Source organism: Equus asinus, chromosome 2, assembly GCF_041296235.1.
Source record: "Equus asinus isolate D_3611 breed Donkey chromosome 2, EquAss-T2T_v2, whole genome shotgun sequence".
Taxonomy (NCBI): domain Eukaryota; kingdom Metazoa; phylum Chordata; class Mammalia; order Perissodactyla; family Equidae; genus Equus; species Equus asinus.
Window position 1 is genome coordinate 172,380,687 of NC_091791.1, and position 288,358 is coordinate 172,669,044.

Below are 288,358 nucleotides of genomic sequence, written 5' to 3' on the forward strand. Positions count from 1 at the left end.
TACTTGTGGATGCAGGTCTTTGGTTACTTGACCATCTATCCCCTAAAAATCTGCATTGGTGAGAAATACTAGAGAGATGACTCGTGGGAGGAAAGGACTCAGGTATGATTTTGCACTCTGCCAGCTCTGCTTCTGTTATTTAAGCCAACAACAAAGAAAAATGTCATTGTCCTGCTACAAGCATCTCAAGTAACAGGTGCTCTCTAGATGAACAATAATGGTGCCCCCAGGAATTAAATAATGACGACACCATGGGATGGCAAATAAGACAATAGAACATGTGACTGGGGATAGCTATGACTTGGCTATTGTGAAATCTGTGTGCTAATATTTTGTTTCTAAGGTTGTGCATCAGTAGTTCACTCTCAGTTGAATTAGTAAATTTGAATGAATTGTATAGGAATGTTAACTCACCAAGCTAATTTTATGCAATGTCATAGATTGCAAGCTTTTGATATATTTGATAAAACAGTGGAACTAACCGATCATGCGGTTCCACTAAGCAGAAATATTTCCGGAACAAACACGGCAAAGAGAAATAAGTATGTCTCTCTGAGAAAGGACCTGTGACAAATTTGAAGATTGAGATGCATCAAAGTGAAACTCATCATTTCGGTGACAGGTATGGCCGTGCATGCACTAGTTAAACATCTTAAAATACTGGGGATTTGTTATGCACAGGCTGCCTTTGTTAAGAATAGAGTCGTCCTGGATACTTGCAGCAAAAATTTAGAGATTTTTTTAATACCAGTGATAGATAATTGTAAATATTTATAAGTGAACATTATTATTTTTTGTTTTGAATAAGAAAACAGGATAAATAAAGGACTATCTACTAACATTCTGCTCAAAATTAGCAAGGTCAAAGCCTGCAGCCTTATTTCCTACATAGCATCAGCAAGGTAAGATTTGGGGCTGAATTATGTTGTAAGCACACTACAGAATAGTATAGAATGTCCAGAACATTAGTCTCCTCTACTGTACTTTCCACTTTACCTCTGCTCCTTCTCTTGTCTTCTCCAAGTCCTGAATGCTTCTGATGTGTGGCAGGATCTGTTCCTAGGGTATTTCAAAGCCAGAAGCACATATCTGTTCAGTGAAGCGCGTTACAGTGTCCTCAGAGTCCTTTATTGCCTTTCGGTTCCCTTCTGAAACCATTATCAAATATTCTTTCTATTTCTTGACTCTTCAGCTCCAATTTTGCTTCTGCTAATTTCATCCCAAGACAAAGGCAGCCCATGATCTAGTGGTTAGAGCACGAGGTGTGGCAGGAGCTCATTTGGAGTCTCCGGTGCCCACGTAGGGATTGATTCACTGCGTGGTCCTGGGCGAGTTACTTAGCCTCCATTGCCCCACATGAACCTGAGTCTTAATAATACCCACCTCACCAGGGGTTATGAGAACTCATTAATAAACTATCATTATCAGTCTTCATTACGCACCTGTGTGCAACCCAAAACAATCCCTCTTGCTCTAATTGAGCAGTGTAGTGTGTGTTTTTTCCTGTGGTTTGATTTTTTATGTGTGGGGAGGGACCATTGTGTGTTCTCGCCACTCCTGCTTGAGACAGCTATTAGGACCAGACCACTTTATCTGGGTAATTAGGCTTAGTGGAATTTTTTGAGTCATACAGCAACCTAGATGTTGACACTGAGAAATTAAAATGATGATTATTAGGCTGGGATCCCATCCATTGCAAAGTGACGGGCTCATTTTTCTCTCTTCAAAACTGCCAGCTAGCTGGCCCCCTTGCTTCTCAAAGCAGCAAAGTTTTAAAGAACCGAGGAACATTACCCAAGCCACAGTGCAATAACTCTAATAAACTGCACCTGTGGATGACTCTCTGGTTTATTTATATACTGTATCACAGGTCATTAACAGAAAATAACCCACTGAGATACAACATTCTTGTTTACAGTGAGGTTCTGGTGGTGACAGCAGGAATATAAAACACAAAATCAACAGGGAACACTGAACTAATAAAAAGACAAGGGTCTATAAAGCATAGAAAAAAACAAAGCCAACTGTGCAGGCAAAAATAAAATAAAATAAACTTCCATCATAAAACAATCAAAAGCTACGGTATATTTATAGAGACTGGGGAACCCAAAGACCCACGAAGCTGGAATATTTATGGGTGTCAGATTGAAAGTCAGGAAATCTGTGTGCTGTTGGGAGTGAAAGCTTGATCAGTTGGCTATATCCTTAGAAAAACAGAATTGTTTCTCCTTCTTTTGGTTGTCCTTATCAAACTTTCTAGCCAAAAATCTTTCAGATATATTGGTTATTAGGTTTTGGAATTAACCTTTCAAAAAATTAGTGTATATTGAGTTTAGAAAACGCTTGCTAAGAAATGCTTATGCTAAAATATAAAATCTTGACCACATTACCACTGTTACCTCACTTGTCTACCTTTATTGCTGAGAACGATGGCACCTTTCTTTACAAGCGGTTGATCACAGATTGCTAGCATAATTTTCAGTTTCATTGAGACCGTTTGCCTCCATAAAACTTCCCTATTTCTGAACCACAGTATCTGAAATTCTATATTTTAATTTTATGTATAATGCTCCACCCCTCTACCACTCATCTCTTAAATGCTAGTACTTTAAAGATGAAGAATGCAAAATTTTTTTTGTATTACAGCAAATGCTATTATACAAAATAACAACAAATGTTATTATAATAAATATTCAGGTGATTCTGGAAGAAAAGAAGAGTAAGGGAAAGAAGGAAGGAAGAGTGGGAGGGAAGCAGGTAGGGAGGCAAGTGAGGTGAACTCTGAAAAACACAAATTTTACTTCTCAGTCCTTTCGAAGAGGAGCTTAAACCACAGCCCTTTCAGTGTGAATATAATGCCAGTGATGCAAACAGTACTGGATTTTAATCCAATTATCTATAGAGTTTCTGCGTGACAATTCTTAATCACCTCCATAACACCCCTGAAGTTAGTCTTATTGCTTCCAGGTTTCTACATTTTTCCCTCTTCAACATAAGCACCTAGTTTTGTTTTTTTTTAACTAACATTTATTTTCTACTGCATGTAAAACAAAACAAAGAATAAGATGGGCCCATTTTCTAGGAACTTGTCATCTATTTAGAAACTGAACTCCATGAAGGCGGAGACTGTTTTGCTCACTACTGTATCTCTAGCATTTAGACTAACTCCAGGCACATGGCAAATGGTCAAAACATAAATGTAAATGAAGCAATAAATGAAGGAAGGAAGGAAGGAAATAGAGATGAGAAATGACACGAGGGCTATAGAAATGCAAGGACAGAGAATGTGGTATGTGAAGGGTCTAGTTCAATGCCCGTCACATATAATTGCTCAATAAACAGTAGCTGTTTGCTTTTTATAATGGAAGCTAATATTAGTGGACAAATATTTGTGCAGGAAGTAGCAAATTTCCTGGCTCAACAAGAGAAGGTTGGTTTAAGATAGATAAAGATTAGTAAGGGAAAGCAATCTAAGTGGAGAAAAATTGTACTATCTGGGCAAACAAGAGGTCAAAAATGCATAATACTCCATGAAAGTAAGTTTTGCTATCATCTATAAAATGAACACGGATCAGCCCACCTCCAATGCTGGAAGCTTGTATAAAATGCCATCTTTAAGATGATACCAAATTTTAGCTAATAAAAGCTACAGATACCAGAAATAGGCCGATTCCTATAAATTCATTAATTATCCACATGTATCTTTGGATCCTATTGAAGCAAGGTTGGCCCCAGCTTTGTAAGATGAGAAGGGGTAGTTTGTGTTGACTTGTGGTAATCTTTTCTTCACAGTCAGTTTTGAGTACTAAGCCAAAATGGTTTCAATTTAAACAAAAAAACCCCAGAAAACCTACTTCAGTGTACCAGGGTTCAGATTCCATGAAGTGACTCACCAGTGGGAACCCCAGTAGCTATCACAATTACTGTAAAATTGCAAGCACCCAAAATATTTGAATAAATGGAAGAACAGCCAGTTCAAACTGCTTTCCTTTACACAGGTAGAAATTGAAGCCCAAAGAACTTATGTAATTTGCTCAGAGTCACAGAGCTTGTTAGCAGCAATGTTAGATCTACACTTCTGATTCTTGGCCCAGTGTTGGGCCTGATTTCCTCTGTTTGTTTTAGTTTACAGTGATTCCATTAAAGGAATTGGACCTGCTAGCAGCTGCTCTCTAGATATTTTCCTGATTTGAGTCTTTAGCCACGAGACATACATCTCTATTCTTGTTTCTAGTGAGAGATGAACTGTCATCCATGTGCTTGTTTCTGAGGAGGAAATCATTTTGAGTTGAAACACAGCCAGACTGAGGAAGTCCTGCTGAGTCTGAAGGAAGTTCACTCATCCTTTGCAAATGCTCTGGAAGGAAGAAAAAATAATTCTTGTCTTTGCAGTTTTAGCTGGCAAATATTGGGCGACAACCTATTGGATTATTTCCTATGCACCTGTATGTAAATAATCCGAAGGAAACTGATTAACATTTAAATTCTAAGTTACTGAAGTATCCAAGGGGAAATTGATTAGATTGACTTGATTTGGTGCCAATATGGTAAATGCCTTAATGTTTTAAACAAATCGAGGCAGCAATCTGTGATGATTTTGAAACATCACACTTTTTAAAATCCTCATTTTGAAATCTAGATGAAACTATTTTATCACAAACAGTTTGTTTTCCTTCTTCTTAGTATCGAATAAATTTTTATGTTTATTTTTATAGCCATGAAGTTACTGGCAACAGGTCACTGTTGTGTTCCTCTAGTGGATTATTTCTAACCCAAATGGCTTTTTTTGTTGTTTGAAGAAACCAAATGCCTTTGGGGCTCAATGTGCTTGGAAAATATGTAAATGATGGCCTTCCCCTGTCAATCTGGGAGTGACAATTCAGTAAGCCCTTCATTCACATCATCTGTAGCATAATAGCATTTTAATTTAGAGTGAACCTTTTTGCTTAGCTCGTATGTATCTCGTGCTTTTTAAGAGAAACTATTTACAGAGAAGTACAAATGTCCCTAGAGATGCAACATCTCATTTTCAATTCCGTTGGCAGGAATACTAATTACATTATCACATATTCAGCAGCATTCAGCAAAGTTATTTATTCATTCATCCTTAAGACCTGGGATGCCCACCAGGTCAGTTTCAATAAGCAGTACCTTCAGAATCTCTGCTGATGAGACACACAGATAATTAGATGTAGAGTTGTGAGAAAAATCTCACCCCACAAAGCTCAGCCTTGGAGATTTGCCTGCTTCCCCATTCTCTGAGTGAAAGAGAAAATCCAATAGTTGATAGAAATGAGGAAACACTTATCATCAACCTCTCTCATCTCCATAGGTTCTGGTTGCTTAATTGAAGTTTGATTTTGGTTCTTAGAATAGCAAGTAAAGTTGCTGACACTTAATATTGAAACCAGGGTGAATGATCTTCTAAGACGATTGCTGTCAATGTGGTAAAAATATTCAGAATTTACATTTGGGACAATTCTGCACCTCAGATGACTTTAAAAGTGAATATTCCTTGTTTAATACTGAATACCTTTCAAATCTTTGATAATAATGATTTACACTGCGTACCATCTTTTAGTAACCTTGCTCCATTGAGATGTTAAAGGAACTAGAAAAATGTAAATAAGCATATTTTATTATATATGTCAGATTGTTCTCAGTAACTCAAAAGTGTAGAGAAAATGAGTACCTGACAATGACCTGACCTTAGAATAAGGTAGTTCTGTAACAAAGAAACATCGTGATCCAGAAACGGCCCAATGTCACAAACTAATGGTAGCTTTGTTATAATGCCAGACCTCCATCAGCGAAAACTGCCTTCTTGGCCAACACACTCAAAAGGTGTAGAAAAAGTAAGGTTCTTACAGACCACAGAGCAAATTCCTGGTGGGATCATTAGAACTTGTTTGTGTACCAGGTTTGGATTTTCTACCTTTTTGTCTCAAAGGATTTGGGAATGACCTTGGACTAGATGCAACATCTAGGCTAGATCCCACCCCATCCTGTGTCCAAGCATCCCTTCCCTTCAATACAGGAAAATGCTATCCTCCTTCTCTACCACAGGGCCTGGCGGAGTAAATGCAGGAGAGAAGTTTCACACTCAAGGCGCTGCTACATCTTCAATGTCAAAAACCCACCGGAAGCCCAGTTAGAAATCTGACTTTCTGCACATCTTTAATGTCACTTCCCCCAGGAATAGAAGATAAAAATGGGTAGGCAGAACAAACCCACTGGGAAATACTTCTGGGACCTAAATGCTACAGAAAATTGTAATGTTACATATATGTTCCTTAGAGATTTAAGATTCTTAATAAAATTCCAGAATGCCGAAGTTTTCTTGTTAACAGCAGATGACAATGGAGGAAATTTTCCATTTTCTTAGTTCCTTTTCTTAATGATTATTTTCTTTACTGCAGATAATAGTGATTTGGGGTTCAAAATTTCAGCCTTCTTCTTAATATTATAAGTAAAAGGCCAAAGAGAATTTGACTTGGGCAAAGAATGTATTCAATTTCTCCTTAGAAATATTCCTAACGTTTATAATGGTTTATTTTTTCTGGTTTCCTTTGGTTCATTCCTCTGTTGTGAGTATAACAACAGCTCACACAACACTAGCTATGAGATGAGTAAGCTGTGCTCTTTCAAGCTGCCGAAAATGGGGGGACATTTATGTAGTTGTACAGTTCAGATTTCATCAGGAAGTTTCCCTTCTGGTCAGTAGGTGGAATATAATCTCTTCCCAACCCCGCAGTGGGGGCAAAAACATAGCCACAGAAACAAAAAAGCATGAAACTTTGTTAAAGAGAGAATGGTACAGGGCCAAGCAAACAAGCGTGCCATTCACGGGAGAGTAGGCATTGACTAGATTTGAGAGTTTATTTAGAAGAAGCAAAACTTTTCTCTGGCAAAACAATCAATAAATGCTTGAGATATGAGTGAACTTTCAGTGACTACAAATGAATGTTAAAAATATGCAAATAGAAAAAAAGGTCCTGGCAGGCAAAAGTGGTACCCAAGCACAGACTCGCATGGGATAAGGAACAGTGTCAAGATGGACAAAAGAAGATGAGTAGAACTTAAATACTGCAAAAACAGGTGGCATCCAGACTGAACTCACATTGACATCATTCTTCTGTACAAAACTACCTAAGGGTTTTCCCCAACTTTTTAGTGAGGAATGATATAAAAATAAATCTATCTCTTCTAATCTGTTGTATATGGTTATGCTTGAGTAAGCAAAGAAATGTTTATAGTGCTCCTTCTATAGTATGGATTAAGCTATTCCAAGGAATCATTTCACTGTTTGCATGAAATCCTATAACTATCTGAATGGGTAGGAGCCCTGATTATTGCAGTGAAGGTCCTGATGCTAGAATTATGCAAATACGGAAACAGCTCTCCTTCCACAGGGCCACACATTGCATGTTTCTGCTAACGTTATGCTACCAGCCAGAAGGACTCACGGGAGCTACACAAGATTGACGCTTTGGCTAATAACTCTCTTTACAGGAATCGTGAACTTTCCAGTAATAATTCTTTTGAGTGTACGTTTGTCTTTTGAATTATTTAATTAATTTTTAACATATTTTCTAAGTTTATTTGGGCCACAACTATTTAGTCGAGATATGATGTGTGTGTTTATGTGTGTCAGTGAATATGTGCTTGAGAGAGAAAGAGGGATCCTATTAATATCAAGCAAATGAGCTCTGTAGATATCAGTCCAGGAGAAGTTGAAGTAAGAAGATAGTACCTACATTTTGGATTTTCTTTTTTTAATATCTTGCTTTGGAAGTACATAAATAGAAAGATGGGCTATGTTTAACTTGACCTGTGAATTAAGTATTTCTCAATGGCATCGACTTGTGCCTGCTTTAATAACGAATTTCTAATTTTATTTATTTACTTATTTATTTTGAGGAAGATCAGCCCTGAGCTAACTACTGCCAATCTTCCTCTTTTTGCTGAGGAAGACTGGCCCTGAGCTAACATCCGTGCCCATCTTCCTCGACTTTATACATGGGACACCTACCACAGCATGGCTTGCCAAGTGGTGCCATGTCCACACCCAGGATCTGAACCGGCGGACCCTGGGTCGCAGAGAAACAGAACGTGCAAACAACCGCTGCGCCATCAGGCCAGCCCCAAACAATGAATTTCTAAACGTCATGGTTAAGTATGTGGAGTGGAGCCTCATCAGAGTGAACCAATAGCTTAGATGCAATTTAGATTCCAAAAATCAAAATTATCTTTCAAAATCTCTTCAATCACCTACAAAGTGTCAGTATCATACCCTCCTTCAGTAAGTCCAACACAACGAATTTTTCTTTCACTGTAACAATAGACTGCTATTTCTTTGGCTGGACATCAGATGAAATAATTTACCTGCACTTTTCAGAGTCGTGTTGAATAGGAACGTGCATCTTTAATCACAAGAAATATGCTCATACCAGTGAGATGCTTGCATTAGGAGAGGGCTATGGGGACTGTGTTCTCATAACACACTCACATGGGGGCATTTCTACATCAAGTAGAATGCCAGCTGAGATATAAGTAATTATGAATTTGATTTTAACGGGTGTGTGTGTGTGTGTGTTGTCATTAGCTGAACATGTAGAGTAAGTACAATGTGTGAATGCACCCCCACCATATTGGGTTCAGTTTGGTCACTTCAATGGTCAGACTCTTGTATAGACTGTTTTTCAATCTGGTATTTGTTTCTGAACCACGCGGACATTGCCCAATGTTTATTCAAACATATCACGCCTGAGAATATTCTTTATCCTTCTTCTTATGGTGCCTCCACTGTTCCACCTGCTGAGACTCAAACAAACACCAGTGTGTCTTACGAATGTTTCTGTTGCTGCTGCAGTTAGATGCTTCCTCGGGGACCCTAGGAATAGCAACAACCCAGGAAACTCCATCAACGTTATAGCTACCTGCCTGAGCTTTGGTTAATCTTCTAGAACTTGATGCTGAGGTAGAGGGAGTGGGTGGTAACACACCTGAAAGTTTAATTTGGACGAGATCAGAACATTCTTCTCTGTCTTACCAGCAAGGCTCCCAGCTTTCTGTGCCCTTTCAGACATCTGCAGTGCTGTTCAAAAGTAAGATCATGACATGGCACTATCTTTATAGAATTCTTTCTGTTTCAAAGGTTCTCACTGAAAAAAAAAAAAAAATGCTACCAGGCTTGAATCCACTTGAATTGTCTAAAAAACAATTACAGGAGCTTTTATCTAAGCAATTTTTTTTAAGTGTCCATTAAATCTTATCATTAGTGGCCTTGATGGTAATGTAGTCTAAGCTAGAGCTTCTAAATAGGAAAGGGTTCATTTTCTAAACAGGCCCTTGTGGGGAAATTGTTCCTTCATAACTGATGACTGATAGAATTCAGTGAACTAGAGCTTAATATGAGCATTCTGGCCTCTTTGTGGTCTAATCTGATAGTGTGTACTGCAGGGCTTCTGACAGTTATGGTAAGAGATGCCACTCATTTATATCAAAAAATAAAAATGGTAATTTTTCATTTTTACCCTTTATGGGTGATTGCTAAACTAACAATCACATTTGCATTTGACCTGAACAATGATTAGGTAAAGAACAATCTGTAAGACTCAATAACCTTTAGAAGTTAATAGATATTAAATGATGTGCAAATAAAGAAGACTGCATATACATTCTAGAAGGAATGGTGCCAGAAATAAGCGTGAAACGGACAAGTTAATCTTTAGGAAGTATTATTCCCCTAGTATTAAAAGAAGGAGGAGGAAGTGGAGGAAGAAGAGGAAGGATGACAGGAAAGAATAAGAGAGGAGGAGACTTGAGAAAACCTGTGTTTAAACTTGAGTGAAATTGCACGAAAATTTTTGTGAAAAAAATATGGACATATTCATACTTTTTAACTTTAGAAAAGAACGGATTAAAAATGGAAATGCATTAATCTAAGGGAAACTTTTATCAGTGAACAAGCTTGGTTTTCATACAAGCAGAGTACAACTTGGTGAGAAGGGCACAGAGCTTGGAATCAGTGGAAGCGGATAACAATTCCCACTTTGCCTGACATCAGGCAAGCTGCTTTGCTGCTGGCTGTTTGTTCCCTCGCATGTCAAATGTACCACCATCTTTCTCGCAGTTTGATTATGCTCAAAGTAGAGAGTGTATCTCAAAGTATTCCACAAATTATTCTTTTTTCAGTAAATCGTATTTGATGGAATAGAAATGAGTTCTACTTTCTACTCTGCCACTGGCAAAAGTATGATCCGAGACAATGTCTTAACCTCTCTAGAGGAGAGAGAGTGTCGGAAAGAGAGCCCATATGGTCCCTTCCAGCTCAGAGGCCTGATTATATAAGACAGAAACTATAGGCCAGTAGCTGTTCCAACTAAATCTCCCAGCAACAGGTAAATTTCTGGGGGGAAAAAAAATTCTAAAGAGGCTCTTGGTGGCCTGAAAGAGTTAATGTAGATTTCTAAACAGCCTTGTGACAGTCTGAGAGCAGTGATATTTGGTTGACTACGACAAAGAATCTGATCTCTCCTTATTTGTAGTTCCAAAGTGGCATTGCATAAGCTGTCAAGCCCCAAGTACCAGAAGCCTATCGGCGAATATTAATTTACCTGTTGTGTGCATCTAATAACTGACAGCTCTGAATCCCACATCAGTTTTGGTGGCCTTCCCACTGACATGTTCTTTGATTAAGAAAACAGTCAGCCAGAAAGCCAGTGTGTCCCTAATGTGGCCACCTCGGTTTAGCCTCCTTATTATGCTGGAATATTTTCCTCCAAATTAGATTTCCTTTCTTCAGAGTGGCAGTTTACATGAATTTAATACGTTACAAAATGTGCAGTCCCCTTGAGATTCTGTGATAGATTGTGGTATTTGAAACTCATATTTCCATGGGAAATAAAAGCCTAGGCCATGGCCAAATATTTTATCAGCTTAACATTATCTTGAGATAATGGCACTATTAATGCTTGTCACCTCTGTCTGCTGCCTAGGGCTTGTATTGGCTGTTTTCTTGCTTCCGAACAAAGTACTGAAAGTTTTAAAGCTTTGAGCTCTACTAGCAATAACCAACCCAGATAGGTACTTTTTATTCTTTGTTGGCTGGCATATAATCATGCACAGGATCTCCTCTATTATTTTCCCCTCACTGATACTGAATCTGATTACCCATCATGCTACACGGGATGGTATTGCTATGTATTACAGCTTGGTTATGATGGGCTGGTGATGCAGTGTCAAGGGAGGGCAGGACAGCTGTGAGCTCTTACTGTAGGATGGCTAGACAAAGGGAAAAAGTGTGAGAAAAAAGGTAGAATTCATAACCCAAAGACGTAGCAAAATGAAGCCTAAAGCCCTGGAATTATCAAATTACCAGCTAGGAAATATCAGAAGCTCCTAGATTACACAGAAATGGACAACTGTAGGTAAATTTTTCATTGGTTTATTCAGCACCCTTTAACTACATGGAGAACACATCAAACCTTCTTCTCTATCCATCTTCCTCTTTGCCTTATTTCCTATCCATCTTCACTACATTCTAGTTATTTATCCAGGAGTTGCATGCCTACAGGTGAAAGGTTGTGTTTGACTTTCAAATTATATCAGTCCTTTTTTTTGTCTCAGGTTTTCCCAAGATAGAGTTTGTGTCTGTGCAAGGAGAACATTGCTCCCTAAGGAATCAGAAAGTGATATCTCAGGACACATTTCTGTTTTGCCCACCTGTTTAAATTCTGGTGACTTAATAATCATCAGTTAATTTCTATCAGTAGGCTGTGCTCTACACAGTGACTGAAAACCAAAAAATGACTTTTCTGTTTTTAGTAATATCCCAACCACGGTCCAAACAGTAGCCACATAAGCATGGCAGTATTCAGGTGCAATGGGAGTGTTCTTTAACTCTGATTTAACAAAAGCATGAAAGGGCTGAAACCAAAGCATTGGTAGATTCACAAACGCTGACTTAGAGATTGTTTTCATAATTTGCATGTGAAAGGCAAAAGTTCACACTTAGTCATGTGCCAATATACAACTTAAAAAATGTGGAATCTGGTTTTAATCAAATGTCACCAGGATTGAGAAAGGACCAGTATAAGTGTATCTTATAACTGCAATGAATCAAAATAACTCCCTTATGTGTTCTTGGTAGTCTCAAATAATTCAGACTAGAATCATACTTCCCTTTTCTGAAAAAAATTGCTCACAGGCATTGTCAACCATGATAGTTGTACAATTTGCATGACTTTAAGGAAGTTACTTTATGGGAGGAGGACAACAAAGTCTATGCTTCCCTGATCATCATAGGAACTTTTTTTCTTGGAATTGGAAACAAGGAGGGAGGAAAACACTGTAGTAGTAACACCTTACAGCAAGCTTTAGCACTTACGGTATGTATTAGAAGTCTTTCTGGAAGAATTTTTGGTTTGCTTCATGACTAACAGATATGAACATATCACACTCTTCTGATAACCATCCAGTTTGAGACATGACACAGGTTGCAGGTCAGTTCTTTGGGAAGCAGAGATTTGCATGGAAGAAGTTTATTGAGGGGTGCTGCAGGGATAATCATAGGAGTGTCATAGGGAAGAAAGCAGGATTGGATAGAAGAAAAGGTTGACCTGTAATGTAGTCCCAGCCTTAGTCAATCCTGATGAGAGCCCTGGAGCTGGGATGCCACTCAGAGCAGTTCCAACATGGACCAGTCACTGGATGTGAACTGCCCCTGGGAAGGGGACATCGTCTTAGGCAAGGCTGCTTTCTTTAGCTGAGGGCAAGATCCAGAGAGGGACACAGCTAACACTTTCAACCATCAACACTCCCAGCTGTTGGAAGAATGAGTGCCTCAGTCCTGGAGGGGACTCTGGATAGTGCAGCACAAAGAGGTGTGTGATAAGGAGGTAGTATGGTGGATTTGGGAACACATGGGTTTTGAATTCAGACAGTTGTAGGTTCAAAGATTGTATCAGATAGTGAGAAATTATTGTAATCATGGCCAAATTATTTAACCTCTAGAAGTCCCTGCCTCCTCCTCTGAAAACTGGGAAATAAGAATATCTCCCTCACTTTGCTTTTATGATGATTAAATTATGTAATATATATAACGTACTGGCACTGTGCCCACAATATATTAGATGTGCAATAAATATTTGTTCTATACTTCTCCACGTTCCTTCCAAAATAAAATTTAATCAACCAGTAAGTGTTTGTTGAGCACCCACTACCCCCTAACCACTATGTTAGTAATGTTAGAGGATAAAAATAAATATAAGACATGGTCCTCATCCTAAAGAGTACTTATCACTTAGTTATAACAAACAAGACAAACACACATAAAACATTTGCAAATAATATCATAAGAAAGTCATTGACTATCAAATTAAGTGTATGGCCAGAGGAGAAGATCGCTGACAACCAGACTAATCAGAAAACAAACAACAAACAAAAAGGTTTCACAGAAGTAATTCATGAGCTGGACCTTAAAGGACAGGTTAAACTTAAATGTTTGGCAGGAGAAGTAAAGGATTCTAAATGAGGGAATGCTTACTGAAGACACACAAGAAAAGGCAGGGCTTTCTCTGACTTGAGTGTCATTTTGTATATGGAGCTACACAATTTTGAATAGCCATTCATAAACTGTCACCCCTACGGTTCAACTTAGTCTCTCTAGAGCTTCTGCAAAGCTGACTCTCTTTAACCTATTAAAGCAACATTGAGCTAGCAAGAACTGAGATTTTGTGTGAGAGAGAAGCCAAGGTTTATTTCTACGGTCACCCATCGATTCCTGGATTCTATTGACTTTCATATTATACCCTACTCCCCCATCAGGTAATTCAATTGCCCGCTAAAACTGTTTTATACAACTAGTAAAATACTTAGTCATCAGCTGACTTATATTCGCATGAGTCGTGTGTAAGTAAGTTCATCTATTTCTCGCACGTCTGGTACTGATCTGCTACTGTCAGTATATGAAGGGCAAGGACTATGTCTTGTATTTTTCATTTCTGTATTCCCAGCATCCAGCACAAAATGATTAGGTTGGATTGGATTCATTTGGATTAGATAAAATGAATTTCATGGCAGTAAAAAGATTTTCCTAATCAGAGAATGTTGTAAAGTAAAAGGGTAAAAGATCAGATAGTTGACAGCATTTTGAAAGGCTTTGGTAAGTAGGTAGAGCAGCTCATACTTGAAGTAATAGTGATTGTGATTTTGGACCATAAGAGCTATATAATCAAAATTGTTTAGTGTGGAAGAGTCTAATAGCAGATTAAAAGACAAGAGGACACAACCAGAAGCCATGGGGAAAAACTGGCATAACTTTATTAGAAATTGGATGAAGTGTAATAGTACAAAGACACCTCCTAGATGAGAAGTCAAAATATAAGAAAATCCAGATGTCATGAACACAAACCTAACAGTTGAAACAGATATAATAAATGTTTTCTCCAAGAATGAGAATTAGAAAGGGAGGAGCCAAAACTAAGAACTAAGGCTTGGGGAATGCTCACAGCTGGTCAAATAAGCAAGAAGAAAGAAGATGTGACATTGTGTAGAAATCAAAAGGAAAACTGTGGTTCCGTGAGGGTCGAGGTGGCCAAACTCACCAAATGTTACCAAAAGGTCCAGGGTAGTTAAAAAGCCATTGGACTTACCAATAAGGAAATCCTTTATGTCCTTTGAGAAAGCTGTGTTTCAGGTTAGTGATGGGATTGGAAGGTATGTGGCTAACAGTTGAGTGAAGGAGAAAGCGGAGAAGATATGGAGGTTGTGTACATTCATTATGATGGTTAATTTTATGTGTCAAGTCAGCTAGGCTATAGCACACAGTTGTTTGGTCAAATACCAGTCTAAACTTTGCTGTGAAGGTATTTTTTAGATGCAATTAATGTTTAAATAAGTAGACTTTGAATAAAGCAGATTACCCTCCTTAATGTGGGTAAGCCTCATCCAATCAGTTGAAGAGTTTCAGAGAAAAGATCGAGGTTCCCGGAAGAAGAAGGAATTCTGTCTCCAGTATGACTTCATACTCATAACTGAAACATCATTTCTTCCCTGGAGCTCCAGCCTGCCAGTCTACCCTACAGATTTAGGATTTGCCAGCCACCCCCACTTCAACCCAATCACATGAGCCAATTCCTTAAAATAAGAATGTATGTCTCCATTCTGTTGGTTCTATTTCTCTGGAGAACCCTGACTAATACAGGCACTGACCATTAATTTGAGAAGTTTTAAAGCAAAAAAGAGAGAAACAATAGTAGAGGAGTGGGAGATCAAAATATTCTTATTCCTGAGATATGGGAGATAAATTTGAGAGCAAGATGACTTCTAGTTGTACTTTGCAACTACCCATTCTTGTCCAGACTCCCTCCAATAATTAAGGTCCAAAGTTGACTTCATCCAATGAGGTCAGATTTATCCCCAAATCCACTTTAGACTACGACCACATCCAGATCTGTTCAGATTAATGGGCCACTGTCACCATAGCGCTTCTGTAACTACTTCTTTAGACAAAATGTGTACAGCTAGATCGACCATGTTTCACTCCCTGTCATCCATTGTCATTCTCAAAGTGTTGTACCATCTTGCTATGAATTAAATTTCTGTATTCTCATTTCCATTGTGCTTAAAGCTTTCTTTTTCACTGAGCCAACCTCACAGTGCATACCTGTTATCCAATCATATCCAGGTCAGATGTCTTTGCTATGTAGTCCTAAGCACCTCAAACTTCCTCTATTTTAACACCTATTATACTGTGGTGTTATTGCTATTTATTTGTATATATCTCACACCAGACTAAACTCTGTGAGGCCAGAGACAGTGTTTAGCAGCACCCTAATAAGCACTCAACAGATATTTATGAAAGAATAAATGAATGAATTAATAAACTCTTTAATACAGCAGCTAATACTTATCACTGAAGTTCTAACAGGAAACAAGATACTCGAATCAGGAAAACTCTAGGAAAGTTTATTTATAAAAGAATGAATCACAGTGGTGTAGACAGGACATGGGAAACTACAAAGGGACAATGCAGGAACCTGAGACTCTCAAGGGAAGATTTGTTGCCATCCTTAGGCTCAAAGCAACAAGGTAAGAGAGAGGTTACTAGAATCTGGAAAGAAAGAGACTCAGAGGTAGAACAGGTCACTTTATGGGCAGTAGTGCTCATTAGTCAATGGACACAGCCAGTCTGAGACTACCTTCCAGGTAAGAAATCAGAGAAAAGAATATCTTGATCTCTCTTCCTACTCCCTCTGGTATTTTCTCATGTTTCCCATTGGCTAGACTCAACTGGAAGCCACAAGGTGTAAGTTACAGTCCATACAAATCAGCTCATGAGGCAGAAAGAAAGAGAAAATGGAGCTAGAAGGAAACCAGATATCCATTTGGCCTAACATCGTTTACAACTGAGATCTGGATCTTCCTAACCATGTCTTTGAGCTTTCAGTTTAGTGAATGAAATCTCCCACACATGTTTTCTCATGTTTTTTGTGAGACATACCTTTGCCTTCCTCCATACAAAGAAACTGATTGATCCTTCAAGACCTGGGTCAGAAATATTCTTCCCAGTATCTTCTCCAATCTCATGCAAGATGATCTTAATTATAATATATGCAAATGATGCCATAGAATTTTTCTTTTACTCACTGCATAGTTAGAGTAGTAGTAACAGTGGAGGTAGTCATAGTATTAATCACTCATTAAGAATATGTTATGCTCTGGACACTTTTTTTGGTTTACATATGTACATATATTGTATTAGTCAGCTTGGGTTGCTGTAACAGAATGTCACAGACTGGGTGGCTTAAACAACAGGCACATTTATTTTCTCACAGTTACGGAGACTAGAAGTTCAAGAGCAAAGTGCCAGTAGGGTTGATTTCTGGTGAGACTTCTCTTCCTGGCTTGTAGATGGCCATCTTCTCCCTGTGTCCTCACGTGAGCTCTCCTCTGTGGGCATGCAGAGAGAGAGAGCTCTGGTGTCTCTTCCTCTTCAAATAAGGACATCAGTCCTATTGAATTAGGGCCCCATCCTTAAGACTTCATTTAACCTTAATTATCCCCTTAAAGGCTTAATCTCCAAATACAGCCACATTAGAAGTTGTAGTGTGAACATACAAATTTTGAGAGGACTCAATGCCATCCATAACATACATAATCTCATTTAATTTTCACAAAAACCCATCAAACATATCCACATTTTACAGATAAAGGAACTGAAGATTAGAATTTATTTTACTTAACTTAGTCCTTATTGTTGTGTGACTATCCACTAGGCTCCCGTATAGACAGAGGCAATGTCCTACACATTTTTAAACTCCAGCTCCTTCTATAGTGTCTGCTCCTTAACAGACGTTCCATAAATGTTCCTGGAATTAAATATGAATGATATAGAGAAAACAAACAAGAAGAGCTTATAGTTTTAAAGTCCATTTATCCACCATAAATAATAGAAAAATACAAAATATGAAACAAAGGAAAAGCAGGCAAAAGCTAAGAAGAAGAAACAGTCATTTCTTCTCCTAGACACACAGCAGATTTACTTTGATCCACTTCTCTCAGCTGGATTCAAGTTAATATTCCTTTTCTACTCACTATTTTGCTAAGAGCTATAAGATCTGCTTCTTTTTTATGAGTTTGAAACAGCCAGTCTCCTTTTCCTGGAACAGTCTTCTCCTGAAGCAAAAACCTCTCTTTTGGAGCAAAGGCTTCCTCCTGGGGTTCTGCCAGTGCTGAGTCCCTTTGAGCTTCTCTCTGGAGCAGTTCTGGAACCAGTACCTTTCCCTGCTTTTGAACAGCTGAGCAAGTTGTGTCTCGTCTTGGTTGCTCTTGCTGTGCTAAAGGCATCACATGCAGTCACATCGCTCTGTCTCAGCTCCTTTCAATAAAACTTCTCCAGCAAAAGCTGGTTGAATACCTAAGCAGGTTGACTTTTTTTTTTTTTTAAAGATAACATTATTTTGATGTAGGACTAATATTTTATATAAAAAGTGAATCACTTTACTATAAGCAAGTTGACTTCTTCACAAGCAATACAGACATAAGACTCAACTTCAGTGATGAGTAGAGAATGAATCCAATGATTGTAAACTGTTAGGATTCAGAAAGGGTTTTAGACATCCTCAGACCAACTCCCTATCTAATGAAGAGATTCTACTGTGATTAACTAGAAGGTAGTTGTCCAGAATGAAATTCTTTCATACTTTGAAAGAAACACTTGGTTCTGTGTTGGACAGCTCTGTTAAAAGAGCTGCCTTAAATTAAACCAAAATTTACTTCCCTTGAAATTTTATTATTCATTATTTTAGATAACTCTTACTGACTCTGTGCTCAATTCACAGGCACTGTCTTAGGTGCTAGAATTTCTACTCATTCCTCTAAAACAGTATGCAATAACTCTACCTAATTGTCTGTGTTTTCAGTCGAGAGGTCTGAAAATGGACTTAGAGTGGGAAAAGATGGAGAGTCTATTGGTGAGAAAGTGGGATAATTTTCACATGAAGGAAATAGAAAGCCATAAAAACATCAAAAAGGGTTAGGGATGGAGAAGACACTTGAGTATGGTGGCCATGGCATGGATTGAGTGTGAATTGGATGGTGAGAGGCAGATACAATAAGCAAAATAAATTTTCCCAAAAGTTATGGATACACTATTAAAGTAGAATATATGCTGAAATGGAAAGCAAAATAAATCTCTAATACATATAGATTTTGAAATCGAAACATTTCATAACTTTTCTTGACCACTCTTTTCCATAAGATAACCACGTCCCATTTGTTTTGTAGGCCTGACCTACAAAATGTCCCTTGTCACTCCCTCATGCCTTCACTCTCTCGACCAGCACATACTGTGGGAAAAGGCGGAATCTGAAAGCAGCCAGAACAGCAGGGTAGAGATAATGCACCCAAACTATCGGCCCCATCAGGATTGCCGTGTCCCATGATCATGCAGCTTTGTTTAATCGACTCAATTATCCTCCTGGCTACCTTTCGTTATAGAAATAGATACAGATAAAGTGTTCTTATTGCCACCAAGTAGAAGTGGCCTTAATAGATAGCAATACTTTTATCTAACTATTATCAGAAAAAACAAAGAGAGAAATCCAAAACAATATCATCAAAACAATATCATCATTTTTTGGTAAAATTTAAATCCTAGATACTAGATGATCCCCAACAATGTGAAACATATCGGAGTATTATCTACCTTTAGCTATATCTATGTTTATCTTGTTGTCTGTCTTTATCTATTATCTATCTTAAAAAATATCTCCAACTCTATTGACCTCATTTATAACCTCAAGCACAGATAAACTATTAAAAATGTCTATGTTTCTATAATTACTTTTTATTGTCCTTTCTCCAATTTCTCACCTTTCATTTTCTTCCCAACCTACCCTATTCAAACCATTCCAATGAACCATTTTCATTGAGGTTATTAAAGACTCAGTTGAATACTTCTTGTTTTTCTTTAGTTTAACTTTAATTCATTTTAAAAGTAATGAATACAAATGCTACAACATTCAAAAGTGTGCAAAAACAGTCTAAAATAAAGTTCCCTCCCTCCCTGTAACCCTGGCACCCAGTTCTCCTCCATGAAGTAAATTGCTACACCGTTTTTAGGTATGCATCTAGAGATATTTTATACACATAGGCAATTTTTTTAATATATATTTTTTCTTCACATGCTAGCATGCGCTCTTCTGTTTATTTCTTTTTTCACTTACTATATCTTGGACAACATTCTGTATCAGTACATAAAACAAAATTTCCTATTCTTCTTTCCCCCTTCCATTGGGTGCTTCTACATTATTTATTTAATTGGTCCCCTATTTACGGACGTTTTGGTGTTTTTAATCTTTTGCTATTACAAATGATTCTACAATAAAAAGCTATACATACATCATTTCACACATGTTGGAGTTTGCAAGATAAATTTTTTAAACGGAATTGCTAAGTCAAGGGATGTATGTATTTTTAATCTTTGCTATATATTGCTAAATTGCCCTTCATATATGTCATACTCAGTTGTATTGTTTCTCAAAACATTTATCAATGCAATGTGTCGTCAATCTGTTTTGAAATTTACCAGTCTGAAAAATGGTATTCCACTGCAGTTATAATTTGCATTTCTTTTATTGTGATTGAGTTTGTGCAACTCTTCACATATTTAAGAGTCATTTCATATCCTTTTCTGTGAACAGTATATGCATTCTCTTTTCTCATTTTCTTATTGATCTGTTGGGCCATTTTATTAATAATTTACAAGCATTCTTTGTACAGTAGCAAAACTAGTCCTTTATCTGTGATATGAGTTGCAAAAATGTTTCCCCAATCTAACCTTTGTCTACTTACTTTGTTTATGGAATTATTTTCCCATGATTGTTTTTATTTTTACAGAGGCTGATGTATTAATCATTTTTTAATGATTTCTCTGTGTCATACCAAGAAATTCCTTCCTTGATATAAAATTATTAAAGAAAATTCTCTAATGGTTTGCCTTTTACCTTTATGGTTTCATTTATACCTTTAAATTTTTATCCTTCTAGAATTTGGCTTGCTGCAATGTAGGGCAGCCTTTTAGTTGCAAAATCATTTATTAAATAATCCATCTTTTTATCTTTCCTCCACTAAATTGAAATGGCACTTGTAACATGTATAAAATACACATATGAACCTATTTCTGGATTTATTCTTTTCAATTAACCATCTATTGATATAGCATAATCACACTGTTTTAATTATGAAAATTTACAAAATATTTTGTCTAAAGTGGTTAGACTTTTCTCATTACTTTTCATTTTTGGAATATTCTTGACAATTGTTGCTTGCTTATTTTTCACATAAAACTTAGAATCATGTTGTCTAATCTCAAATTAACCTTGTTATTTTTATTTAGATCATGGAAATTTGTAGATTAATTTTGGAAAATTTGAGGTCATTATGATGTTGGATCATCTCATGTAAGATCATGGAATGCATTTCCATTTGCTCAAGTCTTCTTTATCAGTAGCATTTTAAAGGTTTTTTTTAAAAAATATAAAACTGCTCATTTCCTATTAATTGTATGCCTAAATATTTTATTAAATTTATTTCTATCATAAAAAGAGTTTTGCTTTCTTTACATTTTCTAATCTTATTTGAATGCATGGAGTCTATTAATTTTTTATATATTAATTTTATACACAGCCATATAACTGAATTGTTTTATTAATTGTAGTTGTATTTGAGTCAGATTCTCTTCGGCGTTGAAAGTATAAAAGCATACATCAGTTTACAATGATAATTTTATCTCCCTTCCAATTTGTATACCTCTGTTTTCTTCTTAGCTAATTGCTTTGCCTACTGTTTCTAGGACAACACTAAATAACAGTAGCGATAGTACCCATTCTTGTCACATTCATAATTCTAATGCAGTTCTTCTTAATGTTTTCACATTAAGCATAATATAAACTATTATTGGTTCAAATTGGTATATTTTATCATGTTTGGAAGGTATCATATATTCTTATGTTACTAAGTTTTTATCAAGAATGGATATGGAATTTTATCCAATGACATTTCAACATTGACCGTTATGATTCCATGAATTTTTTGCACTTTTAATGTATTAATATACTAAAACATATTAGCAGAGTCCTAAAATGGAACCTTCCTACAATCCTGGTTTATCTCCATCCAAACATGTTATGTCTCTGTTCAGGACTTTTATATTAATATTCAAAAGTGGTATCAGTGTGGATTCTCCCCCACCTAAGTTTTTATATCAATGCCCATATTTCTATTTCCAAAAATATTCAGAATTATCCTTAAAAAAATAAAAAACCAGTACAAAACATGTAAAAAATACCAGATAATTATTAAAATAGTTTCAATATTGTTAAATGTAAAATTGAACTGGAAATAAATTAATGGAAATCCTCATTGGCCAAAAGTTATGATAAAGTATGAATCTAGAGAAGAAAGTAGTAATGGCACTGTTTATATATATATATGTGTTTAGTGTGTTTATGTGTTTCTTCTGATAATTTGTAAGGTTCTTTTTTTCTGGTATTAAAACAAAGAGGGATCTTCAAGTCGTTATTGCTGTCATCATGATTTAATAAAAGAACTATAAGTTTTATCAGAATTCTATACTTAATTATTTGCCCATCCAATTCCTGTTCACATGCTATATGAACAGTGATTAAGTTAATATGTATGATTTTTTTCTTTCCAATATCCCTCTCTCCTTCATCATCAATTTTATCAGATTATATTATCTCTCTTAGGATGTAGCTTTTTACTGTTAAATGGTTTTATACTTCAATTACTAGATTTATCAGTTCTAAGTATATATTTTGATCCATGGTTATAAAAGATAAAGAAATCACCACACTTACTCTTTCTTTCTTGTACGGTCTTCCCCTTTCTTCCCAACTTTTCTTAGTTACATAATTTATTCATCGTCAAGATTTATGACAATTGCACTCTATTCCGTAACTATAACTCCCACTCTTGTTTGACTATTAGTCTTGCAATCCTAAAACTTAGTCTTCCAATCGTAGCCCTACAATTATAACCTCAGCTCTACTGTCTTAATCCTACATTCCTGATGCTTTTGACCACAACCTTCTCTACAGCTTTCTATTCATCTCTTGATTGCCTGAGTATCAACTTCTAGTAGTGTCTTCAAGAAGGCCTCTAGGTAACTACATTATCTGAGCTCCTGCATGTTCAAAAATATTTATTACCATTTATCTTGGAAAATAGATGCTGCTCTGCTATTTTCTAGTGTTGAATATTCTCACGGAGAAGTCTGATTATGATCTCAACCGTCAAAAAATACAGAATGACTTAGGCCAGATTGCAAATAAAAATAGCTATTGACATTCCCATGTATTTGGGAATACAAACTCTCTATGGGACTATTTTTGTTGTTGTTGCTGCTGTTGTTGAAATATTTACTCTTATATCATGCTTCCATGAAAATTGACATACATGCAATATATCATTCACTGCCAAACAGCAAATGTTAAGCAACGAGTACTCAAGCATTATGCATTTAACATTAAAAAAAAAAAGAAACCAAAAAATTCCATTCCCTCCGGAATTCTTGCTGTTAAATATAGTGATGTATAGCTTGGGATTCCTGTGACAAAGATTTCAGGAGTAGCCTGTCTTGCGTAGTGAGTCTGTGCTGAGCCAGGCTCTGCCTCTGCCTTAGATAAGGCAACAGTTTTCCTCCCCTGAAAATCTGAGAATGTTAAATATCTCTAACAACGATCAATTTTATTTCCTTCCTTAAGTCATATGCTGCACTATGTCATTTTAGTGAGTCAATAGAGATCTTTCCTTCAATCACTAAGGAGGTTGTTTTGTATTCTAGTATCCTTAAAACACATGCGTGAAAAATGTGCCTTCAATGCCAGCGGACTCACTGTTCTTCTGGACGTAATTCTTGGACACCTAACTAACATTCTCTGATGAGATGTCAGTCAGTTGTAAAATCTTTAGTGAAACTGCTTAATGATGTTACCTAATTTTACTGAGGACTAAGTGTCTGACATTGTATTAAGCCCTTTAACACACTTTATAGTTGAGCGGCTTAGCATATTTAATCCCAATAGCAAAACTGGGGTAGATAACTCTCAATACTAACACTTTACAGAGAAGGAAATTGAGTCCCGGAAAGGTTAAGTAACTCACCTAGGATCACACAGCTAGAGACGGGTAAAGCCATAATTTGAAGTCAGGCATTCGGATTCCAGAACCCAAGCACTTTACTACTATTGTTAACGCAGCCACCCAGCTGATGTCTGGGATGACAGTGTTGCTGATAGACCTTTCATAGTGTCTACATTTGATATCAGTAAGAGAGGGATGTTTTGGCTTATCATTAGGCCCACAGATTTCCTTATTCTAGCTCATATTAGCAACATTAAAACAATGGTTAGTGGCCGGCCCCGTGGCCAAGTGGTTAACTTCGCGGCTCCACTGCGGTGGCCCCAGGTTTCGCTGGTTCGGATCCTGGGTGCGGACATGGCACCGCTCATCAGGCCACGTTGAGGTGGCATCCCACATGCCACAACTAGAAGGACCTGCAACTAAGATATACAACTATGTATGGGGGGATTTGAGGGGATAAAGCAGAAAAAAAAAAAAAAGAGAAGATTGGCAACAGTTGTTAGCTCAGGTGACAAAAAACAAACAAAAATCAATGGTTAATCCAGTAAAATGGGTGTACTGAAGTCAAAACAGTTATTTAGTGCTTACAGTTGTTTGAATTTTTCGCTTTTAACTCCATTGTTTAGGCTTAATATTAATATCTCTAGAGAGACTGTTAAGGAATAAAAGGTGGGCTCACACACCTTCCACACTCACACCCCAACTACACACGCAGAGTTTTGAGAATGGCAGGACTTAAACTCCAGATCTGTGCAAGGCTCTTGTTGGGCTTCAGATTCTACAGAAGCAGGACTGGGAGCATGACCTGGCTGCTTACATGCTTTGCCTCACCCCTGTGCTCTTTGGGAAATAATCATAACAGTATCGTTATCACATCTTCCTGCCTTTCAGCTTAGGGCATGACACAGTTATAGCGAGGGCAATTTCTTCCAGGGAAATAAACCTTTTGCGTCTTCTCTACTAATCTGCAAAACTGAATAAAAGCAAAATAAAGCAGAAAAAAAAAATGTGAGTTAGTTGCTTTGAAAAATATCTTCCAATAGAGGGAAAAAAAAAACCATTCTGATCAGGCAAAAAATAACGCACTTAAATAAATATTTATGCATGTTTTCATAGTTTTCTGGCATATGCTCCTTCATGTACCTTGCAGATAGCTAAAGAAACAACTATAAATCATAAATAAGGAATAAAATGAACTCCATGAAAGTCTCTGATTACTCCATTACTGAAATCCAGCTTAGCAATCATTTCCTTTCCTTCCCAGTGTATTTCTATAAACAATCCAAATCAAACCTATAGGATTTATAGAATGCATTTAATATAAATGAAATTAGGACCATGCACAGAACTGGCAAGAAATTAATTCATATTTCCCTCTAGTGCAAAAAAAAAAGTATATTGGGAAAACAGCATATTCTTAAGAAGAAACACCATGAAAGAATTTCAAATAACTTGATATAAATGACATAGGGTGACTCTCTAAGCAATGAACCAAACAGGAAACTCAGGGACTGAATATTTTAATATTTTTTCTGCCACCGGCTCTTGTGTGAACTTGAGGACATCGTTTTACTCTGGTTTATTTAATGACAAGAGTGATCAAATGAGCACAATCCAGCCTAGTTGAAGGAATGACAAAAACTAATATACTAGAAACCAAAATGTGTGGTTTTGGCGGAGAAGTGCATTTTGAAAATAATCTATTAGAGTTATAGAGTTTTAATACAGTAATTGGAATCCCCGAAGATCATACGATAGAACCCAATTCTTTTCTTCATCCATGTATTTGGTCAAAACCATGATTTTATTATCCATGTTCTTCCTAGGAAATCTGGACCCCCTCATTCCCTTTTGTTGGAGAATCTTCTAGACACTTTTACCTCTATACAAATTTCCTGTGACTAACTCTACACATATTTCATCTATTACGGATAGTCACTCTCCAAATTTAATACAAAAAAAAAAAAATCAAGTGATTTGTAAATCGTAACTCTGGATTATAACTTTATAAAGACTTGATCTAGTATTAATTAAAGATTGTATATGATTTTAAGTATATTCAAAATGCATAAGAACACCTGATAATGTGAGGCGATCCTCATGCTTCTTATTGCAGAAATATAATTTCAAATAAATTCCCATTATTGCCAAAAATCTATTTTTGAAGTAACTGAATATTGGCTCTATTTTTGAGAAAGAAGTTCCCAACTGAGTTCACAGCAAGGTGGAAACTAATATCTGTTTTATCTGTTTTTCTCAAATGCGTTAGACAAGGCCACCAGAAACTATGTTAGGGGCTAAAATTAGCCATTGTAATAAAGCATAAGACAATACTGTTATGTGCTGTCCACAGCACTCCAATATATAATATGTTTTGATGGAATTCAGTAGTTTTGTAAGTTGGAGTCATTCAAAAAATTCTTTTTTTCTTTGTCTATATGTGTGATGCTAAACAATCAGTTTCATAGGCTTTGTACTTTTTAATTGAGCGTTTGGTATAATTCAGGCACAGTTTTGTGTAATTAGTAGAGACAGTCAAACATAGGGTATAAAGCATATATTATTGTATACTTAATATGCCGTGTGCTTTTCAACTGAATTTTTCAGCTTTGTACATAGAGTTATGAATATCCCTTCAATTAAAAGCAATTTTTAAGGCATGATCAATTAGTCAAAACAAGTACACCAACCCAGAAAATTTCAAATCAAAGTGGCAAGCTTAATTTACTGCACAATAGAGGCAAAGAAGTACACACGGTAAGGAATAATTCCAAAATCCTACATCGAACCAACTGAAATTAAGGTCATCACTGGAGTGACTATGGAAGAAAATATTACCATTAATGTTCTCTCTGGAGAATTTTTAAAACAATAAATACATTCATCTGTTGAATTTAATGTTGGTTTTATCTGAAAACTGAATAGTCATGAGTTCCATGTGTCTAGTTCTCTGCTAGCTAAAATTACAATATTATTTGATTAATGATGGACACTATGAACCCATCTTATCCAAAAAGCCCCTCATAGAGTTATTGCAAGAGGCTTATGAATTCCTGTGTCCACCAAGTTTTGTAGCCTCAACAAATCACATCCATATAGTTATTGCTATTTTTCAAATAGAGCTAGTGTCGGCAGTTTAGCTAAACGAATCCATAGTATTGCTGCCTTGGCATCCATTTTGTTTGGCCAAGCGGCCTGCAGGGACCTTAAACTAACACTAGACCGCTCTTGCAAGCACATGCCCAGGATAAGGGCTCACAGAGTCACAGCTATATTTTCCCAATATAACTTCCCCAGCAGTCCTTGTGATGGACAGTCTCCCCTGCCTCCTAGGGTCTGAATGCCTTATGTGCTCCTCAGAGAAGACCCCCCGAGACTTACCAAAACCCACACCTTTTAGTTTGAATTGACCTATCCGGCTCTAGCTGAGAACCCCAAAGCACTCTACTCACAGACTCTAATAAAGTCATGTACCCCAGGCCTTGCCTTTCTCTCTCTGCACTCTGCCTTGACCTCCCCGTGTGGCCCCTCAAAGTGTGCCCTATACTTCCTCCAGGACCTGTGAGTAAGAAACTTCTCTATTTCAATTTCTCTTGTGATTCCTTGTTGAACTGCAACGCACCATCCAGCACCCTGTGCTCCATTTCACAAATGTTAATTTAGCAAAGTCATAACAGCTAGTCACTGTTGTGTTTAATAAAACACAATCTCGTTAAACGTGTCTCACAAAGTCAGTTCCCCCCAACGTCCATGGGCTACCTTACATTTCCCAGCCTCCACTGCAGATGGGTTAGTGCTATGTAACTAGGCTTGGCCAATGGACCATGAGAAGGAGTGGCATGGGTCACTTCAGGGCCAGCCAGGGCAGTTAAGAGCCTTGATACCTACTCCATTCCTCACTTCCCCTCCTGCAATGACCTTAGAGTCCGTGTCTTCTAAAAGGCATAACCATAGAGGTAGGAGGGTCACCTGATTTCTGCTGGTCTCTATATGAATGAAAAGGTAACCACCTGGTGCCAAACAGTGAAGGTTTCAGCTTTGTCTGCTGCAACAGCTCGTGTTAATCATGCTGACCAATGCTAAGTGAAATAAGCCAGTCCCAAGACAAATACTGTATGGCTCCACTTGTGCAAGGTACCTAGAGTAGTCAGATTCATAGAGACAGAAAGAATGGTGGTTGCCAGGGGCCAGGGCAGGAGGAAATGGGGAGATGTTGCTAACTGGGTAGAGGGTTTCATTTTTGCAAGATAAAAAGAGTTCTGGAGATTGGTGGCACAACAATGTGAATACACTTAATACTACTGAGCTGTGCATTTAAAAATGGTTAAGATGGTAAATTTTATGTTAGACATATTTTACCAAGCTAAAAATAAAAAAGGAAAAAATTAAGATGGGGTGAAAATTTATTTTGTTTTTGGTAAAAAAAAAAAAAGAACTTACAAAAATTAAGCCTCTGTTGCACAGAGCCACAAGGTGATTCCCTTAAGAGGCTTCCAAAAGAGTTCTGAACCCTAGCCATGTAACTGGAACAAGAATAGAACAGCTGTACCTAAAATGACTGTCTGCTGCATCAGATGTCTGAAGAACAGAAGTGCTTCCTGGCTGAAGATTCCATCTTTGGAAATCACAGTGTCCTTTAGCAAGTTAAAAACTCTGAGAAATCCTGTAGAGAAAAAAAAAAAAAAAAAAGCTCTTAATTTGTGTAAGCCAGCCTTTCTTAATCATTTAGCTAATGATTTTTTTTATTTTTGCGTAATAGCTATTACTATCTGAAATGCCTCTATTTCTCCACAATGTTCTTTTCAAAATGCTGGATACTACCTCCAAAGTGACAGGTTAGACTGTTATGTTTGTTTACAAACTGTCTCATTTTCTTTACACATATTTGTAATTATGCCTTGAAGAGCAAACTGCTGTCTGTCATGATCAGGTCTAATCCAGCATCACAGGGGTAGAGCTGAAAGTTGTGCCTGGCGGATAAACACACACAAACACATACACACACACACATTATACAAACAGCCAACAATTAACTGAACACTTACTATGAACCAGACACTATCACACATACATTACCTCGTTAATCATCACAACAGCCCTGCGACAGTGTTATCATTAGCAGGATTTTGAGGATGAGGAAACCAAGGATCAAGAGGTTAAGGAAGTATCCAAGGTCACATGATTAGTGAAGAGATATGGCCTGAATTTAAACTGGAGCTCTGAGACTCCAGCACAAAGCCCCAAGCCATTATTTTATGTTATAGAGTGCTTTTCTGTAAGTGTGCTTTATTCCGTAGGAAAAAAGCTGCTCATCACGAGGAAAAGAGAAACATACAACAAAAACAAACCCCACAACACGAGGAGAAACACGTGGACTTCCAAGATTCCTAAAACTACCATGTTTATTTTAAAATTCCTAAAAGTTAGTTAATAGCCTCTGTGGACCTAAAAGTCAAAGAGAAATAATAGAGTTTAAGAAAAATAGAGACCTGTTTATCATACAACATGAAATGGCAGAGCTTTGGGTTACAGGCTAAGCTAAGAATTGGGAGACTTAGATTCTAGTCCTGGCTCTGCCCTTAGCTAACTAGCCCTTATCTTGGCAACATCCATCAACCTTTTCATGCTTCAATTGCCTCATTTGAAAAGTGTGGAGAGAGCCAAACTAGCTGATCTCTAACGTCTTTTCCAAAGACCTAAACTTAGTGCCTAGTGGAAGCACGAAACAGGGGAGTGTCCACAACATGATGGAAAAGATGAGTTCAGAGGAAGTCCACTCTTCTGTCACCTCTTTTTTGCTATTGGTACCTAAGATTCAGCTTGAAAAGGAGGCCTCTCTCCACCCAGATTCCTATCTTCTCTATGACTAGCATCTAGGATGTTGATATATTTTCCCACCCTTGAAGAAGAAAGAAAAGAGAAGGAATGGCATTGGATGGGGAAGACAGAATATAGGACTCAGCAAGAAACACAACCAGGTAGCTGGCCTCTTAGTTCTAAGTTTCAACTAGAATCATTAAGAATAGTAGAAAAGTAAAAGAAAGGAGGTATATATTTCCCCTGTCACCTCTGTAGTTGTCCTGACATTAAAAAGGGAAAAAACGAACTGTTGTGATAGATGATATCCCTGTGCCATCACAAGGGTTTCTATCGAGGCAATAGGTTCAAAGACAGACACACAAAAACAAAGATAACAGGACGCCTATGAGACGTTATGTATCACACAAAGTAACTGGCATGGATAAGAGTGTAAGTAACCAACTTAATAAGCTTTGGGGCCCAGATCACCTTCGTATATTAAAAAAAAGTACCAATCTAAGTAGTATTTGGATGGAAAAAATATCATTACTGCATATAAGCACCTGTCATGAGGTAGATGAATGTTTCCATAGTCTCCTTTAGTCTCAAAATGTCACTGCAAATATTAGTACTGTTTACTGTGAGTCCCTTACCTCCCCACCCCCGCGGACCTTTCCCACACTTTCCATAGCTCTGCATTAAAAATTCAACTGGTAACTATCCTCTCCCAAGTTTCTGCTGGCTGGCGTTTGGTGCTTTCACACTTCTAAGTGGAAACACAGCCTTAATACTGTGTGGGGGGCTGTGGGGATTTCTTTCTTGAGTTGCTAGTCCCTATATCATTCTCTCTCTCCATCCCTCCTCCTCCAGTCAACCGCTTCAACTTGAACTCTTCCTAGTCCTAGTTTTGTTACTGAGGCCTCGTTGCTACCTCAGAATGGATACCTGAGCCTTCATGTTCTCATAATTATAAATCATGTCGTGTCAGACCATCTTTGTTTTCCTACGGTTGCTCAGCAACTGCTTTCCACTTATCTAAATGAGGTTGTCTTTGCTCACTGTTCAACTCTCTGAGGCTCGTGTCATCATCACTTTAATCAGTCGGAGGGTAAGCATTTCCAAGGCAAGAAGCCAATGGAGTCAGCTAGAATTTCTGTTTTTGTTTTTTTCATTTTCTCCTCCACTTCTTCACATTAGACATGGGAATTTACACTAGAAAAAGAAGCTTTTCAAACAGGTAGGAGGCATTCCTAATTGGTAGCTCCAAGTCATCTTTCTTGTCAACTTTTATAGTGCACTCTCTCCTTTTCTCCTTTCACTCGACGTGGTCTTTAAATAATTTCACACTGTTGCTTTCCCATTAACCAGCCATGGAAGACAGGCTCAGGGCTTAAAGCACCCCTCACACAGCAAGAGAGGTATATGTTCTGGTATAAAGGAAAGTTCCAGGGACCCGGTGGACACTAATAAGTCATTTCTAAAGTACAAGTCTTTAGACTGTCCAAGACATTCAGAATCTTTCTTCAAAGCCAGCCTCGTTTCTTTTATGAAGCTGTTCTCAAGAACTAGCTTCTCAAGTCTTAGACAAGAACAACTCGAGAGTGACATATCAAACTCACCAATAAAGAAGGAGCCAGCACGTAATATGATCTCCCTCTAGGTCAAGTCAGGAAGATTTGAATGAGGCTGAACCAACATGACAATTACTGTGGCTCTTCTTTCTTGGGTGTTATGATCATGGGTCGTTTGGTAAATTGTTCTGGCCTCCATGGCTTTACCTGTTTTATGAAGTTTATAGTTCCAAAGTGTCATATGCTGGGAGAGTTTATAATCCCAGGGACAGAAATAGGACCATCACCAACGTTATAGACTAGGTACACTACATCAAGTGTTCTTTATATGTAATTATGCTTCAGGGCATATGTCTATGTCTTGCAGTGTGCAGAGTTACTATGATTGGAATTGCACTAAATGCCTATATAGGTTAATTGAAGCATGGGTATTGACAAAAGAAAATAAATTTTCTCACCTACATGCCATTCAAGGACACCTCTTTGATGGCACAGTGGAGGACACTGAGGAAGTTAAGTCAAAAGCAGAAATGAGAATCATCAGTTGTAATTGCTTTGTATAAATACATCCTCTCCCAGATAATTACATCACAAATGCCTTGAAATAAATTAACCAGAAAATAGAATGAGGTTAATAAATAAATGGAAGAAAAAGACAAGGTAAGAATAGAAGATCAAGAGAATATAAAAGATAGGGAAAAAAAGTAAAAGGGAAGGAAAAGAAGGATGAAGAAGAGGGAAGGAAGGAGAAAGGGGAAGAAGAAAAATTCTCTCTGGAAGTCTTTCTGTGTACCACAAGCTAATTAATAATTTTATGAATTTAAAAATGTGGCATCATGCTTTATAAAGGCAAACATGTCTGTGAAAACAAGAATCAGCTTTGTTTCTTTCAACCTGAATGAGTCCTGTTCCTTGGGGAGTACAATCCTAGCACTTTTTTTATTATTATAACTTTTTTTGGTAAGAAGATTGTCCCTAAGCTAACATCTGTGTCAATCTTCCTCGATTTTGTATGTAGGATGCCGCCACAGCATGGCTTGATGAGTGGTGCATAGGTCTGTGCCGGGGATCCAAACCCACAAACCCTGGGCCACTGAAGCAGAGCACTCAAACTTAACCACTATGCCACTGGGCTGGCTCCAGTCCTAATGTTTTTAGAGTCTGGAATTTTCTCTTTCTTGTCTCTTTTGCCCATTGAGCCAGCAATTCCAATCCCATGAAAAGGTCACTGAAGCTAAGAAGCTACCGTGCCAGGCCTTATACAGAATGTTAGAATATTTCTTTAGAGGGTTCTAATCCTTCTGCAGTCACACTCAGTATACACATGCTATTTGTAGAATCTGTGACAAAGAAAAAGAAAAAGTGGGAAAGAAATGGATTGTTGGAGAGACTTAGATGAACTTTAAGAATAACATGGAGCTACCATAGTCAAATTCTGCTACAGATAGAATGGATACCTTTAATTTTGTTCATTTCAAGATATCCTGAGATTGTCTAATCTTTACATAGTCAGTTCAGTCATAAAACACCTAATTTTAAAATGCTGAAAAGTCAAAAGGAAAATTATTTTAACTGAAAATTTCATAATCTCAAGTATTCGCAAATTTACTACTATTTCTACAGATAATATGTGTATACTGTGTGTGACTGCAGAGGGATTACAACTCTAAATTGCTACTGTTTACCCATGCTCTGCCTTGCCCAGCATGCAATAAATTCTCCATAAATGCTACTTATTACTGTACCATATTATGCCCAGCTCCAAACACTGGAACAATCAGAAGGATTTTTTAAATCACACACTTAATAATTGATACATATAACTAGAAAATAAAAAAAAATACCAGAACTAATTTAATATCTGGGTCATATTTATGGTTTGTAAATTTTTACAGTAGGTCCTTTCTAGTGTTGCACAATGATTAAGAATACAAACAATGTCAGACATAGCTAGATGTGAAAACAGCCCTGCCACTAATTATTCACCATAAGTATGCCCTGTAAGAGGGCAGGCTGTTGCCAGTCTCTGAGTCTTCCTTTGACTATCCCCTGGGCAGAAGCTCTGTGCTAAGGAGCATAAGCTGGGGCAGATGAGGAACTCCCTCTTCACTGGCTGCCCCACCTAGATTTGCCCTGTGGCATAGGAGCTGTGCATAGCTAAAGGAAACTGGTGTCCCACTGGTTGCTGCCACCATGCAGCATGGATCTTCTGCAGCCCAGAGCCAGGGAGGATCGGGTGGGCTGGTGTTCACAGTTGCCAAAACTATGCACAATAGGTCTTCTGCCCTAAAATGCTGGGGGAAATGGGAGCTGCCGCTGACTTGCTGAGCCCACTGGAGCAGCTTCCTTCAACATAGATCAGCAGAAAAGTGGGACTGTTTTCCCCACCAACTTCCCTGCCTGTGTCTTCCTGACTGGTTAGAGTTCTGGTGGAGGAACAGGGATGGCCTGGCTGCCTCCAGTTACTCAATATAGATCTCTTACAGGACATAGCTATTGAAAATGGGACCTGCCAATGTTCATTGGCTGCTAACAACCACCCAGAAGAGCGATTTTGCCCTAGGAAGCTGTGGGAGATGGCGACTTCCACGTGGCTGTTGAGCCACTCTAACATTTTTCTGTAAGACAGAGCTGTTGGAGAGGGGTGCAGTTGTGTTGAATGCTATAGTCTTTCATTGTTCTTACTGAGTTTCTGTACATTTTGTTGAATAAATTCTTCCAAATTTTCTGTGAGCCCTTTGATCAAGCTCCAGGAGATTTTAAATGATTGCCTTTGCTGATTTTGACCAGTTTAAAAGCTGTTTGTTCGGGAGAGAGCTTTCCCTGAGCACCTCTACCACTACTCTGGAACTTAGCCTCCAATTCTGTCCATTTTTGTGTTACATATTTTGATGCTATGTTGATAGGCACATTGAGATTAATGATAGCTATATTTCCTTGTCAAGTTGTTCCTTTAAATATTGTATACAATACTACTTCACTCTTATATTGTTTTCCATTTAAAGCCTATTTTGTTAAAATATAAATATTGTCACATCACTATTTTGGTTAACACATGAATGATAATTCCTTTTCTATCACTTTGTGTTAGACTTTTTCATAGTTTCTGTTTTTAATTTCCTTTCCTTTAAACTCTTTGATCTTTTGAATGTATGAATTTTTATTAAATTATTTTCCTCTTGTTTTGGAGATTAGATCATCTATATTCTTTTAGATTGTCCTTTAAAAAAGTATACACAGGAGTCCAGCCCCATGGCTGAGTGGTTAAGTATGCATGCTTTGCTTTGGGGTCTCAGGGTTTGCCGGTTCAGCTCCCGGGAGCAAGCCATGCTGTGGTGGCATCCCACATAGAACTAGAATGACTTACAACTAGGATATACAACTACGTACTGGGGCTTTGGTGGGGGAAGGGGGTGAAGAGGGAGATAAGCAGCAGATGTTAGCTCAGTGCCAATCTTCCTCACCAAAAAAAAAAAAAAGTGTATATACAGTTAGCCCTGAATTAATCTAACATGTATCTATCCTCCTTCTGAATGCAGTAGGAAAACTTACCAGGGTCTAATCTTTCATTGAACTGCTCATTCCTGATCTTGTTATTGTTGCTGGATTTTAGAGTTCTATTTAAGTGTTCATAACGTTTTGATTAGTATTCTTGTTTTAATGTATATGGTTAATTAATTTTACTATTTTTTATCAAATATCTTGGCTTCTTATCTTTCTTATAAGTCCTTGTGTTTAATAGCAATTTTATTATCCATAGCTGATAAAATCTTAGTTTTGTCTATGTTATGGATATTTATTCAATCACTTTATATTGTATTTCATATGTACAGGTCCTAGAATGAAATGTGCACATTTTCAAAATTGAATTTAACTTGGAATAATCTAAAATGTTCTAAAAGGTAGTCTGTCTCTGTTTAAATGTCAAAATTATAATATATGGCGCGGAAATCTAGAAATGGCCACAGAAATTTTTTTCCCTAGGATGCACTATTTATAGCTTATGATTCTCTGATTTGAACTCTAACTTGTCAATTGTTATTAAAATGTATGATTGTAGCAGCTTTTTGGTATCCACTCACCAAAAGATGGTTCATTGGATGCTTTAAATAAATCTAAAGGGTATAAGTACAAGTCTGAATGAAGTATGCTTTTTGCATCAAATATTTGAAAAGAAAAGTCCTTGTTTACCTGCAAAATAAAATAGTCATTTAACTGGGTATAAAAAATATCTTGACAGTTATTTCCCCTCAGCATGTTGAAGACTGGTTTCCATCGCCTTCTGCTATCTCTTGAGGCTAATGTGAAGTCTGCAGTGTCCTAACTTTTCTATTTTTTCTCTCTAGAACTGCGCAGTCCCGTAATCACTAGTCATGTAACTAGTTAAATTTAAATTATAATTAATTTAAAAATTTTCAAAAATAAAAACTTAGTTCCTCAGTAGTTGCACTAGCTACATGTTAAGTACTCAACAACTGTATGTGGCTAGTGGCTATCACACTAGGCAGCAAAGATATACTATTTCTGTCATTGCAGAAAGTTCTATGAGACAGCATTACTCCACAAACAACTGAAATGTTTTCCTTTATCTTTGACATTCCTTAATCACTATTATATGTCTAGTGTGGATTTGTCTTTATCTTAGGTTACCATACAAAATTTTTAAAGGCTCTTTACATCTTGAAAATTCTGAAAGGTTATTTCTTTAAACAATGCACATAGAAAAATTTCTCCATTCTCATCTTTTGAAACCCCTATTGTGTATATATGAGAACTTCTCAATCGATATTTCTCATTTTATAAATAGCTTTTTTCCTCCTTTTCACTCTGTGCTAACATTGACTGAAACAATCGGTCAGTCTTCAAATCTATTTACTTTAGAGTTTATCCTTTATATTGATTTTTTAAAGTTTTGAATACTGTGCTTTTTGTTTCCAAGAGTTACAGTATTTAGTTAAACTCTATTATTTCATTTATTTCCATTTTTTAAAAAATGTCTTGTTTTTGGGGCTGGCCCCGTGGCCGAGTGGTTAAGTTCGCGTGCTCTGCTGCAGGCGGCCCAGTGTTTCGTTGGTTCGAATCCTGGGCGCGGACATGGCACTGCTCATCAGACCACGCTGAGGCAGCCTCACACATGCCACAACTAGAAGGACCCACAACGAAATATACAACTATGTACCGGGGGGCTTTGGGGAGAAAAAGGAGAAAAATAAAATCTTTAAAAAAAAAAAAAAGTCTTGTTTTTAAATAGATATTATTAAATTATTTACTTTAACATCCTAAAATAATTATTTTAAAGGCTTTGTCAAACTATCATAATAAATTAATTTCATCAGAAGTAAATTAATTTTCTAATTTCTTACTTTCATTTGTGTCTTTATTAGGATTACATGTGTTTGTAGATTCTACACACATTTTAGATTTGGGGGTCACAGTCATTTTAAGTGGGATTTTTGGTTTTGGTTTTCCTTAGTGTATTTAGCTATTACCACAATAATGTTCAGTAATAGTCTACCCAAAATCTCAGTGATTTAAAACAACAATCATTTATTCTCACTCATGGACCTACAGGTCAACAGCTGGACTTGGATCTAAGAAGTGTTTGACTGGGCTTGGCTCCATGTCTGCTTGACATTTCCTTTATCCCCATGTTCTCATGGCCATGATGGAAGCTCAAGGAGGATAGTCCAACCTTTACAAGCACAATTCATGCTTCTGCTTGCATCACATCTGCTGATGTCCAAGCTCCACATATGGAAGTGAGGAAATCGACTTCTTACATGGTGGGAGTTCATTTTGTTCTCATTTTTGTTTCTCTTTTCCTCTGGATCTGGAGTTTTGTGATGGCTTCTTTCTGATGTGCTGGGCTTCTAATCTACATTCAAGTTTTACAATGGCGTTTTGGGATTCTAGCTCCAAGCAATATTGGTAATATCAGCAGATTCAATCAGTGAGCCAGCGAATGGTTTGAATCAGTTTCTCATCCTGAGGCTCTGTCTTTCTGTTCTTGCCTCCCTAAGTCCAAAGCTTCCTATAAAGCCAAAACCCCAAGCAGTAAGTCAGCAATTTTTCAGCCTCTTAATAAGCAGGAGCACATCCCAGGCTCCAGACTCTACTTACTGTGTCACATTTTGTCCCTGTTAAGCTTCCAGATACTGCTGCAGACATCTGTCCTGAAGATCAGAAGGCCCAAATTTTATCCTAACTCACCATCTTATATAGCAGTTCTGCTTCATATACAGTGAATTGTGTATAATATTTGAGACAAGCTACATCTTTCAGGTATGTCTTTAATATTTCATCTAGTATTACTGTATGTCTAAAGAACAGAGGAAGGGAATTATATTTAGGTGAACTACTATGTCATCATCAATGAAACTCTTCAACTTTTTAAAAATCCTAATCTTACTTGATTCTCCTCGCATAAGATCTCCCTAATACAGAGATGCTCAGTCTGAAGGGCATGCTCACTAAATAAGGAGAATATGACACCAAGAGAGCCAAGGGTTGGTGCAAGGGGCAAATCTGAGACGTTTATAAGGTCCTCATATGATTTGACTTCACTCCCAATACAGTGACAACCCTCCTCATAGGCTTACTCTCCTATTCTCAGTTGAAAAACATATTCTAGAGCCTAAAACAATATTTCTCAAAATGTAATCTTTAATAACATTTAGAATTCTGTGGCTTGATTTTAATAATAATCACGAAGTTAATATAAACATACTCTGAGTCATCCAAATACTGATTTTATAATTAAATACTGCCATGTAATGTAATTTCACTGCCAGTGTTTGCATGTATGTATATAGTTCTGTAAGTGTGCCCAAGGAAGTCCAGAGGAAGTTGAGGCATAGTGTATAAACTAAATTTTCTATGTAATTTCAATAGAAGTTGTAGAAGAATTGAGGCATCACAAGTCATTTAGTTTTATCAACGTCCCAAAGTCAAAAGGACCTTTGCATTGGAGAATTAATCTTGCTCTTGTCATTACCAATAGCTCATTAACAATCAGAATAAGAGAGATACTCAATGAATTCCTTTTCCACTTCTGTCTCTGATTCTAGCATTAAGCAAATTAGAAATTCATCTAATTTCATTTTTAATAATACCAAAAAGATAACCAAACCATATCTTAACATGAACAAGAATGCTTTATAATGTTATCAAGTGAGACATCATTAAAACTACCATTGAAAAATCTCTCAATGATGGATTTGGGGGTAAGAAAGAGGTCTAATTATTCTAAATTATTAATCAAAAGTTTAACATTATTAATGTCACCTTGTCAAACATGTTTATTCAAATAGTAATTCTCTGAATTAGAATGATCGTAGTCAAGATTAAAAAAAAAATTTTAAAAAAACACAGATTAAGAGTTTTCAGTCAAGATGCCAGACCAAGAAGATACAAAAATCCTCTGTTGCCTCACATTAAACACGTAGACATACTACTTAAAATTTTGGAAAAGTTATGAAAAATTTATAGTCATGTTTAAAAGCAAGAAAGAGAAAACTTCAGGTGACAGAAAAGAAGACCTGGATTTGATGCAGCACAGTGCACAGAATGATATAGAACAGGTACATTCTTTGACAGATGGAATCTCAACGCCTAAGAAGGGAGGGGCTCCCAGGCCATAGGCTCGGAGCATCTGGAGGAGGGGAACTGGGTTGACTGCAGGTAGAAAAATGCTGCCATTTGTTGAAAAGTGATTAGAAAATATCTCCCCAAAAGACCAGCATATAATCGCTTCAAGAAAAATGCTTGTGCCAGGACATAAGGAGAAACAGAATCAGCTATAAAACTCTGAAATCACACTGTCCAATAGTTCAGATTCTGAAAATATACTGTCAACTTCAAATAATTGATAGCTGTAGAATATTTCATCAAGCACCAGAAGAAGACATATTCTTTTCAAATGCCCATGGGACACGTTTCAACATAAACAATATTCTAGGCCAGAAAGCAAGTCTCAGTAAGTATAAAAGGGTTTAAAATATATAAACTATATTTTCTGACCACAATGGGTAAAACCAGAAATCAATAACAGAAATATGTATGGAGCAGTCTCAAATATTTGGAAACTAAATAACTCACTTTTAAATAACAAATAGGTACAAGAAATCAAAATAAGAAATGAGTATTTTGAAGTAAACAAAAATAAAAAGATAAATCAAAATTGTGGGATGCTGGTATAAGTGGCATTGAGGATAGTTCTCAAACCAAGTATCTTAGCTTCTAACTTAAGAAATTAGGGGGAAAATGTAACCCGAGTAAACAAAACAAAGGAAATAATAAATATCAGGGTACAAATGAATGAAAGAGAAAACAGAAAAGCAATAGAGAACATCAATGAAACCAAAGCTGGTTCTTTGAGGAGATCAATAGAAGTGATAAACCTTTAACCACACTGATCAGGAAAAAAAGAGAGAAGACACAAATTGCCAATATCAGGAGTGAGATAAATGACATCACTACAGATTTTATAGATATTAAAATAATAATAAAAGTATATTATACACAACTTCCTGCCAATAAATTTTACAGCTTGGATGAAATGAGCATAGACCATGAAAGACACAAACTACCAAACCTCACTCAAGAAGAAATAGATAACATGAGTCATCCTATATCTATTAAAAGAAATTGAATTTGTAGTTTCAAACCTTCCCACAAAGAAAATTCCAGGCCCAGATAGCTTCGCTGGTGAATTTTATCAAGTATCTAGAGAAGAAATTCTATACAAACTCTTCTAGAAGAGTGAAAGGGAAAGAATATTTCCAAACTTATTCTTTTTATTTTTTTAAGAATAGTACAAATAACTATTTTCTTTTTAAAGATTGGCACCTGAGCTAACATCTGTTACCAGCCTTTGTTTCTTTTCTTCTTCTCCTCCCCAAAGCCCCCCAGTATACAGTTGTGTATTGTAATTGTGGTCCTTCTGGTTGTGCTATGCGGGACACCACCTCAGCATGGCTTGGATGAGCGGTGCTGTGTTTGCGCCCAGGATCGGAACTGGCAAAACCCTGGGCCACCAAAGCGGAACGCATGAATTTAACCACTCTGCCACAGGGCCGGCCCCCTCCAAACTTATTCTATGAGGCCAGCAATACCCAGATGCTAAAATCAGACAAAGACATCACAAGAAAACTATATATCAATATCCCACTTAAACATAGAAAAAAAAGTTCTTAGAAGTTTGACAAATCAAATCCAACAATATACGAAAAATATAATGTATCATGACTGTTTTAGTTTTCTATTGCTGCAAAACAAATTTCCACAAACTTAGTAGCTTTAAAACAACACAAATTCTCTAAGCCAGGAGTCCAGACATCAGTTAGCCAGGTCCTCTGCTCAGGGTCTCACAAGGCAGACATCAAGGTGTCATCCAGGGCTGCAATCCCATCTGAGGTTCATGGGTCCCTTCCAAGTTCATTAGGGTTATTGGCAAAATTAATTTCCTGTCGTTGTAGAATTGATATCCTCCATTTTCTTGCTGGCTGTTGGCTGGGATCCTCTCAGCTCTTAGAGGCTGCCCTAATGTCCTAGCAGCATGACCCTCTTTCAGAATGGCAGCTTATTTTTTCAAAGCCAACAAGAGAATCTCTCTCTAGACAGCTACAATGATGGTTCATATAATCTAACATAATCTAGGGAGTGACTATCTCAGCATGTTCACAAATCCCACCAATACTCAAGGAGAGGTTGTATACACCAGGAGGTAGGAAGCTCAGGGGCAATCTTAGAATTCCGCCTATCACAATGAAAAAGTTGAGTTTATCCCAGAATTACGAGATGAGTTTAACATTCAAAAATCAATCAATGTAATGTACAACGTAAACATAGTTTAAAAAATAGAACATATGATCATCTCAATAGATGTGGAAAAAAATATTTAACAAAATGAAACATCCACTTCTGATTTTAAAGAAATACCAGAAAACTTGGCATAAAGGACACTGCTTCAATCTGACAAAGGACATTGACAAAAAACCTACAACTAACATCATACTCAATGGTGAAAGACTGAATGCTGTCTCTCTAGGTTCAGGTTACAAACAAGGATATCTGCTGTCACGCTCCTGTTCAGTATTTTACTAGAGGTTCTTGCCAGGTCAATAAGATTTTCAAAATAAATAAAAGACATACAGATTGAAAAGAAATAATTAAATTTACATATTTTCAGATGAAATGACTGTGTAAAATACTGAACAATCTTTTTTTAAAAAAGCTACTACAAGTAGTAAGTTTGTCTTACAAGATTGCAGGGCCCATGATCACCTACAACAGTCAATTATGTTTTTATATACTAAGAACAAATACTTTAAAATTGAAAAAAATACCATTTATAGTCATGTGTTACTTAACGACAGGAATATGTTCTGAGAAATGCATCATTAGGCGATTTCGTCACTGTGCAAACATCCTAGAGTGTACTTACACAAACCTAGAAGGTATAGCCTTCTACATACCTAGACTATATGGTACTAATCTTATGGGACCGCCATCATATATATGGTCCACCATTGACTGAAACATCGTTGTGCAGCATATGACTATACAGTACCATCAAAATCTCAAATACTTAGTAACATATCTGACAATATATATGCGATATCTATTCACAGAAAACTACAAAATACTGCTGAGAGAAATAAAAGGAGACAAAAACAAAGGGAGACACACATTAGGTAAAGGGATTGGAAGGCTCAATGTCATTAAGATGTCAGTTCTCTCCAAACTGATCATGGACTCAACGCAATCCCAATTAAAATTCCAGCAGACATCTTGGAAAAATTGAGAAACTTATTCTAAAGTTCCCAAGGAAAAGTAAAGGACCTCTAATAACAAAAGCAACTTAAAAAAGAAAAACAATTGGAGGATTAACACTATCTGATTTCAAGATATAAAGTTATGTCAATCAAGACAGTGATGACATTGGTGTTAAGATGAATAAATATTTCTCCATGTAAATATCTGATTACATATCATCACTATTACTATATCATTATTATCTCATCATATATATATAACTGATTTTCAACAAATGTTCAAAGGCAATTCAATTGAGAGAGGACAGTCTTTTCAATAAATTTATACTGGAATAACTTTATGTCCCTATGCAAAAAAAAAAAAATTCACATCATAAAAATTAAATTGAAAAGACCTAACTGTAAAATGTAAAACTATGAAACTTCTAGAAGAAAACAGAAAGAAAAATTTTTATGAACATAGGTTAGGCAAAGATTTCTTAGCTAGGTCATAAAAACTATCTATAAAATAAAATTGATAAATTGGACTTCAAAATTGAAAACATCTTCCCTTGGAAAGGCATTGTACAGGGACTGAAAACACAAGTCACAGATCTAGAGAAAACATTTGCAAATCATCCATCTGTCAAAGGCCTTACATCCAGAATATATGAAGAATTCTCAAAACTAAATACAAAAAGAAACAACCCAATAAAAAAAGTCAAAAGTTCTGAGTAATCTCTTCAATAAAGATATATGAATGGCAAAAAGTACATGAAAAGATACTCAACATCATTTTTTGTTACGCAAATTCAAATTACAGCCACAGTTAGGTGCCCCTACACAGCTATTAGAATGGCTGAAATTAAAAAGACTGATTACACATAATGCTAGTGACCACGTGGAGTAACTGGAGCTCTCCTACACTGCTGGCAGAAATGCAAAATTGTACAGCCACTTTCAGACGCAATTTTGCGACTTATTTAAGTTTAAGCGTGCATCCACCATATGAACAGCCATTCTACTCCTAGGTATTTATCCAGAATAAATAAAATCATATATCATAAGAAGACTTGCAAATGAATATGAATATTCATAACAGTTGTATTTGTAATAGGTAAAAACTGTAAACAACCTGAATGTCTTTCAACAGGTAAATGGATAAACAAACTGTGGTATATTGATACGTTGGAATACTACTTAACAATAAATAGGAATCGACTACTGATGCACAAAACAACATTGATGAATCTCAAAATAAATACGGTGAGTGAAAGAACTCAGACACCCATATCCTCTGCGAAAAAGAGTACATAATGTGTGATTCTTTTATATAAGATTATAAAAAGTGCGAACAAATATGTAGGGAAAGAAAACAGAGCAGTGGTTGCCTGAGTATTAAAGGCAGATAGAAGTGTGATGGATAAGCTAGTTATCTTGATTGTCGTGATACTTTCCTATATGTGTGCATGTGGGTGAGTGTGTATGCCACAACTTATTAAAGTGTATACTCAAATATATTTTGTTTATTGTATGTCGGTTATACTTTGATAAAGGCATACATCACAATAACCTCTTAAGTAATTAAAGCAGTACTGGAATATCTCTTTTGCCATCTCTTCCTCTCTGAAAGGCATTAAACTCAGATCTTAAAATTTTCTAGACAATATAATAGGAAACAAAGTTACCAAAATTACTCATGATGCTGATATATCTTTGATATTAAAAGCCAAGAAGGAAGAATTGTACTGGGACAGAAAACAAAAGGCCAATCTTGTTTAGGAGTACAGGTGCAAAAGTCCCAAATAAATTATTAACAAAGTAACTCAAATAAGAGATTGAAAATGAATAATATTATATTGTGATCACCAGTAATATATCGAAAGAGAAAAACCACATCATTAACATTCAGTAAAATTCTATATTCTCTCATAAATAAATATATCAATATGTAAATGCACCTATTTGCATGTATATGTGCATACATACATACATATACTTTACAATCTAAAAACAGTGAGACACATCCTTAACCTGAAAAAAGATATTTATCAAAACTTTAAAGCAACCTTCGTACACACTGATAAAGCATTGGAAGCCTTCCCATTAAAGTTGGATACAAGATAACCATGTCCATTTCCAATATTAATAGTCAAGAAACTGATAAAATTAAAACTACACATTAAGGTAATATTTTTCCTAAGTGTAATATCACTGCTTTATAGTCAATAAGAACAAAAATCTCCCATCTCTTTTAACGAATGTTGTTAATTTCTCTTTTGAACAATTTGTCGATTTTTGTCCTTATACCTGTATAAGGACTATACATATAAATATCTTTCCATTTATTTCGTTAATAATTATAAAAACCTAAGTCAACAGTGAGGATAAACAATTCTTCCCCTTAAAAAATTTGTTAGGGTAATAGTTGAGTTTTAAAAACACCATTCAAAAGTGCTACCTATAGTGACATTCCCCAAGTTCCTGTCTTTTTCATGTTCTACTTAATATATGTATCAGTATTTCATATTAGTGAATCATTTAGATGAAGACATGGAAATCATGTTGGTGACATTTATGTATACAGTGGTCTCTCCTTACTCGCGGTTTTGCTTTCCTCGGTTTCAGTTACCCACAGTCAACCATGGTCCAAAAATATTAAATGAAAAATTCCAGAAATAAACAATTCATAAGCTTTAAAATGAGCACAGGTCTGAGTAACATGAAATCTTGCACTGTCCTGCTCCATCCCACCTGGGATATGAATCGTCCCTTCGTCCAACATATCCATTCTGAATATGATCCCCACCCGTTAGTCACTTAGGAGCATGCTCGGTTATCAGATGGACTGTGGTGCTATCTCAGTGTTTGTGTTCCAGGAACCCTTATTTTACTTAACAATGGCCCCAAAGCACAAAAGTAACGATGCTGCCAACTCGGATAGGCAAAAGAGAAGCCATGAAGTGCTTCCTTTAAGTGAGAAGGTGAAAGTTCTCAACTTAATAGGGAAAGAGAAAAATCATATGCTGAGGCTGCTAAGACCTGTAGTAACTTTTATTATAGTACATGGTTATAATTGTTCTATTTGATCACTAGTCATTGCTGTTAATCTCTTCCTATGCCTAATTTATAAATTAAACTTTATCATAGGTATGTATGTACAGGAAAAAGCATGGTATATATCGGGTTTGGTGCTATCCATGGTTTCAGGCATCCACTAGGGGTCTTGGAACACATCCTTCTTGGATAAGGGGGGATTACTGTATCCTAAAGATGCTAGGAAGAGCTAGTGCGGAATGAAGTAACGAGAATTTTTAAAATCTCTTTTAGAGAGAATTCTAAGTTTCAACCTCAACAGTGAAAATAACTGATGTAACTTTGAAATCCTGTGTTAGGGTTTACAAAATACTATCTGGCTAAAATAATCTAAGAAAATATAATACCTTGATTGAAAGAAGTTCATATGAAAAGGCTTTTAAATGAGCTGAGCATATGCTCAATAAGGTCCAATCAGAGTCTAGGGTTGATAGGAACCTGGAAATCATATCACAGATAGCAACAGATCACGTCTTAACCTGGGCAAGAAAAAAGTTAGAAGGAGATATGCAAGCTCACATCATATATTTGAAGAATCCTCTTAGGAAGCAGGTTTTTAAAAACAATATTATATATATTATTCACCAAAATAAATCATTGACTCATATGTCTTGAAGCTAGAGGAAATCATACTGAACCTCACACATGTCAACCAATGGTTTAGTGTTTCTTTTCTCTGCTCCACTGGAATGTGCCACAGATAGAAAGTAGATCTACTATTTTGACTGAATTGAAACATCAACTCATTTTTTTCACTTATAATGATTCAGCAGCTTTAATGAAACAATCCACCCCACCTTTGAAAGCTCATCTGATAAAGGTGTCTTATCATTAAAGGAGGGATATGTCCCTCAATACAACAGTCAGTTAATCCAGATAATCAAATTATGGAACAGGAATATATTAGTGCCTGATTTGGTGACTAGTCAGTTTGGTTCACGAGGTTAAATAGCTCATGGGAGAATTTGTGAGAAAATTCTCTGGACAGGCAACTGAGGGATTATGTTCCCTTAACGGAGACCCAGGCAGCACCAGGATAAGGAAGGGAAGACACTGGGAAGATCAGAGATTTGAACAAGAAGTCCTTAGGGATTAGTGTTGCCAAGTTCAAGGGAAATTTGGCAGCTGGAAAAAAATGTCACAAATTGCATAATGTAGCCAACTAGTCTCATAGCTGATGTCAATCAAAAGAAAGGAAAGGAGATATATTAGGGAAGGAGGGGGTGGAGGAGTAGTCTCCAATTGTCTTATTCTCCAGATTTTCGAGAGCAGAATAAGCATTCCCTCCCAAGAAACAAACCTCACCAGCTCCTGCATGATGTTGTCTCTCAGATTACTTAGTAAATAAAGGCCCAGCGTTCAGGAGCTGCACTTAGCGTCCTGTGGCCAGTAAATCCAGTCATTTCAATGTTCTATTTTCTTGGTAATGCAAGGTGGCTAAGAAGAAAGAATGTCACCAGGCCTAGAGCAAGCAATCCACCACCCCTAATTCCCATCCCATTAGCTGCATAATGGTGTTTCTGATGTTACTTTTATGATCTTATAAGCTTTATTGTTCCCATTTTGTCATATAAAATTGAGGGAATGTGCTGTACTTACATTTGTTTACCTCATTTTTCTAGTTAGAAATTATAAATGTTCCTGTCTGAATAATAACCCGATTCTGAGGCCTGTGGGTCGATTTTGCCCTTTTTGGTGACCTAACTAGAAGATGGGAGATGAAAGGAGGTTGACTTGAAAGAGGAAAATGCACCTGGTATGTAGAAATGAGAGAACGAGGGAAACAAGCTCTTCTTATTTAAAAAAAAAAAAAAAAAAGAATCATTCTTTTCTTGTGCTTGCCTTTACTATCCAGCATGCTATGCACAGAAACTATTCAAAATACACAATCTCTTCAAACACCAGTCTCCATAGCCCACGTGATTCTTTAAGGTATAAAAAATATGGTAGTTCTGGAAAAAACTTAAAGACCTTAATGGAGAATAAAATACTCTACTTTGCAACGCACGACGTAGAGTGAAGACGGACTGAGTAAAAATGTAATAAATCTATGTAATTTGTTGTGCCCTTGGAAGAATCAACCTCTATTGAAAGTAGAAGCTATTAGGTCCCTAAACTCAGAGTCATCACTATTTTTCATCACAACATATGTAAAGGACAAAGCAGGATGCTTATACCAAGAGCCAGACCATTTGTTCCTTGTTAATTGTATTGCTGATTCCATCTGCATCATTAGGCACCTTCAACAATACTGTGGCATTGAGCCTGCTTTGGCCTCACGAATGACTGAAAGGAAAATCAGGAGTAAAAACTAAAGGAGAAGGTAGACTGGCTGTGTTAAGCCGGAGAGAGACAATGACAATGATACCACAGTTCCAAGATACTGAACACTGACTATTTTTTAAATAATACAAGTCATTTGGAAACACTTTTCCAGCCCTAACAAGTGGCTGCTGCCAACTTCTGTCCACTATTTAGTAACTCTGCAAGGGAAGCCCTCTTGAAGAGATGGCACGACTTTTAGCATATGAGACACCCCAAAGACCCTAACATCATATTACTGCTTGTACAGGAGCAGTCTGCTCCAAACAAAACACACTCCTAGAAGTTGCATGTAAATTTGCTTTTGGAAAAGTAGCTGTATTTTAAATAGCATAGAGAACTAGTTTTTGTTATTTTTAACGCAGTGAATCTTTTGATAATGAAGTTAACTTTCTTGTGATCATAGTTTCATTATTTTTGTTTTGCTTAGAATTTTTTAAGCCAACATTTGTTTTTTAGAATTTTGTCCAAGTGGAAAATGTGGCAGCAGAGTGATAAGATACGGGTCCTGAGTTCATTTCTCTCACCAACTACATTTGACTACTCATCTTACCTATTGGGCCTCAGTTTTCCACCTGTCGAATTATCATAATGTCCCTTTCAGCTCCATAATTCTAACATCTGTAAGATGAGAAAAACAAAGCAAAAATGAAATCTCTAAGCTCTACTGAGCTGCCATGCATAGCTGTGCACTTGTTTACAACTAGGGGGCACCATTCCCATTGGAGACCATTTCCTAGCAGAGGGTTCTAAAGTGTCCTGGGTAGGATATCTCTTCCTCAAGTGCCATATGGGCTAGCAGGGAACCTGTCAATTTCCTTAGTTCTTCACCATTAAGAAACAGCAGGAAATATTTCATAAACATGTACAAAATGTCCACCATTTCACAGAAAATCAACCTTTAAAAAGATAATTTTGGGATACAGAATTCAGTCGCATGTGACATGTCCTCCATTTCCCTGGAAGAATTTACAATGCATGGATCATGAAGATTGTTAAGAGATGTACTCCTAGTGACCAGTGTCAACTGAATACTCAAGACTTTTCCCAGAATGTTCTGGAATTCAAGAGACCATTGAGGTTCTTTTATGACCCTAACAAGAGTGAAACTTTTCCCTAGAAATGATCAGAAGTTTGTTTCCTGCTAGCTAGGTATGTGGGGAGTCAGAGCAGATTAACTGACTCACAAAATAAGTGAATGCAATATTTCTTTTACCTGCATTTTGTGCAGTACAAAATCATACCTACTAAATACATGAATAGTTTATGAATAGTTCATAATAACACATGGACACTTTCATTTCTTTGTATATTCCTTGGTCACTGAGAGCCCTGAATAACAGAGTGTGGGGTGACGTGCACCAAAATCTCTTCATCATGGAGACCTTCCCTTCTCTTGGAGGTCGTCTCCTACTAATGAGAAAAAGTAAGATGTAAGCTCTGTGAAAAGTTGGTTTATGAGAAACCTTCCTACTTTTGGTAACAGTCATATGGGTCCCATGAAGAAGTGGAGGAAGGAAGTTTGTGCTGTCTGGGTGCCTTACAACTTCCTTTGAACTGATTTCCAAATGTCGGTTATGTAAATAAAGTCAAATTAATTAAGATGTCATCCAACAATGCATAAATCATAAACAGAAAGGGTACAGAAAAATATCCCTTTCTATGCCCTCTGTTCCCCATCTTGGAGGCCAAACTTTGCCCTTGAATCAGCACCAACACCTCATATCTAAATGACTCACTGTCAGACGCTGTCTCTAAGTCTATTAGATTATCATCATGTCATCTTTGTTTTTGGCAGTGTTTGAAAGCACCTCTAGCAGCTTTATTTGAACACTGTTTTCATACCTAAAAGCTTGAATCTGTAAAACAAACACACAAACATTTGTAGACATCTTTATATCACTTCAAATTGTTATGATTAGTGTACATGCTTTGAATATTATTACTTAAACAACCTCCAGCTGACGTTAAAAAAAGGAACACTTTGGAACAAGGCATTCTCCAAATGCTCTATTAAGGATGCTGTTTATTTATATCAGTGTATAGAAAAGTACAGCTGTACAAAACATAAATCAATGTCAAAAGTAAAAGGCATTAAAATTCATAAGGTTCATTTTCCGACACCCAGAGCAAACTGTAGCTGAGAGTTTGTCACAGACTTAACATCAGCAATAAAATTATATAACTGCTGATGTCACATTCTTTGAGGTACACTCAAAGGCATCTAAAATTTTATAGCTTAGTTTGGCTTATTTTAAAAATGAACATATATTACTCTTAATTTTGTTTCTTATGATACTTAGAAGACCTGAATATAAAAACAGCATCAGAGGGGAAATAACTTGCAGTCCACAGAGTTTTAACCAACATGAAAAAATATATACATACGCATCCTTTTTGCTATTGATCAGGAAACCACAGGAATTAGCGTTGGTTTAAGGCCTATTAAGGGAAACAGTGTTTTCTAAAGCAGAATGAAGAAGGGTTATTGCTAAGAAAGGAAGAACAAAAACAAGTCATGCGGATACTAATGTTCATGCACAGTTAGGCAATTTTCTGCTTTGGCTTTCACAGTTTTCAAGCTCTGGTACCATTTGTCTCCAGTGATTTGTGAGATTTTGATTCCTACTTAAATTTTCACCTGATTTGGGAGGATATACGTTGGTCGTGTTATCTGGAAATCTTTTCTACCAAATTCCAATTTCCTTGAAGGCAAGGACCACATTGCCGGATCTGCATGCCCACAAAAATCTGGCATAAAATTGTTAGCTATTTTTTTCTTAGATGGTGGCATGGTGACACAGAGATCCGCTACTGTGAAAGTGGATGTTGAAGTGAATCAGCCCATTTTTCTGTTCTGAGAAGGACTAATAGTCGCCATTGCTTATACAGCCCTTACAATGGGCCAGCCAGTGTTCTAAGCAAGTCACTCATAGAAACTCATTTAACGCCCTCAGCAGTCTTGTGAGTTAGGAGCTGTCATGATCCCCACTTTAAGGGAGAGGAAATTGGAGTGCAGGGAGGCTCTATGGCTCGCCCAAGTCACACAGCTGGTGTTTGAGCAGACGGTGTGGTTCAAGAGTTGATTCTTTTAAGCACCACTTTACGCTACCACTCTCAGAGGTTCACCAGTGCACAATGATGCTGTGGGGGGATGGTATTTTGATCCCCAATATCTTTCTCTGAGAAAATCTAGCCTACAGTCTGTAATCTATTAAAAGATATACGTCTTTGCCCTGAAAATAACTGAAGAATAGTTTTTTTCCCTTGGAGGATGCATATGTCATACTCACTCCACTTCTCCTGGGACTTTGGGTAGGTTTATGAGAAATTTTATGCAAATACGTACATATACACACTCTCATATGTACAAAAACTACACTTATGTAGTAAAAACTTAGATTATTTGTGTGAAATCACCACTGCCACACACACAACCTGAATTCAAATGCCTTTCTTAAGAACATAAGAGAGAAAATACAGTTTCTGAGGCAAGAGGGGCCATCCACCCAGTCATTATGTAATTAGCCAAAGCTAATTTCAATTGTTTTCCATTTGCCATGTACCATCCACGACATCCATTTCTGCATTTATTAATGCAGCCAAAATGCCTCATTTTGTATTTTCCATTGCTCACATCTTCATGGAGACGACAGGGGAGAGAGCCTGCACGAAGCACAATTCCCAGGTACTGAGGTGTGTCCTCCGGCTGCGTCAGGCGCAGGAGATGGATGCAAAGGGAGCTCAGCTCCACCAACAGCAGCCTGCAGGACCAGTCCTTGATGCGGGCATCAGAGACGCTAGATGCAGCGTGTGGAATGCAGCCTCATCTGACTGAGAACAGCGCTGTGAATACAAATGTGTTTAAAATGGCTGGCTCTGTACAAGAGTAAATAAGAACCTTTCCAGCTTTTCATTTAGTCACACAATCAGGAGGTCTTGTCACCCCAAATAGAGAATTGAGGTAGTTTTCCAGCTGAGAGAGGCAAAGTAGGGAGATGGGGAAAGGTGACTTTAGCAGCATGGACCTTGCCTTTTAATGTTCTTTTTAAAAGAATAAAGCTCAGACTGAACTAATCTCCCACATGAATATATGCCTTTGGAAATAATTTTTATTGATAACTGAATATTTTTACCTTCATCCACATGCACCCAAGTATTGGGTTTATGATGTTTAGTTGCATGCATATATCACTATGTCAAAGAAAAGAGGGAAATCTAGCCTTAATAAAAAATGATTTATTAACTTCTCCACGTCCTATAAATTTAATAAGCTATGGGTTCCTGCTCTCATTGCAGATTTCTTTTAGAAGTATATTTCTGAATACGAGCTCATAATATTTCTGAATAATGTATTGGTAAATACTAACAAAATGAAACATCTCTGATGCACGTAATCCACAGACACACGATTGGGGTGACCACATGTCAGTTAGCCATGCTATTTATTTTGCATCTCTTTACTCTTAACCAGTTCATTGCTTTCCTCAAGAGAAACAGCTGAAGCTGGTTTATATTGCTCCATAACGTTAAGCGTTGACATATTCATTTTATGAACATAAAATATCACAACAATGATTTTTTTGTCACTCTTCTCCTAAATCATAGTCCCTGTTCTTGGTAGTGTTATTATTATTATTAATTTTTGGTTAGGATGCAGACAAATTTCATTCATTTTTGGGGAGTCGTACTCATAATAATAACAGCAAAGTATGACCTCTGTATAAATATAATTTTTCTTCTCTGTAATTGCACATAAAATCCATTCTGCTTGGAAACTGCAGAGAGTAGAAGAAGCTCTGTAAATGCTGGCCTCGGGGAATCTATGCTTCCTACAAGCTTTAAGGGAGAAATATTCAGAGGCCATGTTACTCAAACAAGCCCCAACCAGTTTTTGTTGTTAGTTTCTTTCCTTTTCTTTTCTGCAGAATATTACCTAAAGGTAGCTCTAAGCACTAAGGCACTGAGGTTTCTATTTAGTCTACAAGTGAACGAACAGGTTTTTTTCTACCTGTGGGTATCAACTTGGGATTTCTGTTAGCTAAGCAGCTTTGGACCTAGAATAAAACACTTAAAGGACTAGGGAAAATGTAGGCAGCAAGAAATCTGCAGACTGCAGCCTTTCTTTCATTTTTCTCTTTCTAATATGCTTTATTTTCCAGAACAGTTTAGATTTACAAAAAATTGAACAGATAGTATGGAGAGTTCCCCCACCCATTTTCCCCTCTGCCCTCTCTTATATGTGAATATAATAAAAGTTACGCATTATCATATTTCTCTGTTTTCCTATTGTGCTTGTGTCTATTCCTACTGTGCTTCAATAATTATTAGAGATAGAGAAATAGATATCTCATATTTTAAATTGGGGAGTAGAAACCTACAGTACTGGCCTAAAATGCCATCCTAATCTGGCTTAAGAGGCCAAGAAAGCCTGTGAGTGGGGACACAGCCCAAGGGAAGCTGGAAGTTGGCTAACCTCTGATGAAATTTGACCCTCTGGGGAGGACCACCGTTCAGGTAAAGGGTGGTACCTGTGCCACAAAAACCAACACCACAGCCTTTGTCAGTGTGTTAAATCTGGAGCTGTTTCTAAGGGTCAAGGATAGCAAGACATGTGGAGAGAGTTGTTTAATGTTGTCAAATGTTTAAACCTGCGATCATTGAAATGGAGGGTGAGGACTAAATAATCTTTCACTTCCCTTCCAAGCCATAATATTGCATGAGGCAGAGGAAGCAGGAGTGCTTTATATGAAAGAAAAAAAAAATTCAGTCTGGATCCTTTGTCCCATGCATTATCAAAAAACAAACAAACAAAAAAGATTGAAAATATAGAATTTGTTCTAAGCCATATTTACTCCAAGATGATAAAAAAAAATGGAGAAGTTTGAAGCATCTTTGACGGCTTTTCGAAAAATGTCATGTCTTATATGCAGGAGACATCAATTTAAACTTTTCCTTGCCTTTTCTTCCACCTTGCTAACCACAAGAGCTCTGAGTAACATTAGCCTGAGGGTGCGATATTCCTCCCTTGCCATTTCTCTATCTTCTTCTCCTATTAGGCTAATAAACAAATTCTGAAACTTTTGGTTCTGCCTCCCAAGACCCTGATTATGCAACACGGAGCACGAGAAAAAGACCTGACTGACTAGCTTAGTTACCTCAGGGATGTCTGTCCACTTTGCTTTCATTTTGTCCTTAGATGGCTTTAGGAATCTGCAGTCTGCACTTCTACAATATACTTAGGGGCAGCAGAGGTGCTGTAAGTAAGATTTGTACTTGTACCTATTTCCCAATTCCACGTGTTTTTAATATATTCTCTTGATAAAATTTTATCCCTTCTTTCCAGTCAGCTTTTGCCTGATTTGATAGAGAGTCCCTCTGGCTCATGTTGAAATTGAAATGTATGACATCTTATTGTTTGCCTATATACCCAGATGTCCAGACACTGAGTTTGCTTTTATAAATGAAATATTGAAAACAAACATAGAGAACTGGGGATGCAGTTGCAAGCAACAGGACCAACATAACTACATTAGAAACGGTTAACATAAGACTGGAAGCTTCTGTATCTCAGGTGGCAGATCCGCGGGCTTCCCTGAACATACCCCTAGTAACATTTTTCTGGTTGTATGAACTTTGCACAGGCTCTGGGCACCAAATCATGAGTGTCAGAAAGTAGCACAGCAGTGTTGCCCGGAAGAAAAGGCAGAGACTTTGGAGCTGGGTCTGGATTTCACTCAGGTTTTGCCATTTGCGAGCTTCTTGATTTTGGTAAGTCATCTAACCTACCTAAACCTAACTTTTATTACCTGAATTTTAATGCTTCCCTCATGGAAATATAGTAAAGATGAAACCAAACAACCACTGACAAGACTGAACAAGTAGACAATATCACAGGCCCCGGGGCGACAGTGGGCTCTGCCTTTCAACAGTTCACTGTCTATTGGAGTCAGTTCAACACATCAAACCCCAGAGACCATCGTACTTATTCTGGAATGGATTAGATTCATCTATTGGGCCCATTAGAAAGAACCTGAAGAGATCCAAAATTTAAAGAGCCACTCATGGAACCACCAGTGCAGGAACATTTGACCTAATGCACTGACAACATAGATTTAGATCTATGCCTTTAAACGATTTCTTTTAATGAAAAAAGATATATATCATAAGACTTAGAAATGGCAGTGCCCTAGACTTCATTGCTTTCTTGGCAAACACGAGTAATATTCAGCCATTTCTTGGAACCATACCCATTCTAGGGGAAGAGAAAGTAAAAAAAACAAAACCAGGGTGGTGAGTGACTTCTTTTATTATAGAGTCTGCTTTCATTTTGTACAGATATGGCTGTAAAGAGAAAGATTCTGCTTTTTTTCTTTTGGAGAAATATCTATTCTGATTTTCTAGGCATATTAATTTGCCGCAATTCATTGCAGAAGCTAATTTTTATTTTTTGAAATTAATTGAGCTGAAAGCTGGACCCATGACAGCCCATCCCTTCAGTGGCCAGCACAGAAGCTGAGGACAGACGGCCATTTCAACTTTACTAGCCTGACATCCTGCATAATCAATGCACGTCAGCCGCAAAGACTGACTGCCTGTGCTCGTGCCCATTTGCAAGTTGGCTGAGCGCCGACTCACAAATTGGGATGCCAGTTCCACTAGGGCACACAAGTGTCAACAAAAGATCACTTCAAACAAGAAGCCTGCTCAGTTTTGCAAGAGCCATCATTTTGTCAGGAAAAAAAAGGAAAAGGTTTAAGGTGGTTAATCTCATATTGCTGACAAATGGCTATTTACATCCCATCATACCTTCAGCCTCAAGGGACATTTTATTTAATGACTTAATGCAATCTTCTCTATCCTTTAAATTTGACTTTCAATCTCTGCATTTCAAATGAGGCAAACAGGAGATGGTGTGTCAGTCCTGAGAGTCGCTGGAAGTGTCCATTTTCTTCATTCTCATTATATGCATCAGACATGGAAAGAGTAAGCGACGCCGTATCGTGTGCATAATGTCTCTAGACACTAATTAGAATGGTGAATAGTGCACCTAACAAAATGCAAATACATTCTTTAATATTCAATTAATTCAGCAAATATTGGTTAAGCGCCAGGCACCCAGTAGGGACTGGTGTCGCTGCCGGGAGCCTCTTCCCTTCCAATGGAGCCTGCACACTTGCTGTCACAGTCATCAATCCCACTAAAGCATGGTTACCACTTTATGAAGTCCATGCTCATTGCTCTGAAGGTTTTCCACTGACCACTGAATAATTTCAAACATTTACATGGAAGTGAAGACCTCTCAGATTCTGGCTAAAATCCATGTTTTTATTCTCATAGATTCTTATAGATTCTCATAAAGGCTAAGTGGATGATCCCAAAATGTTCTCTATCTATGCCTTGGACCTCGTTGCATCAGTAATGTCTTTGTCTATTCCCACCATCTCTAAATGTTGAAATTCTTCTCATCTCAATAGAGACCAAATGTCCCCTCAGATCCAAATAACTTTTTTCAGTTCTACTATGTGACAGCATGGATCAGATGCTTTTACAAAAATTACCTCATTTAATCCTCAATTCAAACTTGAGAAGAAGATATTATTATCCCGAATTTTCATATGTGTAACCAAATTGAGAGAAGCTAACGACTGGCAAGGCATTCAACTGGTCCTTGGCAACGCTGCAGCCTGAACTCAGACTCTCTGATTTCATTGGTCCTCCGCTCTCAGACCTCCATCTTCCTCATGGGACCTTTGCCGTCTTCATCGCCCCCGCAACATGTCCTTCCTCCGAAAGTTTATAACGTGTAATCCGTGCCATTCTTGAGAGTTTTAATTGCTTTGTATGTGCATTATTCAAAACTTCATTAGAGATTTAGTGAGCAATTTGATAATTTTAATGGAAACTGAGGATGATAATAATGGAGAGAAAGAGGAGAAAGGGAAGGAAGAGAAGACCAGCCAGGCTTTTCTGATCCCAACATGTGTGTTAGAACTGTCCTGAGTCCCTTCACAAATGTCACCTTGGATCAGTACAACGAACCTCAAATGCAGGTATTATTATGTCTGAAATATAGACAAGGAAACTGACCCTCAACAAGGTTAAGCGATTTTCCCAGGGTTTTAAGTGAGATAGTTATTACGCGAAGGTTCAAACCTACTTATCCTTTCATTCATTCAACAACATATTTGAGTGCTTGCTATGTGCCAGACGCTGCTTTAACTGCTCTGTATCCATAATTGAACAAAATAAAAAGAAATGAGGAACTTATATTCTAGTGAGGAGGGACAAGTAGTAAACAATAAGCCTAATTAAAAACGGAATATACCATATGTTGGAAGATGAGATGGGGGTGAAAATTGAGCAAAGGCCAAAGGGAAATCAAAACACCGGGGGTGGAGATTGGGTTTGCAATTCTAAACGCCATTGTCAACAGAGGAAGGTGAAGTTTGAGAAAGCAATGAAGAACTGCGTGGATAAAGGGGAAGGCATTCCAGGCGGAAGTTAGAGTCACCACAAAGTTCCAAGGTGGGAGCAATCTTACCAAAAGTTGGCATGGATAAAAATGACACAACCTGGAAATTTTTTGATTTACAGAGGGAAAATTTGTTTCTTCCACAATCAAAAAAACCCAAAAAAGCAAAAAACAAAAAAAACTTCCTAAAGTGATAGGTAGGATTTGAGAGCTATGTGCCCAGTATTATAAGTGATTCACATGCACTTATATTTATTGCTCACAAGAAACAAGGTAGAAACTCATTATTCTCACCTTTGGGGTGAGGAGAATCTGTTAAGGAGCGGTTAGTATCTCGCTCCTGGTCACACAGGTTTTAAGAGCAGGAGCTACATATGAACCAAGGCAGCCTGGTTCAGAGCCCTGTTTTGAACTACAGTTGGAATTTATTAATTCACTGCTAAAGAGTATTGCATTCTATGAGTACATCACAATATATTTATCTATTTTGTTGTGGATGGGCATTTTGAATGTTTCCAGCTTTGTTTTTATTATACATAATGGCATCGTGACATTTTTGTATATCGATCTGGCATTATATCTGAGGGTTTCTCTAGTTTATGTACTTTAGAGTAGAACTGCTGGGCCATGGAGTATGTGCCAAGGAAATTGTGTACAGCCTTTTCCCGTGTAAGACAAGGGGACAAGCACATTTTCACTTCATCCTTCGCTCTTTCCCAGAATCCCTTAGGATGATTTGGATTTTACTATTGTTTAAGATAACCCATGAATTCCCTATTTAATGTTTTGTCTTTTTCTAAAATTATTTTTCATCATTGCATTTTGTGTTTTACCACTGTTACAAAATTATTTAATGCTATTTTGAAGAGAATTTATTGCTCGTTGTTTTTTTACTATAATGTATAATTAAAACAGAGTGAATGTTTCAAAAAATTGAATAAAATAAACAAAAGTGGCTCATATACATTTAAAAATAGTTTGTTCTTGTGCAGTTTATCTGCACAATTAGGTATTTTTCACCGCTAGAATAATATTTTCAAACATCATTTAATAAAATAAGGAATAGTTCTGGGAGAACATGAAATAAATTCAGAATATTAAGTTCTATAATCTTAGTTTATAAATTCTGTATATATTACTTATAACAATTATAATTATTATATTATATTTAATATGCATTACATATATAATTACATATTTATATTGTATTATAATTTATATACTGATTAATATATATAAAAACACATAGACACATAGACATATATCTCATATATAAAAATCTTTGTAACTTTACTATTAGATTTACATTTTAAAAGTACATCTGTACTGGGGTTGGCCCGGTGGCACAGTGGTTAAGTGCACATGTTCCAATTCGGCAGCCCAGGGTTTGCCGGTTCAGATTCCAGTTGCAGACATGGCATCGATAGGCAAGCCATGCTGTTGTAGGTGTCCCACATACAAAGCAGAGGAAGATGGGCACGGATGTTAGCTCAGGGCCAATCTTCCTCAAAAAAAATAAAATAAATAAAATAAGATAAAATAAAAATACATCTGTATCTATATATAAATATCTACATCTATATTTATAAATTTAAAGGATTACAGCAGATTGATTGTAAAAAGAGCCTCAGTTTTTCGCTGTTTGTAATGGGTCTTTGGAGCTTCTACCACAAAGAAGTAGCCTTTATTTTCCTACCCTTTGACATGCATTTTGACCAACAGAATTCAGCAGGATTAACATTGTGCCAGTTACAAGCCTAGGCCTCAAGAGTCCTTGGACGTTTGTTCTTTCCCTTTGGAATGCTCCTTCTGCCAGAAGATCAACAAACCTGGGTGAGCCTGTTAGGGGATGAGAGACCACGTGGAACAGAGACAAACCATGCAGGCTGAGGCCGTCCTAGACCAGCTACACTCTAGGAAGCCCTGAGCTCACCTGTGCTGGCCCATCAGCTAATGATAGTTGAAAAATGGGCCCAGCTGAGATCAGCCAAGCGCAAGCCAGATCAGAAGTACCGCCTGGCTGACCTGCAAACCCCGGAACAGTAATAAGTGATGACTTTGTTAAGTCATTGAGTTTCGAGGCTTTGCAAGAGCTAATTAACACAGAAATTTCTTTGAATGTTGGAATTAGGGTGATTTTTGTATCAGATACATTCTTTTTTGTTTATATTTTTATCAATGAGCGTTTATTATATTTTTGAGAAAAGCTTAATAAAATTCTGCAAAGATATGCCTTGGATGACCTATCTCTCTTTCTCCCAGATCTCAAAAAAAGAGGCAAAATCATCAGCGACAGTGAGAAGAAGTTCAAAATCAGTCTATGAATCATCGTACCTACAGGGGGCTGCAGAATGAGCAAGGACGGCATTTGACTAGGACTCCAGATCAAAGTGTTGACAGATAGATCCTATGTCATTTTGTCACTGTGGCAGTAACTTCTACAAAAAAAAGTGTATAAACTCATATCATTACAGAACTAGGACTGCACACGAGTCCAGAGCAGAATGACAACATCCCCTGGCATCATTTTTCCAAATTATAGAGTGCTTCTCACCAGGTGTCCAACTGTCCTCTTTGATTTCTCTTCCTGTTATGGACTGAATTTTTGTCCAAAATTCATATGTTGAAATCCTAACCACCAATGTGATGGTATTAGGAGGTGGGGCCTTTGGGAGGTGATTAGGTCATGAGAGTGGAGCCCTCATGAATAACATTAATACCTTTATAAGAGAAGATACTAGACAGATGATTGCCCTTTGCACCATGGGAGGATACAATGAGAAAATGGTCATTTGCAAGCCAGAAGAAGGTTCTCACCAAAACCCAACCATGCTGGCACTCTGACCTCAGACTTCCAGCCTCCAGAACTATGAGAAATAAATGTCTGTTGTTTATAAGCCACCAAGTCTATGACATTCTGGTACAGCAATCTCAACTAAGACACTTCTTTTTCTTTCACCTCATCCCTTCCAGCGTTTCAGCTTTAGCCTGCTGTTGTACCTTGTGCACAGCACTTCAATTTCTATTTTATACTGCTTGTCCTTGAATTCAAGCCAGGGAATCTATTAGTCCTGTATCCTTGCATTTTTTGACAGTAAAAGGAGTTTGAAAGGAGGCAGCTTCCTCTTGCTACTATTGTTTGTCACTCCTAGCATACTTCTGAAGCAGTATTACTGAAGAACCCCCCACCACGCTTGGAGAGAGGATAAGGTGGGGAAAGGGAAGTAAAAGGGGCAGAGAAGTGAGTATGACCCTTCTTGTGGGAATGGTTAACATGGTCAAGAAAGCAGAGGACCACATCCTTCCATGCCTGTGAAAGGAAGACCTGGGACGTGTTCTTTCCTCATTATGGGTGAGTCCTATGCATTCTTATTCAGTTTTCCTTTTTGTGCCTACAGGCAGCATTATGGAAATAGGTAAATCCTCTTTGAGTGGATCATTGTTTATATTATTGATGTCCAAAAGCTGCCCTAGTCCCAGAGTAGAGGGAATCTGTACTTACAGGATGCAGGGCAAATAATACTCACACCAGTTTTGTTTTTTCAGCTTGCTTTTTCTTATGTCTTTTACCATTTTCCCCTCTGTAATATAGCTGTGATAGTAATAGGAGAGTATAACTGCTTGTCATTATGTCAAGGGTTCTTCAAAGCCAAATACAGCCACTGGGTAAACCTCAGATTCATATGGGCAGAAAGAGAAAGCAGACATCTGGAAAGGCTGCTTCTACTGTGACAAACAACCTTTAGCCATAACTGGATGAAAAAGAAAACTTGAAGTTTCAGATTCAAGCTTGTGATGTAGCAGGATCCTGAAATCATCTCCTCCCATAGACACACTGAATCTACAGCAACATATGGGACAATTTCCATTGGAAGAAACCCAAAAAGTAGCTGAGTGACTCCTTCACACTGGGCAGATGAGAAAAAGCCCACATCAAAATGGGTAGGACAGACTAAGACACAATCTGGCCATAAACTCCACCCCACTGCATGGTGACCAACAATTGGTAGGAAACTCAAAACCCTGAGGAGAGAAGGGTTTGAACCCCACCTTTGGCACCCCAGTTTTTTGGTTTTTTTAGGAAGATTGGCCCTGAGCTAACGTCCATGTCCATCTTCCTTTATTTTATATGTGGGACACCTCCACAGCATGGCTTCATGAGCAGTACATAGGTCCACCGCCAGGATCCAAACAGGGGTACCCCAGGTCTGCCGTGCAAACTTAACTGCTATGCCACCAGGACAGCCCCTGGCACCCCAGTTTTTAAGACTTGCACCTGAGAGATCAACCCCCAAAACAGCTAGTTTTGAAAGCCAATACATCTTACATCCACCAGACCCACAAGGCTACAGTGAACTGAGAAACAATTCTTAAAGGGCTCAAGGGGACTCACCTGGCTACACCCCAGGGCTCCACGCAGAGGCAGCCAACTGAAAGCGCCCAGTCTTTCTGGGAAAGAGACTTGTCTGCTTATCTTCAAGCCTTGGCTGGAGGGACAGGCATCTAATCTAACACATATGTAGGGGCTGATTGAAATACTCTCCAACGACGGAAGCTGGTGGGCGCCGTCTTCCAACTCTCCCTCTGCCTCAGTCCAGGCCACAAGTGTCTCCGGAAAGGAGCTTGCGCATGTGTCTGACATCCTGGTTTTTGCAGCTGCAGCCGAGGGGACACACCAGGCTCACAACTTTTCCCATTGCCTGTGTGAACCCTAAACAGGCATAAGACAGAAAAGAGTTGTGCCAAAAAAAAAAAAGAGTTTGAAAGATAAAACATCTGGAAATGACTGGAAGATGACAAGTCCTAAGAGCTGGACAGCTACAAAGAGGGAACTAAACACTGGTGAGGACTCCACCTCTTTCAGGGCTGTTTGATGGGCAAAGAGATTCCAAGGAATTTCTGGACTCTCTAAACAAGTGTACAACAAGACAGACAAACACAAGATCCAATTCCATTGGCAAGACGGAGAGCAGAATAACAAGTCCGTGGAAGTTCATTATACCGTTCTCTCTAGTGTGTTTGAACATTTTCACAATATGTAAATGAAAACAAATAAATTAGAGATCAATAGTAAGTAGCTAATAACAGCAAAGAAAATCTGTCAATTTCAAAACGTTCTCAATGGAGCATCAGATCGGCAGAGGTGCTCCTCAAATCCCCACTGAAGTTACAATTTATACTTAAAATAATGTATATTGAGGAATATAAAAGCAGCCCCCATTTTAAGCCCGTTTTGAGCAGACCCACTGCTGCCATAGAACAAGTTGCCTCTTCCTTTCTTCATAACTAGAGAGTCTTAGTATGTATCCAGTTGTAAACCTACTTTAGAGACACCTTTCTCATCATTTAAACTTAAAACACTCAGTTGCAGTCAGGGTGTCAAGAATAATTGAATCTGTGTGTCCCAACGTCTTGACTCACAGGATGCCCAGAAGTGGCCCTAGAGGGGAACATTGTAGGAGAAAAAATTCTAGAAAGAGCACTTCATTTCCAAAAATACCTGGAGTTTCTTTCACACATTTTAGGATATTTTCTGAAAATATATTCATATTTTTTCCATAAAGAAATATTCTGAACACTACTGGTTTTCAGATGAACTATCTATGGAATTCATCTCTCAGCCTTTTAGAAACCCATCGTGGGCGACCTGCTTGCTCATCTTAATTTGCGATCTTTCCTGTGGCTATATATACAGAATATAACTCACTCATATTCAGTTGTATGGAGCGATAAAGAAAGGATTGTTCCACAACTAGGTATAATTTTGCATCCACTAAGTCAATAAGCAAGACATTTCTGATTGCTGGCAAATTCATTATTGCCCCTGACACTGCGTATCATCTGAATGAGCTGCTCCCCTTTGCTTTAAACTCTCAAAAAAAAAAAAAAATGAAAAGCGAGCTAGCAAGACCAAAGCAAATATTAATTCTCTTTTGTTTCAAAGTCTTTTTCAGGTGTGTATTGATTGGAAACCAACTCAGCAATTTAATTAGAAATACAAGCTTCTCCCCTTCCCTTAGGTTCAGATCAAATTTACCAATTTTTTTTCTTAGATTTTTCTTCTGCTGAAGCTATAAACCTCAGAAAAGAGCTGAACTCCCAGATATTCTTTAATTTGTTCTGGAGTAATTTTGATCTAAAGATCAGAGATAATAATTAGCTACAGTGCACTGCATCAGCTTGCCCTGGGGGCAGCTGTGGAAGTGACTGGTGACAATGTGCGGGGGCGTGAATCTGAAATGCCACAGACACCACGATGGCCACCCCCAACTCCCCCAGTTGTTTACTGAAATTTTCTTAGAAAATCACCTGGGCAATGCAGAAGGGGACGCTTAGGATGATTTCTATTCACCAGTCCCAATAAATTGTTTCTGTTTGCTTGAAAACACAATTCCATTTTACTTAGAGCTCTTAATCAACAAAAAAGAAAAAAAGTTGGTGAAATAAATCCGAACAGATATCCATTTCAAAGCAAAATATGAAAGGCTATTTTGTTCAGTTTGGGAGTATTCTTACTAAAGCAGGGCAAATACTATGTGTTTATGTTCGAAGGTGAGACATTCCATCATGGCCTATGTGTTCAGAAATAGCAGAGCAGTGAGCATATCTGTCTGATGACACAAGATGGCCAGAGGCACTGGTGGTCAGAGAAGGGGAAGGGCTCTTGATTGCTGCCACCAGGAGCCTGTGAAAGGCCTGAAAATACACTGACAGAATGGGCTGTGGCCCTTCACACCCCCGAATCACCATGGGCAAATGAAAGCCATGGTGGTCAGGCCAAGAGACCCGAAAAAGGGAGGCTGGTTCCAAGTACAAAGTGTACCATTTATTTAAGCCGGCAAAGCCAATCAGACGTAGGATGTAGTAAAAGCCTGTATGACTTCCAGATGTACATGTGTTCCTTCGCATAGTGTCAACATGATGTCACACCATGGAAGGTTCCAGTCTGGCAATCTCTTCCTACTTGCATGGAATAGTAACTGCTTAAGACTTTTGCACCAGCAAGTGCAAAGAGGAGGAAAGGACTTTGGCTGGGAAGGTGATAACACATTAAATATTGAATCTATAGCCACGTAGTAAAGAAAGCAGACTCTGAAACCAGGTTTCCAGGGCCTGAATCATAACTTTAAGACATGCTAGACTTGAGCAAATTAGCTAAGGAGTCTGGCTCTCAGCTTCCTCATCTGTACAACAGGAAAATACTACAAATGTAGCACATAGGCCTGCCGTGAGTGAAGTGAGCTATCCCATACAGAGCCTTAGAATAGTGCCTCCCGGTGAGCCTCCAATAAAGGTCCGTTCTCATGACTGGGAATCCTGCTCCACATTTCTCCAGCTTCTTCCTTTCAGAGCAAGCGAGGGAGGTAAAATGCATCAGGGCCTCCTTTCCCGGCAAAGGTGAATTTCACGAACTTTGAAACACCTGAGTGGTTTTCATGGTTCTCCTGGCTTACAAGTGGGGAAAAGGAGCCCGAGATAATGGACACTTGAAAAAGCCCAGAGAAAGCCTCAGGGAGCAGAGAGGCCTGGAGCCAGAGGGAAAGAGATATCTCGAATGCCAACAGAAATTAGAAAAGAATATGAGGAGACAAACAACTGCCAAAGAAGGAAACCAGAACTTTCCATGCAACACCAATTCTAGGGTTGTTGTCTTTATTTTCAAGACAATTTCCTTCTTTTGTTATGAATGGGGATGGGGTAGGGGTGAAACATAAGTACTGTCTTTTGTTTTTTTCTTGTCCTTATTGAGTGCTGTCTTTGAGAATTTGCTGCCCCAGTTATATTTCTGAAATAAACACCGAGATCCCCAAATCTCAAGGACGTTTGCAATCAGCGTCTGGACAAGACTATAGAAGGAACAGCACGGGAGATCGCAAAGCTGGAATTTCTCTCTTATGAAGTCATCATTTATAAAATAAATGGAAATTGGGCTCGTGTTGCTTTCCTTCTACAAGTCGTTTACTGGAAAGCACTCGGGCAGGGATTATTTTCAGCAACCAGCTTTTTGCCCTGTCAGATAATATTCAAAACAGCCTGTTCCCATTTGCTTCTCTTCTGTGTTGAAAAATCACCAACGATATTCGCCGTCTTCTAAATAATTACCAAAAGTATTTCACAGAACATCTGGAATTCTGGGAAAGATGTTAAAGCAAACTACAAACTTGGAAAGCTTTTCTAAACTGAATTACGCCTCCCCACTTCTGTCACTGCCACTTAAATCATCGGATTTTTCTCCACATGTAGTATTTCTTCTCATGGTTTTTCCTCTTAAAAAACATTTTGCCAGTGTGTTCTACATGTTCTGAAACCTCACGCCATTTCAAGGCTTCCAGAGAAGTGCTTGTGAACATAAACCTTTCTCAAGGCACTAAACTTTCCATGTGTTGATTTACCTAGCAAGTTACCAAGACTGAAGGACTCTTCTCTCCAGTTCATTCATAGCTTCCCTATCGTTGAGTTAATATTAACTCCAAACTTGACTGTTACTGGAAATGGTACATTATCTTTTCTCCACCATGTCCTCAGTATACTTGAAAATCCCACATACTGGAGAGAAATATATAAGAGGTTCAGGACTGTAGCTTCAGAAAGCATGCATTCAATTATTTGAATTATGCCCCAATTCTCTTTTTCTCCTTATGTTCTATAAATACAACATCCTTGTGAAAACAATTTCTTTAAAAAATGCAGTTAAAAAGACTCGTGAGGAATGTTTCGGATTTGTGTAGTTAAATAATACATTTCTTCTTAGCCTCCTGCATCGTATCACAAAAATTAATCAAAATAAAATTTTACATCACTAACTCTTTCAGCAAATAAACCAGTTTTAGATCCCAAAAGTGATTTGTGTTATCTATTTTTTAAAATACTTTGGATATGATAAAAACTATATCTCAAAGCAGCAGGGGCAAATTAGCTATTTATTAGAGAGTAAATAATTCATTATTCTTTCTTCACACTCTATCTTCTATGAGTAGACATTGATATTTACATGAAGATTTGACAAAAATTTTTCCTTTGAAACTGATAATAATGATAATAATGATAATAATAATAATAATAATAATAATGTCTCTTTTTCACGGTTATCTTTGTATCCATTGGGTCAACTGTGTACCAGACACTGTATGAGGTTCAGAATCTAGAAAAATGAGGAAGATCTAGTTCTTGCCATTGGTGAGTTTAGAACATCACAGGAGAGAGAAAGAAAATCAGTCATTATTATGTGGTTTTATTAATTCTATTCTAGGGGGCCATGTAGGGCATCATAGATGAGGGGCCTTCAGCTCAGTCTTAGGATATGGTGAGGGTATTCAGTCAGCAATTACTTTGTGCTTATTGAAAAGTTTCCTTGAAAACGTGTTCCTTGAGCAGAGCACGGCAAGACACATTTGAGATGACCAGGTTGACAATGTGGGAGTAAAGAGATTGAGAGAAAATCATATACAAAGGCGTGGTGGGAAGAATACGGAATGACTAGGAGACTCCAAAAAGATTAGCGTGGCTGGAAGATAATGTGGTACATATAGAAAGGGTCAGCTTATGGATGTCCTTTTATGTAATCCTAAGGATTCTGAAGATGTTCCCGAAGGAGAAGGTCCAGATGTGCCAGTTATCAGTCTGTTACCACTCAGCTCCAAATCCACCCCTCATTGCTCTGCTTATAAACATTTGTCCATTTAGGTCTCATCAGTAGAGAATGCTGGAAGCACCATGACTGAGGATGGGGCTGTCCTCCCAGATTCTGAGGTACATTTTGATAGTAGGCTTCTGGGTATTCCAGTGAGTCCTGGGCCTTCCAGAGAGTTCTGTCAGTGAGACACCTCAGCAAACTCCTCTGCCATGAGTTGGCCCATGTTCACTCCCATGAGGGCTAGATATCAGCCTGGGTGGGGATGAGGAGGCTCTTCCACATTTGTTCCTACCTCAAATATTCTACTTCAGCCCTCCAAGCAGTGGCTACTTCCTATACTTCTTTATATCTGCCAGTCCAATAACTCTAACCTCCTGTTATTGTTAATAATCCTTTATATTGAACTATTCTGTTCCAATTACTGTGTGGTGTATGTCTTCTGATGAGATTCCAATTGACTCAGCAATCATCCCAGGTGGTTCCAGGAGACAGACGCAGAAAGATGGGATTTGGAGATTTGTTTGGTCATGCCTCTGGGCTGGAGCTGAATGCTGAGCTCCTTGCAGGTAGGGAATGGGATGCTGGAATCCGTGGCATGCAGTGACATCACAGTTAATCAAGTTGTCACCTGCGGTCGATTGTGATGAGGTACCAACTGAAGCATGTGCCTTGAGAGCTCAAGTGGCTATAGCACTTGACCCTTATGACAGCAATTCAAGGATGACTAGAAGGGCTGGAAGGTAGGATGGATTCTTCTGAGTGTGCTGGAGTGCTTACAGAAAGAAAATAATGAGTTTAGGTGCTTTAACTCTCAGCACAAGCCAAGGTTTGAGAATCAGAATCTCATTAATTATAGCTATTGGTGGCTATTGCTGAAAACTGAATGTAACATTTAATTGCCCAGTTTTTTTATTTACAATATCGCAAGTTTTTTATGTGAATGTCAGGGCATTGCCTCGGAATGTACGGACCCTGAAACTTTGACTGGGGACATCTGATTAGACCCAGATGAAACTGACACTCTTAAATCCCAAGTCACTCTGAGCCTCCTCTGCCAGTGAAAGTCACTTGCCTGACACTGTCTGAGGATACTAGCCTTCCTCTGCTTGAAAGACCTGCAATAACCTCACATGGGGCAGATACACTCAACAGGGATGCTCATTCTCCTCAAGGACCCCCACAACTACCCCACATTGCTAGTAGATCCATAACTAGGATGAAATCTCAGCATGCTCAAGGGCAACATGTATGTACTGTGACCCAGAGAAAATAGCTTACACACCCAAAACATTACAAGACCTTGCTTACATATATTGACACAAACCTGGGAAATACTTGTGGGAGTAGATTCTAAGAGTGTTAGACCAAGGAGGATGGAAGATAACACAAGATCTAGCTGAATTCATTGATATACCTGTGCATACTAGAGATCCTGGATTTAATGTGTTAGCTCATAAGCTGGAGGTGGCTCTAATAGCTTAGTTGACTGGTTGGCTAAAACTTGGACTCAACAGTGACCTGCCACTAATGAGCTTTGACTGCCTTGACATGACTTGTAGGAGAGACTCCAAAGGCTTAATAAAATAGGAACATTCAACTGGATTTATTATATGTGACCTGCACCCCAGGCCAACTATATTTCACAAGAGATCCCAGAAGACACTCTTTCACCAAGGCATTGAGAAATCCACTAGAGAAGAGAGCATCTGCATTCTCGAAGAACTCCATGATTGTTCTCCTTTATAGGCCAGGTGCAACCATGGTGGGAGGGAGTCAACTCTGGCTAACACAGGAGGTAACTTGATGAAAGTCAAGTTTGGGGAAAAATATCAGTGGAAATGTGTAACATAGAACATGAATGGTAAGATTAGAAGGAAACCAGATAATAAGTTAAGGCTGTAATGCAGGTGAAAAATTATAAAAGACTAAACTAAGGCAGGAGAAGTAAGGATGGAAAGAAAGAAATGGATGAAAACATTACTTAGCCAGTAGACTAGGTACTTCTTAAACTTCCATCTAACACTAAGTATGAGGGAGAATGAGGAGTCCAAGCTACTCTCAGTTTTCTTGTTTCATTGGATATGAAGGGAATCACGGCATGATTCAGAATGATTTGAAATAAGGGGAGCAGAGCATTTTCTAAGGAATATAATACATTTGTTTGGGGAATATTGGGTTTAAAAATTCATGTAAAAGTAGACAATTGTGCATGTAGATCTGGACTGCAAGAGAGAAATCTGAGCTCAAAATAGAGTTTAAACATCATTAATGTGCAGGTAGAAGCCTTAGACATATATAGTTTGGGTAGATTGTGCAGATAGGAGCAAAGAGAAGCCAGAAAAGAAAACTCCAGCAAACTGACGTTTAACTGGTAAGTAGAGGAAGAGAAAACCAAGAAACACAGAGAGGGAAGAACCAGAAACACTGGAGGAAAAACATGATAGAGCTCAACAAGAGGTCACCAACAGGGGAAACCCCACAGAGAGTTTGAAGAACACAAGAGGAGCGTCCATTGGACATATCCTTGGAAGAATATTGACCTTATCAGGTCACAGAGTAGTGGGGAATGAAGATATATTCCAGTGGGTGAGAAATGATTTGGAGGTGAAGAAGTAGAGATGCTGTGGCAGGCACTGTTTGGCCACCTTGAAATGATTTTTTTGAGGAGGATGAGGATTGGTCCTGAGCTAACATCTATGCCCATCTTCCTCTGTTTTATATGTGGGACATCTGTCACAGCAAGGCTTGATAAGTGATGAGTAGGTCTGTGCCCGGGATCTGAATCAGCAGACCCCAGGCCGCTGAAGCAGAGTGCATGAGCTTTACCACTGAGCCACTGGGCCGGCCCCTTGAAATTATTCTTAACCCCCCTTTCTTTACCTATCTCCACACTATAAGCTATAACACCAAATATCCACTCTCTGAATCTCCTTTGCAAATAGGGATCATCACTTACAAGCAATAAGCCCAAAAGGGAAATCAGTTATGGGTCTTTTGGGAAAGACAGTTTTCTCCCAGATAAGCATAATTATGGGTGGGGAGATGGGGTATGAAGGGCGAAGAGCACTGGTCATATACTTGCTTCCGTTTAAGTTCAGTTGTGATGACTGATGCTTCAGCAGCTATATTGGCACCATGAGGTGACAAACCTACAGATGAAAAGCCATCCCGTTGAGGATGAGAAAATAGTAAAATGATCTTTAATGACATCCATGACCAATACCAGTAAAAGTCTAACTCCAGATTTTTTGTTAAGTGAAGAAAATAAACTCATTTGTTTTGGTATTGGCTTGTCATGTATTTGACAACTTGCAACTTAACTAAGATATAAGTAGGTGAAATTTGTGGGAAGATGTGTTTTGCTTTTCGCAAACACTTTGGAGAGTTAGGTATTTGTTTTAGTTTTGTTTTTTATTTTAAGAAAGGAAGCATCTGTGCTAATTTGTAAGCTGCAGACAGGGAATCAAGGGAGAAGGAGAAACTGGATATGTAGGGAAGCAAGATAATGAGTGATGGAGAAAGGTCTCAGAGATGCCTAAGTGATGGAGAATACAGGTGATAAGATCAGCCCCTCATAGATGGAGAGAAACTTCCCTTTCTCTAAGGGCAGAGATAAATTTGGAAAGAGAGTTGGGAGGAAAGGGCAGAGGGAAGCTCCGAGAATTGTCTCCTGATTCCCTGTAATAGTCCCCGGGCAAGTCAACGTTGCCATTCAGTCCCACTCATCTAGCCGAGAAAGACTTCTCTGCCCTGCCCAGAATCCGAACCGGCTCCCAAAAACTGAATCACAGTTAGACAAGTGATGGATTCCTTTCTCTCTCCTCTCTCCTCCCCACAGGCTACCCTGCATTTTCGTACAGGATTTATTCACAAGAATAAATCTACTCGTGGAATTGCAGGCAGGCATCGGGAAGAGCAATTTCAAGGGCCTTCAAACCAGCCCTGTAATAGGCAGTGACCAACTTAGGCTTCAGGTAAGAGGGGTCTGCCAAAAGGCTCCGCGTGGGCTTCTGTACGGTCCAGGAATTTAGGGAGGGGTAGGAGATCTCTGGGCAAAAGCTGCAGTGTCAGAACAAGTCTGACTTTCATGATTTGTATCTCTGGGTTATCTTGGGCTGCAGTGATTTCGTATTTTGAAATGAAATCTCGGTAGGACTATGTAAAAGTGGAAGAAAAAAACCAAAAACCAAAAAAAACCTGCCTTTTTCTCCACAATGAACATGGGAGCAAAATGTCAGCTACCGCTGAACTTTGCTGCCCACCTCAACTGAGTCACTCGCTTTGCACACTACTTATTGACCTTGAGGTTTAGCAATTGCAAAGCTGATTTGATCAAAGATAGAACAAACTGTCTTATATTCTGACCTCCAGGGAGTCACTTTGCCTCTTTTTAGATTTTTAGCATCATAGCAAAGTGGTCAAGCATTTCGCATAGCTGGCGAGTTCTCCCTGGTAATGCTTAGGAGCAGGATTAGAAACAATGAGAAGCTTTAAGCCTCCCCTCTTGGCTGGTGAGAAACTTTTAGGAAACTGAAATCACTACTGCTGCCCACTCTCCCATCCCTGGAATTGGCTGCAAAGGACTCTCAGCCTCACATTCAATAGGGTTTTACGCCTGGCACTTGCAGGAGGGCTCACAGGATCTTATGAATTATTGTTCGTGGCTGGGCTGTGTCTAAGCCATGTGAGGCTCACACTGTACCTTGGGAACCAAAAGTTCTCACCCTAAAGAGCCTACCCACTACAGTCAGTTCTAAGCATTATTCAGTGCTTACAACGAGAGGGAAAGAAAGTAACAATGACTCTTTATGCCCTTACTGTAGTCTCCATGGATTAAGTGTGTGTTTAGCCCCATTTTAGGAGGCAAAGAAGGATCTGTCAAGTGCCAATTAGCAAACTACCTTTCTCAGACATAGTGCAAGACCCACTACTGCTGTCAGCTGTCTAAAAAGACGGAGAAAGTCAGAAAGCCAGGCAAGTGACAGGAGAAAGCTTTACTGAGAGGACGTACAGAATCACTAAGCACTGACGATGCTGAACTTTACCCCAGCCCTGTGTGCCTGGAAAAGAGCTCTGGTCAAGAAGGCTCCTCTCTCGTTGGTGTTCTAGCCAATGGCTTACTGTAAAGAAACAGCCTTCTCCACATGACTTAGGTAAGACTGTCATGGATGGCCTCCTTGTTTACCTATGACAAAGTTAGACACAGACCCTCCAAATTCCCATTCTTTGTCTTCTAAGTGAATACCTGAACTGTTGTTCCCCACTGACCAATCTGGACAAAATACCTGCTAACTTGATTTGTACAAACTTCCAGCTTCTCTGAGCCCCACAGGACATTGATCTTTGGCCCGCCATCAGCCTGAGACAGCATCTCCTTAAGGACCCCTCCTGAAAATTGGCTGACCACAAAGACAAGCATTCTCTGATGAACTGTGCCCTGCACCCGCTTCTTTCTGGCGTTCTTCACTCCTCCCTATAAAAGAAAAGCCCTTTACTCTCTGACCTTTGCAGTGCTTAGAGACCTTATGATCTGAGCATTCTCCTATTGCAACAGTCTTTTCAAATAAAATCTCTCCTTCCCTAAGTCGGGAATTGTTTTTATGTGACAATACTTATGTCTACTTAGCTATCACTTTAAACATGTCTTTCTTCATAGATAGCAGCTTATTCTGATTCTGTGTCACTAAACTAAAACTGAGGCCCAGAAGTCTGAATAACCTGACCAAGCATCTTCTGCCTCAAAACTCAAAGAACTCTGCAATTCTGATTTAGTTTGTGACTAACTTTGTACTGAGAAAGATAGTACCACATAACCCGTGGAAGTTATGACTCTGCCACATAATACAAAATAAGAGGAGTGGGGGAGGGTGTTATAAAGTGTGGTACCCAGCGGGGCAGTGTGGTATAGAGAGAACCATTGCTGGCCTGGGGACCAGGCGTCCCACGTTCCAATCCCACATCTTCTAAGTGACCTTTGGAAGATGACTTATTTTCGTTGGGGCCTCTGTAATTTTATCTGTAAAATGAGGGGATTGAACTTCATGATCTCTAACCTCCCTTCCAGCTCTAGAAGTCTATGATTCTAAAACAATTTAGAGTAAATCATAAAGATGGACCTTCAGACGGTCAGATCAGCAAAGGTGACTGCAATGAGGGCTACATGGTGTTATGGCCAGGGCCGTAATGAGATTTATAATTAAATCTAACAACATGGGGTCATAATCAGATCTCATGCTTCAGAAACCACATTAATCATGATGGGGATCAGGTAGGTCACTCTCTGAGAACGCAATGGGGACCTTGAAAAGGAAAGTGGAGCAGCCCTTTTGCTCTCCGGGGCTGAGCAGGATGCTTTCCAGGGGAAAGCTTGGGTCAGGCTCAGGGAAGAGCTTTCATCCTATGTTGCACTTTAGTTTTCTCAGTAAAATGAGAAACATAGATCTATGCTCTCAAACTTTCCAGAAGTTTCTCTCTGAAACAACGAAGAAGAAAATCTCTAGAAGAGGAAGCTAAAGGCCCCTGAATCCTGCCAAAACATCGTCGAGTTCTTATTTTCTTAAAAATCAATTGGCTGTTTACTCCTACTCCATATTTTGTCTGATTCTATCTCAAACTTATAATAGTTAAAATCATTTACCATATCATAAAACTAATGGTCCCTAACGACTGTAAAGTTTGGCTGTGACTTGAAGACAACGCAGTGAGGTGAGCAGATAGGAGTCTCCAAAGAGTAGATGTAGGTGTATCCCAGGTAGACTCTTCTAGAACTGGTGTTCTGTGATTTCTGGTACTTAGAAATGTCCTTGCTTCTGGAATAATACTCTATCAAATCATAAACTCCAATGCGTGTCTGTGCCTGTGTGTGCTGGAAGAACAAGTATTGATTCGGATGAGAAAGAGGGAGCAAATCTGGAAGAGTAAGTGGCAGGGAGAAGGCCTTTATAATGAAAATATTGACTCCTAGGAGAAGGAAAAAGAAGGAAAAGCGGGCATAGTGAAACGTCAGACTCCTTGGGGCTCAGATCAAATGCAGCAGATCTCCCAAGCCTGAGGCAAGCCCTGAGGCAGGGAGGCAATAAGATGGCACAGCCTAATAAGTGCCTCAAACCCTGCTCTGTCTGATTCGAAACTAGCACTTTACACAGCGCAATGCCATCTATATTTAAAATGATGTTGTCTAGCCACATTTCACGCTGGCTTACCCATACCATTATCAGGGCCTCTTGGGTGGCTCAAGGTGAGAAACAGATGAGCTCCAGCGCTGCAGCTGCCCAAGTCTGAATCCCTGGGTTGAAAGATCCTGGACTTGGCCACAAAGGTCATATTGGTTTATCGTGGAGCTGTCCCTTTCAGGGCCACCCTGGTCTGCCCTACGTAGGATCTTCCCAACCAACCCTCCCCCTGTTAAAGACTGTGGTACCTCCTACCCTTTGAAATCAGAAACTTGCTTCGGGCTCACCTCAGGATGGGAAATCAAGTTAAAGCAGTCACGGTTCCTGCCCCCAAGTAAAGTACAGAAAGTTAAATAGCTGATTACAATGCAATTCAATTCAATAGATTTATAAACTTCTTCTGCTCCTGCCTCAACCCTGGAGCAGGCTCTAGCAAACACAAAACCCTTCTTGATGCCTGCTTCTCTGAGAAAGTGGATGCTAGTTTAGAGACAACCTGAAGCTCCTAAATTGACCCTGGTGCATTATGACTGTGGAATCTTCTTTAAAGTGCCACAAACTAGACATCACAGAGAGACTTAGGGACACTAAGGTCTGCCATTAACTTGCTATTCAGTGGTTGAATACTTGAAACAATCCTTTTACTATCTGAATGTGGAGATTACTCCTCAAAAATTTTTCCGGTATAAAAACTGATACAAAGCAACCTTTGCCTCCCAGATCTTAGGGACAGGTTTCAAGAAATTCAACCTTCCAGAAGAAGAGCCTTTAAGTTTGAGGAGAAAATGCCACCAAATTTAGTAAAAACAGCTGCCACAAAATTATAGTCTTTTGAAATACAGAATGCCTTGGGCTAATTACACACACGTTGTTTGGTAATTTTATCTTTCTTGGAATAGTTTAGTATTTTCCTAGGTGGGATAGTCAGAATAATGGCTCCCCAGGGGCATCCTCATCTTAATCCTCATAACCTGTGAATATGCTATGTTACTAGGTAAAGTGAAATTAGGATTGCAGATGGCTTTAAAGTTGCTGATCAGCTAACCTTGAGATGGGGAGATCATCCTGGATCATGCAAGTGGGCCCAATGTAACTATAATATATGTGTGGAAGAGGGAGGCAGAAGGAGGAGAACCAGAGAAACAGGCACACGAAAAGAACTCAGCCAAATGTCGCTGGCTTTGAATAAGCAAGAAGAGGATGCGGAATCGAGGAGTGTGCCTCCAGAAGCTGGAACAGCCAAGGAATAGACCCTTCCCTAGTGCCTCCATAAAAGAATACAGCCCCATGAACATCCTGATTTTAGTTCATAAGACCCATCCCAAACTTCTCACCCCTAGACCTGAAAGATAATAAATTTGTGTTATTTTAAGTCTTTAAGTTTGTGGTAATCTGTTACAGTAGCCATAGAAAATTAATACACTAGTTATACGGAATAGAGAGAAAAGCAACCGAGGCAGCCAACAACAGTGCAGACAAGGAATAGGGAGGCACAGACACAGTTGAAGTAGACCCACACACAGCTGGAAGAAGGGCCTGAGGAGAGGAGAGTGTAAAACCACCAACCAGGAAAGAGATCATAATGTGGGGAGACCACAAACCACAATAACCCCTGAGACAGAGGGGCATAAAACCACTAAGTAGTCAAGTACAGAAAAATGGCAGTTCTTTGAAAACTGCCTCTGAAAACATCATTTCACTCTAAGATTGACTGTCTTATGTTCGTAAAATTGGCCCTGAGTTGTCATGAAAAAGTTAAACTACATTTTGTGTATTCTTAGAAGGGAAGGAATTGTAGCTTATTTAGAACTATTTTAATGGCCAGAGCTAAGAGTTTTCACATCTTACCTATTTTAACCTATGGTTGCAATTCTCAATCTTTTTTTTTTTTTTCTGCCCATAAATCATTTGCATGCATGAAAAGCCACTCATTAACAGTAAGTTATTCTTAATTTGGGGAATCATTAGAAGAAAAGTGAATCTGAATCTCTGTGAAGATGAGGGCATGTATAGTTTGAAAAACATCCTTTGGTTTCCATGACATTGCTTTCTCTTAATCTCTTTCCCATGCTTACCACAGCTCTTCTCCCTTCCTCACTTTTTCCATCCATCACATTTTGGTTCAACCAGGCTTACTCTCTAATTTTTGTCCTTCTTACTCTCTCTATACACTATGCGAAGTCCACCAAGCGGGTGACTTTCACCACCTTGCACAGGCTGATGTCCCCAAGCCTTATCCCTAGCCCGGGATTTCCTTCTGAGGTTCTGATCAGCATTTCAATCATTTGAATGCCCCCAAACATAAAAAAACTCAAAATGCATCCAAATGAAGCTCATAATCTCTACCCTCCTTTTCCTCAAAAGTCTAGTTAGCCCTCTATTCTTCATCTCATGAATTGAACTCCATCTATCCATTTGCTCAAGTCAGAAAGCTAAGTGTTGTCCTCTCTTGGAGTCTCACAGTCTTAACAAAAATTATAGGTAGGAGCATGTTTCTTAGGAGTTACACATCCTTTATTGTGGTGCTTTTATGATTTTTATTGCTGTATAACAAACACTCTAAAACTCAGTGACATAAAGCAACCATTTTATTAGGCTCATTTATTCCATAAGACAGACAACAAAGACAACAAAGATGGCTTTTCTTTGCTTCATAGGTGATCTCAGGAAGATTTGAAGTTTTGAGATGACTCCATGGCTGGGGGCTGACATCCTCTAAAGGCATCTTCACTCTCTTGTTGGGGAATCGTTTGGAAAGCATAGTCTCCAACAGGCACCATGCTCTTACGAATTTTTTCTTTACATATTTTTCTCTTTTGTCACATTACAATTGTTACAGAAATTTACGCTCATCGCTACTTTAAAATTATGGCACTTATTAGATCCACTGCTAGATCTGGTCATTTGATGCATTAATAAAGAAGGACATATACATCACAACATTTTAAAAATATTCTGATAAGTATATTTAATAACTGTTCTTTGTAATCCTATATAGTTTTGGTTGATACATTAAAAAGATTGTTTTGAGAAAGATTCCTCAATCTGTGAGGTTCAGGCACAACAGAAAGTTAAGAAGTTCCGTGTTGCTTTGAATGAGCGAATAAATGCATAGCAAAAACAAGATGTTATTGGCATGTAATGGTAAATTCTAGTTATGTAGGTTTTTTTAATACAAATCACCTCGCATCCCAAGAAAACTAAACAAATGTGGTGATACTCTCTTGGACTAGAAAACACATTTTATCTTATTTGTTTTAGTCTAGATTTCATTTGTGTACAGGAATCCTATAAGTATAATTATATAATAATTGAATAATAATGAAAACAATACATTGTGGTCCCTGTACTACACCACTTTGAGCAGGTCTAGATTCCACATATAGAGGAAAAACAGATGAACAAACCCAGAGAAGGTTCATTTAGTCCTACATTTCCCCCAATGAGTTCCTTAGAATGCTGGTTCTGCATAATATTAACAAACCGTATCTGAAGAGGAAAAAAGAAAAAGTAAGGAAAGAAAGAAAAAGAAATAAGTTGGGTATTCTCTGGTCAAATTAGATGGGGAAATTTGGTTAAACCACATATGAAATGATTTCTCTGTAATTGGATGTCGATGTGCATAGTGGATCGCTGAGAAGAGGGAAGAGAGAGTGCAGTGTTTTCCAAGCCTGCCCTCCCATGAGTATCACATTGATGGAAAGACGGATCCAGTCCAGTTCCTTCACTACGCATCCGCACAAATCAAGGTCCAGAAAGGTAAACGACATGCCCGAGGCCAGCCAGCTGTTGGGGGAGCAGGGCCAGAACTGGAACTTGTCCCCCTGGCTCCCAGTCAAGGGCTGTTCCCACTCTCCCACCATGCCAATTAATTAAAAGTGCAGGTGCCTGCCTGCACAGAAAAGAGCAACAGTCATAAATGAAAAAATCGGTTACAGACTGTTGGTTGGAATAAATAATCTGAATGGGCAAGAATAATGAGACAGAAGTAATTCTTCTGCTTAAATGAGAATGACTGACATATTTTTGGTATCTAAGCTCACTGTGAAGAACATCTCTTCACCTCCCTCTAGTCCTGAGATGTCTGTAGGACTTGTGGTGAGGGGAGGCTTGACGGAAGTGCGGCACTTGGCAAGATATAGAGCAGACCACTGAGGTCTACAGTTAAGTAGAAAGTAGGCAGTAGTTGTCTATCCTTCCTACTGAGAAAGCAAAGAGGAGAGTGTGGCCCCAAGAGCTGACTTGGAGTACCATTATGTAAAATTCATTACCTGTAGATCTGACTTTTTTTTTCATTCACATCTACTGGTTGAAAAGAGTTTCTCCTCCTAAAATAGTCACTTTTAACATAATAAAGCAGACGAGAAACCCAGGGGATTGTCAATTTGGTTCATGGAAAGTCTGACTATCTTAACAGTGCTACGTGCCAAGGGCAGCCACCAGGGTTTGCCTCACTTCCCCTCCTTCTCTGCTCCCAGAATCTCACTTTCTGTGGTAGCCAGCAGGAGCTTAGGGACTAACAACCAGTTCAAGAAAATGGAGTTCTTAGTGATAGGGTGCAAAGGATGATGGGAGATTCCGAGGCTATGAGGGAAGAGGAGAACGAATGGCTGGTTCAAAGGAGAATGTCCACAGCCCTGAGGTAGAGGGCATTTTCCAGGCCAGAGAACGGAAACTTCCAACCAGTAAGTGAAACAGATAGAGGGACGAGGGGGCGAGGGGGCGGAGCTGATGGAAGATGGTATACAAAGACTGTTTTAAACCTTATTCTCAGTTATGTGTATGTACTTGAATGGCTAACAAAATAGGCCATTGGGATGGTGGGCTGCATGGACCTTTCTTTCCAGTTAGGAAGCATAGTGTTGGAATTGTGGTATCTCATGACGGAAACGGTAGGACTGTTTTCAGACACTGTAGTAATCTCATTCAATCTGTGCCATCCTTCGCTTCCATTGCAGCCACTTTCCTGCAAAATTTAATAGTAACGGGATATGTGATTGGACGGCAGGATAATTGTCTTGGTGCTCTTAGAAATGCTCCTCAGAGATGACACAAAGTAGCCAACGGTGGTCCAACAGAAATGTCAATTTTGAAAGGGAGGTGTGGGGAGGCAGGTAGTGAGACTCTCTGAGAAAGAAGCTAAGTTAAATGAACACTCCCTGTCCACAATGAAAAGGAGAAAGAAAACAGCTCCTCATCTAAAAAGAACACACCTCTGAGCGTGAAAGCCTCCAAGCCGCATCACTGAGGTGAAGGGAACGCATATGAGCAAAAATAACCAAGCAAATATTTCTGAAACGCTGACCGTTCCATAGAGCCAGCTGAAGTAGTTAGGCTAATAATTCTAACGGGAAATAACAGCCAAATCCTTATTCAGAGATGATCCAGTCTCTCCGAATTCCTCTTTGCACAAAATCTCCTTCTCCCCACCTTTTAAGCTGGGCAACTTGGAATTATCCTTCTGGAGAGACTCAACAAGATTTTTCATTTTGTCTTTTTTACAAAGAGGACAGCTAGATCAAAAAGCCCACACTGCAGCTAGCGAGGAGGCGAAGGACTCCCGCCGGGCGGGCTCTGCAGCTGCCTTGGTGGGTCTCCGCTTAGTTTGTCCTTCAAAGTCCGGAGAATGACTATTCCATAATTCTCTCACCTGATTAATTCTTAACTACGAGCGTAATTACATTCTCCAGAAGGTAAATCGGTCTTATAAATCAGTCGTCGCTGACAGTTCACCGTGCGCAGCGCAATCGGCTGGGCTGGGGCGGAGGGATGCTCGCCGAGCGCGGAGTCCTGCATCCCCGCTCCCGCCCCCCGGCCGGCCCTTCCCGGAGCCCCAAACCCACGCCCGCCGCCGCCCGGGGACAATGGGGCGAGCAGGAGGCGGGTCGAGGGGTGCAGAGGGGGCGATTTCCTTTTAAAGCAAGGCGAAGGGGAGATGGGGAGAAGGAGGTTTAGAGACTTCTCTATTAAAGGTGCGCTGAACTCTAGCCTTCTGGCAAGCTGCGGCAAGCCGCCAATTTGAAGTGTGTGAGCTTTAATCTGCTGCTGGCCTGATGGTCTCTCGGGTCCACAGGGAGCTGGGAGGCATCCATTAGGCCGGACCAAGGAGAGGGAGCGTCTAGGAAATATGTTAATACCGGAGCCCTCCCCGCCTGCCCTTGCCTCCTCTGACAGCCTCAGAAAGTGACATTTCAGGAGTGCATCGCTCCTATCAGGGCTCCCAAAATTCTACTCACCGTATTAAACTTTATTTTTTACTTTTTTTGAGGACTGTAATGAGCAATTCACTTGTTAAAAATGTGAAGCTTGATTTTGCTTTTCTTAAGTCCTGGGGGGTGGTTTTTGTGCACAGAAGAACCCACTTAACTTCTTAAACAATGTAACCACAAATGGAGGGTTACTTTGTTTTCAAAGTTAATACATGAAATACTAAAGTTATAAATTTAAAACTCCAGCTTTTCTCAGGCGTTTGATTTCCATCTCTAAATCTTGTTCGATTCGTAAGTGTAGCAAATTGAGCAATAATCTTGCCAGGGAGACTTTGGCTAATATTTGGTCCCATTTACAAAACTTTTAAAAATATTGCAAATATTTTAAACTGGACTTATAAATTGGATATATCCTGTTTCCTGTTTAAGTCCCTCAACTGTTCGATGGACAAACTTTCCTCGGTATTTTACTATAATAACCCTTATAAATTAAACTCATATCATGGTGAACCCCTGATTCCCTTAAATGTCCAAACTGAGTGTAGATGTACGAAGACAGTGACTAAAAATTACAACTATGAGTTAATTACACAATTAACATGTTCAATGGGGATTATAAACTGACCTCTCACGGGCCTAATTCTCTTAAATGTCATAATACTTAAAGTATGAAATATGCTCTGATTTCTTAATACCAAAATATCAATACTACGAATTTTGTTTTTTTAAATATTTCTGTACTTATTTCTTCAAGTTAAAATTTTCTTGGGGCTGGCCCAGTGGTGTAGTGGTTAAGTTCATGCACTCTGCTTCAGCGGCCTGGGGTTCATAGGGTGGGATCCTGGGCACAGACCCACACACCCCTTGTCAAGCCATGCTGTGGTGGTGTCCCACACACAAAATAGAGGAAGATTGGCACAGATGTTAGCTCAGCCACAATCTTCCTCAAGCAAAAAGAAGAAGATAAGCAAAAGATGTTAGCTCAGGGCCAATCTTCCTTACCAAAAAAAATAAAAACTTATTCATTAAGGAAAAAATACATCTTAGATATAATTTGGGATTATCTTTCTAAAAGAATGGCCTCAGCTTGCTGAGTTTTCTTAAATAACCAAAAGCATATCAGTCATATTTACTGGTCTGAAATCTCAATGGGAGATGAGGAGTACTGTAAAATCTTCAAAATCTAAAGAAATCTCGGGGCTGGCCCCGTGGCCGAGTGGTTACGTTTGCGCGCTCTGCTGCAGGTGGCCCAGTGTTTCGTCGGTTCGAATCCTGGGCGCGGACATGGCACTGCTCGTCAGACCACGCTGAGGCAGCGTCCCACATGCCACAACTAGAGGAACCCACAACGAAGAATACACAACTATGTACCGGGGGGCTTTGGGGAGAAAAAGGAAAAAAAAATAAAATCTTAAAAAAAAAAAAAAAAAAATCTAAAGAAATCTCTAAAATCTAAAGAAGGTGGCCATATGGCCCATGTCTTTTGGTTTTAAAACATATCATTACCTGATTTTCAGGTCAATTCAGAGTTTACAACCACACCCAAACTGACTATAGCACTGAAGTGAATACTTACATATCTTTTAGTCTTAAGTTATAAATGCTTACTAGTCTAAACCTCAAGTTTTAAAAAACCACTTTAAAAACCTTCTTTTAAAATTCTGAAGAACTTCAAACATACACAAAACTAAAAAGACAAGTTAATGAAACCCTGATTTCTCTACATGCCCATCACTCAGTTCTAAGAACCATCAACTCATGACTAATCCTATGGCATTCTCATACTTATCCACTTCCCCTCCTGCATTGCTAGGAAGCGAATCTTAGGTGCCAGATCCTTTTATCTGCAAATAAAGGATGAGGACTATTTTTTAAAAAAACATAGTCATTTACCATTACCACACATATGAAAATTGTCAGTAATTCCTAAATATTACCAAACACCCAGTGTATGCATTTCTGATTCTTTCATAAATGCAATACAATTTGTGATACAGTTTGTTTGAATCAAGATCTTAAGGGGGAAAAAAAAATCCACACTTTGAAATTGGTTGACATGTCTTTTAAATCTCTTTTAAATCTGCAAGAACATCCTCTGCCTATTTTTTCTTGCAATTTATTTATTGAAGAAATAAAGAATGTATCCTATAAGTTATCTCATTCTAGATTTTACTGACTGCATCCCTTTTGTGTAGATTTACAGATTTTTTGATCTGCATTTCCTGCAAATTATAGTTTTTGATAAGACTGCTTTATAGATGGTGTGTTCATCCAAACGGGAGCACACAACGTCTATCTCTCTGTTTATCTGTTTGTCTCTGTCTCTCCCTCTTTGATGTTAGGAGACATTGATGACCAGGGACTAGATCTATTCATTCTTCTATGAAAAGAAATATCCCCTTCTCGACTATGACATTACCTTGTAGGGCAGTTCACACAGGGAAGTCAAGCCTTTCATTCATTGCCATAATTACCAATTTTCAAAATATTGAGTCAGTACAGTATGATGTCCAATGATGATCAACTAATTTTGTTTTATCACTATGAATGTGTGAATTTAAAAGAAAAAGAGACAGATAGCCCTATTTTCAGATATCTTGCTCTCCAGTGAAAAAGCTTCATTCCCAGCTTGTGTAACCCACCAGTCCATGCCTGACTTTAGGAGACAGCTGAAAGAGATTGAGGAAAAGGACCCTTATGAAACTTTAATATCCTGTGCTCTAAAAAATGAAAACTATTGCTTCTTTATGATTGCTTTGTGATCGAGTAGAAATAAAAACTTTATGGTGATTCTTATGTGTCAGGCTCTGTTCAAAGCATTTTAATTGTATTAACATATATTAACTAATTTAATCCTTATATTGATAATATTATTACCCCCAATTTACAGATGAAGATACTGAGGCACAGCATAATTAAGTGTTGTGGCCACCATTATCCAATAAATAAGTAGACAAGATGAGGTTCAGATTCAGAGCCTGAGTCCCTAACAACAACATGCTTTTGCTTTTGCAACTCACTCAGTATGTGAATTTCAAAAATGTAACTCATCTCTGTTTTGAACAGCAAGGAACTTTATATCCCTGCATGGCATTGAGAAAACAAGGAAAGTAATTCATACAAACTAAGCACAAGAGCAATCAAAGATATTATTTCTGGCAAAGGGAAAAGATGATCTTATTTAGAAATGAAATACAGAGCTTTCACTTTAGAATGTACAGTACTAACGTTTTAAGAGAACTTTGAATTTAAAGACAGTTGGAAACCAGCATGGTAGACTAGAAAGTTTTGTTGGAATTAGATACATCTAAATACAAATCCAGCCTCTGCCACTTACTCGCCATGTATCCTTGGCAATGACTCATATCCCTCAAGCTTGGTTTCTTTCCCTGTAAGATGGGGTCAGTGATATCAGTCTCTCCATTTAATTTCTGAATTGCTAGATGGTACCCTGTATATATTCAAGAAACGGTGGTTTCTGATCCCTTATCTTATGGAGGATTTTAATGTTCTATTTCGTGTATTTTTTTTCAGTTAATTGTTTTTTTTTTAATTCTGTGGAAAATTAAATAAACTTGAATTAGTCTCTGAATGTAAGCATTGCTTCTTTTAAACAAAGACTAATTATTTTTGTCATCTTAACCCCGGGCCGATTCCTTTTATTTCTGCTGAGTTCTCTAGGAAATAGGTAAGGAGAAAAATACAAGGCAACAACTTTCGTTAGATGACAATTTATAGTATGGTGTGACCATAGGGAGTGCTGAGCAAAGGAGGAAAGCTTGTTATATAGAGTGGAGACGTGGAAAGCAGAGAGAAGAGGCGTTATTTCCAATTCCTTTATCAAAGTAAGGTAATGGCACAAGGAGGACCTTCCACAAACCTCAAGACAGAAAGGAATGGAAGGAGAAGTGTTGACACAGTCAATAATAGAGACATTGAATTCACTGGCCAGTTGTGCACATGTGCAGTTTATGTTTCTTTGACAACACACACAAACCTACACACACATACACTGGCAGTACTCGTGTGCAGTATCCCATCAACTAAGTCATGGCTGGTATTAAAATATCGACCCTTTGCCTCCTGTGCTAGTCCCGTGCACTTGCCATTGCCCCCTCCCCTCTTAGCACTCTGGCTAGTCCTTAATGCCACTTCCCAGCCAAGCTTCCAGGCAGGCCAGCACCAGGGCATGAAACAGCAGGATGAGGCCAGGCTGGCCTCTGTGCCCATTCAAGATGAACTGGTAAGATCTTGCTCAAAACATACAGGTGCCAGAAATGTCATATGTCCTCTATTTTTTAAAAAAATCCAAATTTATGATTTTTTATAATTTATGCCCCTAATTGCTCAGGTGGGAGATGCCGTATACTTGCCAGAAAGTTTAGGGAGGGCTTCTATTCTAAAGGTAGGAATTTCTACTGAGATTCAATTGTCTAAATCATGTGGTCAATCGAAATGAAGGAGATCTATTTCCTGTTCCAGCTGGGGCGTAGGGGATTTGTCCTCATTCATTCATTAAATAAGTATTTATGGATGATATACTATATTCCAGGCACCGTCCTAACGACAGAGTATTGAACAAAATGGGCAAAAATCCCTGCTCCCCTGGAACTTACTTGTCCTTACTGTCCATTTCTCTCTGATCCCAGTAGAAATTAAGTAAAGAATAACCAGGGCTAAGGAGAAATGATGAACAGGGAAAAGGAAAGAGCGTCAAGATGAAGGGCTGCCATTTTAGAAAGGAAGGCCAGGGAAGGCCTCACAGAGAAGGTGAGCAAAGACCTGCAGGAAGCCAGGGATCAGCCGTGTGACTCGGGGAAGAGCTGCCCACACAGAAGAGACACAGAGTGCCAAGGCCATGAGGTGAGATCCAGCATGGCTGGCAAAACACTTAGAGGCTGGTGGGGCCAAAGGGGAGTGAGAGACGAAGAAAATGTTAGTGATGAAGACAGAGTTAAAGGGACTAGATAAGAGAAGGTCCCACAGACTCCAATAAGGGCCCCTAAGTCTGAGGCATCAAAAGGGTCACAGGTCCCTGTCATTGCACCCACCCTCTGCCCAGTACTGTCCTCTTTCCTGCGGTTCTGCATGAAGCTCATCTTCTTTCTCTGGGGTCAGCCCCTTTACTTTAAGAACTGCCAGCCATCCGTGTCCCCACAGGGAAGTCAGGACTCACTTCCTGGCAGTCAGCGTAGAAACCCAAATGAAAGCCTCAGAGCAAAATGTCAGACTCCTCTGTTTTCTGCCTGAAGGGAAAGGGCCTTTTAAAATGGCCTGATGCAAGAGAGACCAGAATTGGGACCTCCATGGCTCAACCTTCTAATTCTGAAAGGAAAGGATGAGGAGGAGAACATTATCCTCCTGTGGAAGTGAGAACACAGAAATCAGCATCTCAGCAAATTGTTCTGTGGCCTTGGGGCATGTGGCAGTTTCTGAGAACGCCTGCTGTACAGTATGGCCCTTAACATGTTTGATAGAAATCACTGATTTGCTATCTATTTCACCATCTTTAAACTGTGAACTCTCTGAGGAAACGACTGAGCTTTATTTAATTTTCCGTCTCCAGCTTCTATGACATAATGTGTCACAAGGTAGATGTTCACTAAATGATTGTTAAACATATGCAATCAGTGAATGACAGGGATAATAAATATTCATGACTCTGTAAAAAAAATTGGTTGTTAATGAATGCCAATGCAAAAGAGGGGGCATCATGAGATGGCATAGCCCATCTTGAATAGGTGACTCAAAAATATCAGAGGGATACTGTGTCAGAAACCACTGGCTGTCTCCCAATATCCATCTCCTCATCCAAAGTTAACTAATTTTTACTGGGGCTCTGGTGCACCCAGGAAAAAAAGCCCACTTTTCCCATCGTCTCTTGCATCTTGGTGTGGTCACGTGATCAAGTTCTGGTCATGGGATATTTGGGATGGATGTGGAAATGATGTGTGTCCTTCAAAGGAAGAGAGTGTAATCCTGTAACCCTTCACGTGTGTTGGAATGCAGATGTTGATAGTGAACCATCTGGGATCAGGCTGATCCAACAATACCCTGTGGCTGACAAAGTAAAGAGAGAGGAGTGTATGTCCCTGATACTGTCGAGTCTTTAACTAGCATTGGACTGCTTATGCCTGGACTGTGAAAATCGTTGTCATCGTGGGTTTTGATTATAGCAAGTGAACCCCTATCCTAACTAACACCGATGATCATTCAGTTTCCTTCTTTATTACGACTGACTCCCTTAAGCACCCCTATAGAGCTTCTTGCTAAGGTACGTTGAGAATAAACGTTGAGAATGCCTAAAAGAACTTCAAACCATCAAAACGAATAATGATTTAGAAAACATCAAGGTTCATTCTTAATTTGCCACAAAATAACTGAAAAAAATATAAACACTTTGTGTCCAGTCTCATGTGCCATTAAATATAGCACCATTTATAAATTTTGCATTTCTTCTTCAATTTGGCAAAATTTGTTGACTGTATAAAAAAGGACAGCATCCATTTTCCCCACTCCACCTCTCATTTTCCTACGTTAACCAGACCTGGGATTTATGTTGACACAGCAAAGACGAGGTCAAATGTTATGTAGTAAACTCGACCCATAGAGAAAAACAGGGTAATCCCGAGCCCTGTAGATTCCATAATCTAAATATTTTTTTCTGATTCATCCTCACTTCTATCACCCTATTGCCACTGCCTCTTAGTCCCCTGAAAATAAATTCATTGCCTCTAATTCCAGCTCCTTCCAACTGAGCCATTGCAGATCAGAGTGGAAAAGTGACTATGTTTTTTGGCTGCTCAAGGATGCTTTACAGATCTCTATTATCTTTGATACATGGTTCCAAATCCAGAAATAGAAAACATTTTGTGATTTAGCCTCTGCCTTCTTTGCAGCCCGTCGTTCCTCATAGCCCCTCACCTCCTACCTCACTGCACTGTTCACCATTCCACAAATTCCGCCCACTCTCCTCCCTGTTTATGTCTTTATGCGTGCTCTTCCTATTGACTTTAGCACCATTTCTTCCCATGTGTCTTTCTATTCTTCCTTCTCTTTAATATTTTCTCTAATTTCCCCCTAAGAATCATTTTTCCACTGTGTCCCCAGAGCATCCTCTAGATAACTCTATAATGGGATTTAGAGCTGCACGGTTTATCTATCTGCTCTTCTTCAATAGATTTTAACATGCTCTTGAAGGCAGGTGCCACTAGTATTTTTCATCTCTGGTATCTAGCACCATGCCTACTGTAGAGTAGCCACTCAGTAAATGTTAGATAAATGAATGAGACCTGATTATGCAACTATCTCCCCATATTAAAAAAAAAAATCTCCCTTCTTTCACTTTAGTATTTTTGGCTTGAAATAGCTGGTGTATTGACTCAACTCTCCCTTTTCACTTGGTTCTGTAGGTCAAGCTCAGGCAGTTCCCACAAGGGGGAGCAGGCATCAACAAAGGACCCCTGCCCATGCTGATCACTTAACCAATTCAGAAGGGTGTCTGCTTGAAAGCAGAGCCATTGTCTTACTATTACAGAAATGTGAATCAGAACAGAAGGATCTGTGCGCGCTCAGAATTCTTACTTACGCCTATTAATAACATAGCAGAGGGATACAGGCAAAATTGTCATAGTTACAAGCAAAATAGTAACTGTAATTGGCAAAATTAAACTTCTAATATCCAAGGCGATATCAAGGTGGCTGAACTCCTTTTGGAGCTGAAGTGACTTGGATAATAGAAACCACATCTGATGTATTTTAAGGTCTTCTGTTACCATATGTGCTCCACTCATAGTGACAGATGGGTATTGATATTTTTTTCTCAACTGCACAAAAGCTAGCTGAAGCATATGCAAAACTCTTAATGGCATTAAAGTTTTGCCAATTAAAAACATGTTCAAGCATTTGATACAGTACTTGATAACATGTTTCACAAGTTCCATGATGAATTTTAAATCATGATTTGTATTACATTGTTTGTTAAGCTGGTGTGACTAAAACAATTATCAAACGGGTCATATTTTCATCCCTTTTATCATTTTGGCACCTGTCAAATTTAATGATGAAAAAGTGATAGAGTGATTAAACAGTTATAGAAAAAATAAAGTATTAAATTACGAGTGGTACATATGGTTTCATGTTTTCATTGCATCCAATAAATTACTGAAGATAAACATATTGGGGGGTTGGGGTATAAAGTAGGCCATTAGTAGAAAAGTAGTGGCCCCAACTAAGTCTCCAAAGTTATTTCTTTCTTTTAACTCATCATAAAATTAAAGCAATTTCTATTGGATGGGATGATTTTAAGAGGTTGAGTTTTCTGCACTGTTTTAGCCAGTTTGGGGGTTTGTTTGGTTTCTATCAGTATTTTAAGGGACTTTTAATGCATTCCCTGCTCCTCGGGCTGGGCTATAGACCTGTCTCTCTCTGGATCTTGACTGAGATCTTGAGAAAGGCGTTTACCTTATGATCCTCCTGTTTCTCTGTTATTTATGCTCATGAATTGGAATGAGTCAGTGGACTTTCTCCTAAAAGTAGTGGAAATTTTCAAATGGGTCCACTTGCATATTTCAGTATGTTCGTGGGTTTTCCTTTAACTGATTTTATCAACTTCCCTTTGCTAAGTTGCTATCTCTCTTGCAATGACCTCACGAAGACATTAAGAGGAGGGAGCAAAAGGGGGGGAGGAATAAATCGATAAGAAAGCTCCAAAATGATTCAGCATATGGTTATTTTTCAATCCCTCCAGAATCAATCAGACAAACTTATGGAAGTGATTTTTGGAGTTAATTTAGTTGAGGAAACATGAGACCCAGAGAGGCGAAGACAGTTGCCTAAAGCCTCAGAGTCAATTGACAGATCCTAGATTAGAACTCCGGTCTTCTGGGTCTTATAGGGAAACTAGTGCCTTGCTCACTACAGCAGCACACGCTGCACTGCCTGATAGCAACTGCTGTTCTGCCTTCCAGATGAAATTCTGGATCTATATACAATGCCTATCTGCTCGATGGGCAAGGATAATCCTGAGGGTAGGAACCAAAAACCCAAGTAAGATCAACAATGACAACTATAAGAAAAGACCATGAATGTCTAGAAAAAGACCGAACTTTTCAGATTGGAACATTACACGTTTCTCTGAGAGGGTTTGGTAATGCCTAACCCTCAAGTGCCCACCCTCCAAAATCCCTGTTTAGGGCAATGAGCAGACACGAGCAGTGGCAATATTCTTAAAGGACAATAGACTGAAAAGAGAGAAAACTCTTCTGCAGCCTCAGCTCCAGTTTTGCAGGCAGCATAGGCTCTGCAGTGCGCTCCTGCTCCACAATGCACATCGGCAAGTCGGTAGGCTACAGTTTTTAGAGAGACCAGCAGAAATTTTTATTCCGTTCTAGCCATGGAAATGTTGCCAAAATCTGAAAGCCTGTACTCTGCAGGAATGAGAGAACAGTTGGCTCCTGCATGTGAAATAGGCTCTGGCAGTGGTATTGCATGTAGCTAGGTCGCATTTTGCAAAATAGAAGCCATTATCTTCAGCATATCAACCAGACAAAATTAAATTGTAATTACATGGAGACATCCAAAAGCAAGCTATTTTGTCTTCAGTTAAATTCAAAGAAGTGTAATCGAGATTACCAATTTGAAAAGAAGTTTAGACAAGCAATAAACGCGGCTAGAAGAAACATGGAATTAGAAATTTAAAAACCACCAGTCTGAATTTTAATGACTGGTAAATAATATTTCAAAAACCCAAGTAATGAACTGGAGTACATTTTTCCAGCTTTTGGTTATAGGAAAGGATTAGATTATGTGAATCTCCTTCAGATTTCACTGATTTATTAACCAGATTCTTTCATTAATAGATTTTTATTTGCTGTTTAAGAAGTAAATAGAAAGGTACTCATACTCAGGAAATGTAAGGAGCTCACACAGTGTCAGAAAATTGCTTGTCCAAAGAAATAGATTAGTGCCATTTTACTCTGCAGTATTCTTCACTATGAGAATTAGGCCTTTGCTTAGGGAGAAAAATATTTTTAGAAGAGATAAAGATCGAATCAGTCGCTGTGGAGACTTTAAAACAATAACTTGTATCTATTTAAGATGGCCAGGAAGAAAGGGTAAAGAAAAGGTCATCTTCCAGGGCATTTACCAATAATCAAATCCTGCCTGCGAGAACTTCAGTGCCTTTCTTTTCTACAACTGCTTGATTAGATTCTGATCAAAGGAGTTAATAGCCAGTTAACTTTGCAAACCTTAGTCTACAATTTTGAACTACCAGACTTGAAAGTGAACCGCAAATGAGTTTTTTAAAATTTCACCTCTTACAGAAATCTCTGATGAAGTGGTCGTCCTGGACAAGCTAAAAGGGGCGTCAGCAATTCACCTTCTGAATAACCCTTTGTCCTGCTTTCAGCTCTAAGGATGAGCAACCTGGCTTCTTCTCAAGGTCTGTTGCCGCGATGGAATTGGTGTCAAAGGCATTTTCATGAACCTTCTTTCCAAAGTTCAGTGAAGTATGTGTGACTTATACACACACACGCACATACACCAGTTAGGAGAGGGATAAAAATTAAATAACATTTTGAGAGAAAAATTTAAATCAGGTAACACAAAAGAATACAAAAAGAATTTTGAGTATCAAGTCATCCACTTTATGGCTAATCTTAACTTTATATCCGCAAAAGTTAGGGTCTAATCATTTCCTTACATAGCTATTTTGGTGTAAATATCACAAATAAGGCAATGGGCAGAATACATCCATTAAACAACGTGCCAACAATTTTCCCCCATGTCACGTGCCATTCAACGTCTGCCCATAGCACTGAGAAGCCTTTTAAGTTCAATTGTACAAATGAGGAATTATTACCTTTAAAAAGCTTCAAATCCAAAGGTCAATGCCTCTCTTTCTGCCACCTAAGTCCCACATAAATAGACACGTGACACCACATTGATGGATACAAGCACTATTTACCTTATACATAAATAACCCCAATGTCCTCTTGACTGACCTTTCATAATTCACGTTTTCCTCTCTCCAACAAGTTGTTCTTCAGTTCCCATTTGTCCTCCATAGCAAATCCAAGTTACTGAACGCAGCCAGAAGGGCCTCCATTTATCACTTCTACCAGGTCAATCTGAGAGTGTGACAATCTGTAATGGTCCTTGTAAATAAATAGAAAGCTAACATTTGAAAGAGATAAGGCACCTGCCAAAGTTGGCTGATGGCCAAGACAGTAAGTAGTTTAGTCAGAAGTAACCTCGCTTCCAGAGTATCATCTAGGTGCAAAATTTCCTACAGGCACCAGAAAGAAGAAAAACATGGTGTGCATATATCAGTTCACCATGAGTATCAAAGTCTTGCTGAAAATAAACTTAGCATGAGACTAAAGCAGCTGCCTTTTTTATTTTTATTTTTCTATCTTATTTATAAACCGTCAAATAGCTTAACTAACAAATGCACGAACACATTCTCTGGCCTGGATTTGAGTTATACTTGGCCTTGACAAATACTGTCCAGATGTTGGCTAAATTGTGTCTGCTTTCAACAGAAGGTCAATAAACTGAGAAAACTGGCATTGTGTTTCCTACAAATTTATTGATCCAAATCCTAGAAATGAAATTAAACCACAGTAGGGATAACTAGGGCTTGAGAAAGGGAGAAAGAGCCAAACATTTTTTTTCCTGCTTTCTCCAAGCACAACTATAATTTCTCCGCAAATTAATTTACATTTTGGAGAGGGCCAATGGTTGTTAAAGAGGAGGAAGAGGAGAGTGATGATGGGGAGGTTAGGGGGAGAAGAGAACAAAAGAAGGAAGGATGAGAGACTGGAAAAAGGAGTGGTTGCAAGGCAAAGGCAAGACTGCACTACTCTCAAAGCAACTACACAGAATTCCCACCACTCCTCTCGCTCCCCTTTTGCACAGGTACACGCTCCTTAAATTTTAGGGTTACCGTAGGTGCAAGTAACGTGCTGTGGAAATATCTGGGCTTCATTTTCTTATCCCCTATAGCAATAATCAGATGTTTTTCTCACTTAAGATCCTGATGCTTAGGATTCTAAAACCAAAGTAATGAGCCAGAGAAATACAGCATCATAAAACATCTCTAGGTGTCATGCGACCATCTTTAAAACTATCTGCATTCTTTCAGATCACCAGGAAGTTATTCAATATATACCATCTCACTATGCTAAATGGCATTTTACAAACAGAAATGCATCATGATGGCATAAATAGGACACTGAAAGCATTTGATTTGGCTAGAATTTGATTTTTTAAAGTTCTAAAATACATACAAAAATGTTCAAAATATTCAGAGATAATCACACTTCCTAATGGTTTTCTTAATATAAAATATGTATTTTATAGGTTTTGTCAGCCTTAAAAAATATGTATGTTAGGAAAGAAAATAAAAGTATTATTTTATGTTCGATATAGTTGAAGATCAGTCTACCAGAAATTTAATTACCCAGAACAGAGAATGAAACCAGAAAATCATGAATTAAACCTTTCAGCACAAGTAAAAGAGTCATAAAATGCAAGATTTTACTTGTAAGAAAATCTTGAAGCTGAGAGATTCTGCTCACTTAGAATTGCTTGAAACACATGGCAGCCAATTAAAAGCAGAAAAAACACACACTGATAGTAACGAGAAATGGCTGTTAAAAGAAGAGACCAGAGGAAAAAAAAAAGGAGTAAAACTGTGCTCTGTCACAATTTGGAGTGGAGGAAAATAACTCTAAGAGCCTTAATAGTTTCTGAAGGCCTCGCTGGATTATAATTAAGCATAATATTTTAGCACATTTTAACAATATTTAAAGATGAAGAAAATATTTAGTATTATCAATGATAGAAAAGAAAATATATTTTGTAAAGATTTTCCTTTGAAAACTACTAAAATATACTGCTGATGCTTAAATGGGTGAAAATAGTGAGCTAATATGAATGGTTATGAAAGAAAAAGAAATGAAAAGAGTAATCAATCAGATGTTAGAGGATTACGGGGCACCTGATTAGATCAGTAAATTCATGAATGCCAATATATTTTCTTCTCTCACTGTGGAGTTAATATCTTGATGGAAGCAATTTTGGGTACAATATCATTGTGTGTATAACACAGTCATTAAATTCACAGATGAAAATCTAAAAAAGGAAGGTGAGCAGAGAATGCACCTTTATTCTGCTGAAGACAAATTATTGTCCCCTCCACAATAAAAGGGACTCCTGATTGGAAATGAGAGGAGCAGAAGGAAGGAGGGGAGGAGTGCTGTGAGATGAAGCTGGAAACATGAGTGGAGACAAGACCTCGCAGAACCTTGCAGGCACGTTAAGGATATTTAGTCTTTATCTTCTAAGCAAAAAAACACATCAAAGTGTTTTAAACAGGGGATTGATGTGACTATATCTGTGTTTCTAAAAGGTCACTCTGGAAGGAGAATAAGAAGGAATGTGGATCTTGGGAAACTCCAAGAACAAGACAATGTGTTATGGTGCTAAGGTAGCCGCAATATGAGAAGTGGAGAGGATGGATTACATAGTGGGGCATATTGCAGAGAGGAATTAAGAATGATCCTAAGTTTTGGGGTGCTAAGTGATGCTTGGCATTAAGATAGTGAACATGGAGATGAAGTAGAGATTATGAGTTTAGTTTTGGACATGATGAGTTTAAGGAAGTTTTGAGACATCCGTGAACTAGTGAAGGCTACTGGGCAAACAAGTCTGGAACTTAGAGGATGGGCTTGGCCTATTTACATAACGAGTTCTAGATATAGAACCATAGAAATACTGTTTATGGTTCTGCTTAAGATGACTACTACACTTCCGTACCATAATTCAGCTATACCCCAATGTGATGTACTGAATGTTTATGTCCTCCAAAAATTCGTATGTTGAAATCCTAACCCCCTAAATGATGGTATTAGGAGATGGGGCCTTTAGGAGGTAATCATGTCATGAGGATAAAGCCCTCATGAATGGGATTAGTGCCCTTAGAAAAGGGACCCTAGAGAGTTGTCTTGCCCTCTCTCCACCATGTGAGGATACAAGAAGATAAAGGCAGTCTGCAACCCAGAAGAGAGCTCTCATCAGAACCTGACCATGTGGGCACCCTGATCTCAGACTTCCAGCCTCCAGAACTATGAGAAATAAATTTTTGCTGTTTATAAGCCACTCAGTCTATGGTACTTTATTATAGCAGCCTGAACTAAGTCACTCAAAAAGGGTTGCAATATTTTAGCAGTATGCTTAGAACTAGTGCAAGCTATTACACAGAGCAATCAGAAAATCCTTTGAACTAAAGCAAGGAGCCTCTGATGAAACTTTAGGCGAAATTGTAATTGGGCAGGTATAGACATGCGAGCAAGTTTTCTTATAACTTGATATAGATTTCTATTGTCTCTTTGGGCCCAGTCCCATACACATCTAGAGCAGAAATTATTGGGTACTGACCCAAGCATCCCTTATGCTTCTTTGTTACTAGAAATGACTTCTTTACATGATCAAGAGAAGGAGACTCTCTTCCCAGTTCTTTTTTGGGCTAAGCTAATGATTAGTTTGAAAGTGTTATGTTTTTTTCATCCCTAATTAAGCTTTTCCACTATAACTAAATAAAAAATAATAACTACCCAACGAGTTAAGAATTACTCATATTTAAGATCTATTAATACAAGAAACTCAGCATTCTCAGAGGATGGTATGTGCGTGCACTTTATTCCTAGTGTGGAATAAGCAGAAGAAAAGCTCCATTGAGCAGGCCTGTGCCTGTCTTGGTCAATGGCACCCCACAGGCGCTCAATAATTGGTGCCTGAAAAGATGATGACCCAATGGAATATCTGCATAAGGAAGCTGGGGCTTGTCATCCATTTCAGAAAGGCATCTAAAGCCTTCTGGAAAATATTTCCTTTCCCTTGAGAAGCATACTAGTAAATATTATCTGCTTTTTGTATCTCTGGACAATATTGTGTCTGTCTTTGACATCAAACACTGCTGTATCTATCAAACTGAAGGAGTTAGAAGGAGGCGGAGTTAAAAGAACCACAGAGAAGCAGAGCTTGCCCCTGGCTTGTAGCCCTCTAACCATGCAAGCTTCCCATGTGAGATGAGAAACCAACATTGTGCAGGCCAAGTTAATTAAGATATCCTGTTATTTGAAGTCTTAGGCATCTAACTTACAAAATACCCCTTTCCACTTGAAGATAGCATGCTGCTGGGCATGACTAACTTGGTGAATACGTCAGATGACTTCCAATTCCTGCAACTTATCCCTAAGTTTTGGAAAGAATATTCCAATATGACTCAAACTATTAAAATTAAGGAGCGATAATCAACTAGCAACGTATCAGCAGCCTGTGTTTTGTCAGACTATCTTTCACCATTTTCTACACATATAATTTACGGAGACAGATGAGGGAACTTTCAATTTTTTGTTGAAAGGATTATCAGCATTAGCATTATTATTACAGTAAACCTGCATCATGTATATTAGCAGGATGCAATGGGGTGGTCAAGGTCCCCATAAATTAAATTGTGTCACAGACCCCATTATAGAGTTGACTTCTCCATGGGTAGCACAATAACAGTATTCATCTGCCTGCCAAGTGAAGGGGAACTTTTAGAATTGATAGATCCAAACAAAAGCGTGTTAGTGAAATCAATAACTATCTCCTAAGTGCCTTGATTTTTATTAATTTGGAAGTAGAATTAAGATCAACACCTTGATAAATACACTGTAAGCTATGGCCATACTTAGATACCATCAACATACCAACAATCTTTCTGTACTAGCCAACATGAATTAAATGAGAAGGTGATAGAAACACAATTTGCATAGATTGATTGTTTTAACTGCCCTGATACTCCACCCCACACTGTAGCCACACTCTTTGCCATATGACTTTATAATTCTAACTAATGATACGTAGTTTATTTTCCCACCCCTTGGATCTGAGATGTTCTTGTGAGTTGCTTTGGCCAGTAGAATGCAGTGAAGTGATGATGTCCCAGCTTTGAACATAGGTCTCGAGAAACATTGTCTGTTTCTGCCTACTTCCTCGTTTGGTCCTCTCCGTGGAAACATACATGTGCTAGACAGCTGGAGGATGAGAAGGATAGAACAGACATGAGTTCCTCCAGTCATCTTAGCCTAGGCTGTCCTAGATCAGCAGCCAGCCATCCGCCACCCAGACATGTGAGTGACCGTAGCCCAAATCAGCAGTCACTGAGCTGATAGACATGTTTTCTTGAATGAAACCTGCTAACATCGGCCGAGCCCAACCCAGATCATCTGAATCACAGATTTCTGATGTAAGTAAATTATTGTTGTTACTTGACAGTGACATTTCTGTGATTATTTATTATATAGCATTATTTTATCAAAGTTTACTGGATATACCATGTATTTAATTCTCATATCTTTTATGTTAGCAATGATTTCTGCAATACCATGAGTTTTTTATTTTCTAGTATAGTATTCCACTTGTTAGGAATGGAGATTTCAGAGATCATTCATTTGAATCTTCCTACCACAATAGTCCTTATCTTAAAGGTCAGGGCGTCATTGGGGTGGTGGGGAGATTCTGGCAGTTGCCAACAGTTTCCATTCTAAACTATCCCCTAAACTGCAGACCACATATGGCCTCCCACTTACTGATTGTGGCAAAGGCATCTCAAGTCAATATGTCAATAACTAAACATAATTTTTTCAGCAAACTTATTTCTCATCCCTCGTTCACTGTCTCAGCAAATGTCACTACCATCCTCAAATTTGCTCAAACCTGGAAGTGAGTGTTGAACTCTTTCCTCTCTCTCATTACCTCCTAATCTAATCAATCACAGAATGCTGTAGAGTATAAATAAAAATATCAAGAAGCCATCCACTTCTTTCTACATTAGATGCACTACCCTGGTCCAAATGACTTTATCTGAATTACTGTAAACCAACATAAGCAAATAGGCAATTCCTTGCAAGTTATGGCCACCTCCCAAAATCAAAAGCAAAGCTTCAGATACTGGCTCAGTTATGACAAGAACCAGAGCAGCTCTGGAGATCTAGGCAGCTGGCATTAGTGGATAATCTATGATCTTGGATCAATTGTTTCAATCCATTTTTCCAACCTCGGTCACTCTCTTCAAGATACAAGGCCAAGATAAACAGGCTGATCAGCTTAGCTTAGGTCATAGGTTACCCTTGCCTAGGGGGAATGCAAGTCACCTTACCTGACTATTTCACCTAAAAGGAAATCAAGATGCCATGAACAAAAGAACAAGACATTTAATGCTGCGTGGCAAGAACAACAGTATTGTCAACTCCTCTGGCGTATCTGATTTCTCTCAAATATTCCTATTTTAGTTGTCAGAATCTCTGTTAGTCTGTGTTTAAACCTTTATCATGGAGACCTGCCTCTCCTAGGAAATAAATGTGTTGCAATTAGACATTTTCCAAGATTATTTTCTGACCTTAGCTTTAAGCAGCTTCAGCATGTTGGGCACAGAAAGAAGTTTCCTGGATCAAAGTTCCATAATGACTCGGTTTCTGAACACACAAAACCAGTCATTCTAAGACTAAGGTATGTTTATTCACGCCTGCCCCTCCCCCTCCAAATTTGCCTAACGAGCAGCTTTGCCTCTGCATATCATGGATTATCATCTTCCCATCCTGGAATGTCAAAGGGAGTCTCATTTTTCATGTAAACCTGATCAACAGTTCTCAATGTCCCACATTCTTTACGCAGGTCTATGGTATCTATTTCTGTTAAAGACGAAGAAAATGTGTTACATGAAATGGAAACACAATTCAGAACCAACTTAAATAAAAATTTAGCAGATGTGTGTGGATGTAGGTACTGGAGGAAAGCAGATTATTGTAGAGATAGATACAAGATTTCTCATGGAATTGCAGGAAATGCTGAGTACTCATATCTCAGGAAGTGAGCATCAAGGCAGACTAGTAGACCTGAGCAGCAAGAATTCATAGACATTCACTCTGTGCTTCACTATTAATTTATCTCAGGTACATGACATACATTGACTAATTTCATTTGTGACCAAATAAAGCAGTTCTTGATGTCTCATTCCAAATTTCTTAAAATTTGGTTTGGGTTTTTTTTTTGTTTTTGTTTTGTGTTTTTTTCTCTAGAGAGATGAACGATCCATAGATGGAACTCTTCAGGCCATGTGTCTATAGACAATTTAGTCAGCAAAGTGTGGGTTGAAGAAATCCTTCCATAGAGCTCTGAGTAGGTGCGGCCATGGTAGACACTGTTGACTGCCTTCTCAACAGTCATTTCCTTCATCGCCTTGCTGACAGAGCCAATGCACCCAAGATGATGAGTCCCGATTGGACTAAATCAATCACAGTGTACTTTGCCAGTAGCTGGTTTGGGCATGTGATCCAATTCTACCCAAGAAGGTGTAAAGGAAAGTCTGTAGAGAGGATTCTGGGGAATATATTCTTCTATGATTCAAAGAGATCCTAAGAAAGAATTATTTCCCTGTTCTTTCACTAGATGTTGCCCAGGATTGCAAAATCTATGGTCACAAAGGGACAAGTCTGAGGGCTAAAATGATACTCTGATTATATTGGAGAGAGCTTGATCTATGGTGATCTTGTTGATTTATTGATTTAATTGACAAGTTTCATACCAGGACTCTTCTTGTTGTATAAAGTAATAATCCTTTTATTAAATTACTTTTACTTGAATATTCTACTACTTGTAATTGAAAAATCCTGTTATCGCAGGATTTCTGTCTTCCGAGGCATAGATAAGAATGGTACCCCGAGACATATCTAATATAAAAGGATAAAGCATAGTGCTTAGTTGTATGTCTACCTAATTATAACTATTTCCACCACTTTGGAGATTCATGCATGACAACATTTTAGATTCTTTAATAGGAGCCCCTGAGTGATTAAACCATTGATTAAAGTGGCAACCTTCAAGAAACTATTAAACATAATTATTAATGTCTTCTAAAACCTAATTGTTAGGCCTAAGCTTCATTTTTTATCTCTTTCCTTCAAAACTATAAATAAAGGATATGTACTGAATGCGAGATCCCATGAAGTCTGAACACAGTAAACATTGGATACTAACAAATTCTGCTATGGCTTTTCTTATTTTCTCCAAGGCCTTTGGGATCACCTGTGTTCTGTGTCCAGATTCTAGATGCTAGTGGAAATCAGAATTGTTTTAAGAGAGAACTCTTATGAAAATATAATGAGATTATCACATCCTCCTTAAAATGGCTACCTTCAAGACGGTATCCCAACATTTATACTGGAGTTGTAGTAACTCCAGTTACTATATATATAGATACTTTAACTTCAAATGGTAAAAAAAAAAAAAAATTTAAGTGTGAAAATAAGAAAACATTGACTATTTCTCTTATCTTCCAAATGGAGAAAATGGCACTGAAAAAAATAATGACTTTCCTGAAGTCATACAAGTTAATGAAGTTTCTAGAATCTCTTTATCTTATAATGTTTTGCAGTGAATTTTTTCTTAATTCACTGTATAGTCATAAATAATTGCAGATGAGTCTCATAGTTTTTTATTATTCAATTCCTTTATCAGGATTAAGGGGCTTATGGGTATATTTTGAATCTCTAATTTTTATTTATTTTTGCCAATTTGCCCACCCCTCTTTCTACCTCTCCACCCCCAAATACTGCTATTTTTCTAGAGGAATATCTTTTTAACTTATATGAATTTATCTGTAAAGGGTAAATCTTTTCAACCAAATATGTTCTCTGCTGAGACAGAGGTGTTGCCATCAATTAAATAGGTTATTTATTTAGAACTAGAAACATGCATGGAATGGATGGGTGAAAACACGTGTCTTAAGGTAAAAGTCCACTTTTGTAATATGACACAATTTTTGCTAATATGGATGATCTCACTTCTCACTAGAATAAATAGAAGTAAATAGGAAAAACTAGTTAAAGCACGATATCAAAAAAAGTTGCTGTTTTTATATAACCAAAGAAAAATAAATAAATAGATACAACTCAAAGAAAGCCAGAGCTATAATTGAATCCTCTGTATATAGAATAAAACATTGAAAACATATAGAATCTGTGGGAAAAGGCATTAGAAAGTTCCCACCCAGAAGGGTGAGATTCTCCAAGTAGGCTTGCAAATTGCCTAGAACCATAGGTGACAAAAATATCACTTATGAGAAATTAAAAGTGCGGACCAGCAGACACTCAAGTTTAGGGTCCAAATTTATCATATTTACTTGATCAGGTTTTATAGAGACTGTTAGGTAGTTATCACATAGCCATTCTCCCCTTCTTCCTTACTAACGGAATGCCTATGTTACTGGGGTTGAGAATGTGCCCAGTTAAATTACTATTTGGGGGGGATTACCATGCAGCCAGGTGTGGTTATTTGAAACGTTCTGGCTAATTATCTGTAGTCAGATATCTTAGAAGGCTCCTTAAATGGCAGGGAAGTACACATTTTTTTCTCCTCCTTTCTCCTGCTTCCTCTCTTGAGGAAGGATGCGATAGTTTGAGCTCTAACAGCCAAAGAATGTAAGCTGTGTGTTAAGGCTGGTAAAGTAGAGAGAAAATGAACGTGAGTCCCTGAGGACTTCATCAAGATGTACAGCAGCCATGGGCTGCCTACTTGCAAACTAATTTTATCCAAGAAAGTTAGCCTTTCTATCTAAGGTCCCTATTAATAGTAGCAAAATCAGTTCCAACTGTTTTATATTGGATTGCCAAACTGGAAAATTTACATAAAAATTGTTCTGAGACCTTTGTCAAGAGCAAAGCGAAACTACTTTATGAAGCATTCACTATTCTGAACATAAAGAATTTGCATGTTCACACACACACACACATACCCCCAGCGTAGGTGTTCTCAAAAATAGATAAATAAACACAGATATATGCAAACACCACTAGAAAAAAACAAAAACAGTCCAGTAGGAGAGAAGATCAGGAGGCAAAATAAACAGAAGATTTAGCACCCCAAGATATAAAACTGTATAACAATAAAAAGAATGTATAAAATTTGAAAAATTTTAATCATCGTAAGAGTTAAAGACAGCTTAGAAGACATAATGGAAGAAAAGAAGGGTATTATTTAAAACTGGAGTATTTGAACCCCCCAATGGAAATGGGGTTCAAATTGAACCCCCCTAAAATGGAAAAACTAGCCATTAAAATGCACACACATACACACAAACCAAACACACAAACACAATAAAGAGGTTAAACAACAAATTAGTTAAAGCTAAAGCTAGAACTATGAAACTATTTGGTATGTAAGACAAAGAAATTAAAAAATGGGAAAGAGTTGTTAGGAGAAAGAGAGGATAAAATAAGAAGTTTCAACACATATTAATTGAATTTTCAGAAAAACAAATTAGAGAATTGTGAAGAGGCAATATTTGAAGAAATAATTGTCAAGAATTTTCTAGAATTAAAATGAGATCTAGGTGCTCAAAAGAAGTAACATGAGTACAAAATAGAAAAAGTAAAACAAACACATAGATATAGTGTTGAGAAAAAGCAAAACTTCAAAGATAAAGATAAAAATCTTAAAAGCAACCAGTGAAAAATGCAGAATACCAAATAATCAGAAAACCTTGGAATGATGTCTTCAAAGTGCTGAGGAAAATAACTGTTGGTATAGAATCCAACAGAGAATAGAATGAGACGAGAATAGAAACTGGAAGGATGGACGGGTGCAAGAAACAAGCTAAGCAAGAAATTGACGAGTATGTTGGTATATTTAAATAATGATTAGATGTAAATACTACTATTAATAATAACTAATTTGGTAGAATAGTATGGAAGATGAGGGTAGGAGATCAGAGATGAAGTCAAGTATTTTCAATTGCTTGAGAGTGGTCTAGAGATAAGAATCTTAGAACTTTTAAAATCAACTACGATTATTTACAAATTTAAGGAGGACCACAAAAAATAGAAGCATAATATCTAGTTTCTAAAACAATAAAGGAAAAAATAACACTTAAGTAATCTGACCAAATAGAACACATGAGAAAAGGATAAAAGGAGCAAGAAAAATTACAAGCATGACAAGATAAAAAAATCATAAAATAAGATAAATGATGGCAATATTTCAAGTACATCAGTAAGCATGACAAATATTAACAGATTAAACTCACCTGTTAACAGATTCTCAGTTTGAATAAAAATATTAATATTAACCTGTATTAATTTTATAATAGACACATAAAATAAATGACAAAAAAGATTGAGAGTAAAGAGAAAGGAAAAAGATATAGCAGGGGAATAGTGTTCAGAAGAAAGATGATGTGGCACTATTAATATTAGAGAAAAATAGGCTTTAATGTAAGAAAAATTATTCTAGGGTATGAAGGTGTCATTGCTTAATAATAAAAGGAACGATTCACCGGGAACATATGTCAACTTTTTTTGTGTGTGTGAGGAGGATGGAGGATTGGCCCTGAGCTAACATAACACCTGTTGCCAATCTTCCTCTTTTTGCTTGAGGAAGATTATCGCTGAGCTGACATCTGTGCCAATCTTCCTCTATTTTATGTGGGATGCTGCCACAGTGTGGCTTGATGAGTGGTGCTAGGTCTGTGCCTGGGATCTGAACCTGCAAACCCCAGGCCACCAAAGTGGAGCATGCAAAGTTAACCACTATGCCACCAGGTCAGCCAGGTGACATATGCCAATTTTGAACTGTATGCAACTTAGATTATAACTACACAATATATTAACTGACATAATTTTGAAAGTAATTTTAAAAATTAACAACAATGGTTTGAGATATTATCACGAATCTCTCAGAAACCAAGAGATTAAGCAGAGGAAAGAAACATCAAGGATATAGAAAAATTGAAAAATTAAATAATTAATAATCTTTCTCTAAAGAATAAGGGATATTTATTCTTTTTATTCTTTTCAAACACATAGGAACATTTACAAACATGAAATAGACCATTTCTGTCTTATACATAATATTCAAAGATTAGAGAGGAGGGAAGCTTTCCTCTTGTGTATGTGATTAGAACAACCTTGAAATCAAAACCAGAAAAACATCATGAGATAGAAAACTTACATCCCAATCTCACTTACAGACAATGACCTCAAATTTAAGCAGGTTATTAGCAAACCAAATTCAATTTACTAAATTAGTTTGTTTACCAGAAAAAATCACATTTTATAACCAAGTAAGTGTTATCCCAGGAATGCAAAAATGGGTTAATATTAGAAAATTCATTGATGTAATTCATTACATTACAAGATAAAAGTAGAAAAGCAATTTGGTCATTTCAATGTATCCAGAAAAGAGATTTGAAAAAAACCCATACTGCTTTGTTAAAAACAAAAAAAAATGACAGCAACAACAACCCCCCCACCCCCCAGCAAAGCAGTATTGGAATGCGATTGAATTAATCTGATAAATAGTTTAAAGGTCAGAAACATTCCCCTTAAAGTCAGGGAGAAAACAAGATCACCTACTCTCTTTCCTTCTTCAACATTGTCTGGAGCTCCTATCTAACGCAAGGTTCTGAGGAAAAGAAATATGAAAGAAAGAAACTTTTCAGATGACTAGATTATCTTCCTAGAAAATATATGTATGCAAAATATTAGAACACATAAAAGTTGAGTAGGGCCAGCCCTGGTGGCCTAGTGGGTAAGTTCTGTGCATTCTGCTTCAGTGGCCTGGGTTTGGTTCCCAGGCGCAGACCTACACCACTCATCTGTCAGTGGCCGTGCTGTGGTGGCAGCTCACATATCAAAAGAGGAAGATTGGTGGGGGATGTTAACTCAGGTCGAATCTTCCTCAACAACAACAAAAAAAGTTGAGCAAAATTGCAGGATTCTGAATAAATATTTTAAAAGAATGACATTTGTATATGCTAGCAACAATTGATTGGAAATTGTATGTAGATATAAATCTCATTAATAATTATGGCATAAACTTTGAAGAGCCTGGGAATAAATCTAACAAAATTACCAGAAGACATATAAGCATAAATTTGTACATTTTATTCTAGAATGAAAAATAGTTAAATGAATAGATACCATGTTTTTATGGAACCTGATAAGCTGACCTTAAGATTCATATGGAAGAGTAAAGGTCCAAAGAAAAACCAAGTTCATTTTGAAAAGGAAAAAGAATGTGAAGGCCCTACCAAATAAAAATATTTATTGTGAAGCTATAGTAATTCTAGAAAACTTGGTTGGTGCCCACCTCAAGTCCTCAGGGATCCTTTTTACTAGCTGCTGTGTTTGCTGCAACTAATTGCTGATTTCGGCATAAATTCTCTCCATAGGGTTGTCCTTGGCCATGACAGCTGCTGCCCCAATAAGGAGAGTCTGCAAGTTACCACCCCCACTCAACATGGCCTGGAGCAGTGACCATCTGTTGTGGAGGTACAAAAGCCCTACTCCCTTGCCTCAAGACAGACAGATCTGCTGTACAATCTATGTCCCAGAGTTCCTTGAGGGATCAGGCTGAGGCTACATCTGAAAGCACCTTTTCTTTTTTTGGTATATATATATTTTATTGAGTTAACATTGATTTATAATATTGCATAGATTTCAGGTGTACCACATTATAATTTGACATCTGTATACACTACAGAATACTCACCACCAAAAGTATAGTTTCCATCTGTCACCATATAATTGACCCCCTTTATCCATCTCGTCGCCCTCCCACCTCCCTTCCCCTATGGTAACCATCAACCTGCTTTCTAATTCTATGAGTTTTGTTTTGTTTATTTATTTATTTATTTTAATATTTCACATGTGAGTGAAATCATACATATCGGTCTTTCTCCATTTGACTGATATACACCCTTATGTTCATTGCAGCATTATTCACAATAGCCAAGGTATGGAAACAACCTAAGAGCTCAGCGATGGATGAATGAATGAAGAGGATGTGGTATATACATACAAAGGAATACTACTCAGCCATAAAAAAGATGAAATCTTGCCATTTGTAACAACATGGATGGACCTTGATGGTATTATGAAAGCACTTTCTTATTGAGCTTCTCCCTCTTCTCTACCTTGCTTTCCTCACTCCCTTACCGGTTTTTCCTGAATGTGTACCCTTAATAAATTCCTTGCACAAGGGTCTTCATTTCATTCTCTACTTTTAGAGAACCCGACCTAAGATAAAAATTAAGAAAGTGTATATTGACACAGATAGACAACTCAACCAATATAGCAAAATAACACGTTGAGGAGGATATCAGAAGGGCCGATAAATATATGAAAACATGCTTAACCTCACCTAGAAATCAGAGACTGCAAATTAATTAGCATTCACTAGATTGGCAAATTTTTAATGTCTGAAAATCCTAAGTGTTGATTAAGATGTGAGCAAATGATAAATCTCACACATTGTTGGTGGGAAAGTAAATTTGTTAACAATCCATTTTGAAGCAGTTCATTAATATCTCACAAAATCGAAGGTGTACTTTAGCTATAACCTGGCAATTCCATTTTCAGGTGTATACCCAGGGCAATTCTCAGATATGTGCTTAGAGAGGTTTGCATGAGGATATTCACTGTGGCATTGTTTGTAACAGTGAAAAACTAGAAACAGCTTAAACACTTGTCAAGAAAGGAATGGATGAATTAGGTATAGTATATTCATCATGTGCAGCGGTTAAAATAAATGAGAACCAAATGTAGATATGTCAACATGGATAAAGGTCAAAAACACAACTTTTAGTGTTTAATACAAGTTGAAGAAGGGCAACTTTTACGGAAATTTTTAAAATGTAAATATCAAACCAAATCATATAATATGTTATTTATGGACATATGGAGAGATATATATGTATGTACATATTATATAAATATGCATATAAAATATGTTAATTAATACTGTATAAAATATGCCAGGAAGATATGTCAGAACAGTGATATGTTGGGAAGAAATGAGAGGAAGGATACAAGGGGCCTTCAATCTTAGTTTTAATTTTTATTTTACAACAAATGATCTGAAGCAGTATGGAAAATGGTAACAATTTGTTAAATCTGGGGTGAAAAACATGTATTTGCTATGTTGCTGTCTGCGCTTTTCCATACATCTGAAATATTTCATAATAGAAGACAAATAAAAGAGAAATGCTATTCAAAATGTAATCAAACTCTAAATCTTGTTTCAATATAACCATCTGAATTGAAGTTTTTAGTCCTATTCTTAAAGCAGTTGTGAAAAAGATATCCCACATTATAAAATAGTTTAGTATTCTTTTTCCTAAATTTCATCCTTGCTATATAAAGTAGGAAGATGGTTTGCCACCTTTCCTTGGAACTCAAGATTTCCCTGTCCCTTCCTGCCCTCTGTTCTTCCTCCCTCCCTTTCTTCCTGCTTTCCTTTCTTCCTTGCCTTTTCCAAAAGAAATACAATAATCTCAATTCCTAATCTTTCCCTAATTCTCTTCCTAACTTTTAGAGTTGTCAAATAAAATACAGGAAGCTCAGTTAAGTTTGAATTTCAGATAAATGAAGAACAGCATTTTTGCATACGATATATGTATACTAAAACGTTATTTGTTTTTTATCTGAAATTCAAATTAACTGGCAGTCCTCTGTTTTTATTTGCTAAATCTGGCAACCCCACTAACTTCAACTTATCATAATTTCAGTTTATTTGAAGAGATTATCTATCTCACAAGTATTCTTTTTAATTCTCAAATACGTATAGAGAATAGGTCTGATAGTCTTCTCATCTTACATCTGATGAACAAGGCTATCTGTCAAGGACGGATACTGTCTATCTATTTATCAAGGATGCTAATATCCTAGTACTAGTTCTAGTATCAAGGATGTGATCTTGAAGGTTCAGGCACAAATTAATTAGACTTTCAGTACAAGAGTCCCAGAGGCACAAGCTAGTTTTATGCCTGAAGCATAAGTTCTGCAGGCACCCTAAATTTTACTTTTTGGGCTTTGAAAATGAATTAACTATTTGGCTATGTCTGGGCTCCAATCTCCCCTAAAAGAATAATTTATCCTTTATGTGACATATTTGTCTTGTTTTGTTTTTTTCTCTAGAAAAAATGTCACCTACCAGATTGTCTTTATAATGCACCGTGGTTCCTTTTTATTTCAATCAGGTGCTTTCCAGAATGTGGTCCTCCACAGGTCCCTCTTTGGTCCTGATCATCTATCTCCCTAGCCAAGTTCTTTCCTTAACCCATTCTCCTACACAGATTCTCAGCCCCTGGGCACAGTGGAAAAGAATATCACCAAAACATTTGAATGATAGCATCATGGCAGGGGCTCAATACCAGTTGATTAAATGAAAGAAGGGAAGAATAGCCCAATAGTCAGACATAATAATTATCCTTTAAAGTATTAAAAATTTACAAAGAAAAGGAAAGTGATCATAAAATGGTTAAACAGGGAAAAGTTAGCTTTTGGGTTTTGCATCTCCCTTTTCCAGTGGATTCTTTCACAGTATTCCTATAGAGGTGCATTGAAATATGGGTTCCCTACAATGCACCCTTATTTGTCTTAAATTTCCTGTGACTTAAGAAAAATAGAAATCACTATGGTATTAGAGTGCTGGTTTCTTGCATGCCTCCTCCTCTTTGAAATAGTTTTCTTTTTTACAATAAGTAATTAAACAAATGACAAATTTGTACCAATCTTTTATTTTCAAATTGGTCGTTGTTTATGTAAGCTAACCAGTCTGAAATAAGGACCTTACAGCATTTACTATTTCCTATTTTCTATTCATTTTCCCTTTTGCCTTTACAAATTTTTAAATCTTATTATGAAATTAAGTATATTCATAAATAAATAAAAAGAAAGAATAGAAAAGCAAACAACCATATTTTTTTCTATACATATATAGTATAGTGTCAATAAAATTTTTATAAAATCACATATAAACTGTTTTGGATTTTTTCTTAATATATGAAAACCTTTTCCCTTCCTATTAAATATTCCATCACATTTTTTCCAATAGTTTCCTAGTACTGTATTATCTTTTTAAAATGAAAGTTTGACTTTTTTGAAAATTTTTCACCTTTTGAAACTCTGAACTTTTATCTATAAAATAGAATTTGTGGAGAGAGAGAGGCAATGAAGGCTGAGCGTGATGGAGTGTCTATGAAAGAGAGCGTGTTCTTGTCAGTGTAACTAATTCTACTGAGGACGAGAGGACGGTCACAATGTGAAACTATGTTTTACAACTCCAGGGATAAAAATCAGTGAAAGGAAAGGTGGAAATGATGAAAGTCAACGTGGTGACACTGTAAAAGATTTACCTCAATGTGCCTTTGTTGGTTAGAACTCACTGTGCTGCCTGCAAGAAGAAAAAAAAATGAATTCACTTTATTGCACTCATCTGTCATAGATAATACCCTGTACAAAAAGGTGGAAGGAAGTGGTGAACTTATAATCAGTCTGTGTACACATACAATGGGAAGGCGGTCTAGAAACCCAGCAGGCCTGGGAAATGAGTGGCTGTCATAAAGAGGACAGTGACAGTCTACTGAGATCAGTGAGCTCGAAGCTCCAAAGAGAGGGGCAGGCCAACTTGATCTTTCTTTGTGTGCAGACTGTTGGGTGTGCTACATGCACCTTCAGACTTGGTGGGGAGTCACATTCAATTGCTAGACAAATGCAACCCACTCTGCCACCAATAGTAGGAAGTGAACTTGTTGTAGCCCTTTAAAGGATTGCACAGAGAATACATTGCTCCTGTAACAGTGATGGATGGAGCCTGCCTCTCTGACCAACAGGGTATGTTCCAAAGGTGCTGAGATCAATGCTTGTGTGTCAGAGCAACTGTTAGAAGCAAAATTTCTAGCAATTTCTGAAAAAGCTAATTTATTTAGGCAATGTCTGTAACTTTCTAGCTTTCACGACAAAAAAGAGACCAAAATGTTTTTGTTATGAATTTCCCCTTTATTTTACTGTACTCGTGAGAATTTCTATGCATCAAAAACTAGTGATCATTTTTTTTTCCCTTACAGCTCTGTCTATTGCACATGTTCTTGCTTTCATGGCATAAGGTTGCATGACGAAGTTTAACCATCAGATAATAATATCTAAGAATGATAATGCATTGTCTAGTAAATGAAGTAGTGCCAAATTCTCAGTCTTTGAATATTTTCTTTAACCTCTGGATGGTCAGCTTTTCAGCCTGTCCCCTATACTCATACTCATGTCACTTCACCCTCCCCCTGAAATCTCTACCTACACCTCAAGTGAGGGTTTCCATTTTGCACCAATCTGGGACCCTCAGGCAGTATGATGTTCTCCGTGGTGTCTTTATATATGTTTCATTCTCTTCTGATTCCTTATGAATGCACGGAGCAAACGATGGATATCCGAAATATTTTGCAAAAAGGGAATGGTGACCTTCCCCACACCTTTTAAAGTTATTGTCATTTCTCCACCATGGAAGCTTCTTGCTTTCCTCCATGTCTATTTGATGGGTAGAGATTTATCCCATTCTTCCCCTGGAGCAGCTTCCCGATAAAACGATGAATCTCTCTTCATGATGAGCCACCATCAATGACACACCATAGCTGAGGTAACAAGTCATAATTGTTGGTGAGGGAAGTTCCTGATTTTTTCAGAACTATACACTCTATCCCTTTTACAAGTCATTTCTAAATATTCCAGCCCATATTCCACTAGACAACTTGACCATTTAACAAACTAAATATTTCTTGACCTTCATGCAATACAAAACAGCCAAAAGTCTGTCCGAATTTACAATCACACAAAACAAGACGACGAATCAAACATAATTTTCTTCTTTTTATTTTTGAGGAAAATGTTTTAAATTCTGAAAGAAAGGTATTTGGGGAATGCCATTGTCAGAGGAGCGACAGAGGATGCGTTTATCCGACCTTTCATCAGGGTAGGGCTCCTTCAGGAGACTGGCGTGCAGTCAAGTTTTTGATAAGGAAATACAGGTGGCTTTGTAGACAAGAATTAGAAGGCTATTCTGAGCAAAAAGTAGAGCCATTCTTTGACAGCAATAAGAGAAAAGAAATAAAAAGCTGGCTAGGGTGAATGGCTTCTCTTTACCCTTTGGATCTCTCATTGTCCATCTGACAAATCGTATCTATCCCATTTTCCAAAGCTCTCTTCAAGGCTTAGGAAAGCAACTGAAATCCACTCACATCATTGTGTCCATCACCAAATGAGCCTCCTCTTTTCCCCCAGACGTATCTTGCTGTTTATACAAAAGTTATTTTAAATTGTGCACTGACTGATTGGGGAGCATGTATACTTCCTATTTCTCAGGAATGTATATCACGTGCATGTTAAGCCACGGTCGCACATAGACTCTAGGAAAGGCAGGGCTCATATATAACATCCAGGAGTTTTAGCTCCATTTCTGACATTTTCTGATGATGGGAGTTTTGGAAAGTTACTTATTCTCTCTCTGTCTCAACTTTCTTCTTTGTGAAATAAAGGTAGATTAAGAGTGTCGTGAGGATTAAATGAGATCCTGTTTGAGCAACCTTTTGCACGGTGTTTGGCACACAGTTATCACTAGGTAGTATCTTCCGTTATTGTTATTTTTCCAACTAACATGACAAGTCTCCTCTCAAAAGGAACTTGATAATGAATTATGAGTGTGGGAAATATAATGATGGGTTCATAATCTGAACACCAATTATGCAAGACTTTGGAAAAACTGCTAAAATTTCTTGATTTCTTGCTGGAGATGGGAGATGTCTAGAATGCACAGTCTGCATATGTAAAAATAGTATGCAAAGGGTCTAATATTGTCAAATGTTTATATTTCCAGTGGGTCCTTCATTAATTTTATCATTATAAATCTGGAATTAGGACTCTCAATATTTAAGAAGTACTCACTACGTAATAGCACTTTTGTTTCAAGAAAGAAAGTTTTTGAATGTTGTTTTGATTTAATACATTGAACTCCATCACACTTACAGTGTGTGCATATTGTTGGCAATTGTTCCGTAAGATCTTCTTTCCCAGATGCTTTGCATCAGCCCTTAACCAGGAAAGAGTTATTGCTGCTCCGTGAAGTTGCATAAAAGAAGACTATTTGGACAGTTTGAGCTTCATTAATACAAGTTTGGTTTGTTAAATCCCCAAGTATTGCTTTACAAGTCTTCAGATTAAAAATTAATTACAACAATTATCAACAAATATAAAAAGTCAAGAAAATAATGAAAGCCCATCTGTCTCTTTGGCTTTGGAAAGCATAGCACTGTGGCAGCAATGGAGAGCAGCCATATTTTACACTGAGCTCTAGAAGTAATCTACCACATATGTTAATTTTTACTGCTTTTATGCAAAATAGTTCCTTCTTAAAGCAAATGAACTTCTCACCTATTCATACAATGCAGTCTTATCGCTTAAGCAGAAATTGGTCATGCGAGGCACAGAAAGGCACCAGCATAGAAATTTTCAAGATGGTTGATTATATTCTGTCCCTATTTGGAGAGGTCTTGAGCAAAAGGACAAGTGAAAGCCTTCTCAATGGCTACTGCTATGAAAATTAATCTTTTAGCACATTTTGACTGTAGGTGAGGCATCTATGTGCTCACAAGGAGGAAACTTGTTACACTAGATTATTTACATAAGATTAATTACAATTATATTCAAAGTGGTCATTTGTTGACATAAAGTGATAATGTTTTCTATAGACAACCATAGTTTTCAAACATGTTTTAACTCTGGCTGTCATACTGACACATTTATCATATATATAAAAACCATGAATATTTAATTTGACTTTAAACAAAACTAAACAATAAATGCTATAAAGATACAACTGAAGAAGTAATTCTTTTATAGGCAGAGAAAAAAAGGAAATTTTTCAAATTGGTAGTTAAATGGATTTTGTGTTTATTCCCAAGTTCTGCTCCTCCCAAAAAAATCTTCTGAATAATAAAGAGATAGAATTAATGAAAAAAGAAGCCAATAAATATGTCAGAAACAATTTACTGTTGGTTTGTATGTATTCCAAATGCCTCTACAGGGATGCAAATGAACCTTCAAGATCAGGCTATTAATTTCAAAAAAACACTGTCTTCACAAGTATGGAAAAAAGGAACACTGGTTTTAGTATCTAGATTTCTAATAGCTTTTTGAAATTTGTTGGTTTCATTTTTAAAGAAATTTAAATGATTAGTGTAACATCCAATTGGCTAAATATAGTATAATTTTCTTGTGCATCACATATAGACTTTTTAACTCTTAATTAACTTGCAAGGAATATTACCTATGTTGAAGTTTCAAAATTAAATAGCACAGTCTTAAAGAACTAGTAGAAAAACAAAAGGATGGTCAGAAGGTGAGTTAGTTACCCTGAAGGCTCTTCCTGCTAAAGTGTAACCACAGCTTGGATAAAATATAACAAATCTAGTTTTTAATGAATTGCTGAGTTTGCTAAACATAAGCGAAATCTCCCCTTTTTTTCGTTTTGAGGAAGATTGGCCCTGAACTTATATCTGCCCCCAGTCCTCCTCTTTTTGCTGAGGAAGACTGGCCCTGAGCTAACATTGACACCCATCTTCCTCTACTTTATATGTGGGATGCCTGCCACAGCATGGCTTGATAAACAGTGCATGGGTCTTCACCTGGGATCCAAACTGGTGAACTCCAGGCTGCCAAAGCAAAGCATGAGAACTTAACTGCTACACTACCAGGCTAGCCCCAGAAATTTCTAAAAAGGGAAAAGGTACCTTCCTGAAACTGGGGCAGAAAATAGTAAACAGTAGAGATACAATGAGCAGGGAATTTTAAAGGAGATGTACCTTGAGTTAGATGCCTTCATCAGCTCTCCATCCAGGGAATATGCTTCCAGGCCTTCGCAAGATTGGGGCAGGGAGTCTGCCCCATGGCCTAGTGGTTAAGTTCACATGCTCCGTTTCAGTGGCCTGGGATTTGCTGGTTTGGATCCTGGGCACAGACCTACACACTGCTCAACAAGCTATGCTGTGGTGTCATCCTACATAGAAGAACTAGAAGGACTTACAACTAGCATATACAACTATGTACTGGGGCTTTGGAGGGGAAAAAAAAAAGAGGGAGATTGGCAACAGATGTTAGCTCAGGGCCAATCTTCCTCACCAAAAAAGTATAAGTTAAAGAAAAGATTGGGACAAAACTTAAAACGCTTACATTAATCATAAAATTGTTAAAGGGAGCTAAGTGGTCCCAGGTCAGTACTGACTCTGGATTTTACAGAACACCAAACTTCTGCAGAATAACAGGTCTCTCATTTATGTCCTCAGAAGTCAGGCAGATTAGATTTAATAAGACTTGAGTCCACAATGAAAATTCAATAAGCAAACATAGAAATAATCATCCATAAGTGAACATCAATGGAAATGAAGACAAATATAATAACAAACAAATTAATTCAGAATCCAGAATTATCAGATATGAAATATAAATTCCCTATATGTGAAATATTTAAAGATATAAAAATAGAGAATACAAAAGGAGAAAGGCAATAAAGGCTATCAAAAATTGTCAAAGAAATTTGAAAAAAACATTCAGAAAAAATTTAGAAATGACAAATATAAATTTAAAATTGCTTACATGGATTAAATAACAGAATAGACAAAGCTAAAGAGATAATTAGTGAGCTGGCAAATAGATCTATAGAAATAATATGGAAAGCACAAGAAAGAGAGAGAGAATATAAGAAAGAGATTAAAAGACCCAAAGTATGCAATAAAAAGGTCCAAATTACACATAAGATGGGGAAATTTGAATCACTGACATTTTTTGCTGATGTGAGTTTTGCAAGCTATTTATTCTCTCCTTATCTCAAGTTTTTCTTTTGTAAAATAAAGGTAATTAGGCTTTTATTAAGACTGTTAGCTAGACTGGCTAGAAATAGCCATTATAATAGAATGATGACTAGACATTTTCAGAGCTTACTACAGACATGTAATGACATATACAGAAGGCACAGAATGTACCAAGAAGGATAACTTAGAAAAAAAGATCCACACATTGTGGTGAGACTGAAGACACAGAGAAGATCTTAAGCAAAAGATGAATGACAGATCATGTGCCAAAAAAGACAATTAGATTAATAACAGACATCTCAAACAGCAAAAATAGAGCCTAAAAGACAGTGTAGTAATATTGTCAAAATTCTGATAATAATTAGCTGTCAATCTTGAATTACATGATCGCAAGATTTTTTTCAGTTACAAATCTAAAATATAGACATTTTCAGATTTTAAAAAATGAAAGATTTTTATCACCAACAAAGTTTCACTAAGGCAATTTCTAAAGGTTTTACTTTAGGAAGATTGAAAATGATATCTAAGTTGCAAGAAGGAGTTGTGATGTCCTATATCTGTCCGTTCAGTCGATTTGGTCTATAGTATGGTTCAAATCCAACACTTCCTTTTTGATTTTCTGTCCAGATTATCTATCCATTGCTGAAAGTGGAGCATCTACTTTCAGTAGATGTGAACGGTAGGAGTGAATCCCCTACCGTTATTGTATGTTATTGTATTGTATTGTATCCTTTCAGATCTATTAGTATTTGCTTAATATATTTAGGCACTCCAATGTTGGGTGCATATATATTTACAGCACCTTGCTGTGACTTCTTGATAAAGTGACTTCTTTATCATTATATAATGACTTTCTTTGACTCTTGTTCACATTTTTAGCTTGAAGGCTATTTGTCTGATATAAATATAGCTACCTCCACTCTCTTTTAGTTTCCACTTGAATGGAATATCTTTTTCCATCCCATTGCTTTGCACCTATGTGTTCTTAAAGGTGAGGTTAGTCTCTTGTCAGCAGCATATATTTAGGTCTTGTTTTTTTATCCACCCAGCCACTCTGTGCCTTTTGATTGGAGAATGCAATCCATTTATATTTAGCGTAATTATTCATATATAAGGACTTATTGATGCCATATTATTGTTTTATGGCTGTTTTGTAGTTCCCTAGTTCTTTTTTGCCTCTCATGTTGCCTTCCTTTGTGAATTGGTGATTTTTCATGGTGGTATGCTCTGATTCCCTTGCCTTCATCTTTTCAGACTCTATTATAGGTTTTTGTTTTGTGGTTACTAAGGGACTTATGTAAAATATTTTATAGATATAACAGTCTATTTTACTCTGATAACAACTTCAATCACATACAAAAACTCTACCCTTTCACTCTCCTCTTTTATGTTTTGAATGCCATAATTTACCTCTTTTTATATTGTGTATTCATTAACAAATTATAGTAGCTATCTTTTTGAAGCTTTTCTTTTAACCTTTATACTACAGCAAACAGCAGTAGAACACACATTCTTCTCAAACACGCATGGACTTTCTCTAGGGTAGGTCATATGATAGGCCACAAAACAAGTTTTAGCAAATTTAAGAAGATTGAAATCATGCCAAGTATCCTTTCTGACCACAATGGTATGAAACTAGAAATCAACAATAAGAGGAAAACTGGAAAATTTACAAATATTTCAAAATTAAACAACATAATTCTGAACAACCAATGGATCAAAGAGGAATCAAAAGGCAAATCAAAAAATATCTTGAAACAAATCAAAATGGAAACACAACATACCAAAACCTATGGGATGCTGCAAAAGCAATTCTATTTTAGAAATTCTTATAGCATTCACAAAATTAACTGAAAATGGATTAAAGACTTAAACGTAAGACCTGAAACCATACATTTCCTGGAAGAATACATAGGAAGAAAGCTCCTTGACATTGGTCTTGGCAACAACTTTTTGGATATGACACCAAAAGCATAACTGATAAAGCTGAAAATAAATAAGTGGTACTACATCAAACTAAAAGTCTTTCACACAGCAAACAAAAACAATTAACAAAATGAAAAGGCAACATACAGAACAAGAGAAAAGATTTTCAAAGCATGTATATGATAAGAGGTCAATATCCAAAATATATAAAGAACTCATACAGCTCAATAACAACAAAAAAAAAAACAAATAATTTGATTCAAAAATGGGCAGAGGAATTGAATAGACATTTTTCCAAAGAAGACATACAAATAGCCAATAGGTGCGTGAAGATGTTCAACATCACTAATCATTAGAGAAAAGCAAATCAAAACCACAATGAGCTATTACCTCAAACCTGTTGGAATGGCTATCATCAAAGGACAAGAAATGATAAGTATCGGTAAGGATAAGGAATAAAGGGAAACCTGTGCACTCTTGGTGGGGATGTACATTTGTGCAACCACCATGGAAAACAATATGGAGGTTCCTCAAAAAATTAAAAATAAAGCTACCGTAAGATTCAGCAATCCCACTTCTGGATATACGTCCAAAGGAAAGGAAAACAGGATATTGAAGAGATATCTGCCCTCCCATGTTTATTGTAGCATTATTTACAACAGTCAAGATATGGAAACAACCTTTATTCATCAATGGATAAATGGATAAAGAAGATGTGGTGTGTGTATATATACACACACATATATATAACGGAATATTAGTCAAGAGAAAGAAGGAAATCCTGCATTTGTGACAACATGGATGGATCTTGAGGACATTATGCTAAGTGAAATAAGTCAGACAGAAAAAGACAAATACTGTATGATATCACTTATATGTGGGATCTAAAAAAGTCAAATTTTTAGAAACAGTAGTTACCAGGGTCTGAGAGGTGGGGGCAATGGGGAAATGGTGGTCAAAGAGTACAAACTTTCAGTTACAAGATGAATAAGTTCTGGGGATCTAATGTATAGCATTACAATTATAATTAACAACTATATGGTATACTTGAAAGCTGCAAAGAGCGTACGTCTTAAATGTTCTCACCACAAAAAGAAGCATTAATTATGTGACGTGATGGATGTTTTAGCTAACCCTACCATGGTAATCATGTTGCAATATACAAGCGTATCAAATCAACACATTTTACACTTTAAATTTACAAAATGTTGTATGTCAATTATATCTCAATAATGCTGCAAAATAATTTAAAAAGAAGGAATTGTGAGCAATGAAATAAATACAGTTAAGTTTAAAGAAACATTGTATAGAGTTATTATGCTAATAATAATGTTTAATTTAGAGAGTTAAAATTGAAATAGAATTACAATTTACTAAATTTGCCTGAAGAGGAAATAAAAAGATTAAATAGTCCTGCAATCATTAAAGAAATTTATTTATTAGACAAAAATTCTACCACAAAGATAGTCCCAGGCCACTAGGGATTTACAAGCAAGATCTACCAAATTTTCAAAGAACTACAATCTTATATAGGGGTTTTCTTTTTGAAGGTGTATACAAGGAGACCACTTTCAATTTGTCTATGACACTAAAACAATAATAAAATGATTTAAAAAATCACTCATCCTTGAACTTAGATCAAAAATCTTTGAAAGTTTCTAAGCAAATAAACCTCAGCAGTATGTTAAATTAAGTTGAGTTTATTCAGGATAATTTTAGTCTGATAAAGTGTCTAAATAAAATCTACCATGGTGACAGATAAAAACAGAAAATTCAAAAGACATCTAAACATCCTTAGATTAAACATTTTAAAAAGTGAACACGCCTCATGATAAAGAAATACTTTACAAAACGTGATCTAGAAGAGAGAACATTCTTAATCTGATAAAGAGTATCTACAAAAAACCCAGAGTAAACATCATTCTAATTGGATAAATTTCAAAAATGATTCTGTTAATGTTAGAAACGAAATAAAAATTCACCTTATCATCACTTATGTAAATACAGCATTGTAAAAGAGGACTTAGTGAAATAAGACAAGGATGAGAAAAGACATGAAGAACAAAAAATACAAGTAGAAATAAACTTATTTCTTAATCACAGATAATATCCTATGATTGTATATTGATTGCCTATGATTGCCTACACAGCAAATCCAAAGTAATCTATGGGCAAATCAATTCAAATTAGTAGAATTAATAGGAGACTTTAACAAAACAATTGAATATAAGATGAATATAAACATTACATTACATTTTCTAGCTACTAAGAAACAACAATAATAACAAAAGTAACCTCTCTCTTATTCCTCAAGAATTCGCTCCTAGGTCTTAACATGAAGAACTTCTCTCACTACTTTAAAACTACAGCCCACTACCAAAACCATTATCACTCATTATGGTTTCCATGTTTGTTTGTTTCTTTGTTATTTGTGAGGAAGATTGGCCCTGAGCTAACATCTGTTGCCAATCTTCCTCTTTTTGCTTGAGAAAGATAGTCACTGAGCTAACATCTGTGCCAATCTTCCTCTATTTTACGTGGGGTGTCGCGACAGTGTGGCCTGATGAGCGGTGCTAGGTCTGCGCCCAGGATCTGAATCTGCAAACCCCCAGCTGCTGAAGCAAAGCACACGAACTTAACCACCACACCAATGAGCCGGCCCCTGTTTGTTTTTTGATAGCACTTTCCACTATTTTAGTTATTTATTTTGCTTATTATCCATTTACCATAGAATGTAAGGTCTATGAGGAAAGAATTTTTGCTAATTTTTTTCTTGTTCATTTTCTTAATTTTTTTAACTGCTCTGTCCTGTGCACCTAGAATACTACCTGACGCATAGTAGGGACTCAATGAGTATCTATTGAATAAATTAATATATATGCAAATTAACAAAGTACACTACAATATCAACAAAATATAAAGTACCAATGAATCTATATAATAAAAGATGCAACGGGGGAGATAGAGTACCAAGTTTGTATGTAGAAGTTCTCAATATTGAAAGATATAATTAATTTCTAAATGGATCTTATAGATTCGGGGCAGTTTTAACCAAATTCCAGCAGCATTTCCAAGGAATTTATTGTTCGAATTTTAATATTTCTATGAGAGAACAAAGGAATAGTCAGGACTCTTCTAACGAGGAAGGAGACGCAGGAGGAGAGGGAAGGCAGAGGAGAAGAAGGTAAACGGGCTTGTCTTTTAGATATTAAGACACAGTAAATGAAGTCTGGCTATAATCATAAAAAAATGACTAATAGGACAGAGTAGAGAGTTCAGAAACACCTCATCACAGACATGAAAATTCCAAATCTAATAGATGTGATATTGGAAGTCACTGTAGAAAAGAGAGACTATTCAAGCGCTGGAGCATTGCTTTTCCAAATTAAAAAAAAAAAAAAAATTAGATTTTTTCATTTTCTTTACACACAAAAATTAACTCCACAAGAATTACAGACATAAAGTAAATGGCACATTCTAACACATTTAGAATAATATATAGGAAAATATCTTTGACCTTTAAGAGGGATAGAGTTTCTTAAAGAAGATACTAAAAGGTTTAACCATAAAAGATTGATATATTTAACTGCATTAAAATCACCATAAAAGATTGATATATTTAACTGTATTAAAATCAACAACCTCTGTTTATCAAAAAACACCACAAACAAAGCAACCATTCAAGCCACAAATTAGGAAAATAATATTAGTAACCTAAGCTATGAAGAAATATAAATGAATAAGGAAAGACAATTTAATAGACATAAAAAGCACAAATGAATTAAAAACCATACTTTAGTAGAGGAATCAATAATGACAAATAATCAAGCAAAAAGATGCTAAATCTCATTAGTAGTCAAAGAAATAAAAATTAAGTTAAACAGATCATGTTACGCCTACTACATAGATGAAATGAGTAACTCTGATAACACCAATAATACGAAGTCTTGTGAAGGCCATAGCCTTACTGATATGAATCCTCATAAACTACCAGTAAATGGATAAATTGGTTTCATAATTTTGGAAAACAGTTTAATATTATCTTTTAAATTTAATCATGTATATAATCTAGTATCAGTAAATTCCACTTGTAGATATGTGATCTACATATCACTTTAATTGTACCAGTAGATATGTAAAAACTTGTTCATAGCCTTCTTTTTAATAATAGCAACCCAAATTCTCATGGACTAGAGATGCATAAATAAACTGCGGTCTATTTAGTTAATGAAATATTGCAAATCAGTTAAAGAAGAGATACAGTTATGGGCAATAGTATGGATAAATCCCAGTGATGAGTGAAAACAAGCTCCAGAAGAGTTCGTACATGTTTAAACAATATATTCATTAGCAATAACTTACATATGTGGGAGAGCTTTGTGAAATAAAAAGTAAAGACACAACGAACACAAAATTTAGCAGTTGACTAGAATATGGGAGGACGGAATGCAATATAGAAAAGCTAGAGTCTAAAACAGGGAAGGAACGCAGAGATGATTCAATGGTATTAGTGACATTCAGATTTAAGTTGGGTGATGAATTACCTTGTGTACATTTTAATACAATTATAAATTATTATATAAACTATCAACTATTATATAATAAAAAATAAAAAGAAAAGCAACATAAGCAAAGCCCCAATAAACTAAAGAAAAACTAATACATAATAATATTTTTCCAGTAACGCTAACAGTTGGAAAATTAAGTAAATTTTTTTGTTAACATTTTCTAAAAGATGTGGCATGTGGGATGCCACCTCAGCATGGCTTGATGAGCAGTGCCATGTCGGTGCCCAGGATTCGAACCGGCGAAACCCTGGGCTGCTGAAGCAGAGTGCACTAACTTACCCACTTGGCTACAGGGCTGGCCCCTAAACTTTAAGATTTGAGAAACCCATTTAACTATGGGATACAAAAACTGTGTAATAAGAAAAAAAGCTATTTTTTTTACTTACACTTTTTAAAAGTGATTACAAATAAAATATTAATTTTTTAAAGAAAAAAATCCTAAAGAGGACATGATTTTGAACCAAATTTTCACCTTATAAGTTATGAATACCCTAGGTAAGACCACCAAATACACGTATTTTGTAGAAAAATGAAGTAACACAGAAAACCGAAGTTAAGAAAAAAATAGCTCCTAGCCTTTTAGTAAGTGTGGGAGGATTGCAAAATTATTTCTATTATTACTGGTTGCCAGGATCTGCAAAGACTACATGTAATTCCATAAAATTTTGGAAAAGCACAAACATTACTTTAAAAGACATGTGCGAATAGCCAATGAAATAACTAAACATTGTCCATAAATGACAAGAATCCAAGTGCGTTATGACCCAGCAGAGATTCACAGTCTCTCAGGTCCCAAGATTGACTCCAGAAGAACAAATCAGTAATACTGTAGAAAATACGTAAACACACACAAATGCAGATAAAATGAGGTACAGCTCAGCCATATTCTGTGCTTGTATGTTGTAACCCCAGGTCTACTTTTACACTGAATCTTTAGACTGGTAAACCAATCTTTTATTTCTTTGCTATGAAAAATCACCCCAAATTAAGCTTGTTCTCCTTTATCAAACACTAAAGTTAGTTTCCTTTATTTTAATTCTGTTCGTACTGCTTCTTTTCTTTATTTTGTGGATAGAAGAGTTCTGTCTAAGCCTCTTCCTCAGCTTTTGCAAGATTGAGGCTCTGGGTGAAAGAGCTGCCCCTTGCCAGATCTGCCACCATTACGAATTGTGGTGCCTTCCGTATACAAGGTACTTCGCTATGTGAATGAAACAGACGGTGTAACGTTAACTCACGGGGAATTTCCTAACTTGCATAGACACTGAGAGTGCAGTGGATAGACATCAGACTGGACTAAAGGAATTTGAGGAAAGACATCATTTTTTTTACTACGATACACAAAATTAACTTTCATAAGAGGTTATTCTTAGGGTATAGGATAGAAGAGGAATTAAAGAGAAAACATAGAAAAACAGAATTAATTCAACAAGAGTTAAGCAAGAAAAATTCAAGTTCTATTTCACAATATAACAAACTGTTTATATTTTCAATATTTTCAAGAATTGTTCAGTGTGCTTTAAAGCACTTTACCTATGGGGAAAAAAATAGAAGATTCTTCTCAGCTATATTTTTGATAAGGCATCATGACAGACACTGTTTTTGAGGAAAGAGACTACTAAAACTCAAATATTTAAATATTCACAGACAGGCTCTAATTTTTACAGGAAGAAAGAAGAATGGATGGTAATGGCATTTTTATTGCCAAGACAGAGAATTTGTGAGACAAGATTGATTTGGGAGAGAGGAAGCAAGATGAACTATCAGGATGTGAAATTGAAGGCTTCTTCCTGCCAATGTCTGTGATGAAGGAAGACCAGAGACAACAGCTTCACAACAGGCACCAGCAGCCGGTCCTAACCCTGGCTCTATGTGCCTCTGTAAACATGACTATGTGTCACACAGTGGAGAAACGTAATCATTATTTTTAGAAATTTTTAGACATTTTCCATTTCCTAGCTGACTATCATAATCTATTTCCCACAGGGTCGTTCATCATCCATAAAAATTGTGTAGGATTTGGGAAGCAATCTTAAGTTTATACCCTCTGGGATATTTTAGCGTAGAATCAGAAAAAGCCTATAGTGATTTGATTTGATTTTTTGCATTCAACCTGGAGAAGAAAACTGTCTGTTGATGAAGTGTATTGAAGGCACTCAGAACAGATTTGCACTAGCAAGGGCTTTTTTTTTTAATGTCTTGAAAGTGTAAAATTCTGGAGGTCATTGGATAGTTTTGGCGCTATGCAACTGGTCTGTGGTGTTCAATAAAGGCCTGTCAGACATTCAACGGAAACGAATGGAAGGGGTGTGGGAGTGTGGCCCAAAGGAATACAGTCAAGAGTAGATTTTGTTTTGCTGCACAGTGCTGTCTACTCTGTCAGAAGCATCCCTCAGCATCCAGCCTGGAGAAAGCCCAAAATGGCTGTGGGACCGGAGATTGCAAATCAACCGCCATTGTGCTAAACTTTGAGTTTGGATTCCTCCAGAATTTCCCGTAATTGTGTGAAATGTTGAGCCTGAGCAAGTGGGTGGTTATCATGGGTTTTTCTCTATTCTCTTTAAACTAGTATTCATGGAATGCTAAACAATTTGCATCTGAAAAGTTAGGCTACAACAATGCATTGTCAATTGACCAGTTACTTTTAGCACAATTGACAAGTTACTTCTTAACCTCCTAAAAATAGTAATTAAAAAAAAAACCCCAAAATGAACAAACAGAACAATGGCAATGGAGTGAGCCATCTGAATATTTTCATATTTTTTTATGCAGTTTTTTCTCAGAAAACTAAGGCTTTGTGTTAAATAATATTGATTCAGGCAGATTCTCCCAATTCGAGCATAGAAATACTTATTCACAGAAGACGGTGGTAAGTTGTGTGTATACACTAGACCCTCGCTCCGCGTATTTCCACAGAACTTTAATACATAGAAGAGAAACTTGACAGAGTAAGCAGACTGGGTTTAAATCTTGGCTCTGGTTGTTATTAACACGGGCACCTGGGAGGATAACTTTTTCCTCTGAGACTCAGTTTTCCTATTTGTAGTATAGGACATAAACTACATAGTATAAGCTAGATAGTTAACCACTGCATTTGGCACAAGTCAGGCACTAAAAGTTGGTATATACAATGTTTTTGGCTTAAAATCACTTTGCCATATTAAATATCTTATTAAGATACTTGCAGTACCTTCTTAAAATCATAAATATTCTAGGAGTTAAATAGGTAAAAACACAAGAGGCTAAAGACAGACCAAGATGTGCATTGCTGGGGGCCGGGGGTAGTGCAGCGATGAAGTTCACACGTTCCACTTTGGTTTGGATCCTGGATGGGGACCTATGCACTGCTTGTCAAGCCATGCTGTGGCAGGCATCCCACATATAAAGAAGAGGAAGATAGGCATGGATGTTAGCTCAGGGCCAGTCTTCCTTGGCAAAAAGAGGAGGATTGGCAGCAGATGTTACCTCAGGGTTAATCTTCCTCACCTCAAAAAACAAAAAAAAAAGATGCATATTGCTGATTGGGTGGTATATGGCTAAGAGCAGCATGGTGCAGTTAACTTCAGAACCAATTGTATGGCTATAGTAGCGAATGTTATTGTGTACTTAGTCTTTGAAACACTTGATATGAATTAAGTCAAAAATCTTCAAAATAATCCTAGGAGGAGAGTACTGTTAAGATCTTCCTTTCACATATGAAGAAATAGAGGCACCAAAATATTAAGAAACTTGCCCTAAATCGTGCAGTTAGTGAGTGACTGAGCTGGAATTCCAGCCCAGGGAAGCTGGCACCAGTCTCATAATCACTATGCCCTATGGCATCTCCTAGTACACAGTAGATATATATCTGGATACCATACATATTGAATAATCATACTTTTGGTGTGTTCAAGTTACATTAAGGACTAGGGTTAAATCAAAAATAAAGTCATATTTATATGGTGTTATGCTATGACATAGTCTATCATAAGCCAACTACATTCCCTTTTCATTTTCTAGAAAACACTACATTTTAATAAATTTAAAGAATATATCATATGTTTGTCTTCATATGAAACTTGGAAATTCCCTAGACAGTTAAACATAAAGAATGAAACACTGACCCAAATTCCGAGAGTGGGAACAGCTGTTTCGGAGAGAAGCAGAAGTATTCTGCTTCTAAGCCTTCCTGAGCTGTGTAAAATTCTTAAGAGGCCCTGAAGGAAGATCATTCCAATTTTGAGTTAAAAGCCTCCAAGAGTTTTTGTCTCAGAAGAAAATACCAATAGACTTGTCTGCTGACTTTGGGGACTGAAGAGAGATTGTCCAGGTCGTAAGTACAAATGAGTTTCCTCATAAATTCCAATTGGTGGTGGCTGAATAGAAGTCTGTGTTGAACACAAGTTTGAGCTATATTTGGCTCACTGAGAGAGAATGCAATTCTCACTTAGTGACCTTTATCTTAAATGCAGAATTAGGGAATGGCAGCACAGATATCATATATTTGCCATCCCTGGTACAGTTGACTTCTTTTCTTACATACTTTTGCTCTTCTCTGACCAACTGCTGTCTTTCCACAAACAGAAACATACACACACACACACAAAGACAAACAGACATGCACATATACAAACTCAAACACACACACGTACACTCAGAACTTACCACCACCAGAAAAAGATCCTCAAATGAAACCCTAGACTGGCCTTCAGACCCAACCTTCTGTACTTGACATAATTTTCGGTGTGGGGTCAGCTCATGTTTAAGAACCACCTTTATCAGCCTATAAGAAGTGATAGTGATATTGAGTCAAGAAGATGGAAAATATGTTCTTTTCATACTTAAGAGCTTACAGCCAATTTGCTTACTTTGAAGTCCTTTAAGGATGCAGAACACCTTTCTAAGCTTATGTGAAAATCATGTTAGCTTTGCATGAATGGCATCAAGTAATATTGAATTTAATTGACCCATAGCTGAGGACCTGGGGGATAGGAACAAGGAAAGAGTAGGGAAAAGAGTGGGGAGGTACTGAACCCATTTTGGAGAAAAGAAGATTGGAAGAAGAGTTGAGAGAATGAGAGAGAATATTCAGAGTAGGTCACTCACATGAGAAAATTCAGGAGATCTTGTAAAAAAGTGACATGCTGGGACAGACTTAGTGACCAGCACAGTTTTATGGTAGGACTATCCCATAAGCGACTATATACAGGCTGTATAGTCTATACTCAAAGTCCAGTGGGCACCACCACCACCCTCCCCCCATGTGCCAGTAGAGGGAGCCTACTGTTTGAAGGAGCCAGGATCCGTTTTCTCTCATTATTATTTGAAAACATCAACCTTTCCAAGGCAAGTCAATTGTTTCTCTTTTCTCCTCTTGCTTTTTAGTGAAAAGGAAACACAGCTCTCAGTGGTTTACACTAGGAAAATCACTTAATATGCTACCCCCATTCAGACTGAGCTCCCCAAAGAGAGTGCAAAATGGCTTTTATTAAAACCACCTTCTAAGGAAGCACCACAAGAGGAATGCAATAAAACTTTTGGATGTTCTTTGAGTTACCATTCATAAAAGAAAAATAACAATTTGTCAGTCTTTTCTACAGCTTTGTGCCATCATTAAAAATGGGCGACTGGTTTTAGCAAATGCCCCTGGGTTGAGAGGTAAGTGGTAAAACATCAGTGGCCTCAGTATCTAATGATGCAAAACCAAGACTAAAGTATTAATGCTACTTTAGTATGTCTGTGCTCTGGCTCTTGGAACAGAGCTGTTCAATGGACTGGAGAGAACAGGGGCTATGTTTTAGACAACAGAAACCCAGGTAATACCTTGTTTGTGTGTCATATTTTCCATTTCAAACATTTTTTGGTATTCACAGTTGGGGGAGAGAAGGATGCTAAGATTTCAACCAATGTCAAATGTCTCTGAATAGGCTAATTTGGTTTACAGTGGATGGAAATGAAATGAAACGAAACAAAAACACCTTGACACAAGCCAACAGAACATTCCGACCTCGGACAATTGGCCTAGTAATAGCATAATAACAATCCTTAAAAAGCAGAAGGATCAGATATTGGCTGCAGTTAGCCCTGTTTGTTCTCGACTCTGTTTATAAGACACAAAATGCAAGGAGAATTGGACAATTATCCATCTGATTTGATCAGTGTAGGCAGCCAAACCAGCTAATTCAGCAGGGAGATTGAGCCCTGACTAGCTACACTGATCAAATCAAGAAAAGAACTGCCAGATCTCCCCTTTACTTTATGCCGAGTAGATGCTGCCTTGGGGAATGGCTTACATTCAAAGGCTCTGACTGTTTGAAGTTCCCCAAAAGTCTGTTAATTGGAGCTCTTCAGATGCTTTGGATGGTTAAAATTGCATAGCTTGGATTGGTTGGCTAATCAGTTCTCAGACACCATAAATTCAACCAACTTCAAATGGTGAAAAAAAAGACTTTTGAAATAAAAATAATTATAATAGCCTGCTGCTAAAAAGAAGTAAAACAAATTTTCATTTGGGATAGTCAGCTACTCTTCCATTTGGCAAAACAGCTAGGAAATGTGGAGATTTTTTAGTTCAGAATAGTGTTTCAGGACTGAGCCCTTTAAGTACTGGGTCACATGGTAATTACCTTAGTCAGCACCAAGATTTGTTAGTGTCAATAGTCAGTAGACGACTAAATGATTTTGGTGCTGTATTCTAATTTTATTCCTGAAAAATTAATCTGGTAAGTATTTCAGAGACATATATAATTTTTTCTCTCTAAGAAGTTTTCTCCTTTATGAAATAAGAAGCTAGAGTGAGCAGACAGTACTGGGTAGATCTCACCAAAGTTAAAGGGAGAAGGTGTTCTGGATTGACGAAACTCACAGAATTCAACACTTGAAGGGCTGTATGTATTGTTATCAAGAATGGTCCTTTTAGGGGCCAGCCCCGTGGCCGAGTGGTTAAGTTCATGCGTGTTTCGTTGGTTCGAATCCTGGGCGCGGACATGGCACTGCTCATAAGTCACGCTGAGGCGGCGTCCCACATGCCACAACTAGAAGGACCCACGACTAAGAATATACAACTATGTACCGGGGGGCTTTGGGGAGAAAAATGAAAAAAAAAATGGTCCATTTAGGCCAAAATACAGATCCAAGTCAAGATCGGTTAGAGTCTTCTCTTAAAAATATGTGGATAGTTACCCCAAACCTCTCTCTCTCTTTCTGTTATGCTCAATTTTATATCCTCATTTCCCACACCATGAGTTATATTATCACCACCCAAATAAACAAATGTAATAGTTGAGTAAACTTTAGAAATCTCCATGCCCATAAGATTCTTGGGACAAACAAATGGGTAACTTTGACATAATCCTTCCTGGGTGATTGCCAATAAAGATAGTACCTCTGAAGAAATGAACTAAATTATTCCATATTCCTTCTTTGAAGGCTGAGTCAGAACTAAAACAGCTGCCGTAAAACAGTGAAGTCAAACAATAATGAGTGTTTATTCATTTGAAGCCCAGTTCACTATCTTCTAAAGGGTATGAGACCAAATTAACTTCATCTAGAATCTGGAAGCATTTAGAGAAAGAAAGGAAAGGAAAAATTTTAGACAAAGATCACTTACCAGAAATGAATGAATAAACTGTTCATTTCACCAAATGGTGAATTGAATACCTATTAAAACCCAGCATTGTTTATAAGCATATGAAGGATGCAATCAAAGTTTAACTTACTATCTTTATAGTACTTAATAGTAAATATTTTCATTTTTTTAACACAACTCAGTGAAATGACTGTTATTACCATCACCATTTCATAAATGAGAAATTCGCAGCTAAGGGAAATTAGGTGACTCAAACAAGTTGTTCAAATAGTTGGTAAAAAATGCAGGCTAACTACAAGGAAGCTTACAAAGAATTAACTAACACAACTAGTGGAATATGCCACCAGGAAACATGTCACTATGAATGATTGGTGTGAAGTTAGCAGCATAAGATTTCAAAGGCAGGAAAGATCAAGAACTATTTGATGGAAAAGGTGGGAGTTGACAATTGACAGGAATGACTGGGAATTGGATAAGTGGTAGGGAACATTTCAGTTAAGGGAAATACTGTGAGCGTTCTGACTAGTCCAGAATTTATAATGTTGGAAGAGGATTTGCAAATGTAATTTGGGAGGAGACTATAAAAGGAATAATGGATTAAAGAGTTTGTGCTTCAACATCTAGGTGATGGGTAGGTATTAAAAGTTTTGAGTATGGAATGGACATGAAAATAGAGTTTGGAGGAAGGTGAATTTGGCAATTGTCTATGATCTGTACTAAAGAAGAAAGATTACAGGCAGAGGTGTTAGTTAGGAGACAACTGGGATGTTGTCTTAGTCCACTTGGGCTGAGCTAATAAAATACCATAGGCTGGGTAGCATAGTGGTGTTTATTTCTTACAGCTGTGGAGGTTGGGAAGCCCAAGATCAAGCACCAGTAGATTGAGTGTCTGGTGAGAGCGCACTTCCTGGTTTATAGATGGGCGTCTTTTCACAATAACTTCACATGATGAAGGGGCAGGGAGTTATCTGGGGTCTCTTTTATAAGTGCACTGATCCCATTCATGAGGTCTAATCACCTCCCAAAGAACCTACTTCTAAATACCATCACATTTGGGATTAGATTTCAACATTCAAATTAGGGGTGGGTTGGGGCAGGGACACAAACATTCAGTCTATAGCATTCTGCCCTTGGCTTCCAAAATTCATGTCCTTCTCACATGTCATCAACCCAAAAGTAAAGGTCCAAAATCTCATTAAAGATGGTCTAAATCAGATATGGATGAACTCAAGGGATGATTCATCTTGAGGCAAATTCTTCTCTAGTTATGAATCTGCAAAATCAAATGTTATATGAAATCAAACACTGAACACAATGGTGGAACAGGCATAGGATAGACAGTCTCACTCCAAAGGGGAGAAATAGAAAAGAAAGCAGTGACAGATCCTGCCGGAGCAAGTCCAAAACCCACCAGGGCAATTTCCATTAGAGGTTAAGGCTCAAGAATAATCCTCTTTGGTTCCATGCTCTGCCCTCCAGGCCAACTAGAATGGGGGTCTTGCCTTCCAGATCCCCTGGGGCAGGGCTCTTACCTTCTAGACACACTGGAGTTGCAGGCGTGCCCCCGCAGTTTTGCTGGTAGCCTTGCCCCCACGGCTTTGGGTGAATCTATAGCAGTTCCTTGCCTGGCCCACAGCTCTCTGGGATTGGAGTCCTGAGCTCATGGCTCTGCCAAGAGGCTTTGTCTTTTGAAATCTTGATGGAAGCAGCCATAGCCCCCTAACAGCTCTGCTGAGCACAGCTTATGCTGCATCTGCGCCCACTAGAGCCACAACTGGGGCAGCCAAGGAAGGCAGCAACAGAGTGCAGAGAACAGGAGCCCATGATGTGAGGTGGCACTGGGCAGGGTGCACCAAGGTTCCACGGACACCAGGAGCCCCATGCACTCTGAACCTGTGACAGGAGGGCGGCTCTGATGATCTCTGAATTGCCTTCAGGATGGTTCTTACATTGTCTTGGACGATAGCTCCTGGCTTCTGTCAAGCTGGCTGACTCATTTTGTCAAATGGTCATATGGCTACACCCTTAGTGTTCTCTCTTAAATAGACTTTCTCATTGTTTTCTATATGGATAGGCTGAAAATTTTTGAAATCTTTAAGTTCTGTTTCCCTTTTGATTAACAATTCCATCTTTAAATCATTTTTCTCTTCTTGCATTTTACTATAAGCATCCAGGAGAAACCAGGCTGCTTCTGCAACATTTTGCTTAGCAATTTCCTCAGCCCGATATCCAGTTTCATCCCTCAAGTTCTACCTTCCACAGAACAGTAGGACACCAGCAGTTCACTCAAGTTCTTTGCCATTTTATAACAAGGATCACCTTTCCTCCAGTTTCCAGTAACATGTTCCTCATTTCCATCTGAGACCTCGTCAAAATGTCCTTTACCATCCATATTCCTACCAACGTTCTGTTCAGCATTACTCACTAACCTAAAAAGATTGAGTCTTTCTCTATAGTTCTCCTCTTTTCTTCCTGCACTCTCACCAGAATCGCCCTTAACGGTCCAGTCTCAACAATGTAGGCTTTTTCTAGCATGCACCTCAAAATTCTTCCAGTCTCTACCAATTACACAGTTCCAAAGCTGCTTCCACATTTTTTAGGTGTTTGCTACAGTGGCGCCCCGTTCTTGATACCAATTTCTTAGTTCATTTAGGCTGCTGTAGCAAAATTCCATAGACTAAGTGGCATACAAACAACAGAAAATTATTTCTCACAATTCTAGAGGTTGGGATATCCAAGATCAAGGCACCAGCAGATTCAGCGTCTGGTGAGAGCCTACTTCCTGGTTAATAGATGCTTGTCTTTTTCCTTGATATAGTCTCACATGGCAGAAGAGGCGAGGGAATTCTCTGTAGTCTCCTTTATAAGATGGAGCTCTCATGACCTAATCACCTCCCAAAGGCTCTATCTCTAAATACCATCACATTGGGGATTAGCTGTCAGCACACGAATTTTGGAGGGGACACAAACATTCAGTCTGTAGCAGGTATATTTCCCTAAAATAATGGAGATCACCCTGTAGGTTTCCTCAACCAAGGATGAGGGGGCAGGGGAATAATTCAAGCTGGGTAACAGCAGAAAGATTATATAACTAGGAGTACATTTTATGAGACCTATTATACGATAGTTCATGTAAGAAACATCGTATTTACAAAGGCCCCAAGAATTCATAGGTATTATGAGGGGAAGCAGCAGTCATCATTAAAAGAGGTGGAAGAACTGAAGGATGAGGAGAGATTAAAAAGCTGAAGCACATACAACAGCTTAACGGTGACTGAGTGAGGTGTGACAAGAGCCCGCATGCAAAAACTTTGAAGAAGAAAGGGAATCATTTTGCTAGAAGAAGACTAATAGAAGGAAATAAAGAAGGAAGACATGGGACCACTGGGAGTGCTGCCTGATGGACAGAGCTATTGGATAACGGAGGAGGCCCCAAGGGAAGCTGTGGAAGTTTCACCAGTCAGAACATTCAAGGTGAGTTTGAACAAAGCCATGTAACATCTACCGTGAGAGCAATTCAGCATCTGCATGAAAAGGGCAGCATGGTCAAGTGAATCTTTTCCACCTGTAATGTATTTGACTCCACACTCAGTTAAATAAAAAATCAAATGACACTTTGTTTGGTGACAGCATTTTTCACATGTCCCAGCGGGTAGAGTGTTCTCAAACACAGGTACCCCTTTTCCAAATTCCCAGAAATGCTGTTTCCATTTTTATCACCATCTTAAAGCCTCAAGAACTCTCTTCCATATGCTTTTACTCTCAACAGTTGACCTTGCACTCTATTTCAGAGAAAATAAAAATCATCTTTCTCTCTACCTCCCTCTGTCTCTTTGTCTCTGTCTGTCTCTTTCACGTACACACACACACACATTCTTTGCTTCTTTCTCATGGTAAACTCCATTGTTACTTACCCAATCACCAGTCTCCACCTTTTCCATGCTTATAGAACTCATATTCTTTCAGGTCTTGGGAAGTCTTATGCTTGAGAAGGGGTACACATTCTGCAACCTCAGTGAGTAAATCATTGCTGGTATATGCTGTGGTCATTCAAATTCTTCTTGCCAAGGATAGGCTTAATACTGGGCATGTGGCACAATTCTGGCCAAAGAGACACTAAGAGAAGTCTGTTAGGAAGCTTCTGGTAATGGTTTCCTCATTCATCAAAGAGTTACAGTTGTCATTCACATTAAGCTATTTGTGTTATGGTTAACAAAGTCTAACCGACAAAATCATTGACCTCTTTTCACTCTTTACTCAAGTTGACGTCTTTGTGGCTTGGACGCTCTTGTACATACCCTCTTTGAATATTACGTGTTATTGATTACCTTGTTTTTCCTCTTTCTGTATCTCAGAATCCTTCTTGATGTCCTCCTCCTCTGTTTACTCTTTTTATGTTGTTGTTTACCAGATTCCATTCTTTCTCATAATTGCCTTCTTTTCACTTCACATGTTCTTCTGAAGGGATCATCTACATTTCCCTGGCTTTAACCGTGATTACTTTATCATCCATTCTTTTTTGAGTTCCAGATCCATATTTCCTGCTACTTGCTAGACATTTCCATGTGGATTTCATGGAAGTAACTCATTCAATCTGTCTAAAATAAGCACATTATCTCTGTCCAAACTGGTTCTCCTTTTTGACAACTTTCATAAACTGGAAACTCTGAATTTAATTTAGACTCCTCTGTGTCTCTCAAATCACCACTTCTAATCAGTCAACAAATTCCATGAATTCTAGCCCCAAATGTTTACTGTATCTCTTTTTATTTTTTATTGATGCTGCTCTGCTTTGTTGAGACCTTTATTTTCTACATTAAAAAGTGTGCCCAAAAGTGACAGATTCAGGCTATTCAAGGCACTGGTGATGTTGTTGAAACACAGCCCATGGGAAATCTAATAGAATCATATAACACTGAAATTATGAGGGTCATGCTAATTTCAATCATGGTAAAGTCTTGAATGACTACCATTTACCCTAAGAGTCAGAAATCTTCAGCGTGGTAAAGTAGAATCTTTTACTTGATAGGCATTTCTTCACACAATGCTTTGAAATGATTGTAGTCACAATTAACCAGCAGCTTTTTTCTTTGAATAAGTGAATAAAGAATGAAAGACTTTTATTCATACAATACCACCCTCCCATCCTGCTGGTGTACCTTTTCTACGTCAAAGACATAAAATATGTCTTTAAAGGCCATTATGTCTTTAATGACATAAAAAATATATTCTCTTGTGTAAACAGAGGAAAAAGTCACTGAGCACATCTTCCTCTTATATGTCATACACATATGACAAGAAATAATTCTTGCTCTGAATATCAGTGACATCATCCAACAATAAATGTACAGTCCTGGAAGAGTAGCCTATTTTATACAAAATGTTCAGGTGACATTCAGATCAAAACCCACAGAATGAGAAGGAGAAAAGAATTCTAAGTAGAATGAACATAAAGAGTACAGATGTGAAGTTGGGGTGATCTTGTCCAAAAGACAGGATGGTCAGTGTGGCTACATTGAATGACTTGGAGAAAAGGGTAGGATAAAAGTTTGAGGAGGAGGACAGGGCCTGGCTCCTTTAGGGTCATTTGGCAAAACTGAAGATATAGTATTTCAAGGTCAGAGTATAGCGTGGGTGTGGTAGGGTGCAACTTGCATTTAAAAAGATTTTTCCAGCTCCTTTATGGAGAATAGACTATAAGAGAGCAACAGAGAGACAATTAGGAAATCATAGCTTAGAAGACAGACTATGATAGCTCAGATTAAGGTCAAAGCAGTAGAGGTGGTGGGAAGTTATTGGATTTAGGATTTTTTTAAAATTATAAATACATGATGCGTTGCATGGAGTTTAGAGAAGGAGCTGAATCAAGGACATTTTCAGGTTTTTAATCTCATAGCTCAAATTTTACCTGAAATTCTCACAAAAATCTCAATTTCAATGTTCAAATTCTAATTCATTATCTTCTTTCCCAAACCAGCTCCTCCTCCTGCATTCTCATTCTTAGGAATTGGCTTCCTTATGGATCCATTTATTCATGACAGAAAGTTGAGATCTATTTTTGATATGTCCATGCCATGTCTCTTGCCATTACCCCCCAAATATAATCAATTACCAAGTCCTGTCAATCTAACTTCCAAAATATCTTGAACCTGTCCACTACTTGTTATTTCTACTAAATGTCCCCTAATCCAAACCACAACTACCTGTTTCCTGGAAATTTATGATAATTAAGTAATTTACCTACATCTGCTCTTCATCTGCATATATTCATTATATAGTACCCAGAAAGATCTTGTTAAAAAACAAAACTAATGTCAAACATCTAAAACCTTTCAACAACATCCAATTGTTCTTGGGATGGGGTTCAAGATCTTTTAAGTGATGTACAAGGTTCTGCAGAATCTAGGCTCTGTGCCCCTCTCCAGCCCTACCTCAAACAACTCTCCTTCCAAGTCCTAAAGTTCCAGTCACACAGGCCATACTCCTGTGGCTCAAAAGCCCCATAACTCTGCCTGCCTCAGGCCATTTGCACATACTGTTCCATCTACCTGGTTTAACACTTCACGACTCAAATTCTGCCTTAAGATCCCAGCATAAATGTTATTTCTACAGTGAAGAAATTGCTATCATATGTTCTATAGCAATCTGTACTCTTATCTCACTATTAAAAATGGCAATTACCTTGAATCTCTGTTGAATACTAATGTGTCTCCCAATACACTGTCGGTCCTATAAGGGAAAGGAAATGTGTCTGTTTTGCTTCTCTCTTCAGTCATTCTCTCCTCTCCTTCTCTAATAACTTCCTATTAAGTATGTAACAATACTGTCTTCTAAGTAAAGTGAACGTCATTGAATAATTTTAACAAGGGAATAATATGACTCACTGTGATTAATAAAAACACAATTCTCCAGTTACTCTGTGGAGAATGACCTGATAAGCTAAGAGGAAGTGTGGTGATGAGGAAATTGGAGATAAGTGAGGAGATAGGGAAGAAGGAGTGGAGAATGGGTACAGAAGGAGTAAAAGAAGGGGACCGGTATCAGTGAGAAGAGATGATTTTGCAAGATTTCTTATGTTGATCTCATTTTCCCACTAAAATCTGGCCATGAGGACAGTAAAGAAATGAGAAGTAGCTCAAAGGGTACTCAGAGGGTCTCAAGGGAAGTCCTAAGATGAAATACGTTAGATCATCTTTTCATACCTTTTAAGAATGATCTATAGGTAAGGAAAGTTCATAAGGCAGCAGTCAGAGAGGGCAGGATAGACTCAGAGCACAAGCGGAGGAATCAGTCTTCAACAGAGTGGATGCGGCAAAGGTCCCTGAAACTGGAGGGAAGGAGAAGGTAGTTACAAGTGAAAGTTAAGTTTGGTCCCAGAGAAATGGTGGCATTTGCATCTGATGGTTTCTAATTTCTCAATTAAATATAATGTGAAGTCACCAGGTGAGAAGGAGAAGGAATAGACTATGGGAGCCTTGGGGAGAAAAGATATGAAATAGTTGTTTCTGAGAGTAGGACAGTAAACCTACTCAGGAAACATATTTGGAATTCCAGGCAATGTTGAGTGACTGTTTGAGGATTGTGGGCATGACTTTAGAGTGAAATTTGTCAGTAGATGATTTTTTTTTCAGAAAGATTTTGCTGATTAGATAGAGGTATAGAGAGAAAGATCGTTCGGTATATGTGGGGCTGTAGGTTAGAAGTGAGTACAACACAGGGGGAGGATGACAGGGTTGAGGACATCGATTAGAAAGTCTTTATAATGATGGTAGTAGAAAGGAAATGAAAGCAGAAAATGATAATAAGATCAGTGTAATGGAAGTCTGGAGGAGAGCAAAGGATTGTTACAGTGAGAGAACTTGAGCAAGTGACTGGAAGGCTTTAAGGTAGTAGTGCCAGACTTGGATGTTTGATACTGAAATTTAGAGGTGGTTCAATTTCTCATGATGACAAGATGCAGAGTGTGACAGGGAGTGGGTGGCTGAGGTGCAGTGGGTGAAAGGTAGATGAAAATGTGCAGAGGGCAGGATGTTACCTCGATCATCCCCTGACATGTTGGAATTATGAGGCCAACGGCAAGAATTGCAGACATGAAGATGACTGAGCCAGAACCAAAAGTTTCAGGTGAATGAGGAACTGTCCCAAGTCTGAATCCTCAAGAGGAAGAGAGGAAAGAGAATAGAGCCATATGGCATGGAAGTCTAAGAGAAGCAGATTTGTTTTGTTTTATCTTGTTTTCCTGGAGAGTGGGAGAGTCTGAAATTACAGCGCATCAGCAAGCAAGCAAGCAAGAACCTGGGTTCTGCCTTTGTGAGCTTACAGACTAGTGAGGGAGAAAGATATAAATCAAAGAATTAAATAAACAAGTATATAGTTACAAACTCTGACAAGTGCTATGAAGAAAGAGTACTGGTCACTGTGTGAGCATAAAACACAGTGACCAATCTGATCTCTGGGGTGAGAGGAAGCCCTGAGGGTGTGATCTTTGAGCAGAGGTCTGAAGGATGAGTGGGAGTTAATGAGACAAAGGAGGGTTGAGAGGAAGGGTGAAAACACAAAACAAGTTTTTTTAGGGTAAGTGTGACAGGAAAACAAAAGGTCAGGAGAATAAAGGGAAATTTTGAGAGTGTCCAAAGTGACAGGCCCACTGGATCAAGGAGAGAGCTGCATTTTCAAGAGAAACTGAGTCAGTCTGGGATTAGGGGCGAAGTTAAGGTTAAAGGGAAGGCACAGAGAGAGCAAGTAGTGAGAAGGCCGTTGGAGAGAAGGGAGTAAGTAGACGGTGGGGGAGTATCCTTCAGAAGCGTGACAGTGAAAGATCATCATAAAATTAAGGACGTGTCCAGAGGAGTGCGTTGCATGAAGTCATCGGACGGATGAAAGTCTACTTAGGGTTTGGCAAACTTTTAGACTTAGAAATAATATCATAATCCAGATACCAAAGTCCTCATAAATATGGATGCTAGTGTGAAATTAGAGCAAAAAGAAGGGACAAAAAGCAGTGCTTTGTATGATGGTGAAGGGGTACGTTCTTTACAAATTGTGTAAATTGCATAACTTCCGAATCTTGGTTTCACAACATGTAAAATGGGAATAACAACCGCTATCCTGAAAAGCTGTTGTGAGGATAGCTATAATGTGAAACATCTAGCAGAGTACCTGGCGTATATCAGAGAATAAAAGATAGTTATATAAATTGTCATATTAATATTTATTATTTGTAATAATTGACAGATATAATATTGATTGTTTAAAGATTTCTATTTTACTCTGTAGCCTAACAAATATATAGTATTACTGCATTCACGTGTATATGAAGGAAGGAAGCAACATTAAGAAGAATGTCTAGCATGCACATACTTAAGTTTTAAAGACGTGGCTATTTACAGAAGCAGAGCTGATACTACACAGGCATGGAGTGGGGTGGGTGGAAGGAGCAGGGCTCTCGATTCCTTCTGTGACAGTGCCCCCCTGAAAGGTATAGTCCAGGAGTCTCATCAATTGGCAAGTATAATATCCCAATCTAGGACACTAAAGCACAAAGAGGCTTTGTACAAAGTCACAGAACAATCAACAGCAAAGGCACGACCAGAGACCAATGGTCATTGACTGCTATTTTACTGCTAAGCCATCGGACCATATTGTCTCTCTTATAATTCCTTTATCCTTGGATTTGGTGTCTCTGTTCCTCCTTATCTGAGCGGTTCAAATGAATGTTTCTGGGTCCGGAGGCCTAGTAAAATCTGTTTATCATGATGTTCTTTCTTGTAAAACCCACCGTGTTGTGAGTTGAGCAAAGGGGTGGCTAGACCAAGACTTGGGAGACAAATAGCACTTCCTCCAGAGAGATTACTGATGTGCCAAATCTTCACACACTCCGCAGCCCTGGCTCCCCTGCTATGGCTCTTGGGGGCCCATAGTCACTTCTGGATGAAGCAGCCATGGTTACAAGCCCTTGCCCCTCCCCTGGACCCCTAGAAGCCTGAACTGGGTGGGGCAGCCATACTTCACAGGGTCACTGTGAGAGGGGACAGCTGGCTTGTAGGGTAGCACTCTGCCTCTTATTTGGAAGCCCACTTAAGGCTGAGAGTAGTGGTGCTCCAAAGGCAGTGCGTGCTCCTCCTGTCTGTAATATCCTCGGCTGTTATCACAATGAGTATAGCACTTTAGGGGGTAACCCACTGATAGAGTCAGAGCTTGACTCTGAAACATACAGTAATGAACTGCAGCCGCTGTAGTGCTCTAAATCAAAGATTCCCAGCGCCGGAGAGGGATGGGAAGGGTAGTACAGCCTCTCTGTAAGTACATTCTCTGCCCGGCAGCCTGCCTGCTCCCTTAAAAGTAAAATCCTATTATACCTGTGAAACCCCACAGCGAGGGGCAGAGTCAGACAACTCTCACAAAGCGACTTGGGCGAATCCCTGGGATGCCAGGCCACTGTGCAGAGTTTTCAGGGACAACAATTACCCCATCTGTTGAATCTCTTGAAAAGCACTAAAAATGTGCAGGTCATGGCATAAGCCCCTGCAGGCGCTACTGTTCTCTTGGGCAATCCCTGAGGGCCCATCAGAACAACAAAAGTATGCACCTTGCAGAAATTTCCACCTTTTTAACCCAGCTAAAGAAATACTTACATTGGCCAACAAAAGCAGTTTTTGGTAGACCAAAGCAGAAGATTTTAGAAAATTGTTGTGTTTTCTAAGACAATCCCCATGTGGTAATAAATGGGGAGATTTGGAGTCAGTAGAAAGTAAAATCTAATATAGACACTCTGGGAACCCTGACTATATTAATGCAAATTCATTTGAGAGGTTGCTAAATTATTTACATAGTTGTGGAACTTGAAAACTTTCCTGTTTTCCCCAAAGTGTTTCTTCATGAGGATTCCCTGAAAATCAGAGGTGTAGCAGGCAAGGAGAATTAGGTCAGAGCTTCTGCCTGTTAACTGGCAACCAATTGTTCATCCGCAAATTGACAAGGTAAAACAAGGACATGTCCTGAGGAGGTGACACAAGGAACCCCAAGGATTATAATCCTCATCCTGCGTCTTCTGTCTTCCCTTCGAAATGTGCGGTAGTCCAGACCATAGAGAGGAGGCCAGGTATACCAGGACTGAGCTGGAGAGATGGGACCTCCACCTTCAGAACAGGAGGAGAGAACAGAAAATACTGCTCCAAGCAGTGTTTTTCCCTGCAGAACAAGGGCTGTGAAATCGCTGTTCCACAGAAACATATTGTTTAGAACTGAAATCATCGGACCTCAAGATTAGGGATGAGAGCAGAGAGGAACTGCTCCTGTCTTCCTTCACTAGATTCTCATCTCATGATTATTATTCTCTCTTTCTTTCCCTCCTTCTCAATGTTAAAGCTGATATATTAACAACCTGTCAACATGTCACCACTAACACTCAGAATAAAAGGCAAATTATTACTAAGCTTTGCCCTTTTCCTAAAAATTTCACACAGAAAAATCAAGACTTATGCCTAAATATTTCAGATTATATATCACCTGTGCACCTGACAATGAACTGCCGATCTGTTGATCTTCTTTTCTTCTTCTTTCCCAAGGCCCTCATGGATCCAGACAGGTTTTCAAAAGTTCTAAGCCTTTCAGGTTACGTTGTCCGATCCTGACGTGGATTACTCAGATTTCATGAGAAAGCATCTGAATTTTCTTCTAGTAAAATCGGTCATCTTTCTGGACTCATTCCTGACTCTATCGTCTCTCTAGCACTTACAATATCTTTTGTCTACGTTTTCTCTGAATATGTGTTATTCCCGGGTAATAGCTGAGACCTTGCTAATTCTTTGAGTGTGTTCTAGAATATTTTGTTATTTAAATTGTATCACGGTATAGTAATGCTTAGGTACATTCGTTTGTTTGGGGAGATATCAAAGAGTTAACTTCATTTTCCATTCCCAGTTTAACAAAGGTATCATGACATGCTTCTGCCAAGCTTAGACTTTTAAATTTCCCGTATTTTGCATTCATTGCATGTTGACTACAGTGTAACAATGCCTTTTTTTTTGGATTATGCTAAGAAGATAGCTTCAGAAAGTTCATATTCTATTCTTTCATTTGTATTGAAATTGAGTTCTCAAGATAACTAAAATGAGAAAGGTTAATTTTCTTCATGAGCAATGGACTGAAAAACAGCATTCTTATAAACTATTATCTTGGCTATAGAATACCACGAGCTTAAAAAATAATCAGTCTTTACTGCTGAGAAAGTGGGTCATCATTCTTTCTCAAATTTCAGAGGTACCGCACATACCTCTGGAAGTGTTACTCAGTGGTGTATGTCTGTGCTTAGCCCTGTAACCAGCGATATGATGCCTGCCCTTTATGAGCTTATGGTGGGCTAAAGAAAACAGGTACACAAATGAGGAAGTGCAAATTCTAAAATTTAGTTAGAATCATTCCAGGAACTCAGTGGTACAATTTGGAGATCAATGGCTTAAATCAAATGCAAAATCTAGGTCTCCTGGAGCCCACTTATTACCCTTAGATATTAAACAAAAGCCAAATGAAAATGAAAGCCCTAATATTTTTAAAAATTAAATTAAAAATTTTTAAATATTTCTTATGAACATACTACCTGTGAATATCACATTTACATCGTTAAAAATTAAAATTGTACAAAAAGGCATAAATCAAGAGCTCTTATTCATACTCCTGTCCCTATCCACTTGTTCCCCCAGCTTGATCTCTACTGGTTAGTACTTTAGATAGTTTCTGGAATATCTTTCCAGTGTTTTCCTACGCAAATGCAAGCAAACATGAATATTTCACCTTTTCTTACACACAAAAAAATAGCTTACTACAGACAATTTTTTGCACTTTGTTTTTTACACTTGATAACATATCCTGGGCATCTTTCAGATCAGGATATAGACAAAATTTTCATTCTTATTATAGATACACGTTATTCCATTGGCAATTCATCCACTGAGTGGATAGACTAGTTTATTCCGACCAGGATCCAATCTGGATTCTGAATTATACTTAGAAAGGTAATTCTAACTGTTGTTGGCTGCAGCATTTACAGCAAAGATGCTTCTTCCTAGGCATACACACAAAACAGTGATTGTGAAAAATTGATATTTGAGGCCCAGGAAATTTTTCCTTTCGACCAGGCTCTCTCCAAGGTCAGCTTCAGAATGATAATCTAGCCATCTCAACAGAGTGACAGATGCTGGGTCCTTTGGCTGTGTTCATAAAAGGACTACATTTTCTCTAATCTGCTTTAATCTCGGCGTGTGTACACACACACACGGACACAATGCGTGAACCTTTCCGAGACTTTAATTCACACATATTAAGGGGGAAGAGTGATGGGTGACTGGTGATGTAGGTAGTGACTGTCCCCACGAAGAAACAAAGATACGGCAGTTCTTTATTTCTCCCCAAAGCAGCTGCATGTTGAAGTTATCAGACCGTATCAGGCTTAAGGGACGTTAAATGTCAGGAGAGCAGACCTGCTATAGAAAGCTGATGGGAGCTGCGGGAACCTTTAGTATCAAATGTTCTCCTGTATAATAATAGGCAGCAGCATCAATCTCAGAAATGCTGCTACAAATGTCAAAGGAAACCTTCCCCGTATATAGATTAAAGTTGCAGATAAAAACAGAGGACCCAATCAAAGCCCCGGTGTTCCTTTCTGAAACCACCCTGCCAAAAACGCAATTTCTGAGTTATCAAAAAATAGAATCTCTCAAACAGCATTCATAAAGTTTCACATTTTGGTGTTATCACAGGGGCTTATATTGAGAAAATGCTATTTCTTCCTTCCCTCCCATTCAAGGTTGAAGCAGCGTCCTATCTTTTCTCTCTAACAATGTTGACTTCTGAACGGCAAGCTTGGAGGCGAACAGCGCTGTGCTCTGCAGAGCCAGAGAGCCGCGCGCCAATGTGCATTTGCCATTTCCTAGGAAATCCTCCTTTTCAAAGGGTCTGGGAAATAAACTTTTTCAAGTGACCTTATGAAACTAGCATCAATAACCAGTGAGTAAAATTTCATCTGGTGGAGCAATTTAGACACCATAAATACAATGGAGTGTCAATTGAGAAATTTCAGTGTAAAAATATAAACAACAGAGTTTGGATTTATAAGGCCTCTTTTGGATGTGACAATTCAGACATTAAGCGTTAAGAGTTTGATCTATCAAGAGGGAGTTAAGCTAGGAGAACTGTTTTTTTTCTACAAGGGAGAGGCAATATGAGAAAAAGAAATTTTCATTAGCTTTGGTGAAGGTACACAGATACACACACACGTATCTACACACACGGGCCTAAATGAAGATGCTGTTGCTCCAGAAGGATACCTGCTGGGATTGTTTTAGCAATTTGCCACAGATTCCAGAGCAGGGAATGTCCGGGAAACAGAGGCAGTGACTCTATTCCTTGTACCCACTTATGTTAAAAATGACCCTGATGCGTTTCCCTGACAAATGGAGTTCAGCATAATGTCATTTCCCCTGATGTCGCCCTCAAGAATATCTTGATGGTTGACACCCCTATATGACCCTGGTTATGGAAAGGACTTCATGCATTTTTTGATAATCTGCATGTTAATTGTAGAAATACAGTACAGGAGTTTTTGTAATAGCAAAGTGTTTATGTGTAGAGATTTGCATTTGTTTTTTTTATGTTTCCCCAGCTGTGCTACTGTTTTCCTGTACATTTCCTTTAAGCATTCTGTAACTCAGTTTCCCCCTCTGAACAAAGGGTGTGGAGGAAATTTTTTGAAGTTGAAGATTCTTGATATTGTCACTGAGATCAGAGTGGTTTCAAATGTTCTCTGTAAATCTGATAAGTGGTCAACAATTGATACTACTTGTGAACTATGCTTTTGCCACATGCTGCATAATGGTTCTTGCCTCTCTCAGGATGATAGTGCTATTAATGGCCATTGTTAGTGAGACATCAAGTCTTAGAACAGAATACTCTTAGTGGAGCTTTTTTCCCCTTACTACATGTCATGTTATTAAAATAAAATTATAAATAGCTTACCAATTGTAGTGGAGGAAGAACTATTCCTCTACCTAGGTTCTTATAGCTAGTCGAAGAATTAAACTGACATGAGACAGAATAACAGTAGAAAATCAAACAAATTTAGTAACACATATACATGGGAGAAACCTGGGAAACCTGAGTAACTCACCAAAATGGCAGAAGTCACTACCTTAAATATCATCATCAGCTAAGGACAAAGGAGGATGTTGGGGGTAGTGGTTTGGGACTTCAAAGGAGAGGAAGGTGGTTTACAAGGAGGAAAAGCAAATGTTTGGTAAACAAATGTTGACTAAACCTTGTAAAGAAAATGAGAGAGGACGAGGACTTTGATTAAAAGGCCCTTGTCAGGTTCCTCCCTGTGTATTCCACCCATTTTACGTTACACTATACTTACGGTATTAGCTCCTTCCCGGAACAGACCTTCCATCTTAAATTCCTTTAGGTGGTTAGGGAAGGTCAAAGTTTCTTTCAGAGTCTTTGTTTTTGAGAATAATCAAGCCAAAGAGACACATTTTGGGTTAGTAAATTCTGATTCCCCATACCTACTATATTAAGAGGAAAGACTAATTTAGGATATTGTATTTAATGTATAAAATGCTTAGGAAGAAAATAATTCTTTCTAAAAATCGGTAGCTTCCAAACAGCACCTAGCTGGATTTGTGCCCCTTTCCCTTGTATTATGTACAATGTCACTTCATAGTTCAGCTCTCCACAGCTAACATTACTTTGAATGAATATGGAGTAGTTCCATTACTTTAGCTCCTAAACTTCTTTCCACAACCCCATTCCAAAGGTTTCCAAGTGTCCAAAATTTACACCAGCTTATTGTTGAAAACAAAAATTTGGAAAAGAGAGGCTTGGCTATAGCTTCCTCTTAATCAGCTATCCTTCCAGATAAGAAAAAGAAAAAAGAAAGATGACGATGTCAGAGATGTCAGATTTCTTTTCATCAGAGATCAAACTCTTGGTTTTACTCACCTTTCAATCCAGGCAAAGTTTATGAGTGATGATACATTTCAAAGTCCTTCCTTTCATCCATTTGATCTTTTTATTTTCCTTCACTAGAATGTAAGCTCCATGAGGACACACATGTTTGTGTTGGTATTTGTTTTTTCTCAATGAGGTATCATAAGCAATTAGAACAATGCCTGGCACATACGGGTAATCGGTAAGTATTAGTTAAATGAATGGCCTCCTTGTTTATAAATTTTGGCGAGTTTTCTTCACTTAAGCTAGCAGATTTTTAAAACTTTGGTGCCAAATCCTTTACTCATTCATTCTTGCTTGCATAGATATTTACTGAGAGTCTGATACATGCCAGGTGAAGAAGAGCAGAATTTGCCACTTCAAAATATGCCTTTTTGGCATAAGGATTATTTTAAGCTGGGTATTTTTTAAGAAACAGCAAACACAGGAAAAGCTCTGAAAACAAAATAAAAGTTACCTTTGTAAGGGAATTTTACAGTTATAAGGGAAATCTCCATTTGTAAGGATGTCTCCCTCTCTGTACCAGGAAGAGAAGGATGACTAAATCTCTAGAAACTCTATTGAAAGAGAAGGCAATAAGCTAAATCTGCATAACCACCTTACCCTTGTTGACTGTGCTTTGCTCAGTAGCGTCCCATAACTGCCCCTCCCCCAGTTGGAGATAGTATTTAAGGTGCTGGGTTGGTCCATTTTGGGGAGTTACTCAGTTTTCCTGAGTCTCACTCATGTATACAGGAGGTATACATATTATTAAACTTCTGTTTGTTTTTTTCCTGTTAATCTGTCTTTTTATTACAGGGAGATCTCAACCAAGAACTAGAAAAGTAGAGGAAAAATTATTTTTTCTCCCCTCCCGAGGTGTAATGTGAGAGCATAGGCACCAGTTATGTTAGTTGAAAGTTCATGGAATCTCCATTTGGGTGGGCCAGCAGGCAAAGAATGAGTAAGCAAACAGATATAAAATTAAAATTGCAGCTATGATTGGCATTATGAGAAAATAGATGAATATTTTGATAGAGAATAATGGGAGAACTTACTCAGACTTTTGAAAAATCGTTTTTCCCCCCGTCTTCTTTCTTTTTGAGCCTGGGATGTTAAATGACGTTTCTGCCCTTTTTCCTGAATCTTCTAAATAAAACAGAATATTTCAACAAAGATACAGACTAGCTTCTTCACTCCAGCATAGGGTTTGTGAATCACAGAAACATCTTAAACGTGAAAGACATTAGCCCAGTCATATACTCCAGGTTTACTTAAGAGAGAAAAATGGCACATCTTAAAAATAATTGTATCAATTTACACAACATATTGATTATCTTATTAGTTATAACAATGGTGTAAATAGAATGAAAGATGGCAAATTCCAGAAACCATTCAAATTGGTATTCTTCCTTTTATTGTTCAAATTCTCAAAGAAAGAGAACAGGCTCCTTCACTTTTTAACATACCACACTTCCCTCATTCCTCTGCAGTTTGACTGCCACTACCTTGCAGTACGTGAACTTTTAATACTGGCTTTTCACCTTCAGCATAATGCCCTTGATATCTATCCCATTTGTAGCATGTTTCAATATTTTGTTCCTCTTTAGTGCTGAGTAGTATTCTATGGTATGGATGTACCACAGTTTAACCATTCACTCACTGAAGGACATTTAAGATTGTTTCCAGCTGGAGGAAGTTACAAGTAAAGTTACTATAAACACTCAAGTACAGATTTTTGAGTGGACATATTTTCATTTCTCAGGGATAAATGACCAGGAGTGTAGTTTATGGGATACATGGGAAGAGAATGTTTCATTTTTCAAAAACTACCAAGCTATTTTCCAGAGTGGCTGTACCATTTTACATTCCCACCAGCAATGTGTGAGAGATCTAGTTTCTAGTATCTTTTTTGATAATGTGGATGTTCTTAGTGTTCCCATTTTCTAATTGGATTTTTTATTTTTACTGTTTTTGTCATTTTTAAATAAAGTGTTGAATTTTACCAAATATTTTTCTGTATTAATTGATATGAACATTTGACTCTTCTTTAGCCTGTTGATGTTGTGGATTATGTTGACTGATTTTTTTTAATATTGAACCAGCTTTGCACTTGGTTGTGGCTTATTATTATTTTTACACGTTGCTGAATTTGGTTTGCTACAATTTTGTTGAGTATGTTTGAGTCTATGTTCATGAGGGATATTTATCTGTACTTTTCTTTTTTGTACTGTCTTTGTCCTGTTTTGGTATTAGGTTAATAGTAGTCTCATAAAATGAATGAAAAGTGTTCCCTCCTCTTCTACTATCTGGAAGTAATCGTGTATAATTGGTATTAACTCTTCAAATATTTGGTAGAATTCTGCAGTTAAACCATCTGGGTATATCTGAGATATCTTTTTGTGGAGTTTTAAACCTATGATCTCAATTTCTTTAATAATCATAGCATTATTCAAATATTATTATATTGGGTGATTTTTTCTTTGTATTTTACTCACCTTTTTTAGCTGTTTAGGTAGAAGGATTTGTTTAATACCAGTTACTTCTCCATAGCTCCAAACAGGTATCTTTACTTATTTTTAAGATAATATGTCACGCTTTTAAAAATTGTCTGGAAAGAAAGCAGAAAGTCTCTGCATCAATAAGACCTCAATAAATAAATTAGGTAGGGGGCCAGGCCAGTGGTGCAGTGGTTACATTCACACATTTTGCTTTGGTGGCCCGGGGTTCGCCGTTTCGAATCCCGAGTGCAGACATGGCACCGCTTGGCACGCCATGCTGTGGTAGGCATCCCACATATAAAGGGGAGGAAGATGGGCACGGATATTAGCTCAGGGACAGTCTTCCTCAGCAAAAAGAGGAGGATTGGCAGCAGATGTTAGCTCAGGGCTAATCTTCCTAAAAAAAAAGAAGAAATTAAATAAATAAATAAACTAGGTGAAATATTGAGAGGAGAAAACCTATCTTGAAAACACAAGAATTGCTAACATATGGTTTGAAACTGATAAAATAAATTTTGCAGAATACTGAGAAGATCCAGGTGAATAATATACTCAATTATGAGCCCTGCAATAATTACAATAAAAAATATCTACGTATCTCTTAAAGACTAATTGGAATGTTCTGAGCAGTTCCTTTAAATACACATTATGTCTGATGTTAAGCAATACCCATGTATATCTCACGAAATTGAATTTGGAAAGCCCTAGCAGATGAAAGATGGGTACCCTGGACTGGAACAGGAATAGGCCCTAGGGACGTGCTTAGTTCATTCATGAAAATCTAGAATTTAAAGTGAAATTGTATGATCAGTACTACTCTGATGTTCTTAAGTGAAAAAGAAATCTTTTGAAAAGTATGGAAGTAGCTTTAGTTTTTAAAACATCTGTCTCTGCTATGGTTGCTGATTTGCTAAAATCTTGCTAATAGTAGATTGCTTAGACAGGCCTCAGATTTACATAAACATTTAAAAATAATCAAAGATCAGAGCTCAAATATCAAACCCAGGCAAATGTCAATTTCCCTCTTCTTTGCTCAGCTCAAAATCAAAAGGGCTAATTTCACTCATATCAAAAATATTCCCCCTCCTTAATAACCCCAAGTGACTGAGGCCAAATCAAATGTGATATTTGCTTTTACATCAAAAACAAAGTGAACTTTCATAAATCAGATTTTACGCAGTCTATAGTGTAAAGAACCAATGAGAGAGATTTACCTCAAAATCCATAAATTGAACACAAACTCACAAAATAAATTAAATCAAGTATGAAAGGAAATCAACATCTAGGTTTATGGAACAATAAATATGTTAGAAGGTTGAAAAATAATACAGCAAGTCAATCGAAACCTCCGGCTAAAAGGGTAGCAAGGGATAGGTCATGTAGATAGGAAAATGAAATGCAAAAGAATGGCATTAAAAGAATTTCTACATAGAAATCAGAAAGTAGCACGAGGTACCTCGGGACGTTGCAGCAGGGGTAGACTTTCTGAGGCATGATCTTACTTCCATCTCTATAGAGCAGGAGCCGTTAATTGTCCTCAGGAAATGAAACTTGTTTGGGAAATTATTGTATAACTACTTATTTCAAAAGCATGTTTTGCAAAAACACTAAAGTGGAAGAAGCCATAGTTTTTCTAAAAGGCAAGTGACAGCTACTATTAGCTGGCTGATTATTACTGAAGATTTGAATTATCATGCTATTGTTCTAATAGACTCAGCCAAAGAGGCCAACCCATCATCGTCTATGGAGAAATTGTCACCATATACTGAGAGCTTGTGCCTCTAAGGTAATAAACATTTAGTGGATATGTGTGTGTGGCGGCAGTGCAGAGGACACTAGTGGGATATAAGACAGAAGAAAAGTGTATTTTTTAGTTATTTTATGGTGTAACTTTATTTGGGAAGGAAGTGGGAAGGGAAAGGGAAAGGAGAAGACAAAACAAGGGAAAAAACTGAGTCATCTTGGACACTGCCATCCTAGATTTCAATTTCCTATGGCAACCGATACCCATGATGCTGTATGGCTCTTCCAAGGCAGTATGAACTCAATATTAACGATAACTGTTACTTTTTATTGAGCACTTATCATATACAGGATGGGTCTAAACATTTTAGAAACATAATCATGTCTAATCCTCGAAAAAACTCTATAAGATATGCTCTTTAAATTGATGAAACTGAAGTCTTCAGGGGGTTAAGTAGATTGCCCAAGGTTACACAGCTAGTAAGCAGAAGAGTTCTGTTCCAAAGTCCCTATTTTTACCACTGTAGTATTCTGGCTGAACATTTTTACATAATTTTTCGTAAGAACAAGTCTATTTTTACCCACGTAGATTATAAACTCTTTCAGAACAATGGCCAGGCATTACATTAGTTTTATTTCCTCATTTGTTAAAAAGGTTATATTTAAGTGCAATCTCCAAGATTCTTCTAAGTTCTACCGTTCTGTCTATGTTTCTACTTTGTAAAACCCTCAGCACTTGGAGAGCTTCCATTAACATAACAGATGCTCAATAAAATATTTAAAAACGACTTGTTTAGACAATGGATAAATCCTCCACTTAAGGAAAGGAGTCCCATATCATCAAAACTACTGGAGGCTTCATTTTGTTTGAGCAATTCAAAATATTTAAAAGGAGAAGGTGAATTCAGTTGTTTTATACTTCCTTAATGAATGAATTTGCAGACTATTTTATGAAATATCTATTCCAATTCTTTTAAGTTACAGTACTTTTTAGCTTGTCTATATCTAGTTTCTTTCTCACAGTCGAACTATCCTCCTCTCTCCAACCCCACTTGACATGTTCCTACTTAACATTTTGCAAAAGGCAATGACTCTCAGTGATTACCATATCTCAAATTATGCTCATTCTATCATTGTCATTTTATTTTGAATCACAAGACTTTTTACATAATGAGGTATCCTTCCAAAATGATCCCAAATAACAATTTAAAAAATTCCAGTACATTCTCTGCTGTGCCAATGCATTACATTTCACATGCTTGATCAAATATTTTAAAAATCACACAATATTTTTCTGAAAACATTTAGTCATGAGTCAATGCTTGAAGCATTTTAGCCAATACTCTGACAATCCAGTAATGAGAATTCCCTCAAACTAGGCTGATTTGTTAGTCTCATAATGTATCGTTGGCTATGAGAGAAAAATAAGCCTAAATCTTTCATAAGATTTTAAATGCCTTATGCAAAATTCCAGACCACTTATTTAGGTTGAATAAGTATGTAGCAAATTCAAAACTGCTTTGTGCCATGGCACAATCCAAAAATAGAGATAAGTGGAGAGTTAGCTCAGGAAAGAAAGAGATTCTGGGCAGCAATGGGGGCAAAGGGAGAGAGGTGGTCATCATGATACTCTTTTATAATGAGCAAAGACTTAGCACCAAGTTCTTGGATAAGTATTTTCCACCAACAAGCAGCTATATCATAACTATGTATATGGATTGATATCTCCTTGGAATATTTACTATTGTAGAGAAACAGTCTCAGTACGGGCATCCAGATAAGTATGGGTCTCGAAAACATATAGAAGTTAAGCTAAGAAGATCAACCAGCTCATATTCACTCCCCAGAAGACCTAAAGTCTTACCCTGGAACTTGTTCAGACTTAAAATGAAATAAAAATAAGTATATATTTATTACATATGCTTATTCTTCTTTATATTTGTGTGTATATACACAGATACAAATACAAATGTATTTTACCTTTTGGGAGATAACATTTACCTCCTTAAATTCAAGAAGCTTTGGTTATAGCTACCGAGAGATTTTCAACAAAATAAGATATTTTCCACTAAATATTTAAATCTAGCAGATGTAGGCAGAGTTGAGACACTACAACAGTCCATGAAGAAGAGGAGTATGATGCAGTGAAAACCTGGTCCTTCCATGTTCTAAGATGTCACAAATACCACAGGATTCTGAACAAGATATGAAGGACAAGCAAGCAGAAATTTCCAGTCATGATGTGGAAAAAGAAAGCAGAGCTTTGGTGTCCTATGATGTTTTAGGTCTGAAGAAGCCACCAAAGAAGATTGGAAAAGAAGCCAATAATGCAACAGAAATGTTATACTTGCAGATAGCCATTGACTACTGCCTGGCCAGGATTGACGCTTTAATCAGTTATCCAAGGATTAAATCAGACACACAGAGAGATTACGTTCTGTTTCAAAAGGTGGAACAAACCAGGGCAGAGAGAAACAAAGTTGGCCCTGGATTGCAAAGTCAGAAGACCCTCAGAGAGACTGTCCTTGGTAATCAACAACTGCAATCACTTCAAAAACTGAAGATATTTTTGTGTTAATTCTTGCCTATACATCATCAGATTCTAGAACTTTTCTCATGCCTGTAATAAAGTCAAGTGGCACCAACGAAAGCGCTTGCCTGTGTGTAAGAGGCCATTTTGGATTGGGTGAGGGAAAATTTGCCGGGAAGCATGAGAAAAGATTATGCCTTTGAGGACTTCTCATCTGGTGGCAGTGGTTGCCATGGTAACTCAAGGAATCATATGAAACCATGAAGTTCGGGGGTCCAAAGTGGAAGGCTCTAACTTTGCTCAGTCACCATACCCTTCAGTACTCAAGCTGCTACTTTGAGAAAACTCTTTACAATTGGAAGGATCTCTTTGTGCTTACATCAGTATATATAGGCTGATAGGTTTACTTTTCAAATTTTTTGCAAGTCTGAAATATACAACAAACGATCCATCAGCAAGTACATTTTAGTTATATAGTTATTTGAAAGCATCTGAATGATGCTAAAGTCCTGAATCCTATTTTGTTTGGACTTTTTCCCCTCTGGGAGATCTCCAATAATTAATCTTGACATCTAGACTCACTTCTGCATAGGACCAATGTGCTGGCCCAGCTTTCTTTCATAGAATATCTTGATAACGTGGGAGAATACTATATATCAGGACCTAAAGTATTTTAAGGAAAATTTCTTGGAGTTGGGCCATCCAAACCAAACAGCAAACATTAACACTCAGTTGTCTTAAAACCTTAATTATCCTCACATTCCAAAATGCTTCTGACACTTTCACATAAATGAAGTGTTAATTGGTGGGAAGAAGTTAGGAAATAGCAGGCCAAAGAACCAGTATCTCTTTCAGGATTTTCGACCAAGTCTGAAAGTGATTACTTGTTTTATTTATGTTGAGCCATTTCATTTCTCGAGACCTGAGCTCTGGGGAGCCCACTGCCTAAGCTGCTTCCTTAGAAATATGCCTGTATTCTGCAAGGATATCTTCTGGGAAGAGAGCTAAGAAAATGAAAGAGGAAGCAGGAAAAGGCATAAGAGAATAAAAGAATAACAACAAAATCAGATACACAAACAGCTGAAGTCTGGAAAACAAGAAAGCCGAAGCTAAAAGAAAATCTTTTTGCCAATTCAAAATAAAACTCCCAAGGCTTATTCCAAGATTCAAACACAAGTATTACATCTGTGGCAAGGAGCAGAACATTATTAAAATTTTAATAGTCTAACACAATTTCTCTCTTCTTCCAGAATACTTAATTCCCATTTCCCTTATTACCTGCATTTGAGAAATACATTAATTTTTTCTAAGTCAATTTACATTTTTATAAAATGACATAAAAATCTCCTTCCTTAAATATTTATTGGGAAAAGTTTCAGAGAAGTGGAGTTTTTGAGACAGTAAATTGTTTTTATAATCAATCAAAAATTTCTTTTTCAGATGAATGATAATTCAAGTTAGTTGTGTCGATTGGTTAATATATCAGAATGGTTAAAAATGGTGAGATAGCTCAGAGGAAAACAGAAGATTTCGTTTTGCCGTTTAGTATTTGTGTGATCTCAGGTTTTTCTAACATTTTAGTTTGATTTTGTTAAATTAGGATAACAGCAGTACATTCTCATTTTCAAATTTAAAAGAGGTAATACCGCATGGCAGGCAATAAATTCACAACAAATACGAGATGTTAATGTAATTATTACTATTATTTTTATTGTTAGTATTATTGATATGGTTTAAAACATGATGTTTTCCTAGAGAAAGGGAGTGGTGAGTATATAGTTCATTTTTATCCCTCGTATTCTTCACTAATTTCCCACTGATCCTCTGCTTCAGAGAACATGGTGAGAAAGACAAAATGTTGAATGGGAATGAGAAAAATAAATTGCTTTGCAAGTACTTTTATTAATTCAATAGTTGCCAATGTACTTATGTTGTACAGGCAGAGTAAAGCTGTTGCCACTCAGTAAGGCTTTTCTCTCCTTTTTTTTGCAAATCAATTAATGTGGCACTAACATTTAGGTTCTTGAAAATCTGTGTGTCTCAGAAGACTAACAGACGTACAATGATTGATTGTTCCTCAAGTTCAAGTACTCAACACTTTAGCAATATCGAGATGAAAGGAAAAACAAAATCCTCATCATTAAATTTTTATTAGAGTGAAGACATTCTCTATTAGAGATTTTTCACCTGGTAAAGTATGAAATACTACATGGGTCTCCAAGTAAATTGCTGCTGTGGGTATATTTACCCATGAAGTTGAGTGTATTTAATTTGGATATTTTCATTTAAATTAGGGTTTCTGCCTGAACTGTTTTCTTAAAAACTCTCCAGAACTTCAAAAGGAAATCTATTGAGATATGAAATAGGAAAATAAAATGCAGAGAGGGAGGCAAACGATGATAAAATACATTTAAGAATAAAACAGCAAAGTAGAATGTGATAAAACAGAGTCCGGATGACAAGGAAGCCCAAGGCCTCAGCATAAAAAGACATTTTGATCCAGATTCCATACATATTGCACAGGCTGAGGGTAAAATTCCAACCCTATCTGTAGGCGTATCACAGACACGGCAAAGGATATGGTAGATTTCTACTCAATGGAATTCTAACATGCAGTAAATGCTATGCTCAAGTTTAGATAATTTCAGATGCAAGACATGTTTCCAACAAGGTCTCTTACCCAAGGCAAATCATCTGCTAAGAGCTTTCCATCTTTGCAACACTCTCTTTTAACAGTTTCTATAATTTCCTGAAAAATACATAAACAGAGAACTCAGCTGGATGAGAGCAGCTGCATGAATTCAGCTCTTGATTGATCTTCTATTCCTTTATTTTGCCCCCTGAGGCAACTCTTAGTATTGCAAGGAATAAGAAAGAGAGAAAAAGTAAACAAGAGAGAGATTTAGAAACATGCATTATGCCATGGTCTCTTAGGTAAAATTCTTCCATCTAATAAAAATGAATAGAGGAGAATTTTAATAAGTCATTAGTTTTTAACCATTTTGTAATTGCTTAGTTCCATACATAAAAACCATCTGAAATAAGCCAGCATTACTAGCAGGTCACATAGAAAGGATGGGATTTATAAGTGAGGAAAAGGATGCGCTTGCTAAGGGCAATTTGGCAAATTGTCTACCTCTTGAATGGGGTGTTCAGGATGCTGCTTCTCAAGATCATGGCTATGTTCCTCACTACTGCTGGAGAAGTTTCATGCAAGGTGGCTGTCATGGACTGAACTGTGTCCCCCTGAAATCCATATGTTGAAGGCCTTACCCCCAGTAACTCAGAATGTGACTGCATTTGGAGTTTGAGTTTCTGAAGAAGAAATCCAGTAAATGAGGTCAGCAGAGAAGGCCCTAATCCAGTATGACTGGTGTCCTTACGAGAAGATAAGGAGGTTAGGACACAAACGTACACAGAGGGAAGACCATGTGAAGACACAGGGGGAAGATGACCTCCACAAGCTGAGGAGAGAGACTTCAGAAGAAACCAACCCTGCTGATACTTTGATCTTGAACTTCTAGATTCCAAAATTGTGAAAAATAAATTTATGTTGTCTCAGCCACTCTGTGGTACTTTGTTAGGGCAGCCCTAGCAAATTAATACAGTTTGGCAAATGTTAGTATTACCAAGTCTTGGTTTTTCAAGGAACAATGATAATACATAGGTTCTTCATCTTCTTTGTTTCCCCCATTTCTATTTCATTAACATATTTCCCAGAAACTGTGAATAGGAACTAAAAGAAAAGTGAGTTTGGTAAAAGATTTGTTGGGAGGAGGTGATTTAAGAAAAAATATGTCTTTTCTCTCTTTGAATTCCACCCAGGCAGAGTTAGGTTCTCTCTTCTCTGTGCTTCTATTATGGCGCTTAGAGTACTATATTATAGCTCTTTTCTAGGTTATGGACTCTCTCAGGTAGGAAGTTTTTTGAGTCTCTGCAGCTGCCCTCACAGTGTTGGGGACATAATATTCCTAGTACCTTGGGTAGTGCCTGACACACACTGAGCACGCAGTAAATATAATTGGTACTCAACAGATATTTGGTGACTCAAGGAACCCTACGACATTGGTAACTCTCCTCTTTTGTACTAATGCAGAAACAGAATTTAAGTGACTTCCCCAAAATTACATTAGTTTTGGCGTTGGAAGGGACCCAAAAGATCACACTTTTCCGAATTCTGAACCTTTAATGGAGACAAAGAGTCTGAAAACAGAGACCAGAATGTTACCTTTATTATTAAGATTAAATGGAAGAACATGATATGGGTGTATAAGAACCAAGGGTTTCCTAATACAGAACCCTAAAATAATTACAGACGTTCCTGTCTGTCTCAGACAACCAGATTGGCTGGAGTTCTTACCATGTGAAATGTACAGCATGGGGGTGGTGAGGGACCAGATTGACTCTTTCCTTGGCAACCGGATCCCACACAGGAAGGAAGAAGTGGTACTTTGACACTCATGAATAAAGTAAACCACTGCACCTCTCCCAGAGAGTAGTATGCAGGGCATAAAGAAAAATCCGGAGATTTGCTCTAGTGGGGCCCTCTGCCAGGAGGGAGACACCAGGAGTAAGTGCTCCCCAGCCCTCCCCTTCCCAACCAGCATGGTATGTCCAGCACTCAGACTCAAGCTTTCTCACAGGAAGACTTCCCTTAATGTATTTGCCTTCTTGCAATGACTCAGCAGAATTGGGAATGAAAAGGAAGTCTACCTAACCTGAGTTTGGGTCTCCATCTAGAATTGAATTGTGGCCATTAGTCTTTAAAAACTTCCCAGCAGCCCTAACATGAAGGCCGTATTATAAAGTTCACATTTGCACATGGTAGAAATCAAATAAAAAGCACAATGTTCGTTTAGTAAAAACACCACAAAAAGAACCAACCTGGGAGCATTTCTGACCTGACACAAACTTGAAAAGGCAAAAGATTGGAAAATGAGGGCTGGGGAGGGAGGGAGTTTGGGAGTCAGGTTGGGGAATGGGAGGTTTTTCCTAAGAGATTTTCAGCTGTATTAGTGCCGCTACTTGCTGTTTTCAGAAAGGAGGAACAAGAAAATTTGTTCTTTGGGTTGTTGAATGACCCTTCCAATTAGCCCTGAGGGCAATAGTAAGGAATTATTGCCTATCAGTGGTGTGCTGGTAAATGTTTAACAACTGGCTCTTGGGGTGGGAGGACCCTGATCTGTTGATTTGCTGATTTTGTGGTGTAAATACTCCGACCATGGCCCATTTCAAGCTCCTATATGACATCAACCAGCACACAAAATTCCTGAAAATTTAACAATCAGCTCTCATGAGTCAGTACAGACCGCGTCCAGAACACCACTGCCAACACACAGAGATGCCAGGAAGAGAAAAGCTCCATTGGAAAGGGTACAGATTGCCAGCTGAGGGTTTCAGCTCTGTAATTGATCCAGGGAAAGACTCTTGGGAGTCCACAGTGTTAACCGGAAACATAAAAGTTCTCATGCTTTGCTCAGAGATGGATTGAGCTCTGGCGCGATCACTGTTGAGGAGCAGATCTAAGCCCAAGCTGGAGGGCAATTTTATAGCTCTTCCATTGTTTTCTAATTCCAGACACTTGAAATAGAAAATGATTTAATAAAAAAAAAAAGAAGTAGAAGGAGCTATACCAGAAAGAGACCCTCTCTCTGATCTCGGCTATTATCTTAGTCCTAGTAACTAGGACTTTAGCTATTACTCCTCAACAATTTCTATGGCTGCTGGATGCTAAGAAGACTTTGACGGAAAAAAGGAACTGCCAAGGTAATTAGTACAACTAATACACTGAACATTTCCACTGACCACACACTGAGAATGATAAAACTCATAATTTACATCCAGTGTGTGTAAAATGACTAAATGCAAGCATTTTCCATATATAAAAGGCTTATACACGCACAGAGGCACAGGATGAAACTTCAATTTTAATAGTGCTTTTTTTGGTCCTAATTAAGCCAATTGTGGATCTCTTTGTGGGTGCACAGTGACTTTCCCTAGGTCGTTAATTAGAGACCGTGTCTGACGGAGCACAATGGAGACTTGGAGAGGTAAATTAAGATTGGAAACACCTCAGATGACAGAAGAGATTACAAATGCTATTAAAGATTTAACAGTGGGGGGGGTATTGGAATGCAAACTTTTTACAGTTCTTGGATCTTTGCGCACTACATTACTATTGTTATACTTAGAAATGTGGTGAAGAATATAAAAGTTGGGTGAGGAGAGTTTTTGCCTCCTTGTAATCTGATAACATTATGCTATCTCTCCTAAGCAGTAGTGCATTGCTCTCTCTGCCTCTCTCTCATGCTTAGAACATGGTCGATAATGGATTCAGCCTTCCTAACGTTGATTCTCATGGGACTATGCCACCCTGTGGAATGCCCACCTTCCATCTTTTGCATGTGTGTCTTTTCAATCTGAACTCATGCAGATTTCCTGTGCCATTTCAAGGATTTCTTTAGGTACCTAGGGTAGGGGCATTTTAAGAGGGTCTTTAGATTTGCGAGTTTTTCAGGTCACAGTCACATTCGTAAAGCCTGGACTGATGAGTTCAGATCACAGCTCCGCGCTGGCTGCCTGTTAGGAGCTGGAGCAAGTGATTTAATCTCTGAATTTTCATTTCCTCCCCTTGTAATTTGGTGATAATAACACATTGTCATGTAATAATGACTTTTAAGAAAATATTAAATAATTTTTGTTTAGTTATGTAAGTGCCTCGCTCAGTGCCAGGAGCAGAGCAATTGCTCAACGATTGTGAGTATCCACCCCTTGCTAAATTTTTCGAAATCTATTTTCCGAATATCTAGAACTATTTAATTTAGGATTATTTAACCATTTCATCTAGAAATATTTAACCTAATCTGATATGTTAATATCTGGTATGATAACCCCACATCCTTTAACAATCCATTAGCAATCCTTTAATAGTCTATAGCTTCCTCTTGGTTAGAAGCAAACCTAAGGCAGTGGTTTGCAAATGTGAAGGGGAAAGTGGATTTTGCAAAGACAAATCCTCTCCCTCAAGCCATGCCCAAGGGGACCCCACTGATCTAGGATATCAATTCCACTGGTTGTTTCCTCAGCCTCTTGAAGAAAGAACAAATTATCAAGTAAGCAAGGCAATAATTTATCAGATATTGTGTTTGTAGCCGAATGCGGCTTCAGCCAATGTCTGAGTGTTGACGTCTTTCCACTGCTAATACAGCTGAGACTTTTATATTAGAACAGAATCACACATGTTACTCCCAAAATTTATACATTTTTTTTCAACATCACGATTTTCTCCAGTTTTATTTTTATTCAAATATCTTTAGCAGGCATCTATCTTCTAATTTGTTCTAGGAAAATTTGCACCTTTTTTTTCTTTTTTACGTATTCTCTTTTCCCATTTACTGGAAGTACTTTTTAAGCAAAATATTTTATTTAAATATTTATGGGCCATCTGTCCGACCATCAAGATTTGGTGATACCTGCCTTATGAGAATATTAAGTATATGAAATTTAAGGCACACTTTGTAACATATTGTATATTAGTATAGCTCTCGAATTCTTTTTTTTATTCTTCTGTGAAACACTGCTCTGCTCTTTCATTATTGTTTCATGATATAACCATTGCCAACCTCATAGTAAGTTTTACAGCTTTACCTACTTATATTTCTTCATTAATGCCTTCCTCTCAAATTCTGGTTTAAAATTATTTTGATCAGAACAGACAAACGTGATCTTTTTCTAATTCCATTGTTTGGGTACCCCAAATGATGGCGCAAAACCTCAAATTCTGATGTCTTGTTCTCTTCTAAACATTCTTGTTTATTTTCCAAAGTCACAGGCTGAAAATTAAAGAAGAGAAATTAAAGCACAGCCTGCCTCCTTCTAACCTTTAGCTTTCTAACAGGACTTCAGATTTGCCAAAGAAATAAATGAGAGAAGTTCTCACAGTATCGTGTAAATCAGCCAAACTGGCTAGCAGTCCATGAGTTTTGTCAATTTCACTGGGCTCTCCAGCAGATCTCAGATGTGTGCTCCAGGAATACCACACTCACCTTTTAACAAGTCATTTCAAAACCAGACTCAGCAGCCTTTGTGTCTCTTTGCAGCATAGGCATCTGCTGATGTTGGTACCTGTTCATTACCTTTGTAGATCCCTGTGAAACTTCCTTTTTAGGCTCCGATTCTAAAGTAGAGATCCAGTGGCTCAGAGTTTTCCTTCCTTCTCCTCAGCCATTTTCTTCCATCCAACAGCCACTTGAGGCTGATCTTGATTCTCTTCCGTCTTCACAGAGGATGTTGTTTTCATTCGGCCTAGGTTTTGGATTATTTATCCCATCCTGTCTGGAAATAGAGTTACTTGCACTTATTTACAAATAATCTGAAGCATAGAGGATGGTTCTTCCTTTTACTTGCTTATCTAGCAGACAGACTTGCTTACATTTATAATGTATAGTCCCCACCCCAGGCGGAAATCCCAAGAACCCCTGCCTCATGGGAAGATTTGCCTCAGTTGTGTGTATCACTTAAACTTCTGCAGAAATATGTTTCAGTCTCCCACTCCTCACCAAAAAAATAATCACCTGTCGTAGACTGTGTAAAGCATTTGATGGTAGCCAGACGCTGGATCAATTCACTGAGGAAAACAGGGAATTTACCTCTAAAGACTGGCCACTTAAAAATAGATAAGATGTTGAGCTATGCAGTTTATCACTGGCACACAGCCTGGAACCTAAAAGAGATAATGTTGTGGACAAGTAACACTTCATTAAAAATTGAAAATATATTACTCGCATCAGTAGTGTGTTCCTTTCGGCTGTTTACACTGGGTATGTAATCTCTATGACAGTGATCCCAGTGAAGTGGGCTGGGGAGCATTGTGCAGACCAGGGAAATTACATAAGCTTCTGATGATATTTTCCCTCAAATTACTTACAAGCTAACAATAGCTAGGAATTTGAAGCTATGGTTTGAAAAGGGCATTTAAGACTCAGAGGATAGCCGGACAAGCAATTTCATAGACCTGATTTGCAGATGCTAGTAGTCTGAATTAGGTTTTAAGGGAAGCTTTCTATTAGTTGACATCTATTGCCAGAGACGTGATTTTCTCTGTGCTTTTCTGGGCTATGTTTTGGGGTTTATATTTGGCATAATCTACTCTGAAATTAGCCAGAAAGAGTGCTGAAAAGAGAGAGACTTTGTACTACGAGCTCAACGCCAAGATAAAAACAATAGCGTTGTCTCTGGGCTATTTTCTTAGAGATTTATTGAGTCTTATTAAATTTGGAACCAGTCAAGAAGAATACAACAGCTGTTGTGAATCTCAAACAAAAGCAAAACAGCCTCTTCTCTGTTTTCCTCCCATGTAGTGGCCCTGTAAGCTGGGAAACTGGGCGGGATCCGTCTTACTTATGCTTACCAACTGGAAAACAGTGTTTACATATACGATGCGAGAGCAGTACGAATAATCCAAGAGATTTGTTTTGATTTACTTCTCATTTCAGGGCATTTAGGAACAGCTTATAAAAAAGAAGCTAAACTACGGAGCTTACAAAAACTGATTTCCACAAAACCAAAGACTTCGGAGTTGTTTTCTATGCTGTTTCTGCCATCCTCCACATGACTAAATCTTCACTAAACGATTCGAAGAACAGATTAAAAAGTGTAATGGTGATATATAGAAATAGATATTGGCATTAATATGAGCTTTGCCTCAGGAAAAATGGAAATACTAAAGCAAGCGTCCGGGTATCTATTTTAAAGTCACTCAGGGTGAATACGATTTTGAAATAGTAAAAGAAAACAACAAGCAAACAAAAACTTGACAATACAAACTTTTGTTTTGGACATTTTTCTGTAGGAGGAGTATCCAGCATGTGACCAGCAAGGTCAAATGGAGATCATCTGGGTTTTGGGGGAAAAACGAGTTTTCTTAATTACACTAGCATACATTAGTTCATAAGGAGTAATGTTTTTTTCAGGAATAAGTTTGAGATGTTTAGTCTAAGTACGCGAAAAATAAGTTTACCTGCTACACCAGGCCTCTACACTTGATAAAAAGGGGTGAGAGGAGTTAACAGATAAAATTTACCAGAAGAACTTTACCGTAAGAGTTAGCACTCTGAACCTGCAGATGAGGCGAACTGCTTGCTCTGGTGGTGAAAGTAATCAAGGTGGTATGTTTGGGTTGAGACATTAACTAGTTAGGAGTATTTAGGAGAAGCTGGATTAAAGCCCTATGTTTAAATTTATTTTAGTACAATCCTATAGCGATGTCACTGCAGCAGTCAGGGTGTAGTCAGAAGATAGAAATCTTACCTGTTATTTTAACTGGGAGATTTAATATACAGAATTTTTAGCTCAGGCATTGGAAAACTCTAAAGTCAAAAGGGAATGCTAAGATATCAAGGAGATAGTAACAGCAGGAAGCAGCTACAACCCCTAGTCTTGGGGAGAAAGAGGATGAGGTTAGCATTATTAGAAGTTAGACACTCAGAAGAGGATGAGCATCAGATAATGGGAACACAGAATCTCCGAGGAGGGGTCTCTGGCTGTCTCGTACTGGTACCTGCAATCCATCTGCAATGCAGCTGGAACCCAGACTTTGAGAAGGAGGACACCTGCCAGCTGTTGCTGGTATCTCTGAAGGGCTTCACTGTGGCTGGTTTTGGGGAGTATTAGAAAAACAGCCAACTGAAATACTTGCTGCTACTAAGAAAAAAAACTTTGCTCCCAGAGTGAGAAAGCATTGCTAGGGTAACAACGACAGGAGCAAGAAATAAAATCAGGAATAGAAAATAAACAGGAAGGAGCCTGTCCCTTTTTTGTCCTCCAGCCTCCCTGACTCTCTCTAGTGCCTCCTGTAAGCCAAGTGCAACAGGAAGTCAAGTGGCAACACAGAAATGCAGTTTACAGAGTCCCAGCCCCCAGCCTCCCAAAGTTACATATGGCCGGATGGATTTGATGCCGCAAGACATCAGCTTAATAACTGACATAGTCACTGAAACTTGATAGAGTGATTCACTGAACTGCTTTCCCAGATAGGCACTTTTTGGGAATAGATATCTCTGAAATCTCCAACGTGTTGACTCACCACTGATTCACAAGATTATATTTTTTACTGATATGATAGAGTAATTCAATACAATGAATTTGAAACTGCAGGGGAAGATAGAAGAACATTGCTGATTTGTTCCAGGAAGTGAGTGCCTTCACACTCAAATTGTTCACGTATATTGGGCCAATGCCCACTGGAGACTCCATCCACTACCATTGCTAAGCTTTCCTGTGGTCAGTGGAACCATGGTTACTGAAGAACTGCAGAGTTATTTACTGGAAATGCAGTCACAAATTCGAGGGAGAATCGCAATCTTTGAGCATGAATCATGCTTTAAGTTTCCATGATTGCTTTTGGAGTGTGAACCTCCGTGTGTATATGAATTGTCAAGTATCTGCCATGTCATTTCACGATGATGTTATTCTGCCTGGTAGAACTATGTCTATCAAGACGACAGAGTATCCTGCAACTTTGAATATAAACAGTGTTAAGTATAGAAATTCCAGAACTATTCTGTAATTTCTGGCTATGTAACCACCTTTGGCTCTGAAAAAGCATATTCTCTTTCTTAAAAATAATGAAACTAAAGCTTATAGTCATCTGGTCATTGTCTGAATAGAAAACAACAAATGTCCTGATTTTTATACCCTCAAAATCTTGAGAACAATTTACTTTATTAAGCACTAAGCAGAATTCTTGTTGGAGTTTTAAAACTTCAACAACAAGCCATACAATGACTTTGTGAAGAAACCAATTAAACTATCTTTGATAAATTGTTTTCATATTACTTCTAAAAAATCTACATATTATATATTTGCTATGTATAAGTAGTCACAAAGATATACCAGAACAAAGACAATCCCAAACCCTTGAGGCCTGACATGTTTCAGAATTCAGACATTTTCTGATTTTAGAAAAATAATATGGCATGAATATTCAAATACTATTTGAATATTCAAATTAAATGAGATCAATAGACTATAGTCTTGTGTCCATGCTTACCAAATCAGGATTTATTACCATTTATTACCAGATGAGTTATAAGAAAATCTTTTGATGTTTAGAACATGTTAGGTTTTAGAATTATGAATAAAGTGTTGTAGACTTTTATATTATTAACTATTGTCACACATGAAATATCTATATGTTTAAACGTTGGTACATCCAATTATGTATCCTCCAATTATGACATCAAGAAAGCTTCATAAATATAATTTTTTTAAATAAAAAAGACTTTAGCATGCTTGTATGCAAAAGTTGAGAAGTTAGTTGAGAGTCGAAGACATGAGAGGTAAAAGTAATAGATGATGTAAGAACTTGAAAAGTAAAAAGAGGAGGGAGTCCTCCCATTTTTGTCCCTTTAACCAGCATTTGCTGAGTGACTTTCATGTGCCAGAAGTATGCCAAACAGCAACAATACAAAGACAAATAAGACCCAGCTCCTGCCACCCAGGAGCCTTTAATCTACCTAAAGAAATGCAATAAAGTGTGAAAAATAATCCCGTGATGGAAATCCATAGAAGTACAGTGAAAGAGAAAGAATGAAAGAATTGATTCTTTCGAGGAAGGGAGAATCAAAATATTTCATTGATAGATGCTGCTTCAAAAATAGGAATTATTTTTCAGATTGGGGGTGGGAGAGCTGAGGGGAAGGAAAAAATTACTTTTAGTCAGAGGAAGAGTTTGAGGTGGTACACACGGTCGTGAGACAGTGTGTCACAAGAATGTAATCAATAGCACAGGTGGAGTTATCTCAATCAATATCAGTGCAAGAAAATTTTGAACATCTACTATGTGCTATACTTGCACTATACAATATGGTAGCCATTGGGCACTTGTGGCCATGGGACACTCGAAATGTGACCAGAGTGACTAAGTAAATTTTAATTTTATTTAATATTTTAAATGTCTATCAATTCACTTAAAATAACCATAATAAACCAGTTGTATGTTAACAAAAACCGTATTTCTTATGAAAATAACAATACTTTTCAAACCACTTAGAGATAGCCCAACCTGCGTTCATTTCTAGCATTCTAGTTTGTCCGTTTCCTGGTTGCTTGCAGTTCTCCTGGTAAGGCTCACACTTGTGACCTTTCCTGAAGGATAAGAAGTGCATTTAGGCTCTTGGGTACAAAGGTACAAAGATATACCAGTACAAAGACAATCCCAAACCCTTGAGACCTGACATGTTTCAGAATTCGGAAGTTTTCTGATTTTAGAAAAATTATATGGCATGACTATTCAAATAGTAGTTGAATATTCAAATTAAATGAGGTCAATAGACTATAGACTTGTGTCCATGCTTACCAAATCAGGATTTATTACCAGATGAGTTATGAGAAAATCCATATCCAAGGATGCCTGGTAGTTTTGCCCACTCTCCTGGGGCAGCACATCACATGGGGTGGTGCACAAAGGAGTCAGACCAGGACGTGTTCTGCAGTTCAAGTTAGTTCAAAGGTCCTGGGGGATCAGGAAGAGATGAGACTTCACTTGAAAACATACTCTTGCTTAACTTTTCACCTTCCGTAGCTTGCTTTCCTCACTCCCTTGCATGTTTCTCCTGAGAACACTCCCTAATAAGTCACTTGCTCTCAAATCTCCATCTCAAGACCCACTTCTATGAAATCCAACCAAAGAAAATATGTTAAATTTGATATGTCTATGGGACATCCAAATGGAGATGTTAAATAAACAGCTGGATCTTGAGTGAGGTGCTCAAAGAAGCAATCTAGATTGCGGGTATATGTTAGGAAGTCAAGTAATCACCAAAAGGTGGCAGTTCAATCTACGAGAATTTATGTTACCTAGAGATATAATGTCAAATGAGAAGAGGAGATTAATTTGCAACAATAAAATACTAAGTAGAGGACAAGGAGCTAACAAGGGACAGTGAGGAAGGACAGATGAAACAGGAAGAAAATCAGAAGACGGTAGAATACGAAAATTAAGGAGAAGATTTTCCAGAAGAAGGCATGATCAAACGCAGGTGGGTGGTTAGACAACTCAGCCAGAGACATCCCAGACAATAGAGAACAGAAAAGCACCATTGGATTAGGAAACATGCAGGTTATTGGTGGGATTTTCAAGGGTAGTTTGGGTGGACTGTTGATATGGAAGTCATACGATATCGGCGAGAGGAGTGATAAAAGGTGTACAAGAAAATATAGTTTGCGGGAAAGTTTTTGGAGAAATTTTACTGTTTTGAGGAGCAGAGAAATGGAGTATATGAGATTGATTCAACAGAAAGAGAGAGATTGAAGGTGAAAAAAAGAAGATCAAATCAAAGAAGTCAAATTTTTAAGAAAATGAGAACGTCCACTGCTTAATCCCAAGTCCAAAGACATATATTTCGTGTTTTTATAATGGCAGCACCCCACTCCCAGTACCAATGACTGCAACAGAGTTTCATCAAGAAAAACGTAAGAGGGGCCCGCCCGGTGGCATAGCAGTTGAGTTCACATGCTTTGCTTCAGCGACCCCAGGTTCCCCAGTTCGGATGCTGGGCACAGACCTAGGCACCGCTTATCAAGCCATGCTGTGGCAGGGGTCCCACATATAAAATAGAGGAGAATGGGCACAGATGTTAGCTCAGGGCTAATCCTCCTCCTCAAAAAAAAAAGCATAGCAAATGTGAATGATATGATATTGCGATTTATTCCAGGGATTGGGCCTTCCATTATAGTGAGGACTCTTGGGGGTAATAATGGTCAGAAAGGGGATGATTAGATGTTCCTAGAAATATCATTAACCAGTGACTACAAGGGAAACTGGAAAAAATGTCTGAAGAAGGTGGCTGTTGTGGCATCTCATGGTGGGCCTAAAGTCACTGTCAACAAGGAAGGTCAACAAGGAAGGCAATCAGGAAAAGAACTGGACACAGGGCATGGAAAATCTAGAATAATTGGGACATATGAAGACAATTGGAACCCTCAAAGATAAACAGAAAACCATGTCTCTCTCTCACCGTATGTAACCCCAGTGATGCAGATGGCCTGCAGACAGAGCTGGTGCAGATTTCTATAGACCTGCACTCACACCTGGCTCAAGACTCGGAGAAGTTGGAGGAGTTCCAGCGAGTCCACACTGATGAGGTACCCAGCCAGCATGAACCGAAATAGCCCTTGGAGCCCTGCACCAACCTGGAGAGCAAGAGTCAGCAAATTTTTTCTTTATAAAATATATATTAATTGACATATAATCTATAGGCCAGAAAGTAAAACACTTTAGGCATTGCAAGTCACATGGTTTCTGTTGTGGTTACGCAACCCTGTCACTGTAGTGTGAAAATAGCCGTAGAAAATGTATAAACAAGGGTAGCTGTGTCCCCGTCCAACTTTATTTGCAAAAACAGGCAATGTGCTCAATCTGGCCTGTGCCCACCACACTTTAGAGTAAACTGACTACTATTTTACATCCATATTCCAAATCCTGCACAAATTTATCTTGTAGTCAACTCGAAACTTGAACCACATAGGGAAGGGAATTCTGGGAAATGTAGTTCCACATTAGGTATGTTGACACAGTACAAAATCATCAAACCATGATCTCAAATTTTCTGCAATTATCAAGACTTACTCCTATAATCAGAAAAAAAAATCAACTCATAAACACTATAAAAATATCCTTATAGTGTATAGATAGTAACTATTCGGGTCTTTATGGGCCAGGAGGTTTTGGTAAATATTAAAATGAGGACATGCGCCTGGCAGAATTGAGGAACTTTCAACAGGAATGCCACAAGGGTGATGAACTCTTCAAAGGACTTGATCTCTTTTGCAGGATAATTCCCACTGGGATAAACAATTCAAACGGTAATCCTTAATGCAAAGATTTTTGGAGAATGATATTATACCTCATTCTGTCTTTTATAGGATGTACAGTTCAGTGTTTTTAAAAAATAATTTTTAGTAGCACAACCCTTTCTTCAGATGAAATCTTAATCAGAAGTGGGAATAAATAAAACATAAAGAGGAGCCTCTACGTGGAAGTGTAAAGAAATAAAAGAGATAAAAGTTGAACACCTCTGGTTGAAACAGCACTAGAGAGAGAGGAGTATTTGCATTACAAAGGTGGCCATTCACTGCCGGCCTCACCATTTTTCTTTTTTATATAATTTAAATTTTAATCCATTAAGGTACATCCATAGGTTTTCATAAGTACTACTCTCAGCCTATGCTGTATACTGACATCTCTTTTGACAATAAGGGCAGATAAGAGAAAATATGAAGCATGCATTCAGGAGCAAAGGTGACTTCAAGATTAAAGAAGAAAGTTGTCATCCTTTTTCCTAATGCTAACATTATCTTTTGTTCTGGTAACTCAGGCTACCTCGATATCTTGGGAGACTAAGGTAAAGATATTCCTGTATCCATCCAAAAGGGTGGCAATTTTAATAAGACGTCTGAAAACCATTATTGCCTGTAATCTCTAGGCACAATGGGTACATTAACCACACTGTTGAAGGAAGAACCAATTCTTTTAAAAAAAATTTCAGATATTGCTACAGAACACAGATCGCCTCCTGTAAAAAGCGCCTAAAGATCTGAAAATTCTCAGATCCTCTAAACACCTAGTCGATCTGCAAAACAATTTGTTTGATTGACAGGAGAGGACTATTTCAGATGCCAGTGGGTAGCCTTCCAGCAAACAAGACTACAACAAGAATGTTTTTCCCCCTACTGCTAATGGCTAATCCTGGCACTGAGCCTTCGGCTGCTGCTTCCCAACATGGGTATCCTTTTAGGAAATGTGCCTGCCACAGCTTGCCTCAGATTGATATGGTGTCACGATGCAGAGAAAAGAAATGAGCTTAACAATGAGACAACTGGACTCTATTAACATCGTCATTAGTGTGCAGGGTAGAGTCAGCTGGAAGGGCAAACCGGCCTTTGCCCAGACAGAAAGTCCATTTGTTCACCATGATAACACACTGGCTTCTGAAGATGAAATATCCTAGCGCTCTAACCCCCCATCTCTGTTTAAGTATAGAGCGTATATCTCTTTCACCAGCTTTTTTTTTTCTCTTTTGGGCCTTTGATCTTAAGAATAGAAATGCTCAGAAATCAAGGACAACAAAATGTCTTAACCAAAGTGGAGCTTATACTGTGGTCCATACTCTAAGATCAGACCACAGATGACAACTGAGATCCACATGTGTAAGCATGGCTTAGAGAAAATGCCCTGCTTCGTGATCCCACAGCATTTGGACAAAGGATACCCTTTCTCGCATGGTTGTAGCTGCTGTTGAAAACCCTCATGCAGTTCTTGACTGTGCTTCCTAGGCTTAGAGGCATCTCAAAGCTTTTCCTCAAAAAATTAAATATAAGTTACAATAACTGCCTTCCAGAATGGCACATTAGTCCAACCAAGAACGTGATAAAACAGAGACTTTGTATGTCCCCCTTTTCGAAAGGCCAGTTTTCTAAAGGAAGCTTTGCAATATTTTCTGCATAAATTATCCATATGATTAGTGTAAGATTAAAATTGGGTCGGATCCAACAGACACTAATCAGGTAAAACTAATACATGTTCATAAAAATTGGAATGATATATACTTCTTCAGCCTTTCGAATGTCTGCAAGAAATGGTTAAATAATCTCTGGAAGGAATATTATTAACTTTTCAAAATAATATTTGTCAGATGTTTTTAGAGGTTAGAAAATTGGTACTTGTCAGACCAGAACAGGTCAGAAAATCAGAAATATGCACACCACCCAAAAGCATTACAATATGTGACTTTGGCATTTTTCCATTGATATATAATTAAATTACTTTAGGCATTTATTGAAGCTCACTGGTACCCAGCATTGAACTAGATGCTAGAAATAGAAATACAAATGACATTTATTTCTTGCCTTCAAAGTGGAGCTCATGAATTAACAGAGGAGAGAGAAAGCAGCAAAGATTAAAAACAGTGTTGAAGCTGCTGTTTGTTTAGGCTCACTTGGTAAACCATACCACGGAAAATCCACCTTCCTTATTTTGCCACTTTTGTACTAAAATGTTAAAAACATCGTGTGATAAGTGATGGACAGGTAGTGTGAACTGAGCACTCTGGAGATGTATTAGATGACTAGACATGTCCTTCACAAAGGTGAGAACAACCGAGCGAGGCCTGGCTCAAGGAAGAACATTTACTCAGCTTAGGAGGAAGGGACGAAGGGACAGTTGGAAGAGCACGATCTACAGAGATGTAAGAATATGTCACGTCTGAAGAAAGCCCATTGGGAATGACGTCTAAGGATATATCGCATCGTTGGTGGAGTGAGAGGTAAATAAGAGATTACAGTCATACAATACGTATCTAAATAATACTTGACCTAATAGGTTTCACTCATGTAATAAATCTATCCTCTGAACTTTGTGGTTCTGGAATTGACAATGACATATCTCTCTGTTTTATTCAGAGTTTTTATTTTCTTTTATGAATTCCTACATGTTTTATTTCCATTTCACAATTAAAAAAAGGATAAATTTGTAGCTACATATTCTGATTAATGTGTCAATAATTCTTTAGCATAGAGTCTAGTATGCGTTAAAAAATTGCAAGAATTTAGAGGGCCAGCCCCATGGCTGAGTGGTTAAAGTTGCCTGTGCTCCATTTTGGCGGCCCGAGTTGGCCAGTTCAGATCCCCAGTGCAGCCCTACTCCACTCATCAGCCATGCTGAGGAGGCGTCCCACATACAATGTAGAGGAAGACTGGTGCAGATGTTGGCTCGGGGCTAATCTTCCTCAAGAGAAAAAAGAGGAGGACTGGCAATGGGTGTGAGCTCAGGGCAAATGTTCCTCACACACACACACACACACAAATAGTAAGAATTTGAAGATAAAAATTCATGGAACTTTGTGGTGTATATTTCTACTTGGAAGATTAAAACAAGACAAGTATTAGGTGGAAGCATCTTAGACTAAGGTAACCCAGTGAAAACAGAAAAAAAGAGACAAATCAGGGTGGCACTTTGATAAAAATCAAAACTAGTACAAAGAGTCGATGCCCTACACTCCAGATTCTGGGAGGACAGAATTTTCCCTGCCATTGGGAAAGCTAAGAAAGGTGAAACACAGTCATCTGGGTGAATATCCTTCTTCCCCTCTGCCACCTTCTTTGTTTCATTGTGTTGGCATGTGACAACCTCTCTTGTTGGCTGACTTCTAGTTAGATTCTGTCACTCTGAGATATTGGTGGATATTGAAAGGTGAAGGGTGGGGAAAGTGACTCTTATTCCTCTTTCAAGATCGACTTTCAGCACATCCAGCACTCACAGGGCTGAGTCTCATGCTCAGTCCTCGTGCCAGTGTGTCACACCCTCTCAGCAGTCCCAGAACCTGTCTGTCCAGGTCTGTCCAGACCCTTATCATCTCCAGTCCTGGCTTCTCAGCACTTGCTCTGTGGTTTCGGCACTGACTGGGCAGTCCCTCCTTGGGTGCCAAGTCCTTTCTGCACTCCAGGCCATTCAGCCAAGGGGTGTTCCTGACTTCTTATAACACAAACTTTTCTCCTCTGTTACTGCAGACTTAGGATATTAGCTGTGTCCGGCATTGAGCTCTGGATTGCATCACCTTCCCCTTTTTGTTCTCTTAGCTCCTCAACGCATTTGTAACTAGTTACCTATGTTAAATCCCCTCTGTTTGAAAAGCAAAGCATCATTTCCCTTTTACTGACCAGACCCTAAGTTATCCAATACTTGTTACCAACAGTGGGCCAAAGAAACAGATTCACCAAGATTGGATTCTTAGAGTGAGTTGCTGTGCTGTGTGAGCTTAAAGGCAGGGATGTCATAAATCCCACAGGAAAACGGGGTACCAGTAAACTACTGCATGCTTTGGAATCATGATTTCTTAAATTATCAACTGACATTATTCGGGATGAACTGCCTACAGAAGGCAATAATTTAGGAGAACACTTGGATGCTACACTGAATTGTTATGGTAGTAATGGTGACTTTTAACTACTATAGGGTGAGACATCTGTTTCTGGAGAGTTTATAGCAATAAAATCACAAACTTAGGGCTTTAAATTCCCAGCACAAGGTATGGTCAAAAATTGTCCTTATTTGTTTATTTATTTATTTGTTATCCTTATCTGTTTATTTTAGTTAAGATCGGATATGGCTGAAAATCAGATTAAAAATCTAGCTGTGCGGGATGCTATATTACAACATATTTGAACTCAGACCCTTGTAAAGTGTGTTATTTGAAAGTAAAAGCATTGATAGGGAAAGAGTAGGGACATTGAGACTTAAAATGGAAACCTTTGGGTAGAGGAGGAAAAATCTGCAATATAGGAGCATCTCTGGCCAAGTAGAAGAAATGCCTCCCTTCTTGACCAAAGAGACTCATCTTCCCCTGCTTGAAGATCCTGTAATAACCTTACCCAAGGCAGTTGCTTTGCAAGAAGATAACTATTCTCCTTAAGATCACCACCGTTAATTGCTCCCATAACCATAACTGGAATCTATTACATATTGCCCAACATAAGCGGGTACAAAATCTGACCCTGGAAAATATGTGTTAAACAGCAAAATATTTGCAAAACTTCTCTAATTTATATCAGCATACACCTGGAGAAAGTGGATAGGAATAAATCCTAAGGGTGTTAGGCCAAGGAGAATGGAATATAATGTTGCATTGAGCCAAATATTTTACTCTGGGTACACTTACCTGAGACACTGAAATTATGTGTTAACTTGAGCAACTAGAAATGACTCTAATAGTTGGCTTTCTTATTTAACTAAACCAGGACTCAATAGTGACCTATATTCAATATTTAGATGGCGGGACTTCCTTAGCATAATGTGGAGGAAGGAATCCAAAAACTTAGGCAGATAGAAATATTAAGAGTGGATTTACCACGTACGATCCATGCTATTTCCCACTGTTTCTCAGGAAGACCCAGAGGCATCCATTTTCTTAGGCATTGAAAAATACGTTAGTGAGGGGACAAAAAACATCATGGCAAAGCTCTGTGGTGTCTGTCCTCTATTGATCAGGGATGATAATGGTTAGAGATAACACATTGACCCAAGTTCCCTAATTTCTAAGGGAAACATGGGATGTAAATTAGCAGAGGCCAAAAGCCAGAGAAAAGATGAGTGTACTTAATGCAACAGGCAGAGGGAAAGAATGTCAGTCAGACAAGGATCCTTGTTTTGACAGAGAAATTTGATGGTAGTTAAAGAACTATGGTGTTCTTGGGAATGAAATAAATGGACTCATTAATTAATATATAGATCTAGAAAAACTCTAGGACTCCAAAATGCCACTGCAGCACCACTAGTCAAAGCAGAAATTTATGAAGTTAGATGATACATAAAATTTTGACCTACATTTGCCTCCTAATGTGCTCAGATGTCTATGGTTATTTCCTCAGTTCCAGAATATATAATTGAGTAGACAGGTAGAATTTCCATATGACTCCTGACCCATGGAGCAAGACATACCAAAATAGTAAGCCGAAAGCAAACCACATTCTTATGGACATTGCCAAAATTATTGTTAATATTAAAATTTTTTAAATGTTGCAGTGACGATACTTACCAATTCTCAATGTTCCCATCTGTACAAGAGGCAGATGGGTCTTGGAGAATAACCGTAGATTATGATAAATTTAATTATCTGTCGATTCTAATTACAGCATCTGTTCCACAGGCGGGGTCTTCAGATACGGTCTAGATGTGAAACAAATCAATTCACAAGTTAATTGTGCTATGTTCCTCTACCCCAATTAAAAAGAACCGCCAGAGCCATTTGCTTTTAACAGGAGGGGTTAGCAGTATACCTTCACTGCATATTTTGGATAATGTCAACTCTCCTGCCACTCTTTGTCATAATCCAGTCTTCAAGGACATTAATCACCTTGACTTCTCACAGATACAATGTGAGTTAACAAAATGATATCTAACTGACTTTTGAAATGAGATTGCGGACATATTGCATTCTTTGGAGGAAGTGAAATAGTGTTTGTAATCTATTCTTCAAAGGTTTGGTATAAAGTAAAGCCATATAAGGTAGTAAATTAACAACTTTCTCTATTTCTTCCATGAAAATTAATCTAACTTTCTTTACCTCTGTACTGGTTTTTGTAAATTATACTTTCCTATAAAATTATTACTTTATTCTTTTATATCTTTTTTTTTTAAACCACTATCATGGTCTGAGAGGTGAGTTAGGGTCTTCTATTTAACGTGTATTTCTCTATTTTGTAGTTTTTTGCTTTATGAAGTTGAGGCGTTTGGCTCATAGATATTCAACAATACTATATTTTCATTGTGAATGGCGCTTTTTAGCTTTACAGAGTGTCCTTTGTCTCAGTTAATGCCTTGTGGCCCAAATCATTCCTTGATGAATAGATTACGACTCCAGCTTCCTTTTTGTTTGCCTTTGTCTTGTGTAATTTGCTATTCTTTTATTTTCAACCTTTCTGAACTACTTTGTTTTAGTTATTTATCACATATAGAAATAGCGAGTGTATTTATATGTACTTATATAAAGTATTTTTTATTGGAAAATCTTTCTGAAAATATGTTAACTTTTATTTATTGATATGAAATATATTTCTCATCTTATTTCTACTATGTAATTTTAAATTATGTTTTTCTTTTTACAGGTTTTTAAAGACTTTTAAAATAGTGGTCTCATTTCTTCACCTTGTCTTTTATGTATAATTCTTCTGATAGTTATGAAAGTCTGTCTTTTTGTTCTAGTCATTACCTTTATAATTATGACTTTATAAAACACTCCTACTTAATCTATCTCTTTTGATAGTAATTACTCCTACTTTGAACACTGATAAAATAGCGTTCCATTTTATTTCCCCTTCTCTCCTTCCTAATTCTTATTGCTAATACTGCCTCTACCAATATTTACATTTATACTTTTAAATACATCTATGATTACGTTTCTGCTTTTTTCACTTTGAAGAATTCTTTGGCTCCTAGTTTACAGAGTGCCTTTGTAATCAATGAACTTACCTTCCATGTTGTTTCTTTCTTCCTTCCAAATTCAGTTAGCTGTCTCATTTCTACATATGCAGGCATGAACTTTCACATTCTATTCTGTCATCATAAGCCCCAAATTTGTTTGAGTCCTGGTTTTATAGTTACATATGTTCAGTGCTCAACAAAATAATGTCCCAAATTATTTTGTCACAACTTCCCCAGCTCTGTTCTGATTTTAAATTAATTTTCCAGTAGTTTTCTCAAAAAAGACTCAGAAAAACATTCCCTTAGTTTCTTACATGCTAAAATTATTTATCTGAGGTCTTTATATTTGAAGAACATCTTGGTTTAATAAAAAACTCCTTGGCCCACGGTTTCATCCCTTGAGTATTTTGTAGCTCTTTTCTCTGTCTGTTTCTGCAGAGAAATCTATGGCCAGCATCATTTTTTTTGCCCTATGAGTGTCTTGTCTTTTTTATACCACTACCCAGAAGATTATTCCTTTATCTTTAAAGTCCAACAAATTCACTAGATTTGGTACCAATGTTGGATTTTCTGCATTGATGTTTCTTCTTTCCTGGATAAAGTGTACCCTTATAATATGTAGATTCACATTTTGTTTTATTTTTTAAATCTCAAGAAAGTCTTTTTGAATTATATCTTGAGCTTATTTTCTGTTTCATTGTTTTTATTTTATTTTCAGATAATGCAGCGATGCATCATTTGGGTATCTGTTGCCTGGCTTCTAGAACTTCTTTTTCTTGCTAATCCTTTAAAACTCTTTCTTTAATTCTGCATGATTTTGTTCCTGTTTTCTGACTATTTTTGGAAGCTTTTATATGTATTTTTGTGTCTGTGAATTATATCAGTCCCCTAGTTTTAATGAAGATGGAGATTGTGGGTCTTTTTTCACTAAAAAAAAAAATATTGTCAATTTTGAGTGATTTCCAAGGAGTCCATGGTGTCTTATGAAACCATGTTTATATGTGAAGGTCCTCTAAGTATTTAAATTAAAATAAGTAACAGGATATGGCTGCCCTCTAGAACCATTGCTATTTGAAGCTTTATTGCAGGTCCTGACACACAGTAAGGAAAGGGGGAAAAATGTCACAAAGATTGAAAAGGAAAAAAGCAGATGGTCCTTACTCACAAATGTATGATTTTTTTTTAAGAGAAAGCCCAAACTAATTCACTTATAAATTATTGAAATTAATAAGAATTTTAAAAGAAACTAGATAAAATAACAATATAAAAATCTCTTTTTCATATCTGTGCCACAAAAACAAACAGTACAAAATGCAATTCAAAAAGTTAGCAATAGCAACAAAATATATAAGGTATCTAGGAATAATTCTTAAAAACATAAAGGAGTAAAAGACCTGTGTGGAGAACGTCATAAAACTCTAATGAACAACATTGAAGAGTCCTAAGTAAATGGGAGTCATATGATCTTCATGGTTAACATGACTCAATATTGCAAAGAGGTCAAACCTGCCCACACTGAACTGAAGATTTAATATGATTGAAGTCATAGGTGTAGCTGGATTTTATAAGGAACTTGATGGATTAATATTAAAATGTATATGGAAGAGAAAAGGGTCAATTAGAGCCAAGGTGATCCTGAAGAAGAAGAAGAAAATGAAAGGTTTTGTCCTGCAAATTATCAAGACATTATGGATTTACAGTAACATAGTCTAGTGTGATATTGGCATAGGGATGGACAAATATCCCATAGAAAGAATGGAAACATGCCTGTGTTCCCTATAAGTTTGTTATGGGACAGAAGTTGATTGCAAATTAGTGGGTAAATGTGGAACTATTCAACAAATGGTGCTGACATAATTTATTGCCTATATGAAAAAAAAATGAAATCTATTGGACTCCTACTTCAATTCCAGATAGACTGACTTACATGTGAAAGTGAAACTCTCTAAAAACTTTGAAGATAATACAGAATATCTGGCTGAATGACCTTAGAATAAGGAATGACTTCCTAAATAAGAAGTAAAAACCACTGACTATAAAAGGGAAGATAATAAATACAACCATATTAAAATTTTAAAACTTCCATTCATCAAACAACATCATTCAAAGAGTAAAACAATGAGCCACAAACCAAGATAAGGTATTTGCAACACTTTTAGCCAATTGGGTTTATTCCAATAAATCAATAGAAAGGACAATACATGTAACAACATGGAAAAAGCAAATCATAGAAGACTACACACTGTATGTAAGCATTTTTTATAAAACCAGCAAAAGAAAACAGGTTTTGTTTAGGATTACATACATTTGGGATAAAAACTATTTTTTTATTGTTTTTTTTTAATTATTTTTTTTAAGGAAGATTAGCCTTGAGCTAACATCAGCTGCCAACCCTCCTGGTTTTTTTTTGCTGAGGAAGACTGGCCCTGAGCTAACATCCGTGCCCATCTTCCTCTACTTTATATGTGAGACACCTACCACAGCATGGCTTACCAGGCAGTGACATGTTCACACCCAGAATCTGAACTGGTGAACCCCAGGCCGCCAAAGCGAAACGTGCACACTTAACCACTGTGCCACCGGGCTGGCCCCAAAAACTATTTTTTTAAAGAAAGGGAAAATCAATTAAAAATGCAAATCTACATAGCAGTTACCTCTAAGAGGAGGAGACAGAGATGGATAAATTCAACAGTACTGATCATTTTTAAGTTCTTTATTTGGGTAATGGTTCCCTGGTGCTTATAAGAGTTTTAAGAAATCTTTAAAGATTTTTTATACATTTTATGTCTTAAATATATCTTACTTCTATCCTTCTAAAAATCACCTTTATTTTTGAATTTCAATGTACAAACAGGAAAATGCACAAATCATAAGTATATAGATCAACTAATTATTACAAAGTCATCACATCCATGTAACCCCCACCCAGGTTAAGAAAAAGAACATTAGGGGCCAGCCCCATGGCATAGTGGTTAAGTTCTGCGTGCTCCTCTTCAGGGGTCCAGGTTTCCAGGCCTGGATCTCAGAAGCAGACCTATATCACTTGTCAACCATGCTGAGGGGGCGATCCACATATAAAGTGGAGGAAGACTGGCACAGATGTTAACTCAGGGCTAATCTTCCTCAAGCAAAAAAAAGAGGAAGATTGACAACAGATGTTAGCTCAGAGCTAATCTTCCTCTGGAAAGAAAAATTATTGCACATACCAAAAGCCTCCTTTCTCACTACTGTTACCATCCCCAGATAACCAATCTCAAACATTCTTTTGTATGTATGCAATTGTACCAATAAAATATCATTATCCAAAGAAAACAAAAACACTAATTCAGAAAGATATATGCACCACTATGTTCATTACAGCATTATTCACAATAGCCAAGACTTAGAAGCAACCTAAGTGTCCATGAATAGATGAATGGATAAAGAAGATGTGGTATATATATATATATATATATATATATATATATATATATACATACATACAACAGAACACTACTCAGCCACAAAAAAAGATGAAATTGCCATGTGTGACAACATAGATGGACTTTGAAGGTATTATACTAAGCAAAAGAAGTCAGATGGAGAAGACAATTACTGTATGATTTCACTCATATGTGGACGATAAACAAACACACACATAGATGTGAAGAACAGATTGGTGGTTACCAGAGAGGAAAGAGATGGGGAGAGGGCAAAACGGGTAAAGGGGTATGTCTACCATGATGGATGGCAACTAGACTTTTGATGGTGAACACACTACGGTCTATATAGAAGCCGAAATATAATAACATACACCTGAAATTTGTATACTGCTATGAAACAATGTTACCTCAATATAATTAATTAATGAATTAAATTTAAAAAAAGAATTTGAAGCAAGGAAAGCATGTTACTGCTGAAGTCAACTGTTACTAGGAACGTTTTCATCTTCATCCAGGTAAGAAATTTTGTACAGTAGAGGAGGAAGGAGACACTTACCCTGCTTGCAAATCAAACTATTGTATGCTAATAGTCAAAGGAGGGGGAGGGGGTAAAAGATAATGGTTGGAATGCCCTAATATTTCCCAGGAAACTATTATTATAGTTTACTCTCGAGAAAATTCTCAGATTAGATCTAAACCCTTTTCTGCTTGAGAGCTCATCAATGTTTGAACACAACTATACTATGTCCCCAAATTTTCTCTTTTCTGAGCTATCTATGCTCTAGTTTCTTTAGCCATTCTCTATGCAAGTTTCATTTTTGCAGAACTTTACCATCTGGGTGTTTTCCTCTGGGCATACGGCGATTTTAAAATGCCTGTCTTAAAAACGTAGTGCCAAGAACTGAATCCAATATATCAGCTGTGTTCTGACCAAAGAATCCACTGGAACTATTATCTTCTTGGCACTATACCACTATTAATGGAACATAAAATGATATTAAATATGCTTTTTGTATCAGCCTTGTAACTTTGCAGGCTATTTTAAGCCACCAAGTCTATTTGCACAAAAACTCTATGATGATTTTAACCTCAGTTACTCTGCTCCTATTTAAATAATTAAACTTCTCTTTTAGAGCCATGCTTGGCCTTGTCTCATTAAATGATTGTCTACCTTTGATAGTCTATCTTCTAGTGTTAGGTTTGGGAGATAGACTGACTTTGAATCTTACATCTGTACAGTAACTACTTTCCGATTAAAAAAAATAATCACACATATTATTTTATTTTCACTAAGTCTCCCAAGAAAGCACAAAGATTCTTATTCCCATTCAAAAATTAGAGAAACTGAAAATCAGGAACATAAGCAACTTCCCTCAAACCAGGTTTATTAAGTGGCAGATCCTACACTTGAGCCACCGGATTTTGGATCCAGGGTTCTTTTCACTGAACTACACTGTCTGTGTCACACTGGATTGTTTTAGACTGATTAAACTTATCTTTAAAACCCATCTTAACTGTAAAGACCAAGAATGGTGAAATGCGTCCTGCAAAGAATCCCAAAATCATTCCACTTTCATAAGCAAGTGCCAACCATATTGGTGATCCCAAGAATCACGCAAAGAGAATTACAATACACATTTTGATAGCGTAAGTCACTGCACACGTGTCAAGGAAAATAATTAGATCATCTTGGCTTCAATTTAGGAAACTGTCAGGATTTTCACAACCTTCTTAACTTGTAATGCCACTCATATGCTGATGTTTCTATCCGTTGCAAGAAATAGAGTAGGCTAAGGTTAGGCAATCCAGTCTGGGTCTACTGGAAGAAAGCCTGACAAGTCCCACAGTCGATTCCTCCAGGGCAGTTTTACAAGGAAATGTGGGACAGGAGGCATGCTTGGGAGTCCTGAGTAGAGGGCAAGTCTGTGTACATGAAAGTAGCAAATTAGGTGTTCCAAATGTCTCACTCTGGCACCTTTACAACAGATGAGCATGAATGACTGCAGCGATCTTCCATTGTGACTTTGTCATCAGAGAACTAAACGTGATAGGTGGTTCTTCAAATTAAAGAAATTTAACTTGAAAACCAAATAGTACTAATTGAAAAGAAACACAATGTACTAAAATGAGCAATAAACAGAAACTAATGGGTGGCCTTGGTCCAGTCATTCCACTATTCTGGACCTCTATTTAACATCCATAATTTAAAGTGTGAAAAACTCAGCAGAATTTTTTTCAAAGCAGAGCTGCTAAGCACCTCACAATGTATCCAGATAAAAATGATATAAAGAGAGGATGGAAAGCCAATGGAATCCTAAGTCCGGAAACAAACAAACCAATCAACCTAAAACACACTGGAATAGTTCAATCTAGTCCTAATATGTCACACTGTCCTCAGTAATTGAAAATGAGTCTGGGTACTAAGTACCGAAGGCATTATATAGTTGAATACAAACTGGCATAAACAGTCATGGGTAGTATCAGATTTGTATTCAGAAAGCAACTTCTGGCAGCTTTGTATATTGAACGAACAAATGACTGGAGGCAGTTTGGAAACTTCTGTCTAAGAAAGACTGACCAGGACTTGAACCCAGGAAATAGCTCATCCTGAGAGACTGCCTACTTTTGCCAAGAGCACTCATTCATGGTAATTCTCCTCTATCCAAGTTTTTTCCCCAGCATCATCTGCAAGTCTATAAGCCAGACTTACAAGCATATAATTTCTTTTTAAAATGCCTTAAGGGGGTAAACAGAAATAATAACCTACATTGTCTTAACCTGAACTTCCTCCAGTAAATACAATGATTAAATATAAAATTAGGATTCAGGCTCAATCAAACCTAGTTTCACCAAACAGATCTGACATTTTGCTCCTGGAAAATGGATTACTTCTTTGCTTTTTTACACTTTTCAAACTGTCATAAAAAAACTGTCTTCCAGAAATATTTTGATTAGCTCTCCCATTACCAGAATTTTCAGTTCATGAAAATATTCTCATTCCAATGGCTAGAAAGAGAAAGAGAGAGAGAATAAAAGTTCCATGTGCCAGCTCCACTCACGTTGAGTTTTCCGCTTGGTTTGAGACATAAATACACTCTAACATATTAACTTGAGCCCTCCCTGTTTGTGCTTTCACGATGCCTAGAGGAAACAATCAGAGCCAGGATTCAGCCAGGACTTACATCTGTGAGGTCTGAGCAATTCCATACACTGAGCTTTCAGAAAGGGCCAAGGGATCCATTTCCCCATCAATCGCCAGGGGCATTGGCAGGGTCTACGTAACACCAGTAGGACCACCTGGACCCCTGAGAAGTCCCACTTAATTAAGACATTAGCTCCTAACATACCAAAGAAAGCTTCCTAAATTCATACGTGTTGAGAGTGAAATGAGGATTTCCTTATTGAGACATGTTGAAATCCACTTTCAGCTCCCTTTTGTGTGCGGCAACCTGCGCTGCCTGAAGTGTCAGCCCAGCCTTGCTAACTTCCTTAAAGGGAGGACCAATAACAACACTCAGCTGATTATAAAAGAAAGGGGAGAGACTCTGAATGGTTATAGAATTCTTACAATGTGCATAGTGTTATTATGGCCCTCTGCCCGGGGCTCATCAAAGATAAATGAGGTTTGAAAAGTGGATTTTTTTATGTTAAACTTAATAGGCATTCCCTTTTCTTTCTTTCTCTCTTTTTTTTTTTTAAACTGGCGAGGGAATGGAAAAGACATCAAAGCAGTTTTCCTATAAATCTATACAAAAATGAATTTCAGAGTCAACTTTTCTGCCTTTATTACTTATGGTGTTTTTATTTTTTTGGAAGCTGAAAGGGAACATAATTCGGTGCCTTTCAAATTGCTTTGGAGAAAATATAATAAATCCAATATATATGGAAAAGTTTATAGGGTTGGGGGTTTTTTGGCATGTTATTTTTTTGCTAAATATATACAACTCTAAGATTTTTCTCTGATATTAAGATTGTTTCTAAAAAATTTTCTTCAGAGTTTTTTCATATATGTCTCACTAGATTTCCTGGACACTTAGTAATTTATAATTCTGAAGCCCAATGACAGGAGACAAGGTTTAATATTTTGACTATATGAAGCTGTTGTCTTTTCTAAGCCACGTCTCCTCAAAGCCTCATCCAAGCTTTAGAGTACAATAACGGTTCCTCATTTTAGTTTCTATGGCTAAGAATTTTGATGAGAAATAGGAAGGGGGAGAGTGTACGTTAATATTGCAACATCAGCCTCTGAATGTGCTCCTTGTGTGTGAAATTATATTTTTATGACACTTCTCTGGTTTTGTTTGAATCAGCTCAATTGAAAATGATCTTGAACCCAATTTTTAGCCAGTAACTGGCTCTCCATACACATTACTCTTGTAACTCTTAAAGATTTGTTGGTTCAGCTTTTCAGGCAAAGCTATTTGAATACACGAGGGGGTGGCCAGAGTGTTCTTAAGAGTATGTCAAAGTTAAACAAATCCAAAGTTTCTAAGTTTCATCAGTGGGTGAATCTCCATTTCAAAACTAACACTTTAGGAGAAAGTTCACAGTTCTAAAAAAAAGGAACTTAGTGCTAGCAGCATAGTGTTAAATCCAAATTAGTAGGTCAAAGTGCCTATGGATTTGAAGGCGAGTTTCTTTGAGTGGAAGGTAGCCTCAGAGCCTAGATAAATCCTTCTGATCAGAGAGTCCTGGGTAAGGATCCTAATTGTTTTCCTGATGGTCTGAACACTGGGTTCATCATTTTATAAATGGCTCACCATGTTACAGAAATAAATACCTGTTACCAGTTACGATTAACCCCTAAAATCATCAGTCCTCCTTTATCAGTTGGGCCTAAGAAGATGCTATCTCTACTGATTGGAAGAACCGTGGGTCAGAGACAAACGTTTCCCCAGGTTTTCTTCATTTACCTAAAGTGAAATTGCCTTACCAAGTGGGAGGTGGGAATTCATAGCCATGCACGAGAACGTAGTAAAACTCCAGTGCTTTGTATGGACACCAAATCATTAGCACAGCAAGGAAAACTTTAAGTAGATGTTAAAGAATTGAAAACCATTTACCCTTTTGAAAGTCAATCTTAAGTGTGCAGGGCAAAGTTGACAGCCATTCAGTGGTGCTAATGGTACTGAAACTATGCCAGATTTAGAAATGGGCTGCATATGTGGCTCACAGGATCCTTCCCAAGGGACTAGACCAATGGTTCTCAACCCTGGCTAAATATTAGAACTGCCTGGGGACCCTGTGATTTAATCGATCAGGGCTGTAGAGGGGTATGTTTTTAAAGCTTTCCAGGTAACCCTCATGTGCAAAGATGGAGAACTAAACAGATTGGAAATAGTGTAGAAAAATTTTCACTATTAGAACAGAATGTGTGCAGGCTCCTACCATCTCTACCACCCAGGATAGCGTCCCTCTCAAAGCAAGAATAGTTTTCCAGAGTGATTGGAAAGAAAATGAGTGCATCAGTAAATTGAGCCCTGGTAAGTAACAGCGTGACCAGGGAACCAGGAAAAGAAAGGGTTACTGAGGATCTGGTTAATAACTAACATATTCTGTCAAGTGTTTTTCAGACTAAAAGAAACTATTCTGTTTTGCAGAGGTTGCTGTCCCCATTTTGCAAATGTTGCTGTTTTGCAGAGAAACCACACATTTGCAGAAAGACCCCAGCAAATTGTTCCAAAACCGGATGTCCTAAAGTTACCTTAACTCATTAACACCTTAAATTCTCCTCCTCTGGGAGGGTCCAAACAGGCAGTTTTAGATCATGTGATGTATGTAATAACATGTATACATGCTATGCAAATACCTTAAAGGAACACAGCTGTTATGCAAATAAACCCCAATCTTCCACCCCCTTTTATACAAAGTCTCCACAGGCACTGAGCTCGGGGAGCTATGGCTTTGGGATTTATCGCTGATGTTCTCCATTGCTTGTGCAAATAATAAAACTTTTCTTCACCCATATCTGTCTTGGCTGTGCTTTTCGGCTCCACACTCACCAAGAGATGAATCCATTGAGTTCGGTTGCAGTAGGAGAATTTCTCCTTTTCATATAATCTCCACCACCTATAGCACTGTTACAAAATTTAATATGTTAAGTTAGATACGCAGAGAAAATATATTGCCTTGATTGTATCTGTAGCTTCCTTCAAGATAACACCCTCTGGTTAGCAGGAGAAAATATACATTTAATAGAAGTTTAAGCTTATTTTGATGCCATAATCAAAGTATTCCTCTTAGATAGTGTTGTCTTTCTTGAAAAATAAAAAAAAAAATCTCAATTTCACAGATATCTTCCTCATTCCCTGCCTTTTTTCCCAAGATACTAATTGAGCATGATATGGTTTGTGGCCAGTGAGTCTTAATAATGCTAGAAAAGGGTGGAGGAGAACTCTGGTGTCACAGGTCCCCAAGAGTGCATGGATAGCATAATCTGGTCCCTGATGATGGAACAGGAGACAGGATGACCTACTGTCTACTGTTCACTGGATACCACACTTGCTTTGATGCTCACCTTTAACTAGTGAATACTTTGAAGTGGCTTTGGTCAATTCCCTCATGCTGACTTGGGGCTTTTTTATCCTTGCTTTCTGCATGCTCTTGGGCATCTGCCATATTGTCCATTCAACTTTAATGCTTCATAATCCACCACCATCCTCTATTGTAAACTCGCTTCACCCTTCCACACTTTGTAGAAAGTGGAAATCATTCCACATCTTTGTTTTCTTTCTGGAAATATGATAATTTGATATTAAAAAGATGGCTTGAGTTGAAATACAATAGAGTAGCATTTATATACACTTGGTCCTTAGAAGGCTCTAATTTCATTAGTTTGCTGCAAGCTTCCCTCACTCATCACTCATTTTTTCCCATCTTGCCCTTTAAAAAAAAAAAAAAAACACAAATCTACTCCTTCTCTTCTTTCCCTAGAAATTTATGGACATAAAGCCCATTTAGAAATTTATTCTTTTGGGTAGGGAAAGAAGAAGAAAAGGATTGCATTAGTCTTGTTTTTGTTTTATTTTCTGTTCTATTTCCCTTCCTAGTTCAAGGGCCAAAGCACCATGTCAGGACAAGTCAAAACAAGGTCTGTCTACTGGAGATACCAGCCTGCTGTATGAGGAGCAAAAGCTTCTTGAAGGAAAGTGTGCAAAGTTAGAAAAGCAGATGCCACCATGCAAGTGACCCATCTGGATATTTAAAGTTATCTATTTAGACATGGCGAGCTTTGATAGTTGTTTTCTAAAAATGCTATTTTGAAGGGGAAGCAGAATTTTGTAAAAGTGGACACTAAAATCAAATGGCTATTAGAATTTTCAAAGCTATAGTTTCTAAAATGCTAAATAGCAGGAAATAATAAACTATATTTCTATAGTTACTTATCTGTGTAATTTTAAATGGCAGCTTTCTAAAAATATATTCATTCAGTCTTTCAGGAAACATAACACTTTTGGCAAAAATACAATTAGAATTTGGTAAGATAGGTATACAATAATCAGAGTGTGTGTGTGTGGGATTTGTAAAGAAAGAGAGTGAACTAATCCTGCCTGAAAAGATGGAAGCTAGGCTACAAGATCACTCAATGAGTCAACATCAGGGTGCAAATGAAAACGCTTTCCATATTTACTTATCTAAAATCACCCCAGGGTGCAGAGCCAAGCAGCAAGAATTCATTAGATTATACGAAATAGAACACCAATGACCAAGAACAATTCAATTCAACTAAAGATGAATTTTGAAATATCTCTCACTTCTCTTCCTAAAAATGAGTATACAATGTATCCCTCCAACCAGCACAAGCACCTAATGTCTCTCATTCTACATGTTCCATAGCCCATTTTTTTGTGGTTCTGGTCTATGCCTCAGTTTCTCCAGCTATAATTTAGAAATTTAAAGAAAACACTTTCTCCATAGCTCCCTCACTGGACCACAGAATGGAACTATTGATAAGGATAACACACTACCTTTGATCTTTCACAGATAAAAATCACTATATATCATTTTATATATATATCATGACCTGAGTTGGTAAACCTCTCAAAGTTCCTAAATGCCAAGAGCTTGCTTAACTACATGGCAATTTCTAGTCTATTTGTAGCTCTATGCTAAAAATATTTTTTACAAATATACAACTGGCCGCAAAAAGCTTATAAAGCTACCAAATGTCTCTGTTTATCACTGATAGTGACTCAAATGAAGAAGGAATTGTGTTCCTTATGAGACTCTGCCATTGATGTGTCCAGCTCCATTCTATCATTTACCAGAAACCAATCCTAAGGAAAAGAAGGCGAAGGGAAGAAAAAAAAACAAAACGCGCATGATGGCAAGATGTACTCTTTTCCAATGATTCTGTGGGTTTTGCAAGCATGCTGCTCTTTGCCGTGTTTACTGAAAAAGGCACAGAACGATGGTGTCTATCTGTAACTAAGAAGGAAATTTAGGTTCAGTGCTGTGATAAATGATGCAATCATTGAGTCAGGATAGCAGAGGAGGACCTGAGTGGGAGGAGGGTGCGGCTTCTCCATCCTCAGAGATTAAGTTTAGTTCCACAGTCATTGAAGGAATGGATTTGAATGGGTCAGATGTTTCCACACAGCAAGAGGGAGTATGAATACAAGGCCCTGAGGTCTTTTCAACAACTATTTCCCACTATTTTTATGATCTCATTAACTCTTGACAATTTCCCTGGGAGGCTGTGATGGGGTATTATTAGATCTATTTTACTGGAGGAAAAACCCCAGGAAAGGTGAAGTGAAATTATGTGTTTGAGGTCATATGAGTCATCAGCCAGACCTGGAATGAGCCACTATGTACTACTCAGACTCACATTCGTGTCTGTAGTCTCTCTGATAACAGAAGTTGCAGGATGATTGAGCTCCAGACCCAGTTTTCTTCAATTTGATCTATTCTTTTTCAAAAATACTAACATATTAGAAATTAGTCACAAATGAGCAAACATCATGCGTGGCTCCCTAAACCAATTAACATGTCAGGTCTAATTTACTGTTAGACAAATAATTTGAAATATTTGCAAAAGAGCAGCATGAGAATTTCTCCTTGCCATTAGGCAGAGATTTCAGTCAATTCTTGATATTCCTTGAGAGAGCTCACAACAAAGAAAGAACCACCATTTTTGTTGCCTCTGGCTTGTGTTAGAAGAGGACAATGCTGGGAAGCTCTGCAAGTTCCAGATCCCACTCAATGGAAATTGAAATATGCCATCTGGTTGATAAGCACACCAGCCAATCAAGAGAGTTATCTAATCTGGTCATGAAGATCCACAGAGGTAAAAGTTGCTGATCCTTTAAATTTGAGGCTCCAGAAGGTAGCAAATTTCCTTGGGTCTTAAATAAGTTTCTTCTACTACAATTAGAGCCTGTTTCTTTTAATTCTATGAAATAGAATAATTAAGGAATCTATCATTTCACATACAGTTCCTAAAAATGTTAACTAAATTCCTCCCAGCATAAATAATTTCAAATTCTTTTTACTTTCTTCATCAAGGGTATTTACCAATCATTTTATCATTTTGATGATGGAAAATCTAGAAGATTACATTATAGCCTACGTCTATATGACTATGGACAATGGTCTTTGCACTGTTTGCCTATATGGTATCATGGGCCCGAACAGGTGGTCACCTAAAGTTCAGATTTAAAGGGAACTGAAAAGATCATCATATCAAAACACATCTTTCTTCCCATTCTCTTACAATATCTAAAATGGCCATGTTATTTCTTTTGAGTAAGACATAAGAGTATCTTGTTAAAATTAAAATACTGTCTAGAATGACTTAAGAGCTTAGCTATTAGCTAGAAATTATCTATTATTTAGAGAATTATCTAGTTAAAAGATAACCACATGTTTTAGAGATTTTTAAGCAATATGTAATTAACTAGTCATATTTTGGACTCAAAGTCTGGGACACTGGACAAGTATATTTTAAGGGAGGGTTGGAGAGGATTTAGCACATGCACATGGAAATTTCCAGGATGCTCAAGCTGAGTGCCAGTCTATGCATTATGATTGCACCCAAAGGGAGGCTAAAGACCAATGAGAGAGGAATGGAAAGATTTTTAAAAGAACTTCAATTACATTCTACTTTTGCCTAGCACTGGCTGTAGGTATTATATATCCTTAACTGTAAGAGTGAATTACACATTGTACTTGGTAAAGCAAGAACTCATTTTCTCTGTGGTTTTCTTAATTTGGGTTTCAATGCGTTTAGAACTGTACAGATAAAGGAGAAGGAACCAAATTCTTTGCCCCTTTAGTTCTTGTCTTCTATCTCCTCACCCCTTTTCTCCATCCCAACAATTTCCTCTTCTCTCCCACTTCCAAGTCCACAATACCCCTTGCTGAACACACATAGTTTTTATGACTTTACCTTCTCTGGCACACATGTTAGTCTAGGAAAGATTTCCGTTTATTGTCAGAAAAACAGGGAGATGCTGTAAGAATTTTTCTACTTCAAAATCTGAAACCCAAGTTGCCAAACTGAAGGAAAGTGAAAACATTCAAAAAAATCCCAGCACAGTGTAAATTGGCATCATTCTCCTCATAGTTTAAACTTCATCTCTGATCTCCCTATTCCTTTCTTTCCTTATTGACAGCTCTAAATAGTTACAGAGCACAGAGTTTTCTAAAACAGTTTGGACCATAAAACGAGCAGTTTCAAAGGTAAAGCAAGGAACATTTCAAGTCACACACAGTGAGCTCCCCATCTCCTTTTCTTCCAGCAGCTAAGACACTTAGACTCAGGAATCAAAGCCCCAGCCACATGCTGGACCCAGTGTCCTATCACTGTGAACTGAGCAGGGCCATTCATTAACTGGTCTTCTGTGCTAGCTGGCTATGTATGGGGAGGGCTGTCCAGCGACACTTCTCAGTTCCTTGATGAGAGTTGACTTGGACATTTAATTAACTACTCCCAAGAATAACACATAAAACAATAATCAGATATACTCAGAAATAAAAGCCAAATACAATGTGCTCTAAATAAAGGAGTACTATTGATGTCAGTGATACCCTGAATTTGCTGAGCTCACAGTGAGTGCTTATGATGCTTTCTTCAGTGGCTTCTTTGCATTCTTTACACTTTATCAAGCATTACACCTGTGCTGGCCATGAGCAGTCCCTCACAGGGAATGTCTGACCATGAGTGGCAGCCATGTAAGGAACTGACATCATTACAGCATGAAAAATATTTAATAACTCAATTAATGGCCAATAAAGGAAAGCGTAGTAGAACAAGTAGATCACATTGCATTGCAGGATGAGCTTTTAAATGGCCATTTTTCATTAGTTTCCTTTCTCATCAGGGATCATCATAAATTCCATCTAGAGAAAGAAAGAAAGCCCAATGACCATCACATGCTTAGTGAATGCTTAATGATGAGGAAAAATTATCAAAGGCAATAGGCCACTGTTGCTTCCCCTGCATCTCTCTAAGTGTCCAGTAAAGATATGTTCATGGACATTCCAGCCTCTCATTTGCTCTGCCCAAAAGGCTTGGAGTCATTTTTTAACTTTCCCTCTCCCAGGTCAAATCTAGTTCATCAGGAGATTCTGTTGGCCCCAGCTTTAGAATATAAACATAAAACAGATACAATATGGATATAGATGCTGGATATGTATATTATATCCCTATATATGGATATGATATAAATATATTCTGAAGCTAGGACTTCCTATTCAATATAATTGATTGCCTTTGTAAAAACATTATTCTAAGGAGTCCAGAGGCTTCACCACATGGTCCAAGCAGTCCATGTCACAAAACATTTTAAGATCTTCTGATTTAGAAGATCTGGAGTTGGTTCCTATCTGGGACCCTACAGAAAGCTAGTGTCCAGACAATAACGATCACCACCTAAGCTGTGAAAGAAGGCCTTTCGTTTTGTTAGAATATAAGTTTTACACTTTAATTGAATAATGTTATCATTTATTTTATCACTTTCCTAGGGTCTTCTCTCTTGGCTAAACATTTTAAAAATATTCTTAAGATTATTTCTCATTCAGAAAAGTTTTCTGGGGTGTGATTCATTTCTAACATAGTTCTGACCCTAATCTCAGAACATGCCCAAGAATCTGGAGCAAACTTTGAACCTAGCGCAGCTACTTAAGTAAAAGGAAGTAGATATGGAATCCCAAGCAAAGAAAGCTACCCTGGGTCCCTTATGTTCATGGCTCTAAAGTTGGAAAGAAAACTAAGATGATTTTAAGCATCTTTTGCCAGAGGCCAATCACCAGATTGACTTTCTTCTTGTGAGGAAATCTTCTGCAAGGTGTATCTGACCGCTAACTGTAGGTGTCTAGGGTGTTGTTAGCTCTCCTTACCAGAAATGAGCTTCTTGTGGCTCTGGAATATCCAAAGAAACCTGAAATTTCCTTCAAACATTTTTATACGACTAGTAAGAACAGGCCCTATGTCCTGTGTGTGTGTGGTTTTTTTTCTCTTAAGCTTTTTCAATCTTACCTTGTTTTCCCACGGAAGCTTACTTCTCTCATCCTCCCCTCCTCTTTAATTCTGGTTGTACATTTTGGCAGCTTGCTTCCTAACTTAAGTGTTCTATCAGGCCAAGCTTCTCAGTTTAAATTCTATTTTAATGTATATTTTCCACATAAAATTTTTTCCTATATTTCTTAAGCCGCATTTAGCAGAATGTGTGTTTTTGTGTATGCATTTGTATGTATGAGCTGTAAGTGACTAAGATCCTTGGATAACCTAGGAATTATAGACATATTAGATACTATATTGTAGAAAATCATTTCTCGTAATTTCTTGGAACCCTGCAGTGTTTGAGCAGAAAGACTGGTGCTTTTTCTTTTCCATCATGTGGTTTAACCATTTAAATAGTTTCCATACCATTAGGTGGCTTTGATTTTAGTAGCTCCAATTTAGCCACACATAGAGGTGACATATATTAAATGAAACAAATTAAATGAAAATTTTAAGTAGAGGCTATGGCCACATCTACAACGAAGGTGGCCCAAATTTTCCATTCTAACCTTTTGTATTCAGCTAATGTCGACTTTATAAAGAGCTCTCATTTAAAGAAAGATCTTCCTTGTCCTTTCTTCGGCTGAAGATGATGATATTCAGAAAAAATTGATAAAAATGAGTTCAGCAAGTCTTATAACTGCAGAGAAGCAAAAGTCATCTCCTCGTGCTGAACTTGAGAGCCAGTCAAATGTCAATTCATCCAAAGGGCTGAAAATAAAATGTCAGAATAGGAGCCCTTGCTGAAAACGTGGCACTTTAAGCAGCTGTCAAGAACAGGACTCTTAGAGAAGACTGTGGCCACTCTGTGGGCAGGAACTGCACTCCGGAGATCAGAGAAGTGTATACGCATTTCTCCTGCAAAGGAGAGACTTATTAAAAAACCACATGCCTGTGGTCCCCCGCACTTCCTCCTCAGGAGGGGCCGCCTACAGGGTCCATCAATATTGCAAGCTCCCTGTCATCAGGGTCACGTGCTGCAGGATCTGAACATCTGGGCACCAACACCACACACACATATAAGCACACAACCCCCCCTTACCCCCTGCACACACTGCCAGCACATGCTCTTGTGACTAACTAGGTGCAACTTGTGAACTTGTTCATTAGCCATTTCTTTTACCTTTCTCCTAGGACAAGTTGCGTCCTTGGCTCTTGTGTAGTTCAAGTTCAGCCTTTCCTTGCTGGACTCTAAACCCATTCGTTAATTCCAAGTTGAACGGCTCTCTTTGCAGGTCCCCAGACTCAACTCTGGGCTTCTACTTTGCAATCCTTAATTCCCATGATTCCCCCCAAACCAACTTTAATCGAATTTCCTTGCTCTAATTTTTTTTAATAATACCTCAAATAGCCACACTGTGCTGCAAATCTGGCAGGATAATCTATTTTCTCCTAGGATGATTCTTTACTCTTCTTATTTCTACCTTAAAAAAACTCACGCTAAAATCAATTGGTTCTGAAAAGGATATTAATCTCTTTCTTCTGGAGCCAGTCACATTTTTACTTTCCCTATCTCTTATTCTAGATTTTGAGTTTTTTGTAAAAAAGGCCAAATATATATTTCTTAGCTTCGTTGTCTTTAAAATCCAATTAAATTACTTTTATTTTTCCATATCTAAAGAGTGTTACATCAAATCCACCTACACTTAAGGCCAGGGTATTCACAGGCTGCACTATGTGTGTCCTTAGAAGTTGAAAATGCACTTATGGTTTTGAAAACTAGTTCCGATTTAAATATTCTTAAAGTGCAGTGCACTTGAAAGAATCTCTTCAATATCTTTTTATAATTGGAATTTCACCACATACTTTATCTTCCTTGTGAATTCTAATGTTAACACATTGTAAAGCAAGGCCCACCTGTACTTAATCTGTAAGAACTTTCTGGCACCAAAGATCAAGGCGTTACTTCCTACTTCAGCTCTGCTCTGCTCACTTTGTGGCCCAAGAATTCTCAAATGTTTTGGTCCCAGGATCCTTTAACATTCTTAAACTTTGCAGGATCCCAAAGGCCTTTTTTTTATGTTGGTTATATCTACCAGTACTTATCATATTAGAAATTAAAACCCAGAAAATTTAAGAACATTTATTTATTAATAATTTAAAATAACAATAAACTCATCATATGTTAACATGAACAACGTATTTTAATGAAACATCATTATATTTTCCAAAATAAAAAAATTAGAGGGGCCAGCCTGGTGGTGCAGTGGTTAAGTGTGCACGTTTCACTTCAGCAGCCCGGGGTTCGCCGCTTCGGATCCCAGGTGCCAACATGGCACCGCTTGGTATGCCATGCTGTGGTAGGCATCCCACGTTATGTAGAAGAAGATGGGCACGGATGTTAGCTCAGGGCCAGTCTTCCTCAGTGAAAAGAAGAGGATTGGCAGCAGTTAGCTCAGGGCTAATCTTCCTCAAAAAAAAAAAAAAAATTAGCAAGAATAAGCATTGTTGTAACATTTTGCAATTATTATTATTTTTTTTTTTGGTGAGGAAGACTGGCCCTGAGCTGACATCTGTGCCAATCTTCCTCTATTTATGTGGGATGCTGCCACAGTGTGGCTCGAGGAGTGGTGAACCCCAGGCTGCTGAAGTGGAGGGCACAGACTTGCCACCTGGCCGGCCCCTGCAAATTTTTTTAATATCTATTAATGAAAGATAGCTGGAATCTCATATCTGTTTCTGCCTTCAATCTGTTCTGATATCACACTTCATGCTGCTTTGGAAAGCTCTACTGCATACTTGTGAGAGAATAAGAGTAGAAAAGACAAATAACATTACAAAAACATAGTTTTGACCTCCAGGACCTCCTGAAAGGGGCTTGGGTTTCTCCCAAGAGTCCCCAGACCACACTTTGAGAACTGCTGCTATTTGTTCTAATTAGAAGTAAAGGCTAAATAGAGTGAGGAACAGTAGTGTAGACAGTAAATGCAGAACAGCTTACCACAGCTACCTGAGAGAGGACAAGGTTCTGTTAGGGATGGAGCAAATTTGCTGGCAACTAACTGGCAGAGTCATGCCAAGATATTTTTCCTGAGAACCCCCCACAGAGTTAGAGGATGAATTTGATGTAAGAGGTGGCTACTGAGGGGTGGTGGAGTGCCCTAGGAAATTTAAGTCTGTCTTTTCTTCTTTCTCTGCATCTCTGTAGGGACTGGTCACCACCTTCTCCTGCCAAAGGCTCTCCTGTCTGAAATGGTCCCATTTCACCAGATCTTCGTATAAATACTTAAGGCTACGATTTTACTTGTCTCTCAGCTCCAAGCATCACTCCGTCACTTTGTTCCCAACCACATTTGGAAGAGATACTTGTCTTGCAGAGTAAACACAAAAATCAAAAACAAAAAGCAAGCAAAGAAGCAAAACGTTGACACAAAAGTCCTTTTCATAACCTCGCTTGTAGAGAAGAAAACTCTGAAGTATCATCAAGTTTTGTTAACTTCTGCTCGACAAATTTCGACTTGACATCATCATTTTCTATCACCTTATTTCTCTAGTTGCTGTTTCATTCTTTGCTATGGAAACAGAAAACACCTAAATAAACCTATGCACAATGGAAATCAGATGTTTTCCTGGGAAGATGGACCATGACCTTGCTCTCACCCTTTGATCATTCTCTTTGTGGGTTTCTGGTTTGGGGGAGGGGAATACTTTGCAAGTTTGAAGATCAGGGGAGGACCACATTGTATAGTGGGTTCTGCTTTGGGTAAGTGGGTGCAGCTCTCTTTTCATAAGTACTCGAAAGTTGTAGGAAATATGGTGCTTGTCCTACAAAGCCCACTTGATGGTTCTGGCTTTTAAAAAATGTATTTAGAAATGAATTTCTCCATTGAAATGATTACACAGAGAAATTTTTTCCTATGGTCTTCATAGAGTGAGGAACACTTGCTACTTAAAAATTTTTTTCTAACTATTAAAGTTGTGAATGTGTGCATGTGAGAAAGAGAAAGGGAGAGATAGTCAGAGAAAGAGAGAGAGAGACAGAGACAGAGAGAGAAGAAAAAAAGGATGATTCGTGGCCAGAATGAAGAAGCTACATCAAAAAAAGATCGACTGGACTAACTTACCAAGGCCATAATATGGTTTGGGCTAAGAGAAACCAATCTTTTGTTGAATAGCCTAACGTAATAAATCACATTTGGAGGGCTTCAGATTTCTGTACCAACTTTTCAACCAGATCTAATTGGAAGTGCTACTCACATAGCCAGGGGCATTTGGAAAAACAGAGCAGTGGATTAACACCATTTTTAAAAGTCAAGAAGTCTTTTCTCCTTCCTAAGGAGAGTTTTCCAGACATTAACTTTGACTGCCAAACACCATAAAGTCTCCCTTTCTCTCTCTTTCTCTTGACCCTCTAGTCTTCTCTCCGCTTTCCACCCCTTCTCCATCCATTCTTCCCCTCCTCTGTCCATTCCCCACCAATCCTCCACCCCAGCCCTAGCCATCAGTGAGTGCTCTGTTGGAAGCATTATACAGTAAATGACCTATCAATAAGCAGTTTCCTAGATATTTTTGATGAAGGAAATGAGGTTTTAAGAACATAGCTGGTTTCCAGTTGAATAAGAAAATGTTTCAATATGTGCCCGAAGCTTTTGCTAAACTAGATAGAGGTAAGAATTACAATATATAAGACTGCAAGAAATCTTTTGGGTTTTTTTCCTAACCTATGAACTTTCCTTGGGTAGCAACACTTGATTTGCCAATTTATCTGCCTAAGCTGAGTAATTAGCAGTGTAGACATAATCACATTCAAAGTGACCACCTTAGAGTAGTTTAAATAGGGGATAGCACACTTCTCTAATCTTTCTTGTTATTCATGCTCATTCTCACCCACCACTGCATCCTCTCTAAATTTTGGAACAGTTCCAACACATATCTTATGAGAATAAGAGCCAGGGGTAAGACATCAGCAGTTTCAAGTTAACAAAATAAAGTTTGAAAATGGGAAGTAATACATAAAAGTGAGAGCTTGTCTTCCAGAATTTTGTGTTTTCTCTTCACAATATTTGCCTTGTGTGCAGAGGATTTGCAAAATAGAAAGCAGAATATTTTGATTAATCGCACAAAATATAAGAGATGGCAGAGTTTGCCAGAGGAAAACTGAATATATGAAACATTCAAAATGTGTGGCCAAAAAAACCCCAATATTGATGCATCCTCAATATTCTCAGCACGTCTAGATTTTGAATGAACATTTTCTTTTCTTGTCAGTGATTCAGAATTTCCCCAGCTCCCGTTGAGCAATGAGAGAAAATCATGCCAACTGGGAGAAAGCTTTATTTTAAGGTTGAAGGCATGAAATAAGCACTAAGAAGACAATTGTACACCTGTTTTCAAGAGTAAAAAGGCATCTCAAATCTGCTTTGCTTTTGAAAATTTGGCCAAGGAGTGTATTTCAAAGGCCCAATCGCCCATAACATTATTCCCAGGGCTCTGTGCTCTCTGCCTAATTGGGCTTCTACGCATTTGCATAAGCATGATACTTCATGATTAATGCATAAGACCCAGCATGGAGCCGGGTATCAATTCATCTGTGGAGGTTTTTTCCCCCTGAAACAATCATTGTGCCTAAAATATAATCCATCATATTTGCAGGTATGACTGCATCATAGAATATCAGGCTACTTAAATGCCATGGCAAAACCTTTACAGAATTGTGAACCTCTTCTGTGTAAGAAAGATGTTTTATTCTGAGATGCCCACGGCCCTGCTGCCTTGGGACCATCAATGAAGCCAGAAAAGGTTTATTTGCAAAATGAAGTGTCAAGCCCACAGAGTTTTTCCACTGTGGCCCAGGCACTGCATATAAAGGAGAGAATATTAAAATAATCACCTTATGATTACTTTTGGATTACAAAATAAACGACAGCCCTCCCATTGGCACCTTCAAATAGTAAACGACAGCAACGATGACTTCTCAAGTGAGGACTCCACAAAGGTGAGAGGAGGCTTAGTCAACGATGCCAGAATGTGCTCAACTTCAAGAATGAAGTCACTTCCAGCTGAGATGGACAGCCAGACAATTAAGGAGTGCGCTGGGTGCTCCCAATGAAGTTGCCTGTACCGTCCCTGCTGGCTGCATTGTGTAATTAGGCTGGAATCCATTCCCACGGGGGGAGCTGAGAAGTCAGAGCTCACCAACAGATCTCAACATGCTGCAGAAATAAATACAGAAGACCCTTTGAGAGAACTCATTCTAAAAAGACTTGTGATGGATTTTTTAATTATCAAAAAATTAATATATGGTTATGGGAAAAAAGAAACCATTGGAATTTTATGAAATTAAGAGAAATAGTCTGACATCCCGCTCCTTTCCCATGCGACTTCCCACAGGTGACCTCTTGATTGAGGTGTGTATTCTTCCGGATGTTTTGTTATTTTATAGGTATCTGAGCGTGAATGTGTGTGTGCATCTTTATAAGTTTGGGGGGGAAACCCTACTATGCATACTTTCTGTGACTTGTTTTCCTGCTTCGTGATAGTTCGTGAACTTTTCCCACAAAGTACATCTACATTTATCTCATTCTCTTTAATAATTTCATGGTATCATGTTATGCGGATTACCAACACACAAAGATTCTCCCACCATCCAGGTTTTTTTCCTTCAGTCATTAAGCATTGCCACTTTTTAGATTGCCGGTATCTTACAGGCAAAGACTTTCTTGATCACTGGTGTATCCTGGTGTTTAACACAGAGAATGGCACGGGCTAAGTGTTCAGTAAATGCGTGTTAATTATATCAATGAAGTCTGCAGGGGAAATCCCCAGGCACAGTCTTTCTTCATGGGATATAAGAATTTAAAACTTGTGTAGGAATTGCCTACTTACTTCCAAAAAGATTGAACCATTTCATACTTACACAAAGTGTATCAATTATTGTATTCTATTTTGCCAACAATGGAAGGATAGACTAGTTTAATTTTTCCTCGTGATTAATGAGAGACTGTTTCATTATTTTAAACTGTGTTTCATTAATTTTGAAGAATGTTAGGATTATATTCCAAAGGTTTTTAGGCATTTGTATTTCTTTCTCTTTGATTATTTGTTTATATCTTTTGACCATTTTTCTATTGGGTTGTTTGTTAATCTTTTCACCTTGATTTTGATGTGCTGGTCTCTATATTTAGGGATTCAATTCTTTTGCTTGACATACATTTTGCAAGCCTTTTTTTGCTCAGTGAAACAAAATTTGACTTTTGACTCTATCTATCCATCCATCCATCCGTCTATCCTACCTAACAGAAAATTTTTAATACTTATGTTCAAAGTACATCAGTTGTTTTCCTGTATGGTTTCTGGGTCTATTCTTAGAAAAGCTTTCTCTACTCAAAGAACAAAACCTAATTCACTCATGTACACTTCTAATATTTACAATTTTCACTTGTACATTTTTTACTAATGCAGAATTTATTTTGACATAATGAGAGAGGGTGGAATCTAGGTTTATTTAAACTTGTGTTATACAACTAGCTAATTATCCTATTACTGTTTATTAAGAAATACATATTTGTGAAGATTTGAAATGTCAACTGCATCATATACCAAATTCTCACAGGGCCTCGAGTCTATTTTGGACTTCCTGCTCTGCTTTATTGTCAGCTGGTCTGTTCCCGCATCAGTGCCATACTGTTTTAATTACTGTAACATTCATGGTACATTTTATTTTCGGATACAGTTAGACCGCCCACATTACTTTTCTTTTCTCTCTCAATACTCACTCAAATTTATATTTTAGAATCATTTTGCCAGATTCAAAAAATGAAAAATAAATTTAACACTTTGATATTTTGATGAGAACATATGGTTTTAGCAGATTAATTTACAAAGAATTAATATCTTTGCAATGTTGAGCTTTCTAAACAAACAAGAAGATACATTTTTTCATATCTTCAGGTTTTTTTATGCCCCTCATCGGCGTTCTAAAGTTTTCTTCATGCAGGTTTGCACATTTTCAAAAGCTTTTTTCTGTTTTTTCTCCTTGCTTTTGTAACTATGATATGTTCTTTAATATTAGTTGTTTTTGAAATAAAAGCTAATTATTTTATAAATTAATTTTGTAACCAGTCAGTTTATTAAATATTCATATTGTTTCTAGTAGCTTTTCAGCTGAGGCTTTGGGGCTATGTAAGTACATTACCACAAGAAACAAATCTGTCTCCTTCTTTAGAAAACTTACACTTGTTTTTTCATTCCCTTGTCCTTCTTTGACATATTCATATGAAAAATGATTTTGAGATGAGCCCCAGTTACTCATGATTTATAATTTATAAATTTATTCTTTAAATTCTGTTTCTATTTTAATATTTTATTTAGAAGTTTTTCATTCACATTCATTAATAAAACCAGTTAGTCATTTTCTTGTTATGCTGTGTTTGTCAAATTATGTGACCAGTTTGAGCAGGCTTTATAAAAATAACTCTAAAGCTTACTTTCTGTATCTCTCAGGTTCCAACCACAGAAATCTCTCAGGGCATTTCAAGCATAGAGGGAGTTAAGATAGGAAATTAGATCTCAAAATGTTTGGAAGGACTGGAAGAGCAAAAGAGAACTTTCTTTCACCCAAATCAGGACCTATGGGAAGCAGCTACAGCCACTGCAGGAGAAATAGCCATGTATTTGCTGTGGCCACTGTTGCCTCTGGACTGTCCATCACCACCACTCAGGAGCTGTTCACTCCAGCCCTGGACCCATCACCACTGCCAGAAGGAGAACTTGGCCTATCCGTTTCTTTCCCTTCCTAATCTTGCATTGGCGCCTCCAACTGGCAGAACTAACCAGAACCCCGCTAGCAAAAGCCCTGCTTCCAGACCCTTGAAACACAAAGGAGAACACAGACGGTCAGATAAGAGGCTGGATTCCAACAAATAATACCTGGCACACCCTTTCCTCCACTTTTCTGGAATCATGTAGATAACGCTGAAACAATCTATGTTTTGAAAGTTTAAAAAAATCAACTCTGGAACCACTTGGACTGGTACTTTTGTGAGAAATTGGATATTCTTAGTTCCTTTCCATGGATAAATTTTTTTTCTGCCTCTTCTCATGTAAAACTTAGTAAATTATATGTTCTTAGAAAATCATCCATTTCAGTAGGTTTTCACAGTTATTTGCATAGACTTGTGCGTCATAATTGATGTTTTTCTGCATCAGTAGTTGTTGTCTCTTCCTCAATTTTATAGTGGGCAGATTAGTGCTCTGTTTTGATGCTCCCTACCCCCAAAGACGCCCATGCCCTAATCTACAGAATTTGTGAATATGTTACGTGACACGACAAAAGGGACTTTGCAGATGTGGTTAAGGCTACAGACCTTGAGAAGGAGAATTTTCCTGGATTATCCTGATGGACACAATGAAAGCATGTAAATCCTTAAAAGCAGAGAACTTTCTCCGATTGGAGTCAGAAAGCGTGGCAGGAGGAATGTGAGCGAGATTGGAAGCATTGAGACACTGTTGCTGGTTTGAAGTTGGAGGGGCATGTTGACAAGGAATGCAGGAAACCGTAAGGAGTTGGGAGAGGCTCCCCACTGACAGCCAGCAAGGAAACAGTAACCTTAGTCCTCGAACCGCGAGCAACTGAATTCTGCCAATACTGAAATGAGCTGGGAAGCAGGTGCTTCCCCAGGGCCTCTGATTGACAGCCCAGGTTGCTGATGCCTTGACTTCATCCTGGGAGTCCTGGAGCAGAGGAACCAGATGACCAGCTGAGCCTACCTGAACTTCTGACCTACGGAATTGTGAGATAATAAATTTGTGTTGTTCCAAACTCCTTTGTGGTGATTCATTAGAGAAGCAATAGAAAACATGCATTTTCTATTTGTGCATATATTTGTGTTTCTTCTTTGTTTCTTGATTAAATTAGACAGTATTATCTAGTTTTGGGTTTGGTTTTGATTTTTTGAAGATCCAACTCATACTTCTGCATTGCTTCTGCCACTATTTTTTTCTATCTCAATAATTTCTGAGAAATCATCTCAAGCTTTGCATTCCATACAAATAGAATCACATCCTGTGTATCCTGTCATGACTTGCTTTGTTCCCCTCAATCCTGTGTGCCTGAGGTTTATCTATGTTCTTGCAAGAGGTGCAGTTTTCTCCTTAACACGAGTTGCTAGCATTCAGTGGAATGCAGCCATAAAGAATTCATTCATTCTATTCCTGAGTGATATTTGGGTTATTTCCAGCATTTGTTTGTTTGCTTTAACTTTTACAAACTGTGCTGCTACAAACATTCTTATACTACATCCGGGGCTCACATGTATCATTTTCTCCAGGGCGTATCAAGAAAGTGTAGTAGCTGGGTTTCTTTCCCTGATATGCAAACTGCTTTCCAACTTGGCTATACTGACTTACCTTCCCACCAACGATGCCTGAGAGTTCTGATTGTTTTCAAATTTTACCAGCACTTTCTTTAAGGTATCTTCGGATAAACACAAGTCCCTGGTTTTATTTGAGTCAAATTAATCCTTTTTTTCCCCCTTCGGGTTCTGACATTTTTATGTCTTGCTTTAGAACTCCTTCTTTACCTAAGATATTAAAATTATTCTCTTCTGTTTTCTTTTTAAAATTTAATAGTTTTGTCACTTTATATTTAGGTCTTTAATCCACTTGAAATTCATTTTTGCATAAGTATAAGGCTGAAGTCCATTTCTTTCTTTTTTCACGTCTAACCAATTATGCTAGTGCTACAGATGGAAAAGTCCATTCTTCATTACTGACCTGGACCTGTTTTTTTGTGTGTATGTGTGCACGCATCTTTTAAAGTGAATATTATACATTGTGCATGAAAATGAGTAAAGTCGTAAGATATTGTTTGTCGTCTTCCCCACTCAGCTAGAGTAAAAACAGAATGCCTTCGCCTTATCCAGGACTGAGCTGAGTAGAGACTGGATTTGGTTTTAGTAAGCTTCTATCTATATCTGCTCCCCCTGCCCTCACAGTCCCGCAGCAGGGCCCTCCCGGGCTCCTGACTGACAGCCCGGGCTATGTACTAGGCCCCGCCTCTTCGACATGTGCTGAATCCTATCTTTTTCTCTCCTTGAGTTGGAGACTGCCAACAACAGTTTTTCAGCACATTTTTGCTTAGCTTCTTAAATTCTAACCCCGAGCAGCTTAAGAACTTAGCATGTTCCTAAAAGGGGAAAACGCTAAGGGTCAGTCTTACTTTCTTGCACTTCTCTTCACTCCAGGAACTTGGACCCTCAAGTCCTGGTTGCTTTGACAGCCCTGAAATCCAGGTTTTGTCTCTCCAGCCCACATGGTTGCTAAAGCTTTGCAGGCTGCTTTCTCTCTTAGCAAGAGCTCTCTAGATTCTCAACCGCACACGTAGCTAGAAATTGGAATCAAATAAGGGATAAGCAAAGCATGGGATACTGGTTCCCTCGTCTCTGTGATCACAGCACCTCAAGTATCAGCTGCTTCTCACTAATGCTTTCAAACAGCTGTTTATTGCATTTTATCTGATTTCTAGTTATTCTCAGTGGGAGTGTTAGGTCAATGCCAGCTACTCTTTCACATGGGACATGCCAATGCCAAGTGTGAACTTCCTAGAACCCTCCACTTTTTTGCCTCCTTTATTTTTCTAGCCTTATGTCCCACTTATCTTCTAGTGGCATATCTAAAAACTGTAGAACATCTAATCATACAATTTTAGAACTAAAAGAAAAAGAAGATTATCTGACTCAAGCATTTCATTTTCCAGATGAGGAAACTGAGACCCAAAAAGATTAAGTGGCTTACCTCAGACCACTTAGCAGAGTTGGTACTGAAGCCCAGTTGCACTTATTCCTGAAAAGGAGCTAGCAGAGCGAGGTAAACGGCAGAGCAGAAGAATCGAGAATGGTAAACTTATCTCCATGCTTCATATCAAGAAGAAATATTTCAGTTCCTTTTCCCAGTGAATAAGATCTGTTGCTTTCTGACATACACCTCTACTGACACCACTCTTGTCTCCTGGCATAAACTATGATTTTTTCCCCCAGTTATTAATTATAACTGTCATTTCTGAGCCCAGAGCCAGAGGTAATTACAGTGCTGAAACCAAGCTGCTTTTTATACTGAGAATGAGGAAACCTGGGAAAACACCTATAAACCACCCTTGACTTGTTTTCATCACAAGGAAATCTGTGTATCCCATATTTGACAGTCAAACCTGTAGAGCTACCAGCAGAATGGTCATATAATTTGTTGTCTAAATGGGACACTTTTTGAGAGTGATAGAGGATACTATTAGCAATTACACTGGGACAACAGGCTTAAACCGATACTGGTCTGGACACCTTACTCACCACATAATTTATCTCTGAATTGCAAATAAGTTCTCCTCTAAAGCTTCCTTAAGGATTCCAATTTCTTTCATATGTGAAAACAAGTTCACTGTCAGAGCATGCATCCTTTAAATTAATAGAATTCTTATTTTTAATAGAATATTTTGAGAGCAGTTTTAGGTACAGAGAATTCCCATGTACCCCCTGTAACCCCAATTTCTTTTCCCCTATTGTTAACAGCTTGCATTAGTATTGTCATTTTAGTGCATTTGTTGTCATTGATGAGCAGATATTGATACATTTTTAATAACTAAAGTCCACAGTTTACATTAGGATTCATTGTGTTCGTACATTCCATGAGTTTTGACAAATGTATAGTGTCAAGGATCCACCATTACAGCATCATAGGGAATAGTTTCACTGCCTAAAAATACTCTGTGCTCCATCTATTCATCCGTCCCTCCCTCTCCCTAAGCCCCTGGCAACTACTGATGTTTTTACTGTCTCCATAGTTTTGGCTTTTCCAGAATGTCATATCTTTGAAATCACATAGTGCGTAGCCTTTTCCAATTGACTTCTTTGCAATCATTTGTTTTTAAATTTTTAAATCCTTGGTGTTAAGTGAGATCTCATCCTCAGGAAGAAAGTAGAAGGTACTTCAAATGAGACATTAAGACTTAAAGATTCCTGTGCAAAAATTTAAAGAGAGAGGAGACATTTTCTAAACAAAGTATAAAAACTAAGGTTTGTAGAAGAAAAGATTGATAAATATTACTTTTAAATTAAAAACTTTTGTAAGACAAAATAAATGAAATTTAAAAAACAGACACCAATTAGAAGATTTTTATAACTCTTACATCTAAAAACAGATCATAATCCAGAAAAAAAAAAAAGCTTTCATGAATCAATAAGAAAAAGATAAGTAACTCAATAGAAAAAAATGGACAAAAGTTATAAGGAAACGCAGAAAGTAAACATGACTTGTTGGTAAAATATTTTAGCACTCTCAACTTCACTAATAATCAAGGACATAAAAATTAAACAATAAACACTATTCCGTATCCATTAGCTTGGCAAAAAATGAATAGCCTGTTAATACCATGAAAATAAGGACATTAGAATATGGAAATTCTGGTGAGAGTGTAAAGTGGTACCACCTTTTTGGTGAGCAATTTAGAGTTCCCTGGAAGGTTGATGATAAACATGCCTTAAGACCCAGCCATTACTCTTCTTAGATACCAACTTTAAAAGTCTCTCAAATGTGTGCAGAAGGAGACATATAAAGGATGCTTACCGTAGTAATGTTTGTGACAGAAAAAAAGTGTGAACACCAAAGTTGCCCTCAATTAGGCAACGCAATGTAGCTTATTCATGGGATGGAATACTAAACAGGAGTGTAAATGAATGAATTGACTCCTCACAGCAGGATGATGTTGAATTGGAAAAAGCCAGTTGCCTATTAAAATATATGGCATAATGCCATTGAACAAGCCACTTTGCCATTAATTTTTTCATCAATAAAATGGGGACATGCTACTGCTAATAATATTAATGTCTACCTCGGAATTTTGGAAGAATTAAATGAAAAGATAAATGTGAAAACATTTAAACGAAAAGTCAAACATAAATATTAATTTTCATTATTGCTATTGTAGCTGCTGGGTAAGATAGAATTAAACTGATGAGTTGTATCTTTTTATTTCCTCTACCTGGGTTCTGGTTAAGATGTTTATGATTGAATAAATGACAAAAATAAACAACAAGATAAAGAAAAATGAAATTGAAAAGGGATATATAATTCACAAACTATATATATAACATTAATATATGTTAGACACATCATATATAAAGGGCTATATGTAATATAATATGTATATATAAAATAAAAATTATCAAAAGCTTATTGCATATTTAAAATTTCAGACAGGATTCAGATTCTCTCATGCTACTCTGAAGATTTTCAATATGTAAAATACGAAAGTATAAGTCCAAAATTAACATATTTTTCTAGATCTTTGGAAAAGAAACACAAAACATTTTTAAAATATCTTTTCTGTGTTTAATTAGGTTCTTTACATTTTAATTTAATATAGCGTCACAAAAGTTATATTTCTGAATTTTTCTCAACTGTAATTAGATTTTCATTGTTTATACCTCACAATGCATGTCAAAGTGTAACATTTTGAAAATATAAGTAAATACAAATAGGAAAATTAAAATAACCTGAAATTACAATTCTACCTTGTAGCACTTCAGATAGAAGGTGTGGACCAAAATAAGAGTTGTAGAAGTAGAAATTAAAAAACAAAAACTCAATCGATTCAATAAGAATCATCAAAAGAATAAGACCTTTGCACCACATTTGCTTGCTTCTATTTTATATTTTTTTCCACATCTCTCCTTCCACGCTTCATTCTGGCATTCTCTAGGGTAATAACCTCAAAAGCAGACATGTGAGCCCCCCAACTTCCTATGATGATTCCCTGGGGTGTAGGAGGAGAATACTAGATTGTTCTATTTTTTACCCACAAGTTAGGAAAAAATTGAGCTCTACTTTTAGGTAAAACACAAATTTATTCTGTACCCTTTCTTGGTCTGCACATCAGATGTTCAAATACCATGTCAGATTGGTAAAGGAATCTTACAGGAAGAGTGAGCATTCTACAACATGGAGGGACTGATGTCATTTTACGGACATTTTTATTTACTTTCAACCTATCCCAAACATCACAGTACTTAGCAAGTGGGTTTCCATATCATATTATCTCATTCTGACAAAATCAACTCTTACCACAGGACACGAGGCTGAAAAAGATTGCTGCAAAAAACAAAAACAAACATAAATTAAGAGTAATCCTAAAAATACAAGCGCAAGCCAACCTCAAGTAAATGGAAGCACAAACCATTTCCTATGTCTGGGACAAGGTCTTCGTCAGCTGCATTGTGAGGTACAAACAATGAGCATCTAATCCCATCTGACAAAAATTCAGAAAGAAAGTTTTAAAATTGTAAAGACTGATAAGGATTTATATCCATATCTTCCCAAAGTGTATATTATGCCTTGAGATCCTGGTTAATTACAGTAAAAAATAGCATGACTGAAAAATACTGGTTTTTTTCAATTTTATGGTATCCTTTTTTATTTCTATTTTTGCTTCTGTTTTATGACGTATATAGTATATGAGTACAGTATTGCACGTTCATAAGTCATGAACAAACAAGTTTTGAGGGTGTGTGGAGTCAAGAGTTTTATTCTGATGTGGTGCGAGCAAAAGTTTTTCAAGACTATTACACTTAACTGGTTCTCCTGCCTTACATACTTCCAACTCATCTTCCACACTGCAAAGAGGATTTGATTTTTCAAATCAAAATAAATGAATTGTCTGTTGAGTGTCCCTCATATGCGAGACCCTGTGATTGTGCGCACTCAACAGAATGACTGAATGGAAGAATGAGTGAATGAATGGGGCAATGAGGGAGAATGAAAGGTGAAGAGATGAGTTTTGGAGTCTTAGTAATTTGCATACTAGTTCTGATAATGAGTGGAAGTGGGTTTCAATAACATGAGCACAGCGAAAATGAAATAAATGTTTCTTTTTAATCCATTTTAAATTGGGGCATCATTTGAGTTCATACTGCTGACTTTGGAGTGAGAGTGGACATCAGTAAAGCAGTCAAGAAACATTTATTGGGAGCCCATTGTACAGAATTTAAAACATAGATTGAAAAGAATGCACTTTTCTTACTGCCGTCCCCTATTCTTTCCTTCCTATTCTCCAAACAAAATGACTGGTCTGACTCATGACAATAATACAATATTTCCTACTTACCACTTAAATCGCTGTTGTTTCTCTTGTTTTTGCCTGCTAATTTATTTATTACTCATCCATTAGTGGTTTAAGAAAAAAGAAAACCAACAATATCCTTCTTGTTACTGATCTTAAAACCCTGTGGTTTAGATGATAGTCACTAAAGATAATAAAGTAAATCTCAGTGTCTTGATCATGAAAGGTCATCTTCTTTAAGGATTCGGAACCATGTCAACGGAACCTTTATTCAGCAATTATATATTATTTCCTTTAACCTGTTGATGTTCACTAACCATTGACTCAACAAAACTGATTGAGCGCTTGCCATACGCCTAAACCGGCTAAACACTAGAGACACAGCAGTGAGCAGAACAAAGCTTCGCCTTCCTGCACCCTACCTTCTGGTGGGGACTCCACCTTCTGGCGCTTTCTCAGGGACCTCTGGAGACGAGAAGGGGAAGTGAGCACTCTTGTCGTTCCTCTAAGTTTATTTTTCCTTTGTTTTTAATTGACATATCTCCTAACCATATTCTAATTGATGTTTTTTCCCATTTTCTGCCAATTAACTATTAAAAAATTAGCTGATAACAGTTCTAACTACTCTTAATACAAAATACAGACTTGATTTTGAAAAAAGGCTCTTCCGTAATGAAAACTACAAAAAGTAGGCATTTCAGGCACTGATCTCTGGCCCTAGGGAATCTCCATTTTAATGTGTTTGGTTTCACGTGAGTTGTTTCCCCAGAGTCCTGCAGTTTACAAAATGTTGCAGGCAGGATGGCCGGTTATTTCTGAGAGAATAACCCACTGCGTGATAGAGTTTGGGCTCCTCAGCCAACAGGTCGAGAAGTTTGGCTGGTTACCAAGGAATCTTCAAAATATGGGTAACTGTACATTTACAGGGTTCTCAATGTTTTTACTTTAACCAATTGTAAGGAAAATCACTCAAACTTAGACATTCTGTGCCCTAATGCTTCTGAAAACAGATCATACACTTTTGACTATTTATTTTTCTTTCATTTCATCCTTTCAGGGTTTTACATCAATCTTACCACTTCATAACATCTACTATATTTAACACAGAGAAGGAAAACTGGAAGATAGGACTGTTTCCACATCTGCTCTGAGAAGGTTTATTTATCATCAGAGAAGCCATTAGAGGCTAAGTATCATAATATATCTAGACTATGGAAAACAGCATTCACTCTTACTGCCCTTCGAATTGCATGGAAAGGGCTGTGAAAGGTGCCTGTTATATAGCAAGCGCTCTGTAAATGTTAGCTAGTCCACGAGAACGTGTGAGCCACGAAGGCAAGGCCTTTTATCTGTATGTTTTTCACTGATGTATCTCCAGTACCTACAGCAGTCCCTGAAACAGAGTGGGATTTTAATACATATTTGTTGAATAAATGAATGGCATAACATAGTGCAATTAGACATTTGGCAGATTTGTCTAAAGTATGGAGTTGTAAAATGAATTGCAGTTCTGTCTCTCAGATCAAAATAAGGGCTGTACTTGTGCCTGTTTTTATGTGACAACTGAGGATTCCCAAGGCAGACAGGAAGCAGGGCAGAGAGGAAAGTGTGGAGGCAAAAGGGAAGCAGTGAGTTTCTCTCCTCCTCAATTCTCTCAGAACGACAATGAAATAAACACCTTGGGACACTGAGAAGTATAGAGACAGAGAGAACAGAATCTAACTCCCCATGGGGTGAGCCTACGCCTGTTCTTGCCAAGAGGCCAAAATAATCATTGGCAATGACCTAAGACCGAGCAGAGGCAACACACAGAGGGAGAAGTTGAGTGCAAAGGACTCCACCTTCCTGCGAGGTAGGAAGTGTGTCAAGAAAGTCTTGATGGCAGGAGTGGCCCAAGGAAATCATAATGATAGGCATCAGCACTTTGGTGCTGTCCCCCTTCCCTTTGAACACCAAGTCTCCCCACCCACCAGGACCCGAACTCCCCAGCACCTGTTGAGGGGCCTTTTCTTTGGTGAACTCAAGACCGTCTCGTGTTCCACTGTTCTGCACAATGAAAATCCACCTGCTCTGCATCTTATTACCCTGGGATTTTCCTAAGCTTTATGCCTCATTCAGAGAATCTGATAAACTGTCCAGAATAAAATAGGCAAGAGTAGTAAGTTTTTGTTGATTACTAAGGAATCCATCTCTGCTGAGTTGGCTCCTATTAGTGATGAAAGGATAGGGTGACGGTTGCACATGGAGGAGGCCCTCCACGCCGAGGGAGTCCTTCCTAGGTTGACAAAGCACACTGCATTGGCAATAACTCAGCCTTCTTAGATCGGACCAGCCTGCATCTGGGATATGATGAACTCCAAATCAGGAGGAAAAAAGGAAACTGAGACTGACCAGTCCGAATACAACCTAGAAAACAGTTCACATGAGGCCTGCTGAAGAGCAGAGAGTACAACACACGTTTAAAGTGGACCTATCAGAAATATGGTGCACCATCTGAGACGGTTTATCCTCCTATGAAAAACAAGGGCAAAATGAACCGCTATGTCAGTTTGGTGGACAAAATTTGTATGGAATCTGGTGATTAAGAGTTAGCTCCCTTGGTTGTTTTTATATTCATGAGAGAAAATACAGCTAAATTGGTTGCTGCAACTCCTAATCCTAAGAGCAAACACTGCGACTGAGATGCTCACATTATTTCATTCCCACATCCCAGAATGGATGAGGCACCCTTCCCTGGAAACGAAACACTGTCTGCCTAGGGCAGGATTCTAGCTCAAAGGCAATCAGGCCCTATTAAAGAGAGGATCACCACAACCGTATACTAGAAAGGTCAGACTCACTAGGTATCATTTCTAATCCTCACAAGAACCCTGTGAAGTGTTATCATCCCCATTTTTCAGAGGAAGGAATGGTGGCTCATAAAGTTATATTACTGCTCATGGAGCCCACGATCTCCTCGCTCAGTGCGCAGTCACACAGCTACATGAGGTGGCAAGATACCATCCCTCCTACCTAATTCAGATGATGTGAGGATAAAGCAAGATGACACAGATAAAAATACTTGGAAAATTAAACTGGTTTATACTCGTGAAAAACATTATTATGTACAAACTTTTCTTGGATGGAACTAGACATTAAAATCTTGGCCATGTGCAAAATTGCTCTTAATTTAGGAAGTTGTTCCACCCTGTTTTTAGCCTCAAGATTCTATGCTTCTATGTATGAAGAGGAAAATGAAATATAGTCATGCAAAAGGCTATTTCTTTAATTTTCTGGATTGTCACATTCATTCAGCATGAAATTTTCTACAGAAAGTCAATTTGGAAAGTTCCAAACTTAATTAGATCTTGCAGTTTTGGGATCTTCATTATAATTATCAAATACTGAAGAGCTAATAAAGGATCAACCTCTGGGCTGCAGAATAACCTAATCTGTTCATACCTCAGTGACGTCTTGAATTAGAACTGGGGGCCAATGAACTCCAGTGCACTGGCCAACGAACCACAGCCGGCAAATTGCAATACCCAATTGAGCCTTGATCAGACCAAGATGAATATACGGTATAGAAAATAATCCAATAAAGTTTATCAGTAATACATGGGCAATTCAAATGAGACACACACGGGTGTAGCAAGTCTAATTATGAGGATTTCTATGATAAACTGAAACCCTATCTCCTGTTATCATGCCATTATTCATCTGAGTCTATTGTTACTAGAACAATGAGCATGGAGCATCTTTGTTATGAGTGATCTTTCTTCCTGATACTTGCAACTTAACCAAATAATACATACCACCCTTTTAATATTTCAAGGGATGTTTCAACACCCAGGCGTTTTCCTTAATGTAGGTTCTGTCAGAGACAGAGTGGTGAATTCCGGATCATTCATTTTGTTTTTAGTTTTATTTTGTCTTGGCTTTTTGAAGATTGCTGCAGATACTTTTCAAAAGCATTTATATCACTTTTTTGGGCTAATAGTATCTTAGAAATAAATTCTACCACAACAGAGCCAGGATTCTAGCAGTACTAGAAATCTCATTAACTCCTTCAGGTCCTTATCACCTTGATTTAGTATCAGCTCTGCAATTATCTCTCAGACTCTTGAGCCAAAGAGGTAACCCAAATATCACACAGGTGAAAATTCCAATTTAACTAAATGTATTGATGCTCATTGGTGGAAACTTAGATTCTAATTTTGGGGGAAACTTTGAAGGTGAAGCCTGGGGGAAAAAAACCCACAATCATTTAAAAATTTACCTTTTTTTCCTTTAGAGATATAAACTTCACATTTGGAAAGACTATTTCGTTAAACCCCTTGAATAAGCCATTGAGTTATGAATGTACTACATGCTTTTCTAACTATAAAACAAGCAAACTGAATTATCTTTAATAGAGGTAGACTAAGAAGATCAAGCCAGGACCACCCCCTTAATATTGTCTCCCTTTGAGGGGTGAGCAGGAAGAAGAGGTTAGAAATTCTTGGGGAAAAGAGACATGGGACTTTCTTTGTCTGTGTCTGGATAAAGTACTGTATCTGAACTGTTGTTTGATTCTACACAAGTGTGGTTTGGTTTGTGTTGTTTGTGTTTGTCTGTCTTTATTGGAAGCGTTCCTTCTGGTTTGGGAGAATCATTGAAGAGTTGCTTGCAGGAGCTGAAGAGAGGAGGAAATAAAGAAAGGGCTTTGTGAGAAACTTCTCCAGATGTTGAGCACAAGCTACTCAACCCCAATACTTTGCTTTGGGATCTGAACAAACAGTATGCCTCAGATTCAGGTGGAAGATTGTTTTCTCATCATCACACAAAATCCAACTGTATATACGACCTTGAGGAGTAGAAGCTTCGAATGAGAGGAATAAAGCATCCTTAGCATGGACACTGGTGATCTCATGAGAGCTGTATCAGAAATGGTAAAAGTAAAGCTGCTTCTGCTTGTTTTGAGAGAAGATGACTTTGGTCAAGGGCAGTTTTAGTAGGAGTGGAAGAATGTGGCAGATCCCTAAGGTGACGGTCAGGCATATTGGCTTGTGAGCAAACATGAAGGACCAATGTGAGAACCCATCTAAATGAATTTTGTTCGTAGGAGGTACTGAAATGAGGCAATACATCTACTCAGGTCTTATGATTGTAAATGGGTGCTAAAAGTTAGTTGTAACCTTAATATATAATCATAGCCTGGTTTCATCAACAATTCCAAACTAGATTTTCTAGCCAGTCTTTATAGATTTTTATGTGAGTAAATTCTAAAAGAAAGCTAATCTATTAGGTCAAAATATTTTTTTATCCTGCATCAGTTTCTCCCCAACTGTGGCTTTCAAGATGTAGTTTAAATGCTTTTCAGAGAATGTGCCTTCAGTTAATTTAAAGATGTTTCACTCTTCTTATGAACAGGCCATGAAAACAATTGTTTTGTTGTGTTCAGCCAAACTGATCTGCTTCAATTTCTTGAACCGAACTTAGATTTTTCACTCTTGCTGTAAAGAATGTTCTCAATTTCTTGTCTGTATATCCAAGCCTATTCTATTTAAGACCACACTTAAAATTCCACCTCTTCAATAAAACCCCTCAACCCAGGAATGAGGATAAATTCCTTCTCTCTCCCCTTAATTCATTTATTTATTTATTCAATATTTATTTATTGAGGATGACAATGTGCCAGGAACCCATTAAGCACCCACTTATGCCTTTGGATTGTCACTTATCTTGTTTTGTGCCTAATTTTGTCTCCTTCAACTAGACTATAAACTATTAGGAAAGGGACGGCATTTTACATGTCGTTGCTCCCTGCCTTAGAGCCTCATTTCTTGGACATAGGAGGTATTCAACAAATGTATGATGGGTTTAGCTCAGATGTCAGTCTTTAAATAGAAGAAAACGGTAACTGAATTATACACCTTTATCAAGGGCTAGAAGACAATACTTCTCACTGATTGAGTGCCTCTTGTGTGTCAATGTCTTTTCATAAGCGATGTCTACTCCTCACAGCAGTCCACTAAGATAAAATTTTGGTAGCCCCCAATGCGTCTATGTGGAAAAAGATACTGTGAGAAAAGACACGAAACTGGGTTTCTCTGCTGATTAGTTGCAGAGCTGGGTCTGAAATCCAGGCCTGGGTGATTCTTAAAAACCAAGAAGATTTTCAACTAGGAAGAGATTTTTTTCTCTGCAGTTGTGACCATGACAGATTCCTTTGTAGATGAGCCAAGGAAAGTATATCTTAATATCATTCAGAAAATATCATATTTGTCCAGCTCTTTCTGTTCTTTTGCCTTTTTATGTTTCCTTAGCTAAGATTCCAATGAGGTGTATCCTTTGTAGAAAATTGAAAGCCGCCAAACAATAAATATCACTCTCAGGCTGGAAAATAAAAACTGCTGAATAAAAGAAAAATTTTAACTAAAAAAGAAGAAAAAGCCTGTCTTTAATGAGTGAATATGTGCTAAATAATGGAGTGTTTTCTATATTGTTTTGGTGTAAATTTATTCAAGACTACCCATACATATCAAAATATTGTATCTTGGTTATAATGACTAGATTTGTTATAGTTGTTTTGAAACTATAAAAACATAGGAAAGCATTTTATATAATCAAGGCATATACATTGAAAAGAAGTGAGATGCTAAATTGATTTTCAAAGTAGCTGCTGCTCTTCATATATGATAATACAGTAACAAGAGGGAGATTGAGGACAGTAAGAATTTTACAAATTCAAAATAATTCTTTATTACTTGATATTTTGTAGTACAGCATTTGTAATTACAGATCATTATTTTTAATGTATTTCATTATAAATGGAGGTTTTTCAAATCATTTCTCTAGCTGTTGCCAACACTTGGAGAAGCTTGGCCATGAGACCTTCGATGCATCAAAAGATGCAAGAGGAGATGGGCTATATCAGGAATAAGCTTGGCAAGGGGGAAAGGAAGTGATCTGCAGCCTCAATCGCAGCATCTAAAGAGGCACAGAGGACTTGCCTCCATTTGAATAGATTTTGCTGCTCAAGGATGCTGACTCAGTGGGTAAAATTAGGGAATAAGTAACTCAAGGTCAGTGATTTCTAAATGGGGGAAGACGAAGGTGGCATGCTGGAATTACCTGGGGATATCGGGGGCATTTTGCCCAGCTATTCTTAGTTCTCCAGAGATTTTGGTACACCCACTTCCCTGCCAGTAACTATTCATCAGCAGCCATTTATTGTCGTAGAGATTCATTGTTCTTAACCCTCTGGTATGTTAGAGATGAAAAAAATAAAGCTGATAATTACTAGTTTAGTCATTGGGGAAGTGTATAGCCAGATGGGTGGTATGTGGAGGAGCATCCACGTTGCAGAAATTGATTCTGATTTGAAGCAGGTCTTTATCCTTAGGCTGTCTTCTAAAAAGGAGGAATTGGCAAAGGTTAACAGGACACCAGGACCAGAAAAGAGGACTCAGGCAAGGATCCATTCCCAGCTGTTCATTTCTCAGGTAACAAAATGTTTTAGAAGAAAAGCTGAGGACCAGGGGGTTTCCCTACAAGCCCAGGACAGCATTTAATTCCCAATTTACAATGTAGGAAAGGGGCCCCATAATATATTTCTGGACTTGGTTGTAGAGAATTAGATATAACTGACTCTGTAAATTGGGGATCGCTGAGAAGGGCTGAGAGAGGCAGAAACTTAGAGATAAACAATATAAAGACTTGATTATGAATCATTACTGTGGTAACACAAAATCTCTGAGCAGTAAAATAGTATTGTAAAAATGTATGATAGGGGGCTGGCCCCGTGGCTGAGTGGTTAAGTTCGTGCTCTCCGCTGCAGGCGGCCCAGTGTTTCGTCGGTTCGAATCCTGGGAGCGGACATGGCACTGCTCGTCAGACCACGCTGAGGCAGCGTCCCACATGCCACAACTAGAGGAACCCACAACGAAGAATACACAATTATGTACCGGGGGGCTTTGGGGAGAAAAAGGAAAAAATAAAATCTTTAAAAAAAAAAAATGTATGATAGAAAAGAAAATAATGCCCTGTGTCACTGCTTCTATGAAAAGCTTTCCTAAAGGTTCAAGACAATGCAAAAAGATAAGAGAAAATGAAAATAATTATCAGGATTCAAAAGAAAAAATTATTCTTTACAAACAATATGATTTTCTGTATAGGAAATCAGAGAGACTCTAGAGATAAATGAGTAGAACTATTAGGGAAATTCAGCAATGATACTAGATACAAGATAAATACACAAAGAACAACTGTCCTCCTGCATGCCAGCAGCAACCAAATAGGAAAAAAACAATAAAAAGTATTCTATTCATGAAAGAAACAATGAGCATTAAATATGTAGGGAAAAATTTAACAAAAATGTGGAAAATATATAGAGAAAATTAGAAATTTATGTAAAAGGTCAAGAAGATAAACCTAAATAAATGCAGCTGTTTACATATGCTATCATGAATGAATAGCATACAAATTGTTCTCAAATTAATCTCAAAATTCAGCCAAAAATTTTAAAAAGGGATTCCATGAAGGGCACAATAAAGCCAAGAAAAATTTGGAGAAAAATAAGATTGGAGACCATTGAAGACTCATTCTATCATACGTAAAGCCTTCCCATAAAGCCACAGTAATTTGATAAGGTGATTTTGGCACAGATGTAGACAAATAGGCCAACAGCATGGAGAGAAACTACCCCAAAACAAACCATATTGGATCGAGTAATGCTCCTCCAAAATTCACGTCTACCCAGAAACTCAGAATGTAAACATTTGGAAATAGCAAAGGTAAATAGTTAAGTGAGGTCACACTGGATTAGGCTGAGCCCTAATCAAATGAGTGGTGTCCTTATCAGAAGGTCATGTGAGGACAGGAGGCACTCAGGGGAGAATGCCATGTGGTGATGGAGGCAGAGATTGGAGTGATGCATCTACAGGCCAAAGAATGCGAGATTGCTGGCAACCACCAGAAGCTAGAAGAGGCAAGGAAGTATGTTTCCCTAGAGCCTTCAGAGAGAGCGTGGCCCTGCCAACACCTTGATTTAGGACTTCTCATCTCCAGAACTGCAAGACAATACATTTCTGCTGCTTTAAGCCATACAGTTTGTGGTAATTTGCTTGAGGAGCCTAGGAAACAAATACACAAGCAAACACAGATACTAGGGATTTATACAGGGCTGCCACATTGCACAGCTCCAGGGGACACCACTGATATTATATTCTACATGCTCCAGGATTGTGCCATTCACATGGAATGTAATGTCAATGGTGCCTCCTGGAGTTGTGCAGCACAGCAGCCCTCTTTACATAGGAGAGAAGAGGCAGTACAAATTAATGTGAAAAAGGTTAATTTTTCAATGAAATGTGCTGGAATTGAGAGATAGTCGTGTGGAAAAAGATAATGTTAGATCCTGATCTCATTCCATAAAAAAAAAATTAATTCTAGATGGATCAATGGCCTAGACAAGGAAAGAGAAAAATTAACTTCTAAAGGAAAATATTAAAATAGCTTTATAACATTGGATTGAGCATTATTTCTTAAGCAAAACACACACAAAAAAACTTAAAAACACCATTTGTTAAGTTTGACTATATTGAAATTAAAAATTTTTGCATGACAAATGACATCATGAATAAAGTGAAAATACAAGTAATAGAACAGAAGACGTTTGCATTATGTATTTCCTATGAAAGACTGATATCCAGAATACTTAAAGAACTCCTATAAATCAATAAGAAGAGGATAAATAATCCAAAAGAAAAGAAATCAGCAAACTATATGAAAAGGTAAGTCACATAGGAGAAAAGACACCATACTTATGAAAAGAAGTTAAACTTTATTTATGTTCAAAGAAACACATATTTAAACACGTGAAATTCTATTTCATACCCTGAAGATTAGGAACAATTAAGAAGTCTGATCTGCTTGGATATAGGCACATGGGAATTCTCATACATTGCTTGTGTATGCTAGTCACATTGACACAATACTTTATACAAGACCATTTGGCAATAGCTGGTAATGTTAAAGATGTATATCCCCTAGGATTCAGAAAATCCACTTTTACGTGTCTATCCTAGAGAAACTTGAAGAGGGCATAAGGACTCATGTAAAAGGTATTTATTGTGTACCATTTGTAATAGGAAAACACTGTAAACAACCTAAAGGGACATCAATAAGGGAGTGGATAAATTGCTGTGTAACTATATACTTAAATATTTATGTATTGTATGCTTACATGATTGCTGTGTATTTATAAATGAGCTAGAATTGCATTTACATAAAAAATCTCTAAATAATAACACTGATTTTTTTTTTAAAGATGCTGTAAAGGATGTATTCTATATAGTGATGAAGATCAAGGCTGCCCCAGGGAGAGAAGCCCAAGGCGTCCTGGCGTACATACTGATCTATATTATCCTCCGGGAAGCATAGGATGTCTGACGTGATTCGACCTGATTCGTATCCAAAGTTATAGGACCACCTGATAATCAGACCCCACATGCACTGATACCATTTTAATGACTTTTTACATGATCTTTCCTTTGTCTTGTACAGAAATAACTCACATACCTATGCCTTATAAAAGTAACCCTACCCTCAACCCATTGCAGCTCTTCACTGCCCATGGGTCCTGTCCCCATGCTATTCTCTGAATAAAGGAGCACTACTACCAGACCTTGAGAGTCCAAGAAGTCTTCCTTTAGACTTCTCTGTTTGCTGAGCCCGCATCATATAGCATCACCGTATAAAACTTTAAATCTCACAAAATAATTCTAAACATTGCAAAAATATATGGTGTTTGGGGATAAAAACATGTTTTGATGATATCAAAATGGACTAGAAGGATACATACTAACTTCAGGATAAATATTCACTTACTAGGAAGATGAGCAAGGAATGAGATGAGGTACCTTCAATCAAATATATAGTATTTTGATTATATTTTTTAAATCTAAAGGAAATATGGCAAAATATTAACATTTATAAACTCTGGTTTGGTGTAGTACATGGATACCTGATATATCATTTTCTAATCCTTTTAGTGTGCTTGAAATATTTGGTAAATGAAACAGAGACAAAGAGGGAAAGGAAAAAGGAGAGGAGAGAGGAGGTGATGGGAAGGGGAGGGAGGAAGATGGACATGTTCTTCAGAGACAGATAGCCCTGCATGCTAATGGTGGCAGGCAATGTGGTTTAGTAGAAGGAGCTTGGCTGTGGGCTCAAGTAGGCTTAATTCTAACTTCTTTCAACGTGGACAAATTAACAATTCTAGGACTCTGTTTACCCATTTATAAAATAGATAGAGTAAAAGTTAACGGAAAATGTTTTGTGCAGACTAAGTAGGGGGAGGTATGTCAAATGTCCAGCACAGTGCTGGTCAGGTACACACTGAGTACAACATGAATAGTGCAGTCATCTCTCTTCTCTTTTAAGCAGTGGGAAACAATAACATCTGTGCAGAAAGCATACCAGCTCACTGGATGGAATCGAAGTCCTTCTGATGCAGTCTTTTCTTTTCATCTCAGTAAAAGCAATTTTGAAAAGAGATTAAATGCCTTTGGCATGAACAAAGATGCAGACTATAGAGAAAATTGTAGGGCTTCAGTTTCCACCAAAGTATCCTTTAAAAAGGCAGGTGAGGAAGTCCCCATGGCTCTGCATTTAAGCTCAAGTCACTTATTTAAGGAGATCATGGCACAGGCCCTTCACCCTTGGTTGTTAATGACCTTACTTTGAAGTAGTGAATGGAACACGCAGTAGGGTCAATTGCAGACTCAATGACAAGAATTAAAGCAAAAAGCTCCCTAATGAGATCTGTGCTTATTTCTTGTGGTTCAAGGAACACTGTGGTTAATAGTTTACAGCCGGCAGGGTCAATCTCCTTGCAGAAGCAGAGTTAACTTAGGCATTCCCTGGGCTGTATAAACAACACTATCTGTAGTAAGAAGCTTGATCCTCCTTTTATCATGCCAGGAAATTGTTGGAATGCAGCCACTGCCTGATATTTATGGTTCTATAAGCGTAGGACTCTGAAAAGTCCCTAATTCTGGAAAATGGACACTGGTCAGTTGTTAATGCATGAGAGGTAGAAAAAGGTATCATCCTTTAGGAGGAGAAAGAGGACAAAGGGAAAAGCTATGAGGCTAAAAGTGTGGCAAGTGTGATGTCTACCTCTGGAGTAAATGTATATGCGTGTGTGATACATAGACATCAAAGCCCTACATATGCATTTCCGCACACAGAAGCTGAAACAGTAAAGCAAATACTTAAAAAATTTTAAAAATTAAAACAATTTACCTTTCGTCTATATAAAAATAAAATTGTGGCATATAGTATTTCTCGAAATAGTGGAATAAAATAGCCTAAATTCATATAGGCTTCTCTCCCAGTATAAACTCACTTCTTGGGACCTTTGGCCTGAAAAGACCTTTCATCCATTTTTCTCTTCTCTGCACTAAAATGGATCTTCAGGGCAACACAGGCAATTATTTACCTTATTATTTATAAAATGGAAAAAAAATTTAAACTTCTTTGAACATACATATCTCCATGTCTAAAAAAGAAAACCCTTCATTTTGAAATCCATTACCTTCTTTTCTAAAGGATTTTTAAATTAGGCATTGAAAGTCACATAAGATGTCTAATAACTGAATCACAGGTAGTGGTTTCATACATTTTCCAAACGTCCTGTCTCCAAGGTAACCTGTTTCTTCCTGACAGGCTGGAGGGGCTGGAGAAGAGTGAGAAGATGGAAACACAATGAAGTCGCATCCAAAGATGAGGTGGCCACTGGCTGATGGATCGATTCCGACAAGAAGAAAACAATTCACAGAAATCAATGTCACTGACCTGCAGGTACATCTCAGAATTGCTGTCTCACTAGAGATGAGTTGCAAACACAGCATTGTTTCTCTCAATAACACTAGCATCCAAGAGTCAGATTAGAAACTTTCTATTAAACCTAAATTCCATAATAAGAAGTCACCCAGCGATCTTCAGCGGCTTAGTCTGGTCTACAAGATCCAGGCAGGTGATAGAAAAGTCAGAGGCACCTTGGTGGAAACCACTGATATCTTGCTAGGAGTTTCTGATGTTATTCAAGGAAGCGATGGCATCTCCTTCCAGGGGTGTTTGAAAACATCCAACCTGACTAAACTGGGATGGTCTTACCTGGGAAATGGCCCAAGTGTGGACAGAGTTGACTGTGTAGGGGAGGAAGACATTTCCTCTACCAAATGTGGGTTCTTCTGGCCGGAGAACGAATTAAATTCACATGAGACAGAATAGCAGGAGAAAATTAAACAAAGCTTTATGAGGACCATGGCCTGGGGCCTTTCTTCCTGAAGGAAGAAAGGGCACGGAAGAATTGACATATACAGAGTGGTTATATACCCCCAAACAGGATATTTCACATGTGATTGAAATGTCCCTCCCACAATAGTCACGAGATTGCCCTGTTGGCACAGCGCTTGATGGACACAGCAGGTAGTGGGTCTGCTATCTCAGAGGGCGGGCGTAGCAGGAAGCAAGTCTGTTGTCTCAAGCTGGGTGGTCACAGGTGAGCACAGCAATCAGTTCCTAGCCTAAGGAAAGATGCTTAATCCTTAAAGAAATGCCAACTTTGGGAGGGGGAGGGAAGTTGCACCTTTATCTCAAGGGCCTTTGTTCTTGCCATAGGGAATATCTAAAGCAGATATACAATGCATGTTCAATGGCCTCGGTCAGGCCCTTTTGGAAAGACAAGGTCAGGCCGAATTAGGTTTACACGAAATGGCTTCCTCATGTACTCCAACACATCCCACTGCTTGCCATCTTTACCCGTCAATGCACACGTGGGAGAGGCCTAGGCAAGCAGAGCAACCCGCCAAAATGGCCGAAACCACCACCCCAACCATCACATCCAGCTAAAGACAAAGGAGGACGCTGGGGTGGGGGGAGCCAGCCACAGGAGTCCACCAGACAAGCACAACAAACAAATGCAGATTTAAGTACTTGCCTTCCCCAATGATTAAGAGTTTCTAGAGACAAGGTCATCCCCCCTTCTTCCTGGTAGAGAGGGAGATATCTTTACAGGTGGAGATTTCCTTTACAATGTAAATGTCTCTTACAAAGGGTAAGTAAATTCTACTTTTCAGCTGCTTTCCTGTCTGCAAAGTAAAAAGCCACAAATAATCATCATGCCAAAGAGACATATCTTGGGGTGGCCAATTCCAGGCCCCTACAATTGGTTATTACATTCAACCTGGAAACCACCCCAGTTCTGGCCCAGCCTTAAGCATCGTGCACTTGCAGTGGGTTAAAAGACACCAGGCAGGTCATCTGATTACCTGGGGTTTGTGACAGAATGAAACTCAGTTTTCAGGCCAATGGAACCCAGCAGTTAATGAATTTACACATGTTGGCCCTCTCCTGCTTCAAGTCAGCTTCCAGATATCCCTGTAGCTCCTTCCTAGCCTGACACCTTACTCCTACCTTCACTACCACCAGCAACATGAAAACAAAGCTCCCAGTCTGACAGCTGGTGCATCCTGGAGAGAACCGGCCTGTGGAGGCAGAATGTTCAATGTCACCAGCTCATGTTTCCTGAGCAGTCACTACATGCTGGGCAGCAGGCCACATGTCAACACTTAACATACCACAAGATCCGAATGAGGGGGTATTATTGTTATGTCAATGAAAATAATCCATAACCAATCTATAAATCAAAATTGAGGTGAGTTTATTATGAGCCAGTTCTGAGGACTAGCCTAGACCAGGGCCTTCCTTCCCCACAGAAGGAAGGGCACCAAAGCAGTGAGGTGTACAGAGTGGTTATATACCTTCTTGGAACAAACAGCATACATCACATATGATAGGAAATGTCGCTTTTACAACAGTCACGAGATTGCCTAGCCAGCACAGCACAGCTATTCACACAGCAAAATAGCAGGTCTGCTGTCTCAGTGGACACAGCAGGTAGCAGATCCCTTGTCTGGAACTGGGTGGTCACAGAGTGGGTGCAACAATCACTCCCTAGCATAGGAAGAGAGGCTTATCCTTAAGGAAATGCTAACGTGGGGGAAGTTGCATCTTTATCTTAAGGGCATTTGTTCTTGCCTTTGGGACATAGCAAATGCTTAAAGCAGATTTACAATGCATGCTCAAGGGCCACGTCAGGTCCTTTTGGAAAAACAAGGTCAGGATGAATTAAGTTTACACCAAATGGCTTCCTCATATAGTCCAATATATCCTATTGCTCGCCATTTGTTTATCAGTTATTTCCATTTTAAAAAGAAGGAAACCAAGGCTTAGAGAAGCAACTTCTTCAAGGATATGCAGTGATTAAGGGGTAGAGCTGGGGATCCCACCTTGGGAGTATTACTAAAGCTTATGCTAGTGCCTAAATTTAATAAGACTGCCATTAGTTAGATATGGAAATGTGGGCCAGTCAAAGTCTCTCTGAATCTCAGCCTTCTTGTGCATTAAATAGGTTAATTATCCTTTCTTCTTCTTTCAAAAGAATTTTACTAAGACTGTATGAGGCACTGGCCTACTTACTGGGATACATAAGTAAACGAAAGGTGAGGGGGTAAGGTGAAAAAACTTAAGAAAGAAAGACAGTGATGAGAGTGATAAAGGTGTCTTTTGTTATGTTAGTAAGGTGACTTTTGGAACACCCCTAGGTCACCTAAGGATGGGGGTTGGCCACCAGAGGAACCAACCATGTGATTAGAGGGTTGGAAATTTCAGTCCCACCCCCTGACCTTCAGGGATGGGTGGGGAGCTGGAGGTTGAATCAATCGCCAATGGCCAATAATTTAATCAATCATACATATGCAATGAAGCCTCCATAAAAACCCCAAAGGAGAGCTTCTGGTTTGGTGAACATGTGGAGGTGCTGGGAGAGTGGTATGCCCTTTCCCCACACCTTGCCCTGTGCATCTCTTCAATCTGGCTGTTTCTGAGTTACATCCTTTTATAATAAACCAGTGATCCAGTAAGTACAATGTTTCCCTGAGGAGGGATCCAAGGGAACCTCTGACTTACAGTCAGTCACTCATTCAGTCAGAAGTACAGGTAATAACCTGGCCTTGCAGCTGGTGTCTGAAACCCAAGGCAGGGGTCTTGGAATCTCCAATCTATAGCCAGTCAATCAGAAAGACAGGTTTTTGGGCTTTTGACTGGCATGTGAAGTGCAGGGGAGGCAGTTCTGTGGGACTGAGCCCTCAACCTGTGGGATCTGATGCAATCTCCTGGTAGATAGTGTCAGAATTGAGTTGAATTGTAGGACAACCAGCTGATGTATGGAGCACTGCTTCTTGCTGGCGTGGGGAACCCTACCCCACACACATTGCAATTGGGTCCAAGGAACTCAAAAGACCATTCCTATCAGTGGGGACACCATGTGCAACAGCCTGCAAAACAGGAAGAAGTCAGTGTGGCTGGAATAGAATTTCAAGAAGGAAAATGAGGGGCATGAAGCTGGAGGATTCTGGAAGCTATTCTGGGAGGTTTGGATTCAAGTCTATCCCATCCTATTAATTCAAAAGATATTTATCTCTTGTCTAAATTTATCAAGTAAGACCAGATTCCTATAAACAGTAATGGGAAGTCTTTGATGTGGAAACCTGGAGATGTAGAAATTGATTGATGATAAGTGTGACGATGCTTTGCAAAAGCTAACGTCTTTAAACCAGTTTAAGTTCCTACTCGAAGTGCTTTTTGGGAGAAGAGTGTTCCTTATTTTGTTTTGTTTTGTTCTTCCTCCTCTCTTTCATTGGAGGAAGTACGCAGACTGAGGTGGCTGGCGGTGAGAGGGCACACTATTCCAAGGAGGAGCCTTGAAGATGTTGCGGAACTCTAAAGCCAAGCCCCTCAAACCTTCATTAAATTCATCCAACAAACTTTTATTAAATATGTGGAAATCATCAGCACCAATTGGCGTGTTGGGTTCTACAATTTCCCAGCCTCCATTCCAGGTGGAGAAGACCATATGACCCAGTTCTGGACAACAAGACATAAATGGAAAGTTTCTGGGAAGAAGTGGGCTTTCCTAATATAAATATGCCTTGCAGACCTCCAACTACAGGGGATGAAACGGACTGAGGGCCCAGCTGCTGCACTCTGAAACCCATCTCAATGTTTCCTAGGAGTCCATCCTTGCCCTAGCTCCTCCCCACCAATGACTGAGCATGGCAGGACACCGAGGCAGGCCCATTCCTGGGAGACGCTGAACTCCTCTGATGGGTGAGGAGCCCTCTAGCTGAGGGCTCCCCAGCAGTCTTGCCAAACTGGATCCCAGTCTAAGACACATCCACCCAACCTTCCCCCCTCTCTAACTTGGAGTCCCACTTGTACTGCGGTCTGACAACTCTCCCACCCTCTCCTGGCTCCTTTCCACTTTCTCTTACGGGTGGTTCATGTTGAATACTGCCAGATTAACACAGGAAATACATAATGTAGGTGATATCATAGGAAAATCTCAAAGATATATAATTAAATGCAAAAAAATTAAGGTTCCGAAGAGTATGTAAAATTTGCTACCTGTTGTGTTAAAACGAAGAGAAAATAAGAATATATATCTGTTTTTATGTGTAAATATTGTGGTTATTTAGGGGTGGGTTGCAATGGGAACTGGAAGACAGATGGAAGATGGAGAGAGGGAGATGTTTTTTAATTCTGTGCCTTTTCTATGTTTTTAGTTTTTAGCTGAGTGAAGATATGTATACTTTTTTTTAAATAAAAGATTCAGTGTCTTAAGGAACTAATACAGATTTTCTGAATTCTGGTTGCTCTGGAACGTGTGACACGTATTCTTAATAAGGCAATTTGAAAAGCCTTTTTGTAAGTTCTGAGAAGACATCAATTACTCAACTCAGTAGCATGCTGGAGCCCCAAAGCAGCAACACTCCTTATGAAGCTGAGAAAAGTATTTAACACCCTTCTAACAGGATTCTGCCACCACACGCAGTATACACCGCCGCATCCACAGAACCTCTATTCAGAATCTGAAGCTAACGTCTTCTGAATTGATTCCTGCCTGAGCTTAAATATATGGCCATCCAGCCTCTGATTCTACCCACAAATTCTAAAAATGGCCGATTTAGGCAGTCCCGTGATGGCCCGGATTAATTTCCACTCAAGGAGGTGGTTGTTTAGTGAGAAGCAATGTCATTTCCCCTGCTGGGCACATCTTTGGAGCTTGTAAGATGGGCTTTCTCATCTCCCTCAAACCAATTTGCAAGATTATGATACTTTGTAAAAATGACAGTCAAATTATGAAAAACAATGCTTTATTAATAGGCTTGATAAAAATTTTATTAAGGCTGGTTAAATGAAATATATTTCAGCAATTCATAGTTTTTTTTGGGGGGGGAGTGTTTACGATCTTGTGTGCCATTTCACATTAGGATTGACAAGAAAAATTATTTGACCATGATGGGGGGTTGGGGGGGTGGAGGAGGGATAAAATTGTCAAGCTTAAATCTTCCAAAATTTCAAAAACTTTAGAAATTCATCTAACATCTTTGGGAGAAGAGACTACAGATGGTTTTAAGAGTAATGGTGCAGTCTAAATTTCCTACACCATTTAGACTACACCATTACTCTTTTTTCCAAGCCTCCAAAAATTATGTCATGTCTTCAAACACAAATCCTGTGTATTACAGGGTAGCTGCGTTCTGTAAAGAAAATTTTATCATCTGGAGACTATTTATTAATTTTGATAAGAACTTTAGAGATTTCTTGGGCACAGCATTGGGAATAAGGGCTATTCTTTGCAGCTCCTATTAGTTCTAGGTCCTGTGTTAGGGACTTTACATATATTATTTCCAAATTTCATAACTGCTCAGTAGCTAGGTATGATTTTTCCTTCTTTCACAGATGAAGTTCTGAAATCAAGTAACCCAGTTAGGGCAGAATGAGGATTCAAACCCAGGGCAGTCCAGTTGCAAAGCCTGTGATCCTTCTCCTGCACAGATGGCCTTACAGCACAAACGAGGGGGCATCCACCTCACGTATCTGCCCCAAAGCACAGGACTGGCAGTTGTTAATTTTCTTGGAACTTGTGCCTTATTCTCTAGGCACAGAATTCACCCATCTGTCCTGAAGTTGTCCTAATAATTGTATTTTTGTCCGCCCTCATTGGATTTGTGGTGGATGCAAGGAAGCCAAGCAGGAGAATGTGTGCTCTTCCATGTTGCCCAGGTCAGGTTTTCCAGGACCTGTGAGTCTCGCTCCTTGAGCGGAGGTCCTCACATTGCAGGGAAGACAGTTCGCCTGGTAGTACTATTCAGGCTTGACAGCCAGAGTTGGAAGTTACCCTGGAAGGACACTTTCTCCACCAATCCCGGAAAACAAATGCCATGGGCAAGGCTGTTCAGCACACTGCGGGGGACATGGCCATGGCCCAGGTCTGGTTAAAATCCGCCAGGGCTTCCGAAGACAACTGAGTTCATGTGATGTTCATAAGAGCTCCAGAGAGTTAAAAACATAGGAATAAATACCCTGGAATTCTTTGATTGGGACACTGGGTACTACTACGTGTAATTTATTTAAAGTTTTATTTTACTACATGATACATCACTACATGGCAATAAAAAAGAAAACAATACAGAAGATGTGTTCAAAATGAAAAGTAAAAACATTATTAACCATTTTTTTGTATATCCTTGTATCTTAAACTTCGTAATCATATATAAACATATATCCTTCATACTATACTCACTGTTCTTCCTCTTTTCTTTTCACTAAATCTTTGAGATTTTGCTGAGTACAGAACGATTGCACCAGTCAAGGTTACCAGTTGTAAGCAACAGAAGTCTGCCTGATTGAAGCAGAACAACAGCTACAAAAAGTAAAATGGGCGCTTTCAGCATTGAGATTGCTGAGAACCAGGCCTGGAGACCTCACAGCAGGGAATTATTTCGAAACCTCATTGCCGAGCTGCTCTGATAAGGGCACCACCGCTGCGTGTGGCCACTGCTGCTTCCTCAGCCCACATCCCAGCAACTGGCCTCTGGGTGCTGTGGCCAGAAATATCATCTCTGCAGGAAGAGCAAGCTGCTGCCTCTGTCGCCACCTCATCGGAATGGACCCTGTGCAGCCCTGCTTCTTTGCGTCACAAGCTTCCTCTTTAAAGTTTGTGGCAGTTCATTCTGAATGGAAGGGTCTAAGACCTATGCCTGCGCAACAGTGAAGAAAGCTGGAAAAGTGAGTTTCTAGCATTTTCCCCCTTCTATGGTAAATGTGGGCTTGACTTAGAAGGCAAGGGATCTCCAAATATAGTCAGTGGGTCAGGTTTATTTTCTTTTCTTTACAAAGAAAAAGATTTACAGCCGTCCAGTATAGAGATGAGGCTGGTCCTATGGCTGAGTGGTTAAGTGCACACACTCTGCTTTGGCAGCCCGGGGTTCACTGGTTCAGATCCTAGGCGCGGACCTACACACCACTCATCAAGCCATGCTGTGGTGGCATCCCACATAGAAGAACTAGAATGACTTATGACTATGTGCTAGGGCTTTGGGGAGAAAAAAGAAAAGAAGATGGGCAACAGATCTTAGCTCAGGGCCAATCTTCCTCACCAAAAAAAGAAAAAAATTTACAACCATCCAGTAAAGAGATGTCCCTTTTCTTTTAAATTGGTGTATGTTATATCACTCTATCAAAATAAATTTAGTCAATCCTTAATTGTGACTCTAAATGGTACTTCAATAGACTTACTTGTATATAATTTTGCAATAATTCCCATAAGGTAAGTTCACAGCAGTAACATTTCTGAGTCAAAGAGCATGTGCATTTCTAATTTTGGTAATTATTACTAACATGACTTCTGAAATGTTCCAATATGTGTTCCCCAGCAACAGTGTGGAAGAATGTCTAATTCTGCACACCCTCCTCGTTCAACAGTGGATCGAGTGCACTCATTTTTGCCAATCTGACACACGAAAAGTGGCGTCTTGTTGCTCCAAATTCAACTTCTTGAATTATAGAAGGACGTTGAGCATCTTTTTTTCAAATGATCATTTCCTTTTCTGTTAACTACTCTGCTTTATTTTAACGTGAGACTGCATTGCCTGTTCCTAAGGGAAAATGCTGGCTCGTTGGACAACTTCTATCCTGAAACCCACTCCCTTATTGGAAAGTTGCTACCTTGAAACTCCACAAAAGCCCACAGCTCCTTGCTGGTGAAAATCTTTCTCCCAAATAATTATTTTAAGTCAGTGTCACCAAGAACATATTGTTTTAACACCAGGAACCACTTGTATATGTTAAAGGCCAGGTTCCTGGAGAATAGTTGGGGAAAGAAGGAAAATGATCCTCCCTTGGCTGAGCCTAATATTTAGCCCTACAATGACAGTAGGACTGCATAGAAGTGTCTCCTTTGTAAAACCCTCCCAGAAAGTATGGCAATTTTATCTCCTTCCAACCTTCTGAAGTGGGGAGATAAGGAAATCTAAGTTCCCATCAGCTCAACAGCAATATCTGTAATTTAGCATTTCTCATCGTGTGCTTTGGCATCAACAAAACATGTAAAGTGGGGCAGATGGAAAGAGAGAACCTTGACGTTTAAGATGGGGTTGTGTTTGCAACATACATGAAAGCATCCAGACTGGGTGGGGGCAGGTCATAGATCACTGTGCTCGAAGTGGGGTCCCTAGGCCAGTAGCGTGAACATCACCTGGTAACTTGATAGAAATGCGAATCCTGGAGGCCCACCCTAGACCTATGGAATCAGAAACTCAGAGAGTGGGGAGTGGGTCCCAATAATCTACTTTAAGGAACCTTCCAGGTGCTTCTAATGCAGGTTAAAGTTTGAGAGCTGGGTTGTGTAGAGAAAAGGTGCAGTGGTTCAGCTTTTTTATCTTTCATTGGGTAGTCACTGTTAATATGTCCCCTCTCACTGAGGAATGTTAGAGGAGAACTCCCTGCCCCCAAAAACAGTCCCAGATAATTATAGTTCCCTCAGATAACCTGGTCCTACCCAGGAGTCATGGCAAATGGCCAAAGCAAATACCTGCAGCAAGTACTACTTTTACCCAAGCTCCTTAAAGTTTTGCTGTGACTTTAACTGTGACATACCTATTTAAGAAAGGAGTGCTCAAGGCATGTATATTTACGCATGCACATACACAACTGTGTCCATCAGTAGAACGACCTGCAGAGCATAACTGTCCAATGGAAGGGAAAGACTTGCCTCCATTAAGTTGGCTCACTGTGTTGCCACTATATTTTTGGACTTCCCTTATCACAGCATGACGTCCATTTGCACACCTCGTTTTTCCAGTGACTGAAAAGTGATCGCCACAGCTTGGCAGCCCTCACTGCAGCACAATCATTTATTTCTCACAGCGCTCCATCCTGGATGTTCCCATCGAGCGCGAAGTCTTTGAAGTCCATGGTGCATATAATTCAGCTGACAGCGGACTGGAGTCCATCTAAATAAAATCCAAGCCTGAGCAGGCATCAAAATATCTCCCCCATAATTGGCAAGCACAACTATTCTACTGAGCTATTAAAAAAAAAAAAGAAAAGACATTTTCTTGGCTTACATATTTTATCAACTTTTGCTGGAATGAATTTCTCTTTACTTTTGAAGGTGTTTTGCTTTTCATGTTTCGAATCTTCTTCCACTCTAACAAGCTCTCAAACTTGCTTCAGTGGATATTTCCCAACACGTCCACTGAGAAAACAAGGGAATATTTTAAAGAATTTCTCAGGCTTTTTTGACTTTTGAGGACCACTTTGGTTTCCCTTGAGCTTTTCCGACTAATTTCCGTAAATCCCTTTTAAATTGGGGTTCATTTACTTAATGTTCGATGTCTGCAGTGACTTCCTAAAGCTAATTTCAGAAGGCAGGGGCAGTTCCAGGAGAGAACTTCTCTGAATGGACCTATAAAAAAGAGAGGATGGGAGGGGAATTTGGAGACACCAAGGCTGCTAATTCACTGTAGTCGTAACATGGCAAATACTGACACTGTTACAATAATCACCCTTAGCTTTCAACTGCTTCCCCTCATGGACCCTAAGTTAGGATTTTCAACATTCTGCCTGTGTTAGCATGTTTAACTCTATGTTGCAATATAAGTAAACCTAGCCTGAGAATCACCTGGGGTAATTTCATAATAAAGCAGGACACAGAAGATGCTAACAGTTGGCAGGAGGGCATAAAAATACAGAGAATATAAAATGTAATAGCAATTGCAAAATGTAATACAATTGCATGAAAACGCAATTAAATCAGGTTGGATAAATAGCTTCCAGGTTATAATAGCAAGAAGAGAGAGTTCATTTCAATGAAGTGAAAATGGCAAAAAACCGAATAAATAATTTAAAGCTGGAAATGAGAAAAGTTCCGTGTGGAGTTGAGAAGACAATTGAACTCCTCTGACCTTGTGCGAGTCGGTTAACCTCCTGGGGCTTCACTTTCCTTCTGAGGAGCAGGGGGGTACAGGAGGGAGGGTTAGACTACGTGATCTCTCTAAGGTCTATTCGCGTTCTAAATTCCCCTCCTGGGCATGGGAAGGAATGGAATGTAGGCCATCAACACAACAACATTAGTGGCTCTGGAAAAAAAAAGCACTTACACAAACTGTGAATTTGGGTTTCACATGAAGCATTGATTTTATCTGCTGGGATCTTTTGTCGGTCTTTATAAAAATAAAAGATAAGAACATTGCCCGCAATGGTTGTATTTCCCTGTTTTCATCTTTTTCTGGCTACAGTTTTCCCTTATCTGGGGTCACAAAAAAGGCAGTCTGCACACAGAGAAAACAGCCCCTGTGGCTAATGCTATGCTGCCGTTTCAGACTCCATCGCTCCCTCCACTTTCTGTCCATCTGCCACTCTGCATTCACCTGATCCTCCAGGGTAGAGAAGTTAGCAGGGTGCTAGTCAGTGGATGGGAAAAGGGGAAGCATGTGTTATTGCACCCAGGATGGATCATGGATCACAGATCAATCAAGAGAGGGCTTTAGCGAGAGCTGTTAGAAATTTAATTCATTTAATCACAAAGATGTGATGAAGGAAAGCAATGCCCTCATGCTATGTATAGACACCAGTCAGTCAATCACAGAGGTCAAAGGGGAACGGTGTGTTTATACGGTTTATTCAATAAGTCCATGGGATCTTGAGAAAAAACCAAATCTCAATGTCTCTTTTGCCCACATTATGCTTTAACAGAAACAAAAGTAATCAATCTTCTGTTCTTCATTGTCAGCTGAGGATATATTTTCAACCCTTCTCTACTCCCAAGTAGCTAATCAGCAAACATGAAATCTAAATCCAATCTTTGTAAATGAAAGGCTATTGACTATGTCCAATGGTTTAATGCTCAATTCTTGATTGGAAATGTATCTATTTGCCAGTTATGTGATGAGTCTAACTGTTGTTGACTGTTTAATGGCATTAATAATGTCTCCTTAGAAGGAGAAACAGGAGGTGGACTGGTGATGTAAGGCACTGGAACACTAGCAAAGAGATTAGATAATGGATCCCAGAGTCAGACTACCTGGGTTTGAGTCTGGGTCCACCGCTTCCTAGCTGTGAGACCTAAGCAATATGCCTGGAGATTAGTGTCTTCAAATGTAAAGATGGTAATGTTAACAATAGCACCTTCCTCATAAGTTTATTAAGGTGATTAGATGAACTACCATAGGCCAGATGTTTTGAAAAGTACCTGGAACATAGTAAATATTGTATGTGAGTAATTACCACCGCTTGGAGGTTTTAGGAGGGGCCAACAGTAGCAGTGAGAATAGTCCCATAATTTAATTTCAAGCCTCAAATAGTCCTGAATTATGTGCCAAAGTCACAATTGCAGGATATCTGTCTAGTATTTTATTCTCCCAGAAAATATTCCCCACCCTCAGTTGCATTATACATTATTTGAAAAGGAACTCTGTGAGCATGTATTATGAGCTCTAGCTGGTGCTTTGCTTGTGCGAGCAAGACTGGGGAAATGATGGTAACTCTCCAACAGGAAACGTGAGCTTGCCTGGCTCTCTCAGGATGCAATAACACACTCAGTTTCCCAAAGATAACAGGAGTGAATCTTACAGCAATACAGGGAAGAAATGTAGCTCAGGAAGCCATCTAGCCTTAGAAAACCAGAGTTTATGAGGAACTGAATCATTCAGAATAGAATAGCAGTCTAGAAGTCTTCTTTTCTCACGACTCAGCTCCTCTAGCTTCAGTTTCTCTCTTTCTACTCTTTTCCATTACCGCTTGAAAACCCCCAAAAGAATCTGATTAGTTCAGTTTTTATCTGTGTTTTGTTTCTGTAGGAGACAATGCATCCAGTGGACAGAGTTCCAATCCAAAGCCTTCCAGAGGGTCCTCCTCCAGCCTTTTCAGAGTCTGAAACTCAGGCGCCAATCTGAGCCCTGGTCTAATCAGTGGGGCTCAGTGTAAGAGTCTTGCAGGAAAGGAAAACACAAGTCATACCCAAAGAATGGCTCCTGGCCTGCACTGTTCGGAAGCTAGAGGCAATGGGCGTGGCAGACATTCACAATGTCATAAACTTCTTTCTACTCGGGACCAACAAAAGTTTTGAGAGGTTGGACTCAGATTATGCACCGCATCCTGCCTTACTGATCATGATAGGTAAAAGGCAAATATAACCGGACTATAAATCATTGCTAACTCCCCACTATTTTGTTGATTTCTAGAAGGGGTGCCTTGGCATTAAAACTAACGATGAAAACAATCCTAACAGCAGCAGCAGGAAAGCTTTGATGCAGGTGAGTTACAAAGGCTTCTGCAAAAAGTGTAAACCAAGATCAGCTTAGTTACTAAACCAAAAACAAAAATTACTCCCGAGTTCAAACCAATGTTATCGTGAAAGAAGTCTTTCCAGAAGAAAGAAGTCTACCTCTTACATAAGTCGAAACTTTTAAGTATAGTTAACGACAGAAAAAAACCCAAACAGGTGCAGGCCATGGTCAATTCTCTATTACTAGTAGGACTTTACCTTTCAGGGGTTTTGGTTTTGCTCATCTCGGACCACGTTTCTCAGGGACTCAAAATACGCATAACACATATGTGTCTCTCTTGGAAAAGCAGAAATTTACACACACGAAGATACTGGGGATTATTATACAAATTATGATATATACCTACATGAATGATATAGTTTGTGAATTCTCTGGAACAGTGGTTCTCAATCTTGACTCTACCTTAGAATTACCTGAAGAGCTTTTAAAACATGATGATGGGAGATATCCAGTTTAATCGATGTGAGGTCGTTCCAGGCATTGGTATTTTTATGAAATGAGAACTTTTACCAAACTTCTCCAGGATTCTAAAATGCAGCCAGCACTTACTGAAGCAGAGCAGTTAGTGTGAGCCAGAAGAACCTGCGAAGATGGGGTCAAAGTAGGTTTTAGAGAAGAACTTTAAAGGACTCTATGGACATACAAGAAGACAAAGATTATTCTAATACAAGGAAAGTTTGAGCAAAATTAAGAATCAGGTCGTGATGTGTAATTTGTTTTGTGACTATGTGAGGGAGTTATGGGGGAGCAGGAATATGAAGAAATGTAAACAACACACTGAGGATTTGGAGCCTAACAAACCAACCCTTGAAAAAGAAAGGAGAGAGAGCAGAGGCTTTGAAGGAAAAATCAACAAGACTCTGGAACTGATTATATATGGTGGCAGAAGGACTGGGACGTCATCAATTCAGCATTGCTTTGAAAGTTATGAAGTAATTTTTCATTCTAAGGGATTCCCTGATTCCACTCAAAGCTCAAAAGAAAACAAAAAAAGCAAGCTAATGTTTGTCTGTATACCTCGGGTATCTAGTTAATGCTTGTGCAAAACATTGTCCTTGGCTGATAGGTTCTACTCACTGAAACAGGGTATATCCAGTCTATGAAGGCTTTAATACTGAGGAGTTAGGAAATGAAAAATAAATCATAGTTATTTTCTATCTTTCACGTTCATCAAAATAAATAATATCTGTATTATACATCATGTACAAGGACGTATTCTTTCTTAAAGCTTTCTGTGTCATTTATTATTGAACTTCTGTTTGGGTGGTTTTCGGTCTAGAAGCAATATCAGAAGACAGTGATCTTATCTTTATGAAAACCCTGAAATTGTAGGCTATAGGGGAAGCAGCAATAGATTGAAATCAAGTTCTCACATCAAATAACTGTCTGGACTCTGAGCAACTCAGTTAACCTTTGGGGACTTCAATTTCCTCATCTGTGAAATCAGGAGAGTGACCTGGATGATGTTTTAACATTCTTCCTAACTCTAAAATTCTATGATCCACTTGCTCTCCTAAATTCGCTTTCGCTAAATGGTTAATGATTTTTAGAATAAATAATCTTAGGCTTATCTATTTCTCTTAACACTTTTTTTTTTCAAATCTCCAAGGATTTCTGTTTCCTTTGTATTTAACCTATGTAAAAGCAAATAATGTGGGTTTACTCAATGTACCCAGTGGACAGAGTATAATCAGGGTCAATCTCAACCCTTACCAAGTAAATAGCCAATTGGGTTGCCACTGCCATTGTCCCAATCTCATCAATATCTCCTTCGCTATCATTCTCAGGAGCTAAAAGTAGATGTCCCAGAAATGCCAACCATTCTAATTTTCTATTAAGGATTTCCCTATGTATCCTTTCTCTGCCAAGTATTTTCAGGGTTGAAAACAAAAGTATTGTGTCCATTCAGATGGAAGGATTTCTTGATGCTGATTGCCTGGATTGCCTTAATGAAAAGGATAAAAGGCAGAGACTGGATCTGACAGGAAAGAGTGCACAGATAATTCAGAAATGTTTATCATGACCATATTCTAGAGGAGTGGTGGCATTCCCACTGTATAACAGCCAAAGTGACTTCAGGCCATTGAAAGTATAATACGTAGTGTGATACTGTGATTTATAATAAAAAATACATATCTGGTCTTCATCCCTATTTCTGGCACAGAGCTCCTTAAACACTTGGAAATTTCCTAAGTGATAAAGGCATCTTTTGTTATGTTAATGAGGTGGCTTTTGGACCACACGTGAGAATAGGGCTGGTTGCCAGGAGAAACAACCCTGGAATTAGAGGGTTGGAAGTTTCAATCCTGCTCCCCCAACCCCACCTCCACCCCTACCCCTGACCTCTGGGGAGGGGAAGAGAGAGGGGCTGGAGATGGTGTTCAACCAACAATGACTAATGATTTAATCAACCATGTCTATGTAATGAAGTCTCCAAAAAAAACACGAAAGGACAGACTTTGGAGAACCTCTGGGTTGGTGAATATGCAGAGGGTCCAGGACAGTGGCTCCCTGGAGAGGGCATGGAAGCTCCAAGCCCTTCCCACATACCGTGCCCTATGTACCTCTTCATCTGGCTGTTGATTTGTATCCTTTAATACCCTTTGTAATAAACTGATAATCTAGTAAGTAAAATGTTTCTCTGAGTTCTGTGAGCTGCTCTAGCAAATTAATTGAACCCAAAGGGGGTTGTTGTGGGAACTTCCAATCTATAGCCAGTTGGTCAGAAGCACAGGTGATAACCTGGGCTTGTGATTGGCATCAGAAGTGAAGGATGGTCTTGTGGGACTGAGCCCTCAACCTGTGGAATCTGATGCTGTATCTGGATGGATAGTGTCAGAATTGAGTTGAATTGTAGGACACCCAGCTAGTGTCTGAAGAATTGCTGGATGGGTGAGGAAACCCCCACCACCACCGCACACACACACACACACACACACACACACACACACACACGCTGGAATTGGTGATCAGAACCATTGTAAGTAGTAATGACAGGTAAGGTCATGCTGAGTTAATGAGCAATCCCATAATCAACAACAAAGGTTTATTTCTTGCTCAAGCTACATAGATTCTGTGTACCACTATCATTGGAACACCCAGGCCAGCAGAGCAGCTCCCATGCCAAACATTACCGAGTACAGTGTCAGAGAGCAGGGTGAGACTGGAGGTCTTGCACCAGCAAATAAACGCTCAGTTCCAAAGTGACACACATCATTTCTCCTTACAAGTATTGTCCAGAACTAGTCACATGGCCCCTACATCCACAAGGGGGCCGTGAAGTGCAATCCTAATGTGTGTTTAGTAAGCAGAGAGCTGGAAATAATCAGAGAGCAGTGCTGATGACTACACTACAATGTTACCTTAGAGATAATATTTAGATCCTACTCTCCCGGAGGTATCTGAAGTTTTGAGTCACTGTAACTCTTATCTTTATGCCAAGGAGAGTTTGTGTATGTTAAATAAATGAATATTAACAGACCAAGGTCTTAGGCTCTATCTCTTTAAGAATCATTTATGTTTATCATTACACAGCCGTGCATAGCATTAATGATGTTTCGGTCAACGACAAACCACATATATGATGGTGGTTCCATAAGATGAGTACTATATAGCCTAGGTGTCTAGTCGGTTATGCCATCTAGTTTTGTGTAAGTACACTCTACAATATTCAAACAACGACAAAATCACCTAACGACACATTTCTCAGAATGCATCCTAGTCGTTAAGCAACACATAACTTCTACCATGTCCATGAATAAGAAGCTCTCTTTAGGGCCAGCAATCTAAACCTGAATAAAACAGAATGAGGCCAGGCAGTGAGGGATTGGCTTCAACTAACATCACAAATAGAAAAATAGCCACAGTTCTTGATCCATACTGCAAGTGTATTATCCAGTTAGCATTTCTGCATACAGTGAACAGCACATTTGAATCACCTCACTTTTAGAATAAATCCATGCAAAAACTCATTAGGAAAAAAAGATACTACCTTAGTAGGCATCATTACTCTGTTATTCCACACGTCCTATGCCCTAGAGTTTATATTTTGTGGAATGGAAAAGAAGTAAGGTGTGAAACTTCACGTTCTGAGCTAGTCTCAAATATGAGAAAATACAGAAAATTGTTTATCTTTCGCATTTAACTCACAGCTCAGGAGCACCCGGATATTTGTTGTTTCATTTAGTGGTGAGTGAGTAAAGGTTGAAGGTAACCATGAAAGTGATTTCATCAATATGATTAATATGGAAATTCATACTAACTATTTCAAAACAGTAATATCAATTTATCTGGACTAATTTTCTTCATTGATTAACTGTAGATTAATTGCCTCCTTTAAGAAAAGTTTTTGTATGGTCTTAGAAGTATGATAGTTAAAGTGCAAATTCCTTTTTTCCATAAGGAAATGGCTCAGGCTAGAAGGGAACCTCATGTGTGATTGGCTCCCAGCACTTTCTCTTTAGAGTGCCCTATATTTCATCTGTTCTCTTTCCTTGGTTCTGGTGGGGCACTTCAGATTCCAACTGGCTACAAGGAGTCCTGAGCTCTGGACACTATCATCTTTGGTCCAACACGCAGTCAAAGACAGAAACTCAGGTTCAAACATTTGAATAGCTCAGAAGCCTATGTAGGTTTCTAGATTTAGACAATCCTGCGTTATCATGACACCCAAGGGACTGGATACCTTAGTCCTTTCTAGAACCTGTCTCTTGTTTTCTTCTCTTCTTACCCTCTTTCCTTCCCCCATTCACTCTAACCTTTCTCTTTGTAAAAATATTTTGTTCTAATTGATACATACACATAATGTATGCAATGTAAATATGTAATTAAGAAAAATAATGAAATAAATATTCATGAACCCAACACTATAATTAAAACTAGAAGCGTATCAGTCTCACCATTACTACCTGTGAGCTCCTCTTCCCAGAGTCACATTTTCTGCCATTCACCACTATTGTGTATTTGCTGTTTATTTTTCTATTGCTTTTATTTTTGTTTTTACCACATATGTAAGTATCCTTAAGTCAGTGGTTTTCCAACTTCAGGTTATGGCCATGAAATCAAATTAATGGGTCACTGTCAGAATTTGGTTTTATTTATCTAGAATACAATGGAACAGAAAACATCAGAATACCCTGGACAGGGTATGCATAAATAATATTGCAAGAACATTTGTTTCACTCTGTGTGTGTGATGTAGAATGTCTGTGTGAAATTACTCCCCACAGTGATCCATAGATCACAGCGTAAAATATAATTGTTGGCAAATAGTTTTTAAAACTCTACCCTAAACAATGTATTATCAATTTCATTTGTTTCTAGCTTTATAAAAATTGCAAAATGCTGTATATATTCTTCAGTGACTTGTTCCTCATGGTCTAGGATTCATTTATGTTGACTTATTTTCATTGCTGAATAATATTCTATCGTAGAGCTACAATGCAGTTTATTTACACAGTCTTCTGTCAATTGTCATTTGGGTTATTTCCAATATTTTATTACAACAAAAAGTGCTGCTTTGAATATTCTTGTGGTCAACTGATGCTCTTGTATAAGATTTTCTGTGGAGAATATATCTAGAAGTGAAATAGATCTTAAGATATGTGCATGTTGTTACATATGATAATGCCAAAACATTCTCTAAAGTGATTTCTTCCTTTGTGCACCTTCTTCTATCCTACTTCCATGGACACCCACGAAATACCATCATGTTCTAGAATTCACAGCACTGCGCTTGTACTCTGAAGCTGCACTGACCTTAACAGTTCTTTCCTAAGGCCTTATCTGCTGCACCTGAAAGGCATTTTCCTAACCGGGCTACAAAACTCTCTTTGAGATCAATTCCTTTGCATTTTGATGGAGGCCTCAGCAGCTCTGAGTCCCAGAGAAGTCTTCCCTTTATCCACGATCTGTTTGATTCTCAGGAAGGGTATCATACAACTAGCTGCCATTAAGGCAAGCTGTGTCCCTAAATTCAACTTGATTTTCCTCATATTTGTCAAGAACTGAGAAGGGTCTGAGATTTCACCTGACTTGCAAGCTAATAAGATATTCTGCCATAGTTTCATGGATGCTGGCAGAAGACATGAGATTCCTGGCTCAGAAACAGAAGTCTTTATTAGTCACAGCAATAGCAGTAGCCAGTGTCAGCATTTTCTTGCACTGGTCCCCAAGCCCCATTTCCCACAGGGCAACATCAAGAGGGCCAGGTAACACCCGTATGTGCAGTGAGTTGCGTTACAGAAGGGGAACTCTGAGGTTCGAGAACCTGAGTCCTTCTACCAGATAAAGCATAAGCACGGCTGTCTATTGTTCCAAAGTGATATGCTATCTCTGGTCTTCCAAGGCTGAAAGTAACCCTACCCTTTGCTTCAAAGAGGGACACTATTTCTATTTTCCAAGTATGGTCACTTGCAAAGATACTACAGAAAAACACGGTCGGTTCCTCTGCTCATAAACATGCAGACATATGGGAGATCCATGGAGAACTGGTTCTCAACAGTATTTTGTAGAAGAATTCAGGTTTAAATGTCCTTGGAGAAAGACAACATCAACTTATCTGCATCAAATTACTGTCATTCAATTTTAAAAAGGAAATTTCTATTTCATTGTTTTTTTGTAAATCCTTTCTGTATTAGGATACTCTAGATTATGCTGAAAAAAAAAACACTACACATCCCTGCCAAGATCTTAGAAGTTTAATACAACTCATTTTGCTTCTCACTCACATTAGTCTTCACAAGGTTCTGTTCCATACCATCAACCAAACTGATAGAAATTTACCCTCTTGTAGATGCAACAGGTACAGCATCACTTCTTCAATTTCCTTGGCATCAGAAGAGAGAATAATTCATGCATGGGCTTTTCACTGCTTTATCCAGGAAGCGACACATGTCTCATTTTACTAGCCAGGACTGTGTACATGGTCCTATCTAACAGCAAGGGTGCTGGCCAACTTAGGAAAGCACATGGAATACTGAGCGAGCATCCTTCTCTCAGTCACACCATATTTGGAGCTCCAAACATTTTCGTATTTTCTGTTTCATGAGCCATTCTAATCCACTTATTAACTTCAATGGCCAGATCCACTTTGTCCAGGTTCTCCAGGAATCTTGTTGATGATGTAATCACTCAGTCCTTCGGAACATGAAATCAGAATCCCATCCCTATGCATTTTATTAAATGGGCTTTATGTCTGTCATTGTTTACAAAGGCAAAATGTACTTTGCATCAAAGGAAAAGCTAGGCTACCCCCTCAAAATCTAAGTTTCTCCCTGGTTTAATCCCTTATTGTATGCCAGGCATTAGGCTGGGCTTCAGGAATAAAGAGATTAAAAAGTAAAAGTGAAAACCAGGACTCTGAGAGCCTATAGTGCAGTGCGGGGAGAGACACATGTAAGCCATACTGCAGAACAGCAACGTGTCAGACCTGCCGCGATCGAGGTGTGTGTAGGGTACTTTGGGAGCTCAAAGCAGGGGTTCTGAGAAGGTCTTCTGATTCTCCAGAAAATAACTAAAGTGAATTTTGAAGGACAAGTAATAGCCAGTTAAGCTTAAAAAAAATAATAATAAGTCAAGGTGGCTGGAAAGTCATTCTAGAAATAGAGAACAATTGGCCCAAGGGCGGAGGCATGAAAGAACATGGCTGTTTTTAAAATGCAAGGACTTTGGCATGACTGCGAGCATAAGGTGAGTATTAGAAGGTTATAAGAGATGAAAATGGACAGAGGAGTCAGAACAAATTCTGCACTAAAACAATGGGGAACAGTCTCAGGATTTTTTTTTTTTTTTTTAGGAAGATTAGCCCTGAGCTACCTGCTGCCAATCCTCCTCTTTTTGCTGAGGAAGACTGGCCCTGAGCTAACATCCGTGCCCATCTTCCTCGACTTTATACGTGGAACGCCTACCACAGCATGGCTTGCCAAGCGATGCCGTTTCGGCAACTGGGATCCGAACCAGCGAACCCTGGGCTGCTGACGCTGAACATGCGAACTCAACCGCTGCACCATCAGGCTGGCCCCATGGTCACAGGATTTTAAGCACAATGAGATTTCTGCCTTAGAAAGATCATTCTGACAGCAAGCTGGGAGATAGGAAGTGAGACTGAGTCAGTAGAAGTGTTAGGGGGCCACAGACCTTAGCGGCAGTGTGGATGGAGAGGACAAAATGAATAACTATGATGTTAAGTAGATAGAATATCAGAATGTGGTAATTCAATGGATGTTGGAGATGTGAAGGGGAGATGACTTAAGTGTAAGTCCAAAATTATAAGGTTAGAAAGAATAAATACAAATTTTAATTTGAAAATAGAGGTTACTCTTTGATTGGCAGCTGTGGAACATCATGGTGTATATTCTGGTCTGAAGCTCAGCTGAATAGAGATCAAGGACATGACAACGTCTTAACTGAAGAGAACCACAGTAAAAGCATGTCTACCCATAGCATACGCAAGCTTTCTATGCACCTATGAGTTAAACAGTATGAAATTTAAAAGAAAGAGAATCACAAAAATAATTTTGAGATGCTTTGCCTCACCAGCTCTCACCTTCTAAGCACATTCAGCTTGAATTCCATGATGAAGCAAATCACAAATTCAAAGCAAGTGGCAAATTGAAAGCTCCGTTAGTCACTGGCAAACACTAAATATATTTTGTACTTCCAAAGCTCTTGTCATCTCTGGTACACTGCTGGAATAATCATGATAAACCTTACAAAAGCCCCAGGAGGTAGGAAACGAGTGTGGCAGTACTGTGTAGCATCCTTGTAAATAAGAACAGATGCTCATCCATCCACAAAACCATTCTGTGCCAGACTGCCTTAGGTCATGGGGTGGTTGAACAAAGGAAATCCCAGTTCTCTACCTGTCGCAGCTCAAAGAGATTGGCCGTCAATGTAACTGCTGTTGAATCAACTGGAGTCAGGAAATCTTGCACAGAGAGTAACACCTTGGGATATTGGAACCTTGGCAGGGAGCTCAAAGCGCATCTGAGTCATTGATTCACTAACACCAGGAAGTCCTTGTGGGATCAGAAATGGTTTTGTATACAATTTTAAAAGATCTGAAGCCTTAAAGTCAGCAAACTAGTGGCCAAGCCTGAATCCCAGTAAAGTCTTTTTTTACTATACCCAAGTAGTTGGCAATGTCAGGGAAGTACCTAGAGAGATCTTGAAGGATGCGTGCCTTTGAAACTGCCCCATGAGCTCAGCTGCATTCCCAATTTGCTTGGTACAGAGCCATTCGACTCACCACCTAAAAGACCTCTGAATGATGGACCAATCTCCACTCCATTCCTCTTTCTTCCATCTTCTCCTGAACGGCTGCTGCTTCTTTTAGCCTGGTTCTAAGCCAGAGACCCTGCTGTTTTTACTGGAGGCGGAAAATGAGTAAGGAGGAGTGATAATTCCCATCAACAAGTACCCTGGGACATTCACTTGTTGCTTTGGCATAGCACTTGATGACATTTTGAGCTTCCACTTCACCACAATGGGGATTATGATCTCACTGTCCTGCCTTCTGGGCATATGATGTAGTTCTTTAAAAACTAATCTAAAAGCATTTAAGCTCAACGGCCTCACATAGTTTACAACTTTTGATAGAACAGAACATTCTCAAAAATACACCTTTCAAAAAAAAAGAAACATCACTTCTTTAAAAACAAGAGAGTGAAAATCACAGCCGTCATTATCCATTTCTACTCAGGGCTGAATTGTTCTTGTGAGAATCTTTTCCATTGTGCTTTTAAATATTATATTATACGACATCAAATCCTGTTTTAATGCAACATATTGATTCTCTTATAGGCTAGGGTATTATCGTCTTAAAGAGATTCAAAGTACATGATTAAACATAGCTTATGCGTTGCAGTCATCAGCAACTGAGCATTCTCTTCTGATTGGTATGTTTAATGGCTGGCTGCTCAAGCGATGAAGGAGAGGACATCTTACACTTGTGACTATGAAATGAAAGTTAAAGACAACCCAAAGCTTCTTCCCACACATCCACCCTCCCACAAAATAGCTAACATATATTAATTTTAAAAATACAGTAGCCTTAGTTCCTTTAGGGTAGAAGGTTTATCTCACCACACTTGGCATAGCTAAGAAAGCAAAGAGGACTAAGTGAAAACACACTTTATTTATTCAGTGAACTTGTGTGACACTGACCAGGGTTACGCTGATGTCCAGTACCCTTCAACATGCTGTCAGTCAAAGCAAACCTCCTTCTGTGGTTTTAGAAAGCACAGCTCTCAGGGAAAGTATTGTGGTAAGAATAGAATTTCTTTACCAGTGGCAACATATAAAATGGAGCCAGGGTTTGTATTCTAGAAAAAAGGCTGGTTGGAGAAGATCTGGAAGGGAGAAGAGATCAGAAGTGTTGCTCACTTACTTATTTGGAAAGAATGATCTCAGCCAACACTTCCATGAATGGCGCTGTCACCTGTCCTGTGAAGGATACAAAATCAAAAATGAGCTACCTGTGGAAATGGGATGATTGGAGACTGCTCGCCTAAGATGGGTCCTTGGGAACCAGATATGCAATTCAGCTAGATTTAAGCTTTCTCCATGCTGGTTACTCCTGGGGCACAAACATCTATTGGATTTGCAAGGAGATGCAGTAATGGAGAGGGGAGTAGAATCAGTGGCATATGGATTATAAAAGTTGGAAGTCAGAAGACATCACTACATAAAAGGCACGAGCCTGTTGGAAAGAGACTTTTTGTTCAGGGCAGGACTGTGTATCTTGTTGACTCATTTGGAATTATCCCAAAGAGGGTATCTCAGGAGGGGTTGCTTCCTAAGGGTGCCCTGTGTCCCTTCCAAGGATGATTCTGGGGAGATCATCTAACTCAGCTTCTTAGTTTACATTTGGAACATAAGGTTTTGATTAGTTGTGACTTGGCCAAACTCACTCAGTTGGTCCTTTGTAGAGCTGGGGCCAAACCCAAGCTAACCTTCCCATGAACTTCCCCTTTCAAACTGACATTTCTATCTCAGCCCTTTGCTGTTTAGCTGAACATCCATCTCTGTTTTTCAAAATAAGCAGCCCATTTTAGATATTTCAAAGCAAACATAAGCACAAAATCAGAATAGTGAAGTGAAGGAGATAAAGAGTGGTTCTAATAGGGTCATTCCCAAATTAGCAGGAGATTTAAGAGTATTTGCAACAGGAGTCGGGTGGGGAGGTGTCAACACTTTCTAAGGAAAAGATATGTCCTTCAGTGGTCAAAGGAGGGTGAGGTGAGGCACTTGTCCATCTTTAAGAGTGAAATTTGCCCCTTGGTGGACAGAGTCAGGTCTGTGACAGAGTGAGGAGAACAGCAAAGAATAAATTGACATGTGACAGCCCAGCACAACTGGTTTTCCAATGAAATGCCTCTCTTATTATAAGATAGGTGTGTGGTTCAATGGAGATTGGGGATGAGAGCTCTAAGGAAGAAGCAGAAAGTGACGATATCCTGCAATAAGCATTCTGGAGAAGGACGGCTAGGTTTAAACAAGAGTTATCTGTTTTAAAACATAGGCTTTGTTATTATCTGGGTATGGTGAGGTCAACAGATCAAGAGACAATTGCCATTGAAAAGATAATTTGTGACTCACAGTTCCCATGAGGAGGGGGCATGCCGTGCCATGCAGGTCACACCAGGATGCACCAGGGTCAGTCAGTAGGCAAAGGGAGCAAGGGGAAACATGGGCATGAGCCTTTATTGTGTTCTCCAAAGGAAAGAAAGGGACAGGGAGGGTAAGCAGGTTTAGAATTGCATAGTGTGAATAATTTCAGCAGGCTCCAGGATGGAGAGGTTGTCTCCAGTTGCCTGGTACCTGCCCTGGGGTGACTAGGTAGAAGAATAGAGGCCTGGAGGGTAAGGGCCTGATAGAGAGGTCCTGGTGGACTCTGGCTTGGTCAGTTTGCATATGAAATGCCCTCTAGTAGATAAGTTGTTCACTACCTCTAGGAATTGGCTACAGGCTTAACAAAGCCCCAGATGTCAAAGCATCAGAAATACAGAAAATAAAGAAGCCTGATTAACACATTATCTAAGGGTGATGTCCCTACTTTAGGGAAGGAAAGAGATTTCTGGTGACATACCAATAAGTGGTGTCCCTGTGGAAAGAAAGTGCTTCATCTAATTAGCCATATTTTGAGGGGTGATGGCATCCAAGTGTGTGAGGGCAATCCTGAGAAGGAAAGAGGTTGCCCGGGTAGGGTAGGAGTGGCCGTCTGCAGGAGAATGTGCCACAGAGGAAGTTGCATGATATTCTGCTGAGTTGTGAGCCAGAAATGGACCCACAATCAGATATGACAAACTGTATGTGAAATTGTAGCACTCTCAAATGGAGAGTGGCAGCGCCCTACAAACAGCAGCCTTGAGACAGTGGCCTGGCACAGTTAGGAGCATCGCCACCACATTTCCCCTGCTTTACAACCAAAGAAACAGAGGCTCTGAAGGCAACCTTGTGGGGTGGGGAAGGCGACACTTGCACAGAGCCACACAACAGGGCTGCCCATCTCAGCTTGTACCGTTGGGTTTACAGCAATATTCTCTGGGCCTGGTTCATGGAATTTTACTTGTCCAGTGTTGGGCTGTTAAGGAAAGTTGACTTTTCTGTTTATTATTTAACAAAATCATGAGAAGAAGCTCAGGGGGAGGGAGTGCGTGAAAATAAATAAGACAATGAAAAAATATATTTTCTACCCCTCCCCTCCAATGCATTTATCAAATGGCCCTCTCCCTGGGAGAAGAGACTGTGGCAACAGGATCCCTCCAGATTCAAATCTAGCCATGAACGCTTAAGATGAGGAGTATAGTATCTGGGAAATGGCTTTCAACCACCTGGTGAATGAGAAGTGGCAGCCAAGGAAACATATTCATGAGCCTGCTCCTCAATCAAGAAAACTGTTGACTTTTTCACTTATTATTTTAGTGACTTGGGGAAAGTAAACATTGCAGAGTGATTTGCAGTCCAATTTCCACTGTATCTCTAGAAGTCACAATAGTGTAAGGTGGGGGCCAATTTGAGGCTATGACAATCTGATAGGGCAAGTTTTAAGACTGAATGAAGGAGAGGTAGTCAGGGATAAGGCGAGAACCTGGGGATGGAGGACCGACTTTGAGTCCTGGTCCATTCAACTCAATTCCTGTAACTGGGAGCTACCCCCTCCCCCTAGAAAAATCCTCACCTGAAGTGGGCTATGGCTACACTCTACAGACGATGCAGCCACTGGATACTAAGAACCACTAGGTGGCATTTGTGATTTATTACTTTCGAAGCTGAGATTTTAAAATGTCTCTGCTGATCCTTTGCTTAGGCTGAACAAGACATTTAACATTCCAAAGCATTTCATTCAAGAAATGCACAGTTGATTCTCTTTATCAAGCTCGGAGCGGGTGGCGGGCGGGGTGACTAGTTGGAGAAGTTGAATTTCAGATCATCTACATTCTTCTGCAGGTCCTCTCTGACCCCACGCCATCAACGTACATAAGTAATTACTTGTCTACAATTAAGCTGTAAATAATGCAATCACTCCATTCTTGTCCCGTCACTCCAGTCCCAACCACAACAAATAGTGCTAATCACATACTTATTCAAGTGTGTAATTATTCACAGTTAAACTTCTGTCACTTTCACCCTGTTTGGAAACAGCAGAACACAACCTGTAATTAGCAAATGTGGCTCCAGGCACTTTTGCTTGGGAGAACGCCAGGGATTCAGCACCTAGGCGCTCCTTTGATCTGGAAGCTGGCAAGGCGCCTCACCCCGAGGCCAGAGCGCTATCAGCACTCTGCAAGTCACCGAGATCAATGAATATGTCAAAGGCATCTATCCCAAATCACATATTACTTCCCTCTCTCGCTGTGGTTTCTGCCTTTAGTATATATTTCATAGGCTTTCCTTTTCTTTTTGAACCCTTTGACTTCAGTTTAAAGGGTTACCAATAAGGTCTGCAAGCCCCTGTGTTTTCAGCTAGGGTTAAAAATGAAAGTCCCGGAAGTCCCGCTTGATGGTCCCTGTTCTTTCTTAACTTTGCAGTTTCCTTGAACACGAGCACAATGGAGGAAGGATGACCTTTGCTTCCTCGCCTGTACCGCAAGGAGAGGAAACCATAGACTTTTGTCCAAGCCCTGTGTGTACCCCATCTCTCCAAACCCCAGCAAAACCGCCCAGACAGTACTCTGCTAGCAAGGGAGACCAGGTAGATCTCAGATGTTTTGGAGCAAATCCATTATATTATTAGAGGAGCGACTCAGCAATGCAGACCCTTCCCAGAGATGGGTCAGTGTCCTCCTTGGCGGAAAACAGGACTTGGTAGCTAGCTTCTTTCTCTCTATGGATGTTGTATGCATTGAGCTATGAGGTTGAGCTTTGCATGAAAGTAAACTGGGCCCACAGAAAGGAATAGGGAGGCATAAAGACACAGTATGCACACCCAGGAACTAGATTTTCGTTTGCATGCTGTATTAAGAGGGATCATTTGCTGGTTTGAGGAAAGGTTACTCTACCTTCATTAAGACTCCAGTGGCAATTACCTAAAGAAAATAAGTTTGCATATCCAGCCTGGTTTAGTATCTTCCTTTCCTGACATATCCAATTAACACAGAGCTTTTCTACTTCAACCAAACATGAATGCTCTTCATAGTAGAAGGGTCAACAGAACGGCAATTCAGTTCTTGGTATATAAACACTAGTGAGCCTTTCGTTCTAACCATAACAAAGCCAGTTTTTAAAATACAATTTAGAGGTCTCAAAAGGAAGAGAGGCTAGGCAAGCTTCTCTATCAGAGGAGATTGTCCGTATAATAGAAAGCTTCCGAGAGCAGAAGATGAAGTGTGAGCAATGTAGGGAGGCTGCTGGCCAGCTAACTTAACCAAATGAGCCAAATTAGCCCTGGCAAACAGTGGGGTGACAGATGTGGGAACCAGATTGCCATGATGTTTTTATTTTATAATTTTTTAAAGATGAAACACTATGACTGCTTCTCTGTGAGTAAAGTGGAACAGTACTGAGTAGTTATCTGGTGATTTTGATTAATACAGACTGACAAGCAATCTGGAGGATTCGTTAAAAAACAAACCAAAAAAGACTCCTATTTTCTCCAACAGCAGTGGTCTTTAACAGAACGTCACTGATAATATTGATGATTTTAAAAGCTCCACTTAATTTAGCCCATGCGGACACAAACAAGACTCCCATTGTTGTCGTCATTGTTGTTGTTTTAAACTAATTTTTAAAGGTTCTTAATACCTCTTCTTATGTCCACTAACATAGTAATAGGATGACGGAAAATATCGGTCGGTGCTGCTAGTTTGGAAGATGAGTGCAAAGATTTTTCACCTGCACTGCCCTGTTTTACCCCAGGAGAACTGAAAACTTTTTACCAACTCATTTCTGTCCTGACTTGAGGGCACAATTATAACATTTAGGTAAGAAATTGCTTTCTGCTTTCACATACACATGTATCTATGTAAGTGTCTATAACTCAGCAGAGAACCAGAACCAAAACAGGCATGATCAACCCCCAACTGTAACACTCACTAATCAATCCACTTCCTTCCATTCCCACTGCCACCATCCTCGTCCGGGCCACTGTCCTCTCTCACCTGGTCTCTCCATGTGGACTCCAGCACTCTGTCTAGCGCATGCTCACCATAACAGGGACACTGATTTAAAACATATATCTGATCACATCACAATCTGATTTAAAACTCTCCAGGGTCTTCCCGTTGCATTTGGCATACTTCTTGCCATGAGTTACAAGGCCCCCCGGATCCTGTTCCTGTCTGGTTCTCCTTATTCATTCTGTATTCCACTCCCTGGCCAGCCTCGCTAGTCATTCAGCTGTTAGAGTATGCCCAGAGTCATGCATGCCCCGTACCTTCCATTGGATTGCTCTTCTCTCAGCTCTCCAAACAACCTCAGCTTACATGCCTGGCCCTTTGTGACCATCCTACATAAGATGAGTTGCTCCCTTGGTCCCTTCAGTCTCAGTCTTGTGATTGCTTCTTTTATGAGAGACTACCATTTGTGATTAGTCTACTTATTTGCTCATAATGTATTGGTAGCCACTAGAACGTAAGCTCCACGAGGCAGAGCCTATGATGATCTCGTTCACTACTGGATCTCTAGTGCCTGTCCTAGTGCCCACTATATAACAGACCCCCCAAAATGGTTTGTCAAATAAATGAGTAAATAGAATTGAATCAATCTAAAGACCAAAGCATGTAATGTGGAAACTGCCTTTTGAAAGTACTCAGTTCTTTCAGTAATTGCAAGTAATCAGACACAATGAGTAACACTTTTTTTCCCTAAATTTTATTTTGAAAATTTTCAAACATATAGGTGAAAGAATGTTATACTGAACACCCTCCAGATTCTACCATTAACATTTCATTAAGCTTACTTTATCACATATCTATTGGTCTATCCATCACTCTTTCTATACTTATACCCATCTGATTTTTGTCACCTTTCAAAGCAAATTGCAGACAGCAAGACACTTCCTCCTCAACTTCACATGCATATTATTAACTAAAATTCAATATTTATTTAAAGTTTTTCTTTTGGCATAAAGATTATGAATCACTAAATGTGTCACTCGGGGATTTTCACTAATTTTTAACAAATACACACATCTACGTAACCCAAATTGCTATCCAGGTAAGAACAGTATCCACGTTTCTTAATAGTCAATCCCCAACTCTGATGACCTTTCAGCATTTTCCACCATAGATTAGTTTTACTTATTCTAGAATTTCATATGAATAGAATCATATGGTATATTTTATTTTGTATATAGCTTCTTCCACTCAAATATAATGTTTTTGAGATTCATTGATGTTGTTGCATATATCAGTTATTAATCTTTTTTTACTGCTGAGTAGTGTTCCATTGTGGGAATATGTACCCCACGGTTTGTTTATCTATTCTCCTGTTGATAGACACCCAGGTTTTTCCCAGTTTGAAATTATTATGAAGAAAGCTTTCATGAACATTCCTGTACATTTGTGAACATGATTCTCATTTCTCTTAGGTGATACCCAGGTGTGGAATCAGGGATTATAGGTAATGTTGGGTTGTAGGACATACATTTAGTATTACAAGAAACTTACAAAACTTCTACTAAAGTGATTGCACACTTTTCCCACCAAAAATGGGTGAGTACCTTTATAACCTTACAAACACTCGTCAGTCTTTTTAATTTTAGCTATTTTCAGAGATGTTTAGTGATGTCTCATATGTGGCTTTAATTTGCATTTATTTGATGATTAATGATGTTGAGCACTTTTTAACGTGCTTATTGGCAATTTGTATATCTCCTTTTGCAAAGTTTTCAAATATTTCGTTCATTTTCTATTGAGTTGTTGGTGTTTTTATTATTGAGGTGTATGATTTCTTTATATGACCTGGATATGGAGTCCTCTGTCAGATATGTTTTGCAAACATTTTCTCCCAGTCTGTGGCTTACCTATTATTCACTTTCTTAACTGAGTTTTTTGATAAGCAGAAGAAAAATTTTTAATTCCATGCAGTCAAATTTATCAACTTTTTACAGTCATTGTTCTCTGTGACCTAAGAAATCTTTCCCTATCTTCAATTCATAAAGATAATTCTCCTATGTTTTCCTCCAAAAACTCTTACCTTTAGATATACTCCACTTTGAATTAATTTTTGTGTATGATATAAGGTAGGGATGGGGGTTCATAGTTTTTGTTTTTATTTTTTTTCCATATGGATATCCATTGCTGAGCAACATTTGTTCAAAAGACTTTCCTTTCCCAATTGGCTTGCTTTGGCATCTTTGTCAAAAATCAAATGACTATCTAAGTGTGGGTTGATTCCTGAGCTCTCTATTCTGCTCCTTTGACCCATATGTTGATCCTTATGCCAGAACAACTCTAGATTACTGTAGCTTTATAGTAAGTCTTGAAATCAGACAATTTAAGTCCTACTTTGCTCTTTTTTTCCTCAGGCTGTTTTGATTATTCTAGGTCATTTACTTTTCCATATCAATTTTAAAGTCAGTTTGTCAATTTCTACAAACATTCTTCAGGAATTTTGATTGGGATTATATTGAATTGTGGATAGCCCTTCTCTGATGCAATTGTAAGAGTCCTGACATCACCTTGACCAATCTTCTCTTGCACATTGGAGGGTCCTGTCAGTTCTCCATTAGAGTTTTCTTATGTGGATTAAGATGTTGTATCATTGGGTTTCCTCTACAAACAATAACCAGCATTTTAAAGTATTTTTAAGAGGTTTATATTCATAATCTTATTAAATCCACACACATACCAAAAAACCTTTTAAGTGAGAAATTATTTTCTCCAAATTACATGCGAGATGCCTGAGGTCCAAGGAGTTAAATAATTTGTTCAAGGTCAGACAGCTAGTAAGGAACAATTTGAATTCAGATGCCTTTTACTCAGAAGCTTAAATGTTCCAGAAAGCTGAATTTTATTATCCTTTATTGCCCATTATCATATGAGTGTGGGGGTTTTGTATCAGCTGGGATCCGAATACTAAATGAAAGGAAGAGGAGACAAGGTCATTTTGTGATGGGAAAAGAAGCAGAGACCTTCAGCAGAGAGGCTGTGTGGCTTTGCCCTGGGATGTCAGGGTCAGAGGATACCATCAAGGGCTGCAAAGCTGGAGTGAGCAGGACCCCAAGGAGACTAAAGGCAGACAGTCTCTCTCCCAAATTGGCCAGGGGAGGCCCAGACTAGAGGTGACCATCTAAAAACAGCCTGTTCTGATGCCTCTAGCTGCCTGGGAATATTTCTATCTTGAGAAACTCACATGTGATACGCTTGGCAATGGCTGCAGGGCACTGGCGCCTCCTCCTCCCTCAGATGCGCTCAGGGCAGTGGAAAGAACATAGAGATTCACAAATGAGCTTTCTTTGTAGGGCACTGGCTGCTTTGAAATTCTTCATTAAATCTTTTTCACATATAAATTGCCCCATGTCCATGGGGAATTTTTCCATCTTTTAATCATATGCAGTTTGAATTGACTCTAGAGTTGCAGCGCGCAGGGGCCTGTGTGGAGGGCCTTGGCGAGGGGGGCAGACCTTCGGAAGCCCAGCCCTTGTGATGTCTTTGAATGTAAGTAACAAAAGGAGGCCCCAAAGGGGGCAAACGGGGTAAGCTTATGTTTTGTGATGGGTTTAGCGCCTGTCGCGACTACAGATTTTTGAAACGGTGAAAATTAATTATGTACCTTACTTATTGGTTTGGTATTGGTTCCAGAAGCAAAATGGAGTATTCAACTTTTCTCTTACAGGCTCGTGAGCCATTCTAGATTAATAGTTTAAATAAAATGTCAAGTATCTGATTGCCGTGGAAGCATTAAGGCAAAGTGGACCCTGTAGCACTTCGTGCTGTAGAATTACAATGATATGAATCACCTCAGTCTCAAGATACCTTTGAAATGGCCAGAGTTGCATCTCTGAAAAATGAAGCATTCATGCACAAACCAAGAAATAGTGTGAAATGCTCCCACTCAGTCATGTCACCATGGGCATAGCTATGAGTTGGACAAATGTCAGTTTCTTTCAAAGGACAGGACAGATCCTGCAGGCAGATACTACTGTGGTGTGGTCCTCACTTACTGTGGAGGAACCAGTGAAGACAGGGTGCCAGTATTAGTGGTCTGCCATCTGGGGAGGGGGAGTGTCACAAGGGGTGCCAGTCACTTGGGGTCAAGCTCAGGAACGTGCAGCAGGCACCTGGGGTCTGCTCCAGGACCTCTCCACGGAACACATGTTCCAACTGCCTCCCCAAGCCTGATTATCAGAGCACTGCTGATTATGTTATGCAAATGATGGGAGATGAATTTCACATTTCCCCCAGCCAGGCTTTGCACAGCTTTGCATTTGTTATCCCCCTTTAAAAATACAGAGTCCTCAGAGAAGGGGAATGGCTCATTTTTATTTGTTCTCCAGCAGAGTTGGCACAGACCTGTCAAGCAATCATCCTGGGCTGTGATCTGCAAAGCTGCCCTTTGTTGTTCGGTTCCCCCACCCCCCCAGATTGTTTACAAGACACACACAGACATCTGCATGCCTCAAAACAAGTTATTTCCTGATTCGGCAAAACTTGTCAGCCTGGGTGATGAAAATGTTACAGCATTTGCTGACAAGCCATCAGATAAACCTGGAGCTACGTCCCGGCACCTTGTCCTCATTCACAGCTCAGGATGGTAAACACTTAGCAGGTCCTGGTTCTAGAGGATTGTGCAATCAACCATCTGCCCCTTAGCACTTCTCATACTGCTTTCCACTCACTGGAGTTGGTCCATCACCAGGAAAACAACAACTACATTTCCCTCTTCTTGGAAATAGAAGGATTAAGCTTGTGTTTGCTATATTACCAATAAGATCTAGAAATCAAGGTTTTGATTTTAGATAAAAGTCTTTGGTCTCCAAACTGTAAATATTTCTGAACCACATATCATGGTAAGATGTTTCCTCCTATTCCTACTGTAGCTGCAAAAGCCCAGAAAACATAGTATAGCTTTCTATTAACCTCTCCTCCCTCCCTCTCCCTCATTCTGCCCCTAGCTCCCACCCCAGGGAGGAACTGATATAATTTGTGTAAAATGAGCAACTGGAAATTAATGGGGCAGAGATCAGCTGACATATACAATTCCTCCAGAAGAATTTGTATGATGATTTCCCCTGATTTACAAGATACAGCCCAGCAGCAGTATGAGCTCATCAAAGTGGGGAAAAATGGTCTCTTGTCACAACTTGGTAAGAGCTCCACAGATCTTTGTCAAGTGGGAATAAAACTCTGTAGCTCTAGAAAGGTTTATTAAATCAGAGATTTATAATCCAGCTTTGCAAATAGCTACTCGCCACCTACCTCTGGTGAATCATGACTCACTCCAGACATATGGTGTAGAATACTGATATATATGTGTATACACGCACACACACACATTATAGATATGTAGCACACTTTTTCCCAATCATTGCTGAGGATTGTGTTGAGAGTCTGTGAGTGTGTAAAGCACTGAAACTTATAGGTTAATCCAAATTGCTAGCTAATGATAACAGCAGCTAACATTGGTTGGGCCCCCCATGAGCCAGGAGATTTATAGACATGTCTTATTGTTGTGTAAATTCTGCAAAGTAGATATTATCTCTATTTTTCAAATGGGAAAACCAGGACGTAGACTCTGAGTCTACTTGACTATTTGGGTCATAAAATGATGCAGTCGGGATTCAAACACAGGTCTGTGCTGACTCACAGTCCGTGCTGGAAACATCAGGAAGGAACCTTATAGTTTTTAGTGGCAGCAAATGCAACGCAAAATGGCTTAGACAATAAAACGAATTTATTGTCTCACATAATCACACAACTGAAAAGCCAGAGGTTAGCTTCAGTGGAAGCTTACTCTGGTAGTTTAAATGATATCGCCAAGAGCATAATTTCTTGCAGGCTATCCACTCTTGTCTTTCAAAAGGGGTTCTGTTGAGCACAGCATCTCTGTCTCTCCCCTCGGGATATCAAAATGCCTCTGCAGTGGTTCTGGATGGCACATCTTTGACAAGCCAACCAGAAAAGAAAGATTGATTCTTAACTTTCAGAGAAGAGAGAAACTCCTCTTTTCTAGAATCCCAACAAATATCTTCTATGAAGTCATTGAGTCTGATAGGATTACCTTCCCATCGTTGAACCAACCCCGTAGCCAGGGAAGATGGACCAATCAGGGCCCACATCTGGAATTTGGGGTGGACTGATCCCACCCAAACCTACCTGACTAAGAATGGAGAAGAGAAGTGTTGTCCCCAAAGCTAGTTCAAAGCAACAAATTTTTGCTTATACTTCTACTAAGGAATATGTAACAGAGATATAGAAGCAAAAGACGCACCTATGCAATGGACTTAAGAGCATACACAAAGCAATATTCAAACAGGGGTAGCAAACAGGAGCTTAAGGAACTGTGTCAGATAAGAAATAAATAAGGGCAGAGTTCCAGAACAGAAAGTTTGAGCAGTTTTAGGTGCTTGTTGTTGCTTTGTTTTGTTTTGTTTTTCAGTAGGAAGTAGCTAAGAGTTGGAAGAAAAAAGCTGACGTGCAAAAGTGAAAAAATCAATCATTTGAGGGGAAGAAGGAATGATGTGCACATTCTCTTGGGTACAGCAGAAATTATTTTGGTGAGACTAAAGATACATAGCAAAAGTGAACAATTTGGGCTCTCTAATGATATGAAATATCAAATTACTACAGGTTTTTGAACTGGAAATTAACATGGTAGAAATGCTATTGAGAAAGATTTTTAGATTCTTTTCTGTATCCCGTGGGCTAGAGAGGAGAGGTGATCAACGGAAGTAGAAAACAAACAGAAGGAAGGCAAGCCAGCGCCTGAGATGTGAGGTCACTGTCTCAAATAACATGTGTAGGGGCCGGCCCCGTGGCCGAGTGGTTAAGTTCGCGCGCTCTGCTGTAGGCAGCCCAGTGTTTCGTCGGTTCGAATCCTGGGTGCAGACATGGCACCGCTCATCGAGCCACACTGAGGCGGCATCCCACATGCCACAACTAGAAGGACTCACAACTAAGAAGATACAACTATGTACCGGGGCCCCGGCTTTGGGGAGAAAAAGGAAAAAAAATAAAATCTTTAAAAAAAAAAAAACCCATTTAGGAAAAAGCACACTATATTTAAAAAAACATGTGTAAGCACATACTGGACCATGTGTCAGGCTGTGTGCTAGGCACAAAACTAGGAGAGGGGACACAAAGATGAACTAGACATAGAACCCGTCCTCCAGGAGCTCACAGTCCAAAAGTGTAGGTAAACATGTAGATGTCAATCACAGTCCAACATGGTAGAGAGTTTATGGAGAGAAGAGTAAAGTACCATGGGTGCGCAAGAACAACTGACTCAACGGAGAGAAATGTGAGGAATCCACATTTGAGCTGCTTCTTATAGAGGCAACAGTAGCCTAAATTAGCGTGGAGGCCTTGGAATGTGTATGGTGTATCTTAGCTAACCTACGAGGCAGGGAAGGCAAGTTGATTTAAGAAAGAATAAAGGAAGGAAGGAAGGGGAAGGGAAAAAAGAAGCAAGAAAGGAGGAAAGGGAGAAGGGAGAGAGAAAGGGAAGGAAATATAGATTTTTCTTGCCTGGATGCACTTTTTCGTCTTTGGTTCAACAGTCCAAACCTTTCCTTTTCCTGTAAACATTTCAGAAGGCCTGGCCTCTTAAAATGTCACCAACAGTAGCAGAAAATGGGAAGGAATGAACTAACATTTACAATTAAAGTTGGCAAGAGAACATGGTTGGTTCCGGATATTGTCATAATAGAATTTAGCTTGTACACATTTCATCTTTCCACCCTCAATCTGTGCTATTCGGCAATTCTTGATATAGTTTGTGGTATTACCTAGAGAATAGGGACATTTTTTTTTTAAACTGAAATATTGGTTGACATTAGGGATGGAAGGCACAGGTCAATTAATAATATTACTTTTCCACTAATGATACTTTGCCAAGACACTAACGTATGCATATTAGGCAGAGAAAGGGAGGATGACAAACTGTTGTTTTGACCTTGTAAGAGAAAGCAGCATAAAGAAACAATTTCAGACGTCAGTAGTTTCAAGTGAGAATTTTTCTCTGCTGTGATTGAGAAATGTCACCTTGTCAGAAATTCTGGAGAGTGAATCAGAGGTGAGGAGTAGAGGGCCAGGAACAATTTTACCTGAGCCTAAGATGTGTCATTCCCTAGCTGTGGAGTTTCTTGTATTCCTACAAACGTGCATTCACTGTAAGGTGTTACTAAGAGACACCTACACTGTGTGTATATCCTGCTGAACCCATCACTTATTAATACAGCATTAAAGCAGGGCCAAGTAAGCTGTTTCATCTTGCATTTTGTGGCTAGCATCACAAACTTTCCGTTCCGTTCCTTCTGCAACTCATTTTTCTTCAATTATTCATTGAAATAGGCTCCCCTGAAATTTGGGAGAAATTAAATGTTATATCCACATTCATACCAAATTAATTAATCATGATTAATGTTCCTGCATTGAATACAAAAGGAATTAATTATGATTTGCAACATATTGAAATGTGCAGCTCAGAATCTGAAGTTTCCCCCGCTCAGTGTGTCCCACTGAAGCCTTGGAAGGGCACCCACTGGCTTCTGCCGCTTCCTCCTCTCTTCTGTTGTAGCTGTTCTAAGTCGCTGACGAAGGCTCGGGGACAAGCGTGTTAATAAATAAAAGTGGATGGTGAATTTTCTTCTCCTGGGATTCAGGAGTAACTAAGCCTTTTGTAAGGATGACAATCATGAGTCTTTGGACTAGGGATTGGCACACGTTAGCCCATGAGCCAAATCTAGCCTGCCACCTGTCTTTGTTTGTCATTTATATATTGTCTGTGACTGCATAGGTGCTACTATGGCAGAGTCGAATAGTTGTGACTGAGAGAGACCCTATGACCTGCAGAGCTGAAAATACTTACTCTCTGGGCCTTTACAGAAAAAAAAATTGTCTACGCTTGCTTTAGATGGGCATAGGGGAATAGATTTCTCATTTATGCTTTTTCAATTATCTCAACTATTTGAGGGTGAGGATGCTTAAGTGATTCTAACTGAAACTTCCTTAAAAGCAGTGACTCTGAATTTGCCTTTCCTGCCAAGTACAGTGCACAACATTTCACAGGCCTTCACAGTGTTGTGGTTGAGTGAATGAATGAATGAATGAATGCTTTACCCTGCAGATCTTGAGCAAGGACTTCATCCTATGCTACTGCCTAACTTTTATACTTGTGAAAAAGGGAGAGGGTTTTTCTTGTTGTTGATAACATGTTTTGAGATTCAATACCATTATATAAGATGCTATACAGTTCTACAGCATTTATTTTTGCATTTTACTTATTTTGTAAACACATGTAGTGACAACCATGTGCTAAGTATATGTGCTTTGGGAATATTAACTCATTTAATCCTCAAGCAACCCTTGACTAAGAGTTTCAGATGAGAAAAGTGAAGAACAGAGACTGGAGAGACTCTCAAAGTCACACCAGTACTAAGTGGCAGAACCAAAATTTGGACCCTAGCAGCCTAGCTTCGGAATCTGGCTTTTCTCCACTGTGTGATGCTTCCCTGCATTTTGTGTGAGAAGGTGCAGTACTTTGAAGGACTGGGCCCTCTACTTTGAGTAATGAAGCAGATGCTTTGATCTCATTTGGTTTCCTTTGTCTCTTCTCGTTGCAAAGGGCCCTATTGAGGATGCTATGTTAATGCTTGGTGCCCCCAGATCTCCAAAAGTACATAGGAGTGCAACGGCTCTTTTTCATAACATGGCCAATACTGGTCAAAAGATATCATCTGGAAAATGTTTAATCCTTCAGGAAATTCATTCTATCTGATTAATTTCTGATGTGAAGATTTCAAAATTAGATAGGTAGAACTTCAGATGTTCATTCTACTTATCTGTTTGATTCACTTTAAATCAGTTTGAAAGGTTAAATTAAATGAGGAAAAAATAAAAATACGTGATTCACTTTATCAGCTAATTCTCGGTTGTAGGCATCAGAGAGTAACAAAATTAAGTAGAAAAAAATTTCTTAGAAGGATGGTAGGTGGTTCACAGACTTGAACCCTGAAAAACCAGGCTCCAGGAACAAGTGAGAACTAACGGAGTCTGAGATCAGGGGACCAGCTAACTTCGGCATATCAGAGCTGTCTGGGTGGGAATACTGCTCAGGCTCCACCATTCCTGGCCACTCCCCATTGCCCTGATGGACTCACAGGAGTGTTGCTGCCACTTGTAAATATTTTATCAATTATCTATGTGTTTTTGAATCAATGTCTCAAGACTTAAAGACCTAGAGGGGTCAAAGCTGCATTTCTTAGCTGCCAGGGTTAATAAAGATAAGGAGTATCTAGCTTCCTGACACCAGCTTTCACTGTGGATGCCTCAAAATTGGAAGAGTCCTCAGATGCTGGGTAGCCAACACATGCAGACACACACACACACACACACACACACACACTCACATATCTACATAGATATGGACATGCCCAGCAACAATCCTACCCCGTCAGTGCTCTGTATTTTTCCTATTAATAGGATAACTTTCAAAAGGTGTTCCTTTCTCTAGTTCTCTTGTGGGTAACTAAACAATGATTTTTTTTATGGTGGTTGCAGTTTCAACAAGCGTTTTTTAGTTGACATAACAAAAAGTCAGGATTTGGGGATAAACTTTAAGCTATTATTTTTAAAACAGAGACACTGCATTAACCTTACATGAATTAATCATCATGAGTCAATAGGAATCAATAATTTTGTCCTAAAATGGTTCTTTATGCTCAGAGAAAAGTCCCAAATTCATCACTTTATTTTACGGAGAACAAAGATTGATTCAATATGAAGTATCTGAGGGCAAGAAACGAAACAAGAGAGCTCACAGATAGGCTAGAAGTCTAACTCAAACTCTTGGTGAAGATTAAAAACCTGCTTTTCAAATGTGTGCCAGATTTGAGATTTTGTCTTGTAATTGAATTATATGTCATTACTTCTTCTTTCATTTATTCAACAAAAATTCATTGACCTTCTGCTAAGTGCCGAGTAACGTGCAAACAGAACACCCACTATTCTGGAAGTGGAAAGCACTGCTCTTCCAGAAATTATAGTCTATGTAACTTTGGTAGAGTCTCATCTACCAAGATTTTTATCCTACTTCTTAAATGACTACAATGAAAGATCTTTTTCAGCCAAAAAACTTGTTTTTTAGAATGTGTTTTATTTCAATCAAATAATCAATTTGGAAATGTGGTAGTTTGCCAGAATAATGACCCCTAATGAATCACGCACTCTGCCATGTTTGCTGCTTCTTCCATCAAGAGGTGAAATCTATTCACTCACCCCTTAAATCTGGGTCAAACATGTGATTTTCATTGACCTGAAAGTGGCAGATACGATGGCGGGCAAATTCTGGAGCCTAGATCTTGGTAGGCCCTGCTGCTGCTGCTTCCTGCTTCCTCTTTCACTATCTTGGAACCCTAAGACTATGCCAGGCTGTGAAGAAGCCCAGTTTAGCCTACTGGAGAATGGGAGGCCACTTGGAGGACAAGTGAGGTGTCCCAGCCAAGAGCCAGCACCAACTGCCAGACTTGAACCTTCCAGCCCCACTCGAGCTACCAGATGACCGCAGCCACATTATTGATCCCCAGTGACAGCAGCAGAAAAACTACCTACCAACCCTCAGAATTGTGAGAAATAATAAGATGTTGTTTAAGCTACTAAGTGTACAGATAGTTTGTTAAACAGCAATAGATAACTGGAACAGGAAGTATTTATTCAATATCTATTACCACTAAATTTACCTAAATCTTGTATTTAGATTCTCTGATTGGATCCAATTTCTTCATACTCATCTTTAATGGCCCACTTCCTCAAATTGGGTAGAATTCACTTACCTGATAAAATTAAATATTTCCGATTTTGGTGATATGGAATTTCTTCAGTGTTCTCTTTGTATTTAACAATTTTTCTTGGAAAATAATCATGGATTTTACAAATTCTTTTACAGATACTTAAAGAAAAAACTGCATGCACATTTTTCCTAATTATTTGGAGTCATAATTCCAGGGAAGGAAGAACATAGACAGAAACGGAATGGGACAAAACCTTAGGAATGACATCATAACTTCAAATGTTACTTGGAAAGACGACTTGTGGATCTCTGTGCTGAGTCCCGTTTCTGACAATGTGAGGGCTGCTCGTATGTTCCGTGTTCATATCTTGCCCGACACTGAGTTACAAATACCCATAAAGAACTTGGATTTTAATAAAAGCCCAAACAGTTTGTTAACAAAGAAGAGTTTTTATGAGCGGCTTAAATGATTTGCATAACAACCACACACTTACAAATTCAAAAGAAAAAAATTTTTAAATACAAAAACAAAAAACACTTTTCTACATCTCTCCCCCAAAATATGCTTGGGCTCAGGAAATCCTAGTAACTGTGTCCCTGTCTTCACAGGAACCAAATAAAGCTGTTTTCTGAGACAGCATCTCCAGCCCTTTCCTACCTGTTTGTTCCCGAAATGAATCTGTGCATCCTGAGGCACTTGGCAGGGGAGGTGTGAGCGTCAGAAAGCATCAGGATTATCCCTTTCCATGCTGGAGCAAAAACTATTTTGGTTCCTGTAGGTAAAACATTGAAGACTTCTTTCGTGGGCTGCTGTTTGCGTTCTTTTTTATTCTGAAGCAAAACCATTGTTGCCTTCTGCTCTGCCTTGGGAAGAAGACGAGGGCATCTGCACAAACCTGGGCCCTTGCAGCAGTGAGGTACCTGTAACGTGTGTTCCTGCCTGTCATTTGCGTGGGGGAAGCCCAAAATGACAATTTCCCCCTGCGCTTTTGTCTGACAGATAAAAGCCTATTAAACAGTGCCTCAAATTGTCTCATGGAAATTAGACTTATTTTTCTAAAATTGAAAGGATCCACCCAATCTTGCCTTATTAGATAACAAATTGATAGGCATATTGGGATCATGCTTATTCTTTTTCAGCAGGGTGAAAATTCAAGGTTCATCACATTTCCAGCTAGTGGTTATTAGAAATCTGCAGGACAATTAAAAATAATTTGAAAAATTACGTTATAAAAAGAGAACATCAATTTCAAGCCTGATCTTTTAGAATTCGAACTGTTGACTTGAATTGCATCTCAGAATTTAATACATTCAGCCCCAAGGTAAATACTGTTAAGCAAGCTTGAACTAAGCTTAACAGAGTTTAACGTGCTCAGTTATAATATTTGTTTAAGAAGAATTATTTCTAGCTCTTCTTACAGATATATATTTGCTACAACTCTTTGAAGCTTTGCTTCTCAGACGCAATCCCAGTGCCGGAGTGAAGTCTTCATTACTCCAGCTGGGAGGGAGTGTGTGTGATTTTGCTGTTACTATCAGGATGATTGAGCAAATATTTTGTCTCAATAATTTGTGTGAATTATATTTAATAGGATGAGTTTATCTTTCAAAGTCCAGCATAAGTATGTATGATAAACCACAGTTCACTGGATCCATCCAAACAGCAGGACCTTATGGTTACCATATGTATCAAAATGACCAGAGGGAAACAGTTGTGAGCTATCTTCAAGTACATAATATGTCATTCTACAGCTAGTAATGATCAGATGTTCTCCGTCTTCTCTGAGGATAGAGTAGTATGCAATGGGCTTATATCCTTTTAAAGGAATTCAAGTTGGACTTTCCTCCTGATAATGAGCTGTTAGGTATTAGAATTAGTTAATGAGGGAAACTATATGAGCTCCTTTGCAATAAGATGTAAAATACTATTCTCTCTCATTTTTTTGGTGAGGAAGATTGTCACTGAGCTATCGTTCGTGCCAACCTTCCTCTATTTTGTGTGTGGGACGCCTCTGCAGTATGGCTGCTAAGGAGTGGTGTAGGTCTGCTCCTGGAACTGAACCAGCAAACCCCTGGCCACTGAAGCAGAGTGCGTGAACTTAACCTCTACACCACCAGGCCAGCTCCCCATGCTCTCTCTCATTCTTTCTCTCTCTCAGACTGTCTGTTTAATCCTATTGCTCAATATTTATCAAAAATTCTGTTGAGAGAGGGGCCGGCCTAGTGGAGCAGCGGTTGGGTTTGCACGCTCCGCTTCGGCGGCCCGGGGTTCGCCTGTTCATATCCTTGGTGTGGACATGGCACTGCTTGTTAAGCCATGCTGTGACAGCTGTCCCACATATAGAGTAGAGGGAGACGGGCATGGGTGTTAGCTCAGGGCCAGTTTTCCTCAGCAAAAAGAAAAAAAATTCTGTTGAGAGAGACACTACTTAGGAAGAATTGTTCGCAGAATGTGAAGTTCCTTATAGGGAAATTCTTCCATATTATCATTTTCTTGGGATCAGATAGGATCTGGAAGGAGCGGGGTACTTGGAGTATGAGCAGTTGCCACCATCCTCTGCCCCTGTAGAATTGTTTTACTATTAGACTTGGGTGTGGTGCGCTCACACTACATGAGAAATTGGTCTCATAGCAATGTCTACGGCAAGGATGCTGTCGAGATGATTGTTTTCTGCTCTCCACAGTCTACCCTTTATGAGGGTCCCTGAAAGAAATGACTCCCAGGCCGTAGTAACCAGAGTAGTTCCACCTTCTGTAGTCATTGATATTTGTTGAGCAGACAGTGATGGTGTAGCTATGTTGTTTGCCGTTTTATGGTGCCAACTAGAAAACCTACATGCAGTTTTGTGGTACACCCATGAGCAGACATTGTAAATACATTTCAGCGAATTCCCCAGTTTATTTTTATACCTCCATCCCTATTATTCTTTATTTTTTTGCCCTTGCTTTTAAATTGTGCCATTTTATAATAATAATAATAATATTTATAATAATAACTTTCAGTTATTGTGTGCTTACTATCTGCAAGGATATATGCTAAGAGCTCAATATATAGCACTACCAATTCTTACAAAATACTAGCTATAACTATCTCCTTTTGTGTATAAAAGAGAACAAAAGGTCAGCGTATTTTAGTATTTCCTCTAGTTATTGAGGAAGGAATTGCGATTTCTTTAAAGATAGACTCGTAATAGTAAGAACAAACATGTGGAGGGCAGTCAAGGTACCAGTCACCACAGTAGCGCCTTACGCAGATTATCTTAATTAAATCAGGAAGCCCTGTGCCATAGCTACTGTAATAAGTACTATTATCAGTACTACTTATGAATAGCAAGGACTATTATTATCTTCATTATACCGATGAGGAAACTGAGGCAGAGAGAGGTGAAGTCACTTTCCAAGTTCTAAGGTCAGTGTAGAGCTGGGCTGTGAACCCAGGTAGTTTAACTCCAGGCTCCAGGAGGGTATATACAACACCATCCTGCTAGTATTTTATATGTCCCTGGGAGTCACTTCAATTCATCCTGGAGGAGGTGAAGTGTATTCATATCTGACTATCTACATATGTACGTTAACACACACACCCCTGCCATTTTCATCTTTCCTGTGGGAGGGATCTTGCTCAGTGCTGAGGTGAAAAGAATTTCTCCACGTAATGTAGTGGCCTGCAGTCTGGGGAAAGGGCCAGATGACTTAAAAATTCCTTTCTGCCCCAATTCAACTGGGTTAAATGCTCCTTGAGGGCAGAGTCCATGCAAACGTGCTTTGAGCAGTAATGAGCCTAAACTGCTCTTTCTTAACTTGTTAGGGCCCCTTGACTTTTCATGAGTCCCAAAGCTGGACAAGCTTCATGTTCCTGGTGTGCTTCTTCATTAACCAAGAATGGCTTCATTTCTCTTATGATGAACTCTGCTCTGTTCTTAGACCACTCCCAGCAGTGTCTTAACTGTGTGATAGCTGCCTATTATCAGCCATGTTTTCAGGCTCTGAACTTCTATCCTATGTAGGAAGCTTTAGGCCCAAGTAGGTACTGGGGCGCCTGGTTCTTGCTGACTTGCTGGAGAATGTGTGTAGGATTTTCTGCTTGCAAATCTGGGCCAGGTCAAGTAAGTGATGTAAGTTCATAAAGTCTGAATTAATTAGTACTTTTGGTTGCAAGTAAATCCCAACCAGGTCAAGACAAAAATGGAATATATTGTAAATCCACCAATGTCATGGAACACTCAAAATGAATGAATCTGGGTTTTTAGTGATTCCATACCAGAGCTCCTCTGCCTTTCTTACAGACTTAACCAGAGGCTCAGCAAACCACGATGGAGCAGAGTCACTCATCAAAAGAGGGAGAGGGGCTTTTGCTTTGTGTTGCTTTGTTTGTTTACTTGTTTGTGTGAGAAAGAAAATGCAAGTTAATGAATCAAGTCAGTAACAATACTTTTTGGATGCGTGTATCGTGCTAGAATAGAAATGGATTCCTTAGGGGTAAAGAATTCTAATTTGATCCTGGTCCTATGGAATCTGCCACATCACAAGTAAATAAAATATTCAATTTGCCTTTGGTGGATATTTCCTTTCCATCATCTGCAGAGAGTGCAGTCAGGAAAAGTGGCTTTGAAGTGGCCAGTATTTCTCATCACTGGAGAAGGAATTGACTTTTCTGGAAAATCAGCAATTCTCTTCAAACAGCGGCTTCTCCATTACCTGAGAAAATCAAGGAGTGTGTGTCCTGCCAGCACCTAGGCTGCATCTTCCCGGGGTGACTGACTGGGAGCCACATACTTTACCACAATGAGGATGAAGATTCTCCTTTCTCACTCTGCCCTCTGTGAAATAAAGGAAAATGGCTATCGTGCCACCATGTAAAAGCTTACAAGATCACACGGGGCTGACTACCACGAAGGGCGGGATAGTCTATCCAGCACACTGGTTAAGAGCAGCGATGGTGGACTTAGATTGCGTGGGTTCGTCTCTTAGCTCTGTTGCTACGACCTGTGTGATCTTGGCAAGTTTCTTAAGCCCTCTGTACCTCTTTCCTCCTAACGGTATTCCCCACCTAGAGATGAAAGAATTAAATCTGTGTAATGTGCATAAGATACTTAGAGGTGTGGTAAGCGCCATATTTGTGTTAGCTCCTACTATCATCAGTCAGTGGTCACACAAGCATCCTTTGAATGCTGACCTCCTTTCCATTCCCACTGCTTTTACCTCCCACGGATCCTCATCACCTCACCCAGCCCTCTGGGATAATTGCCTCCAAACTGGTCTCCCCAGACCTCCTCCTTTGGAATCAATCTTCCACCCAGATTCCTTGTTAATCTTTCTAAAATGCCACTTTCCACTCCTTCAATCAAAGATCACCTTCCTCAGGGTAAAGCTTACTTTTTTGCCTGACACGTAAGTCCCTCTACAGTTTTCCCCTGCCTCATTATCAACTTATATTTGCAACGATTTCTGCTTTTCCCTGCACCGTAGCAGTGGCTGTGTCTTTTGTGGTGGAGGTAGAATCAAGAGAGACGGGAACCAGCTGAAAGGAAGAGGGACAAAATAAATACTCCTAATTTCGATTTAATAAATCAGGGTTTCTGAGGTTGGTTCTAAGTAAGGCCTGGCTACATTAATGTTGAAGTCTAGACGAGGCCACTCCTGTGGAATTGAGGATGTCTCTGTGGATGGTGGGGCCGCAGTCACCTCATGACACGTATGCTGCTTTTAAACCACCCTGGTCATGAGAGGTGGGCCTGAATGGCATGTGATGGGTTGGCAGCTTTACTGGATGTTTTCTTGCACAGTGAGAGGTAACCTAATGTGGTTATAACTGGCTGCCGTTATAACTTGGCCTGGACATTATATTAACATAATACAATTTTATAGCTTTAAGAAATACTAAACAGGAGTGAAAGCAAGCACTGCATTCCTAATGAGTTTACATGTTTTTTCCTCAGTTCTTCACTCTGGCTAGCCGAAGCCGAAATTATGTTCTGTTTTTTGGTGAAGCAGAATGGATCCGTTTCCAACCTGCACTCTGTTACAATTTCTGATGGAGTCTGTGCAGTGGGAGCGGGAAAGATATTGATATTATATTGATCTCATTTCTCACCTTCAAAATATGTATGTGAGTGCTGTGTATTGCATCTCTGTGTGTGTTTTAGTTACGTTTTAGAAATTCTCATAGTTGGCAGGGGCTCCTCTCTATGCTTCTTGCTTGTCTTATTCTGCTCCCCATGAAACCGATCAGGTTGCCAAGTTCTTACTGACATCAAAGCAGACTCTGGGCTCAGATCATCTCTGTGGGAAGCGGAGGAAGAGGAGAAATAGCTCTTGCCCGGAGAACACTTCTCTGACCAGGTTCTGAGTCAATTCTGGGGCTTATCTGACAGTTTTTTTTCACTGGCCAGGCTCCTAGTGCAGTCAAATTTTACAGCTGACGTCAATCGGCTCCTGGCCAGGTGCTGGACTGTGCTGGGCAAAATCTCAGGGCAACAGATCCATGCCTCTTGGATCTTAATTTTCATAGTTCCGTTTTGCATGATGTTCTTTCAAACAGCAATAAAAACAGTAAACAGATTACAAAGCACACGCTACCCATGGGTACATTCCTTTCTCCTGAACCCAAATGAATACAACGCCAAACCTAACGAAGGTTAATTAATAGCGCAATAGAGATTCCGACTAAAAAAATCCCTCTTCCCACAGGCTGCAGAACTAGGTGCCTGACAGTCCTGTGTTCCTTGGCCAAGTATTTCTTTGCGTTTATTCTTCAGATCTGAGCAAAGACTCTTGCCTCTTTTCCTACCTTCCGTAGAGAGATAGATGCAAGTCTGAGACCGGCGAAACTGTGAGGTGGGTGACCTTGATTTCTGTGTCCAGGATTTCCCCACATTTGGATACATCCCTATGCATTTGAAATTTCTCCCTTATTTTCTTCAGGATCCTACTGGCTTGCACTATGCCCCAGTTTTCTAGTCTTGCCAGTGAGAAACAACAAAGCCTTATGCTACTAAACACATCTTTTACAATTAGCAAAATATGTACAACTTCTCATCCCCACAGATCCGTCCCAACCAATGGGTCATCATTTATGGCAATGAGTTTGTGTTTAAGGAGAGTTACTTGGGAAAACTTCCTGTATGTGAGGCAGTTTGTGGACTGGAGAGATATTTCTGGTTCCTAGTTTTGAGCTGGGGACACACTCAAACACACATGGATAGGAAGTCCACATTTGGGCCTAACAGAACCCATTTATATAAAAACACACACAGTGGTGGAAATAACCAGGACCTTGCAGGCTCTGGATTTCCTGAGAGAGCCATCAGACATTTTTCTGATATCTAGGTGTGACCTTGATGTGTTTTCCAATTTCAAGTGGAAGCAGGGAGCTTGCTACCCCTGGAAACTCTGCTTAGGATCTTTCCATCGTGGATGTTCTCCTTGGCTACACTGTAGAGATGAAAAAATAGAAACTTTACTTTGTTTTCTCAGCAGACCCTCTGGTGTCTGTTTTTGCAAAGAACAGCCCATCAATAATGCTTTAAAATATTAGAAGACATCTTTAAGTGATACCATCTCATGGTTTTAGATTTTTATGAGTTCTCAGGGACCACCTATTCAGTCTGTTTATTTTAGAGCTTAGAGAAATAAGACCCAGTTAGTGGAAAAGCCGAGACTAGAACCAAGATTTGTTCGCTCCCTGTGCCTCACTCACTTACTTTAGGAAAACCTTTAATGTGACCTATTCTCATGAGAATTTTCATAAGCCCCTTAAATTATTTTAACCCTCTGATAAGAAAGTTCTGTGCAATTTAATGTTATATAACTCACTAATTTATTTATCTTAAATGTTTGTGAAACCTGGTGGAAAATAGTGTGAGCAAAATAAAGCAAAGCAGTGAAGCCAACTACCATAGTCGACAAAAGAAATGCAATCATGCCCTTTATGAATTCATTGTTAATGCTTTGTCCTTGGTCTTTCAACTAGGCCATGGCTATCACATGCATAAAAGTGAAAAACTGCCTTAATCTTTCCAACATGAATTGAAAATTAAAAACTAACTAGATATTATGCAATCAGCTCAACTTTTATGCAAGAAATAATGTGCATAATTACAGTTAGTCCTAAAAACTTGAGATGTTCTAATAAGAACTATCTTTATGTTCTGCCTTATTCCAAACTAACTCTCCTCTAATCAGGCTGCTCTCCTCTCTGCCCCAGATTCACTTCTGGTGCTAAGATCAAGGTTATGTGGCCTTCTTTGAACTCTCTTTCCTTTCCTGACCCTAAGTCCTATGTATCTTCAAGTTCAAGCTCAAATTCTACCTCGCTCCCCATTAATTCTTCTCTCTAGAAGTTATATACTTTCCTTTCCTTTAATTTAAACCTTTCAGAACATACAATTTATACCACAAAATTCCATGTTTAATTCTATCCTATCTGATCTAACTTGCTGATTATGTTCAGGTAGGCAAAATTTGCACTTAGCTTTGAAAATTTTCAGGCAAAGATTACATGTCTTCTCTATTCCTACAAGAGCCAGCACTATAAAGCAGGAATAATGCCTAGTAAGTGTTAGCTTTTGATTAATCTATGACTGATTCAGGGCTTATGTGACATAAAGCATAGACCTCGCTGCTGAAAGTGTGGCCCATGGACCAGCAGAATCAACACCCCCGGGAGCTTGTCAGAAATTCAGAATCTTGGCCCCATTCCAGACCTGCTGATTTTAACAATTCAGAGAACCATAAAGTTTGGGAAGGAATAGTTTAGGAGACAGAGACTTCCCACTGAGTTCTGACTAAGATGATGCAAACACGCAATTCTCTGGCCCAGTACTGGCCCACGTTCACAGAAGGAAGTGATTCTTCAACATTTGTGGTCATCAACTCCTTGGAGAGTCTGGTGAAAGCTTTAGAAACTCTTTCAAGAAAATGAACATAGATACGCATACATAATATTTTACATGCCACATATGAGCTTAAAGGATGCATTAAACTTCCAAAGGGACTCCTTAGGGTACTATTGGTACTGTGTTAAGAGTCCCCATTGAGGAATATAAGTATATGAAGGATAAGGATCATTTATCTGTCTGCTGAAGTGCCTTGTTGTGTGTTGTATATTTGCTGTTGAAAAACAAAAGGAGTCTAATTGGCCTTCCTCTAAGAGGAAAGTCTTTGGTATTCACACTAAGTATTTGGATAGACAATAATAATCACGTGTAGTATTGCTCCTGCAGGTGGAGTGATCAATATTAGTGTGTAAAAGCTAATTTAGCCATGAAAGAGGCCTTCATGGAATAGATTTCATTCATCTCAGTAATACAGTAAGCTTTGATTTAAGCAATCAAGTTTGTCTTTCTACCTAATTGTGTGCTTAGTTTTTTTTTTTTTTTTTAATATTCCCTCTTTCTCTCTCTTTCTCTTTCTTTTAAGCCAAACAAAGAGCCATATGCTTTTCATGTTTTTTTTTAAAAGTCCTTTGGGGTGGTGATCTGAATTGCTCTTAATTATCAATTAAATTTTCTTTAAGTAGATTCTTAAAAGTTTAGATGAGCCCAATTAGTGAGTACCTCAGTGTAACAGCAAGAGTGAAGTTGGTTATTTTAAGTCTTCTTTATTATACGAAAACAAAGAATGAGATACCTCAGATCAATGTTAAGTGGAGATTACGGAAATGGATGCTAAAAATAAAAGATATAAATTAAAAAAGTCTGACCACAGAAGTCAAAGAAGTGGCCTCTGTTTTTGGTGTTGAGTCTTCCCAGATTCTAATAATATTAGTGTGAACATATTATGCCCTCATCTGTGCTAAAGGGAGTGACAAGTGAATGGCTATATTTATATTTAAAAACTATGCTATTCTGTATTCTTTACTAGTGCTTTTTCCTTGGGAGAAATAATATCCAAATCTGTATTAAAAGAAATTTATATTAGCCAATCAGTAACACGTGAAATTGGGGCTATGCTGTTCTGGCTGTTTGGACAGGGCATCCATGAGCACGCTCAGAAGACAGTGTACCTAAGACTCTTCTATCAGTGGAATCCTAAAAGCAGTGTCCAAGAACACTTGGTGGATTGTAAAGTACTCAGAACTTCTCGGGATCAATTATGCCTATGGGAAAACCAGTAGTTTAATAAAGAAGAGAGCTGTCACTAGCCTGAATCGAGCACTGGGGAGAAGAGCTGCATAGGAGAAATTTTAGAGTTGGTACCAAGGGCTGGCAAGGTGTACAGATTACCTCTTTCATTATGAATCTCCAAAGCAAGTTTTAGACTATTTCCCATTCTTCATTGTTGAGGTACTGGGTGAGAATCAGGGCTGAAAAGAAACAAAACTGAATTCCATTTAATTTGATTCAACTTTATACATTTGTAGAGCACCTGGTGCATCAGGTACACTTCTTGTTTAGTGGAGAAAGGGGGAGGTAGAAAGAGAAAGGGTCAGAGGTTAGTATAATTAATAAATATGGTCTCTCTCCTTAAGAATTTTGCTGTCTAGCTGGAGAAACAACCACATGTACACTAAGGATTAAATAGCTGCTGACATCTGGAGTTGTTAACCCCTGGGAGACTAAGGAAAGCAAAGAAGGGAGCTTGCATTTTTTCCCTTTTAAATCCTTTGTGCCTTTTATTTCTTTTCTCACCTTATTTCACTGGCTATAACGCAGTATTTTTATAAGGATAAAAATCTTAACAAAGAAGCGAAACTGTATACAATAACTGCCATATGTCAGCAGGGGCTAAGATATAGTTGGAAGAGCTGGTTTTGATGGAGCCGCTGAGATCATGACCTTCAGCCCATTGCTTCTCCACTAACAGAGGCCTTGGTAAAACGATTGGGAATGAAAGTGAGATCAGCAGCTCGGGGCACGAATTCAAAGACGGCTTTTGAGATGGTTTTGGAAAAGCTCAATCAAGACTGCCTTGGTGAACTTCTGAATCAGATGATTTAAACCTGGTGTGTTCCCAAAGATAGTCTTCTTCTAAAATACATATGGTTAGTACAATTAGAAGGGAGAGGAGGAGAATGGGATGCGTTGATAACCATCTTTTCATTCTTTCTACTTTTTTCTTAATTTCCCTAACCCTTTTTAAGCAGGAAGCTCTTATATGAAAACTAATGCAGACCAATTCCATTTCTTGTTGCTCTTTTCTTAGTGGAAAGAGAACAGTTGTATACTGTCATGTTCAGATACTTAGGAAAACATCTGAGTTAAGTCTTAAGAGTGGGATAATATGAGCTGTCTGTCTGGGATGAGGTCATTTTTTTACATATGTATCATAGCAGCTCAAGGGCAGTTTTATGCCAAAACCAAAAGCAAATGATATTTGATTTTCCACTCAGTCTTCAGTGGACACTTGGTTCCCAAGAAGGGGATTATGTTGCCAAGGAAAGATCCTTGGCTTTTTCCTGATCTGAGTAATACCTTTTTAAACATCATAGAAAATAAAGTGGGATTTGCAGAGTAATGACAATAGCGATGATGGTGATGATGACGTCTATGATGACAATAATACTGCTTTGAAATCAATATCAATAAGACAGAATTATAACAGCTATAGCCTCTATCATATGAATCCTAAACTCTTTGTATCTCTGGGACATGCTATTACCAAAAGCAACAATGGTCCTACAAGCAGAAGCCCTAATAAACATTAGAGCAAGTTTAATAAAAATTTGCTGGTAGGAATTCAGTATATCTCAGCTCTTTTTCACTTCCCTTGGGAAACTAGGCTTGGAGTCAGGGGAGGAGGGAAAATTTAAGGGTAAAGTAGATAAATGATAGGCCACTTCATCTGAGACTGGAAAGCCAGAAGGAAAGATGGGAATGGCTTAATGGTGAGTTTGGACTATGGATGAATTAATGAAAATTTATATGATGAAATCTAGAATGAGGTTAGGGAGAGAAAGAGAAAAAGAATGGACTAGTCATTTTTGGTAACTATTTGTAAATGTGTAGGTAGGCATTATGGTCTTTAAATTAATTTCTATAACTAAAACATGAAATACTGTCTAGTGCTCGAAGACATCTTAGCAATCATTTAAACTCTCTCATTTTATAGAGACTGGTGTTTAAAGCTCAGAGAAGTTAAATAACTTGATGACTGTCATATGGTCACTGGCAGAGTTGGGGCAGGAATATGTGCATGCTAATTCCCCTCTGACAGCTTTGAGAGGAAAGTGCATTTTCACAGAGGCTTCAGCTCTGGGAACAGATTAAGCGGAATGTGACAGATGGACTGTGTTTATTGCTGCTCCCACCAACATGTACAATTATTGAGATGTTACATGGTGTAAGGTTTAACGTTTACTTGTCAACCTCTATATTTTTTCTCATTGTTTATTGTGCTGCTTGGAGAATGTTAAACATTTTGTAAATAATACCATTTATTTTCCTGAGAGGTTATATAATCAAGTAAAACCACTAAGTGGAGTAAAAACTGCAGTTAAACTTTATTTTCAAAGCAAATTACTTTCTCTCTTTTGGTGACTTACTTTCTACCAGCCACACAGAGGGATGGAAGAAGTCTGCATGTCCCACTCTAGTTTTGTTTGGGTCCTGTTACTCCAGTGTGAATTCCAAAACCTGGATCTGTTTTCTCCCCGACACTGAAAGATTCTCATGTGGTTGGTGTGAATTTGAATATATTAGATTCTCTTTTGAGATGGCATAATTGGTTTGAATGCCTTTAAACTTGTGTTTTTGTTTCTAGGTTTGTGTCTCTTTTATTTCTAAACATACTTGTGCTTTTTCTTTTATCCTCCATGCTCTTGGCCTCAGAAAAAAATAACCGTCACTGCTGTCAGACCAATTATCCATCTGGCTAGATTCTGTAAAATTCTTTTATTCTTTTTTTAAACCTCAGTGAATAAGTTTCATTTGTTCGTCATTCATTCCTCTGTTTAATTGCTAATTTAAACATTGGCTCTTTCTTGGGACCGGTATTCTCTCTGGGGTTGTAAAGATGAATGAGACAGGGGACTCTACTTGAGAAGGTTCAAAAGTCAGTGCTACAAAAGGTCATTTCAAGGGAGTGGGTAAGTGCTCTCCACGTGATGCACCTCCAAGGTCTGACATATACAATAAGCACCACTGGTATCCCTTAATCATTAGGATTTACCGATCATGATTTTCTCTCAGACTTCTTAACCTGTTTTTATTTCTAGCCTGTAACTCCTCAGATAGAAGCTCTTCCATGAGTTTACTACTGAGCCCTAGGAAAAAATATCTATACTTCTTTGTGGAAGGATCTCAAGCTCCCTAGAGCAGTGGTTCCAGGTCTTTAATGCATGAGAAGAAAATGCTTGATGCTGATTTTATTACACTGTGAAGGTCTCATTTGGGGAAGCTTCCTCTAGGTCCCTTTTGCTGTGGTGTTAATGTATTCATGGTGTATTCTGGATGAGAAATGCATTTTGCTGAGAAAGGGATTTTTCTTTTTATTAAGATTATGATAGTTAACAACCTTGTGAAATTACCGTTGTACATCATTATTAGTCATGTTGTGGGTACACCACTTCACCCCTAGTGCCCTCCCCCACCCCCCCTTTCCCCTGGTAACCACCGATCAGTTCTCTTTGTCTATTTGTTAGCTACCACCTATGAGTGGAGTCATATAGACTTCGTCTTGAGAAAGGGATTTTAAAAAAAATAAGTTTTCTTGTACATTGCCTTCTTTGTAATAGATTCCAACCTGACAAAACTGAGGGGAGTAAAGGTAGGGAGAGGTATAAAGGAACCCACACCAAATGCTGCTACTCTTGACGTTCTGCTTCCTGTCTGAGATGCACAATCTTGACAGTGTATATATGGTAAGAAGAGGGAGTTTTCCATTGACCGAAATACAGTGGCAACCACGCATTTCCAGACAACCAACCAGATAAATTGGTTGCCATCCACAGTAAGATTTGAATTTCCTTTCTGCATCCCTGAGAGGACAGAAAAAAGGAAGACAGTTCCTTTAACATGTAGTCATTAACTTATATTTGTAAGAAGGAAATTTCTTAATAGTAAAATTCAGAATCCAAAGGATTAAAACATATGAAGAAAAAGAAAAAACATTAAGGGCAATCTAGTAGGGTTTAATAATAACTTATATTCTAAATAGGATTGAGAAGATTCAGGAATTAAGATATTGAGGGAAGAAACCTGCTATCAAGAGACATACTTTTAAGGGGGCAGGGAGTGAAGTGAGAGACATGTATTTCTTTAGGTAAAATGTAGATTTGGACTTGAAATTCAACAACTATGAAAGGAGTTTGAACATACGATTTTTACATATGATCCCCCAGCAAATAAGTTTTATGTATATTCTAAGTCTGCACCAAAACTTGGACCTTGCACTGTGTACCATGCATTCTAGACAAGGAAATATGATTGAAGAGATAATGAACTGTAATTCCAAGACGTAGAATCTCTCTTGGGAAGTAAAAATGCAGCAGGAGACCTCTTAGTTTCATGCATTAGCAAAGTAAAGCCTATAAGTGGTCGTTGGCAGGAGTTTACATAAGCTAATGAATAAGGAAAATGAAAGCTTATACTTCATTAGGCTGACAAGAGATCAATCACATTTGATGAATCAGTAAGTTAGATTTCAATGCCAGGGAGTTGTCTACAAGTACCCTGATCTGATCCACCTCTGTGTACAGGTCAGACGGTACCTGAAGTCACTACTCACAATGCCAGCGCCCCGGGGTTCATTAAAAAGCACACCCAGAAGCAGCCTATTTGTTCTTTTGAAAACCTGTGTGTGCATATCTTGGTCACCCTTTGAATTGTTTGTAGCAGCAGCTTAATTGCTGCCTGGCTTCTTGAGATCTATTACTATCAGTTGCAAGAAAATGTTATCATTCTAAGCACAATGTAAAGAGAAATATAATATGTTGTGGAAGGCAAGCCTGACATCATACGACATTGGATTGGCTATTTTTTGTTTCCCTGGCATCCTTGCAACTAGCACAGATTAAATATTTCTAATTCTACCTCACTTATTTTAGTGATATCTCTGAAAGGTAGCTAGATTGTATATATTATCTCTCATCTTAAGATAAATCAAAAGTTACATGACTTCTTCCTATAACTTATAAGAAGGGGCCGTCCCGAATTTTTTCCCGGTTCTACGACACATCACATAACAGAAATTGGAAATCAAGTTTGAACAAAGTAGTGTGATAAGAAGAACCACTAGACTATGTGTCAGCCCCTGTTCTAAAGGAAATTTACCTTTTTTCTGCTTCCAGAACAATCCCTGTTGCCTTGGGCAAATTATATCATCTCAATCTGTTAACAGTTTCCTCATCTGCAAAACCACTCACTCCTTGAACATCTGTTCTTCTAACAATATGTTTTAAAATGTTCTTCTCTAACTCTAAAATTCTGTGGATCTGGATCATTCCAGCTTTTTTCTGATTAAAAAATTCTTTAATAAAAGAATGGTAGTTTAGAGACCAGGAAAACCATGACCGGACAGAGTGAGAGTATTCTTATCAGCAATACTGGAACAGCTTGAAATTCTTCCCCGGCGTTTGCCAAAGATCCTAAGGTTATATTATCAGAACAGTAGAAAACCTCTTTTAACTCTGACTTTTGCAGGGAACCACAGTCATTCCTAATTTCAGGATTATTTGTACTTTAAGGATTTGCGCTTTTTCAGGATTGGTTGTGAATACAAATGAATTATTATAAGAAGTGTAAGCCAGTAAGAGATGTCAAATGTACAATATCTTCACTTGTATAAGCTTAGTCCAAGATTACAAAATACACAATGGATTCTAATTTCTCCTAGGATGAATGTCTTGTTTTCTCCTTCCTAGGTACTTTCTTCATACTTCTCAGTACTTTACTCATCAAATATTAATAGAATACTCATTATGTGCAAGGCTCAGAGACATGGATGCTGTCTTTAAGGAGAAGTGTTGTTATATTATGTGCTCACTAGATTTTGTTGGCCGATAGACTGATGATTGGAAACAATACTTCAGAAGAAAATTTGTTTGGAAGTGATTTCTCACAGATACTCTAATTTCTTAATTTTGTGTTGAATTCAAGATGAGGACACTTTGAAAAATTATCAAGGTGCCAGAAGATCTGCTTGGGAATAAAATTTAGAAAGCCACTACACCATTTTGCCACCATGGAAAGTCTGTCCTTATGATAACTCAGAAGAAAATGTGGCTGCTGTATTCTTAAAATATTCCAAGAGAAGTCATTTATGATAAAATATTATACTATTGTATATTTCCTACAGTGACTCACTTCCCTCGACCAGGAGCTTCTTTTTTAAATTCAAGATTCTTCCAATTTGTTCCATTCTAGTAGAAATAGAATACAATTGCTTAGTAACTCACCTGCTATAGCCTTATATAGGTAGAGCTGGTTACCAATTACTATCAGCCAGCTCTTCTCCAAGCTAAGTCTCTTTAACCTTTCCCAACTGGGACTTTAGTTCTGAATTATTACCCAGTTTTGATGAAAAACCTCTTTGTAAGTTTCCTATATCACATTTCAATGCTGATGAGTTTTAAAAAATATGTAAAGACGAAATAAATAAACAAAGGTGGGTGCAGATAGTAGGACATAAAAAGAAAGGCAATGCACTCACAAGATATTCCAGAGGTAAGTGCTAAAAGAGACACCGGATGTCCCACTGGAAATGGGCAGACCTGAGGTAGTTCAGGAAGGCAACTGGAGCCATTGGGTCCACATGTGCTGGAAATTTGGTCTAGACTCTAGAGGCTGTGTGCAAGCTCATCACTGTGAGCAAATTCCTTAGGACTGTGTCATTTTCACACTCACAATAGTAAATCAGTGGGGGTGGGGACATATTTTGTACATAGTGTTTCCTCATCAGTTGTTCCAAAGGCAACGGGAATGCCATAGAATGGAACCCAAATTTCTTTTATTCCCAAATATGAATGTTCACAGCAACTTGAGTCAAATGGATGCTGGAAGGGAGTTTCTTAATTTAGGACTTACCTATCAAAAGAATAAACATTATTTTTAAAACTTGGAACCTGATGGTTTTTACATTTGGCAATGTTCTCTTGAAGTAGACATACTCCATACCAGTCTTTTTAAGATTTACTGGTTCAAATCTTTATACTATTACAAAATACTCTATTCAGAAAGGCACGCCGTTGTCACCACCATGAAGAGGAGGCAGACATTTTCTCTCAGTTCTTTTATTTGACCTCAGTGGTCTGTTTTATATTCTCAGGCCTTTACTTCGGTGACTAGCGTGGTTGTCTATTATTGTTACTGCGAGTGTGGTTCAAAGCTGACTCTTGGCAGCTGCTGGCTAATGTGACCATATATTCTGGTTTGCTCAGGAAATCCTGGGTACTATTTTGTACCATTGTTAATTATTCACAGCACACCTTTTGACTTGTGAAAGTGGCCTGGTTTGGACAATAAGTTATACAGTCAATGATTAACATGGTTTGTTTCCTCCTTCTCCCCCCTGTGATGGTCTCTTATGTGAGGCCAGACCTAATACTGAGTGACGAGGGGAAGGTTCATTCCAGGTGGTTTGAGTGAGTAGGTTCTGCGTGGGAACCTACAGCTTCTTCCTCTCCTCTGTGGCAGTCATCAGGCTAAGCTGAGTTCTGATAGAAGACAAACACTGGGGATTGGATCTCTTCAGTGGCGAAAGTCTTGATTGCAAAGAGCAGAAAGAGATCAATAAAGTCAGAGTAGGAATGTGGTAAACAAAAAATAGAGAAAGTGGGAAAGGGGCATATGATGGAAAGACTTGAAAGAAGGAAATGAAGTAAGAATAGAACATAAGAAAAATATGACTAGGCACCCTAGGAAGAAGGTGAACAGTTTTGTTGCTTTTCCAATATTCCTCTCACTGTCATTTCTCTAGTGACAGTCCTCCTCACGCTTGCCCAATCAAATAAGAGCAGGTTATCGCCTGCCCCAAGATTTTGTATCCCTCTGCAAAGTGTTTGTTCTGACGCTAGTGTGCTTATTTACTTTTTGATCCTTTCTCTTGGTTTAAATTCTCCTTCAGATTCTATTTATTCAAATCTCTGCCTTCATTAGGGTCAACAGAATAAGTTAATCTACATAAAGATGAGAATGGCTTAATGTACCTTTTCCAATAAACTTGCATTTTTTTAACAGAGACTTTCAAAGTCTTTTTAACCTATCTGAGAGCATGTTATGTGGGGGGGCCGTGGTAGAGAAAAGGGGAAAGAATGTTTCGGGTCAGTGGACTTTTTAGTTCATACCCAAAGGCCTCTGCCGACTCCGCATACTCCTAGAATAAGCTCTTACTCAAGGCGCCTGCTAGACTATGAGTGTATGTTTAATTGTACACAGTGTTGTGACTGATGCTTCATGCTATTGTTGGCTTTCGACAGTAGGGCATTTATTCCTAAAAACTACATAATTCAAATCGTTAATATCTGCTTTATTGTGTAAAAGTCATTCCCACTCTCCACTCTGTCTAGCTTTGGAAAATGCAGTTTTTCTTCTCAATGTGTACCTGGGTTTCACGAATATTAGAAGAGAGAACAGCTCAGTTTGTACCCTTGTAAGGCCGATTTGAAATTATCTTAATGTAAGGGTTTATATATTAATGTTAATGAACTTTTAAAAGAAATCCTGGTCTCTGAACATAAGAATATTAAATGTATGCTTTTGTTTTCAGACTCTTTTTCAGTTATTTCTTCTCTGGATTATAATATCCTTTAATGAGTATTAAAAACAGGTTCCTTTTTATAGAAGCATTTTGTCAAAATGAACTCTTCCCCATTAGAGCTGTGGATGTGCTGTGGATTATGGGAAGCAAACTTGGCTGAGGATCAGGAGGTCTGATTTCCAATCACAGCTCTGTCATATATGTGTCATGTGACCACTAAGTGATCTGCAAAACAAAAAACAAAAACCGCCCACTTTCTCTGGTCACTTCCCCATGGACTAGTGGCACCTCCTTTGTGCCTTCCTATGCATTTTGTGATTATCCTATAGGAAATTTCTATTACACCAAGTGCCACAGTGTATTGTAATCCTTGGTTTCCTTTCATGTTTGCTCCAAAGTCAGGGTAAGATCTATTTCTTTGTCATCCTAATAAACCCAAGGCTTATCTCAATTCCAGGCATATTGTAGGCATGTAGTGTTTATTGAATTAACAAATGACAATTGCAGACAAAATAACTGGTCTCTGGTATGCATTTCTGTCCTCATCTACAGATAGGGAGTAACTAGTTCTCTCTGGCTCTCCTAACTCACGGGGCAGATTGAATGACTCTGTAAAGGGGGTCTTGCCTTCTTTAAGTGGTCTTCTCCAACTCCCCTGTCTAAAGTTACCCATCTCCACCTCTGTACTATGTTACTCTCTACTCCTTTACCCTATTTTTTTTGTTTTTTGACTCCCCACTGAGTGTTAGCTCTATCAGGCAAGTACTTATGTGTTTTGTTGCACTTAGAACCTGTTGTCACTTTTAGAAAGACACATAGTAGGTGCTCAATAAATAGTTGAATGAATAATGGACTTCCAGAAGTGGCACTGGGGAGACTCTAACTCAATAAATGTAAATGCCTTATTTTTATGTGACAAAATTGCTTTGAAAATGCAAGATGCTTTTATCATCATTACTTTACTCTGAGACTTCTCCCTTGTTTATAAGAAGAGAATATGTGCTAAATGCAAAAAGGATCTTATTTGATGCTGATTTTTATCTTAGTTTTGTAACTATCCTTTCTTAAAAGGATTGTACATATATGAGCTTTTTAATATACAACCTCTTATTTTCTTGAAATTTCTGATTCTTTCTCAAGGGACTAAGGAATCTTTCTTGAATCTGTTAAGTCTTCTTTCACAGTTAGAAGATAGTATTTAATATTGGAAAAATATGTCTGTGTTTCAGAAACTAAACATATGTTCATTTTTATTCAGTATGAGGATCTCAGCTTGATACTTACTTGTAATGGATTGTGGCATGAAGGTCCCTTAGGGAATAACTCTCAGATGTAAGAGATTTCCTGTTTCTTTAGACTTGATGTTTTGTGAATCTGAATGTGGATGTCTACATAATTTGTAGAATCATAATTGCATAGTCTTCTAAAGGAGATTTTTAATACTGAGCCTTTTGTGTCTTCTATGTTTTAAGGACATTAGTGTAAAAACTTACCATCATAGATGTGCGTTGGTTTGATGCTGCCATCAAGTAGTGTTTGACTCAGTCATTTCTCATGTTTATTTTCGCACCTAATCAATGAGGATGTTGTTGAGAAATACGTGAACATGAATCTCACAATTATATACACATAGTACTAAAAGAGAGTTGATCATCTTCATACTTAGGAACAGAACCACCGTATCTGTTTGTGCATAATGTAGACTGGGAACAATGTCTACAGGGGGCAGGAGTTTTGTATTTGGCAGTATTATTTAATTTTATACAGTCATTTTACAGACTATTACCAATAAGCAACATCAAGTGTCTCTTCACCTGAAAATAAGAGCTGTAAGAAAGCTTTTAACTATGGATTTGATTAAGCGCCAGTTGTTTAAATTCAACTGGGGGAATCTATCCTAGCACGCTTCATCATATCATTCAGCAGAACAACATTTAAGACCAAATTGGGGGAAAAAAGACTGCAGCCAGGGCTCAATCAGTCATACTTCTTGGGGTCAGCTGCACTGCTCCCAAATGTGGGCTTGTTTAATGCGAAAAAGGAAAATGTCTTCAATAGATATTTAATCAAAGATTCTGCAATGGGTGTAACAGCCCAAGTTTCCCACCTTCTTAATCTGCTTAACTGAGCTATGTGAAATATCTAACGTCAAAAGACCAGCTAAAATTTATGTTAATGGTGGATATTTACTCATTGCTTCAAAGTCAGGTCTCTATAATGAACAATATTTTGGGACGTAAAGAGTGTAATCAAAGCACTTTAACTTACCTTCTCAGATTCTGAATTGCTTTTGAAAGCTGCCGATCTGGGTAGGCTTCAAACATTAAAAATTTAACACACTGAATATTTACATATTGCCATCGTCGCTGGATCATGTGGCATATTCTTCACACACACTAAAAGTTAACTGACCCTCATAGATTTGGCCTCAAATTGTCAGGTATTCAGCATATAGGCTGTCAGAATTTCAGGTAAAATATGAAGAATCATATTTAAAATTAGATTTTTTTACCTTTTAGAGAAATACAAGGAAAATTATTCTTGAAGAATATTATATACCATAGTGTGAGAGTATACATAGGAATCAGTATATTTTAAATTAGTTGATATTCACATTATGAATATATATAGTGTAATTTTTGTTTTTACTTTCCATTTCAAAGCCAATCAGAATAAAATTGATGATATTTTATAAAAAATGAATGTAGTAAAGAGTGATTTTTCTTTAGTTCTTATTATTATCTTTCTTGGTTATGCAGAAAGCCAGGATGTAAAAATTGCAGGTATTTAAGCTCTGAAGTAACTTTCTCAATTTAGAAATAAAATTTGTGAATAGGTCAGGAGAAATATTCTTTCTTCTAAGCTTTGGAATGATAAAAGTAAAACAAGCTTACCTATTATCCCTTGAATTTCATCAATACACAATCCATTCTAGGCTTAAATGTTGGGGGAAGAGGCTGCCATATGTTTGCATTATTTGTATTTATTGGATTATTTGTATTTACTCTTTAGACACTTTTTTGATTTTTATACTAATAAGAGAAGACACTAGTCTACATAAAGCATTCATATTTGTTAATTTTGTCCCTCTGATATTTTAAGTTCAATAGTACAAGTCGAGGCATATTATAAGTAAAAGAAAATTTCATTCTTTTCTAATTCAAGGTTTTTCCCATACAGGCTTCTCTAAAAACAGTGTAAAATGGATAGCATTGCATAAATTTGAAAGGAGCAAATTTCTGGGCTAGATTTTGAAAGTATAATTTTTTTGTTTGATGCTTTAAAAAGTCTACGGTGTGTGACGTGCATTTTGAAATTTCATATTGTTGAATTTAAGTGAATTTTGCTAAAGAGATGTTATGAGAAATCAAATAAGATAACTGCTTGAGAGCGTTTTGAACTTTGTATAGTAAAATGCAAATGTAAGGTGATACTGGCATCTTCATCTGTATTGCACGCATCCCGCAGGACCGTCTTCAGTCTTCTCACTGCCCAGTGTAGAGACGCTGTTTCTCTCAATATGCCAGGCCCAGAGTTCATATTTTACTTGTTTACATAATTTTCCCTAGTGAATGGTCACATCATTTTCAGACAGAAAAGTTAGAAAAAACTAGACAGCAAGAAAAAGAGAGTTGGATCGTTTTTCCACGTACATGTCTATGCAATGGCTTTTCTCTTTTATTAACACAATAAAAGGTGTTTCCGTATACTGTATAGCAAACTACTTGACATATAATTTTAATATATTTGGCAAATAAAAATAAAACATTTTCCCTAATTAGACCACTAAATATAGGTCTTTGGATTGAAATGCTATTATCCTCCTAAGCCTTAGAAGTAAAAATATATTTCTCATGAATCAAGGAAAGTGGTTCTAAACTTTACATCGAGAATTTCCATTTTAAACACGAAAAGACTGCGACAGAAAGGGTTTTGAATCACAACATAATTCCTTCAAAAACATCAAAACTACTTCTCCACTTAAAAATCATGGTTAAAATTTCAGTAGAGTTAAAAAATATATTTTCCCTTCAGAGTTAGTTCTTAAAAATATGTGGTATGATAATGCTGTGGCACTGGGTAAAGCCTATAGACTATTGATCAATTCTGATAAAATAAGCTTGCCTTTATTTAGGGTCATTATCTGTAATTCATTTTTGCTGCACTTATTATATACTGTTTAGAATTTCATATTCTAATATATAGTTCACTTTTGAAACTACGTTATTTTTCAAAACTATCTTTGTTAGCAATGATAAAAGGGTTGGTCATCATGGTATATTCATGCCATTAAGAAATCATTTGAAAGTATTAATTTTAAATATCTTGGTGCAGACAATTAATTTCTTATTCTATCTTCTTAATGAACATAATCACCCACCAAAAATGATTAAGATGATTACCACTGCTTATTACACATCACAAATAGTAATAAGGCCAAATAAACTAGGCTTCACAGTTCAACTTGAGAACAATTGATTTCCTTTTTTCCCCTATTAACTGGATCTTCATAGACTTTTTTTAATTTAGAGAACCTTTCTTACTATTTGAAAGATAGTGTATTTTGCACATTAATCACAACATTCAATTTAATGCTTTCAAGGCCATTGCAAGCCAAATTTTCTGAGATTACCATTGCCAATATTTTAATTTAATGAGAATGAAAGACTACTTAATTATTAAAATGCTGTTGTTTTTGACTATAAAGGGTTGTTAACAATGCCTTGGCTTATGTTTGGATATGCATCTCGTGCTTTCTTCATGTTCCTGGTATTTGCTTCTTTTCCATTACAGATGGTCTTAGGAAACATTTTAATGGCAGCAAATTTACTTTTATCCCAGAGAGCTAGGTTCTTATGTGATATGTTACACTGAATATCATTTTGGTTAACCTCTACATAGTGCTGAATACCAACTTTACAGTGAATAACACTTGCCCAGAGTAGAAAAGCAATTCTGTGTTCTTGAGTTTCCATTTTGTATGCCTTTCAAAAACATCTTCAGACCATGTAAATTTTGTAATTAGATTTCTATGAAACTAGTAATATATTATGTCCATAATAAAATTAAACACATTGTAGCAGAAAAAAGCACTGAACCATGTTTCAAATCTTTGCCTGTATCCCAAATCATATGCATGATGATTGTTGCTTCTTAGACAAATATGGAAACAAAGCTAAAGATCCAATTTCAGCAAAAGTATTGACTATTCAAACTAGATAGGGGAATGAGTGCTTAAAAATATATATTATCGTTAGAGTTTTAAATATCCAACAACTAGTAGCTATCACTAAGATGACACATTTTGAGGATTCATAGGCCCACTTAATATTAATTGAAGTGCCAATTTTTCCTGTGAGATTGTCCAAAATACCTTTCATTTTCTGTTTCCATCCTGGTGAAGAAACCCTGATTATAACTTTTAAATTCTAATATAAGATATTTAAGTGCCTAAGAGCTACCTTTTGAGTACCTCAACAACACAATGTGCTATGTGTTAAAATTCCGACGAGTAAACAGTTACGTCCCTCTCTCCAATATTGAAATTGGGCAAATCATTATCATGGCTTAAAGGAAAGAACGTGAAATTTGATACTGGTTCTGCCATTTTCAATGAGCTGCTGTGAAGAAAAAAATTAAAACCGATGCAGTGTCAAAGCACTTTGAAAACTTTAGGGGTCAATTATGATCTTACTGTAAAAGCGTGGGGATCTCCTGACTCATGTGAACCTTAAATTCGCCATCCAGCAGTAAATACACTCCGTGAAATGCGGTATGGCTAAAATTATTCCACAATACATACCCACAACAACGGCCAAAATTTCCTTTCGTTTTCCTTATTGTGCAAACTTATCTTTGATCATTGCAATCCTTTAATGACCTGAATTTTTATCTGCTATCCTACAATTCTTTAATTAAGGAATATAGAGACACCTCAGAATCTTTTCATTAGCATTCAAGGACTTTTTCTTAGAAGTAGATGTTTATTATCTTAAAAATTCTCCCAATCAAATTTACTTTTAATAAAGCATGTTCACTACAACTTTTAAATATAAAGGTCTGTGGTATTTTTGATTCTACTATATACTAACTTTACTAAAGATAAAATGAGTAATAAGAAGTTAAAAAATAACTTACAAGGAAACTTTATTTGAAATGTAAAAACACTAAACACAAAAATTTTGCTGAGATATTATTAGTCAGATTTTATTAACATTCAACATAGTACAATTTTGATGAATTTCCAGTTCATTTTTTTTTATTTGCATGATAAAGTAGCAGAAGTTTCTTTCAGAGGGGTTTATGGAAGATTTAAACTGAAATAAGACTAGATAACAGGCATCTGATAAACAAGTTTATCAGAATAAGTTCACTGAACTTACTGTCTCAAATAAAGTCATTAATTGCTAATGTTCATTTAGTTTCAGCTGGTCTTTTTACTAATTGCAAGCTTTTCTATTATAAACTTTTAGAATATTATGTTTTTGTTTTTTCTCATTTAGTCATTGAAGTTTATGGGCACAGGAAAATATGTTTTAAAAGTGTTTTCCTACATATCATCCTGTACCTGTAATTAGAATTTTATCAAATTAATTTTATCATATTAATAACCAGAATTTAAAAAAAACCCACATCTGTATATAATCATTTTTTCTACTCTTCGATTAATTTAGGTAACTGCTACTGTTTGTTTTTAGTAATTATGAGGAATTTGATTAATAAAAATCTGCTGTAATACCCATGGTTTCACTCAAATGGAAGTATAATAAATAAGTGGGTATGAAAAAATACTTAACGCCTCCCTCATGTTGGTATTGGATGTAGGCATTTTTCTATGAGGTCTAAGCTTTTCCAGTTTAGGTCTTTATCTTAGGTTCCTTCATGCTCACATTTCTGTAGAGTGTATTGGCTCTGGTTCAATAGAGTTTATAAGTTTGTTTCTCTTAATTTTTAGAGGCAATTGATATTCATCGAAAATCTCTTGTCTCCTTGAAGTTGGAATTAGGTAATAAAAATTAGGTATTTAAAGCAAACATTTTCTCATTTAACTCCTATCTGCTGAGATAACTGTGATCCTGTATCCTATACAGGATATTAGAGTCTACAAGATGTCCAGTAACAGCACGTACGAGTGAAACTGATTCAAGCCCCTATGTGTCGACTCCAAGGCCCACTGTTTCCTCTGTATCCCGCCTTGTCTGGAAGATGCATACTCTCTAGCTGATGTTCTTTAGCTAAAATCTCTGATAATAAACCTAACCTCTTAAGAGAAGTCACAAAATCATTTTTATAACCCTGACATTTATTTTGAGATTATAGAAATCATATCTATAATTCTTAAATTCTTACCATGTTTCATTTTGGATATCATTTATTCTAGAGAGTTAACTTCAATCCATTTTAGGCTGGGCAAATTATACTTCTTGCTTAGGATAGCCTAGATTCTGCTTTAGAGTAGAATAAAAATTGGAAAATCTAATAAAATCAAATGATTTATATGCTTCTTCATTTGGAGAGCAAGGTGCAGGCAATAATTTAAAAATATTTGAGATTAAAATAATTGTATTTTTTTCCTACTAGGACAGGCTATTGGTTACTATTTTAGAGAAAAAAATAATCCTCCTACTATGGAATAGCCACAATATCCTAAAATTTTTTATATCATTCTGCAGTGTAAGGCAAACAGGATATTTTATAAAGAGTATGTTCAGTGATTATACACTTTTGCTTTACCTGAAGACCTATAAAAATAAATAAATTATTAATAATGAATATGCAAAGGCTACTGACAAACAGGAAAATAGCATCAGTTGATGAAAGAGTTAGGAAATGTTGTTTTTATTTAATACATTTTTGGAAATTAAAAAAAATGACATAAGGAATGTATGATCAAAATAATCTAGTTAAAGTAATTGAGCCATTTCTAGACTTAAAATTTTGAAGCGTTATAGTCATTCTACAAAGAAATAAGAATCTGGACATGTTAAATGTAGTAATCAAATTGGATGTGACAGAGTTAATTTGATTTCCACAACTGTTTTGATAATCAAATAAATAAGAAGAGATGAAGTATATAAAGAATGCATTTAACCATTAAGGAGACTGAGAAAAATATAAATTATATAATGATCAGTTTATACCAAATATGGAAATAGCCCAGTTTTAATTTTTCTGTCTCTCAGAAAAAGGAAGGACAACAAATGATTATTATAGAACTTTTTAAAGTTTCATTTCGATCTTACTCATATTTTAAAACTAGTCTCACAAAATGTCATTTCTGAACTTTTTCATAACGTAACTTTCTAAGAATGAATTAATATTCTGATAATACTTTTTATATAATAATTTTTGTAACTTAGTACACTTAAAGATTTAAATAAACTTAAAAAACACAACAAATTGCTTCTTATACGTGAGTACTTGAAAATTTAGATCCCCAACAGAATTGTCAGGAAGCAGTGTATGAGTACCCTCATGTATCTTGAAAGAAACTGACATACCACATCATATAACTTCCATATGAGGTCATTCGTTTTTCCAAATATATGCTATTTATTCAATTTAAAATTGCTGTGAATTACTTTTTTGTTTCTCAAATGTGCACTTCCTAAATAAATTTTAAACACTTTCTGAATATGTATTATTAATTCCCTTTTCCCTCCACAGGTTTAAAAGATAAACTACCCATGTAAATATCACCAAACTTTCCATCATTTTATTCTTCTATATCATGTGTATTCTTTGATCTTTTGAGAAAATGCATATTTTTTAATTTGAAAAATCTACCAAGTGGCAGGACTTTCCTTATTAACTTCTAAGAGCGAAGTTGACCGACAATAGCACTTAGAAATAGCTTTGAAACTCTGTAGTACATTGCATTTTGTGAGCACTCAAAATGAAATAAAATGAACTTTCTCTAGGGCCACATAACTAATCATGCATTAGACAGATGAGGAGATACACATTTATTCCAAGTAATTCCATTTATCCCTTCTATGTTACTCAATTGCTTGAACATGTTCCTATAAAATGTTTTAGTTCTCATAAAAATTATGGCTTTATTTCTCCATTGCCTAAAGAGGCAACAAGTACTGTGACAGATCTAAAAGATACAATTTAAATGGAAACATACTTACTAGTTTATTTTTCCTTATGTGATAGCTATGATTCTGAAAGTTTCAGAATGTTTAAGCTTTTTGGGAAAAAAACACGACTTGTATTAAAGTTGCTTATAATTTCAAAATATTCTAATACATTTTCTTTATAATTTTAACTTAGAAATTTGAAATCTTCATGTTCTCAGTAAAGTGGGATAAATCGTCAGTTTATTAATCTTGGTGGCTTGAAACTCAGCAGTTGTAGATTATTCCATTTTCTGAGAAATAGGGATAAGACTAATACTTACACCGTACAATATTGTGAGAATTAAAGAATAAAAGTGCATTATATATATGGCAGAATAATAGAAATATCAGTTATTATGATCTCATCACATATTGGGAAATCATTTGTGGAAATACTTTTCCTAATAATATTTGAGAGAAATATTCTTACCTATTTTATATTTTAAAAAATCCTGCAATAATTTAATTTTAGAACTCCAACTTTTTAATATACTTAAGCCTTAATGGCAACAAAGCTTACACTAATGAGAAGGAAAATAATATTGTAATATTTTCACTGTAGCTTTGCTTTCCTCAAACAGTTGAAGTGTATAAAAAGAAGTGTGAGAAGCTTAACCATACAAGTCTTACTGTTTAACCATGAACAAGTGACGGATTCATATCGTTAGTGAAAATAATTTACTCAGCTCAAATTTAGAATCAGTATATACATGGGATATATAATCTCAATTGAGTGTTATAACCTACTATTCAGAAAAATAGGGATTTTTGTATCTGCACTTTTTATTATCAACTTTGTGCTCTTGGAGATAACATTGTGTTTAAAATTTGAAAATTAGTGGAAGTCCCTCCCCTCCATGATTTCTTAACGTCAGGATAAAAAGTGATGCAAGCATGAATCAAAAAGAAAATAACCAAAGAGTGTGTGTCAATCTGTAAGCATTTGGTGTAATGAAGATACCAGGGCAGTATTGCCAGCATAATGTAGTAAGGTGTTTTTTCAGTATCATTACATTCTCCGTGCCACTTCCTTGGTAATTTAATTAGTGTATATCTTTGCTTACACTATAGGAGACCTATCAATACTGTATTAATTTGAAAATAATACTCAAGATAATGACAAACCCACAAAATATGAAAATGCACAACAGAGATAACCTTACATTACCATCAACCTCGGTATGCCTTAGCAATGTCAAGGCCTCAGAATGAGCTATTCTTCTTGGCTTAGGTCTCTGATTTGGTTATTCTGTTACTCTTCAAAAGCCTGGTTCTCCAGTGCTTTGTCTTCTTACACCATCTTTTTTCCCTTTTTGTTTGAATTAGGTATTTAGAATACCTGACTTTGTTCACAAAGAAGAAATCCACATGAAAACCAATACCTAATGGATTAAAAGTTTGTACAGGACATTTTTTTTTTTTTTTTAGCATATTGATGACTGGGTCCATCAGTATCTAAAATTCTTTCCAGAAAGTCTAAGAAAAAAGAAAATCCATCATTACAATCACCTATAAGACTTTCAATATCTAGAGAAAAACAATTCTATCACAAATAATAAAAGTCAGTGCATAAAATAAAAACAAGTTGAGATAGCAATTAAAAGAAATGATGGGTATAATTTTTTTAAGCTACTCAATTATCTTAAATGAAGTAGCTCCTAAATGAGACAGATTACAAGGAAACTTTTTAAAAAGTCCTAAGAAAAGGTTTTAAAATTTCACTGAAAGAATTTTTATGTCCAGGACAACTACATTGGCAATTATTTAAAACTTTGAAATTATAAGCATGTTCTTAAGACAACGAACAATGGTTATTACCTTTAGCTGTCTGCTAGAACGTATAAAAAATCAGTTTCATGAATTCGAAGATAAAAAATAAATGAATTTAAGTTCTCCAATTTAGATTAAGTCGTCGTAGTGCATATAGAAGTAACATTCTCCAGAATTCATGAAGTCAAATTTCATAGAAAGTTCATCCTAAAAGGTTTTCCCTCTACTGGTGAAGTGATGAGAAAATCTAATTGAAACCAGCTAATTGAGTATTTGGCTTTCTGAATCATTTTTTTATAAAGCAAGTAGTTTGAATGCAAATGGTCCTGATAATTATCTCTATCCTCTTTCTACCTGTCTGTGTATACACACTCCTCCGCTCCCCAAAAAACCCATAATCTTGATGTAAGATAAAAATGCTAAAGTCTTCTACGAGTTGTCTCTCCTAAGAGGCGAGTTTATTAGCAAACACTTTTTACTAGAAACTTGAATTTCACAAAATATCTC